This window comes from Eschrichtius robustus, chromosome 2 (genome assembly GCF_028021215.1).
Source record: "Eschrichtius robustus isolate mEscRob2 chromosome 2, mEscRob2.pri, whole genome shotgun sequence".
Taxonomy (NCBI): Eukaryota; Metazoa; Chordata; class Mammalia; order Artiodactyla; family Eschrichtiidae; genus Eschrichtius; species Eschrichtius robustus.
Window position 1 is genome coordinate 52,702,894 of NC_090825.1, and position 288,358 is coordinate 52,991,251.

At 40.2% G+C, this 288,358-nt stretch overlaps 1 protein-coding gene across 1 annotated transcript; it reads left to right on the top strand.

Annotated features, from left to right (window-relative positions):
* Nucleotides 1-10,669: 10,669 nt before the first annotated feature.
* Nucleotides 10,670-208,410, top strand: LOC137758844 (microtubule-associated serine/threonine-protein kinase 4-like). Its single transcript, XM_068534825.1, has 4 exons — nt 10,670-11,032; nt 176,596-176,749; nt 204,157-204,281; nt 208,387-208,410. The coding sequence occupies exons 1-4, from the start codon at nt 10,670-10,672 to the stop codon at nt 208,408-208,410; spliced, it is 666 nt and encodes a 221-aa protein (XP_068390926.1).
* The last annotated feature ends 79,948 nt before the right edge of the window (nt 208,411-288,358 follow it).

Consider the following 288,358-nt stretch of genomic DNA (forward strand, 5'->3'; position numbering starts at 1 on the left):
TTTAACCCTTCCTCATTCCTACACAGACATGTATTCCCCTCCCCCGCAAAAGATAGGGCTCTTGACTCAGATTTTAAATTTGAATCTCATACTACAAAATGATATCATAGTCAATAAGTGCTAAGATCAAAAAAAAATTAGGTGGAGTGTACCCCCCCTTCCCAATAACAGCTTTATGATCATAAACAAATGGACCAAATGTTTGGGTAGTATAGTAGTTCATTACTGTTTGAGGATCATATGCCCCTTTGGAAATCTGATAAAAGCTATAGATGACCCCCGAGAAAGATGCACAGCCACATTTACAAGGTCTCCTGAACCAGTACCTTCTTCAGTGGGTTCATGAATGGTCTACGTAAGAATCCAATGTATAGATCTTCCTTTACCTACGATGGGGTTATGTCCTGATAAACCCATCATAAGTTGAAAATATCCTAAGTTGGAAATGCATTTAATACACCTAAACTACAAACATCAGAGCTTAGCCTAGCCTTCTTTAAACATGCTCAGAACACTTACATTAGCCTACAGTTGGGCCAAATCATCTAACACTAACCCTATCTTATAATAAATTATTGAACATCTCATGTAATTTCTTGAATATTGTACAGAAAGTGAAAAACAAAGTTTATATGGGTACAGAATGGCTGTGAGTGCCTCGGTTGTTTTCCCTTGTGATTGCATGGCTGATTGGGAGGGAGGTGTCCAGGATCACCAGAGAGTATAGCCTGGGAAAAGATCAAAATTCAAAATTTGACATATGGTTTCTACTGAAAGCGTATCGCTTTTGCACCATCGTGAAGCTGAAAAATTGTAAAATTGTAAGTCGAACCATCATAAGTTGAGGACCATCTGTCATAACTCAAGAGAGAGACTTTGGATTAAATCCTAGCCCCACCTTACTGAGTGACTTTGAGAAAAACTATTTAATTTCTCAACACCAAATTTTTATCTATAAATGGAGACAGTACCATTGAATTGGGTTATGGAGGAGATTAAATACATAATGCATATAAAGCATTTGGCACAGTGTCTGGCACATAGAATGTGTTCAGTATGTGACAGTTCTTTCCCCTTATGAGATATTTAGCAGGGAAATGACTGATGTTGGGAGCAAGCATCCTGAAGCTGATACTCAGGCCCACTTCAACCTGATGGCTGAGAACATTAGGCCAGGGGGCAAATTAGCATAATTAGTCAAGGGCTGGAGCCTTTCAAAGTCTAAATCATTCTAGTTTACCCTGTTAGCCAAATCTTTTGACACTCCTTCTACATTATGTTGGTTCCCCATGGTGTGAATCCTATCTTCCCAGGATAGAATGCAAAGCCCCAACGTTTCTCAGTTTCCTTTGCCTCCAGGGAGCATGTGACTTAGGTTCTGCTAATCAGATGCACACACAGAGATATGGATACAGGAGTGATTTATGTGAGGAAGCAGGTGGGGTGCAGGGTATCTATTTTGCAAGCACAGATGGTGGGAGTGGCAGTGTAGTTCTGGAATCACCAGGAGCAGCAATTCCCTCCCCAGCCAGTTCTACATTGGGGTTCTGGGGATTGTTTCTGGAAGCTCACTCCACAGCCTGTTTCTATAGTTCTTCCAAAGACTCTGTGAGGATTCTAATATCTTTTAATAAATCACTTCCTACTTTAACCACATAGAATTGATTCTGCGTTTGGCAGCGAAGAACCCTGAGTTGTACGATGTTGAAACGTCCCATGATCTCATGTCATCTTCCTCCCTGCCACCACGATTCCCTTGCATTAATTATGCAACATGGTTAAGTGTAATAAAGGGTCCTAACATTCTTATATAAGAATGGAGTTTCTGTAAGAATGAGGCTTTCTATAAATAAGGGTACAGACTCTTCCCACCCTGTGTAGGGTCCTGAGTGGTGTCCTTGGGTTGCCAGCAGGGAGGTTCTTGTAGCCTTTCCTGCCTTGCCAGCAGCCTGGACCAGCAAGTAGTCTTAAATGTTCCTCAAGTGTTCCTTCTACTTTATTCACATCACATGCAGGCAGTTCTTATTAGTTTGGCTGTTTTAGGAAGCCACATAGTTGGTAAGGAACTTCGGTGAGCAGGACAGTAATAGTGGTAGTTTGAGCTAAAGATTTTTATGCAATTATTATTTTTATTAAAATGAAGGTCTCTTCAGGAATGAGGCCACATTATTACATAAACAGATTTTTTTCCTCCTAGACTTTTTTTGGGTTCTTCTATCAACCTACACAAGTCTTGGACTGAGCAAACTTTAGATTAACATAGAGTTTTAATAAAGCTGGTTTAAAGTCATGTGGTGGCAATCGTTTTATCCATTCATTCAATAATTATTTATCATGAGCTACTCTATGTCAGACATTGTGCTAGGTGTTAGCACAAATAAGGTGCTAGATAAATGTTTGGTTTGCTTTTGCCCTCAGGCCTCTCATAACCTAGTAGGAAGACAGACAATTCCAACATAGTCTGTGCTGAGATCTGTTTCTGCCATAACTTGAAATGTCTTTTTTTTTTTTTTTTTATAGGTAAGATGTGGATTTATTTAGAGAGAAACACATTCCACAGACAGAGTGTGGTCCGTCTCAAAAGGCGAGAGTGGTCATGGGAGACACACACTCCACAGACAGAGTGGGGGCCATCTCAGAAGGTGAGAGCAGCCCCAAGATATGGGGCGGTTAGTTTTCATGGGTTGGGTAATTTCACAGGGTAATGAGTGGGAGGATTATTCCAACTATTTTGGAGAAGCAGCGGGGATTTCCAGGAATTGGGCCACCGCCTACTCTTTGGCCTTTTTTGGTCGGCCTCAGAACTGTCCAGGCACCTGTGGGTGTGTCATTTAGTTAATGCATTACAATGAGTGTATAACAAGGCTCAAGGTCTACTGGAAGGTGAATCTTCTGCCATCTTGGGACTTGTTGGTTCTAGCCAGTTTATGTCTATCCTCAAGGACTATGTCATGAAATGTCTTTTTTTCTGTAAGTGTACTCTTTTTTCTCAAGTATTTGACCCTCCAGTAAGGGAGACCCCCTTCTTCTGCCTGAAACATTAACAATTTCCTGAAATTTGACCCTTATTGAGGTCAGGAATACATCTTTAAGTTTAGTATCACTAATAGCTTTTGGATGGCATTCAGATGTCTGCTTCCCACCTGGATTGGGTGACCAGTGGATTTAGGTCAGCACACCTGTATTTCTTAGAGTTTCTTGGTGTCAAGGAATCGCTGATTTTAGCTAATTCAATAAGAAGGAAGTGTTATTGGTAACTCAGAGAATCAAAGTAAAAGCCAGAGATTAAGACTTGGAAAAGTACTGGAACCACAGCAACTCTAGGTCTAGTTAACGGGAGCTAATTGATAGCTTTGTCCAGAGATTGCTGTCCTTGTATTACTCTTCTCAAGATTCAAAATCCAAGGATAGCCCACTCCTGGAATGACAAGACCATCAAAAGGAAATAGGCAATTCCTTAAAAATAAATTGGGATGCTTGTATCAAAAGGAGGCAGAATGGAATCAGGGCAGCCAAGTACCATATGTGTCTACCACTATGTTTATGCTCCAAGTATGTGGTCCCATGGCACGCACTGTGGACATTTCTCTGGTTGTAGCATCGATGTTGTTACTTAGCGTTGTCCCCTGTCCCAACCACCCCAAGCTAGTCCACTTGATGAGGTCAAGACAGGAAAAAAATATTTTCTTTGAGTAAGGAGAGAGGAGGCAGGGAGGAATTGGGCCATTGAGGGTGGCCCAATTATTTTTCTCAACTTTGGCTACCATTATATTCACCTAGGGACTTTTGCTTTTTAACATTTTATTTTGAACTAATTTTAAATTTACAGAAAAGTTGCAACAGTAGTACAAAGATTTCCTTACTATCCCTTACCCTGCTTCCTCTAATGATAAGATCTTATATAACCGTAGTATAATTGTCAAGTGTAGGTATTAACATTGGTCCAATATTATTAACCAAACTGCAGACTTGATTCAAATTTCACCATTTTCCCCCCACTAATGTCCTTTTTGTGGTTCCAGGATCCTACCCAAGATCCCACATTTTATTTAGTTGTCACTTCTTAGTTTCTGTAACGGTTCATCACACTTTCCTTATCTTTCATCACCTTGATACGTTTGAAGAGTCCTGATCAGTAATTCTGAACAATATCCCTCAATTTGGATTTGTCATGTTTTCTTGTGATTGGTGTTAGGTTATGCATTTTTTGGGGGGTCAAGAACGTCACAAAACACAACATTGTAAATCAACTACACTCCAATAAAATTTTTAAAAAAGAATGTCATAAAAATAATGATGTACTTCATAGCATGGGGTTCAGGATGTTGATATGTCTTATTACCAGTGTTATTTATATGGTTAGGTTGGTGTCTGTTGGGTTTCTGTAATGTAAAGTGACTATCTTTCACTTTATACCGGTTGGTTTCATATTGGTAAGTATCGTGGTGGAAGTACTTCGAGTCTACAAAAATCCTTTTCCTCAAACTTTTGCTGGCTAATGTGAGCACACATTTTTGGATCTTGTCTGCTACATTTATTTTTGTGGTGTGTGCCTAATGGTGATTCTTATTTCCCTCTTTCTTTCTACATCTGTTAACTAGAATTCTATTGTGAAGAAGAGTTATCTCTGCTCCTCCATTTACTTTCTTATTTCAATATTTATATGAGTTTGGATTCACAATTATTGATTTTATTCTATGGTTTAAAACCAACATTATCATGATTTATTTTGTTGCTTTAGCCTGGAACCTGTGTTCTGCCGACAAGGTCCTATCTTTTTTTGAGCAATTCCTTAGTTTGTGGCACCATGAATTGGTCCAGGCTTATCTTGTATTTCCCCACCTTGGCCCAAAGATCAACCACTTCCCACCTAGGGAACTTGTTAAATCCTGGTGTTCAGACCCCAACCCAAACCAGTTAAATCAGAAAATCTTGAGGGTGGGACCAAAGGGTCAATAATTTTTAAAGTTCCACAGGTGATTCTAATATACAGCCACGTGTGAGAACCAAACTAAAGCAGTGCTTTTCTAACTGTAATGTGGATATGAAGTTCCCGGGAATCTTGTTAAAATTCTGATAGAGTGGGTCTGGGGCGGGGACTGAGACTGCATTTCTAACAAGTTCCTAGGTCAGCTTAGTGGCAGAACACACTCTGAGGGGAAAGGGACTGGAAGACTGTCTCCTCAAGTACAAAAATCCTTAAACATTACCTCTAGGGCTGCAAGCTGGCTTATGATTGTGGAAAGAGTTGCTACTTGCTAGGTTACTATTCAGCACCATTTTATTTTCTAATTAGTTGGAGTGAGCGGTAGAAGGAACTACTTGCCATGCAGTGTAGACAGAGTCAAGGAGGTTGCTCTTATGAATTGAAAATGGAAAGTGGAACCGATTGATTCTGAAAGTAAACCGCTATAATGAATAAAAATGAGTAAATGTGTTTACATGTCTTCTATTTCCTAAACAGGGGAAGAGACCTGAATAAATCTTTTTGAAAAATGAAGAATGATAATAAAAGAACATTTCATGCTGAAAGCATAACAAAAAAATCCCAGATGTGAATATCCATCTTATCCATCTTGGAAAGGCAAAGGCAAAAGATTGGAGTCTTCTGTGGGAAATGGGTCACCATTTTGAATGTTGTTTAAACAGAATCCTCCAGGGAACGTTATCCTGAGTTCTTTTTGTGTATTAGCTCAGTTTCTCCAGCTGTTTTCAGAACATGCATATTCCTGTTCATCTGCTAAGCTGCCTTGGTCTCCCCAAGGTAGTTGTTCTCTAAGAACAAAGAGGTCCAGAGAGACACAGACTGCAATCCATCAAGCTCTTTCTAGTCACTTTCTACAGAGCCACGCACGCACATTTGCCCCACAAAACAGCTCTCTGATCTTCAAATTAGGATCATCTTCAGTAATCCTCAAGCTTTCATACACTTGATACACGATTGGGGTATTCTTTAAAAATGCAGATCCCCAAACCTTTGGCTGGGGGCAGGGAACAAACACCTTGTTCCCCTGCCTGTATCTTGGCGATATGAAGCAAGGGCTCCACATACGGCACGTGGAGAAATATTCACCTGAGAGATCAGATCAGCAGCATCCTCTTGTTTGGTCCATTACAGGCTTATTTTAACTTGTTAATATAACTTAGTTTCCCATCCTTATCAACATGTAGGTTAGAGACTCCAACAGAAGCAAATCAGGATATTATTCTTCCTCCCCTGTCCTTTTCAACTACCACTGAAGAAATTCTTCTACTTCCTTCTGAAACCTTGTACTGTAACCTTTCCTTTCCTAGACCCTCAAACACAAACAGGAGGTTGAGATGCTATGAGAGCTTTTCCTTCCAGCTGGATAGTCAGAAACTGTCATGGTCTATATCATGCTACACCCTCTGGTATAAATCAAAAATCCCAGTCAAGGCCACCTCAATGGCCACATTTTTATTGATGTTTACTTTGTCACAAAATTGTACTTTATTGGTCACGGGGCATCAGGCAAACCTATTATTAATAATGAAAATTTTAAAACCTACCAAAGGTGAATAATATCTTTATAATCCAAAGAGCATATGATATTTAGGATTTTGGGGGGTATTGAATATGAACATATTCACTTGTAATTTTACAAAAATCTTCATTCTGAATTTATAATGTTCTAATTTTACGTATGTAAGAAAGAAGGACAATTGACTTCAAGTTTATCAAGTGCTAACTTGGGAGAAAGGTCATGACACTGGGAATAGACTAAGTGTGTGATGACTTGTCCTCGAAAATCCTCCATCTCATAGAGACAGGGCTTGACACTGACATTCACACTTGGCTTCACCCACACAGCAGAGACTGGCAGAGACAACAGAGACTCCCAGAGGCAAGGTCTCCCATCACTTGGGAGAGCACAGAGAACTGATGCCAGTGTCCAATCACAAGACAAAATGAACATGCAGTGCCTGGGGTGCTTGTCCCTGAACCAAACACTTGAGAGCACGTCTAGTAGAATGTGTGGACCCTGATTACCCTGGAATAGGCTGACCTTATCCTTCCCAGTCTATAGGCTAATCTGGTTCTGTCATGTGAAGCTACAGTATTGGCTTCCCAGGAGTAATGACTAAGTTGTTTTTATTTTTCTGGCTCTTGCCTACAGTGACACAGCAGGAAAAAAGCCATGCTTTTATGCCTATCTCTGGTCCCAAAGTCTCCAACATGGGATATTTATGAGAAGTTCCCTTGCAGGGGTGCTTTTCTGGCCACTGAGGATGGTATTTACAATTTAATAAGATAAGAAACGTGAACTGTAGGGTTTCAATCAAAACTGGTCTAGTGGTTTGGCCATACCCCAGCATTTGCCCATAGGTCTAATTGGGATACCTTTGGGGAACTATCCTGACCTTCTGATCATCTTCTGTTTATAGAGTCATCCTTTGAGTTTGCACAGTTCTGGTCTGGAAACTCTCAGCCTGAACCATCGTCATATTTTCCTCATGGGTCAGCTAAGGAGATGATTAAGTACATTGCTTTCAACTGCATGTGTCAAAGTGGAGCGTGAAATTCATTTAGCTGATCACAACTAGTATTTTTATTTTCAATAAACTATAATAAAAAATTCCAGTCTTATAGGAAGGGTAAGTACTGTTTCATGGAATTTTATTTATATTTGTATGTATGTACATGTGTCATGAGTTGCAATATAAAATATATCTCTTATTTGAGGTTGAGGTTTAAAAAGTTCAGGAAATACTGATCTATTACTTGACTTTGATCTGTAGGGGTTAAGAGCATGAATGCTGGGGCCAAATTGCTCAACTATCACTTGCTAGCTGTGTGACTTTAGGAAAATTACCTGACTTCTCTGTGCCATTTCACACATTTCGCATATGTAATATGAGAATAATAATGGTGGCTACCTTATAGGGTTGATATGGGATTAAGAAAATTAATATTTGTCAAGTGTTTAAAACCATGCCTGGCATACACTAAGTGCCTTATAAATGTTTGTGGGGAAAAATATCAGTTCTGCAAGTATCCTTTTATATCCTTTTACATATTAAATCAAGACAACAAAGTCCCTGCCCTATGGATATTTGTAGTCTAATATATATATGTACTTGAAAAAGTTGTCTGTTCTGAGTGGCAATATATTGGAATGTTTAAGAAAGTGCCTCGGACCAGACTGCTGTGTTCAAATCACAGTTCTACCACTCACTTGCTGTGTGACCTTTGGCAAGTTATTGACCTTGCAGATCCTCAGTTTCTTAATCTATAAAGTGGGGCTAATAGACTCTATCTCATAAGGCTGTTGCCAGGATTAAATGAAAATACCCATAGATGCTTAGGGAGGAAGCAATAATAGCTATTATCATTCTTCCTGTTAGCAATTCAGATCATGTCTTGCTTCTTTTCTGATATACTCCTCTTTCATGTGAATGGCTTGCTTAAGTCATCATTTTACTTCAGCTGTGGTGAATCAACCACATAGGGGCTCAGATAAAGACCAATACTCCTGACTAGAAAAGCAATTGTTCAGCCCAAGATCGGATTCAGACTGTCCCACTGTGCTCTCTCTATAGCCTTGCTCTCATAACTAGTCAGTTTACTAGAACTGTTCTTTTGCCTCAGCAGGTCTTCACAGCCCCTCAGATAATTCTGAAGCGTCACAATGGAAGCCTGACAGCCAGAGCTGTTTTACAGTATGGCTGTCTATGGCAATGGGGTCACATTATATTTCCTTCCCCCATATCTTGGGGAGGGAAACTGATCAGGACAAAGCTTTCTGTCCAATATGATGAAGCACTTTGTATGATGTATCACTTATATGTAGATATGGTGATAGCATAAAAGGGGTCATTAGCTGAAGGGGCTTTCAACTCCAGTCCTCCACTTCTTAAGGACCTTTGGCAAGGCTGTTCTGACAAGGAGAAATCTAAGATTCTTGAGGACTCCTGAGCTTGAGGACCTAATTGTTTTCCTATGACTCTTTCCTCTTCTCCTATGGCACATTGTTAGTGTAGCACTACCATAGCTTTTGAAAATTAATAATGGAACTATATTATGCAGCATCAATCTCTTTCTTGACCATAGGCTCCTCCAGGGCAGGAGACCTGACTTATTCATCTTTGTATCCCCTGCAAGCACCAGGCACACATCTCAGTCAACGTCTGTGGAATTGAATCTGGTTGAATTTCGATCCCAGGTCGCAGTGCCAGAGCTCACAGTAGGACTGGAGCTGAAGGCAAGTGAGGAATCATTTATTTCCCACCGCTGAGCTGACTGCTGGCTTCTGAGATATTCAAGTCACCCCATCACTGTGAAGGCCACCCAGAGAGGGCCTTAAGTTGATTCTATTGGTGCCCTCGGTGACCAAGGTGGTGCCCTTGGTGAAAGTTCTTTCTCCTAGTTCTTAGAGGTAAGGAAAATGAAGCAACCAGTCCTGCATCTTGTTGGTTTACAAACCAGGGCTAGGAGAAAGTAAAGTGGAAATGTGATCTCTTTTCATCCTCTGCTTAGCTGATGTGGAAAGACAGGCAATGGTGGGCCAGCAGCCCTCTCTAATTCAGTTTTGTCTAGTATCTGGCACAGTGCTGGGCATATTCTTGGTCTTAATTAAATACAGGGGCATAATTTGTCACTTTCCTCCCTTTCAAATGGTACACGTCTTTGACTTAACTTTTTAATTTACAAACAGAAATAAAGACAGAAAATAGTCTTTTGAAAACTCTCCATGTGTCTAAGCCAGGCAGTCTGCTGAAGCTTTAAATATATTTGTTCTAATTCTGCTCATAGGGAGACAAGACAGATATGACTGTCTCCATTTCCAGTTGAGAACACTGAAGCCCAGGGAGCTGAAGTGGAGAATCCGGGATCGGAGATCAGCTCGGTTTGGATGCACTCACTGTACCATGAAGTTTTCCCCTTTCTCCTCCAGCACGCTGGTGGGTGCGTGCAAGTGTGTGACTGTGTGTGTGTGTTTCCTTTTACCCTTAAAGCCCAGCTACTTCTCCTTCTGGTCAGTTTCCTGGATTCCACTTTTTGGAAAAGAAGTCCAGTTCTTGTCCAAGTCTCACTGCCCTCTCGGCCATCTCCCCCTGGCGTTCCCAGGACCGCCAGCCACTCCTTGGCTAAATTCAGAGTACCAGGCTTAGGCTCCGATTCCGGGCTCCATTCCCACCCTCCCAGTCCAGGTGTCTAGTTCCGGTCCCCCGGACCCCGACCCTGCAGCCGGCGCCTCAGCCCCGCCTCCCCTACCTGACGCAGGTGCGCCTGGGGCTCCGTAGCCTCCGCCCACCGGCGTGCCTGCTCTGCCATTGGTTCCCCCGGCTGCCCGTCTCTTTCGCCGGCCCCGCTCGGTCCCGGAGGGGTAGGTTTTGCTGGAGAAGCCGCAGTCCCGGCGGCTCGGGCGCTGCGCGGGACGGTTGTGGAGCGCAGAGCACGGACCCGCGCTGGCATGTCCCCGCGCGCGGGAGCCCCAGTCGGCCGCCGAGCCCCGGCGGCTGCTAACTTGGCTGCAGGCTCCGGCGGCCCGGCCGCGGCCATGTAGTTGCCGGCGGGGCTCTCTGCAGCCCGGGAGCGGCAGCGAGAGCGAGCAGGAGCCCAGCAGTTCGAGGCTTTCCCCGGAGGCGCTGAGTGCGTGCCGCGCCCTCGCCGGCCCTCGGGCCGCACTTTGGGCCCGAGAGGGAAATGGAGAAAGTTTCGGAGGTGCTGGAGCCAGTGCTCCGCGGCTGCAGCGGCCACGGTGCCCGGACTCCCGCCCCTGCGGCTGCTGCCGCGTCCTCGCCGGGAGCTACTTCGGCCGAGTCCTCATCGGGCTCAGAAACTCTGTCGGAGGAAGGGGAGCCCAGCTTCTCTCGCGAGCAGCCGCCGCTGCCGCCGCCGCCGCCGCCGCCGCCGGGCGGCGCTCGGCCGCCCGCCGCGTGGGCTCTCGCGCGCTTGGTGCCCGAGCGTGGAGTCCCCGCGCCGCCGCCGCCGCCGCCGCTGCTCGGAGGAGCCGCGCCCCCCGCGCCCCGGGGCAGCAGCGCGTCCCAGGAAGAGCAGGATGAGGAGGTGGGCCCGTCTCCCCCCACCCACCCACCCCTTTGGTCCAGGCTGCTAGGCGACCCCAGCTCTCCATCCTGCACGCAGGTGGTGGGCAGCGCGCGCTGGGGCCTGGAGAGGGGGAGGGACCCCAGATGCTGTGCCCCGAGCCCTGGGTAATGACAGGAGCTTCCCTGTGGGTCACCGGTTTCCCCATGGCTGTTACCTGTGTGTGTGTGTGTGTGTACATGTGCTGCCTGATAGTGTGCTTCTCCAGTGTCAAAGCAGCAAACTCCGTCGGTCAGGATTTGCTCCTCTGGGTCTGTGAATGGACGTGAGCTGGACGCCTGGCTTGTCCCCACAACTGAGACCTCGTTCTCCGAAGTGGGCGTTGCTTCCCACCGTAGCGCTTGGGCAGAGGGGGGAGTGTGGTGAAGGGACGGGTGTGAGAGGAGAGTGGGTGTGTTGGAGGTGGGGGACGGCTGGCAGCGGTACCCGCGAAGTTGCGCGGCGGAGTTTCGGTTGCATTGGCCCCGGGATCCCCCGCGGGTGGTTTTGGCTGGTCCCGCGGTGTCGGTCCTCCGGCCCTCGGCCGGCGGCGCAGACCTGCGCTTCTGCATCTCCCATTTGGACTTGTTCCGGGGTGTCCAGATGCGTGCTGGTCGCCAGACTGAATGGGGAACGTGCCCCCTTCTTCGGGGGACTGCGCCCATCCTGGTTTCTTGGAAGAATATTCATGCGAAACTTGTGGGTCGCGTCCTGACACATTGAAACTATGACTTGGTGTTCTCTCGCCAGTTTTCTCTGGCTTTTTTCTGCCTTTGGAGGACAGTTAAGGAAGCATAAGGTTCTTGGTGTCTTTGATTGTTTGCTTTGGACGTTTCTTGAGGGGAAGTCATCTTGATCAGGCAAGGCCATAAATAAAACATCACCCTAACAGAGCCTCCTTGTGAAGTTAATTCCTCAGTGCCAGAGTGGTATTTTCTTCCTCTCTGATGGGGTTAGTTTTAGTAAGTAATTGTCTCTGTCCGTCAGAAGATGCAAGCTGAGGCCAGTGCTCTGACAGTAGCCCCTTGGGACCCCAGCCTGGAGGCACAGACTGGATCTGGCACAAAGTGAGGCGAGTCAAGTCCTAGCCTGGCAGAGAAGGAGCAAACCCTAGTGGTGGGCCAAGCCTCTGGCAGTAAACAGAACCCATTCCCCAGTGCCCGGAGGAACGCGAGGATCCTGGACAGGTGCCTGGAGATTTGCTTTCCAGAACTGTCTCTGCTTCTGAATTGTGAGATCTTGGATGAGCTGATTCCTCTGAGGTCAGTTTAATAATCTGTAAAATGAGGAGTATAACCAGTGAACTTCAAGGTAAAGTTTATTTTAACACGAACACTCCCCTTTTCTGATCAGGAATTTAGGATGGATCCAAAGTGCAGGTTACTCCTAGGGACGGGGTGCCAGGAGTTAAGCTGAGCATCACACCCACCACAGAGTTACCTGACCAAACCCCCAGACTAAACCAGTGTTCTCAGTGGTTGCATCTCCCTTTGAAAGATGCCAGGCATGTGCTGGCGTACTTTCCGAGATGAGCACACTGGTCACTGGGCAGTAGGGGGTATGACCCAACTTAATGATTTACCACTAGATTCTAATATAGTGTTGCCAACGGTAGAGAAGGTGGTAGAGTTAGTTGCCCTATGTTTTCTGCGTAGCTAGGAGGGTACTTCATGATACATAACATGGTCTTGCAGATCCCAGGTGGGGGAAGTCAGGAATTTCTCACTTTTAATCCCAATCCTGTAGCTGATTTATTGCCTGGCCTCAGGGTGACAGTGTTTTATTTTCTTGGAAGTGGATATAACGATAGCTTATTTCACAGGCACTGCAGTGAGGAATGGTTGATTGAAACACATTTTGGAAAGTGGAATGACTAAATAACATTGGTCAGTATTTGTGAAATCTCAGAATTGGATGTAAAGTGATATACAGTACTGCAATTTATTGTGTAACTAAACCTGTGGCAGTGGATGCTGGAAATTGTCCAGGAGTGGAAATCTTGACTTGCTCTGAGAATTTTAAAGAGAAGCTAAAACTGTGGAGTAGAGAAGTTATAGTCTTGGTGAGAGGGGTTGAAGTCCAGTGCACATTTTCTGGCTCTTACACTGGTGCCAGTATGGTACAGGGGTTCTTAACCTTTGAGAGGGTGTTTTGGGTCCCTTTGAGAAGTTAATGAACGCTCTCCCTCCTCTCCTCAGAAAACGGGCACCACTATAAATACCATTCTAGCAGGTTCAGTGAGGGACACTGGGTTACACACTCTCAGTTTGGTGGAAAGACCTGGGTTTGATTCCCGCCTCTGCCACCTTAACTAGATGTGAGATGTGGACCACTCAGCTGATGTAAGGCCTGATTTTTCCCCTCTTAAATGGGAATAATAGCAATAGGGTCATTAGGCATTTTATACATGCCACCTAGTTTAATCCTAGTACAGTATCTAACATTTAGCATTGAGTGCTAAGTAAATATTAATTTTTCAAGTTCATTTGTGATTAAAAATGTTGTGAAAGGAGGTACAAGTTTGGGCTGGCTTATTTTATTTATGCATAATGAATCTCCCTACTTTCAGAGAACCTGAGGCCTTGTCTATACTGTTTATTACCACTTTTTTAGTATTAGCTGGGAAACAGTTTTTATCTGGATCAGGTTGCATTATGGCAAGGCACTGTTAGGGTAGTGTTAGTTATACGGTAGCAAGGCACCTAGTAGAAAGCCTTAAAAGGCTTAAGGGAAACCCATAAAATGGAAGGAGGTTCATTTAGATTTAAAAATTGTTAGGTCTGGCTTGGGAGACTCATTGTCTTCCAATTTTTTTTTCAGTAAATTATTGCATCAATTTTTAAAAAGCAGCAAAATTCAATTTCCTAGTGTATTATTGCAGTGCTAATTTTTTGGGCACCCTTGTTGAAGCTGCTTGCATATACTATTAATGTCAACAGTGTTTGACCTATTTCATATTTTCTCTTACTGTCAATATTTGTGTAAACTTACAAAGTCTCATAGACTTAAATCAGCCCTTTAAGCTTTTGGTGTCTTAAAAACAATAGTTTACCATGGCAATGATTGTAGTTTTTATGTACTTAATAATCAAACACACGAGAGAGACAGTGCATGGTTTTTTGTTTAAATAAAGTGCATCTCACTTAACCCCTGATTCCTCAAGCCTGTGGATTTGGGGGTCTCTGCAAGTTGAGGGTAATGGACTGTGTTTCGGATAGTCATGATGATCTGGGTTGGAGGAGTGTCCCTCTAACATTTCTGAGATTTGCTCTTAGGCACTCTGCCCTGTCCCTTCTCAAAGCACCTTCTGATAACTCTCATAAAGTACTCAGTGCCGTTTGCTGTGTGTCGATGAACTCATAAGGGCAGGAATTTTGTCTTTGTGTGTTTAGCACAGTGCTTCTAATATATTAGTAGGGGCTCAGTACATATATTTTGAATGAAAGAGGAAAAATACGTCTTTGAAAACAGTTACACATTTGACTGAAGGGTGACCATGTGTGTATTGTTTTGTCTGTTGTGAATTATGCTTAAACCTCTAGATCTCTTATCAAAAAAGCCTCCTGGATCACAGTGAAAATATTAAGAGCAGTTTTTCCACGTAAATTTTGAAGAAAGTCAAATCAGTGAGGATCCACTCACAATGCCTGTGCAGGACTTGCATATTTACTCTGCTTTTCACTGTGTGTGTTAGAACTTGAAACTTTCAAGGATTCTTAGAATGGCAGAAAAAAGGCTTAGTAGCTAAAAGGACTTTCAACTCAATATAAAGCGTCTAATTTATACTTTGCTACCCTAAAGGATTTACTTTACTGGCATGAGGTGGGAAACAATTTCCCTTATTAACAATAGGCACAATTAGGGGATGTCTTTTTTTTTTTTTTTAATTTTTGAATTTTATTTTATTTATTTTTTTATACAGCAGGTTCTTATTAGTCATCCATTTTATCCACATCAGTGTATACAAGTCAATCCCAATCGCCCAATTCAGCACACCACCATCCCCACCCCACTGTGGTTTTCCCCCCTTGGTGTCCATACGTTTGTTCTCTACATCTGTGTCTCAATTTCTGCCCTGCAAACCGGTTCACCTGTACCATTTTTCTAGATTCCTCATGCATGCGTTAATATACGATATTTGTTTTTCTCTTTCTGACTTACTTCACTCTGTATGACAGTCTCTAGATCCATCCACGTCTCAACAAACGGCCCAATTTCATTCCTTTTTATGGCTGAGTAATATTCCATTGTATATATGTACCACATCTTCTTTATTCATTCGTCTGTCGATGGGCATTTAGGTTGCTTCCATGACCTGGCTATTGTAAATAGTGCTGCAATGAACATTGGGGTGCATGTGTCTTTTTGAATTATGGTTTTCTCTGGGTATATGCGCAGTAGTGGGATTGCTGCATCATATGGTAATTCTATTTTTAATTTTTTAAGGAACCTCCATACTGTTCTCCATAGTGGCTGTATCAATTTACATTCCCATCAACAGTGCAGGAGGGTTCCCTTTCTCCACACCCTCTCCAGCATTTGTTGTTTATAGATTTTCTGATGATGCCTATTCTAACTGGTGTGAGGTGATATCTCATTGTGGTTTTGATTTGCATTTCTCTAATAATTAGTGATGTTGAGCAGCTTTTCATGTGCTTCTTGGCCATCTGTATGTCTTCTTTGGAGAAATGTCTATTTAGGTCTTCTGCCCATTTTTGGATTGGGTTGTTTGTTTCTTTGATATTGAGCTGCATGAGCTGTTTATATATTTTGGAGATTAATCCTTTGTCCATTGATTCGTTTGCAAATATTTTCTCCCATTCTGAGGGTTGTCTTTTCATCTTGTTTGTAGTTTCCTTAGCTGTGCAAAAGCTTTGAAGTTTCATTAGGTCCCATTTGTTTATTTTTGTTTTTATTTCCATGACTCTAGGAGGTGGATCAAAAAAGATCTTGCTGTGATTTATGTCAAAGAGTGTTCTTCCTATGTTTTCCTCTAGGAGTTTTATAGTGTCCGGTCTTACATTTAGGTCTCTAATCCATTTTGAGTCTATTTTTGTGTATGGTGTTAGGGAGTGTTCTAATTTCATTCTTTTACATGTAGCTGTCCAGTTTTCCCAGCACCAGTTATTGAAGAGGCTGTCGTTTTTCCATTGTATATCTTTGCCTCCTTTGTCATAGATTAGTTGACCATAGGTGTGTGGGTTTATCTCTGGGCTTTCTATCTTGTTCCATTGATCTATATTTCTGTTTTTGTGCCAGTACCATATTGTCTTGATTACTGTAGCTTTGTAGTATAGTCTGAAGTCAGGGTGCCTGATCCCTCCAGCTCCACTTTTTTCCCTCAAGACTGCTTTGGCTATTCGGGGTCTTTTGTGTCTCCATACAAATTTTAAGATTTTTTGTTCTAGTTCTGTAAAAAATGCCATTGGTAATTTGATAGGGATTGCATTGAATCTGTAGATTGCTTTGGGTAGTATAGTCATTTTCACAATAATGATTCTTCGAATCCAAGAACATGGTATATCTCTCCATCTGTTGGTATCATCTTTAATTTCTTTCATCAGTGTCTTATAGTTTTCTGCATACAGGTCTTTTGTCTCCCTAGGTAGGTTTATTCCTAGGTATTTTATTCTTTTTGTTGCCGTGGTAAATGGGAGTGTTTCCTTAATTTCTCTTTCAGATTTTTCATCATTAGTATATAGGAATGCAAGAGATTTCTGTGCATTAATTTTGTATCCTGCAACTTTACCAAATTCATTGATTAGCTCTAGTAGTTTTCTGGTGGCATTTTTAGGATTCTCTATGTGTAGTATCATGTCATCTGCAAACAGTGACAGTTTTACTTCTTCTTTTCCAATTTGTATTCCTTTTATTTCTTTTTCTTTTATGATTGCCGTGGCTAGGACTTCCAAAACTATGTTGAATAATAGTGGTGAGAGTGGACATCCTTGTCTTGTTCCTGGTCTTAGACGAAATGCTTTCAGTTTTTCACCATTGAGAATGATGTTTGCTGTGGGTTTGTCGTATATGGCCTTTATTATGTTGAGGTAGGTTCCCTCTATGCCCACTTTCTGGAGAGTTTTTATCATAAATGGGTGTTGAATTTTGTCAAAAGCTTTTTCTCCATCTATTGAGATGATCATATGGTTTTTATTCTTCAATTTGTTAATCCAGTGTATCACATTGATTGATTTGTGTATATTGAAGAATCTTTGCATCCTTGGGATAAATCCCACTTGATCATGGTGTATGAGCCTTTTAATGTGTTGTTGGATTCTGTTTGCTAGTATTTTGTTGAGGATTTTTGCATCTATATTCATCAGTGATATTGGTCTGTAATTTTCTTTTTTTGAGGTACCTTTGTCTGGTTTTGGTATCAGGGTGATGGTGGCCTCATAGAATGAGTTTGGGAGTGTTCCTTCCTCTGCAATGTTTTGGAAGAGTTTGAGAAGGATGGGTGTTAGCTCTTCCCAAATGTTTGATAGAATTCACCTGTGAAGCCATCTGGTCCTGGGCTTTTGTTTGTTGGAAGATTTTTAATCACAGTTTCAATTTCATTACTTGTGATTGGTCTGTTCATATCTTCTATTTCTTCCTGGTTCAGTCTTGGAAGGTTATACCTTTCTAAGAATTTGTCCATTTCTTCCAGGTTGTCCATTTTATTGGCATAGAGTTGCTTGTAGTAGTCTCTTAGGATGCTTTGTATTTCTGTGGTGTGTGTTGTAACTTCTCCTTTTTCATTTCTAATTTTATTGATTTGAGTCCTCTCTCTCATTTTCTTGATGAGTCTGGCTAATGGTTTATCAATTTTGTTTATCTTCTCAAAGAACCAGCTTTTAGTTTTATTGATCTTTGCTATTGTTTTCCTTGTTTCTATTTCATTTATTTCTGCTCTGATCTTTATGATTTCTTTCCTTCTACTAACTTTGGGTTTTGTTTGTTCTTCTTCCTCTAGTTCCTTTAGGTGTAAGGTTAGATTGTTTATTTGAGATTTTTCTTATTTCTTGAGGTAGGCTTGTATAGCTATAAACTTCTCTCTTAGAACTGCTTTTGCTGCATTCCATAGGTTTCGGATTGTGTTTTCATTGTCATTTGTCTCTAGGTTTTTTTTGATTTCCTTGTTGATTTCTTCAGTGATCTCTTGGTTATTTAGTAGTGTATTGTTTAGCCTCCATGTGTTTGTGTTTTTTATGTTTTTTTCCCTGTAATTCATTTCTAATCTCATAGTGTTGTGGTCAGAAAAGATGCTTGATATTATTTCAGTTTTCTTAAATTTTCTGAGGCTTGATTTGTGACCCAAGATGTGATCTATCCTGGAGAATGTTCCGTGCGCACTTGAGAAGAAAGTGTAATCTGCTGTTTTTGGATGGAATGTCCTATAAATATCAATTAAATCTATTTGGTCTCTTGTGTCATTTAAAGCTTCTGTTTCCTTATTTATTTTCATTTTGGATGATCTGTCCATTGGTGTAAGTGAGGTGTTAAAGTCCCCCACTATTATTGTGTTACTGTCGATTTCCTCTTTTATAGCTGTTAGCAGTTGCCTTATGTATTGAGGTGCTCCTATGTTGGGTGCATATATGTTTATAATTGTTATATCTTCTTCTTGGATTGATCCCTTGATCATTATGTAGTGTCCTTCCTTGTCGCTTGTAACATTCTTTATTTTAAAGTCTATTTTATCTGATATGAGTATTGCTACTCCAGCTTTCTTTTGATTTCCATTTTCATGGAATATCTTTTTCCATCCCCTCACTTTCAGTCTGTATGTGTCCCTAGGTCTGAAGTGGGTCTCTTGCAGACAGCATATATACGGGTCTTGTTTTTTTGTTTTTTGGTTTTTTTAAAATAAATTTATTTATTTATTTATTTATTTATTTATTTATTTTTGGCTGTGTTGGGTCTTCGTTTCTGTGCGAGGGCTTTCTCCAGTAGCGGCGAGCGGGGGCCACTCTTCATCGCGGTGCGCGGGCCTCTCACTATCGTGGCCTCTCTTGTTGCGGAGCACAGGCTCCAGACGCACAGGCTCAGTAGTTGTGGCTCACGGGCCCAGTTGCTCCGTGGCATGTGGGATCTTCCCAGACCAGGGCATGAACCTGTGTCCCCTGCATTGGCAGGCGGATTCTCAACCACTGCACCACCAGGGAAGCCCCGGGTCTTGTTTTTGTATCCATTCAGCAAGCCTGTGTCTTTTGGTTGGAGCATTTAATTTAAGGTAATTATCGATATGTATGTTCAAGTTTAAGGTAATTATTGGTATGTATGTTCCTATGACCATTTTCTTAATTGTTTTGGGTTTGTTTTTGTAGGTCCTTTTCTTCTCTTGTGTTTCGCACTTAGAGAAGTTCCTTAAGCATTTGTTGTAGAGCTGGTTTGGTGGTGCTGAGTTCTGTTAGCTTTTGCTTGTCTGTAAAGCTTTTGATTTCTCCATGGAATCTGAATGAGATCCTTGCCGGGTAGAGTAATCTTGGTTGTAGGGTCTTCCCTTTCATCAGTTTAAGTATGTCATGCCACTCCCTTCTGGCTTGTAGAGTTTCTGCTGAGAAATTAGCTGTTAACCTTATGGGAGTTCCCTTGTATGTTATTTGTCATTTTTCCCTTGCTGCTTTCAGTAATTTTTCTTTGTCTTTAATTTTTGCCAATTTGATTACTGTGTGTCTTGACGTGTTTCTCCTTGGGTTTATCCTGTATGGGACTCTCTGCGCTTCCTGGACTTGGGTGGCTATTTCCTTTCCCATGTTAGGGAAGTTTTCGACTATAATCTCTTCAAATATTTTCTCTGGTCCTTTCTCTCTCTCTTCTCCTTCTGGACCCCTATAATGCGAATGTTGTGTTTAATGTTATCCCAGAGGTCTCTTAGGCTGTCTTCATTTCTTTTCATTCTTTTTTCTTTATTTTGTTCTGCAGCAGTGAATTCCACCATTCTGTCTTCCAGGTCACTTATCCGTTCTTCTGCCTCAGTTATTCTACTATTGATTCCTTCTAGTGTAGTTTTTATTTCAGTTATTGTATTGGTCATCTCTGTTTGTTTGTTCTTTAGTTCTTCTAGGTCTTTGTTAATCATTTCTTGCATCTTCTCAATCTTTGCCTCCATTCTTATTCCGAGGTCCTGGATCATCTTCACTATCATTATTCTGAATTCTTTTTCTGGAAGGTTGCCCACTCCACTTCATTTAGTTGTTTTTCTGGGGTTTTATCTTGTTGCTTCATCTGGTGCATAGCCCTCTCCCTTTTTATCTTGTCTATCTTTCTGTGAATGTGGTTTTCATTCCACATGCTGCAGGATTGTAGTTCTTTGTGGGGATGTCTTTTAACTCTTCTATTAATGATGTGAGTTTGAAGACTGCTGTTAATGTCATGCATAGATGTGTAGACGAATGTCTGGTCTTCACTGGCGAAGAGAATAAGTAGCAAAGAACAACCATGAATTCAGTAAAACTTTTCACTGAATTGGTGTTTTATGAATCATAGCAGCTACATAATTTGAAATTATAAATTATGTGTAAATCTTGGCATGTTTATTATTGAGTCTGCTTTTGACTCCCTGCTTCAATAAGAGCCACAGGTTTAGAACGTCAGTCAGCCAACGTATATTAACTCTCGGGAAGCATCACCTTGGGCACTGAAAACACGAGGGTGGCCGAGACAGAGATAGTTTTGACCTCACAAAGCTTCTAGTGTAGTGGGGGAGATAGTCCCTAGCCCCATGAGTTTTCATTAATTGGCTTCCAACGTGGTAGATGGGGAACAGGCTGTGAGGGAGTGTGCACCTCATCTCCCCGGGAGGTGGGAACTGCCTCACTGAGGAGTTATTGGGGAAGGGGAGGGACAAGAGTAATGCAGGTAGCAGAGAGAGCGTGTGGCTCTGGGGGCTGAGGACTCTGGGTCACATGTGTGGAGCCGAGGAGGGCATGGCCTCGGGGGACGCTGGAGAGAGAAGCAGCGGCTGGGTCATGCACGCCTTTTGGACTTTATTCTAAGGCACTGGGAGCCACCGAAGGTTTGAAGCAAGGAAGTGACTCCATCAGATTGGCGTTTCGGGAAGCCAGGCAGCCTGGAGCCCACCTGTTGGGAAGTGCAGGTGTAGCTCGTTGAAATGTTCCAGGTTACCGGGGAGCTGATGACCTGAGAAGAAGCCGTCTTAATAAGCGGTGTGTCGGCGGAAGGGGGGGGCTTGTTCCTGGCGGCTCAGGCATCCACGAAATGGAACAGGATCGAGAGAACACCTTCGTGTGGCTATTAATGCTGCTTTTCACTGCTATGTTGCCTTAAGCCTAGTATTTTCTTGAAGGAAAACCTTTAATGATGAATGGAGACAGAGAAGAGGGCCTTGCGAATGCTCGTGTCCACAGTCAGTTGCAGGGGACGTTGACCGGAGGTGAAACGAGGAGAAATTGCCTGGAGGCGGTGTGAGATCCTCTGGCGGCGGGAAGTGTGGTGTTTGTGAGCTAACACGCATTATGAGAGTCTGGCTTATTTGCTTGGATGTTCCTAGAGAAGGTAGGGTCAGAGTCAGGGAAGGGCTGAGGCTTTTACTCTTTCCACCCCGGGTCTGAGGTATTCTAGGAAATGTCAAATGTTTATATTTCACCAGTGTTTCGGAGCCAGTGACAAAGGCTGACTCTCTGTTCCCTCAGACTTAGTTGATACAGTGTATGAGTCCAGCTGTTTTTCATTTTGCCCCTGCAAGGAAGGGTGTGGAAGCACATTAGAGTGCAGGCTGTGAAGATGGTAAACTGCGAGAAGAATCCTGGTAGAAAAGTTCTCACGATGAGAAGGGTCCATAACCCGGAGTTAGAGAAAACTGAGCGTGGTGGATATGTGTGTGTGTGTGTGTGTGTGTGCATGCAGGTACACATGCACGTGTATATCTAAGAAGAGATAATTGTCCTTTTTAGATGGAAGACACCCCAGGCCACGTTAAAGCACGGTCACACATTCTGTAGTGTTTCTTGGAAAGGACTTGTGCTTCCCTCCTCCATCCCTTCAGACCAGCAGCCTACTGGGGTAGGCTTCCCTACTCTGGGGTCAGGGTCTGTACTGCCTAAGGGTACAGACCAATGACCCCAGTTCAGCCACTTACAGGCCGTGTGCCTTTGGAAAGGTTATTAATACTGAGACTGTTTCCTTATCTGTAAAATGGACATGCTCGTATTTATTGCAGAGGGTCGTTATGAGGATTAATGAGGTGTTTTATATTGAGGACTCAGCATGATTCCTGGCATGTAGTATGCATTCCATGATGATGTTTGCTAGTATGACTGAGTATGGAAAAGCTGGTTGATGCAGAATATCAGCTCCATAGCCAGGAATAATCGGAAGCCTAGACGTCCCTTCCCTGATGGATTATGCTACCGGCATGGTTTGCTGGTGGTTCTGGGAGGCCCTTTCATTCATGAGTAGGTGGATATGTAACATAGCGATCACTTTTAAATTCATGGACACAGCATTTCTTACGATGTACCAATAGCAAAGCCTTATGGTTCATTAACTCTTGTAAGACACGATCTCTCTTTTGCTCATGGAAACTGCTCTTAGTGATCATGTATTAAGTGACATCCTAAAAGACTCTGTGAACATGCAAATTACTGGCTGTGCCCAGGGTTTTAGTAAGAAGGCAGAATGTCAGCCCTGTGGTGAGGCTGGTGACATGACCGGGTACTTCATGATGATTTGGGGGCTGAGAAGGGAGTAACAAGGAAATCAGATGATTTTCTGGAAGCCAACTTTGGTTCCTATAAGCATCGGGTGGGGAGGCAGGTGGTCCAGGGGCCACCCCAACTTCACAGAGGGGAAATCTGTTAGACATGTGATAGAACTATTCAAAATGCAAGAACTCATGTATGTGAACTGTCCAACAAAAAGTCTGTTTTGTCCCTTTGGGGCAATGTAAACATTTCAGTTTTTTAAGGCAAAATTGCAAAAACCTAGGAGTGTTTTTGCTATAACTCAGATAAATGCTGGTGCAGTGACTGCAGGTCGTTTTCCCTTCCACCAGCCTGGTGCTCTGCCCTATGTACCTGTTTAGGCTGACATTTACACAGCTTTGCATCATTTAGTTCAAGGATGATTGTGTCCTTTTATGTCTCTGATATTTAGTCCGGTTTCTTATCTGGTCCTATTATTTTGGGGTAGAGCATAAGATCAAATATGATTAAGCAGAAGTCTCTTTCTCCAGCAGCTTGTGTGCACTTGTTTCTTTCCCTGTCTTTGTCCTTCTCTCTCACCTGGTTCAGAATTCCTGGAAAGGGTTGGACAGTAGTCATGTGTGTTTCCAGGCTTAGGAGAGAAAACCCCTAAATGTGAAATGTCAGTTCAGGACTGTGGTCAGCAGTACACAAACATTCAAGTCACATTTAAATGTATAGAACTTGTGTGAAATTTCTGGTTGCTTCTCCAACTTCTCTTAATGAAAAGCATTCACTGCTTATTTAATGATTTGAATTCATAACTAGGCAGATGTGTCTGTGCGACAGCTTATAAATTTGTATCCTAGGCCTGTACTCTTTTGCTAGCCCATCAATTCTTCTCTTAGACACAGTCCATATATTTTTGATTATGGTGCTTACTTCCACTGAACCTTTCAGTCCAAATGCTTTGTATTGATATTGGGGGCAGGGGGAGGTGGAGGGGAGGATGGAAATACTGACAAATTGGCTTTTTTTTTTTTTTTTTTTTGGCTTTCTTTTCTTAACTAATTTCATAGGCTATGGTGTGGAAAACGAAAATTTAATTTTAAATTTCTTGACTTTGTATTTTTGAGGTGTTTTCAGTGGCCAGCAAGCTCACAGGTGCACCCAGTTTAGTGTGGGTAGCTGAATATACAGTCACAAACTCACATCAGGTGTGTGTCTTTTGGCCTCTGTCTTAGAACTTGGTCAGCTACTTTTTGAATAAGCTGAGAAGTTAGGTATGTAGTTCCCTCCTGGTTGATGATTTTGTGCCTTTCCAAGTTTGTTTTAAAAATAATATCATCATATCTTGGGGTTCTGGTGTTAATGTGTGTCATAACTGGCATTTCTTTATGCAGAGATGGATGTACCTTCTGCAGTGCAGGAAGGGTCCCAGCGCCTCACCAGTGGTAGGGAAATAAAGTAAAATTGGGTTAAAATTGGTGTTTAAAATGTTATGTCCCTGTACACTGTCCTTGAGACTTATATTCTCAGAAATTACAAATTTAAAATTGCTTCTTAGGGCAATCATTGCTAGGTAAACTGCATTAAGGTATTGATATAGAATGCAGTTGTGATGAAATCCATTTTGTGTACAAAGGTTAAGTGATTATTTTCACAGAGAGGTTCTTTATGAATAAATTGATTCCATAGGAATGTGTCTAGCTCCTATACACTCAAACTCACAGAATTTGCTTTGTCACTCCCTTAGTTTTAGCTGGAGTGCTTAATTGAAAGCACCTGAGGCTTAATTGAAATCATCATCAGCCCAGGGCAGCTCTGAGGCTACTCACTTAGATGCAGCCAAGAAGAGATGGGGAGAGTTGCTCCAGAGAAAAGGGCAGTCCCAAATGTTTGTTTGGAGAGAAAGGACCATCAGAAAGTTTTACTTAAGGAGAACTTCAGACTCATCTCAAATGAGTAGAGTACAAATCAGAAAGACCCAAGAAAATGCTGACCTTCCTGTTCTTGTGGCTCTTATGAGACTAGTAAGTTGAATCGCCAGGTTAAGCCAGTGTAGCCTTAGTTTAAACACTGAGCAAGCATGTGTGAGCACGAGAGAGCGAAGGAGAACGAGAGAAAAACTGCTTGTCAAGTAAGGAAAGACTATCTTCTCTTTCCCCTACGTTTTGGTACTTTATTTATGTGTTGTTGAAATCTTACCTTTGTAAATTTTACTTCATGTACCACTTTATTTCTTTGGGATTTCTTGTTTTTTTTGTCCTATAGACACTGTTTCCCTAATAAGCTACCGCAGTTCACTGTTGTTTGGGAAGAGGAGGATGGTCCAAAATGTGCCTCTGAGACCTTTCAGGACTCGCTTTAATCCGTGGTGATGGTGGGTCCTAGCCCTGATGCAGCGTCTCTTAGGAGGACAAGAGATAACATGGGCCTTCTCACTGTGAAGTCTCTTGGTTTTCTTTATTATAATGTCAGTATCACTTTGACTTTTCAAGACTTCTGCTTTTGAAATTAAAACATTTCTACCTGGAAAAAGCTGAGGGCAACGGTTTTAAAATTATAGAATAAGACCTGTTGGGAAGAGTTAGACTGATAGAGTAGCAATGTGACAGTTGTGTAACCTGCTACAATCATACTGTTTTAAATTTTTAAAAAATTATTTCTGAGTCATCACTTTCTGTGTGTTAGGTTGCCTGTCATTCTGTGTTCTAAATCATTCCTGTTTCTTTTATCCCCTTTTTATATATAGCTTGGTCATCAGAATTTTAAAAAGAACATCACAGATCACTTTGGTTGGAAGAGTGTAGTAAAACCTTTGTTAAACAGAATGTTTAGGGGAGAGACTTTCTTTTGGTTACTCAGTTTTATGATTCACTGAAAATTAACTTGAAAGCTCTTTTGTTCTCACTTTGTTGTTTACCTTTTTTTCTTATAATTTCGAGGTGTGGTTTTCCTGCCTTATTTTGTGCTGAACAAGCTAGCTTTTTTTTTTTTTTAAATTATTGGACATATTGTAATGCTTTAGGGCTCTCACTTTGGGTATCAATCACCTTCAAAAACTATTGAAGATGGAAAAGTGCATAAGAAGTATAAAATTGCATGTGCTATTAACAAATAGATAGTCTTTATTTCTTTAAAGTTGAAGTTAGCAAAGTGCTTTTTTTCTGAGGGTTGTGCTGCATTATCTTTGTTCCTGGGTTATGCCAGATCTTTTATATATTGTTAAAATTTGTACAGTACTTAGCAGTTTGCACAGGATTTCCTGATACTATTTCAACTGTTCTCTCATTCTCATTTTGTACACACTTCTTTTTGTAGTATAGTTAGTAGTTTCTCTCTCCTCCACCCCACTAGATTGTATAATGTTGGGAGGGTCACTTAGCCACAGTATGGTAGTATGGGCCAATTGAATTACCAATTAAGCTTAAAAAGACTTTTGTAAAAGTTGAGTAAATGCATGTAAAACACTCAGAATGGTGTCTTGACACAAATATGCCTCAATGGCAATTTGGGGCAATACTTATTATCCACTATATGTCCTGTCCATTTGGCATTAAGAGTTTGAGCTAAGCATCTGCAGAACTTTTAACGTCAGGGGGAAGATTTAACTAGTGGCCTAAAACCCAGGATCATAGGTTTAATGGTCTGAGTGGGTTTCTACAAATGAAGTTTTGACTATAAACCAATTCTTATTTTTCTGTTAGCGTTGGGAAACCATATTCTGTTAAGTTGTTCCCTACCATCACACTTGTAGCTCTAAGCCATTTTTGGCCACATGTTTAAAGGAATTATTTTAATTGCTGATGAAATATTGACAACTATCCTTAAAATTTTAACAGTGATCCTGGGCTGTATTCATTAGTGCTCAGGATAAACTGCTGTCAATGGAAATGTCAGGAATTCTGGCAACTTTGTCAGGGCTGGATAAGTGGTGATGTAGGAGTTGGGAGTTGAGCTGTGCCTTGGCTCCTTGCTGGGCAAGGAATTAGCCTCCACGGTCTTCCTGTGTGATGAAAGGCGGTTCTTTCCAGCTCCAGTTTTTTGTTTCCTCTTTCTATAGAAACATTGATTTAAAAATTTAAAGTTGTCATCAGTATATAATTTGTTACAGAACTGTCATTCACATTTGTCTTTTGATGAATTTGAATTTGTGAATAGGCACATGCTTAAACGTACAGAAGAAATAGGGTTTACATATATGTTCTGCTTTTGTTCATCTTTTAAAATTATTTGGTATGTTTCTGTCAGTCATCATGAATACACGTTGAGTGTGCTCTTACCTCCCAAACCTGCAAAGGAGTTGAACTCTGGATAACAAGGTCACTTTTGCATTTTTCTTGCTGCAGTAAGCACACTGTTGTGTGCACCAGAAATTACTGTTGTAGGTGAAATGATAAAAGATGGTTTTTTGGTGCCAGCTCTCAGAGACTGACTGCAGAGTGGGATCTTTTTCCCTGAGAGCATCTGCAGATCCTTAGATCAGTAGCAGAATTTGCTTATTCACAATAGCCTCCAAAGAGCAACTTAGGTTTGGAATTTGCTTGCTGCCTGGAATTACTCTGGGCCACATGTCCTGTCACAAGTCTGTCATTCCCATGTTCTAGACCAGAAACGTTTTGATTTTTAAAAATCATTCTTTCATTGAAAAGATGTGCATGATCTCTGCTACCCTAGGCAGCCAGGGCCCTCCGGTACTGTTCTGGATCTTAAGTCACCCAGCCCTTGTAGTGGACTAAAGTTTGTTTGCAAAGTTAAATGAGAATCTATCAGGAGAAATTACTTTTTACCAGTGTGGTGATTTTTTTTTTTTTTTTTTTTTTAAACCGGGGGCTGGCAGCTCCAGCCTAAGCTGTTAGCCTAAGCTTTTGGGATTGTATTATAAGTTCGTTTGAAAGTCAGTTGTTTGCAGAGTGTGAAATCCCATAGAGACGTTTTAAATGGTGATTTGGTTTCCCGATCATCCTACAAAAGACTGATTGACCCCTAGAATGGAATGTAAAGTCCGAGAAATGGAATAATAATGTGAGAAATGGTGACGGAAGTAGAATTTTGGGTTTGAAAGGTCAAAGGCTGCTTAGCGTCCTGTTTTATCTAGAGAGCTAAGTATACTTTGGCCAGAGCAGGTACCTGAGCCCAGGCCTTCTGATCTGTATCTGTTCCTGCCAGCTGTAGCAGTGTCATCTCTAGCTTTCTGTCTCTAACATGAAGTTCTTTTTGGGGTACTGAGGGGCAGTATAACATCTTCTTGAGGTGGATGACTGGGGCACAAGTAAACCTTGGCTGTCCTCAACATCTGAGCACCTGAATGAGCAGGGCCCTGCCCTCCCAGGTGTTCTGAGTTAGTGAACAGGTGAGCTGGGGGAGCCTCCACTCCATCCACATGGTGGCTCTGGGTATCCTCTGGAGGTGTGGCAATGACCTTTCTTTGTCTTTAGGGCACCTACATGGGTGCCCAAGATGCCTTCACAGATTGGGGCAAATTGTTTTAACCCAAAACATTGTCTCCTGCCACTTTTCAGTTCAGTTCTAATGGAGGAAACCTGCAAAGACTCAGAATTTAAGGTAGAAGGTAGGCGATACCACCTTACACCTGTTAGAATGGCTGTTATCAGAAACACAACAAGTATGGGCAAAGGTGTGGAGAAAAATGAACCCTTGTGCACTGTTGGTGGGAATGTAAATTGGTGCAGCCACTATGGAGAACAGGATGGAGGGTCTTCAAAAAATAGAACTACTATATGATCCAGCAATTCCACTTCTGGGTATTTATCCAAAGAAAACGAAAACACTAACTCATGTATGCACACCCATGTTCATGGCAGCATTTTACAATAGTCAAGATATGGAAACAAGTGTCCATCGATGGATGAATGGATGAAGATGGTGGAGTGTGTGTGTTCTGTAGATACATAATGGAATATTAATCAGCCATAAGAAATGAAATACTGCCATTTGTGACAACGTGGATGGATCCCTAGGGCATTATGCTAGGTTAAATAAGTCAGAGAAGGACAAATACTTTATGATCTCACTTATATGTGTAATCTTAAAAAAAAAACAAACCAAACTCGTAGACAGAATAGATTGGTGGTTGCCAGTGGCAGCAGGGGTGCGGGGCTGTGGGCAAAATGGGTGAAGGAGGTCAAAAGGTACAAACTTCCAGTTATAAAATAAGTTCTGGGGATGTAGTATACAGCCTGGTGACTATAGTTAATAATACTCTATTGCATACTTGAAAGTTGCTAAGAGTAGGTCTCAAGTTTTCATCACAAGAAAAAAATTAGTGACTATGATGACGGATAACTAGTTAACTAGACTTAACTGTGGTGATCATTTTCTAATATGTACAAATATTAATCATGTACAACTGAGACTAATATAATTATATTAATTATATCTCAGTTTAAAAAAGTGGTAGAAGGTGGTTACCTTTGAAAACCCATCAGAGTGCCTTTTAAATAAACCAAGTACTATTAAGACAAGTAACTAGGGGTTAATTCTCCAAAACAATGTTTCTTTGTATAATAACATGTCTGTGCAGAACAAATGATGTTTTTTTTTAATTTTTTATTAATTTATTTATTTTTATTTTTGGCTGTGTTGGCTCTTCGTTTCTGTGTGAGGGCTTTCTCTAGTAGTGGCAAGCAGGGGCCACTCTTCATCACGGTGCGCGGGCCTCTCACTGTTGCGGCCTCTCTTGTTGCGGAGCACAGGCTCCAGACGCGCAGGCTCAGTAGTTGTGGCTCACGGGCCCAGTTGCTCCGCGGCATGTGGGATCTTCCCAGACCAGGGCGCGAACCCGTGTCCCCTGCATTGGCAGGCAGATTCTCAACCACTGCGCCACCAGGGAAGCCCACAAATGGTGTTTTAATTTGCATAGTCTGTCTCTTTTTCACTAGCAGACATTAAATTCTCCCATGCTTGTTCTTTTAGTTTAACTCTGATGAGAGGAATGATAGATCCTGTAGATGAGGCTGTAAATAATTGCCACATATCCTTGTTCCATTGGGGCTTTACACTTAAATGTGTATTTTAAAGGCCTTTTTTCCTGAACCTGAATCCAGAGTTGAGGAAGGGTGGCCGCATCACTGCAACTGGAGGATGGTTTTTCTTCACTGTGCTGTGAGCTGCTGTTTTTCTTTGTTCTCTATCCCCTATCTCTCTCCCCTCCCCTCATGGGAGGGTTAAGGCTGAGTTGTGGAATTAGTGCCATTTCTTTTTAAAGAGATGGTGAAGGCCCCATCCAAATAGTTTATAGCTATGTTCCAGCGACAAGGATGATTTCATCGGAGCCTCTCTAAATGTCCCTTTAGAGATCATTTGTGGTAATTAAAAGGAAAGTAAAACACAGAATTTTGAAAAATGATAAATATAGGTTTGCCAAGTGATTTCATGATGCTAGTGGAAGCCCTGCTGAGAAGCATCACGGGTACTCTGTACTCCTCAGAAACCTGTAATCAGGTGGGCACTGTTGTGAAATTGTTCAGATCCCATTACCTGCAGTTTTTAGAAATTTATTTTGACACTTAAGGACATCTAAGGATGTAAATTTAATTACTGCTGCTGCTTTCTCTGTGGGCTTGAATGAAAAGTGGCAGATTATGTAACGAAATTGCCATTAAGGTAGAGTTTTTTTTTAAGTTAAGTTTCATGGTTGTTCAAAATTTTGTTTCTAAACTTGCAATATGGATGGATGACTTTTACAGCATTATCAAAAAGTCTTGGGCAATCACACTCATTTGACTTTTGGAGGGGGATAGCTTTCAGTTTGGTGTGGTTAAAACTGCTGCTCACTTAGTATATTCTAGAAAACTAGGTTTTGAATACAGTAGGTTTTGTGTGTGGGGGCTCCTTTAAATCTGAACTTGCAGTGGAGCTATATATCTGGTATTATTAAAGTCCAGGGTGGCAAGGGAGCTGAGCCAAGTCCACTTCTTCTTGGGTCTCTCTCTTTTTTTTTCTTGCAGTGTCTCTCTTTCTTCCCCTTGCCTGTTGGCCTGCACTTGTGAAGGGCAGAGAAGGAGGACATGTTAGAGGACTGGATGGGTGGACGTAGGTCCTAGAAAGTAAGGGTGTTATGTCAGCATGCTGTTGCAACAGTAGGTGCTGGTGAAGATGCCCTTGTTGGAAGTGAGGTGCAAGACTCCTCCCTGGTACACAGGCTGCCACGAACCCTTCCTGCTGTGGGGTAGAGCTGGTGTGAAAGTGCACGTTTTTCTTGGTCGAATCAAGAGGTATTTATTGAGCCTTGCTGCTCATGAAGATCTGTAGGAGTTGGCGGTAGAAGGAACGGGAGATGTAAAAGCACTAAGAAATCTGGTCGGCGCCTAAAGCAACAGACAGTCGGGTTAGGAGACCCAGTGCACACAGAGTGAGTTGACCTGGATATGCACAGTGCTCATTTCAACAAGTGAAAATGTGATTCAGGCTGAAGGTGGGAGTGAGGAGGGAACCCACTACAGAATCCTCAACCTGATGGGATTTATCTGGGAGCGGGTTTTCCTAGTTCCTTGAAGATGTAAGCATGGGAAAGCAAAAGCGCTTGTAACTAGATTAAATGTTTTGCCCCATCAGGTATGTTCATTAGATACGTTGTAGTCGTAGGAAAGTCTTCTTTTCTCTTTAAAAGTAGTAATATTTACAAGGAATAGTAATTGGCAGTTGACTTTTTTCCATTTGTTTATGGTTTACTCTCTGCGTAATTTAAAATTACTAGTAAAAATATATGACTAGGATTGTAGTATTTTTCTCTAATACCAGCTTATTTATGGCTTCATAACTTTCTAATCAAGAGTACTTTTTTTAAGCTTAATATTTCCCTACATAACTAAGCAATATTTTCACCTAATACTTTTTTAAATAACTGTTTTAACAAACTTGTTTGTTGTGTGGGCAGAGTTGAGGGAGAAAGCACGATTGGTGAGAATTTACCAGGTAAGCCGTTATTGGTGCTATCTCTTGAAGATAGCACTTGCTTTTCTTGCTTTGGGGTATCTTTTGGTTCCTCGTTAGATGAAACCTGTCAAGTTTTGAGCAATGATTTTTTTGGCCCAGCTGGAATTTCAAACACTCTTTCAGTCTTCCGCTTCTCCTCAAGTGTGCTTGAAAAAATCGAAGGAGAAGCTCTCACCCTCTGGGTCTTTGGCAGGAACCATGGCTCCATCAGAGCAGAGCTGCCTGCACAGAGGAGGACTTGCCCTGTGGCCATGGCAGCCCCTGCCCCGGCAGCTTTCCGAGACCTCTGAGCCATGTGGACTTGCTTGATATCCTCAGCATCCGCAGACCAACTGGTCTTACGAGGCAGCGTCTGTGATTTTTATAAAAGGTACTCTCTCCAGGCCTCAAACCTGTCAGGGTAGCTGGTTCCCAGTGCTTGCAGGTGGGGAGGGACGTGAGCCTACTGAGGGTAAAACCGACTTTCTGAAAAACCCTTGGGACTGTGTCTGTCTCCTTCAGGATCTGCAGGCATGGGGAGAGTTCCTTCACCTAAGAGTTAGTGATTACCAGTCATGGGCTCCTGGTGGGGGGCATGTGTGATATGGGACTGCTGGCAAAAGCGGTACAAAACTACAAAGCAAGGCAGCTGGGGGTCTGGAGAGAATGAGTTTATAGCGGGAGTGGGGAAAACTCAGAGGAGATGGTGTTACTTACAGTGACCAAGCCAAGGTGGGCAGTTAGGGCAGTTCTGCTCTTAGAATTAACATTAAGCTCCCAAGTGAACCGACTTTTAGCCCTACCCCCTCTTCCCTGGCCCAGCACATCTTACCTTCACTCTTCCCTCGGGAAAAATAACGAAGAAAGCCGTCTGTGAGCCCCATGTGTGCGCCCGGCTAGTTCCATGACTTGTTCAAAGATTCTCTGTCCCAGTTATTTTTATTCTAACCACAGTTTGTACTCTGGATTTTTTTTTTTTTTTTGAAATTTACACTTACAACTATGCTATTAATCTTAACTCTGAAAACTAAATATTCACTCTTCACCCAGAGCTTGCAGAACTGGTTAACGCATGAAATGATTGAGAGGGTAGCAGCTATTCCGGGAAGCCTTGAGTCGTCTGGTCTGTGAAGTCAGGGAGTTGGTTTACCCTTATTGAAAGGCATTTGGGGTCTCTAGATTTCTTTCCCTCTTGAGGAGGGCAGTGAGATCCCAATCTTAAATTAAGCTTTGAAACATCTCATTGGAGGTTTTCCATGTTGCAGAATGGAAGACTAAGGGACCCCAACTTTCCCATTCTTTGGAGAGTGCGTTCCTCCTGTTCTTTGAGCTGTCTTTTGTGCTGAAAAGACATGGTACCTTGCGCACCTCCCAGCGTGAAGGGGCTGCTGGGACAGTGGTTTGGGGAGAGGGGAACCTCATGGTCCACAGATAGGGAGAGCACCGGGGACCCGTCCTGGTGGGAGGTGTGGTGGTGCTTCTACTGGGGATGTGCATATCTGCAGCTAAAGACACGGTGTCCTTTGTGACGCTCTGAGGGGAATACACATGGCAGAGAAATCTTTTTTTTTTAAGCTTTTAAATCTGTGTCTTGCTCTTTGCTTTTTCTCTTCTCTGACATTTTAAGTAGAAACTGGAACGGCGGTAAGTCATTGCCTCGGGGATACTTGCCTGGCAGAAAATGGAAGCAGTTTGAAGAACAGGTTCTTCTCAGTCTACAGCTAAGAAATAGAGAACACTGTGTGTCCCGGGCTGGAGGTGTGGTGTCCCTGTGAGGGCAGGGAGAGAAAAAGCAGATTGCCTGGACTGGGGAGGTGGTCAGGGTTGGTTGGCCCTGGGATACAGGGGTTGCGATTCATGATCCCCTCATGGCAGCATGAAGTAAGGGGGGGGGCACTGGCCCCTGGGTGGGCCTGGGAAGGCTAGAACTTAGACACCTGAGCTTCCTGCCTTGGCAAAGATTCTGGGGCACCTGTGGGCATGGGAGCACAGACGTGCTGGATTTCTGGGGCCCTTGGGTGCTGGCTGACCGTGAGCAGCAAGCATGGTAGGCTTCCCTTGGTGTCACATCACAGGAACAACCCTGAGGGATCAGTTTCTTATCATGGGCCTTGGAATCAGAATTAATTGGACTCCACGAGAAGGGTGGGTTTTTTTGTTTGGTACATCTAACTGTGTGAATTGAGGTTTCACACCTGCTGTACCCATGATCCAAACATGGGTTCCTGAAAATGCCTGGATGAAATGCTACAACCCCATATACTTAAAAGCTTGGTCCTGCCCTTCTGTCTGATTTTTACTAAAAAAGTGTGGTGATCTGGACAGATCCGAAGAAGGCACCGAGAGCTCCCTTCATCCCTCCCCTTTGCCCGCCCAGCACGAGTGGCTTCTGGCCCTGGGTGTCAGCCAGGGGCCTGCACTGTCCTCATCGCGTTTGGACGTCTTCTCCCCTCGCCACACTGCAAGCTCCACGAGAGCAGAGAGCCGTCTTACTCATCTTCGTAGCCACAGCGGCTGCCTCCCCGTGTTCAGTAAATCTTTGAGTAAATAAATGCACGGAGGAAACTTTGCTCTGCAGCTTAAGGGAAGCTCTGACTGAAACAAGCGCTGGTCCCGAAAGACCGATCCGAGAACTCCAGGGTAGAGTCCCCTCGCTTCACCTCAAGGATTGTGGGCGGGTGCGGAACATCCATTTTTCACCTTTGTTCCTTGTCCCCTTGTCTAAGGGAGCAATTCAGAGTGGGGTTCAAAGAAGATTTTATTTTAAAAACATTTTTAGTAGTATATGTTCAGGTTATAAGTACGAATCAGTTTCTAGAAGGCTGGCACTGCTGGCTGGCCACGTGTCACCAGTTAGGCAGAACTACCTGGAATGAGACCAGTTCAGCCTGGCTGGACGTCCGAGTGGATAGCTCAGGGCTCCTGGTCCTCTTCCTGTAACTCCTGAGAGTGCGGGTCAAGGAGTGGGTGAAGCCCAAGGCCGGCCTCCTGGGAGGTGAGGGGCCTCTGTTCTGGACTGACAAGTTCCGTGAAGCCCCAGGGAAGCCAGGGTTTTGCTTTCTCAAGCTCCCAGGATGAGCAGCTGGCAGGGGCCTCTGTGTGAGTGGGCGTGGGTGCTCCATCCTCCGAAAGGGCAAACATTTAAAAGTGTTTGGGAAAGCGAATTCTAGAAAGAAGTCCAAGACTTCCCCGTGTAAATAGTTGGTAAGTCCTGCTCCTTTCTTTCCTTTTACGAATTAATTTCCCTGACAGCCTTGCTGGCGGCTCTTCGCCACAATTGGTTGCTGAATTGCAAAGCTCAATTTTCTGTGTAATAACATGCTATAAAAACATATAAAGCCAGGGAAAAAATGGTTGCAACCAAAGTGGCTGAACCTTGAAAACAGACACCTGTGCATTCACATCTGGATTGAAAGGAGACCATTGGATGTGTCATTAATGATTTAATGGACTGAATTTCTTTCTAAAATGTAAAAGAAAACACTAAAGCTGAGTATGAGGCACTTAAGTTACCTTCAAGTACAAGCAGAAGCGGTATCTCAATAATATATTTGGGTTTTCTGACGCTGCTTATTAGAATTGACTGTGGCTCCCTAGCTTTTGAAAGTGTTAACACAAAGCATTTCTGCATAGGCCTTTTTGAAGGCCTACTATGTGCTGGGCACTTTACTCGTGCTTACATACATTATATTTTTTAATCCTACTTGTGATCTTACAGGGAAGGTGGGAATATCTCCATTTCTCAGTTAAGGAAAGTGAAGCTCACAGAACTTAAATAACTTGCTCACGGATTTGGTGTAAAAACCAGTGCTTTTCCCACAGTGGGTCAGTAGAAGCAGAGAGGAGCTGATTTTTTAAAGTTGTTCATGAACAGATTGACCAATTTTTTGTAATAGTTGCTTTAAAATAAAAAAAATAGTAAAAAATATGTGGAGCAGAATTACTGAACCTGGTCTGAATTCCTGGCTCACAAATTTGTGAAGGAAGATGAAACTGATTGTTTTAAGCCACTAAGTTTTGGGATAGAATGTAACACATGATAGATAACCGGCTCCCATGGCCTGATTCTTTGTTTCTCTTGCTGAAGCTGTTTACTCTTCCCATAATAAGCCCTCTCCCCGCAAAGTACCACCTTGAGGAGAGCTTATTGTAGAAGCACAAATGTGGAAGGACCAATGATGATTAAGAAAATAAATCGCCAAAGCAAACTAATAAAGGGGGACAGACAATGCCTGGGAAAACTAGGAGCACAGTAAACGCAATATTTAGCCTGTCCTTCCAGCAGCTAGGGTTGAATAGGGTGGTACAGCAGTGTTTTTGGTTTCAGCTTTGACCGTATTCAAAGTCCCTTTGGAGCTTTGACACGCCAGGTTCCAACTGGGAGATCGTGGCTCTGCCTGCCCATCTAGTAAAGGCTGCCAGATGGTTCTGTGAGTGGCCAGGGGTGTAGAAGCATTGGCCTGGCTCCCGCTGGCTTGTGGAGAAAGTTCATGTTTACTGTGGGTGCCATTTACCCAGCGCCTCTATGAACAGGAGCCGTACTGGTTACTCTCCACACATCCTTTCAGTCCTCACTGCAGGCCCACTAGGTAGAGGGGAGAATCCCCATTTTACAGGTGAGGAAACAGGCGTGTCAGAGAACTCAAGTCATTGGTACCCGGTCTTCTAGTTAGTGACAGGGATAGGATTGGAGCTCATCTCTTTGCCTTTCAACTGTCTAAGTTTTTACACTCAGATTTTTCCTGACCTTAAGTGTTGACCTGAGGGCTTTATGGAAAGGACACGGACCTGTGTCCTCAGAGTAGCAAAGGATTTTGCATACTTGGCTGTACTTACTGCATTGTTGATGAGTATTTTGTAACCTGCAGAAGACTTGAAGGTTGTGTGTGTGTGTGTGTGTGTGTGTGTGTGTGTGTGTGTGTGTGTGTGTTTGAAGGCATAACTCCTTGCAAATTTATATCCTCACCACAACCTAACTTTTGGACAAAGTTAATGTCTCATTACATAACTAAACACTTTTTTCTATATTGAGGAACAACAAACATGCTAGTTTAAAAGTCCTCACATTAACTGGATGCAACTTTGGATGTTTACCCTGATCATCTTTGAGTGGATCCTCAGATAGCAAGGCAGCTATTAAAAAATGTCATTCCTGTTATGATTATCGTGCTTTTCATTTCCTTTAGTAGTCTGAGGATTGCTAGTACACATTTTTACAAAAAGAGAAAGTTTTTAATTTTTTTTTCTGACTTAATTTTGCTGAACTAATGGATATTTGGGGATGTGAGGGGAGAGGAAATGCAGAAGGAAGCCTACCTCTCTCCCTTTCTAGGGTGCCAGTGTCTGTCTGTGGTCGTTAAGCCAGCAAAAGGAGGTTGTCCAACCGAAGTACCATTTATGAATACAGTATTCTTTTCATGGCAACATTCTACGTGCCAGCCTGTCACCCCAGGTCAGGCCTGTAACCCATGTGGAGTATGATGTGGATGGTGAAAACAGTGGCAGAGAAGAGACTAACCCTCGTCTAATAGATTTTGGTCGTCATTTGTTAGGGTTTTGATCCTCAAATAGAAGTATGGCCATTATGCGAGAATTACTTCTGGAGTAGCTAGAGAAGATGGTTTACACTTGGGTTGTGGGGTTTCTGTCCTGAACTTCGGATCCCTGAACACAGTGAGGGCTCGCTGGATGCCGAGTTATGGCCGCGACACCTGCAAAGCAGCGACTTGGCGGGTGAGAGCCTGAGGGTGTATGTATTTCACTCACTAGGAGCTGTCAGGTCTTATCAACCTTTCGTAAGAATATTTTTTTCTCCCTGAAAACTCATAAAAATTCATGTTGCAATATCAATGCCCGCAAGATCCTGTAAAATTTTGTTGAGCTGCTTATGCCCCTTTCTCCTAATAGATAACGTCATTCTCCTCATACACACAGATACAGATGTGTGCTTGTGAATCTGTATAGGAGGCCCGTGTATATGCCAAAGTGGGTTTGCTGAGGGAAATAAACTAATTTTCCCCACACTGATTCAGTGTGACTAAGATATTTTCATGCATATTCTTAAAAGACTCCATTCTGACGACTATTTTAAATTTCATTAACCTTGCATATATTTTACCAGATACGTTTTCAGCATATCTATTTATTTTATTACCATGATGATGCTTTGCTTTCTTGTGTATCTGGAAAGAAAAGTAGTGGATTTAATTTTTTTTTTTACAATAAACGTTTTTAGCGAGGTCACCTTTTGTGTTGGAAACAACAGATTTGTAAATCCTTACTGGCACTGTGTATATTCTTGTGCCCTTAAAAAGAAAGTATAATGTTAGCCTAATACATTATACCAGAATTATGATATTTTAAATATAGGTCTTTAAATTGAGATTGAGGTCACTTTTCCTTTTGATAAAGTGAGGAAAGGGGCAATATTTAAAAATGACTGTTACCCAGTAATGATAGTGCATCGTTTCCAAAATATTCTCTAGGGAAAATCATATTTCATTATGCTTGACTATGTAAGATGAAACCTTGATACAGGATAAAAGGGATAGCTTGTCCTTTTCTCCAGCACTTTTATTAGCAAGTGATGGTACTGTATGGTGTGTATGTGTATCTGTGAGTGGGAAGGTACATGGAACTACAGGACTGCCCTTTTCCACCTTAAAACCATATGGAATTATGCCTGTAACTATGTTTTAAGCGCTCAGTACAATTTTGAATTTTGTATAAAGTTATGTGGGACTTACTGTTTATTATAAATAAAGAAGCTACTGTGTGAAATTAGAATGGGCAGATCATCTGTGATATTGTTACAGCAGTCAACCTTGATGGACTTTAGAAAAAATAAAACGTGGCCTTTTGTAAAACAAAACAATATGTAGCATTTCTGGTAGTAGAGAAGAATTGAGCTCTGTGGGCAGTAGTCTCATTTATGGAATGTTAATTATTTATAATTGTGACTGAACATTTTTATGAGTTTTATAATAGAATATTTGCTAATATTTAATTTTTTCCCTGCCTCTCTGTCCATCCTTTTCTCCCACTTCACATGAGGACAATTCTGGTTTTATAGGTCCCGATTTTTTTTTTCCTTATATCTCACCAGAAGTGTTAATTCATTTTGTTAGAATGGTATTGATCTCAAAAGTGGAGGATTATGACTCCAGTTGGGGCTTCATCAGCCTGAGCAGGTGCATTCTAAGTAAGAGAGATACTGTTTTAATGCAAATGTCCCCCCTGATTCAGAGGAAGGGAGATGTGGATAGGAATTGACACAGTGGTTAAGCCGGAATTGTTTCTAAATAGATTGTTTTTATTTTTTTTTCCTGAATTCTCTGGGCACCAGCAACAGTGTCTTGTTAATAAATGGAAGAGAAATATAGAGGAAGAGAAGTTGAGGGTGACTGTCTTAATTTTTTGCTCTGAGGGATCACAAATGCTTAAGGAAAATGAAGTTGGAGGATCACATAAATATGTGGGAGCCTCAGTGGTACATGCTCATTTGAGAGTAAAATTGGATTTGGGGATCCCAGATAAGAGGGGATGGTTGTATTAAAATGCCCTAAGCCCTACTGGGAGGCAACTTAACATGAGCCATAACAGGGTGGTTTTATAGTGAGGGTCCAGAATTTTACCTGTTCTTCCTTTGTCTGAAGTGTGCTATTGTCTGAGAAGGAGTGAGAAAGAACTTGAGAAGTGTCTAAGAACCAGGGGGTGTGGAGTGAACCAGGGGGTGTGGAGTGAACCAGGGCTCTTCTGTGCCATGAACATTTTCATGTCAGGTATAATTCTACTTTGCATTTTCGTTAACTGTGGATTTTAGGGAAACACAATGTTTTCACTGAAAAGGCGTTAGCCATATTTCCCTCCTTGGGGGGTGGTTACATGAGTGTTTATAATTTATTACACTGTACTTTTAGGTATTCTTCTGTGCATTTAAAAATAGTTTATGGGAAAGTCATCAGTGTATCTTTTATATTTTCCAGCTCAACCATATGACTGCATTATTCATTCCTCCCTCTACTTAACACACATTTATTGAGCACCTACTATGCACCAGGGCCTGTTAGTGGCTCTGGGAATACAGTAATGAACAAAACAAGTGAAAGTGCCTGATCTCATTATTTAGAGAGGGACAGACAATACGTTAAGCAATGTGTTAGAGTGGGGTGTGGGCAACCTTTTTCTGTAAGGGGCCAGACAGTAAACATTTTAGGCTTTGTGGGCCAGGGAGCTTCTGTCCCATCTACTCAACTCTGCCATTGGAGTGTGAAAGCAGCCATAGACAGTATGTACATGAGTGGGTAGGGCTCCATTTCAACAAAATGTTACTTACAGAATCAGGTGGTGGGCTAGATTTGGCCTGCAGCCCGTAGTTTGCAGACCCCTATGTTAGGTGGCAGTATGTCCTAAGGAGAAAATAGAATGAAAGGGAATGTGGAGTATTGAGCTGTAGGGGCAAGGGATGCCGCAGTTTTTGACGGGTGGTCAGGGTAGACCTCACTGAGAAGGTGACTTATGTAAAAATTTGAATAAAATGGGTTCAGCCCTGTGTATATGTGGGGAAAAGAATGATCCATACAGAGGGAACAGGACGTGCAAAGGTCCTGAGGCAGGACATAGGTGGACAATTCAAGGAATGGGACGAAGATCAGGGTATTTGGAGCAAGTGAGTGACGGGGAGATTGGTAGAAGTTGAGATCAGAGGCAAAGGCTGGGGATGAAGGATGAGGTCACATCATGCCACCTTGTAAGGCTTTTAAAAAAATTTTTAAATTTGCAAGTCAGTTGGGTAGTCACTGGAGGAGTTTGAGTAGAAGGGTGAGAGGATCTAACTTTTAACAGGATCCCTGGCTTCTGTATGGATAATAGACTGTAGGGGAGCTGGGGTGGAAACCCAGAGAACCAACTAAGAGGTGATTGAGGTAATCGGGTCAGAGATGATGGTGCTTGGACAGACCATGGTGGCGGAGGTGGTGAGAAGCAACCGTGTTCAGGATGTGCATTGGCCATAGACTCGACAGGAATTTTTCACCGTAGAAGTGGGGTACGAGGACTGGAGGAGTCAAAGGTGACTTAAAAGTGAACTGGGAGAGTGCAGTGCCATTTACTGAGTGGGGAAGATAGTAGGAGGACAGCCAACAGTCTCAACTACACGGAGCCCCTGGCCTGATAGAGCATACAGCCTGAGATTCAAGGCAAATCTGTCACCTCCTGGATTTGTGTGTGCCTTGGTGGCCGTGAGTGTCCAGGCTGAGGTCTGTTGTGTCCATGCTGGCTGGGGTTTGTCGTAGACTTCAGCCTCTTGCTGTGGTTCATGTCTTGTGCTAGTACAGGTTCCCGAGATTTCTGAACTCTTAAGGGGCAGGTGAAGGTTCCACACACACATTCTTTGAGTGAATCCATTTTAATTCATGAAGTTATTGAAAGAAATCCCATTACCCAGTAGATGACCACATAGGTCCTCAAACACAAGGAGATATGTAGGCTGATATCTGGTGGCTACAAGAGCCAGGGTCTTAAATGAATCATCAATTCTACATACTATTGATGGTTCTCTGTGCCTCTTGGAGAAGGTGCAGTACTCTCCTGCTCCATTGTTAATGTGCATATAAATAACACGTAGAATTCAGTGCCAAAAAGCAATTCAGGACAGTCATGTCTGTTTAGAGGGTTCTGTAATTTGTCTGCTAAAACATCTCTAGACTGTTTCTCAAATGCACTGCCAAATTTATGACAGTTAAAGTTCAATAATGATTTGAAGACTCCAAGTGGTGGTTCTTGTTTCTAAGAAGACAGATGCTTTTGTCTTACCTTGATCTTATTAGGGAGTTGTATGTCAGTGCTTAAGATGCAATGCAAAGAAGGTATTAAATCCTTTGAAGTGGCAGGGGTTGAGATTTCTATTGGACATCCAAGTGGAGATGTGAAGAAGGTAGTATAAATGAATCTGGGGGTGAGGAAAGACATCCAGGCTAGAGAGAGAGATCTGGGGAGTCACTGGTGGTAGATAAAGCTGTGGGACCAGTGGGATAACTGGGGGAGTTGGCATAGATAGAAGAGAACCAAATCCTAGGGTACTTGGAGCTTAGAGGTCAGGGAGGTGAGTGGCAATAAACAAGGAGACTAGGAGGAATGGCCAAAGGGGAGATGCGAGAGGAAGACCAGTGGTGTCCTGGAAGCCGAGTAAAGATGATGTTTTGAGGAGAATGTGATTAACCATGTCGAATGCTGTTGAAAGAACAAGGAGGGCTGGACTGAGAAGTGAGTCTACCAGCGTACAAGACATCGGCGACCTTAGAGCAGTGTGGATAGAGTGGTGTGTTTATGAGGGAACTTTTTAGATCCGTGGCTGCAAATAATTAAGCGCAGTGTATACAGTTTGGGCAGCTGCGGCCTGTATTAATCATTGCCATTTTTCTTCTAACCATTTAACATTCATCATCATTAATATTTTAATAGTACTAGGTAAAGAAAAAACAACTCTCTATAGTAAAATTCTTTTACAAAACACTCACTGGTCTTTCTCAGTTAAGCTACGTGATTTTGGGGTCTTGCTTGTTGTCACTACAGTTTCACATCGTGTTCTTTCAGATTTGCTAAAAATGTGTGCAGATTTATTAAATACCCTTTAACTCCTCTTGGGCACAATGCTATCAGTGCTTCCTTTTTTTTTTTAGATCGCAGAACTATGAAACAAGGGACAAAGAGGGTTCTTGTCTGTAGATCAAAGGTATAAGGAAAATTATAGCCTGTCTATTTAGCCAAAATCACATGTTGATTATGTATAATTGCTTCATCTAACATGGTCAGGTTGAATTTCTTCCTGTAGATCTTAGAGGAATTTTTTTTCTTGTGGTTAGAGGATAAAATTAATCAGAAAATTGGAGCAAAGGGAAAATTAAAGGTAGAGGGGAAAAAAAGAGGGTAGTGTACAAGAATGTATGAGAGCAGATCCTATGTAGTTGCTGGAAAGGGGCCAAAACTTGAGTCTGAATTTGATAGAATTATAGCAGTCTAGACCAAAAAAGAAACATGATTGTTACGTGATTCAGTGTTAGGAAGGCAAAAACAAACTGGTTACTCAGGCGAAAGAGAGCTTTTCTTGGTCTTGAGGTCTGAGAAATTTTCCCACAACACGGGGAACGGTGAACGATGAGTGTACAATGTCCTCAACAACATCCCCACAATAGATATTCCAGAGTTACCTAGAATTGCATCTTACATTGAGGGATAATGCTAGAAGCATGATTATATTAAGGATCCAAACAATGCTATTTTCTTTTTTTTAATTTTTATTTTATATTGGATTACAGTTGATTTACAGTGTTGTGTTAGTTTCAGGCGTACAGCAAAGTGATTCAGTTATATATATACATATATCTATTCTTTTTCAAATTGTTTTCCCATTTAGGTTGTTACAGAATATTGATCAGAGTTCCCTGTGCTATACAGTAGGTCCTTGTTGGTTATCTATTTTAAAGATAGTAGTGTGTACACGTCAATCCCAAACTCCCAATTTATCCCTCTCCCCCACCTTTCCCCTTTGGTAACCATAAATTCATTCTGTAAGTCTGTGAGTCTGTTTCTGTTTTGTAAATAAGCTCATTTGTATCATTTTTTAAAAGATTCCCCATATAAGTGATATCATATGATATTTGTCTTTCTCTGTCTGACTTACTTCACCTAGTATGATAATCTCCAGGTTCATCCATGTTGCTGCAAATGGCATTTTTCATTCTTTTTAATGGCTGAGTAATATTCCATCGTATATATATATATATATATATATATATATATATATATATACACATACCACATCTTCTTTATCCATTCATCTGTCAATGGACATTTAGTTTGCTTCCATGTCTTGGCTATTGTAAACAGCGCTGCAATGAACATTGGGGTGCATGTATCCTTTCGAACCATGTTTTTCTCTGGATATATGCCCAGGAGTGGGATTGCTGGATCATATGGTAGCTCTATTTTTAGTTTTTTAAGGAATCTCCATACTGTTTTCCGTAGTGGTTGTATCAATTTACATTCCCACTAACAGTGTAGAAGGGTTTCCTTTTCTCCACACCCTCTCCAACATTTATCGTTTGCAGAGTTTTTGATGATGGCCATTCTGACTGCTGTGAGGTGATATCTCATTGTAATTTTGATTTGTATTTCTCTAATAATTAGCGATGTTGAGCATCTTTTCATGTGCCTCTTGGCCATCTGTATGTCTTCTTCGGAGAAATGTCTCTTTAGGTCTTCTGCCCATTTTTGATTGGGTTGTTTGTTTTGTTGATATTGAGCTGCATAAGCTGTTTGTAAATTTTGGAGGTTAATTCCTTGTCAGTTGCATCATTTGCAAATATTTTCTCCCATTCTGTGGATTGTCTTTTCGTTTTGTTTATAGTTTCCTTTGCTGTGCAAAAGCTTTTGAGTTTAATTAGGTCCCATTTGTTTAGTTTTGTTTTGATTTCCATTACTCTAGGAGTTGGATTGGAAAAGATATTGCTGTGATTTATGTCAAAGAGTGTTCTGCTTATGTTTTCCTCTAAGAGTTTTATAGTATCTGGTCTTACATTTAGGTCTTTAATGCATTTTGACTTTATTTTTGTGTATGGTGTTAAGGAGTTTTCTAATTTCATTTTTTTACATGTAGCTGTCCAGTTTTCCCAGCACCATTTGTTGAAGAGACTGTCTTTTCTCCATTGTATAGTCTTGCCTCCTTTGTTGTAGATTAATTTACCATAGGAGTGTGGGTTTATTTCTGGGCTTTCTATTCTGTTCTGTTGATCTCTGTGTCTGTTTTTGTACCAGTACTGTTTTGATTACTGTAGTTTTGTATTATAGTCTGAAGTGAGGGAGCCTGATTCCTCCAGCTCTGTTTTTCGTTCTCAAGATTGCTTTGGCTATTCGGTGCCTTTTGTGTCTCCATCAATGAATTCGATAAAGTTGCAGGATACAGAATTAATACACAGAAATCTCTTGCATTTCTATGCACTAACAACAGAAGATCAGAAACAGAAATTAAAGAAACAATCCCATTTACCATTGCATCAAAAAAGTAGGTCTATCCCTAGGTATTTTATTCTAAGGAGGCAAAAGACCTGTACTCTGAAAACTATAAGATGCTGATGAAAGAAATCGAAGACACAAACAGATGGAAAGATATACCATGTTCTTGGATTGGAAGACTCAATATTGTCAAAATGACTATACTACCCAAGGCAATCTACAGATTCAATGCAATCCCTATCAAATTACCAATGGCATTTTTTACTGAATGCTATTGTTTCTTAGGAAAAACTTGCTTTACTGTTAATTGATGCTGTCAGTTTAAGTCATCTCTATGTTTTTTAACAGTTGAGAGAGTGGACTGCAAGCTAGGGACTGACTTTGGATATTAAGCCTCATGGGGCTGTGTGACTGCATGGATGACCAGCCCTGGGGAGTGGAGGCAAGGGAGGGCTGTGGTTCTTTCTTACTGAAATCTCTTTAGGTAAAGAAAAACATACTTGGCAATTAAAAACATGTTCTTCCTGTCCTCAGACTCCTTTAGAAGGCCCAGTATAAATTCTGGTTTTGATGCTGATGGCTTTAGTGAAAGCTAGAAAAGGTGAGGAGGTTTGGAAGAAACACATTTCCAGGGAGGTCCTGCATCTCATACCCACGAGCTCAGCTGTATGATGAGCCTGGCCAAGCTCTGATCCGCTTGTGGACCGGCCTTTCCCTTTGGAAGTCTTTTTCTTTACAATCCCAGCTGTCTTACTCTGTTCAAGTTTTAGCAAATTACTTTAGAGCATTTCATATTAAACATTATGAACCATTTCCACCTGGGCCCATATATGTCTCCATTTGTCTCAGTGAAAGAATTTCAGGTAAAGCTTCAGAGTGTTTTACAGCATATATAGCAGCTGCTGTTTCCCTGTCTCTAGTTGGTTTTCTTTGTTGTAACTCAATATTTAGTGGAACACTCTGAGATATTGTCAGACCACTGATTGTCTGCTCACTTGCCCTTGGATGCTGGTGCAGGAATGACTGAAAACGTGTGGACTAACATTAAAACAACTTATTAGAAAGCTAGTGCTTACTAACCTTAATCGGTGGTAAAGAGTGCCTGTGAGTTGTTAATATGCACATTTGGGTAGGAAGTTTTGTTTTGAAACTTTGAAATATTTGAGTTAAAACTATTGACTTGTAAATAAAGATGGAATGAGGTGCTTTTTCAGAATGGAGTGCAGGGTTGAACACCATTTTTAGCTCATAAGGTTTGTTCTTTATTGATGAGAAAGGACCATTTTAAGGCAGTGGTTCTCATCCTGGTTGTCACTTGAGTTTGGGGGGAAAAACAATCCCTGGCTCCCACCCCAGACCAGTTAAGTGTGACTCTCTGGGATGGAGCCTCTCGCTATTACTTAAGTTCCTAGGTGATTCTAAGGTGCAGCCAGGGCTGAGAACTTCAGTTCAAAGAGATTGCAAACTTTGGCCATCAGGTTGCAGTGATATGAAACCACAACTGTAAAGAGTTGATAGAGCCTCCGAAATGATGCTTTTTTTGGTCCAGTGTTATTATGCTAAACCTGCATGCCGTTTGCATGAGTGTACTTAAGGAAAGTAAAACAACTCTACAAGTGTTGTGGGTAATAGTAATAATTTAGATTTTATTTTGAGAGTTGGTTTGGGTGGTATCTGGACTGAAGTTTATCCCTGTTCTACTATGAAAAGGACTTTGTTATAAACAGAATAAACTAGGTTTTAAGGAAGTTTAATTCAGTTGATAAAGCAAATTAATAAGTACTTTAGAGCACATACTGAAATTGAAACTGTTTGTTAATTATATGTCATTTCTCTAAAGGTTCTTTAAGACTCTATCTGACAAACCTAATCACAGTGTATGTATAGTTAAACTTGGATGACTGGAACTGTTTAAGATTATTCTAATATCTCAGTTTTCTCATGTAATTCAGAGCTTAATCTAGTAGAGAGCATCAAAACTTAAAAAAAAAAAAAAAAAAAAAAAGGAAAAAGTCATTCCAGAGAGTAGTCTCTCTGAATCTCTGCTGCCTTACAGATTTCTAAGGATAATTAAACTATTTCATACTGACTCAGATCTAGCCTTACACACATAGTAACCATGCTGGGTCATAGAGGTGCTGCATTCAGGAGCAAACAGGAAGGTATGTAAGGCTATTTGTCCTTTTATTAAATGACCTCAGACTGCTGTACTTTGTATTCCGTCTTATTTCTATAGTTTTTCTATAGTAGTTCCCATTTTTTCCCTTTTAATTTGTTGCTTCTACTCTGCCATATTCTTGGAAACCACGTGATCAAATTAGTTAGAATTGTGGGTCAAATAAAGAATAAATAAGCTGTCAGTAAAGACCTAAGGACCTTTTTAAAGAACAAAATCTGTAAATTGCAGTGAATAAACTTGTTTTCAGTTTACTTCTGGTCCTTTAGCTATGCTCTAGAAAGGTGAGCTTAATGGGTAGTTTCTAAATCGGGGATAAGGAGTTACTATATGAAAAGATGCAGTGAAGTGGGGCCTTAAATGTAAAACATTCTGGAATCTTAAGTTCCTATGTTTCATGTACACATTCACCTCTAAATCTGAATCTGGTATTTCAGTATGTGATCTTGTTGAGGAGATGAGACACACATGTACACATGAAGGAGAGAAGCCACAATAGGACCACATGTCACAGTGAGCCGTGGGAGACCAGAGTTAGGAGAGTGTATATATGAAGATTTATTTAATGCCTTTTGTGCGGTAGGCAGTGCTGTAAGAGATTTACATGTGTAACAAACCCCTCAGTGATGTGCTCTAAAATAATATAACGTTGAATATAAAGCTATTGGTGACTATTGGACATTTATGGAGTCAGGCTAATGACAAAAGCCTGCCTTATGCATAACTTTGCAATAGCAAGATTTTGTATTTTGCATGATTTAATATTTTGGATCCTTCTAATACTGTGAGGTTTTGTTGTATTAATTCTTCTGTGAGGTATAACCACCATCTCCATTTTATAGATGGGGAAACTGAAGCAAAGAGAATTTAAGTAACTCTCCCAGAGTTGCTCAGTTAATAACTGCCGGAGTCTGGATTTGAGCTGAACCTTGGCAGTCTGACTCATGACCCCACGTCCTCACAAGCTGTGCTCTACTGCCTTGAGAGATGCTTGAGTGTATCCTATCTATTAGGAACTCAGTTCTGATTTTTTTCATTACAAACAACTAGTACTGAACATTTCCATACATAAAATTCTCTTCTTTGAATTAGTTGCCTGGGAGAAAAATCCCATAAGCAGAATCCTAGGTGTTATGGGTTGAATTATATCTGCTTAAAATTCATATGTTGTTAGAGAAATGCAAATCAAAACTACAATGAGGTATCACCTCACACTGGTCAGAATGGCCATCATCAAGAAGTCTACAAACAATAAATGCTGGAGTGGGTGGGGAGAAAAGGGAATCCTCTTGCACAGTTGGTGGGAATGTAAATTGATACAGCCACTATGGAGAACAGTATGGAGGTTCCTTAAAAAACTAAAAGTAGAACTACCAGATGACCCAGCAATCCCACTACTGGGCATATACCCTGAGAAAACCATATTTCAAAACGAGTCATGTACCACAATGTTCACTGCAGCACTATTAACAATAGCCAGGACAAGGAAGCAACCTAAGTGTCCATCGTTAGATGAATGGATAAAAAAGATGTGGCACATATATATGCAATGGAATATTACTCAGCCATAAAAAGAAATGAAATTGAGTTATTCGTAGTGAGGTGGATGGACCTAGAGACTGTCATACAGAGTGAAGTAAGTCAGAAAGAGAAAAACAAATACCGTATGCTAACACATATACATGGAATCTAAAAAAAGTTAAAAAAAAATGGTTCTGAAGAACCTAGGGTCAGGACAGGAATAAAGACGCAGACGTAGAGACTGGACTTTAGGACACGGGGAGGGGAAGGGTAAGCTGGGATGAAGTGAGAGAGTGTCATTGACATATATACCCTACCAAATGTAAAATAGATAGCTAGTGGGAAGCAGCTGCATAGCACAGGGAGATCACCTCGGTGCTTTGTGACCACCTAGAGGGGTGGGATAGGCAGGGTGGGAGGGAGACGCAAGAGGGAGGAGATATGGGGATATATATATATGTATAGCTGATTCACTTTGTTATACAGCAGAAACTAACACACCATTGTAAAGCAATTATACTCCAATAAAGATGTTAAAAAAAAATTCATATGTTGAAGTCCTACCCCCTCAACCCCCATGCCTCAGAATGTGACCTTATCTAGAAATAGTCACTGCTGATGTAACTAGTTAAGATGAGGTCATACTGAGGTAGGGTGGACCCCTAATCCAGTATGACTGGCATCCTTATTAAAAGGGGAAATTTGGATGCAGACATGCACACACAGAGTATGGCATGTGAAGGTAGGAGTTATGCTGCCACAAGGGAAGGAATTACTACTAGAAGCTAGGAGAGGGGCCTGGAACAGATCCTTCCCTGGTGCCTTCTTCAGAGGGAGCCTGGCTCTGCTGACACCTTAACCTCAGACTTCTAGCCTCCAGACCTGTGAGATGATAAATGTCTATTGTTTGAGCTGCTATTTTGTGGTACTTTGTTACATCAGCCGTAGGAAACTAACATAGATTCCTGGAAAAAAATTCTCCTAGGTCAAAGGGTAATCTTAAACTCACTACTATTCAGTAACTCTCAGAAACTCTGAGAAACCATAGCAAACATGCCTATCGTTTCTTCCTGGCCTCTGTCTTTTCTAGATAACTGTCCCCATCCATCTGCCAGGTGTTGCTTTCTTCACTGTGATCTCGCTCCACTGCTGATTGGCCCAAGCTGGGCACCTGACCCCCGGAAGAACAATCGGATTGGCTCTTCAGATTATCTGGACTTGAGATACAGAGAGTTGTTAGGGAGCTGAGTTTAAAGGTCATGGGGGTATATATATGTATAACTGAGTCATTCTGCTGTACAGCAGTAACTAACACAACATTGTAAATCACCTGTACTTCAATAAAATAAATAAATAAAGGTCATGAGAACATTCGGGGGAAGCCTTGGAAGGGTTGTAAGCAGGTGTATGAACAGAGAAGCTGGACTCAGCAACAGAGGAGAAGGAAGCAGAAGCGGGACAAATACAGAGACCAATGGCTCCAGAGTACAAGAGAATTTTAGAGCTGATGTCTTGATTCTTAATGTTGTACGGTTTGGGGGTTGACTTTGTCTTGATGCCCCGTTGTTTTTATTGCAGTTGGACTTGGGGAGTTACCTCTATTCACTTTTATTAAATTCCTTGTGAGTTTCAATTCTGATAACCAAATGAACCCTGACTGAAATAGGGGAGTGGTGTGTAGAAGGCTGCTGGAAGGATTGATGGTATATATGTCCCTTTGTAACCTCCAAAACCTATCCCTAAATTGAACCTAGTCTCTGGAGAGCTTTGTGTCTGGACCCACCGTATTGGTCCTCTTAGAATTATATTGACAGACTTGTCTTTAGTTGTGATGCCCTCAGCATTCTTAGGGCTCTGACGGGTATTGCCAAACTGATTTTCTAAAAGGGATGTATCAATCCATCCTACAAACTTTGAGCATAACTATTTTACTGCAACTTACCAACAATGAGTAATGTAATTTTAAAAAACTGTTGGTAATCTTAAGTGTAAAATGAAGTGATTTTTTTTCAGTATAATATTTATTTTTAGTACGATCTGATTTTGTTTTTTCTTTGTATTTGCTAACCAATAATTTACATCAACTTTCTTGGTAGCCTAGTAACCACTTATATTTTAATAGCTTTGTCGTTATCTTGCAAAATTGTGGATTTGACTTGGAAGATCAACAGAATTCCTTCTCCCAAGGCAATAATTATAATTTCTATCCAGAGGGCACACATAACTTCTGGTTGTTTTACATGAGGAACTGCATATTTAAGAACCTGTGGTCTCTATTCCCATCATCATAGGGCTGGGAGTCTACCAGGCCAGTGGTATTATGCAAATCAGGAAAGAAGTAGGAAAGCAGTTTTGCCTTGGGACTGTCCCCCAAAGCTTGGCCTTGGGAGCAACTGGCTGGTTTTGAATCTCCAGTGGACACACTATTTTTGCAGAGGTGGAACACACCTGGAGAGCATCTTCAAAATAAACATCCATACCCTTAGTCTTTAAAATCCGACTCTGGGGGTGGATGTGACTTCTGAAACAGTTAAATGCCTTCTAGAAAGGTGTCATGCTTTGATTGGATATGTTTCTTAGTTTGATTTTTGATTTTTATCCTGCATTCCTCACACAGAACCCACGTAGACAGAGCCAAATGTGACAGCAGTCGGTTGCCGCCCTCTGCCTTGGGGAGATTTACTGCCCTGTTCTCTCATGGTTTAGAGTTTTCTTACTTTACCACTGGAAAGTGTGACAGTTGCCATGTGTTTAAGCTGGGCTTAAAACACTTGGGCTTCCTGGACACATAGTAAGCTGCGGGCAGGTTTGAGGCACAGCTACGCTGCTGTCGATAGTTCTGCTGCTGTTGATTGCCTTCTGAAGAAGGCTGTTAGAAGGAATGTAGATTTATTTCCTTAGTGTTTTTAATTTATTCTTCTGTAAAGTAGCTCTGCTGGGGTGGTAGAGATCTGAGGAGTATTTTTAAATACCAATCCTAATGATGCCATTAATAATTGTGAATACAATAATGGTAATATTATTAGGGGGCAACGTGGTAGCTGAGCAGGGGCTTGGGAGCAGCAGACCTGGGCTGAAATCCCTAACTGTGAGGCAGGGATGGGAATGTCTGTCTTACGTGCTGTGTGTTTGGTAGCCAGAGGTTATTAGCTATTACCCTCCCCTGCATCTGGCTCATGTCTACCTAGCATCCCTGTGCACATTGTCTGCAACTGAGCACTCTTTTCCAGACAGTTTTTCCCGGGAGTTTGTTAAAAAGTTGTATTGCCTAACTTACCTTGGTGAAGTGGGGTGTGTGTGTTAATGGCTGAGGTAGGTACTTGATCATACTCGGTATAAAATATTTTCCCGGCTAAAAATTATTCTGGCCTTGAGATGTAGAAGAGTATCTTACACAATTCAGGTATTGTTGGTAAGTGGAAAAACCAATTGTATTAAATATATGTACATAAATGTTATATATGTTCTATATAAAAACATTTTTTATAAATAACTAAATACATATCTTAGTATAAATGAGTTGGAATTTGTTTCTTTCTATTGACTTAATTCTCTTTGTGTCTCTTCAGACTTCCTGAATTAGTAATAAGTGCTAGTTCCTGGGTGTTTGGCAACGTACCTCATAGCAGCAGACTTTTTAAGTCTTCTATTTTTACTTTAAGAATCATGTACATTTTGCATTCTGCCATATATATAACATGTTAAGTTCTTTAAAGTGACTACTTACCACTGTAAAAGGGGTGCATTCGACAGAAGTCCCGTGTCCATGCCGTGGCTTACGTGTACACCTCACCTATCACGTACTCTTTGGGGTACAGGTGCCTCAGTTTGAGAAGCCTGGTTCTGGATCCTGGCTTACCCATTTGTCCTTGTGTGGAAAAAGGCCCCAAAGTTATTTTTTGAGGGAAATCTGGCCATGCCTGTTGCTATTTCCTCAGCTGACTTCTCTGCAGAGAAGTGTGAGAATGCCTTCTGTTCAGAGATAGGTTCCTCCGAGCTACCATCTCCAGCTTGGTTAACGTGTAACATATTTAGATTTGCACTGGAGGCAGCTGAAGTGTCCGTTTTCCACCAGGTAGTTTGTGGGGAGTACAAGCAAGAACCCATTGCCATTCAGTTATCTAATGCTAGATCGGGAGCATAATAGTTATGGAGAATTGCCTGAAGGATATGCTGTGAATCCAGTATTCTTTTTTAAAAAAAATTAATTAATTAATTAATTAATTAATTTATGGCAGTGTTGGGTCTTCGTTTCCGTGTGAGGGCTTTCTCTGGTTGTGGCAAGCGGGGGTCACTCTTCATCGTGGTGCACGGGCCTCTCACTATCGCGGCCTCTCGTTGCGGAGCACAGGCTCCAGACGCGCAGGCTCAGTAATTGTGGCTCACGGGCCCAGTTGCTCCGCGGCATGTGGGATCTTCCCAGACCAGGGCTCGAACCCGTGTCCCCTGCATTGGCAGGCAGAGACTCAAGCACCGCGCCACCAGGGAAGCCCAATCCAGTATTCTTTTAATTAAAATATTTTATTATCACCATGCCTTATTTGCCCTTCATCTGGTCCAATTTATTATATAACCAGTTGCATTATCGGTCTCAGATATTTCCAAAGATCACTCTGGCATCCTATTGGATTCTGAAGCTGAAAAGGTTATTATTTTAGTAATTAGGATCTTTATAGTTTCAGAGAATTCAAAAGTGTTGAAAAGTGTTTATTGGTTTGTTGTTTTTTCTAACCACAGTTTCTGCCTTTGTTCTTCAATTAATTTTTTAATACATGCATATCATCTAATTCTTCTAGATATTCTAAAATTTGTTGGTGGATCAGTTCAGCTCACCAGACAGCTGAGTTCCTGAAAGCCTAGCGTTAGACCCTCGGAATTGGTTCTTCTGAATGGCTCTTGGTTGGAGGCTGTCAGCTTATGCTGAGGCAGCTCCTGAGAAAAATCCCTTGAAACCTTCATTTCCCTTAAGGATCGTGTTACACAGTCACCTCATTATGAAGCCACAGGGGCCAAGTTCCTCCCTGGCCGTGGTCCTGAGAGTTGGGCTGCTCTAGAGTCACCAGTTTGTTTGTTCTTAGGGACCTTGTTTTTCATGTAACTGATTCTGTTTTTTTCTCATGCTGCCTACGAACATGATAATTCTAATTTGTGGCCTAGCTATTTATAGAGCTCAGAGCTGCAAATCATGTGTCTTTTCTGCCTTGATTTGATTTTAAAAAAATTAAACTCATCTTTTTAAAATAAAAAAATTCTTATCTTTTTCCATTGAACTCTTATTTCTTCCCGTGTAGAAAAATGCACACACTTGGTGAACCACTTTAAGTGCTTTTTGGGACACAACCAGGGACAAAATAACCCTAAGAGGCCCTCAGTGACTGTGGAAGCACATTCACTGAAATCTTCTCAGCAAAGGTCAGCAGAGCTCGATGGAAGGTGTTACCCCTTTGCTGTAGCTCTCGCATTCTGGGTGTTGAGTGCCCTGGCATGGGTCCAGGGGATGGCCTGAGTGATGGAACAAGCCTCTGCCTAGTTACCCCAATCAAGCCAGCCCGGCCCACTCTGCTGAAACCCAACATGGACCCCTCTGCTTCCTGTCCTAGGATAGTCCTCTTCAGTGCTCCCTGTCAGCAGGAACCTGGTGACATCAATGCTCCAAATGTGACCAGCCCTGCTGAAAACCTTGGCCTGCCTCCAGGATGTGACCCCTGCCATTCTGTCTTTCCTTTGAAAATCTTAGGGTCTAGGTTCCCGAGCGAGAGAGGTGTATGGCTTCTTGTTTTTGCACATCAGTCCCATCAGTCCACTTAAGCAGATAAAAACACCACCAAATCTCTCTAGCTTAGAGCAGCATCAGGCCCGTCACAGGTCCACAGGGGCATTGTGGTCACCTGGGGACTCGGACTCCCTGAGCAGCCTCTGTTTCTAACCTTGCTGGGAGTGGTGCCAGAGGAAAAGAGCTCTGAGGGTTTTCCATCAGCAGTTAAGTGTGCTGGTCTGGAAATAACACGTGTTACTTCTGCTTGCAACTCATTTGCTGGAACTTGTTACGTGGTCTGCAACCAGGAAGGGCAATGCTGTTATGTGCCTGGAAAAGGAGAGGACTAGAAATACAAGTTTGATCCCACCGATGACTCAGACTAGGTTTTGGAATTAGCGTGATGTTTTGCTGTTGATACTCCTCTTGCTACCTTTGTTCCCCAAAAATCAGTTTGCTAGGGTATATGAACTTCAGCAAAACAATAAGTTAAAGGTTGGTTAGTACAGGGATGTGGACTGGTATGCAGCTACTGCAAATGTATTCCAAGAAGAGCTGTGAATTTGCTGAAGGTGGGAGTTAAATTGGAAATGAGACTTTCTAGCAGTCCATGTGAGAAAAGAACTTGTGAGAAGGAAGCTTGGTCCGTAAGATGTGGATTCTTAACCTGGAGACGGGGGCGATGTCTCTGCACTCCCTGAAATTGTTTGCAAAGTGTAGTGTGTGCATATGGAGAGAGGAGTCACAACTTCCGTCAGATTCTCAGGGGCATGTATGACCATATCCCCACCTGACTGCCATAAGATAGAGACCGTTTAGTGAGAAGAAGCACTACAGATTTCTGAGGCGAATCCCAGACAGGAATTCTTCCCGGGGGTAACAGATTCTCCCCTCACTTATGGTAGACACGATGAATTTCATAGGCATGTTTATTACGACACTCCACAACATAGACTGATGGAATTCCACAGATGCTAACTCAGTAGAAACAAGTCTATAAGGGATGGGGAGTGGTAGGCTTAATACTCAGAGGTGGTGTTTGGAGCAAATTATGAGGCCAGAACTGCTTCTCGGCTGATTCTGGCGTGCTCTAGATGTAGAGTAGAGAAGAAAGGTGGGTTCCGTATCCTTCAAGTCATGATCCCCCAACCTTGTTTCCCTTCACCCAGCTTTTGATAAGTATTTGGTGGTACTGACATTGAGATGGTAATTACTAATAGTACGTGGGGTATAGCTTTCCTGTGTTGAGTATTTAGTATGGCATATGTGGCCACGATATATACTAAAGAGAAGGGCATGCCACCTTGACTTGGAGATACCTGAAAGTATGTTTGGGAGACGTACCCAGATTGTCTTTAGAAGTCATCTTGTTTAAGAGGATGTTTACTTTTCTTCTTACTCTATGACCCAGAATATTTTAAACATGGTAATTTCATTTTTAAAAGGTAAATACTTTTTAATCACAAAAGTAATATTTTGTTAAAAATATCAGAAAATTAAATTATAAAAAGTCATTTGTGTATGACCTATAGGTGGCACTACTCTGGAAATATTGATGGGCTTCAGGGTTTTATGTACATGTATGTACTTAAAAATAAAACCAAGATGTGGCTTATAAGAGACATATAAATTCATAATCTAGCTTTTCCAGTTAATATACCTTAAGTATTTTTCCATATCAGAAAAACTAGATTTTTCTTTTAAATGATTGCACATTATATGAATTTACCATAATTTAATTTCTTTTTGGATATGTGTACTATTCTCACTTGTTTAAAAAAAAATTGTAGTTGTAAATCATGCTTTGATCACACACTTTCACATGAATCTTTACACAGTTGTGTGATCTTCCTCTTAGGATAAATTCCTGGAAGTTGAATTGCTGGGACAGAGAGTCGATAAGTTTTTAAGATGTTGAATGCGTATGCCATGTTGTCCTTTAGAAAAACAATGTAATGTATATGAGTATTTCTCTTATCCTTTTGTTTGTACTAAGTGGTACTATTTATTGTTAAAATTTGTTAATCTGATAGATGATAATATTATCATCTAGATAATATTATCATCTATCATAGATGAAATATTATCCTATTTCAGTTTGCAGTTCTTTGATTACTAGTGAAGTAGAAAATTGTCATGTGTTTGTGGACAGTTTATTTTTTTCCTCTAACTTGCTAATTTGTGTCCTTTAACATTTTTTATTGGGTCTTTTTCTTTCTGATTTGTAAGAGTTCTGTATGTTCTTAGAGTACTAATTGCTTCCTATCAATCTTAGTGGTATATGAATGGGTGAAATTATCCATTTTATTGTAGCTTAAAAGTTTCAATTTCTCTTATTTTAAAACTTTCTGCTGTATCAGTTGACATGTTTTCTGTTTTCTTGATGAAATTTTTGTTGATTTTCATTTCTGTATCAAGGACTTTAAAATTAGCTACCTAGTCACTTTTATGAATCTTCAAGGGTTCCTTATTCTTACAGTATATGGAAGTTCCAGCTCAGGAATTCTTTAACCATCTGTGTGTCATGAGCCCTGTTGGAAGACTGGGGAGGTCTGTGGTGGTCCAGGCAGCGGTGTTCCAAGGAAAGGGTAATGGGAGTGATACACTCTGGGTGCGGGCAAAATGGGGATGCATGGCCTGGAGAGAACTTAAAAACAATATTAAAACTGACAAAAAGCCAGTCTCCTTTTCATTGTCACCATGTGCTGGCAATTCTGGGCAAGTTGATAAGTGAATGCTTGTCCCCACTAGGATGGATTTCTTTTACCTCTTACCCCTTCATTATATCACTAGTATGTGGACCCAGGCAAAACTTTAAATACATAAAATAAAACACAAGGGTTACAAAGGAAACCAATTTTATTGAAATATAGTTATCAAAATATTAAAATGTATAATACAGAAAAATATTTGCTCCTTTATTAAAGCATTGACTGACAAGATCTAGTAGTAGGTTTAATAATTGTGATTTCAAAGTAGTAATGAGGATAAATGATATTTCAAGATGTCTAATTTATGAGATATGAAAACATCTGAAGATTGCCATTGGTGACAAAGTCACAGGTGTTGCAACTAGTACAGTAGTTTGTAGCCAACCTTCATAATGAGTAGAAATGCTAAATTTAAGAGTTTGAACAAAACATGGAATTGTTTTCTCATCCAAGTTCATGGCCCTCTGAATTCTATCTTTTTGGATTGCTTGGGGATCTGTGTACCAAAGGACTCTTTTCTAGGTGGAATAGTCACTGTAGCCTTCATTTTAAGGTCTGTGAATCTACTGCATAGTCCAGTGAGATAAAACTAAGAGATGGGCTAGATGTTCTGAAGTTCTTGAGTAGAGAAGAAGTCGAAGGACTCAGTTACCAAGTGAGTCAGAAATAGACAAGGAATACTTGGGGAGGCTGGGATGAAATCTGCCAATACCCAATAAGTAGCGCACAATGTATATATAGTGCATTCTGTGAGCCAGTGCAGGGAGCAAGATGCAGACCCTCCCTCCGTGAGAAGTTAATATGCTGGGTGATACATAATTATATGTAAGTTGAAGTGCTGGGCGTAGGGATTGTCAGGGAGGGCTTCTTAGAAGAGGTGACATTTAAGCAGAGAGCTAAAAGGATGAGGAGGAGCCAGCCATGTAAAAATGGAAGAAGAGTGCAGTGAAGAGCTCGCAGGCCAAAGGAACCACCTGTGCTGAGGTTGCAAGGCAGAGGGAAGAGTTTGGCACCTTTGAGGATTGAGAGGAAGCCACTGTGGTTCAGCGTGGGGGCAAGAGAGCAGGAAAATTTAACAAAAGAGGGTTGGAGAGGAAGGCAGGGCTGATCATGCAGGACCTTGTAGGCCTTGAGAGGGACTATAGAATTAAAGTATGAAAGAAAGGCATTGGTCCATTTTACACTTCAGGGTGGTATGTTCAAATTAGTCTTGAAAAGGACCACTCTGGATGTTGGGTGATGCCTCGTGTGGAGAGAGGCCTGAAGCTTGGGGGACTGAGAGGAGGACATAGAGTTTCCTGAGGGGAGGAAGGCGGTGGCACAGGAGATGGAGAAGAGGGGACAGGAAGTAGGAAAAAACAAAACTTACAACAGGATTGGCTAAGAAGTATGAGGCAGAGGCAGAAATCAAGGATGATGCTTGGGTTTTCCGTTCGAGTAATCAGCTGCCATTTACTGAGATGGGGGAGGACAGGAGGGGCACGTGTGCGGGAACAGTAGTGGTTTAGGGTTCTGCTTTGTATGTGCTTGAGGTGCTTATTAGACAACCGAATATCAAAGTTTTATAGATAGTTGGGTACCTGAATCTGGAGCTCAGAGGAGAGCTTCAGGCTAGAGATATAAATTTGTAGTCATTAGCATATAGATGATACTTAATGGCATAAGAACAGATAATTTGCTGGGGAGAAGGTGTAGAAAGAAGAGAAGGGATCCTAGTTTGAGCCCTGAGGAGCTCCACTAAGTAGAGGTTTGGGAGAAGGAACAATCGGAGAGTGAGAAGAAAAAACCAGAGAGACAAGGAAAACCTGGAGAGCATGATGTCATAGAAACCAAGAGGGGAGAGTATTTCCAGGAGAGAGTGGTCAGTCTAGTTGCTGTTGAGCGGCAGCTTATGTTAAAAAATGGAAGAGAAAACTGAAAAGGAAAAAAGGAAAAGTAAATGTTTTACATAATTAAAAAGTAAAATTGTAGCTTAAAAGTTTCAATTTTATTGAAACTTTATTTTAATTTTAGTACAGGGATGTGGACTGGTATGCAGTCTACATCCATATTTCAAGATGTCTAAGTTATGAGATATGAAAACATCTCATGCTTGAGGTGCTTATTAGACAACCGAGTATCAAAGTTTTATAGCTTGTTGGGTACCTGAGTCTGGAGCTCAGAGGAGAGCTTCAGGCTAGAGATATAAATTTGTAGGCATTAGCATATACATGATGCTTAACAAGTATCAAGTTAACAAGTCTAACTCAGTAGACTTGTTTCTACTGAGTTAGCATCCGTGGAATTCCATCAGCCTGTATTGTAGAGTGTTGTAATAAACATGCCTATGAAATTCATCGTCATGTCTACCATAAGTGAGGGGAGAATCTGTTACCCCTAGGAAGAATTCCTGTCTGGGATTCGCCTCAGAAATCTGTAGTGCTTCTTCTGACTAAACGGTCTCTATCTTATGGCAGTGGTTTTACATAATTAAAAATTAAAATTAAAATTAAAAAAATTGTGCCAATAGTTAATAATTATGTATTGTGCACTAAAGCTTTGTTAAGAGAGTAAATCTCATCTTTAAAGTCCTTACCACCATAAACGACAACTAAAATCCTTAAAAATCAAAAGAGAAAAAAAAATCATTTATCCTGCTTCTCCAGTTGGAATTGTTCCTCAGGATAACCAAATAATTGATCTTTCTCTTTACAGAAGTGTTTTCTTTTTTTCTTTTTTTTTTTCTTTTTGCTAATATATGAAGAAGAATTGATTTAGAATGTTACCATTTTGCAAACACTAATAAAATACAGTTAACCCTTGAACAAGCCAGGGTTGAACTGTGCGGGTCTACTTATATGTGGATATTTTTCAATAAATACTATGGTACTATAAAAATCCATGGTTGATTGAATCTGTGGATGTGGAACTGCGGATATGGAGGGCCAACTGCAAAGTTATCCGCAGATTTTCAACTGCATGGTGGTTGGCACTTGAACCCCTGTGTTGTTCGAGGGTCAACTGTAATGGATTCAGGTAATGATCGTTAGCAGCAACTAACATGGAAGTAGGCAACACCACCTAGGATGTATTCTAGCAAAAAAATGAAAACAAAAAAAACCCAAACTGATTTTGTTCAAGTCTCTGGATCTGCCAGTTTACAAGAAATACTGGGAAAAGAGAGACCTGTTAAATAGGGTTGCAATCAGCAAAATCTGAACCATGGAAAACAATATATAGGACAAACCATATGGTTTTGCCAACAAATAAATTGAAATGGGTATGAACATGGAGTAGGAACCTAAAGATTAAAAAATACTTTAAAAAGGTATCAATCAATCGCAATGTATGAATGCTATTCGCACCTCAGTTCAAACAAACCAAAAACATTTTGAGACAACTGGGGAAACTGAGCAATGACTAGATATTTGGTAGTAAGGAATTAACTGTTCAGTTTTTTAGGTGTGATTTCATGGTTATGTTTAAAATGAGTTATCTTTTAAAGATATAGACAGAAGTTTTTATGGATGCAATGAAATGATGCCTAGGAGGGTGGGGAAGTGGGCAGGGACAGAGGAAACAAGAATGACCATGACTTGATAGTAGGAGCTGGATCGTTCGTTATACTCTCCTTTTGTCTAGGTTTGAAATATTTCTTTTTAAAATGACTCTTAATCTTATCCCCATCAAGAATCACTAGGTATAATTACAGTGTTATTACCCATAATTATACATGCTGAGAATACTCAGTTCTGAGAGTACTCAAAATCAGTAGCCGAGCACTTTGTCAAATACTGGTTCTGAACTGTATTGCGCTGTCTCTTACGCTGTCTAGTGTTGTTTTTTCTGTTTAATACCATGGGTTATGATTTGCTGTAGTTCTTATGTTATTGCTCATGTTCTAATCTAAAATTGAACCTGTAGCTTTTGGACATATGAATTTCTGAACGCGTATTATTTAATTTCTCTTTCAATGGACTGAATTTTTTTTTTTTTTTTGAGTTAACGGGCAGCTGATCATTGCTCTGAGGCTTTTTTTTTTAAATTTTAATTTTATTTTTGTAATTTTTTTGGCTGTGCGGCGTGGCATGTGGCATCTTAGTTCCCAACCAGGGATCGAACCCGTGCCCCTTGCAATGGAAGTGTGGAGTCTTAACCAATGTACTGCCAGGGAAGTCCCTGAATGACTGTTAATATATATATTAATAAGTTGACATAGGCTTATGCTCAGATGTATATTTTAGGAGAGAAATGGGTTTTGGTTGGGTCATTTGTCTGACATTATAGAATTAAATACGAAAAGTACTTGCAGGGTAGACTTCAGCAAAATCCACTTTAAGTTTCTGCTTCCTGTGAAGTGTCAGGGGAAGCATATTTTTTCAGAAGAAGGGACCATTTGGAAGGGACTTCCCAAGAGTGCCGACTTAAGGAAATCTGTGTGGAAATTCCCTTATTATTGAGGTAATATCTTTTGAAGCTATTGATGTACCCTGCGTGGGATGGTGTCTCATATTATGATAGCCACACATATCTTCTAAAATCAGAGTTTGATTTTCAACATTAGTTATAGTTGCATGTAAAGTCAAAGGTAGCAAAAGGAATTAAAAGAAGTGAGAATGTAAAACTGAAATGAATTCAAATGGGTATATGTAGGCTTTTAATGTGAGGTGTTCTTCAGTATTTAATGTCGTGAAGAGGATGGGCACCCCCTATTCCATCACCGTTAGACTAGGCATCAGAGTGCTGTATTTTTAAATTTCTCTTTGGCTTCAGCTGCTTTTTTAATACCAGGCTTTTTCTTTTGACATTCTTTTTATTTTGCTGGTCCAGATGAGTTTTTCCTTTTTTTTTTTCCCCCCGCAAACAACATATTCCTCTGGGTTCAATCTCCTTCCAAAAAATTAAGCTATATTCCTTCTGTTTAAGTCATCATTAAGTATAATTGCAAATGGAAAATCCATTTATATTCCTAAATTGTTGCTGTTGTTTCTAAAGGATTTGTTGGGAGGGAAAGAAGAGCATGGCTTGATATTTTTTTTTTTTTATCATATTCAAGTAATCCAAATAGCTTTCAGAAGTAGAAAATGAATTTTGATGAAGAGTTGTAATAGTATTTGCAATATGAGTTACTGTGCTCTGTATTATAGAGTCCTTTATATAAATAAGTGTTCATTTACAAGCCTTTTTTTTTTTTGAACTATATCCTTTGATTTTGGTAGTTAATGTTGGGGAAAACTTCAGTGTGACTTAGTTTTTCCTTTTTTTTTCAGATTTAAAAGGAAATACTTTTAAAAAGGAAATATTAAGATTCCATTAGATATATGTGTGAACAATATTAATAGCTCTTAAATTCTTTATGTAATAAGGATCTACTGATCAGACCTTCATTTCTCCAGGGATTAAGGAGATCATTGGCATTTCTGCCAGTTTTCATTTAGGCAGAGGAAAGCATGAAAATGGTTATTACACATTTATTGTGTCAATCAAAATCTGTATTCTGGGTAATCTTTGTTCATAGTTTCCTACCATCTTACTCTAGTTGCTTTGTTTCTTAATTCACATTATTGAGAGAGAGAGCTCATAGGCTCAGCTCAGTTCATGGATTGAATCTCCCTGAGAGAGGTATGCATGGCTTTGGAATTATTACTATTCCAGAATGGGGGCATTCCATCTGGTAGGGTTGGCTTCCAAGGGCTACAGGTGGGTACGGTCAAGCCTACAGAAGCTGGGATCCAAACTGACACTATGTAATTTCCCAAATAGGGATCTAGAAGAGATGACCACAAAGACACAGTTCTAATGAGTTAGGGTTCTTTGTTTTGGAGAGCTACATTTGAAGTAGTTGTTCTTCTTTTTAATTGAAATTGAAGAAGCTTTCACATAAGGACTTTTCTTAGCTCTCTGAAATGTACATGACTGTGTCATAGCCAGGCTCTAACCTTTTATCATTAGGTGGGCATGGCCCAATATTTTCATTTTGGAAGGTAATTTATCAAGGGGTTGTATACCCTGATAACAGGGTCAGAGTGTGAGAGCTAGGTGGGGCCTGAGAAGTCCTGCAGTATAGTGATTAGAGGTGGGGTTGATGGGTGGGCTTCAGGGAGATGGTGGTGGTCTACCTCCCCATAGTCACATATCAAGTGGTGAGCATGTGTCCATTTTTTTGCAGGGGGATATCCTGGGGATTTTACTACAAATATCACAGGAGGCCCTGTGACCAGGAAAGCGTAGAGCCACTGTAAACCCAGGTCTTTCATGTTACTGATGAGGAAACTAAGGCCCAGAGAGATGAAGAGCTGTACTTTAAACCACTTTTCTGAGTCAGAAAAATCTGGATTAAGACCTAAGTTTCTGTTACTCATTATCTATTGCTTTTATAGGCGCACTGACTTCATAGACCATTGCCTAAAACGTGACATCCTAAATTTAAGTCTTTCAGACTATGAAGTGGAAGGGAAAAAATTATTCCAGTTAGTTTCTCAAAATGACGGGCAAAGACCATGTCCAGGTCAATGCTATTTTAATAATGTAACAACTGAGCTGGGGCTTCTGGGAGCTGGTAGTGGTGTTGGGTGGTCTGGAGTTAAAGAATATTTATCTCAACTTTATGATTTTCAATTGCGTATGTACATAATTCCCAGCCAGTGGAACACAGTTAAGGAAGGTGATTTTATGCCTTAACTAACTTACTGTCTACGTGTAAAGAGAGACTTGGACAAAGTTTTTTTCTCCCAAGTAGTTAAATGTCTTCAAAGCACTCTTAGAATATTTGCTTAGCTGCCCCTTTATTATTTAAAAAAAAAAAAAAAAAAAGGTAAATTGGGTCTAAAGTTATGTGCTTTTATATTAATAAACCATTTTGAACTGCTTGGAATTCTCTGGCAGTGTTTGCCATTTTACTTTGAATTTTAACTTTTCCTATGTTAACCTTCTTATTTTGTCCTTCAAATTGCAGTGCATTCCATCTTTCCTCCCCTTTCCTCCTTCTCCTAGTAGTACATTCTTCCCAGATATGAATTTTTTCCCCACCTTTTAGTTTTAAAACATTTTGCAGAGAAATATTTTCTTTATTCACATAAGATGTAAGATAGCTGTATCTTTTGTTCCATATAATGCTAATGCTCTGATTTTACGGTAACAGGTTAAAATGTCCTGGAATTGAGACTGATAGCATGAGAAATTATAAGGCATTTGCTAACGACTGAGACAATGTGCCTTGTACATTTCACTCCCCCGCCCACCATTGCTTCATATTCATGCCCTCGACAACATGCAGTGGGTAAACGCTATAAACCCGCCCTTTTGCTATTCAATCAGATATCTGGATGAGAGAACTTTTTAGTTATTAATCATTGATAAAGGGTATACTTACAGAAAATGTTTTGTGATAAATCATCTTGACTGTTTTTAGAGCCCCAGATTTATAAGGTATGCCACTAGTTATAGGCAGACATCAGAAATTGAACTGTGACAGCAACATATATTTTAAATCTCAATTATAGACTCTTATTTTAATCCTTTACTTCTTGCTGAAAACTTGAGCTTCTCTAAGTGCTAAAAATTCTCTTCAATTGCTACTTTTAAAAAAGTAACATTCTCTTGCTGCTTAACTTGTCACTTTAGCTTATGTAGGAATAACAAAAACATGGTGATAAAGTATAAATCTAATACAATTTTTCCAGAAAGCTAGTATTATTTTTGGGACGAATACAACGTTCATTATCCATGTTCATAGAGATATTATTAATTTCTTTATTAATCTGTTTTAACATAAAGTATTAGAAAATCATGTACCCTTTATTTTCCATTTAATTCCAAGACAGGTTTCACTTATTCCTAAGCTTTAGTGGATGATGTCAGATGTGCCATGAGGACTTTATGAAACCATTTATCACAACCAAAGAACAGGCCAAATAACTCGAGAATGCTGTAGCCCCAAGCAGCTACCCTAGCTGACAGGAGCCAATGTCAGACTCGAGATTGACTCATGTCTCTGTGCAATGCCTAGGCTTAAAGCCTGTAACTTCTGAAAGCTTATCGTTATCAATGTGATTGAACATTTAAATGACTTTTAAAATAGCCTTTAAATAAGGTAGTCCTACTTTGCTATTTGTCTAAGTCATTCCTGTTAATTTCAAACTTGGAGATTTGCCCTCTGCCTCCAAATGTAATAGAACATCGATTGTTTTTTCCAAGGCACATCACTGCTGTTGTAGTACTAAGACTTGGGATTATCAATGTCAGTGCTTCATAAACAAACTTCTAAATGGCCTTCATATACTGAATCCCTGGCCAAGTAAGCTGTTGCTCATAACCTGTTTCCTCATTCTCTACTGAAAAACTTGAGTTTTCAAAACTTTGGCACCAGAATCACTGACCGGGACATGATTTAAGTATTTCGTATCTCCATAACAAATTTTTAAATCTTTAAAGAAAGGGTGAGTTGGAAGATCCCTCTTCAAAACTAGTTTTTCAGACCTCTACACTCTCTCCTCCCACTTCCAAGTGGCTGCCCTGTTACCCTTGAGTCTAACAGCTAAATAATTAGCTTCAAAATATCTAATAGACTTTTTTTTTCCACCAAATGACTTAGATATTGAGTAAAAAAATAAATAGGAGCAAAAGCTACGTGTTTACTGTATCCTGAAGGTGGGAAGTTATCTAATGTTTTGCATAGATCAACCAGTTCTTAAAAACATTACCTAGAATTATTTGCAGTGTTTCATTAAGGGGAAACATTGAGAAGTTACAATGTCCTAAGTCTAATCTAACTCTGGTTTAGGTGGTTTGTAGTTTGATTGAAGACTTAGTGTCTGCATAACCAAACAAAATTCCTATCGCATGGGGGTGATGGGTTTTGGGCTTCCGCAATGTGGTACAAGAAGTAAAGCCCATTATATACTCACGCAGGGTGAACTCCTGTGTCTTTTGCCACTGATGGACCATCATTGCTTCTTGAACTGACTGGACCATTCAGTTTTCATGCCTTGATCTCTGCTGCCTTAAATATAAAGGGGAAAATACTGAGTTTTTGAGTTGAACTTTAGAAATATAGGGGTCAAGACAGGAATGAGACCTAATTCTAATAACCTGTACTTTATATCTAATAAGTCACTTACATACCATGCATATACAGTTTGAGGGAAATTCTTAAGTTTGAGTAGTTAATGTAGCCCGTGTGTGTGTGTGTGTGTGTGTGTGAATTGCACTTAGTATTTACATGACGTTTCAGACTTTGTGGTAACATGGTGACTTTGGCCATAATATTTTTAAAAAATCTTAATTCTGAAGCTGCTTTTTCTTATAGATCCTAGTTGTTTTAAGGAAGCTTTACTTAGTTATTTTTACCAGAGTTTGCCGTGCTATGATTAGAACAAGAAGATTTGGGAAAGTTTAACTTGGCATGGCAGAGATTCAAGCTGAGCAGAAAAAATACTTGGTGAAAAAAGAATGTACAGGATGCTTAAGAGTAAAGTCCAGCAGAAGCAGGAAAATAAAACAGGGTGACTGTCTCTTCCACAGTTTATATTTTGGTTTTTATACCGGAAATGCCTTGGGTGTATATTTAAATGGTAGCAGAGAAAGACAGTAATGGATTGATGATTTAACTTATTTTTTTCTTAAATACTTCTATCCTTTCTGTGGCATTCCTACTGAGTTTTTTTATCCAACTCTTTGAGGAAAATGGCATTATGAATTTTAATACTTGATTGCAGGCTAACAATCTCAGAAGAAGAGATTGATGGTTGATTGAACTGTACCCTGAGATATTTCTAAATGAAAGCCTTGTCAAATATTTTATTTTCCTTTCAATATTTGAATTGTCATCTAGTGGAATGGCTTTAGTACGCTTGATTTACCAGCCTGGCTAAAATGAAGTTGGTTTTTACATTATTTGCAGGGTAGTCATCCTTGCAGAATTAATTCTTAAAGCAAAAATCATAAAGTAAGACCTGATGGTTTGTCGTCATGACCATCCAGTATGAATTGGGACTGTTCAAATAAAGCAGAAGCTAACACACCATTGTAAAGTAACTATACTCCAATAAAGATGTTAAAAAAAAAGATTAAGTTTCAGGATACCTTTACATTTTACTTTTCTACTGAAAATGGCCTGTTTTAGCTGGGTAGTTTGGACGTATCTTCATAAGTGTAATTAATAGGTATGTATAATTTGGATTTAGAAAAAGTATATCAAGAATGTGGTGGTTTCCACATGTGTGTGTTCTCCCCATTGTTGGGAGCACAGGGCGTTCCCGCTTTTGTGATGCCATGTTTCCTGGAAGACCTGGCCCAAACACTGAATTGATCCACTTGCATGTCGTACCATTTATATAGAGTACTTGAGCATATATGCTCCTATGAAATGCTGACTGAATTTGTGCTATTGAGTTTTGTTTCTGGGACATGTTTAGGATTGTCTGGCAGGTGAATGGATAAAGCATCAACTGAGAAGTGAGAACAGTTGCAGTAATCAGTGTCTGAGCACAAGGGTTTGGCTAGGTTCTATGCTTATCCCTGGGGTTGTGTGGATGAGTAGGGCCTCTTCCTCTGAGCAGCAAACCCCTGGTGTAGGGGGAGCAGCGATGGGCTCTACCCTCACCCAGCTGGTGTTCCAGGGCCAGCTATGATGCATATTTAATCTAATCACTTGCCAAATCCTGCCCATTTTCCCTGCAGAATCTTTCCCTTTTCATTCCAGCGGGCTTCTTCATTACTTAGCCTTTAGTTATCTCTAATTGAACTGTTGGAGTATTCTCAGCTCCCAGGTCACTTCCCCTGGGAAACCTTCCAGGATGCCATGAACTGGCCCAGGTGCCTCTCCTCTGTGCTTCCAGAACACCCCACCCTGGTCCTGTCACCTGCCCCTCAGCACTCAGATTATAATGGCCTCTCTGCTTACCTGTTTCTCCCACTAGTCTGGAAGCAGGTTGACCGGCTCTCATTTTCATTGTCGAGTCCATGGTGTCTGGTATTGTGCCTGGTGTGTGGGAGGGCTAAGTAAATTCTTGCTGAATTCCCTCTTCAGGCCATCCTCCCTTAACATCGCCATGAGTCCTCAGCACAGCTGTTCCCAATTTGCTCTTTGGAGCGTGGCATTTTTGTCCATCTCTCAGTGGTTGCCCTTCAACTTCTCACTTTCCGGGCCTATACCTGTTCACTTTTTTTCTTTAATGCCAATCTTACCTCTTCAGTTAGATTAATGGACCAAACTGCACTTTACCATGTGTTTTGTTTGGCCATTCCCACAATAATGTTCAGTAACTAACTCTCTCCTAAATCAGCTTATTCAGTAAGCGTTTGTTTGCAGACTCAGGGTTTTCCTGGTTGACTGTGGATTGGCTGACCTAGGCTGGGCTTGGCCAGTGGCTCTGCTTCCAGCTGTGGTCCGGTTGGGCTCAGGTCTGCTGCATATGTGTTCCTTCTGGAACAGGCTGAAAGGGTAGACACTACCAGGAAGCATTTTTCATGGTGATAAAAGCCTAACCAGCTCTCTGGAAAAGACGAGCCCTGATTTGTAGCATTTGCCCATTTCTGTGGTGCATGTACTCTTATAATGGCTGATTTCAAGCCACCAATGTGACATCACTGGGAAGAACTGCACAGTAACATGATTATACAGTATTTTTCATCATACGGATGCAATAGACAACCTCAAAAGCACATGCGATAGTAAAATATAGTAAAATAATTAGGCAGCTGTGAATTTTGAGTACCTTTTAAAATATGTATTTTAAAATTTATGTAATTTAATTTTTACTAATGGGTATGTTGTGTTTACTGGCCTGTAAATTGCTAAAAATATAACAGCTGGTTTTCCTGAGCTGGTACAAGCTGGCTGCAGTGCTTCACTGGGCGAACCCAAATACATGAAGTGCAGGAAAGCCTAGGCTCAGAACCACCATGCTGTCACTTCTGTTCATATCCTATTGGTCAAAGCAAGTCTTGAGGCAGAGTTTGAAGTAAATGGATGGGGAAGTACACATTGCCTCTAGTGGGAGGAGGTGCGGGGTCAGGTGGCAAAGGGTATGGCTAAGTGGAGGGTGAAGGATTGGGGCCAGTGATTCACTGTCTCACACACGATGTCTACTATCCATGCCATTGAAACAAACTACATGCCCGTGACCACTGAAACAATATATCTGTATTATGTTAATGTCATTTAATCCTGTCTTTGAAATGCTTAAATCATATTTCTTATGCAAGTAGCCTTGGATATAAATTCTGTTAGCAGATTTGGTTAAGGTAGTAATCCTTTTCTTTTTTAACGTATGTCTCATACAGTGTAATAGCTGTTATTCAGCAAAGATTTAGGGGTAAAAAAATGAAGTCTAAATTTCTGCCGTGTATGTTGTGAGGCAGTGTCAGGCAACCACAGATGCGGGGTTATTTCCTAGCAGGCTGCTCCTTTATCATTCAGTATATTCTTTGATGCTGATTTTTTTTCCCCTCTAAAGACTTTTGTCTGATAGTAATGTTCATTCTTACTCTCCGTTTATGTTTCGGCCCTGTGTGTCCCCAAGTAGCACTGGTATCTTCATAAAATTTGTCAAAATTCTTCTTTTGATAGTTGATTCACCTCTAATTTGGGATAGTACCATTGATGAATTAATTAGATTTCACGTGTATTAGATGATAATGGATAAGAAATAGATTACTTTTATTCAAGACAAGGAAGGTCTTAAGAGGACTTTAAAAAATCCTGTTTACTATTATCCCAGATGTAATTTTTAAAAACCTTATATAATGTACTTTATTTTATAAATTGCATTTATATTATCTATTGCTGTGTAACAAATTCTTCCAAAATTAGCAGTTTAAAACCACAAATATTTATTCTCTCCCAGCTTCTGGTGATCAGGAATCTGGGTGTGGCTTAGCTAGGTGCCTTGGCCTCAAGGTTTGTCATAAACTACAATCAAAGTGTCCGCCAGGCCTGCAGTCTCATCTGAGTCCTCAGCTAGGAGAGGAGCCACTTCCTAGCTCACCCATGGACTTGGCAGGATTCATTTCCTGGCGGCTGTTGGACTGAGGGCCTCAGTTCTGTGCTGGCTATTGGCCAGAGAACTCCTTGCTACATGGGACTTCTCCACAGGGTGAGCAAAACAAAGTGACAGTATCACCTGATACTGGAAGTGATACCTGTAACTTTTGCCATGTTCTGTGCATTAGAAGCAAGTCACTAGGTTCAGCCCACGTTTAAGGGGGAGGGATTACACAAGGGCATGAGTCTGAGGAGGCGGCAATTGTTGGGGCTATTCTAGTGGTTGCCTACCACAGTTACATTGTTGTATCTGGTGCCCTATCAAATTCCTATCTTTCAGATTAGGAAATGAGGGGTTGGAGAGGTTACATTATTTGTTTCAAGGCTCAGATGCCGGTGCACAGTGTAACTGGTTCTTCAGATTGGAATCTTCTCCAACCCAGAAGACCATTTGGAACATTGAAGTCAAAGCAAATGCTAGGACGTGAACTTCGTGAAGGAGGTGTTCGTTGTACAGTATTGCCCTCGATGTGCCGGAAATGTAGTCAGGATTCCATAAACACTTGTATGGGTGAATGATGAAATGATCATGATAGTGTGACTTTCTTAGCTGTTCCTATTGCTCTGGTTTTCTTTGTGTTTATTTCCTTAACTACAGACAAAGATATAGTACCATATAACAAACACATTTAAATACTTTTCAAGCTTGAAAAAAATAATCCTTCGGCTTGGACTATTCATATTGCTCCAACCTGTTTAAAAATCATTGCTCTCCACTAAAATAATGTAACTAATTTATCAGCACAGCAGTTACAATTATAATTTTGCCTTTATTTCAGAATGAGGTATAAAGAGCAATATAACTATCTACCAATAGCTGTTTATCTACCCAAATACCCATGTTGCCTAAGAAATAGAATTCAATCTTGAATGCAAGCTGAGAGATAATAATATAGTTTTCCTATTTTTTTTTTTTTAACAGTTCTTTGGTCATAGTAGGTCTTAAGAGTCTTAGAAACATATGTGGCTTTGGGGATTTGGGCATAAAATAACATTACCTTTCACTTCTTTGTTTTTACTTAAGGAAAACAAATTATCTGTTTTATTTGAGGCAAGTACTCCATTGCTCACTTCTCTAAGTACCAGCCTTGAACATTTGAATTAGTGTGACTTTGAGCTTTGCCTTGTTAATGTGGATGCTGGTGCCGTGAAATGCCGGCCACGTGGCGTCGTCGTTTTGCACATCTTCAGGGAGCAGGTCATATAGTGGTCTTCGGTGGTTCACAGGTTCATAGCTGTGCTGGGTCCCTGATAGATTTTCAACGGTTCATTCTTGGGATCAACCTCACTTAGCTCATCTTATGTGTAACGAGGGGGCATAAGGACTTAGCCTTTGTCACTGATAGTAACTATATTGTTCTCATCTCCCAGGCATGTAGTGTACATTCATCTGAGGCAAAGAATGCATGTTAATTCTTATTCCCACTGAAACCACATCATTTCTCCCTTTTTGCTTTTCTTCTCCTTTTCTAACATAGAGGTAGCAGTTGTAGGAACTTGAACAATCTTGGGTATTTGTTACTTCTCTGTTCTCACTGTCGTTACCCTAGTGACCACCACATCTTTGTTGGTCTCCTTGCCTCCAGTCTTTTGTTAGCTGGTTGATTGTAACCACCAGGCCAGTCCTCTTCCAGTACCAGCTTGATGTTCCCCACTGAACTGGGGGAGGTTTTCTTGCCTCCTCTGCAAAGGCTTCTTCTTCAGGCTTCTTCTTGCTTCTTCAAGCTTCTTCCTAATCTGGCTCTTCCTAATCTGTTTCCAGGCTGCCCAGCTGGCTCTCTCTTCAGTGTGAGTCTTAAATGTTTCATTTCCGTGTAGGTCGGGCTTATACACATCTCCTTCCTTGGCATATGCTCTGCCAGCGTCCTCTCATTGAGGAGTGCCATCTGGACTCTTCTCCAGCCCTAATTTACTCCATCTGCTAAAGGACCAACATGAGTCCTACTTCATCCACGTAACTTTCTCTGATGACTGTGGTCATTCATTCATCTCTTTCAACACTGACTTCTTTACTGTTGGGTGCTTGTAATCTGTACCATGCCTTCTGTATATTTTTCTTTAGTTGGTGTGTCTTGTTTCCCAAATAAATGGTAAGTCCCGTAAAATTGTAAGTTTCTCGAATAAATTTGTTGCTGTTAAGTTGTCAGTTCCATAAAGGAAGACCATCTCTATTACCTTTTTTCCCCATAGCGCCTGACACGGTGCTGAACCACATAAGTATCCCAAATTTCATTGATTTATTCAACACATACATTAAATACTTTGTTTTATGAGACACTGTACTAGACATCTGGCATCCACTGATGAATGAATAAATAAAGTCCCGTCCTCATGGGCTTGCAGACTGGTGAAGGAGGCAGACATCAACTAGTAATGCTGTGCTAGCTGTTGTGAGGGAAACTGTGCTGTGACAAAGAGGAATAGGGGGCTTCAGGTGGGTCAGTCAGGGAAACCTCACTGGGAGATAATGTTTGATAAAGTACTGATGTTGAAGCTTTGTGTCTCACAGATAGAAAGAAGTACAGGATAATCTCCACTAAGCATCCAGAAGGAGAGTGGTGTCCACCAAGCGTCCTACACTCTTGATCTTTTCATAAGGCAAGCAGAGGTGGTTAGGTTCTGAAGGACTGTGGTTGCTGTGGAGTAGATAAAGCTCTCCAGGAGCTTCATGAAAGAACTGGGGACCCAGAGATGGTGATGAGTGGTCAGAGAAGAGGCTGGAAGGGAGCTTGAGGATAATGACAGTGCTGCAGCAGTTGGGGCCTCGCAATTATTGATTCGGAGAAGAGATGAAGTGGTGAGGGAAAAGTTCAGATGAACAGGGTAGATAGGAGAAAATGGGACATTTAACTGTTGTTGAAGCCTTTTTTTTGGAAATTAACAAAGGTGGAAAGGAGGTTTAGAGGGAACAATAATCACTGTCAATATACCTGTTTTTTCTTTTCATTGAAGTGTAGTTGATTTGCTATGTTGTGTTATGTTAGTTTCAGGTGTACATCAGAGTGGCTCAGTTACACATACATATATATATATAAATTCTTCAGATTCTTTTCCATCATAGGTTATTACAGGGTATTGAATATAGTTCCCTGTGCTATACAGTAGGTCCTTGTTTCTTATCTGTTTTATATATAGTAGTGTGTATCTGTTAATCCCAAACTCCTAATTTATCCCTCCTTTCCCCTTTCCCTTTGGTTGCTTTCTATGTCTGTGAATCTGTTTCTGTTTTGCAAATAAGTTCGTTTGTATCATTTTTTAGATTCCACATATAAGTGATATCATGATATTTGTCTTTCTCTGTCTGACTTACTTCAGTCAGTATAATAATCTCTAGGTCCGTCCATGTTGCTGCAAATGGCATTATTTCATTTTTTTTTATGCCTGAGTGGTATTCCAGTGTGTGTGTGTGTGTGTGTGTGTGTGTGTGTGTGTATGTATGCCACATCTTCTTTATCCATTCATCTGTCAGTGGACACTTAGGTTGCTTCCCCATCCTGGCTATTGTGACTAGTGTTGCTATGAACATTGGGGTACATGTATCTTTTCTAATTAGAGTTTTTGTCTTTTCTGGATATGTTAAAAAGGTATCGGTATACCTTTTTAATAGAACAAGTAAAGAAAATTTCACTTTATTGATAGATGGCTTTATTTAGAATTATGTTCAGTTTATTTTTTAGCAGAAACAAGATTCAGCTAAGAGAATCACACAAAATTAAATACGGAAATTCTGCATTACTGGGATGTGCTTTCTCTTGATTATATGTTGTGTAGCATTCAAGTGAATACATCATTATTCCCTTTTTTTTTTTTAAGAAGTTTCTAAACAGACTCAGTTCTGTCAGCTTACTTACATTGAAATTATGAGTTTTGATGAAATCTGTAGAACTAGTTCCAATTGTATTTGTTTTAATATTAGTAACAGCTGATAATTACTGAGTGTTTTACGGAATGCCAGGCATTGAGCTGAATGCCTTGCATTCATTACTTGGTTGGACTTTCACCACAGACTGCAGCGCTGGGAGGCAGACACTGCTCTTAGCCCGTTGAATCAGCTCAGACATGTGGCGCAGGGGTTGGAGCCTAGAATTTTGGTGTTAAATGCTTCGAGACTGACTTGAGTGTCAGGGTATTACTGCTTTTGTTAGAAGATTGCTACACTTTACAGAACTGTTTTAAATTGAGAATCATGGAACTTTCATGGAGGAATGGGCTTCAGCATTTTGTAGCTGAGGGAGAGAAGTAGAAGTGTGGCAGCAGAGCTGGAGCCACAACCCAAGTATTTGGCTCCCAGTGAGTAATAAAAGAAGGCAAAGAGCCCACTTTAGAAACTGGACTTTAATGGAAAGAACAGTAATCTGGATGTTAAGAGATTTCAGTTCTAAGGGTGAATTGGCCGAAGACTAGTAATCTCAATGGTGTGGGGCAGCATTTTGTCCCAAGCTTCTTCTTCAGGACAGAAGTCTAGGTGGGTCCAGCCTGCTCTGCAGCAAATGCTCAAACCTAGGAGCTCTGAGAGAATGTAAAGAACGCACCCTGAGAAGTTTCTCTCTTAAGGAGTTTACACCCCAGTTTGGGAAACATGATGTATCACTTCGCAATGATGCTACACTTACTCATGTGTCAAAATGCAGTGTAAAGTGCCTGTGTGTTATCATTCGCAAGGTGAAAATGGGCTCATTAACAAACAGGCCAACCCAGATGAAGCGTGGTAGTACCTGTTCTGAGTGCAAATGAGTGGCATGATTCAAAACTTTTACTGTGTGTTTTTAAAAAAGAACCACAAACCATTAGCCGTCAGTTCTTTTTTTGAACCTGGAGAATATTTGTTGAAAATTAAAGCCCTTAGAAATGTGATGGCTTTACAAGCTCAAGAGTGGCGTATGAAAGTTGGGAATGGCATCTTGAAGGAGGTGACCCAAGAACCTGGTAATGAGGAAAGTGGCACATGTGACGTAGCAGAAGAGGCAGGAAAGGCAGGCTTGGTGGAGGCGGCCACATGTGGGACAAACGCACGGAGGTGGGAACTCTGCAGCGGGGCTCTGTGAGGGCAGAGAACTTTCTGGTTTGTCTTAATGGGCCACTGCATATCAAATACTGCTCAGGTTTTTGTTGTTGTTGATTTGAAATAAGCTTGAAATGTGAATGCTGTCTCTACATTACCTTTCATGAGATTTATCTTCTCTAGCATATTTTCCTCAGAAATTGCCTGTTTGCCTGCTTGATGAGGTTGGGAACATTGTTAAATCCTGTTCCATTAAATTCCAATTTAACCCTTTTCCATTTATTCAGTAATTGAAATAGCTTCCCTGGGTATGTTAACTCTGTTTAACAGTGGAAAATAAGCTTGTGCGTATCTCCCATCAGTCACAGAGTTATCTGGTCTTTTGTAATTGGGGAAGAGGAAGCGGTGAGGAATATTGATGAGAAGACAGTGTGGGTGGGACTCTCGATTGATTAAAGAAAACTCTGATAACCTCAGCTGATTAGGTTCACTGGGTTTTCCATGTAATGGAGAGACAAATCTAAGATAGCTTGCTTTATTGGCTAAAAGAATGCTTTTTGCATTGCAAGCGTATCTTTTTGCTTATGTGACTTGACTTTATGAAAAAAGAATACCCCCCAGTTTTAAAGTACTCTGAAGTGTTAGGCTCACATATGTTTTATAAATTGCTAAATGAAATGTTTTCCTTCTCTAGTGCCTTGGAAAGGCAAAATGCCTTTTTATACCTGTGAGACATAATTCTTGGGTATATAATGTAGGTTAAGTTCAAATAGTGGGTATATCAGTTTCATTTTTCCCAAGCAAAATTGAGTTTCGAGAGCCCATGTATCTTACTTTGCCCAGTAGTATCCAATATCTCTTTCTTTCATATATTTATTTATTTTTGCAATTGTAGAGTAAATGTTGTTCACCATATTTCTGGGAAGATTCCGTAGAGGTAAGAAACTTACAAGAAAAATGTTCATTCCAGAGGTTTTATAAATTATTTCTGCTTTATAGACTGACTGCTGACCAGCTACATAAAACAGATCTGTCTTTGTCTTCTATTAATGACTGAATTTATTCACCGTTCATTGTTGTTTGGGTATTTGGGTGTCCAGTCTAAATCCATAGCCTATCTAGTTTACTGGGTGACAAGCACAGATAAAAATTATCATTGTTTTAACAGAGGACACTGTCTTATCACCAAGGAGAATATCTTCAGAGTTTCTAATAGATGAGCAATCTGCAGTCTCATGAGAATTGGACAACACCCAGAGACCCTTTAAAATTCCAATTGTATCCTCATGAAATAATGCTACCCTAATATTGCGTGGAGAAGAAATTGCATATTCTGTATTAATGTGCTGATATTCCATCCCCCCAATTCCATAGTAATAGTTTTCTTCAGCATTTTATAACAGAGTGAAATCGGTATCTGTAATATAATTCCCCGTATACGTTTCCAGTTAATAGAATTTTGCTTTTGTAAATGTATCATCCTGAATGAAAGATGCGTGTGTGAGTACCATCAGCAAGGGAAGTTTAATTTCCATTCAGTTTGAGTTCTGCTTATTTCTATATGCTCTCTCTTCCTACTTTGCTGTCTGTCATCTTCCTTGTTAACCATGAAGATGACTGAAAGTGTGCTTTGGTTACTGATGGGTATGTGGGAGTATTTAGCTGTAGTCCAGTGTGATAAACCATGGAAACAGTTAAAAATGGAACCCACCCACGCAGGGGATGGCACAACTGAAAATAAAGGAGGAAGGTAAAAAGTGACACATACTTTCTTAAAATCCTCTCTCGTGTTCCTATATGGGGAAATATGTGTGTGTTGAACCGACCAAAGAACGACTGTGTACAAATTTCGTGTCTGTGTGTAAACATTTATTTTATGGATACTAGTAAGCTTTGTATTATCAGTTTGCCTTTTCCAGTGCAAGCTGCTGCTGCTTCAGAGCCAGCTGACCACCTCTGAAGAGAAGCCTTAAATGGAACGAGTACACTGTGTAAAGAGAGCCTAGGAATAGATGAACACAGGCTACATTATTCCACTTTTAAAATTTGCATCATAAAAATACACAGATTAAGTAGTTGGTTTTCAGGCATAATTGTGAACATGCCCTTGATTCTCCAGCTGAACATTTAGTTTGGCCTGTTTAGCCTGAAAAGGAATGCAGTTTCATTCTAGAGAAAACAAAGTGTCGCAGAGACCAACCAGTTTCCAACCAAGTTTTATGTAAGCTTAACCGTTAATTGTACAACGGTTATGGTTTTTTTCCCCTCTTTCCTTTTAAATCAATATCAAATTAAACCTAGGCAAGCGGAATTGTCAAGGCAACAACTGGCATATAGTCTTTCAGGAAAACACTGAGGACCAGTAACCGATATTTTGAACTTGCAGGAAAAGTGAAGTGGGATTTTGTAAAGAAGCATTGTGAGCCTGCAGGGCATGGTGGGCAAAGGCCTGGTCTTTGAGGCCAGACACTGTGTCTTCTCCGGGTCATTGCTTCAGTGACATGTGCATGCCCCTTAGGTGCCAGACAGTGTGCTCTGGCTCAGGGCAGGGGAGCAGCAGCAAATAAAAAATGTTATCCTCACAGCAGCCTGAAAGGTAGGAGGGAAAGCAATTACCGTCTGGTAGCTGGAAGTAGCCAGGCTGGGACTTGAGCTCGAGTCGTCGGATTTCCAGTGTTATCTCTGATACGCCCCATTGCCACACAGTCTCTACCTCATCTGGATGCTGTAGCTTCGTCAGACAGTGTCTGTACGAACAGATACTCAAGTGCTTTTCAAATGTAAGGTGGCCTTTGATATCCAGGTTTAGAAGATGTCTAGGCCAAATGGTGAACAAAACAACCCTTTGTTCTCCTTTGAAGATTCCATCTAAAGTCATAACTTCAATTTTGATGCATTTTCCGATGATACTGGCCATAGTAAATGCCATCATGTATTCATTGAATCATTCATTCAGTCATTCAGCAAACTTTGATTATTTTTACATGAATTTTGTGGACTCTAGGGATACAAAGATGAAGAAAGCATAGTCTTGGTGAGCAGTTTATAGCCAAATAAGAAGTACCAGATATACAAAGAGACTGTTACAGTGCTGTGTAGAGCATACTGTGGTAAAGGTGTGAATGTAAGGTGCTGAGGGTGTAACCATTACAGAGAGAATGAGGCGTTGGTTCTGGGTCTTCGAGGGTCAGTAGGCGTTTGCTGGGTGGGAAGGCGGTGGAAGGACTTCTTGGCACATGGCAGAGTGCTGGTGAGGACGGGGATGCAGTTCACCGCTGTGCACCGCCCAGGGTTTGGGAGTCACCGTGGAATGTGCTGTATGTGAGCAGTAGCCTCTCTTTTCTCCAAAACCAGAGGCTGTGGGATTGTAGAGGTCAAGCCTCACATCATCTCCAGCCTGACAATGACCAGGACTTATTTAAAGAACATCTGTGAGTGTTTAGTAAAACTGCATTGTGTTGTCTGCAGTAACTCAATTTGTGATAAATTCAGTAAGGCTGGTCTGATTTGCTGACCATGGTGTAGGAAACACTGTCTTTATGTTGCAAGTCAATGTTTTTTGGTATGCTTTGGGAGAGATTTTAATTTTTGAGATTCAGCTGTTTTTTGATGGTAGCAAATATTTTGGAAACATTATTTATATACAAATAATTATCTTAATTACCATGATAAAAGGGATAAAATTAAATTCTGTAATTCAGACGTTCATTAGTGGTGCTTGAATTTCCCAACCTCTGTATGAATTTAAGTCAATTTTATTTAATAAAAGAATGTGCCTTCTTAAAGTTAATTTCTCTTAGCAACAGACAACAGTCTCTCAATGCTGTTGCCTTGCTTAAAATGTGAAAAATCGGATATTAGCATGTAGTTTGTTTTCATTTTTATAAATGTGCCAAGTTAAGTTTAGGGAAAGCAGTACCAAAAGCTATCGTTTCCTCTGGTTTTCTAGTCCCCACTAATATCTGTATCAGTTAGGATTCAAATCTGTATCACGAAATACAACCTGAAAACTGTGGCTTTGACCTAGTGAGAGGTTCTGTTCTCACTGAAGGAAAAAAATAAGGTAGGCGGTGCATAGCTGGTGTGGTGGCTCCTGTGTTCCTTCAGGGATCTAGACCTTTCTCTCCTTATTGTCAGCTGTCCTTGGTGTGTGCGTGTCCCCTTATGGTCTTAAGATGGCTGCTGTGCTTCTAGTATTGCATCTACATTCCAGTAGGATGAAGGGAATAGGTAAAACACATGCTCCTGCTGTCTGCCTGACTAGTATCCCACCTAACCCCTTTTTAAATTCATGTCACTGGCCAGAACTGTTGTGTGGCCATTTCTAGTCGCAAAGGAGTCCAGAGAACGTAGGTTTTTGTTTTTGTTTTTCTTTGGGTGGGCATATTGCTGTTTGGAAACAAATCTGGACTCTGCTAGTGAGAAAGAAGGAGAAAAGGATATTTGGCAGACAACTATAGTGTATGTCACCATACCCAATCTAAGGATCTTCAAATGTGCCTGGTTAGAGCCTGGATTTTTCATGCATTTGCCCCATCACCTTGGATATGGAATTAATATTCACTCCAGCTAGAGGGTGGATGGAAAAAGAAAATTCAAAAAAAGCCGAAGTAGACACCTGTATTGGCCCCTAATAAATTGAGAAATAACATAGGCTACACAAAGAATTTCTTAATATTTTTAACTGAATGGTGTATTCTCAAATACAAGATGGAGTTCCAAGAGCTATAGTCAATTTTAGGTCCACCTAAGTTTTTATTTTGAAAGAAGCAGCAGGATGTAATAATGATCTGTTATAAGCTTGCTTTTTTCCCCTCTAAAATACACTTTCCAGATGCTAACCAAACCAAAAGGGAGCCATGCATCATAGGTGATGTTTTGTCACTGGTGGCAGTAATCAAAACAAGTAGCTTTGCCCTATACTGTGTCCAGTATTCAGGGTACTACTTAACCCTTCAACTTTTTTTTAATGAGTGTCTGACATGTATCAAGACCTATTCTAGCCTCCTGGGATATAGCCGTGAAGAACAGAGAAAAAAATCTCGACCCTCATAGAACTTACAATCAAGCGTGTTGAGTGAGCTCTTATAATTTAATAATTGGGCTTATTAAAAAACACTCTTTGGACTATTATTGCCCTTCCATTTTGTTTTTCTATCTTTGAAACTTTTGTTGACTGAGATGTAATGGTTGATTAATTAAGCTACAGTCTTCAATTTCAGAGAGACAAAACACAGGCAATCAAAAGCTGTGAGCAGGAAGACTTCTTTGGAGTCTGTCAAATCATTTCATTTTAAGCTCTTCATTTCACATTTCCATCATGTAAAGTACCTTAATTACAGAATTCTTTTCTTTTCCTAATTAAATATTGTAATACAGTCAAGGATTTTTAGTTCTTTAGGCACTTCTTAGTGTGTTCAAGAACACTTAATATTCTGAACTTTGGGCGTGTAAACAGTTTATTTTAAAATTAAAGGGACCAGTGGCATTTTAAAGGAGCTATAGTCACGTAGTTAGCACGCTGAGCATGCTGGGTGCCTTTTATTGCTTCCATCTGTTTAAAGATAATGAAAAGAAGAAACTGGAAAAAAATCCTCTAGGAGACCGTAGATCGTTAGCTGTAGAATGTGCTTTTTAGAAGGAAATATTTGGTCTCTTCAAGATATTTATGCAGTTACAGATTCTTTGATAATTTGGATATTTCATTGCTGAACTCAGTATTGTGTACTTCTGTTGTATGCTGCTTTGGGTGTTGTGCATTTTTTAGTACTGAACGTAGTAAGTCATAAACCCTTAGAAAGATACACCTTTTTAGGAATGGTCTTCATCTGTTCATGTAAGTCAGGCAGGTACAAAGTGATCCGTTAACTTGGTTTTTCATTATTCATTCCTCTTTTCACTGGCGATTTGAGTACCTACCACATGTCAGGCCCTGATTTCACAGCAGTGAACAAAACAGATGAAATTCCCGCTTTCACAGAGCTTGAAATCTAGAAAAGGGAGACAGTTAAAATTAATAAAACACACAGTTAATGCCAAATGGTGAAAACTTCTGTGGAGAAAAATAAAATTAGGGTAAGGGGAATAAGAAGTGATGGGAGGGGTTGTTATTTATTTTTTTCTATTGGTCAGTTGTGTGAAGTCTCCTTGAGAAGGTGACTTATTTATTTGAATAAAGACCTAAGGGAAGAGAGGGAATGGTCCCATGGCTGTCAGGGGCTAGGATGTTGAAGACGGAGGGAACAGAAAGCACCAAGTCCTGAAGGAGAGGATGTCTGCCTTCTGACCCGTTCAAGGCGCAGTACGGAAGCCACTGTGGCCGGAGAGGAGTGAGCAAGTGACAGGAAGTAGAGGTGCTCAGAGAATTAACGGGGAAGACCACAGAGGGCCTTAAGCACGATTTGGAGAGCTCTGCTTTTTATACTAATTTAGAAGAAAGGCCAATCGAAGGTTTTGAACAAAGGAGTGGATGATACCTCTTAAGTCTTCAAGCCAAGATCACGCTGGCTACTATGTTGATAGACTGTGGGAAACCAAGGTGAGAGCAGGAAGCGTCCAGCTGGGAAGTTAAGGCAGTAATGCAGGTAAGAGGGGCTGGTGCTCAGGCCAGGCTGGTGGCAGAAGCAAAGGTGGTGAGAGGTGGTTGTATCCCTGGTACATTTTGCAGGTAGATCCAAAGATTGGCTGATGGACTTGTATGTGGGGTGTAAGGAAGAAGGGAGATAATGATACCTCCAAAGTTTCTGGTCTAGGGAGTGAAAATAGAATTGCCATTTACCAAGAGGTGGAGGATTGCTAGAGGAGGTGATAAAAATTAAGAGTTTCGTTTTGGACGTATTAACTTTGATGATACGCTTATGAGACAGTCAAGTATAGATATCCAGCAGGCAGTAGGAGATAAGAATTTGAACTTACGGGGAGAGATCAGGGCTAAAAATACTAATTTGGAGTAATCACCATATAGGAAGCACTTAAACACAGGGGGCTGGATGAGGTCATAAAGGCAGTCAGTGTACATAGGGGAGAGAAGAAGGAAAAGATAAGACTTGTCCAAAAACCAAGAAAAAAAATAGAAACTGATGCATGGGAAATTGAGAAAATGAATACAAACTTTAAAATAACTGTCAGTATGTCCAAGGAATTAAAAGATGAGATTGAGAGTCTTGTCAGAACTAGAAATTAGAAAAACAAGTGGAAATGGTGTAACCAGAACTTAATGGATGGGTTTAATGGGAGATTAAACTCCATTGGTTAACTAACTTTTAAAACATATTCTTATGTTTTATTCTTATACGATCAAGCAGCTACACCCCTTGGTATTTATAGAAAGGAGCTGAAAACTTACATCCACACAAAAACCTGTATATAGATGTTTATAGCAGCCTTATTCATAATTTCCCAAACTTGGAAGCAACCAAAATGTGCTTTAGTGCATGATGGTTAAATAAGCTGTAGTACATTCAGACTGTGGAATATTATTCAGTGCTAAAAAGAAATGAGCTATCAATCCATGAAATGACATGGAGGAGCCTTAAATGCATATTACTAACTGAAAGAAGCCAGTCTTAAAATGTTACACACTGTATGATTCCAACTATATGACATTCTGGAAAAGACAAAACTTTGGAGACAGTAAAAAGATCAGTGGAGAGAGGGATGAATAGGCAAAGCACAGGATTTTTAGGGCAGTGAAAACACTCTGTATGATACGATGGGTACATGTCATTAAATATACATTTGTCTAAACCCATAGAAGGTATAACACCAAAACCTAACCATAGTGTAAACTATGGACTTTGGGTGATTATGATGCATCAATGTAGGTTCATTGATTGTAAAAAATGTACCATTCCAGTTGTGGATGTTGATAATGCAGGGGCAGGGGTACATGGGAAATCCCTGTACCTTCCTCTCAATTTTCCTGTGAACCTAAAACTGCTCTAAAAAGCAAAGGTAGGGCCAGCCCTATGCAGAATTTTTAAGAAGTTAACTGGAAGGTAAATCATGTGAAAGTCTTCAGACTGAAGCAGAGAAAAGAGCTGAAGAGCTACATGAGATATGGTAGAAAGGTTTAACATACATGTCACTGGAGTCCAAAAAAAGAAATGGGAAAATAGAACACAGCAGTATTTGAAGAGATTGTGGCTGAGAATTTTTCAAAACCGATAAAAGCAGAATGGGAGAAGCATTTGATGGAATAAATAATTCCATTATTTGATGGAATAAATAAGCATTTGGTGAATTTTTTTGAAGAGTTTTGTGTCAAGGGGAACAGAGAAATGAGGTGATGGCTAAAGGGGCATGGGGACAAGCAAGGTTTTCTGTTTCATTTTAGATTTTGGAATATGTTTATATGCTGATAGGAATGATCCAGGAGAGAGACCGTGGGTACAGGAGAGTGGGGACCACTGCTTGTACTATGTCCTTCAGTAGGTAACATTGACTAGGATCCAGTGGCCGAGGGTATTACCAACATTTCTGCCTAACTGCCCCCAAGTCTCTATTTGGCTTTAAATGATATAGATAAGAAAGTAGATCTGCTATAAGAATATTATTTTTTAGAAAGCAGAGAAGTATTTTACATTGTATAATTCTCACTGTCATTGGCTTGTTTGGTGTTAATAGCATCTTTAAGCAAAATCCTTCTCATGTCTCACTCTGCAATCCACCTAAACTCCCACTCCCCAGGTCCTGTTAGATATGGAGGCATCTACTTGGGACCTCTGGGAGTGTTCTTTAGTGGTAATATTTGAACTACAGAGTCCTTAAGAGAGCTGACTTGGGTGGTAGACGACAGGTCTGAATTCTATTTTCTTCACTTATTAGACGGGGAGAATTGGGCAAGTTATTTAACCTGTTGGAGCCTCAGTTTCCTTGTTGGTAAAATGTAGTGGGACGGTTATTATGAGTTTCGAATGAGTTAGTACATACACATTCCTAGAATAGTGCCTAGCACATAGGAAATAGTAGATGTTGCTTGCTACTATCTCTGGCTCTGGGAAAACTTATTGGAAGTGGAAGAATAGTTCTCATTGGCTACAAGAGGCTTATGGGGACTCTTAAAAAAAAAACAATGCTTGGGTTTTATCCCTTGAAGTTCTAATTTAATTGATCTAGTGTCAGGTCCCTAGACCATTAGTTCTTTGTAGACCATTAGTACTTTGATAAAAACAGAAACATTTCAATTATTCTAATTTGTAGCCAGGGTTGCACTTGCCCTATGTGATTGATTCAGTCATTCAGCATCCCCTGCCCTCAAGAATCTTTGTACTAGGCTTAAGTTTGCCAAGACCATGTTTACAAATGTGCTTTGGGTTGAGCCTTCAAAATCTGACTCATATTTTTATTCTGGATGACTTGGAAATGTCTCTGAGGGTAGTGATATTTACCTCTACAGACCCCTAACCAGCTAGAAAAAGTATGTATCCTTCTTGTTCCCCATGTCGTATCTGGTAATCTGTATTCTGCTGTATGCTTCCCTTGTATGGAACTTTGTAGTCTGGGAGAAATTGCACAAATCACACCAAATGGATTGTGTGGCATGCCAAAAATAAAATGGAATATTCATTCCTGCACATTTGCTTTTTACGTGACTTAGAATGTACAGCCTTTGGGACAGTTGTTATCACATCGACTCCATTATGGCAAAGAAAGCTAATTTAGTGGAGAAATTGGCTGGAGTGTCTTCTCTAATAGAGATAAACATGAAACCACTTTAGTGTCTCTACTTTTCAAGGACTGCTGTTTTTCCATAAAATTTACAAGCCCGCAGATTGATACTAAAGCCCCTACAACTCTTGTGGCTGTAACTTTATAATTTTAAATTTTATTTCCCCATAACTTAATAGGATTGAGAAATGCGAGGCCATTTTAAAATCACAGCATGCAAATGAAATTTAGGAATAAGTTTTGGGCATAGCTAGCAGAGGGGTCAGATGAGTAAACAGATATTTATAGTGCAGTGCAGCAAATGCTGGGGTAAGAATAGATGCTGGGGTGCGAGCAGGCACTTAGCTGGGCAATTCACCAGCGTCTTTTGGGGTGGAGGGCAGCAACCCAGGGAAAAAGGCAGAGTCTACACTGAGAGCTGCAGGATGAGTAGGAAGCCAGATGAGAAGGGGGGTGGGTTATGAAATGGTGTGGCTCCTGGGATATTTATGCCTATTGTGTATAATAATTAATAGCATCCCTTGTACTCACAAAAAAGAACTGATTTGGACAACAAATATACATATATAGTTCCCCTACTCATGGTTAAGATTTACGCAAAGGAATGATACAAGTAAAGGTAGAGGAGTTTAACTCATTAGATGCTCTCCTTTCAAATGGCTTATCATTCATACCTAGATAATTAGTCCTTGTAGAAATAGTGGATTGTTCTAAATGTACTACTGTAAAATTACTACCAATGTCTTGTTCCTTGGGGTAGGGGGGACATTTCTTGTTTTGTTTTCCTTTTTTTTCTTTTTCATGAAATCCAGTCCCATTTTAGGATATATAATAATCTTACCATGTTTTTGTTGGCCCTTGTACCTTCATTTCTTTTATTATCTGTGGCCTGGACTAGACCCCCAAATGCTGCTGGCAACATTATCCAATGACCACGCCCCCCCCACAGTTAGCAGCCCCCAATTCATGGTTTATCTCAGATTGTCACCTAGTTATCCTTAGTCCTTGTTGATGCTGAGTTCCCACTCCGCCACTCATCATTATAAATGAGTTTTGTCCTGTTCCTCATTTTACTGCCCACAGACAGAAATCTTGGAAACACTACCTGTTTGCTTGATACTTTTGGTCTGTGGAATGGGTCTGCTGCTGCTAATGGCATCTCCAAGAAATGATTGAGTTTTTTTTCTCCAGTAAATGGTGATTGAATTTGGTATTCACATTGTCAAATAGCAATTCGTTTTCACCTATTCCTCGCAATTTGAAAATGTTAAGGGGGACTTTCCTGGCGGTCAAGACTTCACCCTCCAATGCAGGGGGTGTGGGTTTGATCCCTGGTTGGGGAGCTAAGATCCCATATGCCTTGTGGCCAAAAAACCAAAACATAAAACAGAAGCAATATTGTAACAAATTCAACAAAGACTTTAAAAATGGTCCTCATCAAAAAAATCTTAAAAAAAAAAAAAGGAAAGAAAAAAACGTTAAGGACCAGCTTCACTATCTATCAACGGTGAGACTGGCTTTTAAAAGGATTGCATTTTAGAGTTTGCTTTAACAGTTGATGACTTAATTTTTTCCTCATGCATTGAACTTTAGATTGACTAATTTACTGAATCACTTCCTATTCGCTCTATATTAAGGAAAATCTTCCACTTGAATTCCAACAAGGAGGAAGTAATTCTATGGGATTAGTGAGTTGGCCCATGGCTTTGCACCAAATGCCAGACCACTCAGAGTGCAATCAAAATTGGGCTAATTTGGAACAATTTGATTTTGTAACAATCACAATTTGAGATGCAAAGGAAGAACTAGAGTTATAGTTTTTATCTTTTTTTTTTTTGTATTCTGTAATTAGATATCAATACCCATGGTCAGGAAGCTTAAGTAGTTAACTCTGATTTTTAAGTCAATTTTATATATAGTTTTTATCCTCACAAAGTCTCCTTTACAGCCCTTTTGAGTATTAGCATCACCTCTACTTAATTACTTGCTTTGACATCTTAGTTCTTTTGCTTGTAGCAAATGCGTGAGATGTTTGAAATCCGGTCTCCAAGCTTTGCTCCCACCTTTTTAGAAAGGGTTTGAAAGATGGCTTTTCTGCTTAATTTGGACCTATTTAAGAAAGGACTAGAGCCAGTTGTGGGAGATGCTGAGGGTGAGGGGTAATCTTAAGGGGAGTTATGCAGCTTATTACCTGTCCTAGCGAGGTCCCCCAAGAGGACCAGTCTCCTCTGTAAAATGGGACAGTAATAGTACTCACTGGTGGTTGTGAGGTCTACATGTGAATTCATGTAAAGTGGTTAGAAGAGTGCCTGGCACATAGGAAGTGCAGAAATGTTCACTGTTACTGGTTTAGTATAATTTTGTTTCAGAGAATCTTCAGGACATCAGACTTAATGTCTCAAGAAAACTGTCCATGCTTGTAAGATATGATTTGCTTAATGATCGGAGGTAGTAGAAGAGAGAAGCTAGGGGGTAGGAGAAAACATGGCCTTAGCTGAATTTGGTCTCTAGCTGCTGGTTGCTCGGAGACCAGGCAGAGTGGAAGTTAGCAGAGCTGTTGTTGCAGGGAGAGGAGGAATCCAGTGGGCGAGAAATCTGAAAGCTACCCTGTTCTTGCTGAAGGATAAAAAAAAAGTCGGGAAGTGTCCAAAGCTCTAAGAATAAGAGCTTAGTGGCTATAGCGAGAACGAGCCATCCATGGTTACAAGTTCCTTTCCTTAAATCTCAGTCTAGTGCCTGTGTAAGAGTTCAATTCAAGGAAAACTGTAGAACCAGCATGAGAGAATTTCCCTCTCTTCCAGCATCTATTACATCCCAGGCTTAGGTCTCAGAGAGGCTAGCTGTAAAGAGATACAAGTGTGGTCTTCTCAAATAATCTCTAGCTCAGGGTGCTCTGAGGCTGAGATACTGCCTGCATCCTGACAATCTAGAAATGTGCTACGTTTCTATAGAGAAGGTGCTGCTGGTGGGGGGGGGGGATGGAGGGGGTACCAGTTCCTTTTTAGTTAAAAATGAGCAGAGATGGATTGGTATAGTGATAAGTCTCCATTTTCAGATAACTCTTTGTTTCTTTGTGAGACTTGCAGGGCTAAAGCCATCTGGGGCTGTTTGGGGTGAGATCGGAGTTGGGAATGATGACTGTGGGAAGGAGTTGTTGAAGATCCAAACAAAGGATTATGGAGTGTTGCCACCCTTTGGAGATTTTCTCCCCTGCACTCAGCAGCAGTGAGGCTGGGGGTGGGAGCAAAGACCAGGAAAGCAGGACAGAGCCAGGGCTGGCAGTGCACTGGGCCTAGAAGACAGACAGGCGAGGGGAGTGGGGACTTGACCGTACTGGCTGCAGAGGGTGTTTGAAATGATTCTCCACAGCACCCGGACTGGAGAAAAGCAGATTGTTGAGGGCCTGGAGAGCTCTGCCAGCACCTAGGAGAATTGTTTCTGGAATGAGTGAGCTAGTTCAGTGGGGAGCGTGGAGGAAGGAATTATACTTTTGGCCTGGGTCGCTTGGCCTCAGCATTTGAAAGAGGGTGACATTTGTGTTGCATCTTGAATGAATAGACGTTTGCCAGCAGAAAAGGGGGCAAAGACAGAGCCGGAGGACAAAGCTTATCTCCTAAGCATGAAGTTGAACATCTGCGCAGTGAGTAGGGGAAGGTGACAGGAGATGAGCCTTAGAAGCCAGGTGACTGCTGGGACGTGCAGGGCTTTGTAATGCCTTGCTAGGATTTGGTGATTTAAGCCAGGTTACTGCAGAATTGGGGTGATTCCCAGTGAAGGTGTGGCATTTAACCTTCTGCACTAGGTGGTTATAATTTTTGTGAGGCTGTTACAGGAGTTGACAGTACTGTGTGTCCTGATCTTATTCAGAAGGAAGTATAAGAACAAATGCTCCGAGGTCAAATGTAAATGCCTCTTGGAGTTACTGTTACTTTGAATTAGTCATAGCTCTGTAGCTTCTGCTCCGGTGTGTCTGCTTGGTTGCGTGTGGGTCTCAGTATTAAGAAACATATAACTAAAATATTTTAACTTTCAAAAAAGTCATACTCATTTGAAATAATTTACCAACCCCTCATCTTTGATTTACTTTTCTTCTGGGTTGATCAGTTCTTCCAGATTTGTTATAAATCAGGATTCTGGAAGCTACTTAATTATGTTACCTGATGAACATGAGTTGTATTTTGTATAAAGTACACTAATTTACAAGGAAGTTTTGGCTGGAGAGATTCTCAGAAAAATGACTTTTAATTGAAGGTATATAGAAAAATATTAAGCGATTTTCTTTTCACTAAGGATTGCGGGCAGTGTGTCACAACTATTTTGCACTGGCATCTTTATAAGGACAAGCACAGAATCCATTCCAAAGGAGATAAAGGGCTGTGGTTGGGAGGTCGGTTAGAGAGGTAAGCATGAATTTTTTGCTCTTTTGTAATTGAAAGGGTGAGATAAAGATGTTATTTGAATATTTTTGAACAAACTAAAAACCTTACTCATGTACTGCATTGCTGCATAGTTTCCGTGTTTTTTTCATTGCTGCTGTATCAGTTAGGAATGCATTTAGCTGAAACTCAACTAATAGTGGCTTCCTGATATGGATTTCGTTTATTTAACTTAACAAGCAATCTGGAAATAGATGGCCTAGGGCTGTTCAAGGATGTTATCAAGAATGGAGACCCAGTCTTTGCATTCTGCCATCTTGAGGGTATGGCTTTTATTCCCTGCCTCACTTTAGGCATTGTTTCCTATTCAGTGGGGGTGAGGGTAGAGGGAAGGGCTAAGAGCAAAAGAGGCCCTGCCAGCTAGATCTGTCCCTTGGTAGAAGTTTTCCCTATGACTGACCTAGCAACTTCTGTGAATGTCATGTTGGTCGGAAGTGAGTCCCATGCTTACCCTTAGCTGCAAGTGTTTCTGGGAAATTTCAAGTTCTGTGTTAGAGGATGACTAAGAAGAACCATCTGTGAATGGTCACCAGTCCACAGCAGCTGCCACAGCTGTAAAATGTTCTTTTGTTTGATGTAGAAGTCATGATTTTTGGAATAATTCCTTTTAAGTTGTAGCCACGCACCGCTACAAACCCCTGTAACATCCATGACTGAGCAAGAATTATGAGAGGTTAAACTGAGCTCCTTCAAGTGAGGTGCGGTGGATCTTACACAACGTCCAACTTAATTTTTTTCCTCATTTAATTCTGAAAATCTAACTGATTCACCAGCTGTGTCAAGAGTGTGTTTCATTAGCTTAGATTGTGTTAAGCATGACCAACTCTACAAGGTACTTAATATTAAAACTTTGGGAAAAAACGCTGTTTAATTTTTAAAAGCATCTTGTAATGTCAAATATATTACATTGGCAAACCAACTTTAATTTTTCCCACTTTTAGCTGAGCTAGAAACTCACCAAAGATGTGCATGAATATTCTAATTCTTTCAGATCCTTGCAAGTGCCTTAATTTTGTTTAATTTAAATATACAGTGTATTTTATGATATCTGGTGTTGCTATGAATACAAAGCATGTTATGTCAATGTTGGTTACAGGTAACAAAATGTAACTGAATTACACATTTATACCTGGGCTTTAGCTCAGCTTACCCAGGTATGCATACCTACCTAGCCTTCCGTAGCTCCTTTTCCCCATCCCAAAGAAAAATTGCCCCTAACCATTGACACCTGGAAATACTATCTTCTTTTTTTACAAAAGAAAGTTTAAAAGTTGAAAGTTACAGTTGAAAGTTTCATGTCCTTCCTTTTTTTTCTTCCTCCTCCTTTTATCCCATAGTCAATTCTCAATTTTTCCATCCCTTATAATCAGTCAATTAAAGTGCATCTTTTTATTTGAGCTATTGCAAAATAAGTATTATTTGAATGCATTTATATTTTGTTTTATTATACTATATTTTATGTTGCTTCTCTTTATATTACTTGCATTTTAAACTATTGTATACTCCCAAGGATGATGGAAGAAAGAGAAAGGATACCTAATATCTTAAATGCAAGTAGTATCGTAAAGTATTTCTGCTTTTTTGTGCTCCACGCAGTGTTTTTCAGATCAGTTCCGTGTTGCTATGCAGACACGGAGTCCATGTATCCAACTGTCTCCTGGGCTACGTCTCCCACATTTACTTCTCCACTTTGTCATTGATTGGCACTTAGGTTGCCTCCTGACCGTCCAGCCCTTGTAACCCCACAATGGCATGGCGGTCTTTTCCCAGGTCTCACTTCATGGGCTACATACATACCTTCATACCTAGTAACTTTCTTGCTCATCTCACCTTGGGAGAGGTGCATTCCGTTAGCAAGGCGAGCCCTGTCAGGGGCCACTTTGATCAGAGTGCAGCCTCTCCCAGACTCCAGGCCAGGGATGACACAAACAACACTCCAGTGAGCATTCCTGTTGATGTTGCCTTCTGGATTTGTGAGAGCACTTCAGTGGACATACACGCAGGAGCAGAACTGTTGGGTCGTGGGATACTCAGATACATTGTTTTACTTCAGCAATGCCTGAGCCCTCTGTCTAGTGGTCACACCATGTACAGTTCCGTGAGGTTTTCCCTTTCCCCATATACCTGCCTGCACTTGGTATCTTCCACGTTGCTGATATTTGCCAATCTGGATGGTGTAAAGTAGTAACTCCTTGTTCTCATAGCTTTTCTCTGATTACCAGTGTGTTTGAGCATGCCATCAACTACGTATTTTTTAATGTGTGGTTTTCTTCTCAGCAAATTGCTTGCTCACATCCTTGTTTTTCTACTGAAGTTATCTTTCTTTTGTTGATTTGTAGAGTTTCTTGTATACCCCATTGTAGAAATGAATTATTTCTATAGTTGTATACGTTTAAAATATTATCTGCCTACATTTTCTCAGCTATTTATTGACTTTGTTCATGTATCCTTTAGATAGATACTCTAAAGTTTGATGATGTCATAGTCAGTGTTTTGTTGTTTGTTTTTATAGATTCCTAGGCCACTAACCTCATTTCTTTTTTTGGTGTTATATTTTTCTAAAAGTAGTTATTATATCTTAATTTTGAGGAAACGTCATTTTTACTTAGCATCTTATGAAATCACTGTACCTTTCTGAGACATATTATAAACTTATATTTTTATCTATTGGAACTCTTAATAGTCTAGATTTTTAAACTACTCTGTAGACAGACCAGTTTCAACTTAATTGAAATAGACGTTGAAAGGTTTAGCTTCTTTCATGGCTTTTGAGCCTTCATCTTTCATTAACATAGCAAACTGGTCATCTACATGAAATTGTACCTTGCATGTTTATGTTTAGGTAAAAATCAGCATTATGTAGTATAAGGCTTTCTAGATTACACAAAATCTGGAAAGTCATGTTATGGGAAATCTATTTATTTCAGCTTTGTTTCCCCAGAGAAGAACTTTAGATACATAATGTGAAAGTCAAAGCGTCACAAAAATGTGCCTAGTCATCGATTCATAGCATCTGATGTTCCCTTAAAAATAAGAATGAATATATTATGTGGGAACTTTTAGAGTCTAAACTTGGGAAGTGTGACTTGGGAATAAAATGTTTTATTGACTTGTTCTGGGACAAAGTGTAATGACTAATTTTTTGAGGGGAGGGGAAAGGTAATAGGTCTTGGGAGAGTAACTGGCTTCCTTTTGAATACTACATCCAGAGCCCAACCCCCTGCTTGCTTTGCTGTGAGAGAGTTTGTGGACCTTGTGGGCAAAGCCCACTTAGCTATTCAAAGAAAAAAACTCAGAGATAATGAGACTATTTCTTGGAGTTCTGGATAGCTGACAGAGAAGAAGAAAATACTAAGTTTCTATTTTGCTTCCTTATTAAAGAAAATGATAAGCTGATCGGAAAGGGTAAGGACAAATATTGGTAAGAGGGATTAGAAACCTAAGATGAGTGAAGAGATTGGATAAAGCACCTTTTGGTTTAAATGAGCTCAGATTCTCTGTTTTGGATGAATTGTGTCCCAGTGTACTGAGAAAATGTGTAGATGGAATTGCTGAACTTATAGCTAATCCATCTTTCAGAACTCTTGGGGAGTGAGAATGGAGCCAGAAGTGGAGATAGTGTTGTCTACTTTTTAAAAGGGATAAGAGGTGGGTCCATGTTGATATGGACTCTGGGCAGAATTCTAGACTGATTAATTGATTGTGAGGCTGTTATCAGTCCTTGGGTGTGAACAACAGAATCCAACTCTGATTAACTTGATAGAAATGGGTCTTATTAGAAGGATATTGGATATCTTGATGGGAACACCAGAGAGCCAGTCTCAGGGAATGGCAGACACCAGGCGAGGCCAGAGAATTAATACAGCCAGCCTATGCTGAGGTAAAGGAATTGTCTCCCTCACTGGCTGAACCCTCAAATATAAGAAAAGTGTCCAGAAATTGGAGAGCCATCAGGCATGGTGAATGCTCACTAAAGTAGCCATAGGAAAGAGATTGCCACTGAGAACCAGTGTGGTTAACTGTGGGCCATTCATAACAGATGAAACTCATCCTTTTTGTTGGGATTCTTTGGTTACAGTGGCACAAAGATGGTTATTCTGAATTTTAGAAAGACCTTTGCTAAACTCCCCCACCAGCCCAAAGTCTCATGTACAAGTCATAACTGATGGAACATCTGATCTCAAAGACCGTTGGGTAATGCGAGTGATGCCTTGAGGCATCTCAAGGGGGGAGAGCCTGGGCTCCTTAATGATTTGTCCAAGAACATCAGGGGATGCTTATCAAATCTGCTTTTGAAGTTAAGCGGGAAGGGATACAGTGAGTGCACTGGAACAAAGAGCTGAATCTAACAGGATGAAATTTCATAGGGAATAAATACTACGTCTTGTTCTGATGTTCGGAAAACCAGCTTCATATGTGTGATGAATAAAGAAGTTACCACTTTACAGCATCACAAGTGGAAATGCCTTGAACATTTCAATTTCAGTTGCATGGAAGCAGTATATGAGTCAGTAGTTTGACATCTTTTTTTAAAAAAACAAAACAGAACTCCTAAGGTGATCTTATAGTGTGTTGCTGGAAATAAAGTGTCCATCACAAGGGAGGGATTTCCCCTCTATTTTTCTGGTGTCACATGGCATATGAAGTATTCATCGATTCTGGCTACACTCAAGAATGCTTTTTTGGGGGGCAGAGAGTGACCAAAATGCAAGGGGCTATAAAATCATGGCATGTGATGGGCAGTTAAAGGGGTGAGTTGTTCCCCTGGAGACCTGGGAGAAGTGACTTCTGTCCACAAATCTAGGTAGGTGTCTGGATGCAAGGGTGGGTGGTGTGACCACAGAGGCAGAGCTGAAGCCAGCGGATGTCAGTTGTGAAGATGGGGGTTTCTAACCCCAAAAGCTGAGTCCACCTGGAAGGGAAGCCTAGTAAGTCGCACATTGCTTGTGACCACTAATTGTGACCAGCTAGGCCATGGGGCAATTTCAAACATTTCACCAGCGTATTTGCCCACACTGCTCTCATAGGCCTTAAGCTTCCCTGAAGGTTGAAGTTCCCCCAAAGCTCCCCTCACAAGGCTATTGAAAATTTTTAATAATCTGTACAAGGCTAGTGAAAGACTCAAAATAGCTTTCAGACCTGGGAATATTAATTTATCATAAAGCTGGAAGGGAAGGTCTTATAAAAAGGAGCTACATGACACAATCAATATTTGATTTGAAAAGATGGGCTCATAAACCAATCAGCAGAGCACTTGCTGAGAAGGTTTTTCTTAATTGGCACCAGGCTGCCATTACCCAAGTGGCCACTGTTTAGGAGGCTCATGGTTTTCACAATAAAGGTGTTTTCCTTTAAACTGATTTTCATCCTTCAGATGTCAGTATGTTAGAATTGCCTGGCTGATGAAGTAAATTCTAAAGGTAATTGTTATGGGAGTTTAACTTGCCAGAGACCTCAAGCAGTCTCTTTCATACTTTAAAAAAATATAAACAAGTTGCAAAATAATGGTTCTGTCAAGAAAATTACATATTGATTCATCATCCAGTATTGGGAATTGGGCTGAAGAGTTTGTTCATAGAATATCTCCTTTCGGAAGGTCATTTAGTGGAGGAGCAGCTTTTCGGGCTTCGTATACTTTGTAGGCTGCATTGGCCTTGCTCCTCGGTGGACATTTATTGAGCACCTCTTGCATCCGTTATCGCAAGTGAGGAAAGTTCTGGGGTCTGGACCCAGAATGGAAGTTAAAAGTTGAAAAAGCGGTGTTTTCCAGGGTTTTGGCCTTTACGATGCCAACCAGTGCATACGTCTTTTCCAGCAATGGTATTTATGGAGAGAGATTAGCGTAAAAGCAGTTAGCTCGCGGCGCGATTTGAAAGTTACAGCCTTGTAAAGGATCCCCGAGTCGGAAGTGTGCAATCACCAGACACTGCGTTGTGAAAGTCTTTGTTGATCCCTGGGCTCATTTTACTCCTTGGGCATTTCTCCTTCCCACTCTCTAACCTCTGTCTTAGTGTCTTATTCTGGGATAATGAAAGACCCTCCGAAGGTAAACACCGCCAGCGCTCCATCACCTGATGAACGTGTTGAAAATGCGGGTTCTGGGCCCGACCCCTCTGCCCCGCTTTCAGATAGGACTGTCTGGAGGTGGGGTCAGGTTTACGCGACTGGCGTCTGGCGGAGTTTGAGAACCTTCTTTTGTGAGGATTGGGGGCATTTGAAAAACAGAGAGCTGGTGAGTGCTTTCTCAGATTAGATTTGAGAAGGATTCCTCTCGGCAGTGGAGGCAGAGGACAATGACGTGAGGCTCGAGGTAGATGGAACATGGTGATGGTTCGGGGGAGGGAGAGATGAGGGCGGGGATTAAAGCTGTAGCGGGGGTCAGCGAGGAGGGGACCAATCCAAATCGTATTTAGGAGGTAGAATTGACCAGATGTAGTGATGATTGGATACGGCCAACTCCTCCATTTCTGGCAGAACTCAAGTGCGCTTTATGTTCAGAAAGCTGCTTCAGGAGCACCAGGGTGGCACCCGCGCTGGTGGCAGACCTGGGCCCCCGAGCGGCTTCCGTGTGTGATGTTTGCCATCTCTGGTTTCCTAACAGGAGAGAGGCCAGCTAGAAACCCTGTGTGTAGACCTCACGGAAGAGGAAGCCTGGCGAGGTGTTTTCTTCCCAGTTGCCATAACCTCTTAGCCGTCTTCCTTACCCACGGTTTAAACTTGATAAACTTGGCAATCCTAGAGCAAACATGCTGTGTGAAAAGCACACAGAGCTACACCCTTACAGCAGTTCTAATGAGATGGAAGCGTGGGCTTCTCGGTGGGGTTGCGGGCTTTTTCTAGTGTCAGGGAGGCATAAACTCTGTACTTTCGAGCCTGTACGCTCTCTGCTGTGCTCTGTGCAGGACTCTCACGTGGCTCTCACCTTGACCAATGCCCTTGGGCTGATGGTGGAATTGTCATCCTGCAAAGCCCATATTCTGAATCACTAAGCTCAGTGTAGACTTTTTTTCTTCCTGTTACAGTTGCTATTACTCAAATATTATTGTTCTTTTATGCATAAATTCACAAACTCCTTGAGTATAAATTAGGTCCCCCCTTCCCCTATGGGTAAAGGCTGATCTTGCACACCTTGAGGAAGGAAGGAGAATCTTACATCCATATCAGAGAGCCCAGTTTCATTGTTTGGATCAGGCCTGTGGCCTCCATCTGAAATGCTGCACGCAGATTGAAGGTTGAGCCGGGGAAAGGCTGGGAATATGCTTTGTGAACCTGGGTCCCTTTCAACTTACTAGTTCCTGGCTCCTTTCATTCTGGAAAGAGACATTAAATTGAGGCAGAGTTCTATGGACTCTTTTTTCTTTATAGGATTCACTGGTTGGTAATCTAATTTATTTGCTTGTCTTAGAAGGGAATAAGGGAAGAGCCAGGCAGCAGTTGCTAAGCCTGTATCTGTGCTGTCATTCATCGCCCTTCAGGGTCCCTCCTAACCTCATTGATAGTCCCCTCTGCGTCTGCTGCTGGCACCCCCTCCCTTAGTAATTAGAGAGGGAATGAGAGTGTCAGCTCAGCTTTACTGCTCAGCGTCGGCGGTGCCCACAGATCTTATTTTAGGGCAAGGCCTTTTCCCTCCACCTTCTTTAAATCCCCTGTTAGTTCAGATGCTTTATTTACTGAACAAACAAGCTGTGATTTTACAGAGAAGAGTGAACAAGTGCTATACTTCTGGGCAGGGGGGAAGCTCTTTGTGCAGTTAACGCTCGTGCTGAAGCGGAAAGGAGATCTCCCTCCGTTCCTTGGGGTGCCACTCTTCCCCTCAATCCTCTCAAAAGGCAAATCTGAAGTAGAAAAGAATCAAGACTGCGTTGATGGTCTCTTCCCTGGGCGGTTATTGGAGGAGGCTTCTCTAGAGCAGGAGTCCCCGTGACTTGGAGCACATGTGCACATGGGAGCAAGATGCTCAGTCTGAGCAGCCCAAGGGCAAGGACGGGCCTTCCTGGCATCTGTGTCGGTTGTTGAGACCCTTCTGTGTCACCTGCACCTCTGACCTCCCTGTCACGGGGCATGTGCCTTTGGCCACAAGGGGGACCGTGGCAGAGGATGTGTCCAGTTCCACGAGGTTTTAACAACGGGATGCTCCCAAATCCAGTCTGACGTCACCCCTCACGCCCGGGCACATCCATGTGCATACCAAAGGTGCTAACTTTGAGAGTTCATGAAGCAAAAATGTATTGGGCTACCAGGCTTACTATCGTAAGCACTATTCACAGTCACAGTATTTCAGAGCTAGAAGGGACCCTGAGAGATCGTTTCCAGTCTCCTCATTTAACAGAAAAAGGACAACCAGAGACAATCAGATGACTTGGTCCAGGTCCTGACACTTCCGAGCAGCAAGAGGCAGGACCTGAGCCCAGGCCTCCAGCTCTTCATCCAGAAGTTCTTCCCCAGCTGTTGGGCAGGGACGGCTGAATCAGCATTTGGTCCATTGTGGCCAGAAGCACCCGCATCACATCACCTGGGGCCCATCGAGAAGACAGATTCCAGGGCCCCACTCCAGAAGGACTGACTCAGCATCCAGGAGGGATAGATCTCAGCAATCTGCATTTGGAACAGACTTCCTGGCTGACCCACCACACAGATGCGTGAAAACAGGTGGCAGAGATCCTCTGGATTTAACTTGGCTCTGCCCTTCTCTGTTCAACCACGAACTTAATTCTGAACATGCCTCCTTAGCCCTAATTGCTTTATATTTGTGCTTCTCATGCTAAAGGGCACAGCTCGGCTGACAAGGGGAAATTGCAGGGAAGGTCTGGGTGTTTCAGGAATGGCCTGTGGTGGTGACAGTGCAGCTGCTGAACCCCGACCCACCTGTACGTATGTCACTTTCTGTTTTCTCCCACACCGCCTCTTCGTGAAGCCACAACGGCAAACTTGCCTTCAGTTGTCACTGCTTTCTTGCGCACCTCTTCTCTCACTGACATTCTCCTCCAGCCCCCATACCCCCAAATAGCTTTACCATCATTAACTCCTCAGTATAGGATCGTGTGGGGGGATGGGTAAAGACAGCTGTAGCATCAGTTAAGGTGACGGGTAACTCAGGAGTAGGCAGGAGGATGGGACGCTGGACAGTCTAGTGTGTATGTCTGTTTGTGTGTATTTTAACTGCTTTAATGTGTAAACAGGTGTCCACGCTTTATTTCAGATCATAGACATACTTGCTTCCTGACCTATATGAAAGCATCTGGGTTGGATAGGTCTGCTGCCACTTCCTGTGGTGAAATGTCTATGTGGACCGAAGTTACAAGGCTGCCCCTTAAATCAGAGCCAAGAACAGTCATGGATGGACTCACACCCCAGAAATGGATGAGGATGTGTCAGGCACACCTGGCTGTACATGCTTGGTGCCTAAAATATGGGGGCATTGAGGTTAATCTCATTAGCATTGTCGTTAATCTAAGTTATAGTTCCTTAACTGCCTTCATAAGCTTGTGAGTACCGAAAGGGCCACTTGAGGAATCACCTAGACACTAAAAGTTTTCACACCTGAAAGATGCTATGTCAGTAATGATGCTGAGAGCAGTGAATTGTCAAGAGATAAGCTAAAAGTAAAGGTGGGTTCAGTTTCATTAGGGCTCTAGAGTCGTGCCTGGTTTGAATTCTAGACCAACTGTTTGACAACATTATAACTGGGAAAAGAGGACAATAGTGGGGCCTATCTTTTGGAATTGTTAAATTAGATAATACATAAAAGCATTTAGTATAGTGCCTGACACAGAGTAAGGAGGGAAGAAATGTTATGTATTGTTCCTACTGCGTGAGAGGGAGAGTGCCATTGGTAATAACCTACTTATCTGAAGAGGTGAAGGGGGTGGGGGACAAATAATTGTATAAGTAAGCTAGAAAAGCATCTGGTTTTTTCTTCCACAAAGGCTGACCTTTGAAGAGGTTGTTCGTTGTATTCTACATTGTTCTTTGGCTGTTCCCTTGGCTGGTGGTAATAGGGAGCTGTGGATGGAATGAAAGATGGGGAAGGAATGGTGGGGCCTTTGGAGGAAAGAAGAACCCAGTAGAGGAGACCCAGCCCCCAGGACTCACCTCGGTTAGAAAATAAGACCCTGAGTTTTAGAAATGGGTATTCACTTCCTTCTGATTGATGAGCAGCTATCTCACTGCCCTACAACACAAGCTCATTTTTCTCCAGGGCCTGTCAGCATTATTTTGGCTGCCATTTAAAAGATTAAATACCTTAATTCACCCCCAGCTCTAGTTTTGGACGTTAACCCTTTGGCATCATGTAGATTGAAGCAAGAGTACCATTAAGAACTAACATCGGGATGCCCCTTTACTGCAGTTATTCTGATACTTTGGACCATCAGATGCTTTCTGCTGGCTGTTGACCACCTGTATTTAAAAGGTGCATGTAGTAGTGTTTTCCAAAGTAACCCAGAGCTAGTGCCTGACCTGATGGAGTAGACATCTGTCTTCAAACTGCTGTTCTTACATGTACTATCCTGTTCTCTTAGTTGACCAGCCTTCAAGTCTTCTAGCTAGGATCAGGGTTGATGGGCCACCTAAAATAATGAAAGAAGAATGTCCCAAAGCTTAGCTGGCACCCCAGCACCTCTGGAGTAGATTTCCCTGGGTCAGCTGTGCATACCTAACAACCATGTTCCAAGGCATGCCTTGGGGTCAGTAAATGTTTTGTGTCCCCAGAAGATGACCTAAGAGTGGGATTTGGTTTGCTCCAGGTAAGCTAGACCCCTGGGCACATCATCCAGCTCCCTTTTTTAGCTTTGAGATAACAAGTGGGTCAAGGTTAAACATCAGTGTTCCCCTTGGCAATGTGAGGTGGGCTGATATATGATGTAGAAACTGGTATTCACATGGACCTGGAATCCAAGCATGCTGTTCATGATGAGAGAGTGGAGCGCAGGGGTTTGTGCTGGGAAGATAGGTAGTATACCTTAGGAATTACAGTATCAGCGTACAAACCTTCTGTGTTTTTCACCCTAATCTCTTAGATTTTGGAGAAAGGCTTCATTGCTTTAAGTACTAATATGGCAGCTTATTTTAAAAGGCACAGTAGGGTGAGTGGATATTTAAGGGAGATCAGTGTGTTCTTTTCTACACTTAAGACGAAAGCTGAGTCAGTGCTTGCTCTGCAGAGCCTGTTTCAGCATCTTTTCTTCCAAATAGAGCACAGATAAGAATGGCCCACTTCCTGCATGGCCGTTGAGGCCAGCCTGCCTACAGCACTTGAAAGCTGACTGCAAACCCCAAGGAAAGGGAAGAAGTCTATCGTATAACCATTGAGGGAACGTGTAGTCATTTCTTGAATCTTCTAGCTATACTAGGAGCTCTTTTTCTCTTTTCTTTTTTATGTTCTGTTCTGCAAGAGCACTAGTTAATAATTCACACACAGTTAACAATTAAGTAGAAACTTCATTTGAAGCAACAGTAGGTTCAGTTAAACGTGTTTGGAAACCAGGTGCATAAATTGCTGTGGAAGGAATTTGTTTTATATGTGTGCGTGTATATATATATGTGTGTGTGTGTATATGTGTATATATATATATGCACATAAATATACATAGATACATAAATATACATAGATACATAAATATACATATATACATAAATATATTCATTCATATATATTCATACGTATATCTATGAACATGGGTGTAGGTGCATGTGCCTGTCTTATACATATACTTGGCTAAAAGTCAGGGATGAAAAATTGCCTGAAGGGCTAGTTGCCAGTCACATGTCTAATTAGTCAGGCCTAGACAGTGTAACAATTGCTTTGTCAGTTACAAGCAGAGAGGTTTTCATTTTCATCACACCTTTCCTGGAAAGAGTAAGCACTAGTCATTTTTGAGGGCCTATAGTAGGCAAGAAGAAGGGTTATGAAGAGGGGTCACCTTGACAGATTGGAAATGCTGCAGGGAACCAGCGTTTGCTGGTGCTAAGTCAGCATCTCTGTGCTCTTGTGGGAGATGGAGGGCCTGCTGTTGGCCTCTAGGATTCTAGTGGTTCTTAGAGTGTAAGAACAGGAACAGATGGGCAAAGGCTTGGGCTTGTGCACTTAGCAAAATAAGAGCTACACACATAGTCAAATGAGTTCTACAAAGGTAATCTGGTAAGTTCTAAAGGATCAGAGAAATAGAAATTAGGAACATTATTAGGAATTAGGAAATACTTGTTTTAGGTATTGGGAAATTAGGAAGCAAAATATTTCCTAGGAATTAGAAATCAGGAAGTAAAATATTTGCATAGTTGTTTCAATAGAGGCAAACATAGTTAGCCATTTTGCTTTTCTTACTCTCTAGAGAATTTTTTTTTCTGAAAGAAATCATTGATAAAATAAGAGAGTAGGTATGCAAGAAAAAGTTCCTCCAGAATGGTAGTGGTTGAGTTAATTATGTGTTTCATAGAAATAAGTAGATTCACCATAATTTTGTCCTTTGTTTCAGGAACCATGTGTAGGAGAGAGATCTTCTCACTGTGTCCATTACTACAGAAAGAGGATGTATTTCCTATTGGAGTTTGCTTTGGAGGAAAGAGTGACATTTGATTCCATCAGAGCATGGGGGTTAAAAATGTGGGCACTGGAGTCAGACCACCTAGGTTAAAGTCTTTAGGCCCTGACAATAGTTTTGTGACTTGAGGGTAGTAGTAACCTCTCTATGCCTTAGTTTCTTTACCAGTAAAATGGGAATCATAAGATTCCTTAACCTCAGAGGGTGGTTATAGGATTAACTGAGTTAATATCTTTAAGTATTTAAACAGGATCTGGCACAATAATCTGCATTCAACAAATGATAGCCATTAGTAGTTATTGCTACTATTATTATTGTTATTATTATGTTTTTATTATAGCTGTATACACTTTCAAAAGTATATGACAGTTTTATAGAAATGTCTTTTTCTGAGTAAGCAAACCGAAGATTTGAATTTCCTAATTTGGAGATTTAAAAATTAGATAAAAATCTGTCATGGGAGTAAAGTTATTTTAATAAGATTTAAAGGAAGGGCTCCTGTTTGTCTTTCTCAGCTGTCCCCTACTAGGACGAGCTTTCCCTCCATTAGCTCCAGTGCCCGAATGGAACCTAAAAGCAGCACATTTCACAGTATCAAAATTCCAATTGTATGCTTCAAGTTGGATTGCTTCCTCATTAGCCCATAATCAACTCTTTCCCTGTGCTTCTTTGCTACTCTAACCCTAACATTTTATGCTCTTGAAAAAAAAAAAATTGGCTTTCTAGGTTCCAGATTTTCCTCACTCTTTTTCAAACCATCCTCCTTCCCCTCTATCACCCTCTCCCCCTTCCCCCCTGTAAGAGTGTGTGAGCTCTGGGCAGGGATTACAGCATGTACATTTTTGGTTTGTCAGATACCTAATTTGGTACCTTATACATGGAAAGTATTTATACAAAATTTACAATGTAAAAGTATAGCCATCATATTTAAGCCTTATTTAGGTAAACTTTCGCTTTTATTTCAAGGGGTTTTGAATTAGTTGTCATTTGGAAGACTGAAAGTCAGTGTGCGAAGAATGTTTTTCCTTTAAAAAAATTTTTTTTTTAATTTAGTGAATGGGTGGAAATCCTAACTTCAATTGCCTACCTAAAATTGTTTGGTTTCATAACTTTTTTGTTTTCCAGAAGCTTTTTTTTTTAAAGGACAAAGTTGATTTTGAAAAAGGCATTGATCCTAAATTCAGTTGGTATTTTCTGTCATATTCGAAGATCCTACTGCAGTTCTCCAGGTGCATGCATGTGGCACAAAACATTCGCTTGTGTTGATGCTGCATAAGTAACTGAACGGGTCTTATGTCCAAATCTTATACCCATGAGAATTGTCAAACTTTTCCACTGTCGGGTAAACCTTTGGCTTGGTTTGGACATCATACAGTATGATTCACTATCCATATAAGGTCATGGTACCTTCAGATTTTTTTTTTTTTTTTTTTTTTTAGCACAGTTCCCACTAGGCTCAGGTGCTTCTGCCTCAGAGCACATCCATGCCAAGACCGTCCTACAACACCCGTGTCCCTGGGCACGTTGGTAAGGGTGCCTGCAGCTTTGACATGCCCACTCAAATAGGTATGAAGTAACCTTAGGAATGTTTCGGCAATCATACCTCCTGAAGCACTATCTGGAACCAGTCCTGTTCATGGTTTCCGACCAAGTTTGGACGTGCCAAGCCTTACTAGGCAGGCTGATTCCCACGATTGCCCTTTTGTAAAGCTGAATTCTGCAGAGGTCGAACCTACAGGGGTGACCGGGACGCTGTGCTCTGGTGAGGGTAAGACAAAAAGGGGCTGGCTCTTAACACCTTACTCTATTTCCTTGGGCAGGAAAAGAACGAGTCTTTCCACGGAGTCTCTTAGGTGGGTATTGAGCAGAGTGGTATCTTTTCTAGTACTTCTGGAATGAGACAAAGAGGAAAGCATGATTGCTGTATTATACAAGATTAACTTATGGGAAAATGATTCCTATTCAGTGTTCTGTGATTTCAGGGACTGAGAACTAGGGTGACATTCTGAACTCTTAGCTAGGCTAGGGGAGAGGTGGGGAGAGATGGGGAAGGACCTTCCTTGGACCAAGACTGGCCACTAAGGCCAGGCAGCCCTTCTAGTGTGTGGGGACCAGGGATATACTGAACTGAAGAGGAGCGTTTGGTAAAAATTTGGTTTAAAAGGCTTACGTGTAAATTTATGCCCCTAAAATGATATTCTCCTCATCAGAACAGAACCACAAAAGACTTCTTCCAGGCATTTCAGGCACTTTATTTCAGGCATTTTATTCTATCCTTGGGAAAAAAAAAAATGTTAAAGGAGGATCTGAGGGTCTCCTAGTAACAGTGTTTTAAGAGTAACTGCTCTGCTTAAACAGTTTCTCTTTTTGCAATTTAAGCTTTAGTGAAAATGAAAACAGTTGGTTACTTTGATCTTTATAAAAATTCTTCATGTTCATAGAGACCATTCATTGCTACTTAGTATTCTTTTCTTCAGGCTCTCTGATCCCATGCTGTTTTATCATTTTATCTTAGGTCTCCCCTGAAACATCTTGTGAGCTCTTAGAAGAGAGACAAGGGTCAGATTTGATCTGTACTGTACCGTAATCAGGGTTTCCTCAATCCCAAGGAGAGGGGGAGATGGGTCTCCTTGGAAGACTCACGTCTACTGAACCCCCAGTGATGACTCTGTGCTTTTAGACTGTCTACTCTTCCACTTCCTGGATACTGACTCTTCTCCTTTTTAGTTGACTTCCCTTCTCAGAGGCTTCTCTTTCTCTTTGCTTTCCTTCCTAAATCTACCACTGTCCCATCTTCCCTGAGAAGGTTTAGCCCAGTACCTTATTATTTATTTGACCTACCTTGATCTTAAAATCTAATGGCTTCCAAATTGTTGGGAATTCTAAGCCTTGTCCAATGTGTGCTGGTTACCTTTGGGTGTTTGTTTGTCCTTGAAGTTGATGGGTAACACCTCCAGTGACTAGGTAACCTGAGCTCTGTGTTTCTGATTAAATAGTTTACTTTTTAATCTAACAATCATTAAAATGGACAGTACCTGGTAGTATAGTACATTGTAGAGTACTGTCTGCCTGGAAAGCATAAGTATTACAAGAGGGTAATAGAATCTCAAATTATATTCTGTACATCCTACTGAGTAGTAACATAAATCATTTGGGTTTTAGTTTTTTCACGTGACTTGGGTGCACCTGGTATTGGCCTCCTCTGTTGGAAAGCTTTAAGTGTGTTGCAGGCGCGTGATGTGAAACTTTTTAGTCCTTGCAGTCACATTAATCATCCTAAGGAATAATTAATCTGCCGGGGTGATGGAATAGCTCTGATTTAGGGAAACTCTGTTCCTGTTCCCCCACTTACTGGGCTTGTGACCTTGAACAAATCATTTAACTTTTAATGTCTCAGTTTCTTCATTTTTGAAATGAGAACCATGATACCCTCCTTGTCTACCTCACAGGATTGCTAATCTGAGGGTTAAGTAATGAATAAAGGAGCATTTGAAAAACTTTGGAATGTTTTGTCAGTGTAATATATTTAGGGCTGCTATTTCATAAGAATGTATAGGACTGAAATCTGGGACGGAGATTAGTTTTTATGTTTTTTGTATTTTGGTAACCACATAACCTTTATTGAGGAATTGTGTGTTTGTTTTCGTTGTCTAGGGTTGAAAATATTTGCTGTAGTTTTTTTCTAGTTATTGTTTCCTAGCCTTGAGCTAAAACTTCATGGGTCATTAGCTGTCAATTGTCAGAAAATTCTCAAACTCTCTTTTCTTGAAATACTAGAATGTTCTGAAAGATAACTGGTTATTCCCTTTTCTTACCTCGATTATGATCACTTCATTCAAGCAGTTGACCCTTTATGAGCCTTCTTTGTGTACTTGTGTCAGTTCTGAGAGAAGAAAACAAAGAACTTTTTATTTAGTACTGTTGACAATTTGAAGAGGTGTATTTTAAGAGCGCCAGAACCATGGAACTTCTGGTGAAGTTGTTGTCTCTACTTTAATAACCATATTCCTGTAGTTCTGGAAGTGTGAATGTGTCCATCCTGCTGATGATACCTTATTGTAGGATGGCTACTCTCTCCAGCATTATGAAGCCTGTAAGGCATCTTGAAGTAGAATATTGATAGCTGCTTTCAATTTAGGTTGGTAGATAAGAATCGGGCATTTTCATTTCAACATACTTATTGTGTGACTGTTATTGAGTGCACTTTACTAAGTGACTTATATAATATTGCCTCGTTGGATTTTATTTATTCTCCAAATAACTCATTTAGAGTGACAGTAACTTAGGCAAGTTGCTAACCTAAATTACTAAGTTTCCAAAACCTGGTAAATGGTGGAACTGCAATTGTTATTGTTGTCAAGCATTAAAATTGGATTGATTTCCTTTCCCACAAATTGTATATGCTAAGAAATTTTGAATATGTAAGAAATTTTCTTGGCACAAAAGTAGGGAATTTCGGATCCCTTTGCTGGAGAATTCTTTTTTGAGAAATCATTACCTTTTTGTACTATTGGTTATGATGGTTTAATTCTAAATTTCTGCTTTTTCCAAGTGTCTTAATTCTCCTAGGCTTCTTGCCAAAGCCAAAGAAATATCTCATATAATATTAAGTCTATTTTTAATGTGCGAAGATCAAATTGAGTAAAACATTTTTCAGAGTAGGTGGGTTACAATAACAAAAGGCTACATAGAAAATGATCTTGATAACAGCCATCTCTTAGTTGTTTATGGTAATGATTGTTCATGTCCAAGATTGAGGCTTCATTACTAATGTACAGTTAGTGGTACCTAGTTTTTTTTTTTTTTTAAACTTTGGGTTTATTTATTTATGTATTTATGGCTGTGTTGGGTCTCCGTTTCTGTGTGAGGGCTTTCTCTATTTGTGGCGAGTGGGGGCCCCTCTTCATCGTGGTGCGCGGGCCTCTCACCATCGCGGCCTCTCTTGTTGCGGAGCACAGGCTCCAGACACGAAGGCTCAGTAGTTGTGGCTCACGGGCCCAGTTGCTCCGCGGCATGTGGGATCTTCCCAGACCAGGGCTCGAACCCGTGTGCCCTGCATTGGCAGGCAGATTCTCAACCACCGCACCACCAGGGAAGCCCCCCTAATTTTATTTTGACTTACATCAAGGGAGGAATTTGTGTGTGTGTGTGTGTGTGTGTGTGTGTGTAAATAATTGTAGGAGTCCAAGGACATACATAGGATATCCCTAACAAGAGTCTTCTTCTGTGTAGCCTTGAAAGATACTGAATGTTAGACTACTCCCTCAGGTAAGTTGTATAAAAGGTGATTTTCCCTCTCTCATTGTTGAAAACTCAATTCCACATAAGAAAAACTTTGCAAGGAGTTGAAAGAAAATTCAACCTTAGTTCTAACTTAACTCTGATTGGATCAGAGATTCAGGCACATTTCTTCCTCTCATTACTTTTCCACATCCTCTTTTTCCCTGTATAAACACTTTTGTGCTTATGCTTATATTCATTCTTTGTTCAAGCCCACTTCTCTTTGGATGGGTCTTGCTTGGCCTTACTTTAGGGCTCTCCTGAATCACATAGGCTAGACCCAGCTTGCAGAACAGCTCATGTTCATCTTCCATCCCTGGTAGGTGTTTTTTAAAATATATTAGAGGCAATAGCTGTCCACCACCAGAACACTCAAGCGGGTCTTTTACTGACTGCTTCTATGTAGTGGACTCATTAAACCATTTTGCTGGAGATTCTGATAATTAGTCAACTCGTTTGCATTTCATTCCTTATTTTTTGATTCCCCAACTATTCTGCAGTAAGTTTCCCAATGCGCTTTGAAATAGGCCAATGGTAGCTGTCAGGCAGGTAAGAAGAAAAGGGAAAGGGATGGGGTTAGAGAGTCTTGTATAAAAACTGAATAATGAAAATCTTTAGCTCGCGTGAATGCAGAAATGTATTTTTTTGACTGTAAAGTTTGTATTGTTTTTCACTGAATTAAGAAGCTCCCAAATGAACTAGCCACAATAGTGCAAAGGTTACAAGATTTCACAAGATATTTTTTCTAGGGACTAGTGGGTCTCTTGCTCTGTTGAACATGTTCTTGGGACTGAAAGTTTGAAGGTCCTCTGTTGTGGAGTTAGCAGCTAGCCTCCCTTGGGACTTCCTTACTAACGTTTCATATCCTGTGCTTTGCCTCGCTCTCAACAGTCTTTTTTTTTAATTTTTTAAAAAATTAATTAATTTATTTATTTTTGGCTGTGTTGGTTCTTTGTTGCTGTGCGCGGGCTTTCTCTAGTTGCAGTGAGCAGGGGCTACTCTTTGTTGAGGTGCGCGGGCTTCTCATTGTCGTGGCTTCTTTTGTTGCGGAGCACGGGCTCTAGGCGCGCAGGCTTCAGTAGTTGTGGCACATGGGCTCAGTAGTTGTGGCTTGCGGTCTCTAGAGCTCAGGCTCTGTAGTTGTGGCGCACGGGCTTAGTTGCTTTGTGGCATGTGGGATCTTCCTGGGCCAGGGCTCGAACCCGTGTCCCTTGCATTGGCAGGCAGATTCTTAACCACTGTGCCACCAGGGAAGCCCTCTCAACAGTCTTTAAAGATCAGTATTGCAATCATATGAAGTATGAAAGTTTTACGAATGTTGATGCCTGTAATATAATTTTATAATTGTAATACATTTTAAAACAATCCAAGATTAAAATATTTTAAAATGTGTGAATGTGTTTTACAGGGAAAATGAAAGCTATAAAATACTTTATTATTCATTTTCATATTCTTTTAATAAGTGAAGCCCTTTGAGGAAGACCCTGATTTGGGAATGAAATATCTGAACTACCAAATGTGTGTTTTATTTTCACTCCATCACAAGAATATGAAAGAAATGTCACTAACAATATGAGCAAAATGTGATTTTTAGATCACATATTTTAAATGCCCACTGTTGAAAACACAGTGCTAGATGCTATGAAATCCCCTAAGATACAGCCCCGACTCACCAGGAGCTTTCAATCCAGGTGGGGCCATAGTACATTTAGAGATAGCACAATAACACAAGGGTGTGTAACTGTGGAAAGAGAAGCTGGCAAGTACAGTGGAGGTCAGGAGGCCTTCACCAAGGTTGTGATGATTACAAAAAGGCTTTAAACAAGGGAAGGATTTGCTCCAACCTTGAAGGCATGGATAAGGCTTACATAGGTAGGGATAGAATATTTTAGGTAAGGTAGATGGTATGTGCACATACTTGGGGGAAAGCTCACACTCTCTAAGTTGGCTGGAATGGAGGCTTTTTAGAGGTGCAGATAAGTTTCAAATGGCATTTCTACCACCTGCCAGTGGTTTTCAGCATGGACTAAGCATCAGAATCATCAGGGAGATCTATTGAAAGAATAAGTTGCCCAGGGCCCACCCCAGACTTCTTTGAATTTGAATTTCTTGGTGTGGAGCCCCAAGCTTGGTTGTTTTTAAAGAGGTCCCCAGGTGACTGTAAGGTGTGGATCTGAGTACCATGCCGTAGGTAAGAGAAGCCAGTGAAGGTGTGCCAGAAGCCCACCCCTCACTGGTTTCTGCCAGCTAGTGGTCCCTCTCCCTTACCTCACATTTGTCAGAGCTTGGAAGCGGGGAAGGTATTCTCACTGCTGTTATTGCCACTTCCAAGCTATTGTTCCTTCTTTCTGCTTAGAAAATCTGCAATTCTTTGAAGCACGTCATCAGGCTTTAGTACCCCTTACAGGTTTTAGAGTCTTCCTAGTCTCAACCAGTCATTCATTAGTGTCATCTCCTCATTTATTTTTTTTTCCCTTTCCCTTAATACTCCTGTCTTTCTCAGTAACATTAGCACCCACATGATGGTCATGTCAACATTTGGGCCTCTCAGGTCTTAGGCTTCCTCAATCCAACAAACTCTTCTCCCTCTGAGTTCAGCCACGCACACACGTTCGTGGACATGCCTTGGGCTAATAGTTCTTGAAGTGTGGTCTGTGGACATCTTGGGATCCACTGGACCCTTTCAAAGGTCTGCAAGGCCACAGTTGTTTTCATAATAATACTAAGACATTATTTTTACTGTGTTGATGTTTGCACTGATGGGCAAAAGCAGTGGTGAGTGAAACTTGTAGCACCTTAGTACCAAATGGTACGAGCTATTACTGTTTTCTTCACTCTCACTTTGCAGTAAATCATGCCAGTTGCACTTAAGAATGTTACTGATGGAACAGTAAAATAGTATTGATTTTATTATATCTCAACCCTTGAGAACACTTCATTATTCTGTGTGCTGAAATGGGAAGTATGCACAAAGCATCTCTGCAGAGTGAAATATGGTGGTTGTCTCGAGGAAAAGTACCTGTGTGATTGTTTGAATTGGGAGCTGAACTAGCCATTTTTTTCCTCTATGGAACACCATTTTGGCTTGAAAGCTTGACTAGCAGAAGAATTGTGGTTATCAGACTTGGTTAGTTGGCAGACATTTTCTTGAAAGAAGTCAACTTGCCACTTCAGGAAAATCAATTGATTGTATTTGTTACCAGTGATAAATTTAAGCCTTCAAGTGAAAATTAGAATTTTGGAAAACTTACATCTACTACCCTGAGCTTGAAAACTTCCCGGAAACTTAAAGACTTTTCTGATGTGTAAATTTTTGGAAAATCTGTATGATGTAAAGAAGCAGTATTTTCCAAATGACTGAAACATGATTTAACAAAATTCTGCATGGATAAAAGATCCATCCATTCGACGTGCAAGAAAAACCAAAGGATATAGTATTACAGAGTCTGAACTGTTCAGAGATATGGTTTCATATTCCTATTGCAACTAACCTTTAAGAAACTAGCACTTGTTGAGGTTTAGTGTAATACTGAGGAATAATATCTACAATTATCTGAAAGGCTATTATAATACTCCTCCCTTTTTCAACTGCATGTATCTGTACAAGGCCAAATTTTCTTTATATACTTCGACCAAGCCAATATACTGCAGTAGATTGAATGAAGAATCAGATATGGGAATACAGCTTTCTTCTTTTATCAAAGAGATCTGCAAATAGGTAAAAGAATGGTACTCTTCCATTGTTTTTTGAAAAAACAATTATTTGCTCATAAGAATATTATTTATGTTTACATGTATTGGATTTATTTTAAAATGAATTAGTGTTTTTATTTTATTTTACTTTATTTTTTGGCTGTGTCTCGCGGCTTGCGGGATCTTAGTTCTCGGAACCAGGGATTGAAGCCAGATCCCCCGGCAGTGGAAGCACCGAGTCCTCACTACTGGACTGCCAGGGAAGTCCCATGAATTAGTATTTTTAAATGTCTGCTTTAATTTCTAATATGGTAACTATTAACAGATATAACCATAATAATGTATAATAGATATGACACTCAGTAGCTTTCAAGAATACAAAAGGATCCTGAGACAAAAGTGTTTAAGAACTGCTATCCTAGGCCAAGTCAACCCCAATAATGCGCCACCTCCAAAATCTGAACTTCCAATATTCCATTATCTGACCACCACCACTTCCTATCCTTCAACATACGTACACCCTCACTTTTGCTTGGCAGCCTCCAGTACACTGGCTCTGCCTCTGTTTTGCAGTCTGTCAGCCCTCTTATGGCCTGGCTTCCCTCCTAACTCAGAGTATGTAATCTGGACTCTCAACCAATCCCTTGCCCATCTCTTTCCCTTCCCCAGTGAACTGGCCTTAACACAAAGCTCTGACTTTGCAAAATCCAAGCATCTTCCCCCTCAGTACCTGCAGCTGAATGTTCTGGAGACAACCACACAACCAAGCTCACTGGCTAATCTCAGCTCTGCTACTCCTCCCTCTGCTGTTCCCATTTCCTGAGACGATGGTGTCACATCACCTGCCCTTCTCTCTCCTCAGACCTTCTATTCTCCACTGCATTGTCCATCCCTACCCACCCACCTGTCTTCTTTATGCTCCTGGAACCCCACATACTCCTGGTTTTTCTTCCGCATTTTACAGGGACCTCCTCCTTTGCTCCATCAGCAAGAGTTGAAATAGTTCAGGACTTTGTCCCTGGCTCTCTTCTCCCTATAGACTTTTGCTTGAAGTGATCTAGTTAGTCCCTTGACTATGAACATACCTGTGAGGTGGTGTTTCCTGTCCCATGAGCTCCAGATTCATGGTCCAACCATCTGCCTGGCATCTCCACTTGGATATCTAATAGGTAAACTAATAAGCACAAGACAGAGTTCTTGGTTTCTCATCTCAAAAGTAGCATCACCATGTACCTTCAGCCCCCCAAATTGTGAATGGTTTCTTCATTCCCCTGTGCTTTTAAAATCTGCAACCCAAGCTCTGCACATTCTGTGGTCCCTACCTTTAAGCTGCAGGCTTGTCACCACCTCCACTGTCACAACCCTTGACCATGACCTTGACCAAGTGAGACCACCTGTCTCACTTGAATTCTTGCACATTACTGATGTTTCTGCTTTGGCTTCTTCCTTCCCGTAGTCCATCTTCCATTCATTCATTAGCTTGCATCTTGTTTAAAACATATGCTTGTTTCAAGCTTCAGTCACATCACTTCTCTGCTTAAAATCTGCTATGATGGCTCTCAGTGCAGTCAGGATAAAACCTAACTTCTTTTTGCCACCTCCAGGCAGCCCTGTGTGATCCAGCCTCCTTCTCTCACTCTGCCCCCCCTCCCCCAACCCAGCAAGGTCTCTTCAGCCACATTGGCCATTATTCTTCCCTCATTAATACCAAGCTCTCACCTCAGTCTCTGAATTTGCTGTTATTTCTTCCTTAAATGCTGTCTGCCATAGATGTTGTGGTTACGTCTTCTCCTCCTTTAATTCTCAGTCAAATATTGACTTCCTCATGGAAATGTCCTGACGGCTCTAGCTGAAGCAGGACATTCCCCCACCCCCACCCCCAGGCCCCGGCATTCCCGAGTGTATTATCCTACTGTATTGTCTTCAGAGAACCCATGTCCCCTGAGATACGGCTGTTTTTGCTGATGGTCATCCATCTCTATTTGAGCAGAAGTTCTGAAGGCACTTTGTCTTGGTCACCACTCCATCAACAGTGCTTGTTTCATGGTAGGAGTTCAACACATGTTTTTGTATGAAGAAATCAATTAGTGGTGCAGCTGTGATTGTGAAACTGGAATATGATAGATGCTGAATAGATGCTGTTGCAGTTATTTTTGGTCTTACCTGTAGCCTGGTTTCTTTTTGAACTTGTTGGCCTTATAGCTATTTCCCTCCCTTCTTTCCATGTAGCATTAGGGTGTTGGGACTCAAATGGAAACTGATTTTTCTGTGTTTGCTCTACTGGGAGAGAGAGAATATAAATTGTACTTTGAAAAGCAGAATTATATTACCTTTGTGTTTCTTAACACCAAGATATTTAATAGAAATTTGTCTGTTGCTGTTTTATAATGGGAAATTCTAATAGTTTCTGTCTCCATCCTAACCCCGTACAAATTTTTGTTCTGTTTCTCCTTTAGTGTTCAAGTTGTCTGTAATCTTGGTAAAATCCTCTAAGCCTTAGATTGTGATATGATGTGCATACATGTCTTGTGTTAATCTTGCTAGAACTTGTTAAAATCGGATAGCCTATCGGAATTTTATAAGCCAAAAAGTCACACAGAAGCTGAAAAAAATTGCTTATTGGAAAGCTTGTCAACAGTTAAGATATTTCTTGTCTTCTTAAACTTCTTAGTGCAATTCTTATGTAGACCATTTAGCGATTTAGGACATTGAGAAGTGTGCTTTCTAGTTGATTTGTCCTGGATTAAAGATTCTCCTGCATGAAAGTCAGTCTTCTTCATTGGCTTTTTGCCTTTGAATATTCATCTGTTGTGATGTGAAGCAAAACTGTGAGCAAGTGCTTTCCCTGTATGGAAATGAGGCTGTGGGGGAAAAAAATTACAGATACACATTCACACACACACACACACACACACACACACACATACATACATACACACAGATACATACACACAGATACATACATACAGATACATACATACACATACACACACATATACACACATACACATACACACATACATACACATACACACATACATACATGCATACATACACATACATATATACACATATACACACACACATACACACACATACATATACACACATACATACATGCATACATACATACACACACATATAGACACACGTACACATACATACACACACATACACACATACATATACACGTACATATATACACATACATACATATACACAAGTACACATACACATACATACACATACACACGCATATACACACATATACATGCATACACATACATACATATACACACATACACACATACACACACATACATACATACACATACATACATGCATACATACATATACACATAAACACACATACCTACATACACATACATACATACACACACATACACACATACATATACACACGCATACATACATACACACATACATATATACACATACACACACATACACATACATACACATACATACATGCATACATACATATACACATAAACACACATACCTACATACACATACATACACACATACACACACATACACATACACACATACATATACACACGCATACATACATACACACACACATACACATACACACATACATATACACACATACATACATACATACATATACATACACATACACACATACATACACACATACACACATACACACATGCATACACACATACACACATGCATACACACATACATACATATACACATATACACATACCTACACACACATACACATACACACACGTACATATACACACATACATATACACACACACTGCATAGAATTTCTGGATAACAAGTTCAAATATTTTTATTTTCCAAAGCAGATTGGTTAATTTATGGCCTTTTAGGTCTTTACATATTCACAAGTAGAACTTGGGAATGAGTTAAGACTGATTAGCAAATATATCTTTAATTTTTGGTGTTGCATTGTAAATGCTATTTACATTACTACTTATACTATAATGTGCATTTATTATTAATCATAGATATAATCATTAATATAATAATTATTAAAAGAATTATTGATTATCACTACTAATGATTATTCTATTGAAATCACTACTAGTGCATATTTTAAACGTATTTCAACAAATGGTGGTTAATTTAAGTTTGAATTTCAGTGACTAAAACTTGGCTATTTCTGCCTAGGTTTGATATGTATGCAATAATTTGCATGACCTTTGAGATTAATTATACAATTTGCTTTTCTCTAAATTTATCTTAAACTTATTTTGAGAGATGATGGCATTGATGCCTGATATCTTGTGGTACTGGCTGTGTTTTCTTTTGTGTTGTTTTGCCTCTGTTCCATTTTATAATTAGCAAGGTACCTCACTATGTATCTCCTTACGGTGGTATGTACCTCTTAGATCTAATTTTCGGTTTCATTTAATGATTTTCCTGCACCTGTATCTTATGATAGACAAGTCACTGTGTCTTTGCCTCTCCAGTTTCTTGTGGTACATTAGACCTTGATTTTATGATCTGGCACCACTGAGTTTCTCAAGGGCTTAAGGCCACCGCTATTTGAATTTAGATATTTCTTCAGTTAGGGCTTCACTTCAAAGACCGTTTTTCCTTTTTTAGAACTTGGTTTTCAGTAAAAACAACATATAAATAATGGGGAAAATAGTGGATTTGAAATGGAAGGACTAAGGACAAGTCCTGATGCTAGAATTTCACAGCCTTGAGCAAGTCACTTAACCTTTCCTAAACTTTCTGTTTGCTCTTTTACCAAATGGAAATGGTGATCATACCTACCTCATAGGGTGGTTGTTGGAAAAAAAAAAAAGTGAAAAATGCCCTAAAATAATAGTTTTCAGCTCTCAGAGGACTCTGCTGTACCAAAAAATTGACTTTTCAAGTTGAAAACAATTAAAAAATTAAATTTACATACAGTTGAGAATATACCAGACTGTTGTATTGACTTATTTTTGTTTTCATTCACTTTTATATGCAATTTAATTTTATGTTTCTTCTATCACTGAAATATATTTCTTACGTGGAAGTGTTTTTTGAAGGATGGCGGTTTTTGCCCAGATTATTGTGGGTCCTTAGTGAGTGCCACCTCCAGGAGCAGAATTAGAAATTTTCATGATTGAAAAAGTCCCTAATGTTGATTTTCTTCTTGGCCCTTTCCTCTCTTCTTCCATAAGGAGATGGGAGTATCTGGCTGCTGGGAATATGTAACTACCCTTGTACAAAGCAGAGCATCTTAATCCCAAGTGGACTCTCACCTTTCTGACATAGAGTTAACTTTAAAAAAAAAATTCACTCACTACCACCAAGAATTTATGAAGAACCTTCTATGGGTCTACAAGCCTCTGAAGATAGTCTTTCCTCTCATGGACTGACCTTCAGGTATCGGGAATGTAGAGATGGGCAACACACAAATAATTACATATGGTCAGATGGTGTTAAGTGCTAAGATAAAGCAGGGTAGGCGGGTGTGTGGGGTGGGGAGGTTGTATTTTAGATAAGTTGGTCAGGGAAGGCCTTTCATGTAGGGTGACGCTTGTGGGAGGGCAGAATGAAGTGAACAGTCCAACTTGTAGGGCATCTGTGGCAAGAGTCCTCCAGGCAGAGGAACTGTAAGTGCAAAGGCCCTGAGGTAGGACTGTGTGTGTGAAGAAAGAGGTTAGTGTGGATCGAGTGGAGTGAGGGACAGAACATTAGGAAAGGAAATCAGAGGTATCAGGGACTGAATGAGGCATAGCTTTGAGGCTGCTGTCGGGATTTGGACTTTTATACTGAATAGATGGGAAGCAAATGGAGGGTTTTGATCAGAGAGGAGTGACCCAGGACACAACTTGAAGTTTTGGAGGATCTCGCTGGCTGGTGTGTTGAGAGTAGAAAACAGGGAAGATGGATGGAAGCAGGGAGATCGGTGAAGAGGCTGTTTCAAGAGTCGAGAAGGGAGAGAGCTATGGCTGCAACCAAGACATGTGACATGTGACCAGAATCTGGACACATGTAGAGGGTAGATCTGCCAGAAAACACTATGGATTAGATGCACAGCCTTGTGGTTTCCCCAGGGTGACTGGCATAATGCTCATCACCTCATTTCTCTCACCCTTCATGAGCGTCTTCTCATAGGTGGTCATGTGAGGTGAAGGAAAGGTGGGTAAGTTCCTAGCCATCAAGGATTCCTTTGGTGTCTTGAGGAAGGCTCGATTTCCAGCAAACATCTTCAGAACGAAGACTGACATGACAAATGTTCTTAATTTTAAGCTCATTTTGCACAGCATTTATGGCATAAGCAACCTTAAAAATGACACCTTAAAAAAAAGAGTTATTAAAAAGAAGTCAGGATAATCTTGAAGGTATTACATAGTACCTAAAGGAAGTATAATCATTCTCATCTTGAAGGTATTATATAGTCTCTGAAAGAAGTACGATCATTCTCATAAAAAATCCCTTTACGTTTTGAGTAATGTGAAGGTTTAAATAAGTTGGATCCCTGGGGGCAGTGGGGAAGTGGGGTAGGGAATCAGAACTTTTTTTTTTTCCAGTCAGTAATTCTGCTCTCTCAGGGTGAATTCTACAGGCATGTAGCAAGGGAGAGTTGTTGTTTTACCAGCTATATTGGGGTATAATTCATATACCATAAAATTCACCCATTTTTAGTGTACAATTCAGTGGTTTTTAATAAATATAGAGAGTTGTGCAGCCATCACCATAATCTAATTTTAGATCATTTCTCAAAGATCCTTCATGCCTATTTGCAATCATTCCCTGTTTCATGCATCCGAGGGAGTGGTTTTGTTACTCTTAGAAATGTCCAAAGTTCAGAAATAGCCATCATTTTGTGTAGAAAAGATCAAATCAGGGAAAAATTGTGTTTATCTATGCTCTAGTTTGAACTCCTTAGGCAATCAGAAAATACGAGCTTTCTTGAAAACACAAAGACTGTAATATTTTTAATCACAGACTTTTATAGGAACCTGAAGCATGAACACATGCAAACACCATCAGCTTGTCCATATTTTATATAAAGTGCAGGAATTCTGTGGGTGGATGAGGTTGGTTGTTGTGTTTTTAGTGATTAGTCATGGTGGAAGAGGCCAGAAGGCTCAAATGGACTAATTTTCATCAACATTATTGTTTTGTTCCTGGGCTAGTGTGTTCCAGAGTTTATGATTAAGACACAGACTTCTTGAACACCTGATTTTTTTTCGTATAACCATTTCTATCTCGTTTTATTATGCCGTGTCTGTTTAGAGTGCCAAAGTCATCCTTCTAAAAGTCTACCTTGTTGGCCCAACTCATTTGACAGTGTACTGCGTGCTTACTAAGTGCCAAGTGTATAGCCTCTGTTTCCTCATCTGTGAAACAGGGCTCTTAACAACTACCTCAAGGGTTGTTACAAAGACTGTTAAGTAGTGTATGCAAAGCACTTAGTCATGGCAGTAAAGAAAGAACTTTTCACCAATAGGTAGCCATTAATAACCATCACTCCCATCTATAGTATTATGCCCCAGTTTTGGACTACAGGCCTGGATTGTGTATACCTACTACTCCTCTGTTTTCTTCTTTTGTGTCTTGTCTTCTCTTCCTATATGTAAGAATCTCCCATCTTCCAGGGAAATGGAAATTTCATGTATTTCAGTGTGCTGGGTGCCCTGGAGGAGGGGTCACTCAGCCCAGCATGAGGGTTCTGGAGCTTTCTGGTATAGGATCAAGCCCTGACTGTTTGGTGCCCACCAAGGCATAGAAACTGCCCTGCCACCGTCACCATGGTTCTTCTGGGGACCTAGTTTTTGGATGAGGACCCATTTCAGAAATGCTCTTGAAGCCGACTCTGGAGAGTGGATATCGGAGGGGTAGATTTCCTGCTTTTTCTTTACGTGCAGTAATTTGTAATTCTGTTTGCACAAATTCATTTGAGATCATCTGAAGATTAAACTTACTGTGTGCTGTCTGCATTTCCCTGTAGCTTCCTTTTTTCGGTTCTTAATGGGGAATAGCATGAGCATGTTTAGAATGATAATGCCAGAAGCCTCTCGGTAATTAAATATATGTGCTGCTTCAGTTCTACAGAAGTCCCAGGTGGGTTTCTAATCTCTGCTTTACTAGTATATAGGGATTTTTTTTTTAAAGATAGAAACAAAAGATATAAATGATAAAAAAAAAAAACTGAGCCAAATACATAATTATACAGTCGAATGCTGTGGTGTGATATTGGGCAGTAAAGACAAATAATGTTTCACAGAAACAGTTTCAGGTTCCCCCGTGTCTGCTGTGACACCCCCATTTGTGATGCTGTGAAATGAAAACCTAGCTGACTACAGAACTGCATTTTCAGAATGTGTTCTTACAGCCATATGCCTGGCATTTACCATTAAATATTATTTAAACTCTGAGTGCTCACAGCTCTCAGAGTTTTAATCAGAAGACACGTTTCCATGGTTCCCTTAGAATATTCACTTTGCTGTAATGAAGGGTTAATTGGTCACTCAATCAAAATTAATAAATTCAAAGTCCTTTTGCATATCATAATAATAATTGCTAACATTTTTGAATATTTGCAGTGGGTTGGGCAGCGTGTGGAAAGCTTTCTATAGATTATTTTGTGTCATCCTCCAACCCCTCTCCGAGGTAGGTACTGTTGTTGTCTCTAGAATACAGGAAGGGGGAGATCAAGGCTGAGTAAGGTGAAGTAACTTACCCATGGTCACACGTGCTATAAACGGCTGTGTGCAATTCCACAGCCCCTTGGCCTTGGCAGATACTCTATGCTGCCTTGGGTTAAACTGTACTCCGTAGAAGAATCAACTGGGGAGCATGATGAATGTGAAAATTCCTGGGTGAGGCCCTAAGATTAATAAATCTAGGTGTAGCCCAGGAATCTGCATTTTCAATGAGACTCCACTCTGGTGGAGTCTTTTAGGGGACTTCTCCGAGAAATACTGCTCTACTGTTCCCCGGAGTTCTTTCCATCTTCACCAGTACAGAGGATGTTAGGGGAACACAGAGACCTTCATGATCTAATCTCTGTCTGTGATGGTGACTGTAATCCGTGCCCAGGGCAGAGAGAACTCAAAATCACAAGGTGAGTTGGAGGACAGAGCCAAGCCCCAAACCTACCTCTTATTCATAATGCCGTGTGAAATGGCAGTGCAATTTGTAACTCGAAATTTAACTTAAATTCGTTGTAAAAGCGGGGCAGCATTTGAGCTTAATAAGACATGTTATGCTATGTGTTCTTTGAAGGAATGTTTATGACTTGTCGTAATGAACATTGTTCATAACTTCTTTCACTGAATGATACTCTGCGAAAGTGTAGAATTTTCTAGGGAAATGTGTGTTCTATCCGAGTAATGATGGAAGAAAGAAATAGTAATTTTTTTGTTCTTTAAAATGGTCAGATAAAACCCTCAAACTAATGATTCATAAACATTTTTCATCTTCGGGTAGTCCATTTCATTCTTCAAACCAGGCATTTTGAATAATTGCCATTATGTGAAAAGGGGATTTAGTTCTCTGGGGAATGATCCAGCAGTTTGACTTAGGTTTATGAAGAGCCACAGCTGAATTACTCCTTGTCTAATGAATGTTTTGGCCACAAGAAACTTTGCTCTAAGGCCTCATTTGAATGTCTAATAATCGTAGTAATAACAATACAATTTCATCATAATCTGATAAGAGTCGAGAAACGACAAATGCAGTGTTAGCCTTTCAATGCCACTGTGAATTTTCCTTGTAATTACACCAACCATAGCTCTGAAAGCATCGTGGTGCTCCTGGTCATTCAGACAGTGAGGCTCCATTTTTCGCGCCTTAACTTGTTTCCCTCCAGGGAAACCTGAAGAGACCCCATCTCTCTTAAGAAGCTACCAGTAAGAGACCAGGGCTCTTCTGTTCCTGAATACCAGTCCCTCCTCATGGAGTGCTGGAAGTAGCCACTAATGATGAAAGTGCTAGAAAAAGTTTGTCCTTTCGTGGGCTGTAAATGTTGGAATGGCTAGTACATAACAGGTTCCGTCTTGCCACTCATTTGTGAGCCCAGCGAATCTCCTGGCACCTTATGTGGTGATGGTGGAGGCACAGCTGGGTATTCCTCCTCCTGAGCTGAGCTGCAAGTGGGGAGAGGATGGCTGTGGGTGGGTGTATTGGTCTGCTGGGGCTGCCTTCACGAAGTATCAGGGAGTGGGTGGCTTAAACAGCAGACATTTATTTTATCACACTTCTGGTGGCTGGAAGTCCAAGATCAAGGTGTTAGCAGGTTTGGTCTCTTCTGAGGCCTCTCGCCTTGGCTTGTCGATGGCCATCTTCTTCCTTTGTCTTCATGTGGTCTTTCATCTGTGCCTGTGTCTTAATCTCCTCTTCTTTTAAGGACACCAGTCATATTGGATTTAACCTTTAATTCCCTCTTTAAAGACCCTGTCTCCCAATATGGTCACATCCTGCGGTACTGGGGGTTAGGACTTCAACACATGAATTTGTGGGAGACATAATTCAGTCCCTATCAGTGGAAAAACTGTTAGACCTTGGAGTTATGGAGACCAAGGGCATACAGTGTGATAAAGAGTAGTGCCTTTCAAACTCTTTTAATCAGTGGAACTCTTTTGTGTTGATTTCCTAAGGTTGATTCCTTTTTGTAGTGTGCTTTATGGAAGAGTTACTATGAGGACAGAACCTGGGTTATTGACAATAGCCAACAGCTACCACTTGAGTGCCTGTATGTACCAGATCCTTTACACATTGATTCTAGGTCTCCCAGGGAAGAGGATGGTGCTGATAGACCCATTTTACAGATGAGAAGACTGAAATGCAAAGAAATTGAATGACTTTTCTGGTCATACAGCTACTAAGTGGGATTCAAACCCAGTTCTGCAAAGCCTGTCTTAGTTTTATTACACTGTGTGGTCTCTGCATCATGCTTGCTTTTATTATTTGTCAAAAGAGTGTGGAAGATGGAAGACAAGATTGGTGTCTTGGCTTAACCACCAAAGTCTGACCAGCTTGGGTCAAACAGCTCTGTTTGACCTTCAGTTTCCTGATTGGTGAAGTGCTATGGGGGTTAATATCTCTAGCACCAGATGGCTTAAGGATGAAATGAGAGTGTGAATAGGCCTCTCACAATCTCAGTAAGCTCTCAGGCATGTTGAATTTTGTTGGTAAAGGCAGAATTGCATAATTACACAAAGAATCTGGTATTGGAACCCATTTAACTAACTGACTCTAGCAAGCCACTTGAACTCTGAGCTTTAGTTCCTTTTCTATAAAGGAAAAAAAGTAGTGGCTGGCAAGTGATAGCCGTTGTAGAGTGTTCCAAATTTCTTATCAGGATCCTGCTTGCTCTTGGCTTTCTGCTTTGTGTAAACTTGGCCTTCTGTTGATGAGTGGAAAATATTCATTTTCCCCTGGTGATAGTGAGCTGCACATTTTGCCATCATTAAGGTTTTAGATGGGCTGTCTGTTGCAACCCCATTTATTAGCAATTAATCATTTAAAACAACAATAGCATACCCAAAAGCTGAGTTTCAGTTTCCATGCATTTCCTTTGACCATAGGCGAATTTATTTCCTGGTGTGGTGGTAGTATTTCAAAAAATATAAATGCTCAGGAGGGAAACACAACATTAAAAAATGCTGACATTTAAAAATAATGAGAAAATGGGTAGATATTAATAAGAATGTACATTGAGAGATAATTATAGGTTGTGCAGATGGAAAGCATATCATTTTCTTAATTAGGACTTGGACTTTCAAACTTAGGGTTCCCCTTCTTTTATATCTGTTACTTTTCTCCAAAGGCACCCAAAACATTTTTTTGCAGGTGGCTGTTTTGATAGAAATTTTCTGTAAGATTCTTTTTTTCCTTTTTCTGTTAAAATTATGAAACATTCCACACTTCCAGAAAAGCACCAAGAATGTCACAGATACTACCCAGATTTAGCTGTTTTTGACATCTTGATTTTTCTTAGATTAAAAAAAAAAAAAATCTCAGTTTTCTGAAGCTTAAAAATCTTTCATTGTGCCACCTTATAAGTTTCAGAGAATGTATGTTTTGGGCTTGACTATGTTACCTTCAGGGATATTGAAGCTTCAAAATGCATTTTTAAGGCCAAAAAGGATGACATTTTGGCTATTTATCTCTCTATTTCTCTTTTAGGTTTAATTATTGAACTTATATTCAGTTATATGAATTCAATGAAAACTCAATGAAGTTCAAATGAATTCAGTGAGATCCAGGTGTGCAATGTTCATTTTACATCTGAATTTGATGTTTGAGTGCGATATTAAAACCAGTCTCATATCAATATATGAATGCTGGCACTCTTTCACCAGAGGCTGAATGTGGAAAAGAAGAATCACCAGAGTGTTTGAAAATCCCCACTTGGTGACTTACTAGCTTAGTGATTCCTGACCTCTTTGAGCCTCTTTCCACTCTTCTGGGTGTTGCAGTAAAGCAATTTTAAGCTTTAGAAAATGAAGTGTTCCACCAAAGTTGGTGCCATACAGGCATGTGGACTGTGGACTATTTCAATCTAGTGACTTACCTTTTCGAGCTGGCTTTTTCTAGTTGTCCACCATGTAGCTTGATACCCTTGGCTCCAAAAATGTAACAGAAGGGAAAAGTGCTGGTTTCTGCAGCCTCTCTCCTTTTCTGAAGTCAGGCCTCCTGGAGTTGGTGTGATTCATCTCTGCTTTCGCCCTGCTGATAGTACTTCTAGTTTAGTTTCTTCTACCTCCCTCGGGATCTGTTAATTTTAATTATAGAAACGATGTGGCTTTCCATTCAGATTCATTCTCATCTGATTTGCTAGAGGAAGCAATGGCGGTTGTTTTTTTTTTCAGACGGGAATACTATATGTTTGTTTTAAACTCTATTGTGGTATAGGGTGTTGTTATGTTTTATAATATATACCATGTCAAGGTCAATGTAGTCATACTTTTATTCTTCTTTCACTGGCTAAGAACAAAAGAGAAGGACCCTGTAGCAGCGTCTTGACCTTGTTAGGTGGGCAGGGCTGTTCTCTCTGATCATTTTCGTTCCCCTTTATTTTTCTTCCCTAGACATGAATCTACAGTCCCTTGTGCATCTTCCTGAGCCCAGTGGGTCCACTGGAACTTCTCTACTAAATTCTTACTTTATTTTGGTTAATATAAAGTAATAGATTGAGTTTTTGGAAAAAAAGAATTCTAGGTATGGAGTCTTTCTATTTGCAGAAGCATATCGTTTTCCTTCTGCTAGAAGCACTGGTTTATTTTTGTTTGCCAGAGACCTCATTCTTCCTGTTTCCGTATTGACTGTTTGGGTCTGGTCGGTGGCCTCTTTATCTTGGTTCCTTTCCCTCACTGTGTGAGAACAGCCAAGCTCTGGGGTTGCTCCCAGACAGTGCTTCCCCAAGAGGCACTTATTTTGTGAGTCATTTGGGTCTAATGATTAAAAAAAAACAACCCTTTTGTTTATGGATAATATTTGGAGACAAGAGTATACATATTATATGTGCACACTTTGAATTTTCTTAGAGTACATAGGCCTGTGTAACCAGCACCTATTGAGACTCTTACTTCAGATGCCCCCTCAGCTCCCTTCAAGTCAGTGCCACTTCCCATCAATCACTGCTGTCCTGACCTCTAACCCTGTGCATTAGTTAGTTAGTTAGTTTTTGAACTTTATGTAAATGCTATCATGCAGTATGTGCCATTGTGTCTTGCTTCACTTACCAAATGCTGTTTCTGTGAGAATGGTGTTTATTGTTGTATGTAACATAGTTTATTCTTTCTCATTTCTGTGTGGTATCCCATTGCATTAGTTTCCTGTTATTTTTGAGACAAAGTATCACAAAGCTAGTGCCTTAAAATGACACGCCTTAGTTCTTCCACAGATCTGCTGGTGAGAACATGAAATCATTTTCTCTGGGCTCATGTCAAGGTGTTGGTAGGGCTCCTTCCTTTTGCGGGCTCTGAGGGAGAATCCATTTCCCTGTCTTTTCCAGCCCCAGTGGCCATCTGTATTCTTTGGCTTTGGGCCACTTCTTCAACCTTCATAGTACATCACTCCAATATCTGCTTACTCTTCACATCGCCTCTTGTGTCATCATATCTCCCTCTGCCTCAAACACATGCACGCACGCACGCGTGCATGTGCGTGCACACACACGCATCACAAATACATTTCCCTTGTGTATTCTAGGAGTCAGTCATTTGGTAAGTATAAGTTCAACCCTTAGAGTTAATGCCAAACAGTTTTCCAAAGTTGCTGCACCAACTTAGACCCCTCCTAGAAGTGTAATAGAATGCCATATATCTTTCATAAAGAATAGAGCATAGTTTGAACCTGGCAGCTTTGCTTCAGAAGTTAACTCATTGCTAGATCCCCATTTTAGACCTTTATTTGTACTCGAGGATTTTCCAAAGTGTGTTTATGGGAACGGAGTCCTGAGAGATACCCCTGTAGGAGAAAAGGTTTCTTTTATCGAATGAATTGGTGAAATAGTGGATCCTGCTGGGAGATTTACTTTGCGGATGAACATGTGAAATGTTTTAAGCCTGTTTAGTTTTACCTTTGGTTGACTTAAGTCTTCCAAATGGATTTAACTTTGACTCAGTTTCCCTCTATTAAGATCTCAAAGAAAAAGAGTTCCAAGGAATACCCTTTGAAAATTTGGGAATAAACCAAATTTAGGATGGTTTCTTTTTAAAGACTATTTTTTTTAAGGATAGTTTTAGGTTCACAGAAAAATTGAGAGGAAGATACAGAGGTTTCCCATATGCCCCCTGCCCCTACACATGCACAGCCTCCCCTCTGTCAACATCTCCCACCAGAGTGGTGCCTTTGTCACAACTGATGAACCTGCACTGATACATCATAATCACTCAAAATCCATAGTTTACCTTAGGGTTCACTCTGAGCGCTATATAGTCTACGGGTTTAGACAAATGTATACAGGCATACCTTGTTTTCTTGTGCTTCTCAGGTACTGCGTTTTTTACAAATTGAAGATTTGTAGTACGAAAACATACTTTGTCACTAAAAAAGGCAATTTCTTTAGAATATTACATAAACTTAGCTGATAAAGCAGTGGAAAGGTTTGACAGGATTGACTGCAATTTCAAAAGAACCTCTAATGTGGGCAGAATGCTATCAAACAGCATTGCATGCTGCAGAGAAATCCTTCTTTTTTTTTTTTTTTATAAACCGCTTTATTGAGATAATATATCACACAATTCTCCCATTTAAAGTACACAATTCAGTGGTTTTTAGTATATTCACAGACTTGTGCAACCAACACCAGAACCAATTTTAGAACATTTTCATCAACGCAAGAGATAATCCCACCCCCGCATAAGCAGTCATTCCTCATTCCTGTCACCCCAGTGCCTGGTCACCACTGCTCTGCTTTCTGTCTCCATGGATTTACCTCTTTGGGTCAGAGAAATCCTTCTTAAAAGGAAGAGTCCATTGATGCGGCAAACTTCACTGCTGTCCATTTTAAGAAATGGTCACAGTCACTCCAGCTTTCATCACCTACCACCCTGATCAGCCAGCAGCCATCAACACTGGGGCAAGACCCTCCGCCAGCAAAAAGATTACATCTCACTAAAGGCTCAGATGATGGTTAGCATTTTTAGCAATAAAGTATTTTGTAAATTAAGGTATGTACCTTGTTTTTTAGACATAATTCTATTGCACACTTCATAGACTACAGTATAGAGTAGACATAACTTTTATATGTACTGGGAAACCAAAAAATTCATGTGGCTCATTTTATTGCAATATTTGCTTTATTGCAGTGGTCTGAAACCAAACTGGCAATATCTTCAAGGTATGCCCGTAATGACATGTACTCATCATTATAGTATCATACAGAGCATATTCATTGCCCTAAAAATCCTCTGTCCTCTGCCTATTCATTCCTCTCCCCTACCCTGTGGTGACCACGGATCTTTTTACTGTCTCCATAGTTTTGCCTTTTCTCAAATATCAGATAGTTGGAATCATACAGTACGTAATATCTTCAGATTGACTTCTTTTACTTGGTAATAGGCATTTCAGGTTCCTCCATGCATTTTCATGACTTAATAGTGCATTTCCTTTTAGCACTGAAAAATATTCCGTTATCTGGATGTACCATAGTTTATTTATCCATTCACCTACTGAAGGACAGCTTAGTGCTTCCAAGTTTGGCAATTACAAATAAGCCTGCTATAAACACCTGTGTATGGGTCTTTGTGTGGATGTAAATTTTCAACTCCTTTGTTATATTTATAATACCAAGTAGCATGATTGGTGGATCATATGGTAAGAGGGTGCTTAGTTTTCTAAGAAATTTCTGAACTGTCTTGTGCAGTGGGCTGTACCATTTTTGCATTCCTACTCACGGTGAATGAGAGTTCCTGTTGCTCCATATCCTTTGTCAACATTTGCTATTGTCAGTGTTTTGCATTTTGGCCATTCTAATAGGTGTGTAGTGGCATCTTATTCTTGTTTTCAGTTGCATTTCCCTGATGACATATGAGGTGGAGCATCTTTGCATATGCTGATTTACCACTTGTATATCTTGCCGGGTTCACATCTTTGGCCCCAACTTTTTTTAATTGGGTTATTTTGTTATTGTTGAGTCTTAAGAATTCTTTGTATGTTTTGGATAACATTTCTTCATCAGAACAATATTTGTTATATTTTGCAAATATTTACTCCCAGTCTGTTGCTTATCTTCTCATTCTCTTGACATTGTCTTTTGCAGACAAGTTTTTAATTTTAATGAAATCCAGCTTATCAATTATTTCTTTTATGGACTGTACTTTCTGTACTGTTTTTAAAAAGTGATCACCATACCCAAGCTCATCTAGGTTTTCTCCAATGTTGTAGTTTTAGATTTTTGTGTTTTACATTTAGTTCTGTGGTCCAATGTGAGTTAATTTTTGTAAAGTGTTCAAGATCTGGGTCAGATTCATTTTCTTGCATGTTGATATCTAGTTGTTCTAGTGCCATTTGTTGAAAAGACTATCTTTGTTCCATGATATTGCCTTTGTGCCATTGTTGAAGATAAATTGACTTTATTTATGTGGGTCTATTTCTGGGTTCTCTGTTCTGTTCCATTGATCTATTTGTCTATTTTATTGTCAATACCACACTAATTTGTAGTAAGTCTTGAAGTCGGGTTAATGTCAGTCATCTGACTTTGTTCTTCTCTTTCAATTGTGTTGGCTATTCTAGGTCTTTTGCTTCTCCATATAAACTTTAGAATCAATTTATCAATTACACAAAATAACTTGTTGGGATTTTGATTGGGATCGAACTGAATCTATAGATTGAACTCAGAAGAACTAACATCTTGATAATATTGTCAGGATGGTTTTTGCTGAAAAACTAATGAGAAGTTGTTACAGTTATGTTTTAGAAACATAGACTAGCTATGTCTTTGAGTATTTTCTACATAATGTATCTATAGAGAAGTAAAACCCATCAGAAAATAGGTTGAATTTGCTTCTATTTTGTTTTCGTTTAGTGAGGCCTGTACAGTACTTTTAGGAAAACTGTTTTGCATTACTGTGATTTACTGTGTAAATTTTGAACCAAGGAGCCCAGTATAAAAAATAACTTCTGACTGGAAACAGAATTTGGAAATCCCAGAATTGGTGGGATTCATCCAAAAGTATTTGCCCCTGGTGTACTTTTTCTCCATCTGGATCTTTCCACACATTGTCCCTCTTCTACCTTTTTTACTTCTCTGAACCAGTCTACAATAGAGGGAGCTCCTTGCTTCTCGTTTGTTCTTTCTCCTGGTCTGGCTCGAGGTTTTTTTTCTTGTTTGCATTGCCTGAGCATCCTCCTTGTATCATCACAAAAGATAAGACTCCTTCCTGCTCTTGGGACACAGCCTACCTAGAAGCCACTCAGCTCTCCTGCTTCAAACAGCGCTTTTCCTTTCTTGATTACGTATTAATGTGTTGCTGGTGTTGGTCTGGTGGAGAAGGAGGGGCAGGGACTGATAGGGCCATGGAATATGAGTAGGAGAAGCCACTCACAGTGGGTAAAAGTTAGTTTGGAATTGAAAATAACCAGTGTATGCTGAGCATTCTCTCCATAATTACTTCATCCTCCTGCCTTGGGAAATGCTGAGTACCAAGCTAGACATGATACAGAATGCAATGATCAAATAATATTTTAGGCTATTAAGTTTGGCGTTAATTGCTTATCCTCTTTAATTTCTTTTGCATTTCTTATTCACTTGGATCAAGATCTTCAATAGAATTTTGTATGTTTTAGTTTTGTATTTCTTATTGCAACTTTTTCACAATTATGGGAGAAATGACTCTTTCGAGGGAATGTTGTGATGCTTTTATTAGTGGATCAGTTGTGAATATTTACCTCTCCCCACAGATGCTGGTGAAGCCAGTGGAAAATTAGAACTGAGGTTTTAATCTGAGGTTGGTCATCTCATTTTAGATTTGAATACTTAGAAATGGGTCCTGGACCACATGGCCTCTTGTTATTTTTTTCTTTTTTGCAGATCTTTTAATTTTTTCCCCAGTTTTATTGAGATACAATTGACATACAACACTGTATAAGTTTAGGGTTACAGTTTAATGATTTAAGTCACTTTTTGATATGGCCTAGTTCTCTCTTGGAGATGATGGTAATCATGATAGCTAAAACTTATTTCTATGTGCCTGTTACTCTTATAAATGCCATATATTATAAAAAAATATATATATATTCATTGATCCTCATGATAATCCCATGGGGTAGGTACTTTTGATACTCCCATTTTACAGATAGGAAAATTGAGGCACAGAGCCCTAAGATTACTCAGCAAGCTGGTAAATAGAGGAACCAGGATTCACACTCAGGCAGTCTAGCCCCACAGTCCATGTTCTTAATCCTTCTGGTAGATGACCTCTCTCTGACTACACAACTAACCAGTCCAAGTTGTCCTTCATTGTGGTCTCTAGTCTTTCTCAACTACTCAGATCATCTATAAGGGGGGAGGCTTGCATCAACAGTGGATTCGAAAATTGGGCCCAGGGCTTGTTGCAGGCTGGTTCGTCCCCAGTGGCCTAAGAGATTCCATGACCAGCCAGTTTCTGACTGTGTACCCTGTGGACAAAATGATTGGGACTGTTGGCCAGGTTTTAATGTTTTTTCCTTATAGAACACAAGAATGGAGTTCTCTGACTTTAGAAATCCAGGAACTTATCACCTCACACCAGTCAGTATGGCCATCATCAAAAAGTCTACAAATAATAAATGCTGGAGAGGATGTGGAGAGAAGGGAACCCTTGTACACTGTTGGTGAGAAAGCAAATAGGTGAAGCCACTATAGAAGCCACTATAGAAAACAGTATGGAGGTTCTTTTTTTTTTTTTTTACACACACACTGTATTTTATTTTTACAAGAGATAAATACACTGACACCAAACATTGTAAATGTATGACCACAACAAAAGCAACAATGATTGCAATTACCGAACACGAAACACACTCATACTATGTCATAATATTGACATTCAGTCCAGTAATCCTCCACTGTAACAGCTCCTTTACTTTGCAGTGAAAATTGATTTGTATATTTTTTGCCTCTGAGTCCTTGTGGGATTTTTTTTTTTTTATTCAAACAGAAAGTCACAAAAATTATAATCATCCTCATCAGTTCGCTCAGTCCCATGTAATTAATTTTTTTTTCATCTTGATCTTTTGTTAGCACTTTTATGAATTCATCAGTTTTCCATTAGAGTTCTGAAAATGCTTATTCATTCAGTTCAGCAGTACAGTCAGTTACCAGAAACCTGTACTTGTCAGAGTCTTTTCCATGAATTCCTTGAAGATGAAACCCTTCTATAGAAACATTTTTGCGAAAGCATCAAAGTACACCCAGAACTGTCTGTAAATGACAAAAGACTTAAAAATGACCACGGTTAAAGATTTGATGAAAGTTCATAATAATGCACCTGACAAGGAAATTTAGTTATTTCTGAGATATACATTTTAAAGTAATAACTAGAATTATGGCTTATAACATTATACCAGAACATATAAGATTTTTAGAAATTTCATGTAATGTCTGAAACATTTATATTAACGTATTTCCATACAAATAACCCAAAGAAAGTTTAGTATTAGTTGTTTTTTTGTTTGTTTTTTTATACTGCAGGTTCTTATCAGTCATCAATTTTATACACATCAGTGTATACATGTCAATCCCAATCTCCCAATTCAGCACACCACCATCCCCACCCCACCGCGGTTTTTCCCCCCTTGGTGTCCATACGTTTGTTCTCTACATCTTTGTCTCAACTTCTGCCCTGCAAACCGGTTCATCTGTACCATTTTTCTAGGTTCCACGTACATGCATTAATATACGATATTTGTTTTGCTCTTTCTGACTTACTTCACTCTGTATGACAGTCTCTAGATCCATCCACGTCTCAGCAAATGACTCAATTTCATTCCTTTTTATGGCTGAGTAATGTTCCATTGTATATATGTACCACATCTTCTTTATCCATTCGTCTGCTGATGGGCATTTAGGTTGCTTCCATGACCCGGCTATTGTAAATAGTGCTGCAATGAACATTGGGGTGCATGTGTCTTTTTGAATTATGGTTTTCTCTGGGTGTATGCCCAGTAGTGGGATTGCTGGATCATATGGTAATTCTATTTTTAGTTTTTTAAGGCACCTCCATACTGTTCTCCATAGTGGCTGTATCAATTTACGTTCCCACCAACAGTGCAAGAGGGTTCCCTTTTCTCCACACCCTCTCCAGCATTTGTTGTTTGTAGATTTTCTGATGATGCCCATTCTAACTGGTGTGAGGTGATAACCTCATTGTAGCTTTGATTTGCATTTCTCTAATAATTAGTGATGTTGAGCAGCTTTTCGTGTGCTTCTTGGCCATCTGTATGTCTTCTTTGGAGAAATGTCTATTTAGGTCTTCTGCCCATTTTTGGATTGGGTTGTTTGTTTTTTTAATATTGAGCTGCATGAGCTGTTTATATATTTTGGAGATTAATCCTTTGTCTGTTGATTCGTTTGCAAATACTTTCTCCCATTCTGAGGGTTGTCTTTTCATCTTGTTTGTAGTTTCCTTAGCTGTGCAAAAGCTTTGAAGTTTCATTAGGTCCCATTTGTTTATTTTTGTTTTTATTTCCATGACTCTAGGAGGTGGATCAAAAAAGATCTTGCTGTGATTTATGTCAAAGAGTGTTCTTCCTATGTTTTCCTCTAGGAGTTTTATAGTGTCCGGTCTTACATTTACGTCTCAAATCCATTTTGAGTTTATTTTTGTGTATGGTGTTAGGGAGTGTTCTAATTTCATTCTTTTACATGTAGCTGTCCAGTTTTCCGAGCACCAGTTATTGAAGAGGCTGTCTTTTCTCCATTGTATATCTTTGCCTCCTTTGTCATAGATTAGTTGACCATAGGTGTGTGGGTTTATCTCTGGGCTTTCTATCTTGTTCCATTGATCTGTATTTCTGTTTTTGTGCCAGTAGCATATTGTCTTGATTACTGTAGCTTTGCAGTATAGTCTGAAGTCAGGGAGCCTGATTCCTCCAGCTCCACTTTTTTCCCTCAAGACTGCTTTGGCTATTCAGGGTCTTTTGTGTCTCCATACAAATTTTAAGATTTTTTGTTCTAGTTCTGTAAAAAATGCCATTGGTAATTTGGTAGGGATTGCATTGAATCTGTAGATTGCTTTGGGTAGTAAAGTCATTTTCACAATAATGATTCTTCCAATCCAAGAACATGGTATATCTCTCCACCTGTTGGTATCATCTTTAATTTCTTTCATCAGTGTCTTATAGTTTTCTGCATACAGGTCTTTTGTTTCCCTAGGTACGTTTATTCCTAGGTATTTTATTCTTTTTGTTGCAATAGTAAATGGGAGTGTTTCCTTAATTTCTTTTTCAGATTTTTCATCCTTAGTGTATAGGAATGCAAGAGATTTCTGTGCATTAATTTTGTATCCTGCAACTTTACCAAATTCATTGATTAGCTCTAGTAGTTTTCTGGTAGCATCTTTAGGATTCTCTATGTATAGTATCATGTCATCTGCAAACAGTGACAGTTTTACTTCTTCTTTTCCAATTTGTATTCCTTTTATTTCTTTTTCTTTTATGATTGCCGTGGCTAGGACTTCCAAAACTATGTTGAATAATAGTGGTGAGAGTGGACATCCTTGTCTCGTTCCTGATCTTAGAGGAAATGCTTTCAGTTTTTCACCATTGAGAATGCTGTTTACTGTGGGTTTGTCGTATATGGCCTTTATTATGTTGAGGTAGTTTCCCTCTATGCCCACTTTCTGGAGAGTTTTTATCATAAATGGGTGTTGAATTTTGTCAGAAGCTTTTTCTACATCTATTGAGATGATCATATGGTTTTTCTTCTTCAATTTGTTAATATGGTGTATCACATTGATTGATTTGCGTATATTGAAGAATCCTTGCATCCCTGGGATAAATCCCACTTGATCATGGTGTATGATCCTTTTAACGTGCTGTTGGATTCTGTTTGCTAGTATTTTGTTGAGGATTTTTGCATCTATATTCATCAGTGATATTGGTCTGTAGTTTTCTTTCTTTGTGACATCTTTGTCTGGTTTTGGTTTCAGGGTGATGGTGGCCTCATAGAATGAGTTTGGGAGTGTTCCTCCCTCTGCTATATTTTGGAAGAGTTTGAGAAAGATAGGTGTTAGCTCTTCTCTAAATGTTTGATAGAATTCACCTGTGAAGCCATCTGGTCCTGGACTTTTGTTTGTTGAAAGATTTTTAATCACAGTTTCAATTTCATTACTTGTGATTGGTCTGTTCATATTTTCTGTTTCTTCCTGGTTCAGTCTTGGAAGGTTATACCTTTCTAAGAATTTGTCCATGTCTTCCAGGTTGTCCATTTTATTGGCATAGAGTTGCTTGTAGTAGTCTCTTAGGATGCTTTGTATATCTGCGGTGTCTGTTGTAACTTCTTTTTCATTTCTAATTTTATTGATTTGAGTCCCCTCCATCTTTTTCTTGATGAGTCTGGCTAATGGTTTAGCACTTTTGTTTATCTTCTCAAGGAACCAGCTTTTAGTTTTATTGATCTTTGCTATTGTTTTGTTTGTTTCTATTTCATTTATTTCTGCTCTGATCTTTATGATTTCTTTCCTTCTGCTAACTTTGGGTTGTGTTTGTTCTTCTTTCTCTAGTTCCTTTAGGTGTAAGGTTAGATTGTTTACTTGAGATTTTTCTTGTTTCTTGAGGTAGGCTTGTATAGCTATAAACTTCCCTCTTAGAACTGCTTTTGCTGCATCCCATAGGTTTTGGATCGTCGTGTTTTCATTGTCATTTGTCTCTTGGTATTTTTTGATTTCCTCTTTGATTTCTTCAGTGATCTCTTGGTTATTTAGTAACGTATTGTTTAGCCTCCATGTGTTTGTGTTTTTTACGTTTTTTTCCCTGTAATTGATTTCTAATCTCATAGCGTTGTGGTCAGAAAAGATGCTTGATATGATTTCAATTTTCTTAAATTTACTGAGGCTTGTTTTGTGACCCAGGATATGATCTATCCTGGAGAATGTTCCGTGCACACTTGAGAAGAAAGTGTAATCTGCTGTTTTTGGATGGAATGTCCTATAAATATCAATTAAATCTATCTGGTCTGTTGTGTCATTTAAAGCTTCTGTTTCCTTATTTATTTTCATTTTGGATGATCTGTCCATTGGTGTAAGTGAGGTGTTAAAGTCCCCCACTATTATTGTGTTACTGTCGATTTCCTCTTTTATAGGTGTTAGCAGTTGCCTTATGTATTGAGGTGCTCCTATGTTGGGTGCATATATGTTTATAATTGTTATATCTTCTTCTTGGATTGATCCCTTGATCATTATGTAGTGTTCTTCCTTGTCTCTTGTAACATTCTTTATTTTAGAGTCTATTTTATCTGATATGAGTATAGCTACTCCAGCTTTCTTTTGATTAGTATGGAGGTTCTTTAAAAGACTAAAAATAGTTACCATATGATCCAGCCATTCCACTCCTCGGCATATATCTGGAGAAAACTACAATTCGAAAAGATACATGCACCCCAGTGTTCATAACAGCACTATTTATAATAGCCAGGACATGGAAACAACCCAAGTACCCATCAACAGATGAATGGATAAAGAAGATGGTGGTGTATATATATATATATATATATACAATGGAATATTACTCAGCCATAAAAAAGAATGAAATTCTGAAATTTTCAGCAACGTGGATGGACCTGTTATGCTTAGTGAATTTAAGTCAAACAGAGGACATATTACTATATGATATCACTTATATGTGGAATCTGAAACAATAATACAAGTGAACTTATTTATAGAATAGAAATAGACTCATAGATAAAACAAACTTGTGGTTATCAAAAAGGGGAAAGGGAGGTGGGGAGGGACAAATAAGGGGTATTGGATAAACAGATACACACTACTCTATATAAAATAAATAAGCAACAGGGATATATTGTATAGCACAGGGAATTATACCCAATATCTTGTAATAACCTCTAATGGAATATAATCTGCAAAAATACTGTATCACTATGCTGTACACCTGTAACTAACACAATATAGTAAATCAACTATACTTCAAAAACAGAACAAAACAAAACAAAACCCAAGGACTGAGAAGAACAGACCTCTCACTGAAGAAGAGAACACTGAGGACCTCTCTCTTGATGTGTTAGAGCCTAGCCCAGGCCTGGGTTAATCCTGTCGCACAGCGATTAGAGTCACTATCTAGTGTCTCTTCTCCTCTGTGTCGTCTTGGTCCTTGCTTGTCCTTGGCACTCAGGGCATTGCCTTTTGCCATCAAATCCTATTTCTCCACTGAAGGTGATGTCTCCCTTTCCCTCTGTGTTTTCTTAAATCCAGAATCTAAATATAATGCCCTAAGCTTTTTGCTGTTTCTCCCTGTGTTTATGTTTATGCTGCTCTTTCCCCCCACTCCTCCCTTCTTTAAATTTAAGTCTTCAGCTGGCATATTCTTGCTTTGCCACACATTGAGTGGGAGCCCCTGCTCAAGTGTGGCCAGTGGAGAAGCACTGGGGTTTGCTTGCTGTACTTTGTGGGGTGGTGTCCTACCTGTGTCTCTGCTGGGCTTGTTTTGTCTTCTGCTTCACTAGAGAGTTGGCTTCTCTGTTCTGCATTCTCACCGTCTGCTGGTATTTGGATCTGTTTTCTCTACTGAGGGACATGCCCCTGGTACTCTGGCCCTTGAGGTCAACAAACTTGGGTGTGTCACCTCTGGGGGTGCATAAAGACTCTGCAGGAGGTACCAGGCCCCTACGAAGTTGTGAGGAAACTATTCAGACCTTTACCTTCCCTATGTACTCTTTCCTAAAGTGGATAGTACAGGAACATACCTGTACGAATGGGTTGCCTGACTTTACCTCTCCCAAATCTCATCATGGTGTATTGTCACAGGAAATAACCTCCTCTACTTTGGGGTGCCAGACAAAGAAACAGTCAGTATTGGTGTGTTGTTGAGAAAGGGAAATGAATCTAATGACTTGGAAATTAATCCTTTTGCAAATCTAGTGGCTTTTAATTTTTTTTTTGGAAACAAAATTGAAGATGACCCAAAACGGTTTGTCAAGGAATACCAATTATCATATAAAATTATGTTGAATTATCCATGATTTGGGGGGCATAAATCTCAGAAGGAGAATAAAGAAGTAAGTACCACTGGTATAATAAAGTTTCATTCTCTAAAATTATTTACATGAACAAGGTTTTTTACTTTGTGTTTCTAATACAAAGAAAAGGAATAGAATTGCTGTTGAAATAGTTTTTATTCTGGCAATAAAGAATATTTATTCATGGACAAATGAACTACTTTGAAAAAAATAAACCATCACCATTCATCTCATTAACAAATGCATTTCCAATAAAAAGTGACTTATGCTTGCTTTAATTTTTAACTATTACAATTAGACATTTGTTTTGTTAAATTGCATCAGTTAATAGTTGTAATAATAAGTGAATCCAGATGAAGTTTTAAAAAATTAGAGCCATTTGGTCACAGGAAATAAAAATTTTTAATTTTTATAACTTTTTGTTGCAGAGAAGTATGATAGTGTGATCAATAAAAAAACCTTAAAGCAAAGAAGTATTACATTAGGACAAAATGTAATGTGGGAGAAATGGAATGGAAGTACAAGTTCAAGGGAAAAAAAACTATAAAAATAGAAGAAAGCAAAAGAAAAGGTTCATGTATTTTTAATATAGATCTTTGGTATCAAATCCCTATGGTATTTAGATAACAATGGACACATTGAAAAGCTTGAATAAAAGCAGTTTCATTTAAAAATGTCAATATTTACAAAATGCTAGAAATTAGATTCTGTGCCACTATTTAAACCTAGGTTGAACAAGCTTAGATGTCAACTTTAAATTGTTAGGACTTACATAGTTTTTCAAATTTCTCTGGATGAGCTTGGAAGACCAAAACATTTGCAGACCACTTCTCCAAGGAACTTGACCTGGGCAAGTAGGACTCATGGCTTCCCTGTTCTGTTTTTCTGGCCCATCACCTTGATCACATTTAATCACTCTAGTGGAGTCCCATGGCCAGAACTAATGTTGCCTTTATCGATTATATCTTTTCTTCTGTTTTGACTCAATCCCTGGTAAGTCAGCGTTCACTCAATAGTCACATGCCTCCAGTGTGTCTCACAGCTGGGGAGGACAAGAGTTCTCCCTCAAGGAGCTCAGGTCTGTAGAGGGAAACTGGCCATCTAACCTAAGGTGAAGAGCACTAAGCTAGAGCAAAGCAAAGGTTTCCATGGTGCTTTGGTTGTTAAGAGGAGGGATTTTTTTAGCAGAGCTAGGTCTTCGTCCTAAGTTGAGTCCTAGAGAATGAGGACCTAGGAGTGGACCAAGACTGTTTAGTCAGGTGAGGGAGGATGGAAAGGAAGGATGTACTTCTAGTAAAAATGCTGCTATTAAGACAGCAAGATGGCCAACATTCCTGCTCTTCTCCTCCTCCCCCCAATGTCTTTTAAACATTTTCTTTTTAAATAATGATCTAGGCAAAGGACAAAATATTTTTAATAATACAAAGTCATAGCTTATGCTCCTATCTGTAAAGAAAATATTCCTTTGGCACTTTTAGTTTTGACTATTTCCTTGCAAATCGTGAGTAAGTGCCATATCCAATGTATTAGTTCTGACATATGGTTACACCCAGCACGGCCTCAGCCAAGCCGTCTCTGGAGATTACAAAGGCATAGAGTTAAATGTCCCAAGTTGGAAAAAAGGCTTTCAGAAAAGAATTTCTCGCTCCACTCTGAGTGACTTCGCTACAGTTTCCCTGGGGAGGTTGCTAGGCATTTAATAGATCTCCATGTTCGGAAAATTCTTCCTAGCATTTCTGTCTTAGGTGTTTTTTTTTCCCCCCTTGGCCTCAGTTTTATGTGGTGGAGGCTGCATCTAACTGCCTTTATGTTCATATGTATTAAATCTCTCTAGGTCATCTGTACCTGTTATCATTGGGATAGTCCTCAGGTATTAGCTGTCTTAGTCATTTCCAGTTAGGCAAAGCCCAATTAACTGACTGAAGAAAAGGAGGAGGCCATGTGAGGGCTGAGTCGGGGCCTGGTTCCCACCACCTCTGCACAGATGTCAGCCTTCTTCCACCCTGAGCTCTCCCTGGGACGTGAGGGACTTCATTTCAGCTGTGACAGTGCTTTGTTGCTCTTGGCTATTGCACAGCAGCTTACATCCTGTGTGCTTTAAAAAATGTCCTTTTTTTCAAAGACTCTTTTCAGTATCTATGGGGTTTATATGGTGTGAGACACACACATATATATAATTTGAAACCAGTATTCTGTTAGCTTTGCTAAGGAAATAAAGCGTAAGCAAAATGAAAGGGGCCATATTGGAAGGTATTTTTTAAAAAGCACCCTTAAAGCTTGCCTTTAAGTACAGGTTATTAAAATATAACATCTTCTTGCTCATGAAATCAGACATCTGGCCTCTTCTTCCTGCTGGTATTTTGTTAGTTTATAGGGGCTTTACTTAGTGAAGGTTCTTTTGGTATCTACTGAACTTGAGGGCCCCATGAGGGTCTGGATCTGGTTCAAGCATCAGGCAGAGGCTGGCCATAGTGAGCCTGATGGTCTTGGTGTGCGCAGGCACCTGCCTCAGGGCCACAGGCTCTGGCAAGGTCACATGGTAGAAACATAGCTGCCGTGTCTCCCAGGTGGCTGTTACCAGAGAAGGGGGCTACGGGCTTGCTGGTCAACCTTGAAGATATCTATTACAGGGTTGTGTGGGTTTGAAAGTGATACAGTTTAATTGCTTCAAGAAATACAGTGTTTGAGGTTTTCACTAATTCCCAATCTCCCCAAGTTTACCAGGATTGTGTCCTGTTACTACAATGCTTCGTTTTCCTCCTTTCATCTTCCTTCTCATTTGTATCCTACATTTGAGGTCTTGTTCCCTCTTGGTTACTTTCTACACTATTCACTATTCAGTTTATCTTCTTTGCCTCTTACTTGGCTTCCAGTTGAGTCCTTCAATAAAAGCTGTGCATTTTGCAAGAGTAACCTTGTGTTATTCTTAGTTATACCTTTGTATATTCACGCGTTTAACTGTCTGGCTTTGAAGTCCCTGTTCTTTTGGTCTTTAACAAGTGCAGTTATATCCTGGCATTTTCCAAGAAACATCAAATTTCCTGAATTCTCTGGAGGAGAAGCAGTAGATCTTTCAAGTACAAAAGGGTTGAAGTGAGATAACAGAAGTCAAGTGCATGTGTTTGGAAATTATCGTCTTTTAGGAAGCTAAGTATCCAGCTACAGTGGATGGCATGAAGTTGCTTTGCAGTCCGGCCAACTACTACCAAGAAGGCACCACCTTGCTTACTTCCTTTTGCTTGATGATTTAAAAAGCTTTCTCAAACCTCAAGAGTTGCAAGTGAGTATGTAACTAATCCTTTCTGGAGGAAATATAAACTAATTTGATTCCTAATGAGCCTTCTTTCCAACCGGAAATCACAGTGAATTAAAGCTGGAAAAGAGAAACAAGAGTTTTTAAAGTTTTCTTTTCCTCCTTAAGCTGAGAATGTCCTATTTGTAAACTGTCAGCTGAGTAAACATTACGACCAAATGTTTAGTGGGTTATGCATTATCCTGAATTATTTATAAAGTGAGATGAAATAAAATATTCTTGCTTCACTGTTCAGTGTGTCACAGATTTGTTTTCTTAATTCATTGAAATTTGGGCAAACACCAATATCTACTACGTTGTTAAGAAAAAAATGCAATTAAAACACTTTTTTTTTTTTCTTAAAGTATTTGTGTTTTGTGTTATATTTCAGAAAGGTTCGTGGTCGGCCTGCCTGATTTATGCTCAAGTGCTTTTTAAAAATTTATTTCATTGAAGTATAGTTGATTTACAATGTTGCATTAATTCCTACTGTACAGCAGAGTGATTCAGTTATATGTATACATACATTCTTTTTCACATTCTTTTCCATCATGGTTCATCACAAGATATTGAATATAGCTCCCTGTGCTATACAGTAGGACCTTGTTGTTTATCCATTCTATATATACTGGTTTGCATCTGCTAATCCGAGACTCCCAATCCATCTCTCCCCCCACCTTCCCCCTTGGCAACCACAAGTCTGCTCACTGTGTGTGAGTCTGTTTCATAGATAAGTTCATTTGTGTCATATTTTAGATTCCACATGTAAGTGATATCATATGGTATTTGTCTTTCTGTTTCTGACTTACTTCAATTAGTATGATAATCTCTAGGTTCATCCATGTTGCTGCAAATGGCATTTTTCATTCTTTTTTATGGCTGAGTAGTATTCCATTGTATATATGTATTGAATACCATATCTTCTTTATCCATTAATCTGTCAGTGGACATTTAGGTTGTTTCCATGTCTTGCCTATTGTAGATAGTGCTGCTGTGAACATTGGGGTGCATGTATTTTTCGAATTAGAGTTTTGTCTAGATACATAACCAGGAGTGGGACTGCAGGATCATATGGCAACTCTATTTTTAGTTTTTAGAGGAACCTCTGTACTATTTTCCATAGTGGCTGCACCAATTTACATTCCCACCAACAGTGTAGAAGGGTTCCTTTTTCTCTACACCTTCTCCAGCATTTGTTATTTGTTGGCTTTTTAATGATGGCCATTCTGACCAGTGTCAGGTGGTACCTCATTGTAGTTTTGATTTGCATTTCTCTAATAATTAGCGATATTGAGCATCTTTTCATGTGCCTGTTGGCCATCTGTATGTCTTCTTTGGAGAAATGTCTGTTTAGGTCTTCTGCCCATTTTTTGATTGGGTTGTTTATTTATTTATTTTTGTTATTGAGTTGTATGAGCTCTTTGTATATTTTGGAAATTAAGCCCTGTCGGTCACATGATTTTATGCTCAAGTGTTTTTAAGCCTTGGCCATCTTCATTGGACCATTACCTCCATTGAGGGCTGGGAAGAGTTACCTTGTATAGAGATGTTAAATATCAGTGGTAGGAACAGACATTCTTGTTTTAATCTACTACTTCTGCTACTACTGTAGCAGCTAACGTTTACTGAGCCCTTATCATGTGTTTCTGAGGTTAATGGAAAGGCCTTTGGTAGTTCATCATGAAATAGGATCTCAAATGTTGATTAGTGATATTATGAGTTTACTAAAATTTTTTATCAGGAATTTTTTTTGGATTTTTTTCAAATGCAGTTTTGGCATCTAACAATATGACCACATTATAGCTGTATTGGACTTGTAATTATTTTAGAATTTTTGACATATTTATAAATTAGATGGATTTATATTTTCTTATACAATTTTTTGAAGTTTTGATGTCAAGGTTATGCCGGGATTTAGAAAATGAAATGTGAAACTTCATTTTTTTTCTGTACCATGTTAACGTTTTAAATAGTATAACAATTCTGTCTCTTAAAGGTTTGATATTGCTCCCCTGTAACATCATGGTCAACATTGTTTATTTCTGTATAGTTATTGAATTGTTTGGAGTGTACTTCTTGAGTTAATTTTGATAATTTATATTTCCTTAGGAATCACCTTTTTCACCTAGTGTTTCCAATTTTCAGCATAAAATTGTATATATTCCCTTCTACTTGTATTGAATCTCCTTTATCTCTTTGGCTATATCCATTTTCTTATTTCCAAGGTGGTCGTGTAATTGTATTTTTTCTCTTCCTAGATGAGCTTTGCAAGAGTTTTGTATATTTTATGAATCTTTTCAAAGAACCAGCTGTTCTACTGTTTATATTCTAATCCCTTAATTTCTGCTTTTATCTTCTTAATGATTCTTTTGGTTCCCTTAGGTTTATTTGATTTTTTTTAAAAGCTTGAGTTGAATAATTTAATTAAAAATTTTTTTCTTGTTTAATAATGACAATACCTTTTTTTTTAAGCTGTTATTTTCTGACCTCATCTCTCTTCAAACTTTAAACAACTCTCCTTCCATCTTCACTTAAGGCTGATGAACTTGATTCCTTCATTGGTGAGAAAATTGAAACATATGGTTCTCACTTGGCCTCCAGGGCACCTCAGACTCTTGGTTATCTTTCTATGTCACTGGTTGTTCCTTCTCACTCTCTTTTGCTGGTTCCTCTTTTTTCCCCTAGCCCAGAGTGTATTCTTAGTCTCTCTCTCTTATCTCTTTTTACTCTATCCTTCGTGATCTTACCTGGTACGATGGCTACCATCCGTATACTTATGGCCTCCAACTTTATATCTGTAGCCCTAATCTTTCTCCCAAACTCCAGATGAGCATATCCAACTGCCTACTTGATATGTAGCTCTACTTGAATGATGTATAGGCATCTCAAACTTAACATGTCTCAATCTGAGCTTTTTCATCTGCTTCCCAATCCTGTTCAACAAATCTTCCCCATCTCAGTAAATGACGTCTTCATCTTTCCAGTTGCCCAGGCTATGTTGAAATTATTCTTAACTTTTGATTATCTCTCATGCCATATCCAGCACAATTCTCTTCGCTTTACCTTCAAACATAGCCAGGATCTGGTCACTTCTCACCTTCTCTCTTGCTACTACCGCTTTCTCTCATTGTAAATACTTCTGTAGTCTCCTAAATGGTCTCCCTGTTTCCATCACTGCCCCGCTATGGTCTATGCCCAAAAGAGCGGCCAGAATGATCCTTTCAAAATGCTAGGCAGATCAACCCACTTTTCTGCTCAAAAGTCTGCCCTCACTCCACATTGTACTTAGGATAAAAGCCGAAGTCCTTACAACGTGACTTGGCCCGTTATTTCTCAGACTTTCCCAACTCCTACTTTTCCCCTCCCTTGCTGCTCTCCAACCATGTGGCTTCCTTGCTGTTGTTTGGATGTGCCAGATCTGCTGTTGCCTCAGGGCCTCTGCTATGGCTGCTTCAAGCCTCTGTCTAGAAATTCTTCCCCTAGATATCCAGGAGGTGAATTCCCTCAACCCCTTTGAGTCTTTACCAAATGTCATCATCTCTTTGAGGCTCACACTGGCCACTCTGTTTAAAACTGTAGCCCCTCACATCCACTCCTAACTCTGTTGAACATGTTCTAATTTTTTGGTTTACATAGTGCTTTTAATTATCTACCAAATTATATAACTTATTGTATCTGTTTATTATCTGCCTCCTCATGAGAAGGTAAATTCTAGGAGGGCAGGGACCTTTGTCCTTTCTTTTTCCACGAGTGTGTCCAAAGCACGTAGAACAGTGCTGGGCACATAGAGGGAACTCAGTGAGTCTATGTCAGATGAATGGTGAGTGAAGGCTGTGATTTGGCTGTGAGAAATCCTGGCTGCAGCTCATAAATTTTGATGTTCAGTATACTCATTGTCCTTAGTTTCTCAATAGTTTTCTGGGACTTGCAGCCTCTCTCTGGGTGGGGAGAGGTAACCACTGAAGGAGGGAGGCAGTCATAGTTGCAGTAGCAAGGGAGAGGCATGTGGGAAGCAATGCCCTCCTTACTTCCCACATCACTGTCTGAAGGGGAGAATGAGGCAGCGTATTATAGCTCCATCTTTCATTGAAAGGTATGTGCTTGAGTCAGGGGAGTGGTAGAAAAGTTATAAAGCAACTTCCCACCTTTGAAAGAAAATCTATTAATGAAGTGAAATGAGGGTGTGCTGTGAGCAGAAGCATTGGGGTATTTCTGTTGTATCATTATAGTGGGGACTTGCCAGATTCTGGCAGTCGTTTGTGTTTTCAGCAAGCTTGGTTTTTGGAGGTACTATGAATATTCACTCCTTTCTAAATCTTCAGTGACATTTTGGTGAGAAGTTGGGAGAGGCAGCACCAGGAGCTTAGATGGACACTGTTTTTAATAAGAAATCTTTTCTTTTAAGATGTGTTTATAGAAGCCTTTGCAGAATATTGGCTGACCATCTCCAGTTCCTGAAAGATGGTTCTTTCTTTTGGTTATTGAAATGATCCTTTTTAAACACAATGAAATCTATTTTAGAATTCTTGACTTTAGCTCTCCTATTAAGACTAGTTTATTAAGTGGCCTGAGAAATAGCCCAGAACCAAGTTTGTTTCCCTGCTATACAAATGGCAGTGCTGTGGACTAGCATTGCTAAAAAGAGCTTTAACTATGGCATTGCTGACTGTCCTTTCAGAGGACTTCCTTCTAGAACTCTTGAAAATCACAGAGAACCTTAGCGATAAGAAAATTACTAATTATTTTTCATTTTTGGTATCTCATAGAGGTATGAATAATTTGATACATCAAGAGAAATTGTTTATTCCTTTGTGAAAAATTTGAGCTTTCTTTGTGGCTGTTTATGAAAATGGGAATCTTCAGAGATGGTACTTGAGTGCTTTTCCCAGGAATGATCTCAAATTGATTCTTTTTTCCTTTTTAATCATATTATTACATAATATTTTTCTCACTTAACTAGGTCATTTACGAGGAGAGACCAAATTACTTAAAACTAAATCACATTTTTATTAAAACATGATGGTTTATGAAACTGACTTCTCATAGTTTGTCTCGTGTTTTAAACAGAATACTTAAGGCAGAACATTGGGTGATGGTGAAATTGACACCAGGCACATTTTCCCCTCAGCAGTCTCTAGAACAACCCCCACCTCTCCCTTTGCCAATACGTGGCCAGGATGTTCCTGGGGATCGTGAGCTGAAGGGAAACAAGGGAGATATTTTGAAAGTTTGACTCAAGGATATAAAATGTGAAATTGTCACTTTTAGTGGGATTACTCTCATTTCCAAGCAAATATGATGATTGCCCATTGGCCCACCTTACTAAGCAAGGTATTAATTTTCCTCTTGGCAGAGGAAAGAGTTCTTGTTCATTCCCTTTTCTTTCCTTTAACAAGAGTTATATCATTATTCTTGAGATTTTGGTTGTAAGTTGTTGATTTTAAAATACACTTAAAAGGTGTGGCAGGGTTTTGTGTATTGATCTGTCTCCCTGGTTAACCAAGATTTCACAGTCAGAGCAAGTTTTAAACTCAAATACCATAAACTCCTCAACGAGGTGGAATTTTGACTGCTAGTGATGAGTTAGAGATTGGGTTTTGGGTCATTCTTGCCCTGAGTAACTGGAGAGTATATTTATATATTATAAAGGGTTGAAATGTCGAACCCTTTCAAGCAGTATTATCTTAAATGGTCCTTCTATAGGCTGTAACCATCCTTTTTTTTTTTCTCTTTAAATGTCCCTTTTTTTTTTTTTCTTTTTGAAAACACTCAAAAGTGGTTCGTTCCTTATTTTCTACCTACGTCTGCCTTGCTCTTAATGAAATATTATGTCAGTTTTAAGAAATGCCACTATTTTTCTGGTTGTTATGATTTCACTTTTTTTCATTTTAAACTTCTGCCAGTTGTGTTTAATTTATGTCTTAAGGATGAAGTGATACAGATGTCCTAGTAAGAAAAGTGTATTAATCTTTTATTTGTTCTGAAGGAATGTTTTAAAAATGGCTTCATATTTCTTTTTTAGTTTCAAGTATTGTTCACAAATTTGTGCTTTAACAGAAATTTTTATAGTACGTGTGAGATTTAGTTTTAAGCTCCAAGAACATATGCATATTTTATCATTCTCCTTACATTCTTAATCTGATTTTCAAAATGATTATAAATATTGGATGTGCCTGTGACTTATTACCAAGTAAGATCCTCCTTCCCCCAAAAGAATAAGACGCCTGATGATTCATTTGCTTCAAATGCCTTCAGAGCTTTAATGGTTTTAATACCAACAAATAAGAATGCTGAAAATATGGATCTTAAAAGCTCTTATATCTTCATGCCAAATTAGGGAATGCCTCTTTTTATAGTGTTGACTTGCAAGATCCCTAAACATTTCTTAGATAGCTTGCCCATTATCCAGGTATGATGATATTCCAAAATTTCTTCTTCCCTTTTGGTCTGCTAACTGGCCTGTCTAGCCTTATGTTTTTTTGTGTCCTTGTGTCTATTAAAAGGAGAAGAGTATGAAGCAAAAAAAGAGAAAGCATCATACGTGACTTTCGATTTTCACTTTTTAAAATGCAAGCATTTATTATGTACTGACTCTGCAGTAGGCACCATGATATATGCTGGAGACTCAAAATTGACCTCGTTGTGATATCTGATCTTGATGGTATTTGCTCATTTATTCCTTAAATAAGAATTTATTGAGAACATATTATGTGTCAGGCACTGGAATGTAGCAGCAATAAAACAGATAAAATTGAAGTTGGCATTCCTAATTGGGGAAACAGACATTAAACAAGCTATTAAGTTAAAAATATGTATACATGTACTAATATTGTATGTGTATGCATATATGTAACATGTATACACATACCTAACACACACATGTGCACACAGGTTAGTGGTAAGTGATAAAGAGAAAAGAAGCTAGTGAAGGGAGCTAGGATAGGGATGGGAAGGCAATCATAAGTTAGAATTTTATTTAATGTGGTCAGGAAAAGCAGGGAAGGTCTCACTAAGAAGGTAACGTTTGAGTAAAGATCTGAAGGAAGTAGATAAAAAACCTTCTTGCCTAGTGGAAGAGATAGGCACAAAGGAAATCTAATTTTTATGAGGTAAGAATCAGACAGATGTACATTCAGGTTATGCTGGGAGCCCAAAGCAGATTCCCCTACCCATATTCCAAGGTTCCAGGAAGACTCTTTGAGCGGGTCTCAGAGGGAGAGCGTAAGCAGAGGCATGGGGTGAGAGATGGCTACGTTACACAGGACACGATCGCTGCTTGGGTGGCTCTAGGGAGCCTTGGTTTGATTCTGTAGGCACTGAAGGGCTTTAAGGAGGAGATTGGCAGGGTCAGGTCTTCATTTGGAACAGGTCATTCTGGCAAAAGGGGTGGAGGTTGATTTAAGGGGACATGACAGTATAACAGAGATGGCTTTGGAAGCTATTCTAATGGTTCTGGTGAGAGATATTGACTTAACCTAGGAAGTGGTGTGCAGGAAGTAGGGATTTGGGTGGGGTGTGGAGGTCAGGATATACTTAGGAAGTAATCTCAGCAGAATTTGGTAGTTCCACATGAGGGGTGTAGGTGAGAGGAGTCCAGTAACCTTTCTAACCTGCAGTAAGAAATACATTTTATATCTTAACCCAGTACACATGCTGTAAATACACAGCTAACTGATTATGGACTATGTTGCTGAAGCAGAGTTAACATAGAACAGTTTACCCTATTGTCTATAGCAATACTCTGATATTTTCTATTCCATTCGATTTTGATTTCTTTAAAATGCTGACCTTGACTTGTTAAATGGATTCTGCTGAGGGATCATGACCTGCAGAGTGGAAAACACCTGCACAGGTTTCTTTAGGTTATCTTCTAATAGACAGGACGTCCCCCTCTCTGAGTTCTTTGTGGTCTCTTGTCTCCAGACACCTTCCACTCAGGGAAGGGGGGAGAGGGAGAAGGCAGTAAAAGGTATCATTTCCAAGTGCCATACACTATGGAAACATTTCCATTGAGGAAGTAAGGTGCTGAGGCAGCTGATGACCTCTCAGTAGGACAGTTAAAGACCCACACACATTATGTCACTGCCAATTACCTAAGTAATGTATCTCTGCTGAGAAGGTGGTTAGTTGTGCTGGAAACATTTTTTATGTGGGTTTTTATTTCATGGGGGGACTGGAAAGGGAGAAAGATGTCATCTTTCCTTTTTTATTCTCTTTGCTGCTAACATGCCTGTCTTCATTAGATACAGAATGGCAGAATTTTGGGTGCTGCACTTGTGTTTTTATGTGGGAGTCTGGGTTGGGCCCAAGTTGGACACCATTGTTGGTTTTCTTTGACCAAATAACTCAGGTTTTTCACCTATAAAATGGGGGATAATACCACCTACCTGGTTGGTTTGTTTCATGAAGATTAAGTGAGATAACTAACATGTAGAAACTACAGTGAAGTATAGGAAACATTTAAAATAAAAGACCATGTAACTAAAGTATTATTCACTTTAGACTACTTTGACCATTTTAATTAGCACTAGGAAAAATCTGGAACCTTTCTGAGTTTCATGTATAGAGTAAGCTAAAATCAAAATTCTTCTGTTGGTGTGTGCTGAAATTTTTAACAGAGTATAAATTTCCATGAAAAAAATGCATTTGAATTCAGGAAGGAAAGATACATCCAAGTTGAGATAGTTCTATAGGTGGCTTCTGAAGGACCTTGGTTCTTTGGAATAGCACACCCTGAATTTTCCTGGAGTGAACAAAGCTTTTAAACAATACTGGCTTTATGCCCCCTAAATTACATATAAATGTGTATGATCTTGAATATTTTAATATCTTCACTCTAGTTTTTTGCATGGTAGGTTTCCAGTGCATTTCAGATAACTAAGTTTAAATTTTTGAATATGAGATTTCTTTGAATGATGGAAAAGTTGTGACTAAGAGATTTGATTTCTGTTGTATAGTGAACAAGTTTAGCTCAAAGAGGTCATTGGTAGAAGTCTATGGAAATAGGCAACAGAGAACACCTCCATCAAATGAATTTTACTGGGACCAATTTTCACTTTCCCTTTAAGTAAAATGTAGAAAACAGGATGAAGGGACCTCATTTTCTTTTGGAAGGGGTTGGCAAAGTGCTCTTTAACAATAGTGATGATGACTATTTTTACACCAGTAGGTACTAATTATCACCCAGAGGTCAGTCCCCAGTATTTGGGTCCAGTGGAGGTATTGGTGGTGTAAGCTAAGAGGGGAGGAGCAAGGGGGGCCTGCCGAGTAGTCTGTGGTTCCTGGCTCTCTTTGAGTACCGTTTGCTTTTTGATAGTTTTTGCTCTGCTTTGTAAACACAATACTACATTTTCAGCGAAGTTAATTGAAGCAAAAACATATTTAGCTGTTAGATTTGCTTTTTCGAAAAGGGAAAATACTGGAGCAGCACTTAATTGACCCATTTAATAGGAAGGATGAGGTAAATGTATGTTTTACTTAAGTGAATACAATGATCATGCAATTAGGGATATATAGCTATGGATTTTGGGCTGTAATCTGAGTAAGAAGAGTGTGGTTTTTATTGATGCTGGGCTTTGAAGGGGGAGTGTCTGGTAAATGATAGAGTACATTAGAAATCAGGTCTTTTGGGGTTTGTGTGTGTTAATGGGGACATTTAAATTACAAATGAAATATTTGAAGGGGCTTTGTTTAAGTGAAATTAAAGAAATGATGGCGTTGATTAGCTCTATTCCTCGGAATTCTATGTATTTAAACCGTATGGTACACACTTTGCCTGTCTACTGCATGCCCAAGCATTTGGTCTGAAGACAGCGTTCTTTTTCATAATGAAATGTACATTAACTATGCAGACCCTTCATAGAGCAGTGTTCTAATCATTCTCTATTGATTTATACATCGCTTCAATGCTGCATATTGAGGGTCTCTTGTTCTGCTTTACTCGGATTCTCATTCTCTCTACCTGACTTGCATAATGCTTCGGGACCCTGTTAAATTCTTTTTTTTCCTGTGGGAAGCAGTCATGATAAGGAAGCCCCAAAAGGTCAGCCGTATTGTTGCTTCTTCTCAGCTTTCTGAAGTGCAGAGAACAAATAATGGGCTTAGAGAAATGTTATCATTGTCCATAACTGATAATGGGTATCACAACTTACTTAAAATTAATAAATGCTGAGTTTCCAGCTTTGGCATGAGGCTGAGTGATTTATTGCAAACTGCTGTTGCCAAGAGGATGTTTTGCATTTACCGAAGGGGTGGTGTAATGACAAGAGGATTGTCAGTGGTGCCTGGATTCCCTGCCAGGGGACCATTCTAGGCAGGGCCGTGAGCAGCCCTGTGAACAGCGGTGGTTCTTTGAACCTCGGGTTGTTGCTACAAGCTGCCCAGTACAAATGGGAATATTTTATTTTATTTTTTTTTGTCTTAATGTTAATTTGAGCGAGAAGAAATATAGATCTGGTTGGTACGGATGAAGAACGCCTGCGTGGACTTGAATAAATAAATCGAATCCCTTGCCCTCCACCTGTAACTTTTAGAATCTCATTTGGATTGAAAGACTAGAGCTAGATTTTACACAGGAAGAAAACTCTGCCTCTGCTCACTTCATTATTATTCATGGTCAGATCCCCAAATCTCCTCCCTGAAGAGATGTATTCTTCCCAGCAAATTAAAACATCATTTTTTTCTAGAGGCCACATGATGATGGTGTCAACTATTGATGAAGATGAATAGGTAATTCTTTTCTCAATTTATACATTCCTTTCCCCCCTACTGTTCAGGATGGGGTTTGCTCATTTAAACCAAGAGCCAATATTTCATTTCCTCTCCTCTTTGTAGGTGGTACGCATTGTGTTAATCTCCTGGCTAGGTAATGGAGGAAAATATTTGAAAATGTGATGGCTCATTATAAGGGCATTTGACATAAGCATATTTGCTGATGACGGATTGCCAATCAGTGGTAATTTAAAGGGATTCTGAGCAGTAGTTAAGGTAGAACATTTTTCTCGCATTAATCAGTTACGATCAGGATAGCCTAAATTACAAATATCTGTCAAAGTCTCTAAGTAAAATGTAGGTTTTGGAAGCTGGTTATCAGGTGCATGTACGTACATCTTATGCTTATCTACTGTGTTTCTCCCCAGCTTAATTAAATTCTCATGAAAGAAGACATGGGTTAACAACTTGGCGTTTTACTTTATGTACCCATATACATTCTCAAAAAGGAAAAAAAGTACTTTTGAACACATTTTAGAAAATGAAAGCTGGGACTAGAATGGAATATTGACTTTCAAGATTTTCAAGATATTGGCAGTAGAAACACATCAAATTCTAATCTAAATAGGTTTTGGAATGTTAATCAAGTGTGTCTTGAGCAGTGTGACCTGTTACACATACTCCTTAAAATAGACATTAGTCCACCTCTGAAAATTATTGGAGTGGTTATGTTTTCATTTATGGAAAAACATCATGGATGTGCCCCAGGTGAGAAATGGTTGTTTAGAGGCGTTTTGGAGCTCCCAAAGAGATGCACAGGTGCATAATAACACTTCAGTTTCATCATGACATGCTTAATGATAAAGCAGCATTGGGTGCAGCTTAGCAATATCCAAAGATCAGAACAGCTGTTACCTGCAGAGCCACTGGGGTGTATCTGTCAGACATCTGCATATAGAACAAGGTGTTTCAGTTAATGTGTCATGATAGTTTAATTACATCACCTTTCTTGGGAGTTTGCTTGATTCCTGGTTCAAGAGCATCCGGTGAGATGGCATCCTATCAACTTCTCTTCCTTTAACAGCTTTCACATCTGTTACTGTTGAGTTAGGTTATATCTGCTCATTTCTAAAATATATGTAGAAATAAATAAGTTTTATGTATATATAATTTTTTTTTTCTGTCCCTCTCCACTAAATTCCTGAAGGTTAAAACATGTCTTGTTATTTTAGCACTGTGTTTCTCTGCAGAGCATATATAGATATGAGGAACTCAGTAAATGTTGTTGTTGGCTGGTAAAGAGGAATAATCCACAGATCTTCCACTGGCTGGTAGCCCCAGAGCCACTTGAATCTCAGATAGAGTCCAGGGTACTTTGTGCTTACTATGTAATGTGGGACCATTTTCCCATTGCTCTCAAAATTCTTAACTGTTTTCTACTTGCTTGTTCCTATACAAATAGAAGAACTTAGCTGAAAATAGTTCATCTCTGAATCTATGTACTTTATGTTCAAGACTAATTAGGTTCTTAGTGTTTTCTGAGGTTTCACTTTCCAGAATGGTGATGTCCAGTAGACCTTTCTGAGATGACGGAAATGTTCTATACTCTGCAGTGTCCAATATGGTAGCCGTTAGCTGCATGTGGCTTTTAAGCTCTTGAAATGAGGCCAATGCAACTGAGGAACTGAATTTTTCATTTAAACTGAATTTAAATAGCCATATGTGGTTGAGGGTTACTGAAGCTTGAAAACAATTTATGTTTCTTTCCTGTTTTCTAGTTGTTCTTTGTTTCTCTCAGTTCTAGTTACTCCTCTTTCCTTCCATCTGCGCAACCTTTTAGCATTTCCTGCTCTATCCTAAAGAACATCTTCTGCTTTGTATCTGAGAACATGTTTCTTGGAAGACACTGCAGAAATGATGAGAAAAATTTAAAAAAAAGATCTCTGGTGCCTAAATCACTTGTCTGTCATTCATTTTTTTTTTTTTTTTTGACAGTGTAAATACAACTGATGTAGAGGACCTGAGCTTTTCTAAAAACTGAAATATTCAAGTGAATTTTTTTGTACCAATAATACAGCAAAAAATTATTTAAACCATTGAAACAATTGAAGTACTCAGCTTGCTATCTTGGAGCTACAGAAAATGTTTTATATTCAGAATTAATCATACAAAATAACTACACCCAGTGTAAGGATGCAGTTCAAAAATGCAGATGTTACAAATTTAGGTTTTACACAAATTTCATTTCGGTTTAATTACTATTACCTGTAAAAAGTGATGCCAGACATATTAGTAAATGTTACTTTTACATAAATGTATGTGTGTTGTCCTCTACAATATCTGGTGTTTGATAAGAATGAAGGTGGTGTTGTCAGCTGCTTGGAAGAGAGGCTAGGTTAATATCTAATGTTATATGTTATGTAATACATTTATTAAATTGTTTTTCCTCCCAGTAGATGAAGAAGTACTTACTATAGGATCCATAGACTTTGAGGATTTGAGCAAAATGTTGTATTTATTCTGCCTCTGTGTTTATTTGGGGAAAAGAGCTATTATCTTTATAGAATCTGAGAACTTCAAAGGTCACGAGTCACTTATTCGATTAAGAGATTCCTGATTGCAGGGGCTATGCTGACTTACCACTTTATCCTACCATTCCTGTTATAGTGCCTTAACAGAGAGTAAACATTCAATCAATTTTGGGGGGATGTAATTGGAAATCATTTCTTTCAAGTTGATGCACTGCCTTTCTTTTTATCCAAGTAAAATGAATCTATAATAACTTTTATTTTTTCAATGCTTCTGGTATAAGGTTTCCACTGTTCTACCTGATATGGTGATGTGGAACACTTAATCCTAGAGGAAATAGCTCTGGGATTTGGAGGATCTGGAGAAGTTAATTTTCCCATTTCCACTGCTTGCTTTCTGTTGAAGCTGACTGATTCCACTGCAAACCTTAGCACCATCCTGTTTTAACCTTCCTTACCCTCATACCATTGTCCCTTTCTTTCCTGTCTTCATCCAGAGAGGGTTAGTGACTCAGTTAACTTTTTTTTTCAGAAGTTAAACCTTAGACTGTTTAATGAGCATGTCCCTGCTATCACTGACACCTGCAAGTAGGACAGAGGCAGAAAATGCAAAATGCCAGGAGATGAAGAATACTTTGGTAACCATGTGTTTTGTTTCTTTCTGTCCTTTAGTGTGTGTGTGCCTTGGTCTGTGTGTACTTCCCAGCCTGCTGACACACCCATGATTTGAGCCATATTATTACTCTGCATCACTCACTGAATTACTGGTTAATAAGATAGTAAATGACTTGGAGAATCAAATGCAGTTTCTCAGGAGAGGTAGGAAGGCAATAACAACTATTTAGCTACTGAAAATGGCAATGGGTTAGTGTCAAAGGAAGGGATTCGTCCTGGAGTTATTCTACCAAATTCTTTAAGTCTTTTTTGGAAAAAGTTAGAATATGAAAAAAGAAAGATATGAGTAGTTGTTTCATAGTCTTACATTAAGGTAATATCAGCAGTGGTCCATTCCTTTTTTTTTCTCTGTGTTCTTCAATAGTTTTCTGAGTCATACTGAAGTGAAAGGCCCATCATGATGATAGATGGTGTGATATATATATTTTCAAAAGATCTTGATAGCAGTGAAGGAAAGCACTATTCTATGCTTAAATATGACAAAGAAGAAACCTAGGCTTAGGGACCCCAGGGAGTACTATCCTTGGTTGAACATGTTTTCATCCCCTCAGTTATATCTGGGCTATCAGGCTCAACGTGTAGTCCATTCCATAAAGTTACTGTGAACATGTCATTGATACAAAATACATACACAGGCACACATCCAAGCCAGAGGACGCTTGATATATTACTTATCTTTTGCTGTGTAAGAAATCATCCCCTGCAAACTGAATCCAACAAAGCATAAGAAGGCTCATACACCATGATCAAGCTGGATTCATCCCAGGGTCACAAGGATGGTTCATCATATGCAAATCAATCAATGTGATACACCACATCAACAAAAGAAAAAACAAAACCACACGACCATCTCAATAGATTCAGAAAAGGCATTTGAATAAATTCAACGTCTATTAATGATAAAAAAAAAAAAAAAACTCTTACCAAAGTGGGTATAGAGGGAACATATATCAGCATAATAAAAGCTACTTATGTCAAACCCACAGCCAACATAATACTCAATGGTGAAAAGCTGAAAGCCTTCCTGTTAAAATCTGGAACAAGACAAGGATGCCCACTCTCACCACTTCTATTCAATATAGTATTTTTTTAATTGACCTATAGTTGATTTACAATATTATGTTAATTTCTGCTGTACAGCCTATTCAACATAGTATTGAAAGACCTAGCCACAGCAATCATACAAGAGAAAGAAATAAAAGGTATCCAAATTGGAAGGAAAGAGGTAAAATTATCATTATATGCAGATGGCATGGTACTGTATATGGAAAACCCTAAAGACTCCATACAAAAACAATTAGAACTGATAAACGAATTCAGCAAGGCAGCAGAATACAAGATTAACATACAGAAATCTGTTGCATTTCTTTACACTAACAATGAAATATCAGAAAGAGAAAGTGAAAAAAAATCCTTTAAAAATTGCTTAAAAAAAAAAATACTTAGGAATAAATCTGACCAAGGAGGTGAAAGACTTATATGCTGAGAACTGTATAACATTGATAAAAGAAATGGAAGATGATTCAAAGAAATGGAAAGATTTCCTATGCTCTTGGATTGGAAGAATTAATATTGTTTAAATGGCCATACTATCCAAATCAATCTACAGATTTAATGCAGTCCCTATCAAATTACCTGTGATATTTTTCACAGAACTAGAACAAATAATCCTAAAATTTATGTGGAACCACAAAAGACTCAGAATTGTCAAAGCAGTCCTGAAGAAAAAGAACAAAGCTGGAGGCATAACCCTCCCAGACTTCAGACAATACTATGAAGCTACAGTAATGAAAACGGTGCAGTACTGGCACAAAAACAGACATATGGATCAATGGAACAGAATAGAGAGCCCAGAAAGAAACCCACACACCTATGATAAATTAATTTTCAACAAAGGAGGCAAGAATATATAAAGGAGAAAAGACAGTTTCTTCAGCAAGTGGTGTTTGGAAAGCTGGACAGTGCATGTTAATCAATGAAGTTAGAACATTCTCTCACACCATACACAAAAATAAACTCAAAGTGGCTTAAAGACTTAAATATAAGACATGACACCATACAACTCCTAGAAGAGGATATAGGCAAAACATTGTCTGACGTAAATCGTAGCAATGTTTTCTTAAGTCAGTCTCCCAAGGCAAAAGAAATAAAAGCAAAAATAAACCAATGGGACCTAATCAAACTTAGAATCTTAGGCACAGCAAAGGAAACCATAAACAAAACAAAAAGACAACCTACAGAATGGGAGAAAATATTTGCCAACGATGCAACAGACAAGGGATTAATTTCCAAAATATACAAACAGCTCATACAGCTCCATATCAAAAAATGGGCAGAAGACCTAAATAGACATTTCTCCAAAGAAGACATACAGATGGCCAACAGGCACATGAAAAGATGCTCAATATTGCTAATTATTAGAGAAATGCAAATCAAAACTACAATGAGATACCACCTCACACTGGTCAGAATGGCCATCATTAAAAAGCCAACATATAACAAATGCTGGAGAAGGTGTGGAGAAAAAGGAACCTTCCCTTACAAAAGGGAATGTAAATTTGTTCAGCCACCATGGAAAAACAGTATGGAGGTTCCTCAAAAAACTAAAAATAGAAGTTGCCATATGATCCTGCAGTCCCACTCCTAGGCATATATCTGGAGAAAACTCTAATTTGAAAAGATACATGTACCCCAATGTTCACAGCAGCACTATTTGTGATAGCCAAGATATGGAAGCAAACTAAGTGTCCATTGACAGATGAATGGATAAAGAAGTTGTGGTTGGAATATTACTCAGCCATAAAAAAGAATGAAATAATGCCATTTGTGGCAACATGGATGGACCTAGAGATTATCATACTAAGTGAAGTTAGACAAAGACAAATATCATATGATATCACTTGTATGTGGAATCTAAAAAAAAATGATACAAAGGAAATTATTTACAAAACAGAAACAGACTCACAACATAGAAAACAAACTTATGGTTTGTTTTCCTCCCAATGGGAAAAGGGAGGAGGGATAAATTAGAAGCTTGGGACTAATAGATACACACTACTATATATAAAATAGATAAAAAACAAGATCCTACTGTATAGCACAGGGAACTATATTAAATATCTCATAATAATCTCTAATAGAAAAGCATCTGAAAAAGTATATATATGTACAACTGAATCACTTTGCCTTACACCAGAAACACAGCATTGTAAATCAATTGTACTTAATTTTTTTTTTAACCCCCAAACTTAGCTGCTTAAAAAACAAAACAGCACAAAACCAAACCCGATGAGTTATTACCCCCAAAGTTTTTTGAGTTAGTAATTCAGGAGCAGCTTAGCTGGGTGATTCCGACTTGGGCACATTCATTGCAGCCAGGGCTACAGTCATCTGAAGACTGTGGCAGGAAGACCCACTTCTGGGACTTCCCTGGTGGTCCAGTTGTAAAGAATCCACCTTCCAATGCAGGCGACACAGGTTCGATCCCTGGTCGGGGAACTAAGATCCCACATGCCGTGGGGCAACTAAGCCTGTGTGCCACAACTACTGACCCTGCACACCTCAATGAGAGAGCCCACATGCCACAAACTACAGAGCCCACACGCTCTGGAGCCTGCGCACCACAACTAGAGAGAGAAAACCCGCATGCCGCAACTAGAGAGAAGCCTGTGCGCCACAACAAAGAGCCCGTGCCACATGAAAGATCCCGCACGCCTCAACTGAAGACCCCATGTGCTGCAACTAAGACCCAATGCTGCCAAAAAATTAAGTGAATAAAAATAAAGGAAGACCCACTTCCAAGATGTTTCCCTCAACCTGCTGGCCCATTGGTGCTGGCTGTAGTCAGGAAGCCTCAGTTCCTTACCACACGGGCTTCTCCATAGGAATGCTTGAATGTCCTCTTGACATGGCAGCTGGCTTCTCCCAGACGAAGTATTTGATACATGGGAAGGGAGGAACGGATTGATGGACCAGTGGGGGAGATGGGAGGAGAAGGAGAGAACAAGGAGAAACTCACAATGCCTTTTATGGCCAAGTTTTAGAAGTTACACACCATCATTTCTGCCCTGTTATGATTCTTAGAAGCAAGTCATTAAGTATAGCCTACACTGAAGCAGGGAGTGTTATCAAGGTCTACCTCTTAGAGGGAGGAGTACCAAAGAATTCCTTCCTGGGCATATAATAAAGCTACCACATCTGAGCAGCTGAGAGTCCCTTCTTGGCCTAGTGTTCATCCCTATACTTTGATGCCTTAGACCTGCTTCTACTTCTAGGCTCCTCTCAAGTCTAAGATCCATCCTGGAGGGGCTATTTCATCCTGGAGGTCTGCTTTGCTAGGAGGAGGCTTAATTTCTTCAGAGGCTTCTGAGTGAAACATCTATAAGACAAACCTTTCTCTTACCAATACTGATCACTTCTCACAACATAGCTTCTGAGTCACTCTCTCTTGACCTTGTTCAGTCAAAGGACCCTTCAGGAAAGCTTGATGCAGATATGGAAAGCAAGGAGTGAGTAGATAACAACCCTTTCCTGCCATTTACCCTGTCCTGCCATATGCATTTGAATTAGGGTTCTCCTAATTTAGGGTTCTCCAAATTGACATATAAAATGAGCATCACAACATCCTTTTCTTTAGGAACAGTTTTGGACTTAGTACCAGGAAGCAGCTGTGACTTGTTCCAACTTAGAATGGGCTGCATTGTGAGTACACAGGTCCTCTCAGAGCTCATTATGCTACGTGAGCTCTGTGAGGGAAGCTGACACATTCACCCACACATTTTTATTGAGCACCTACCCTATCAGGTAAGCCTTGGTGGCTTATAGCACAAAGGTTTATTTCTTGCTCATGCTTTATAACCATCAGGGGTTTGCTGGGGCTCGACTTGTATTGTCTGGGACAGGCTGACAGAGCAGCCTCGTCTGGAGCAGGTGGTCGCTGAAGCAGAGTTAGACGAGTGCTCTGGCGGGTCTCACACCCCCAGTTAAGCGCTTAAGCTTGCACGTGACACATACTGCTTTTCCTTACTCTCGCTGGTCATATCTTGTCACGTGGCTCTATCCAACCCCAAGGGGCAGGAAGTGCAATATTGTTGTGTGCCGGGAAGGTGGAGAGCTCAAGATGGTCCATGCAGCACTAATGGCCACTGTACCTACATGCCAGGCACTCTTCTATAGCCTCTGGGCTTTCACCAGGGAAAGAAACAGATCCTAATCTCTGCCTTCCTGAAGCTTGTGTTCTAATGGGCAACAATAAGCAAACAAGGAAGTGTCGATAGGTGCTGTGGAGGAGAATAAAACAGGGAGAGGGTAAAGAGTGTGTGTGTGTCCGTGGCTGGGCGGGTGCAGGGGGCAGTTCTGGATGCTAAAGGTATTTTGGGGAGGCCAGAGTAGATGGTCACGACATTCTCCTTCAGTTTGAAGATGCTGTGACAGGTCTGCCTTCTTAGTTTTTTTCGATTGTGGTGAACTTATAGCTACTGCCAGGCCTGTGACACTGTGAGCCTACCATATTCTTAGGCTGCTTACAGGTAGATTTCACCTAACTTATCTGACCTTTTACTTCAACTTGATTATGTCCATTGTTGATGAATAAATTTTTGTTTTGAGATATTGTGACTGTATAAGATTCTGAAATGTAAGAATTCTTTAAAGATTTTAGGTAGATTGTTTCCCTCTTTTAGAGCAGTTATTAAAGTCTTGAGTTATTGATACCTTCATTGTCATTTTCCTGTAGATTTTCTTTTTTCTTGGTTTAATTAGCTACGGTGATGAAGCGTGACTTGTTAAGTAAGAAAAATGCCCTTAATTATGTTTGTGTGATTTGTGTAAAGTCATTTCTCTGTTTTCAAAAATATTTCTCAGAGTTGACTTTCCAGCTTTTTCCTTTATTCGTGTTCATTTGGGAAATAGAGAAATGGTGCATAGTTTCCCATTTTTTAGTAATTATTTGTGGAACATAAAAAGTAAAATAATTTGACACTTGCAGATAATCCTGCTGTTACTGACTCCCTCCCCAGACAGAGGACACCCACCTGTTTAGGCACGTCTTTCTCTAGTTGTTGGAGGAGAGGTCATTCTTATTTATTTTCCTTGCCCTTTCTCCCCCGCCCCAAGCATGGCAGGAATTCTGGGGAGAAAAAAGAGGAGATGGGTAAAACTGGTTTGCCTCAATCAGAAAGGAATAGTAGTCAGGTGAAAGGAATAACTGGGCCCATTCCTAACCCAGCTTCAGGGAATTTTTTTGCATAGTGACTCCTCCTCTCCTTTTACACGTATGGAGGCATTGTAACCTTATTTCAGTCTTCTTTTCATTCCTTCTCAGTGGTGCATCTCTTAACTCCTCAGGGTATTTGTCATATAATAACGCCCCCAAGTCCAAAGTAGACATTTATTCATGTGATGCATATGCCAAGTGTTGACTCTGTCAGGCCTTTTGCTAAGTTGTGGGAAGCCCAGATAAGCGATTAGGATTCATGGGGTGGGGGGGGGCAGCAGACATACTAACCAAGAAGAAGATTGTGTTTTCCTGTGTATTATGCTAAAATAGAGGAATTGGCAAAGCGTGTTTCTAGTTTTTTTCCACTGAGCAGGGAAGGTTATTTTTCACCATTCCGAACACTTTTCCATTCCATTTCTTATGGGTAGCATTTATTGAGGTGTGTTCCTTGCTCTCCTCCTCCATGTTACTTTGGAACTGTGCTGTGAATGACTCTTAGGTTTCTTAGTCGTATTCTAAACTGAAGGCTACACTGGGGCGTTGGTCCACATAACCTGTCTTGGGAAGGCTTCGGAAATCGTGGTGGTAAATCACCCAGGGTCCTAACTGCCTGTGGGCTCCTGCACCTCTAGGAAGAGGTAAGTGTGTGTATGGGTAGATGGTTGCTTTAGAACCAATCAGTTGTGCCCAGGACACCATTGTAACACTTGTGAGCAAAGCATAAAGGCTGATGTAAGCCCTTAAAGGAGAGAAGGGAGGCAGAGTGAGGGCATCGGAGAACATGGGCTGAGGTAGGAAAGAATAGGAAGTTGCTGCACATCTTGTCTCAGGACACTGGACGATGAGTGATCTTGAGGCACACAGTACAGTAGTACATACAGTACAAAAGTACAAAAGTCACAGCATGTCTGCGCTGGAGCCTCCTGTAGCAGCTCCGGCACTGTGGAATGCAGAAATCTAAATGGAAGATGTTGTATTTTCCTACTTCGATCTTCTCACTAAGCATCATCTCCCAGAAATAAAGTCCACAGTGTTTATATCGGAGCCTGGCCCACAGAAGGCCTTCTGTAAATATTAGTTCCCTTCCTCCTTTCTTCTTTTGCAAGTCATTTCCTTGCATCAGTGAGGCTTCCGTAGCCTGGCGAGTTTGTTTTGGAAGTAGTCTTAGGAGGCTTATGTAACGTTAGGGAAGGAGGAAGGAGGAAGGAGAGGAGTTCACGGAGCATCTGGTCCAAAAACAGAGAGTGGGAAAGGAAGCAGGCTCAGGGAAGCCTCTTCCACCAGTCCAGGTGGCCTACACCTTGCACCAGGTACAACAGTAACATAAAGCTGTTGGTCTGTAGCTGGGTGACGGGGCTGGTGCTGCCTGCACAAAGATGGCATAGAGGAAGAGGATGGGTCTGGTAACTAGCCATGGGGCTCAGTCTTTATCGGTCACCAGCTTTGATACCTGGGGCAAGTCACTTAAACTCCCTAAACCTCAGTTTCCTTATCTGTAAAATGGGGATGATGATAATACCATGTCAGAGGGTGCTTTTAAAGATTAAATGAGATAACCTGCCTAAAGCACTTAGGATGGTGCCTGGTGTGCAGTGAGGGCTGTGCCTAGCAAGGAAGAGAGGGGCTGGTGGATTGAGACCAGGGAAAGTGGGTGTTGCCCAGCCGCCTTACTTGCTGTTTCTCACATGCTGAACTCACTGTCACTTCTGCACCCTCACACTTGCCCTTCCCTTGGCTTGGAAGCTTCTTCCCCCTGCACCCTTCCCTCCAGGTCTCTGCTCAAATGGCTGCCTGTCAGAGAGGTGATCTCTAACCACCCATATAATAGAGTGGTATATCTTGCTGCTTCACAGCCCTTAATTCTACCTGAAGAAAGGGGCTTGGCTTTGCTCGCTGCTCTCTCCACGGTGCCCAGACAGCACTTGGCACATAGTAGATGCTCAGTGAATTTATTGGAGAAATCAGGCACTGGCAAACTTGTTCAGTCAAGGGGGCCAGATAGTAAGTATTTTGGGCTTCATGAGCCATATGGTCTCTGGGACAACTGATCAGCCCTGCTGATGTGGGCAGAGCGTGGATGGTATGTAAACGAATGGGTATGGCTGTGGTCCAGTAAATTTTTATTTGTCGTGTGGGCTGCCGTTGGCTGATCCCTGCAACATCAAGGAGTGGTGAACGTCAGGAATGAACATTTAGTGTCTGTGGTGGGTTTGGGCTTGGTGGCAATGGGGCCTCTCAGCAGTAGGGGATGACCATAACCATTACAGGAACTGGAGGACAAAGAAAACCCATAGCCCTGATGGGGAGGCAGTCTGGCTTCTGGTAGCCGTGATGATACAAATGCATGGGGATGGTGTACTTCACCAGCCAGACCAGTCCAATGGGCATGGCCTTGTAGAAGAGCGCTATGCTTTCACATTTTGTGAACTGGTGTTTGTTAATCTTTGAATAAACATTTAAATGGCAGAGAAATTCATTGTTTAAAATCCCCATATAAGGAGAAGAAAAGTAATCTATCTACCTTTAAGTTTTATGTACGAGAACCCTAGATTTATTGAAAGGAAGACTATATGCGCAGAGTGGAGTGGTCTGTTCTTGGCTGATTTCAAGCTCAAACTTGAAACTTTCCCTAATTTAGCACGTCTCTTGATTCCAGCCTTTAGATCCACAGGCAAGTCTCAGGCAAGAGTGGAAAAATAAAGACCTGGGGCGTGGGAGCCAGAGCTGGGTCAGATGCTGACTGCTGAATTGCTCTCTGGGTCCACCTGCCCAAGTCTGTTTCAGAAATGGTCAGGTGTCAGTGTGTTCATGCTTTCCGAGGGTAGGGACTGATTGGCTCTCTACCTTGTCAGGGGTTTCACTGGTGTTCTTGTTTATTGGGTTGATTTTGTTTTTGTTCTTTAGTGGCAGGGAAACAGAATTGTTTTTTCTTATCGGGTGAAGTAATTATATATTTTCTTTAAAGATAGATTTTATTCATTTTTTAAAATTTTGTTTACTTATTTTTGGCTGCGTTGGGTCTTCGTTGCTGCACACGGGCTTTCTCTAGTTGCGGCGAGCGGGGGCCACTCTTTGTTGTGGTGCGTGGGCTTCTCATTGCGGTGGCTTCTCTTGTTGCGGAGCACGGGCCCTAGGCGAACGGCTTCAGTAGCTGTGGCACGCGGGCTCAGTAGTCGTGGCTCATGGGCTTAGTTGCTCCGCAGCATGTGGTATCTTCCTGGACCAGGGCTCGAACCCGTGTCCCCTGCATTGGCAGGTGGATTCTTAACCACTGCACCACCAGGGAAGCCCTAAAGTAAGTATATTTTTAATAGTAGTTTTAGAATTCTTGTTTATAGACATGATTAAAAAAAGATGATAGAACTCTCAGTCCTCTTCAACTCTTCTTGTTGCTGTGTTGGTCTTATTTATGCAACTCTACCCAATCCTCGGGGGCTGATTTGAGAACTCAAGGGATCCTTGACTGTGAATTATCTTCTGTCTGTTTTTACTACACTGTGGCTTCTGTTGAATACTTCTTTTAGCAGAGCTATGAACCTGTATCCAAAGGCAAGATCTTGTCCTTGCCTGATTTCGGGTGGTTGTTGGGAACGTCTTGATTTGTACTTCACTCCTGGAACCTGGAGAAGAGTTTTCTTCCCAGCAAGTGTGGGGTTGGGGGGTCTGAACAGAGGGCTCCTGTTTGGAGCCATACCCTTTTGTAGAGAATAGATAAAAATATGTGAGTTCCCAGTAATGATTGGTCAGCCAATCAGACTTTTCAAGGACAGTATAATCAGTAATCAGAAGATCAAAGTGATCAAGTTACTCATGCACTCATGACCCAAGTGAATAGTAGACTATGAAGTTAAGACGGATTCCTTTCTGAGAGTCTATCAAGCTGTTCATTGCTCCTTCTTTCTCCTTTTTCTTCTGTCTCCCTCATTACATTTCCCACCCTCTCCCTTCCTCCTCTTACATGTCTTTCTGAGTCATTTTCTCCTTCCTATGTTTCTCTAGTTCATGTTCCCCTGGGGGCCTGGTAGGTTAGACCTGGCCTACTCTTGGGGGCTGGGAGTCCATGTGGTGGATGATGACTTGGGATTCAGCCCTGGGACGGTGTGACCAGACAAAGGAGAGCTGGGCTGTTAGCACCATGACCTAAAGTTCTAAAGCAAGCCCTAAAGCCTGGCTGTGGCTCCCAGCAGAGGTGGGGCAGACGTGCGGCCGTTCACTGGGCCGACAGGCAGGAGGCATTGAGGTCAGGCACTGTGTTGGGATCTGGTCCCCAGCAGGCTGCGTTTCAGAGGCAAGAGTCAGTCAGTGCCAGACCCTGGGCACAAGGCAGCCCCCAGACCTTGAGTTCTGGGGGCCCAGGCCAGGGAGAGTAGTAACTGAGCAGCAGAGACTCAGCCCAGGGATACGGGGTAGACAGCTGGGCGGACCCTGGTCAGATAGAGATCCAGGAGTAAGTGCGATTTGGTGCTGAGCCAGGGAGCTACTGACTGAAGGTCTTGGGATTTCTTTATTTAGAATTGTGGACTATATTCATTTATGAGTATTTAATACATTTAATGTTATATAATTATTTATTATGGGTTATTTTTGCTAAGAGAGAAGATTGTTGGGCTCTGTGGTGGGAGCGGGACACATCCAGGATGGAAGCGTGAGGTGACACGGAGCATGGGAGCTGACAGGGCGTTAGCGTCTGTGAACAGGTCTTGTTGGATCACTTTCTCCTCTTCCCATCGCCCTCTCCTTTCTCCCTCAGTCCTTTCTTTCTCTTTCTTCTCCATTCTCTGCACACTCTCTGGTTATGTTTTCCCTCTTGAAGAAGAAATGAAGCTGATAAAAATAGTTTGCATGGGCCTGCACCACCCCCCATCCCCAGAGCCCTCCTTTGAGTTCTCTTACTATTTGCCAATTTCTCAGTGACTGTTTTTCCTGTCCTTCTAAAATGTTTCATTTTAACCAGGTGAGGAGGCCCCTGAGCTGCTGAGAGCGTGTGACTCATGCTTCTTAGGAATGTTTTTCTGAAGAGAGTTTATTTTGTCTCTTGGGTCAGGGTTCGGTTTGCTACCGCTACCCATGGCAGACTTCTTCAAACAAACCTTTCTTCCTCTTAATGTAAAATCATGAAATGAATATTAACTTATACGTTTGTCCAGTTAAAGAGCTTGCACATTATTTTACAAGAAGAGCATATTTTGAAGTTTTTCCCAGACACTTGTGGTGTAAAGTTTATTTTTAGGGTCAATAGATGTTACTGATCAGAAGTTCTAGTGCTTGATTATTTTTCTTTTATGGTTCTGGCAAAATGAAGCGGGGGAAGAGAGGAAATGGAAGGGGGAAGAGAAGAAACATTTGAGCGTTTTCTCTTCCTAGGAACTTGATACTGATCAGCTAACTTAATCCTCAAGAATCCCGTGAGGAGGAAGTAATTTTTCTTATTTTATAGATGAAGTTAGCATTCGCCCCCTGTAAGTGGCTGAGTGCTGTCCCAGCTGTACGCTTGCCTCACAGCCCTGCCTCCCCCTCTCTCCTGTTTTCTGGTCCCCTCAGGAAATGGGATGTGATTCCCGCACTGCTCTTAGACCACCCGCCATGGTGGGGCGGTTGGTGCCTGAAGAAGGACGGATGTTTAGGGTCAGGCTGTGTGGCACCGATGGTGGGAGAAACTCTGCTCTTCCTCCTACACCTCCTCTCAGAGAAGGTTTAGCTGCCAATTATTCTCCTTGGTTGGTTTTCATTTAGTTGAAAAAAACACTTGTCTTTCGGTGCTTATTTCACATTTTTCATGTTCCTTCTCTTTCCGTCTCTGGAGCAACAGCAAATCCTTCCTCCTGCCGTAACACAAAATAGTTCTCCCTCAGCCTCAGACCCTGTGGACTCAGGTATTTCCCCTCTACGCTGCTTAGCACAGCAGCTTCTCAACAAAGAGAGGATTCTCCTCATACGTCCTTCTTAGACCAACTTGTTTAGAAAATAATTTTTTTTCTGTACCCCATGAAAGAAAAGCTTGAAAAGCCCAAGCTAGAAGGAAAATTACCAAGTGTTTACACACCGCTCTGTGTTCCTTCAGGCACTGGCTTCAGGGTCCCCGAGAAGACCATAATCTATGTGAGTAAATGACAGTTAACTCCTTTCTGCGTTTCAGGCATTAAGTAACACCGCATGGCTTAGCCAATACAGTAAGGACCGGAAATTAATGAGGTGCTGGACCACAACTCTGCTCTGTGTGCATTCTGTTTTTTATCTTCAGCCCTTAGCACAATGTCTAGTTGTTAAAACAGCTCTTGGTTGATAAAGCATGTATGAACAAAGCCCATAGAAAATCACACAAGTCAATTATAATAGAGTGGTGGGTACCAGCAGGACTGCAGGAGTAGGAAAGGGAAGCAAGGTCACAGATTGTAGGTCTGGAAATCCGGGTTCTGGTCAGGAGTCACGCACCAGAAACCTAGGCGGTTATCTTTGCAAACCTGGGCGGTTGACTTGGCTGGGCCTCTGTCTTCTGAAAAGCAGGAAATTAGACTACAGGTGATTCTATTTTGTGATTCTGTAATTCTGACCTGAGGATTTCAGCTAAGAAGTCCTAGAAACCGCTTCTGTAGACTGCCAATTAGGATTGAACTAGATCATTCAGATTGGTTGACACCAGAGTGTAAGACCCAGTCTTCTCTGGGGAGCCTTCTAGGACCGGGGATGAAAGAAGGAATTAAAATCAACTTTCCGGGGCTTCATGTGCTTTGCTGCTGTGAGCCCCTCTCACGGTTTGGAACAGCGGAAGGACCATGGGCTTTGGAGTTAGGAATCTTGAGCTTGATTCCTTTTGTACCTCCTGTGGAGCTGATAACTTTGGAGGGGTTAATCTTTCCCAATGTGTTTGCCTGTTGGTAAAATGGGAATGCTACCACTACCTGCCTGGGGGTCTACTCTCCCCACCAGAGGGGGAAGCTGGCACAGAATGTCAAGTTTTGGGGCATTGTGGAGATTTTCCCCTCTGCCTTTAAGTGCAGGAGTATATTCTCTGCTTGCTTTGTTAACCGCGGTCAGAAACTTTAGTTATGTTGCTGATGGGGACATGATGGTGCCGGGGGAATTTAATGTCTTCAGATAAGTAAACAACTTCAGGCATAGATCAGATCCCTAACTAAAGGTCAGAGACACATCTAGAATATTAAAGTGACAGGAAAATAGGTGATATGTATGCAAAGTCAAATCAGTGTATTCCCTGTGCTTCCCCAGTGTCATTGTTTCTAAATTAAGAAGTGCTATGTTTCGAAATACTGTAATATAATATTAGCTCTGTTTTTTTCATCTGCAGACAATTGAATTTAATGCTTAATGTACACATCACAATTAAACGCCTGCTGTGTGGCGCTTTGTCGTTGGGACTACGATGATACAGCTGGCGGTGTGTGTGTTGGCGGGGGGGATGTTCATAAGCAAAGGAATTAACTTTCTTGAAGCTGAGTTGACAGACAAAAGCGAGATTGTGGTATCAAAGTGCTAATTTACATATTTCTCTCAGGAAGGAAGAAAGAAAATCAGTTCTCTTAAGAGATGAAACTAGTGGTGCAGCTCTGTTTAGGTGAATGCCATTGTAGTTTGATCTAATGTATGTTAGGATGTTTCTGAAACACTTTTTGTATTGCTAATTGAAGTTTGTGATTCAAAGAATTAATTACAAAACTGAAGATGGAAAATGATATTGGTATCTAGTGCATCTTTCAGTTTAAATATGTTCTATTGATGTAGTTTTTAAAACATAGATGTTCATTGAGACAGTGAAATGCAATAAACAGCTAAATAGGTTGGGTAAATTAATGTGGCTCAGGAAATGGTTTGCTTAACAAATCTTGTTGACATGAACAATCCTTGCTTAGATTCTATCTATGCTCTCCGTTTGCCCCCCACTTCTTGTTCTCAAAAGGTTTTAAGATGACCTACAGTAACACATAACTCAGCAAGATGAATAACTTAAAAATAGGTGCAGATAGACAAAAGAAAAGCAAGTATAGAGCAGAGTTTCTTAACAGTGACATTATGGATGTTGTATGCTGGATAATTCTTTGTTGCTGGGGGCTGTCCTGGGCTTTGCAGAATGTTTAGTAGCACCCTTGGTCTCTAGCCAGTAGATCCCAGCACATGCCCTGCCCCCTTTATGTTGGACAAACCAAAAATGGTTCCAGATATTGCCAAACGTCCCCCAGGCAACAAGATTACCACTACTTGAGACCACTATAACAAAATACTGTAGACTGGGTGCCTTATAAGCACAGTTTATCTCTCATAGTTCTGGAGGCTGGGAAGTCCAAGATCAAGCCATTGGCAGATACAGTGTCTGGTGAGAGCCTGTTTCCTGGTTCATAGCCAGATTTTTTTCTAGCTATGTTCTCACGTGGTGGAAGGGGCACGGGAGCTCTGTGGGATTTCCCATTCATGACGGCTCTGCCCTCATGACCTAATCACCTCCCAGAGGTCTTACCTCCAAATACCATCATTTCAGGGGGTTAAGGGTCAACATATAAATTTGTGGTGGGGACACAAACATTCAGTCTAGCAGAGGGTAACGTGAAATCCAGTGAGGTTACTGCAGGTTACAGCCAGATCCATGAAGTCTTGATGGAGACTGGACAGGCCACACTTGCTGGTGATGGACTTCAAGCTTTGTCCTATGATTTCAAGTGGCTGAATTAGAGGAACATGATTAGTTATATGGTTCATGGGCTTCCCAGGATAAAATAAGACCATAACCCAGCAGAAGCAGAGCTGTTTCTAGTGCAGAGAACTGACAGCATTTTCTCCAGGGTTCTGTCTCTCCAGCTGGAATGAAGCTCCTAGTGGACAAGGATTTTTGTCTGTTCTGTCCACTGTTGTGCCCAGAGGAATACCTGGTTCCCAGCTGCTTAATATTTGTATAGAGATGAGTCTTGGCAAGGATGGTACTGTTCAATATAGGCCCTTATGTTTATAGAACAGAGTGGCAGGACTTACAGAGGGCTGCTTCTTACAATATCATTAAATGGAAACATGCATTCTGGGTGGCATAGTCCAATATGAATGTCAGCAAATTCAGTTAAATGGGCCCCAGTAAAATGTGGTCCAAGATTGTAGCTCTCTCAGTGTCTGACTCAATCTATAGTAAGATTTTAAGATGCTGGGGGAAGGGAGGTTGTCCATCCTTCAGGTAGTGGTGAGAATGTTAAATATTTTCTCTTCTCTCTATTCTTTGAGCCACCGTAGAGATAAGAATGCTGGAGACGTACCACTGGGAAGGGCCAGGCAAATAAAGAGCCATATGCTTTACGAGTCAACAGGCTAAGGCAAGGGGAGACTTGAGCTGTGATGAGAGTTACCATCAACATCATTACTTAGTGCTTGTATGTGCCAAGCCCTGTGTCAAGCCCTTTTCATCCATCCTCCCTCTGCGTCCTCACCACCTCTGAGGTCCGTACTTCAGAGAGGAGTTAAGTAGCATGACAATGGGATTCTGTGCCTGAGAATTCAAATTTGGAGGAAGCTCCTCACCTCATGCATGCTGAGAACCCCATGATCAAGACCCAGGAGTTTGTGCTCTAGAGCACAGCACAAGAATTACAGCCTGAAATAATTTTATTTATTTATTTATTTTTATTTTTTAGTTATTTCTTGTTTTGGCCTGAAATAATTTTAAAGCAGTTCATTCAAACCAAGTTCTCATTTGAGCCATAAAGAAAAATAAAGACAACTCAGTAAAACTATAATCAGTTTAATTTCCTTGCAAACCATTTATGATGAAGTACACACACAGAGATGTTTCCGAATGCAGTAACTTCTACATGGGGATGTTAATAGCCACCACAGCTAATATTTATTGCACACATACTGCATTCTATGTATTGTTTTAAGCGCATATATGAATTCTTTTAAACTTCACAGCCACCTCAAGAGATAGGTAGTATTCTTATTGACATTTTGCAGATGAGGGAACAGGCATAGAAAGAGTTAAATGTCCTAATTAGGATAGGAAGTGTTGGCATTCCTGGCCACTGAGGAATTAGTATGAAAACAATAATGACTGTCTTAACTATAGAACCCTATCAAATTTCAAAATGTTGTTTATAGGACTTGGTTTAAATGTAAATAAAATCCAATTTTGCAGTAAACTCATTTCAGGTTGCCAATTTGATTCCTTTCTGGATGGAGGCAATAGAGCAATTAATTAAGATTACAAGCATAGTCTATGCAGTGTTACAATTATTCATTTATTTTCATATCTTCGGTTTCTTAGAATATTTAAAATCAAGAAACAGAATAAGTGAACAGTGTCTTCATAACCCTTTGTTACTAGTCAATCTCTTTCTCTCTCTTTTTTAGCATAAAAAAGACTTTACTGTCAGACCCTATTATGTATGCGGTGATCCCTGTGAACTAATGAACTTTGGCCTTAGGGCACATGCATTCTGGATGGGTCTTTAAAATGCTGGTGCCACATCTTGGGAATGAATAAGGAATTACTGAAAGGAGGAGCTGATAGACACAGTGATTATGCTAGTTAGGATAGATTTAAAAGGTCGAATAATTCACTATTTAGGAATCACCTTCAGAGGTAGCAGTGTTCGAAAATTAGCATATTAGTTTGTATATAGAAAAGATTCTTTGAAAAGATGCCATTTGCTCTAAGCTAAGGGTCTTTTTCATATATGAAGTGTTCAACTTTGTCAAAATGCTAGACTCCCTTTAGCATTTTTACCTTGAGTAACATTTAATATTATAAGTTGATCCTGTTTTTTTCCAGTAATCAAAATCCTTTATTGCATATGTTTTTTTTAAATTTTTTGTTTAATCTAAATACCAGAGATTTGCAATTTGTTCTCTCAACAAATATTTATAAGGTGCCTTTTAAGTAGAGCAGTGGACAAATGGTGGACAAAACAGAGTAGTATGTAATTTCATGTAACTTACATTCTAGTGGGAGAAGAAGGACAATAAACAAATATAAAAGGTGTAACATGTTTGTAGTGATAGATGCTAAGGTGAAAAATTGAAAAGGGAAAAAAGTGATGGGCCTACCCTTTGTAACCAAGCAGGACCCTATGGGACCTTCCCAGGACAGAATTCTCCCCCATATCCTCTGCTTCAGCTCCTCTCTGAAGTACCTAGATGATAGTATCTGATGTATATTTCCTGAGATTTTCAGATGCTAAAACCACCACCAAATGGGAGAAATGAACCGCTTGATGATCATGAGCTCGTAGCCCCCAGACCTTCTGGCACCTAAGGATTGATTACCATCAACCAATCAGAGAATTGTGCATGGGCTGATGACAAACCCTGGGATACCCTTCCCTCACCTTGCCTTTAAAAATGCTTTGGTGAAACCCTTCAGGGAGTTTGGGTTTTTTGAGCATGAGCCACCCATTTTCCTTGCTTGGCCGAGCAATAAACCTTTCTCTGCTCCAAACGCCAGTGTTTCAGTTTATTTGACTTCACTGTACATGGGGCACACAAACTTGTGTTCAGTAACACTTTTACATAGGGCCATTAGAGAAAGCCCCCCGCAAAAGAGTAACCTTTTAATAGAGACCTTTAGGACGGGGTGGGGGGGGGAGGATGGTAGCTAATATCTGGAGTGTATCCCAGGTAGAGGAAGTAATCAGTGTAAAGGTCCTGGGTGGGGAGATGCCTGGGGCTTTTGAGGTCCGGCCACAGCCGGAAGTGGAGTGAGTGGAGTAGTAGGAGCTGGGTTCAGAGAGATGGGGGTAGAGGTGGTAGGACCTTGTAGGGCATTGACAAGACTTCGGATTTTGTTCTGGGTGAAGGGGAAGTCATGGGAGGACTCCAAGCAGAGGATCTGGAGCATCTGGCTTATGTTTTAGAAGGGTCACTGGCTGCTGTGCTGAGAGTAGGATGGAACCAAAGAGATCTATTGGGAGGCTATTTCAAGAGAGATCCGGAAGGCAGAGACCGGAGTGGTAGCAGTAAAAGTGTGAAGTGATTGGGTTCTGGGTATATTTTAGAGGTTGAGTTAGGGGATTTGCTGATCAGCTATAGAATAAGAAAGAGAAGTTTAGAATAAGTGTAAGGTTTGTGACTTGAGAAGCTAGACAAAAGGAGTTGCCATTTACTGAAGTTGGAAAAATCTCTTTAGTTTCCAAATAACAAAATGGTTATGTGAACATGTAAATGAGAGAACTTGTGTGCTTGGGCAGGAAAGTGTCTGGAGGTGAGGCTGGAGAAAACTGTCAGTTAAGAAGGCTGCAAGTTCAGTGTTCATCGAAAGTTATAATATGCCTTTTTAGAAAGAGATGGATGAAACTGTGGGATATAGCCATAGAAGAAACACATGGTCCATGTTTGGAGACAGTGGTAGTGGTTGTGGTGGTGATGGCAGAGACACTAAACAATATAAGACCCAGTCTTGTAAATGATTTGGCTTTAATTCATATTCACTGATGGCAGAAGCCACAGTGTAATTGTGGTGGACTTTTCTGTTTCACTCATCCTGATAGCTGTAAAACAGCAAACAATGGTTGGAGATGCTCAATATAGAAGATAGATATAGATTTCTGGTGATTAGCATTTCTGTAGGACTGGTAATTTTGGAAACTTTTCCCCAAGTCTGGATCAGACTTACAGTAGTTGTGTACGCCGTTTGTTCTCTAGGACGCTTACGTGTTTCCTGTGATAAACTGCTAGCAAAATTATTACTGAAATGCAAATCAAAGCTACAATGAGGCACCACCTCACACCAGTCAGAATGGCCATCATCAAAATGTCTATAAATAATAAATGCTGTATGTAGGGGGTGTGGAGGAAAGGGAACCCTCCTACACTGTTGGTGGGAATGTAAGTCAGTGCAGCCACTATGGAGAACAGTATGGAGGTGCCTTAAAAAAACAGAAATAGAGTTATCATGATCCAGCAATCCCATTCCTGGGCATGTATATGGAAAAGACAAAAACTCTAATTTGAAAAGATACATGCACCCCAATGTCCATAGCAGCACTATTAACAATTGCCAAGACATGGAAGTAACCTAACTGTCCATCGACGGATGAATAGATAAAGATTATGTGGTATATATACAATGGAATAGTGTTACTCAGCCATAAAAAAGAATGAAATAATGCCATTTGCTGCAACATGGTTGGACCTAGAGATTATCATACTAAGTGAAGTAAGTCAGTAAGTCAGATAAAGGCAAATATCATATGATATCACTTATATATGGAATCTAAAAAATGATACAAATGAAGTTACTCACAAAACAGAAACAGACTCACTGACATAGAAAACAGACTTACGGATACCAAAGGGGAAAGGAGGTAGGAGGGATAAATTAGGAATTTGGGATTAACAAATACATACTACTATATATAAAATAGGTAAACAACAAGGACATACTGTATAGCACAGGGAACTATATTCAATATCTTGTAATAACATAATGGGACAGAATCTGATAAAGAGTGTGTGTATATATACATATACGTGTGTGTGTATATGTATGTGTGTGTGCGTCTGTGTTTAACTGAATCACTTTTTTATACCTGAAACATTGTAAATCAACTATACTTCAATTAAAAAAAAAAAACTGCTAGCAAGAGAGGTTGCTTACCTGTAAGAGGTAAGGTTGGTCCCTGTCTGTCGGACTTCCAAATTCAGTAATATGCAAATGCACCTTTTCAAACTGTTTTGTGGCTATTGGAGCTAAAAGCGGTTAAGAAAACTAAAGGTAGGTAGTTTTGAGGAAAGCTAGTCTACCACGAATCAATACTTGCCATCAGCGAATGAAGTACAGAGAACGTGTTTCAGTCCAGGATACTTTGTGGCTAGAGGCGTGCTAGGTGAGTATGTGACAAGGGAGTAGGGTCTGGCTCTCCAGGAGTCCACTGACTGCTTGGTGAGGGAAATTAGAAGTGTTCAGAGCAAGTATGACAAATGCAGGCTTAGATGCCGTTGAACGTGAGTGAAAGTTGTAAAGACAACCTCTGTCTTTAGTTGAATTCCTTGTAGTGTGGAGACTTTGGAAGTTTGGAAAGGTTGGAAAACATTAAACTGAAATCATTCAGAGGGCAGTGTCCAAAGTGATATGTTGACTGTCTGCCTTAAGCTCCAGGGTCTGATGAAATGTTTTTAAAGGGATCATGAGTGTTTGAATCAGGACAAAAAATAAAAAATAAATTGCAAGGCTGTAGTGGACCATTTTGAGAAGCTCTGACTAACTGTAGAAAGAAAAGTAGAGCGACTGACAACACAGCAAATTTGGAAAAATGATATATTTAGAGAGAGCGCTGTTGGGAGTGTGATTTTGATGTGAGGAAGAAAATGGGATCCTGGAACATGGCACAATGCTTATGGGTTTTTCTGCTTATATTGTGTTGGGAACATTTGCAGCCCTCACAGTTCACTGCCTCGATTTTGCCAGATTTAAAATAATACTCCTCTCTAGGGGTTGTGATTCTGATTAAAAAACTCTGGCTTATGGACTAATAGCTTATGACTCTATATGTGACGAAATGGATTTTCTTTTTTATTTGCCTACACTTTCTCCTTGATTTCCTTCTCTTTCTTCTACACTTGTTTCATGTCTTTTATGGCTTTGTTGGAAATATGTAAGGAAATCACATAATTCCTCCTTAGGAATTATCTTCTTTCCTCTGCTTATTTTTTTCACCCTCTGTTAATTGGCAATATAACAAACTTCCCCAGAGAAATTAATTATAATTCCACAAGCTGAAAAATTTAACTTCAGGTGAAAAATAAGTAGCAGAAGTTGATGAACCTTAAACAATAAATATTTGCATTTAATGCAGCTGCCACTAGTAATTAAGAGAAAATGACTAACTGAAATGAACCCTAACTCACTTGGTTATTCTGAGGGGTCCTTGGTGCATTTATGCGAGTAATAGCGCGATTATGGAGCATTTTGTTGAATGTCTATGACACATTGCCACCTTGTGGCTGCATGTTTTTCTTTCACTGTAAAAGCAAATTTTTAATATTAAGTCTACATGATATTTTATTTTTTGCCTAGTATTTATACTTCCCTTGATAACAAAAGATTTGAGACATCTTAGAAGAATACATTTAATACAGGGCAGGAGAATTTAAGACAGTGTCCTTGTTATCTGAAGAGGCAGGCCGAAGTATTGAGGGGTAAAAATCCACAATGTCTGCAACTAACTCTCACTATAGGGGTGGTAGGGCAAAGAGAAAGGGGGAGAGAGAGAGAGGGAGAGGAGCAAAAGCCATGGGCGGAAGTTAACAATTCACCACTGGTCAAGGGAATATGGTTTTTATTGTACTAATCTTACAACTTTTCTGTTGTTTCAAATTTCCTTAAGATTTCCCCAAAATATGGGCAGAAAAAAGAAAAAAAAAACTGGGGTAAGGGCATAAAATAGAGCTAAGGAGGAGGCAAAATTAACCTCTGCATTGTATAATGGACTGACCTGCATTTGGACCCCTGACTGAGTTCTGCATTTTCTAGTAGCTGATGTGTTACTGTCCAAGGTGCCCTTGCTACATTTCATTGTCTGTAAGGTTTAAGGGCAAAGTGTCTAACACTAGACAGAAATTCGCTCTTGGAGGCCGTTCTAAGTAGGACACTGATGTAATGAACAGCAGCCCTAACAAATACTTCCAAAAGTACAATCTGCAATTCCTTTTCCCTGCTGATCAGGGCAGATCCTGGAGTGGATGCACCGCTAGTTTCTTGAGGACCTCTCACTAAACTACTAAGTGGCAATGAAATACAGTAAAATACTGACTGGCAATGAATTTCAGATGGTACTGATTGACAAGTGCTTGAAATCCAGCTGTTCTGTTACTAATGAATACAGCTGAGCTTGGGGGAGAGTTGACATCATGTAACAGCTGAGTGAGTGTAGTCTATTTCATTTCAACGGGCTTGAGAGGAGTTACTCATAGGCAAGGTCAAATTTCTTTTTGTGCCATGGTTTTAAATACGCTGCATGGCATAGACAGACACATAGATGACTTTATCCCTGAATTTCTTTTTCCTGTAAATACACCCATGAGAGTCTTAATCTGAAAAAATTCTGACAGGTATAAGCAGATGACCTTCTTCCTACCCAGGAAAACAAAACAAATCTCAGTGAAGCATCCCTAAAAATGCCTGGCTTTGAGCAGTGTTAGCCAACTCTTGTTTGTTTTTAAATTTCTATGAAGTTGGCTCTTTTCTGTGGCAGTTGGAATATCCATGAATATTTTTTGTACTTCATTTTTGTTCTTAATAACTATCTGGGTATATGCATGTGCACATTAATATTTTTGTCTTTAATAACTATCTAGACACATATACATGCATATATACTTACTTGAAGGAGAACATTTTAAAACATAGGGCCCTATTCAGGTATGAGAGGTTTTCTTCTGAAAGCAGGACAGATCTTGAAATAAGTGTTGTGACACAGGGGATTCTTTTGTAGAAAGCTGTCTTTTGAAGTGACTTTGGTTTCTGTGACTCTTGTGACAGGATTTCTTTTAAAAAGCTATGAAGTGATATCAGGACGTATTGATTTCCATTAAGGGCTGTGGTGCTTAGAAAGTTCCCTTCCCTACGTATATTTGTGAGCACCAAAAGCTTGTGAATTTTCTTTTGTGAACAACTAAAGTGATCTATGGATTCTCTGTAGAATCTATAGAGCGATATTCTTCATTTTTTTAGGAGGATCATGGCCCACAGAAAGATATATTTTACATAATGACTCTGGATACACACCCATACGTGTATAACTTAACCATTTCATGAAACGATTCTTTTCCTTCCTTCATTGGATTCTGATAATTTCTGTTCTGCTGGTCACCATCTACTAAACTTGATTTCATGACCCACTAATATGCCATGACCCACTAATTCGCTTGAAAAACACTGCAATGGAGGTTTTGCAGCAAGCCAGATACTCTTTCAGATGGAAGACTCAACAGTGGAACCCTGAAGTCTCTAAACCAGCCAAATTCAAAACAGTGTTAGGAGAGAGGGATTTAGAGAAGGAAAAGAGGGAAGAAAGTATGCCTGGTGGGGAGGGGTGCGGTGTCTTTCATTCTGGTTGAGACCATCCCCAGGAAGTGATGCCGCTGTCCTTCTCTCCGCAGCTTGACCACATACTATCCCCTCCGCCTATGCCATTTCGGAAATGCAGCAACCCAGACGTGGCTTCTGGCCCTGGAAAGTCGCTGAAGTTTAAAAGACAGCTGAGTGAGGATGGAAGACAGCTGCGGCGGGGAAGCCTGGGGGGTGCGCTGACTGGTGAGTCGCATGGGTGACTTGTTTAAGAGAGGGGGTTACATTTATACAGTACAGTTGGCCCTCTGTATCCACGGGTTCCACATCCACAGATTCAACCAACTACAGATGGAAAATATTTAAAAAAAAAAAAAAAATCCAGAAAGTTCCCTAAAGCAAAACTTGAATTTGCCATCTTCTGGCAACTATCTACACAGCATTTACGTTGTATTACGTATTATGAGTAATCTAAAGATGACTTAAAGTATCCAGGAGTATATGCATAGTTGATAAACAAATACGGTGCCATTTTATATAAGGGACTTGAACATCTGTGAGAGTCCTGAAACCAATCCCTGTGGATAGGTGGGGACAACTGTAGCGTGTCCCTAATGACAGTGGAGTTCCTGTGTGAAAATCAGCCCCTTAGAATGTGCCTGCCCCTCCACAGACCATTTGGTATAACCTAATCCAATTCAGAGAGCCATTAAATTGAGAATTATATTAGTAAACTTTACTGAAGTATAATTTACATAAAATAAAATGTATCCATTCTAAGTGTACCTGTGGATGGGTTTTAGCGAATTTACACACCAGTGTAATTACCACCAAAGTCAAGATATAACATGCTCCCTTGCCCCTTCTTTGGGCCCAGGCAACCCCAGAGCTGCTTTTCGTCACTATAGATTAGATTTCTCTTAAGAATTTTATACTAATGGAATCATACATTGCATGCTTTTTTGTGTCTGGCTCCTTTCTCTCAGTATGTTTTTAAGATGCATCTATGTTGTTAGGTGTATCAGTAGTGTATGTTGAACCTCATAAGAAACCGCCAAACTGTTTCCAAAATGGTACCATTTTACATTCCCACCAGCAACAGGTGAGTGAACTAATTGCTCTGCATCCTTGCCCATCTGTGGTATTGCCAGTTTTTTTAAATTCTAGCCATTTAAATGGGTTAGTAGTCGTATCACTTTCTGGTTTTAATTTTGTATTTTCTTGATGACTAAATGATGTCAAACATCTTTTCATGTGCTCATTGGACATTCATATTTCTCCTTTTGTGAAGTGCTTATTTAAATTTTTCACCCATTTTTTTCCTTTCACCCATTTTTAAATTGCGTTGTTAAAATTTAATTACTTAAAAAATTAAAATCCAGAAAATCTACAAATAACTTTTATTGGCTTGAAAGATAGCCAAATTAAAAGAACTTAAAGCATGTTTTTAAAAAAAATAATTTCCCATATAAATTTTCATGTTGTTGAACTTAATTTTAAATCACTAAAGGTTAGATTTCTATTTTTCATTTTAGATTAATTTTTCCTCTAAATATAAATATTTTAAAGAAACTTTATTGTTTTTTAACAGTAAAGTTTTCTCTACATATGACAGTCTTGTCTGCCAGTTAATAAATGACCTGGAAAACAAGTTGAGTTCTTCATTTTTTTGGAGAATTATGGATTTTGACTTTTTGGAGATAAAATTTCTGGGAGCAGAAATGCTTCTGTACCATGATCAGCAGAGTCTAGAACATGTGACCCACTGTGGCACACTGCTGAGGTATAGGGTGAAGCTGACTTCAGGCCAAGGGGAAAAAATTCATTAAAAAATTGCTGCACTTCATTAAAATTAGGGCAAATGTTCACACTTGAGTTTTACTGATGTTCTTTTAATGCTTGTTAGGACATTTTTCTTTGCTTTCATTTCTATAAATGCAGAATATTTGCTTTTTAAGTAGGAGATCCTAAAGATTTAGTCTAACACTTAGTTTTTTAGCAGGGGAGATTAAACCTTAACGGTTAAAAGGCTCACCCCTTACTTACTAATTTCACTTAGGGAATTTACTTACTTTGGTTAAACTATTTTATAGGAGGGGGGGAGTAATGGTTGCTCCAATTTTTGCTAAATCAGTTTACTTAAAACTTTAAAATAATGCAAAGGTATAGCTCTTGATGCAGATATATGACCTGAAACATGAAATTTGGCCTTTAGCTTTAAAAAAAAAAAAAAAAAAAGCTGAACTTGATTCTCATTTCAAAATCTCAACAGCTCTAGCAATTCTAGCTAGCCTTTTGCAATTTAGCTTCGTATAAAATTATTTTAGGTAATTAATTTTTGGTCAGATAATTTTCAAAAATGTTTAATAGTCCTTAGGAGAGCTTTTAAAAAAATCTCTTGAACATCAGCCTGTTTTAAACAACAGTAGCTTGAAAGTGATTTTGGAATATGAAGAAAACATTCTTAGTTGGTCTTCTACATAGCTTAGCTGAGGATTTAATGAAGTAACACATACAAAGCAGTTAGCCCAATAATGGTGGCTATTAGTATTGTGTGCATAGCAAATTGAATTTAGGATTTTTGCAGTTTATGGGTAACTTGGTCTTGTGAACCTCAATTTGAAACCCTTATCAATTGATTTTCTGCTTTGTGTCAGGCACTGTGCTAGTATCAGGTATTAGAGCAGAGAGAAGAAAGCATCATTTCTGATCATTAAGAAACATGGTTTCCACTAGTTTTAGGCAACTGTAAATAATCACATATGATCTTCCCTTGGAATAGACCTTGTTGCTAAACTTATGTCAAACTGGTTTTGACTTCATAAGTTTGTGCCTGATAGTTTCTGTAACTTAAAGACCAGCCACCTTCCTATTGTTCAGCTTTGTTTTATTCCAAGGTTTGTTTTCCTTTAGCAGTTTTCTACTGTTTTCTTTGAAACAAAGACTATGTGAAGGCTTAATTTATAGTTTGAAAATTTTGCCACCCAATTAGCCTGTATAAGTTTCACTAAACTCTTAGGTCTTTGAGAGGAAGGTCTGTGACCTTTTCATCTATTCATCCCTAATGACAGCTGACATGAAGACTTTACTATGTGGCAGGCACAGCTTTTAGGGAATTACATTTATTGACTTATTTAATCCTTACAACATCTCTGTGCACTTATGAGGGAGGCACTCTTATACCCATTTTACAGATGAGAACACTGAGGCACAGATGGGTTGCACAGATCACGATGCTCAGAAACAGCAGAGCCAAGATTTGAACCCAGGTGTTGTGGCTCCACAGTCTGTACTTGTGGCCACTACACTGTGCCTAGCACAGCTGGTACCCAATAGGTTTTCAATATATTCCAGCAGGATTAGTTGGAGTAATTTTTTTTTTTCAATTAATTGGAAAATTGGTGCTCAGTTAATATCTGGGGCTGACTCAATCTGTATGGATCCTGGTCCATTAATTACAAAAGTAAATTAAAACTAGACAATTAAGACATATTAAAAACTTTAAAATTTACATATTCCTTAATCCAGCCTTTCTGTTCCTCAGACTTCATCACAAGGAAATAGTCATGAATATGTGTAGAGAATTAAGTTTAGTTATGTTTAGAGCGGCACCACTTATAATAATTAAAATCGCATATTATCTAAAATCTAGATATCTGGCAAAAGAATACTGGTGAAACATAATATAGTATACACATAAAGTGGAAAACAATTATAAACATTAAATCATGTTGTGAAAAAATACATTTTAACATTGAAAAACTCACAATATATTTTTAATGTGAAATCTCATTGTTGAATGGACTCATCTTTTCATAGGACTTAATATAATTGTAATTAAATAATTATATATTTAATGAGAGGAAGGAAAACAATTCCTATCTACTGAAGAGTTTTCTCAAACTGGGATTATGGTTGACTTGGTCCCCTTTATAATTGGGCAAGTGAAGTTTGCTACATGGCCCTTTTTATACCCTGCAATTCAATCCATGAGTTACTTTTGCCCCTGAGGTTTTTTGTGGTATTAGGTGGTATACCAGTTGACAACAGTAATGCTACATAACCACAAAGTTTCACTATCAGACAACAATACATATTCCCTTTTTTCTCCTGTGGCTGCAGGTCACCTGGGTTTTGGGTTATTTAGCCCGGGCTCTGCTGTGATTGGTTCTAGGATGCAGTCTGGGTCTAGATCTGCTCCACGTGTCTCTCCTCTTCCTTGAGCCAGAAGCTACCCAAGGTATTATGTTCCCCTGGTAAGAGACAGGAGCAAGCGTGTGCACGTCCACCTGCACAGGCAGGTTTCAAGCCTCTGCTGGCACCATGTCTGCTAACTTTCCATTGACCAAAGCAAGTCACATGACCAAGCCCAGCATCAACGGGCAGAGGCATGCTCCACCCACCATGATACCTTGGCAAAGATGCAGATCTATAACACTCCTGGGGGGAAGCGAAGAATTGGCACCAATAGTTCAGTCTGACATAGTTAGCTTTCGTCTCTCTTTAAACACAATCTTATAGAGTGAAAATATTTACATTTACCTATTTTTCAATTAAGAAAGTAATATGTGTTCAATGTGGACAGTTTAGAAAATACAGAGCACCATAAAGGAAAAAGCCATAAGCCCATAATTCTACCATGCAGAAACCCTTGATGGAACTTTTGACATTTTCTTCCTCAACTAAAATTTTGGATGACTAAGAGTATTAGATCAGAGGAAAAAAACAACCAGTACCTTTTACGCAGGGCTGGCATTTAAACAACAGACCTAGTGTTCACCATGCCCATCCCTGCCTGGATTATTTTTTTTTCTTTTTTGAAGCTGATGATGTTTTATATCTTCAGTTTGCTAAATAGGCACCCAGAAGCATCGTGTAAACATTGACTGAGCTTTGGAGCCCCCTGATGAGGAATAGAAGCATTATTCAAATCATACGGATTCTTAAATCTGGGCATGACTAAGTGGTAATGTGCCTGACAGTTCACAGCAAGAAAGCTGCAGAATGAAGGGCAGAACCTCAGGATCTTGACTCCTGGCTTCTTGATATGCAAATGATTGCTCTGGGAGATATGGGGATATATGTATATGTATAGCTGATTCACTTTGTTATAAAGCAGAAACTAACACACCATTGTAAAGCAATTATACTCCAATAAAGATGTTTAAAAAAAAAAGATTGCCCTGAATCCTACTCCTGCATTCCACAGCTGTGATGTTTGTGTGTTGTAGCCCTAACACGCAGAAAATGAAGGAAGACTTCTTTTTCTTATGCAGAGAATTGTTTTTCAAAACATATTTGGGTTGTTTGGAATGTAAAACAAAGAGAAATCTTTGTATGTGTGTCACTTGCACACAGTAATAGGAAATCAACTTTGTAGACAGTATAAATTAGAACTTCTAAAACTGTTAGCATCGTTGTATTCTATCTGGGGGAAAAACTTGAGAGATTTTTCCTGCTTGTTGGGGATAGCATCTGAAAATTCAAAAAAACACATTTCAGAATGAATTTTACTTCAAGAGGGAAAGGAAAAACAAACCACACAATGCCAGAAAACATTCTTTTCTTTAAAATTAACTTGAAGGCTATTCTGTTTAAGTGCTGTGTAGAGTTTAATGGGTTTCTCATCCTAAAGGCCTCCTTAGCTTAGTGGGCAAGTCTGACAGAATTTAGATTAAAACAAATTTACCTGAAATGTAACTATGTTATAGGTAGCCTTGGTATTCAGTAAATATTGCACCTGAATACTCTCGTATATGCTCTGGATTTCTTCATGTTTGTAATACCATCAAAAGAATGCCTATGTAAAAATGGTGTGTATTAGGATAATACCACGTGCTAGAGCAAGCAAACCAAAAAACGTCTGGGGCTTAACACAGTTGTCACGTATTTCTAGCTCATGTAAGTGTTGTGGGTTATCAGGCAGCTCTCTCTCTCCTGGTGAGTTAGGGACCCGCATTCCTTCCACCTTCTCCTCTGGCTCTTCTTTATGGCCTCCACACTCTGCTTCCAGCTGGTAGAAGTGGAAAGAGAAGAAAAACTTTTCTGACTTCCTAAAAGTCCCATCCTGGAAGAGACACACTTTATTTCCATTCGCATTTGTTTGGCAAGATCCTCTCACATGGTCAGAGCCAAATTCAAGGCTGGTGCTACTGTTGGGGGAGTGCTAGGAAGTATGGTCCCTGCTGGACTGTGGCCTCTGAGTCCAGCTACACAAGAGGCAAGGGAAACATGGCATTTACAAAGTTAGGGAAGACTGAGAAATAGGTTTTAATAAAGAAATTGGGTGTGATTAGTTTTCAGTATGTTAGGTCTGAAATGCCTGTAGGGCATGTTAAATCAGAATGTCCAGGGAGGACTGTGCAGTAACAGAAGCAAGAGTCATATTTTGAGAAGGAAAGGATTGGCTTCATCTAAGAGAATAAGATGAGAACAAGAAGTTGTCATTGGATTCAGCAGTGTAAGTCACTGCAAACCTTGAGGAGGAGGGTGCTGAAGTGTGGATGGCAGCTAGAGTGAACTGGCTTAGGAGCAAACAGTAATGAAGGACCTCAAGGTAGCTGATGTGTTGATGAGAGTGTAGATAGCTCTTTTGAGAAGTTGTCCAGTTATAAGAGACTAGAGAAAATGAGAGTGAGCTGGAAGGGCATGAGGGGTCAGAGGGGACCATCGTAATGTGGGTACCAGGCAAGCATGTTTGTAAGGTGTTGAGGATGGTTCAGAAGAAAGAGATGATAACCAGAGAAGTCAAGTGCTGTGGAAGCACCTGGCAGGGTATCTGGAGCACATGTCAAACGGTCGGCCTTGGTAGGGAGAGAGGTACTTCCTTCATTGTAACAGGAGGAAGGAGGAGAAAATGGATGCAAAAGCAGGTAGTGTAGGTACATCTGTACCATGAAATACTACTCAGCAATAAAAAGGAGCAAAGTACCAATTGCCTACTGAAAAAAAAAAGAAAAAAGCACAACCTAAAAGTTGAGAACTATGTTTAATTCGGTGGACTTGCTGAGGACTTAAACCTGGGAGGCAGCCTGCCTGTCAGATAGCTCTGAGGAACTGCTGCGAAGAGGTAAGGAAGAAGCCGGGATATTTAACAGTTTTCGGAAACAACAACAACAAACACAGGTAGTAGGGACATCCAAAGATTACTGTTAGTTAAAGAAAAACACACATCTCAAGTTAATGAATTTAGCGCTTTTCTGTGTATGGGAAGATGCAAGAGTCTGGACTCAGTGAAATCATTCCTTTGATGTGCACCTTCACTATCTAGGGCCAGAATCCTGCTTTTCTCCACCCTGAATTCCCTCAGGGTACACAGTTGGGAGGCAGCTGCAGTGACTGCTGGCTTGATGGCTGCACCATCCTTTGTTTACTGATATGGCAGGTGATGCACGTGACAACCTGGGTGAATCTCCAAAGAATTAGGCTGAGTTAAAAAACAAAAACAAAACCAAAAAAACCCAAGAGGTTACATGCTGTGTAATTCCATTTCTATATCATATTCTTGAAATGACAAAATTATAGAAGTAGAGAACTGATCAGTGGTTGTCAGGACTTAAGGAGGAGGACATGGGAAGGAAGTAGGTGTGGCTATGAGCGGGCAACGTGAGGGATTCTGCAGTGGTGGAAATGTTCAGTATCTTGACTGTAGCAGTGTCATTATCGGGGTTGTGATTGTACACCATAGTTTTGTAAGATGTTACCATTGAGGGACACTGAGTAAAGGATACCTGGAGCTCTCTGCATTATTTCTTACAACTGCATGCGAACCCACAGTTACTTCAAAATAAGTTTAATTTTAAAATATTCCCTTTCCAGATCAGTGATTTTAATAAATTTTCTTTTCCTAAAAAAGCAGGTAGTTGAATTGATTTAGTGGCTTCGCTTCTCAGTGCGTTATGAGATATCTGGGTGGGCTTCGGGAGGGTTATATGGGAATTGACTAGAGAAGGAAGTCTGAAATGTTCTTAGAGAATAGGAAGGCAGACTATAAATGTAGTAGGGTTTCTTGGGAGCACTGACAGCCCATTCAAGGTCTGTGATCATGAACTGAAAGTGGAGTCAGCGTACGTGTTTGAGGGAAATGTTAAGACACCAGGGAAATTTGTGAACTGGGAACGTCAGTTCCACAGAATATAGCAGAGGGACCTGGTCCAGGGTCACTCAGGAGAGCCATGGGGAGGGTGGAGCTGAGCTGTGTAAGAGTCAGGGGGTTTTGGTGCCCAGCGTGGGATTCTCCAGGGGCAGAGCCAAAGCCCATGGGAGCTGGGAAGTGTGGTGGGACTGTGGACCGAGCAGTGGGTGGGCTGTTCGACTTAACCAGCCCATGAAGGATGACGGATATGTTCATATTTTGAAATCTGGCAAGTTTTAAAACTTTTAAAGGGTAAAGGTCTTTACAGTTGTTGTAAAGACAATGATGCTCTCAATTTGGATTCTTGGCTTTTGGCCAACAGGAAAAAGAACCTAGATAATTCACACTTAGGGTTTTACTGGCTTAAAAACATCTGGCTTCTATTTGTTTTACTATTTCTCAATACTTACAAATTTTCTATGCTGAGGGCATATAACTTGGGGCAGGAATTCTTTTACGTGGCTTTAGTCTTCTGTTTTAGAACTTGTAACATTGTGTACTTCCTCCACAGTGGTTTATGAGTCTGGAGAGTGTCTCTACCTATTTTTTCTGAGTCACCAAGCGATCAAGAGGCAAATCCATTAGCATCTTCTTTCTGGTGAGGGTGCATGATTTTAAGTAGCCTTTAAAACCACTTGCTGTCTTCACTGTTCCTATGTCAGCTTAAGTCTGGATATTTTGTTTGCTATCTAGGTGTTCTAATTAGAAGATGGCAATGTAGATGTATTTTGTGTTTGTAGTATCTCCTTGTCAGGGTAGGAAGATCTCCTGAGACTCCGCCTTAATGGGACATGCAGCTGCTAGCCAGCTCCTTTGGCAGATGCTGCCTCCCAGTGGCTGTCTGTCCGGGGGCCCTCTGCTGTAGCTCATCGCCCATGCAGATGGCTTACCCATGAGTCATTGCTCCCACTGACGGGGGAGCATCACTTGGTGGTTCCCAGGCCCCTGGTCACCTGCTGCTTGGGAATTGCCAAGTGGCCACCTTGTTCAGAAGCGGGCTGCAGAGTCCTATTTGAAGCTCAGATCTCTCCTTCAGACATTTGGCGCCAATGAAAGCATCCCAGGAGGTGATGTCAGGCGTGAGAGGGGAATCAAGGAAAGAGTCTAAATGAAGACATGAGGACTCGAATGTGCTGCTCTTATACCGAGAGTCAGATGAGAGACTGGGCTGTTTGCTTTGATGTGTGCATGAGCTCCAGAGAACGCTGGGAGCCGTGCTACATCCACGAGTCCGGCTCTTCAGAAATCTGTTTTTCAGTTCTGTACCAGATAGAGTTTGAAGGACTTAAAATTAGTCCTGAGTGTTAATTAAGAAGATGTTGTTGCTGGAAGACCTGATTTAAGTTTCTTGAAGCGCCTTCTGTGAGGCAAAAGGTAACTTGGGCCTTAAATCATTGTGACACAGAATTTCAAGATTGCTAGGGTAGGAACATCAGTTGCATACTGAGAAACAGCAAGACCATTATCACCTGCAAAATAAGTTGGCCTTCTTGACCTTAGGCTGGCTATGTTGGATGTGATCAAACCCAGTGACTGAAATTCTCCCAAGTACCCCAAAGAAGAGAGTGTCTAGTGGTCATTTAAAGTTTTTGCTGGCATTATTTTGACGGTTGTATGTGTCCAAATGTATAAGGAAGTTCTCTATACCGATTAGGCTAAAGAAGCAACTTAATAGAAACAAACCAAAGATGTATGGAATATTAGGATCCCCAAAACAGTTTTCCTCTCTCCCAGTGTTCTCTCTCTGTTTCTCTTTCTCTCTGTCTCTCCCCCTTATTTCTTGTGTTCTAGGGTGATTCTGTAAATAATGGACTTCTGTTATTCCTGATTGGAAAAAACTGAGTTTATTGAATCCATATCTCAAAAATTTGTTTGTTCTTAAAATTTTATTTAGAATAGAAAACTGATTTCAGGTTTTTTTTAAAGCATTTTATCAAGGGGTTACATTTTTTTAAGGAGCATAATCGTTTTCCTTCTTTTCTCCCCAGTTTTTTCCTAGGACTTGCCTGAAAATCTGTTTAATGCTGATAGGATAGACCGAGGCCTGGGTATGGCAGGAGGTGGTTTTCCTCTCCTTCATGCGTTGTGTACTTGTAGGTTCTGAAAAGCATGCTGATTCCAAGCTTGTCTTCTCAGTTTTGTATATGTATCTTCTTTAAGAGATGCCGTGGTCTTAGATCCCCGTGACTCTTCAGCATAAATGAGAAAGCCACAAAAGTTGAATTGATTGTATTACAGTTAAGAATATGAAACATGAATTTAAATAATTGGAAATTAGTATCAACTATTAAATCCCACCTATAGTGCTCTTTGAGTTATTGGGGAAGGGGAGGTAAGGTCGGGGAAGGCAAGGAAGATGGTGGGTGCTGCCGTTTCCTGCCACACTGGAACCCACGTAGGAAGTTGGACGTAGGTAGCCGGCTCTCGTGGTGACATTTTCTTATATACAATCCAACTGCAGTGCAGCTGCACAGAGGTGCATGTGGGTGCTGACTGCACATGTACTGGAATCAGTACATTGGACCACACATACGTCCTCCGGAAAACAGTGACTGGGGGGGATGCAGAGCCGAAGGAGAATGGAATACCTGGGTTACACTGAATGGGCTTTAAAGATGGGAAAGCAAGTGACTTGTCTGGGTGGGGATAGCGTCTCGACAACTCCTGTACCGATTTTTCGAGGTGTAATGAGAAGGGCCTGAGGTGGGGATCTGAGGCCCAGATTCTTGTCCCACGTCAACCGCTAAGTAGCTATGCCTTCATTTCTGATTCTCAGTTTCCTCATTTGTAAAATGAGTGCGTTGGACCAGATACTCTCAAGGTCGCTTTGACCTTGCATAGTGAATACTTATAGCTACCAAGATGAGGGATGGGGGAGTCTTTGCAGAGACTGGTTTTCCTTCATTTTCTCCCTTTATACTTACATCCTTTCTCCACTGTTGAGCAAGGAAGCCCACCTTCTCCCCTGGAGGAGCCTTGCAGTGACGTCCTGTCCTCTGAAACTGAGCACACCAGGCCATCCATCTCTTGTTTAAAACTCATTTTCAGGGGCTAATCAAAGATCAGGAATGTAGACTTTTTTTTTTTTAACTTCCTGGATGGAAACCGAAAATGAAGCTGACTTTTTGTCATCTCGGCAGGAAAAAAGAGTAGGCAAAGAAATGCAAATGCCACCAACCGGGATGTTTAAAGATTGGTAAAAATTAGTGTTTCTGCTGTATTAATGACTCCGGTGGTGGTAGCCTGCATTTGTCATTGTCATGTTCCATTGTCATTCAAGTACTTAATCAATGCATATTGTCAGGGCTAAATTTATTTTCTTGAGTCTGCCTAGCCAGATCATTTCTCTGTTTTTTGACAGTACTGTCTCAGGCCCCTGCATCCCAACGGGGCCTGAAGGGAGAGCTGAAAGTAAGTCCCCTCCTTGCTTTTTAACTCCTTGTTGACTTGATCCCTGGTGGGTAAAACCTTTACAAAGAGAGAATGGTACCATTTAAATATGTTTCCCTTTTTCTGAATAAGAATACAGGTGGAGTCATGACCACTGTGTAAATTATTAACACTGCACCAAGTTAGACTTGAGTAAGAATTTTGCCTAAGGTACCTTAGTTCCCAGTTTCCAAGTCCCTGCAAAGGAGAGGCATGTATGCATGTAAAGTGTATACATGGACTTTGATCATGTGTTCACATGTATGCGTGCACACACAGCATTGCACCCTCAGTTTTTATTTAGTGTTCCATAATGTAGGAGCCGCCCGCAGTTTTGCCCTAAATTACTCTAGACGACAGTGAGAATTATGTATGTCATTGCCCTTTTATTCAAACCTCCGAAACAAATTTCTCTGAGCTCAAAATGAGGAAAAAGAGGTTGTGTGGTCTGACAAATTTGAATTCTTTCTTTTATTAAGTAATGAGAGCTGGCTATCCCACTGTGTTTCTGTCTTTGCTTTGTTTGCTAGGAGTCTCAGTGCAAAGCATTTTTGTTGTTGTTTTGTTTTTACTCCATTTTACTAGCTTTTGGCTGCACTGGTATGTATAAATAATATAAAAATGATAGTAGGTGATACATGCACAAACCCAGAGCAATGAGACCCCCATGTTCGGTGTACAAAACAACGAGATGAAGCTCATGATTCTTTGCTACATTCACATTCCATCTCAGACCCCTTCACATCACTTCCACAGCTATACTTTCACTCTCTCCTTCCTGCTACTATCTTACATTGTCCTCTTCTTCCAGGATGGATCACTTTTAACTTCCTATTATTTGTGGACCTATCATCCCTTTTACTACTTTATAAATTCCTTGAAGACCTTTTCCTTGAACCCTCAAAGCAAAGCCTCCTGCATTGCCAATCCTAAGCGCTCAGTGAATTGGGTCGCCAGATAAAATACATGACACTAAGTTAAATGTTAATTTCAGAGAGACTGGTAATAATATTTTTAGCATTGACGTGTACAATGTAATATTTGTGGTATACATAATCCAGTTTATTTGCATTCCAGTTTATTTAGGCATCCTGTAGTTCTGTGAAATCTGGCAACTCTGTCAGTAACTACAGGAAGGGTTCTGTACTGAGGCTTTATCAGACGTGTTGTCTCGTAAGTACATGCATGGCACGAGGGGCAAGTGGCTAGGGCTCTTACACACAGACATTAGTACACTATCCTTTCTCATGCTCCCCGCCCTCCACCCCTTTACCTGCAGTCACCTTGGAGACAGGACCAGCTTTGTGGACAACCATAAGCAGATCTGACGTATGATACTCTTTGGTGTGTGTTAAGTCTGTGTGTATATGCCCACTGCCATTCTTTCAACGGTTACAGTGCTCTCGGTGGATTCAAATAGTAGGAGATTAACTGCATTTAATAAATGGCTAGAAGAAAATGATCACGCTCTCGATCTTGAGAGATGACTATTTGGAGGATGATTGGAACAACCCAATAGCTACCTGCCCCCTACCTGGGCGCCAGAGCACATTGATTTCTTCATAAGCATGACTGAATTCCCTAAAAGGGAATGTTAAGTAACCTAGTGATACTGTTACTTTAAGACATGAGGCACTGATCCTGGAGTTCAAAGCTACTTAATGTCATCTGAACTTTCAGAAGAAGTCAGGGGCTACATAAGAGACCAGAAATGGAAAGGTTGAATTCCAACCCTACACTGGTCATTAATTTCCAAGCAGTGCTTGAGGCAATCATGATGCTAATCTTGGCTTAAAATTTTCTCTGCTTAAAAACAAGGACAATGTTATGTTTTGCAAGGCACTTAGTGATTTGTTAGAACTTAATTCAAGGCATAGGGTTATAGTTTGGATAACAGTGGCTCCTAGATCCTATTGCTTTTAAACCAGGTAGAGTGGACATTAACTTTCCTAGTAACGGTTATACAGTCCTTGATTGAGATCTCCCACCCCAGAAATAGGGCATTTTAATAGATTGCCATTTGGAGGTGCTGGAGGAGATCTACTATGCAGTATTTTGGGGAAAAAATTGTATAGGTTTGTTCTAGATTTCCTGTTTATTCATTAATCAGTATCAACAAAGATTTCTTAAGACAAAAATAGTATGTTCTTTAGGGGGCACACATAGACATTACGGAAGAAGAATTGGAATCTGTTTGGAACAAAAGCTAACATGAAACTAGAAACTATTCCAAAGAGATATATATGGAAATACACCATTAAGTGAATTAGATTGTACATAGACATTTCCTTGTAATAAAACTAGAGAACTTGTTAGGAAATTTGGACTTGTCTGGAAATTTCTGCTTCGACTGTCATATGGAGTTTATTTTATGCCCCTGTGGCTGCCTTTGTTCTTTTCGTTTCTCTTGGAAAGCTCCTGATCCCCAATTCTTCCTTGGCCTCTGTCCTAACTGTTTAGATGTAGGGCAGTTGTCAGAAATGTTTAGCATCTCAGGATGCCAATGACATTTGGGTGTGTCAATCAAAGCATCTTAGTGGGCAAAAGAATGTTACTGAGTAGGATTCATAATTTCTTCAAAAAGTAAGATACTAAATACAAATTGTCCTCACACGTACTCAGGTTAAACAGTTGGCCTTGGATATGCACAGTGTTTTGTGGCGGTGTCAGACTCTTTTGGAGATGGGTTTTAGAAGAGAAAATCAAAACCAGGAGAAGTGATATGAGGTTCTTGTATCAAGTTTAAGGCCGCTGAGCCTTTTTTCACTATTGCTATGGTTACAAAACAAACAACTGAACCACATTTGAACATTCTAGGCAATGGGGAACTAAACAAAAATGAAAAAATCCGAACCCTGGGAGAAATATAAATGAGAGACAGAGTGGAGAGTTAATATGCACCGGCATAAGTATGTGATCCTGTAAACTGTCAGGAGCTTCTGTGTGCGGGCTGTGATGTGGGGCTACAAAGACAGATGAGGTACGGTCCCAGCTGACACTGAGTTTGCAATGTAGAAAAGCATATTATGTACAGAAATAGATGGCACCCTATACACAGGCAGCCGCATAGAAGCAGGTGATTAATGGGGGGGAAGGTAAGGCTAGTAACGCCCCTGGTTGTAGATTCAATGCCAATGATGCCAGAATGGGTAAAGCATCCTGGAAGGGACCTGAGCCACCACGGAACACACACTATGTGTTCAACACTGTGCTGGGCACTTGGTGTGTGTTAGCTAAGATCATCATCACTAGAGGTCTAGACATGGAAGCTCAGAGAGGGAAGGTAATTTATCAAGGGTTTCGCAGCTAATAGATGGTGAAACCAGGGTGCAAATCCCTGTCTGACTGGTTTCCCACTCTGTGCTCTTGAGTCCACTTGGTGAATGGAATGAGAGCCTCTTACCCCGAAGGGCCCTGAGCTGGAGAGTATTTGATCCAGCCTGAGAACGATATCGAGGAGGAGTGCTCTTGCCAGGAAGAGTTGTTTAGCAAGGGAAAGTAGGGGGGATAATAAGTCATTGTTTATTGTGGGCCTTCTATTTGCCAGATGGTATGACAAGCCCCTGTGTACATTCTAGATTGTCCTCACCGTCGCCCCAGGAGGTTGGTCAATCATGTCCATTTTTACAGAGCATTTATGGGAAACTGAGGCTTAAGAGGTTAACAGGGTCACAGAGCTACTACATGGTAGTAGTCAGGCTTTGAATTTTAGATTTGAGTCTCGTGACTGAGGCCAAATGGTAATGGATTTGGATCCAACAGTTTCATTTCATGAGTTTAAAAATTGAACGTACGGTTGACCCTTGAACAACAAGGTGGTTGGGGAGGCCAACCCTCTGTGAAGTCAAAAATCCGCAAACAACTTAAAGCCAGCCCTTGCTATCCATGGTTCCTCCACATCCATGGTTCCATGTCTGCGGATTCAACCCTTCCGGATCGTGTAGTACTGGAGTATTGACCATTGAAAAAACTCCACAAATAAGTGGACCTGCGCAGTTCAAGCCTGTGTTGTTCAAGGGTCAGCTGTCTTTCCAGGATCCACAGGGGGCAGCCAACATGTTAGGATAGAATGACATTTTGGAAAGGGTTGGACTAACTGGGTTGAGCAGCCAGATTATGACAGGGGAGGAGGAGATGACTCTTACTCGCGTGATGATTATTTTGAAGAGAGCAAGATACGGGTCCTCCGGGAGGGTTTAGAAAGGTGTAGAGAATGCAGATGGGGGTGAGGAAGGAGAAAGAGGAAGAGAGCAGAGGAGCTGACAGGTAGTTTAACAGCTGCTCCACATATCCGCAAAATGACTCTGAGAAAAAATGGTTCTATTTATTTGCCGTTTCCTTCCATATATCTTCCCAACAGCATTCATCAATACCTGTCATTTCCCAGGGGGTTTAGACATGTCTAGCAATTCTTTCTGCTGAATTATGTTTCAAGACAAGGATGGAGGGAGGCGAGATTGCAGATGTTCGCTCTGACCTGTGCCTGGCGTCGCTTAGACACCGTCCCCACCCAGCTCCCGGGTGCCCTAACTCACACGTTCTAGGCGATGCTGCTTGGTGTCAGATTCTTGTTACCATGTTCTCATTAGAGTAGCTCTACTTAATACTTCCTTAAAGATCAATTTTAAGTTGTCACATTAGCCTTTGGTCTGTACAGCTAGAGCTTAGAGCCAAACCATTCTGTATTTTTTGATAAGAATTTTAAATCCATACAGTCACCCCTTGAAGGGAGACTACCTTGGTGGTCTAGGTGCAAGAGGGACTTGCTGGCGAGGGCTGGGTCTCATAGCAGAATGGGAGAAGTTGCTGGGTGTTGGTATACCGAAAGGCGGCAGTGCACGTACTAAAAGTAATAGGAACACTGACGCTTACTAAGCTCTGTTTCGTGTATTAACTCATATGATCCTAGTATCTTCCCTTGTTAGAATTTGGTAATCTTGGTAGGTGAGAAGAAATATTTCTGCTTTAAGAACAAGTTAAGGGAAAAGAAAAGAGAGGCCAAATATATTTCTCTGTACGTGTGGATTTGAATCGTTTCCGTTTAAAAGTAGACTGCGTGTTGCCATTTTTGCCCTCTTGCCATTCGATGGCAAGGGTAACAGGGTGGCTCTCTGTAATTGAGGGTAAAGAGACCACTACACCGTTGAGTCATCTTGGCACATTTCACTCTGAATGTTGCTTCTGATTTAAAGCTGCAGTTGACAGTGGCAGCGGCAGCTTGAGATGCCGCCCCATAGCCTTGCGGTCTGTCCAGCGGCTTTGATTTCTGCACGGTAGACATGTTTGTTCTGGTATTTTCCGCAGCCCCTAGCTCTCTCACGGTATGGAGTTGGGCTTTAGAGACTTTGTGAAATAATTGTCATGGACCCAGTCAGTCTGGGCTTGCCCTAAACTGTTAGCATCTGCTATTTGCTCTGCTTGCTACAAGCTTCCTTCTGAAGCATCCCCCTACCTTTGTCCCACCCTTTCAAGCACCCTCCTAACGTTGTCCTCAGGCCCTTGTGGTTAGTAATATTGCCTTGCCGTTCTATGTTAAATATAGAATGCTGCTGATAATATTCTAAGAAATTGTGAAATTGGGTATCTCTGGTGGAGTTGAGTCTAGCAGCAAAACAGTTTAGAGACTGCTGCATTGGGCGATTAATTTGATTCAGACCTTGATACCCCATTGGTGTCACTGTGCTCTGACAGCCAACCTCCCTAAAGGCATGTGTCCTCTCTCCATTCATCTTTCAGTTTCCTTGTCAGTTGGAGGTCCCTGGCTAGTAGGCAGTGATGCCTTCAAGGACATGGGGTCAAGCCTACGCTTTGGACTTTTCTTGTGTGAGTCAACACACACCACTTTTTCTTTTAAGGCTAGAATAGCAGCTCAATATAGGAGTCAGTGAACTTCAGCTCTCCCTGGTCACAAAACCTGTTGGTTTCTCAAATTATATTTATTTATGCCATTAAGAAGAGCGATTTAGCAGCATTGTCGATGCTGTCTAGGTATAGTTATTCTTTTGCAGTGGGGACAAGAAATTGGAAGTCAGTCACCCATGTGAGAGGGAAGATGAAAGGAACCGTGTCTCTGTGTTGTGGTAGCACAGCTGAAGATGAATAAAGGGAGGCTGTAATTGCCTGTGAGCACGACAGTCACTATGATGCGGGAACTGATGTTTAGAGTTGAGCAATGGGGCATGAAAGAGGAAAATCTTCATGATGATGGCGCACACTGTAGGTTGATGGCTGCTGACTCATGGATTCTGCCTGGATTCTGCCAGTGACTTATCATGGTCTTTAAGCTTTCTCCATTTTGAAAGTTTGGAGGGGACTTGAAAAACTCAGTTCCTCTGACTTGTGAATGATTTGGAGGGCTTAAGTATAATTTGAGTATAATTTGTGAGAGCAGGTGCTGATGTAGTTCACTGTGGATACCTCCTTTGGACAACAAAAAGGACTCCCTCATTTTTTCCTATAGAAGGTATGGTGGTTTTGGCTAAGCAAGGGAGGGTATGTGTGTGTGTGTGTGTGTGTGTGTGTGTGTGTGAAAATATACATAACAAAATTTACTATTTTAACCATTTGTACTTTATTGTATTTTAAGTATACAATTCAGTGGCATTAAGTACATTCGTATTGTTGTGTAACCATCACCATTATCCACCTCCAGAACTTTTTCATCATCTCAAACTGAAACTCTGTACCCATTAAACAATAATGCCTCATTCCCCCCTCTCCCCAGCCCTCCAGTAACCACTGTTAAATTTTCTATCTCAATGAATTTGACTATTCCAGGAACCTCATATAAGTGGAGTCATATGACACGTGTTCTTTTGCGTCTGGCTTATTTCACTTAGTACTTCTTCAAGGAGGTTCGTCTGTGTGTCAATTTCCTTCCTTTCAAAGGCTGAATCATATTCCATTGGTTTGTATACGCCACATTTTGTTTATGTATTCATCCATCAGTGGACATTAGGGTTGTTTTCACCTTTGGACTATTGTGAATAATGCTGCTATGAACATGGGTATACAAATATCTGTTCGAATCCCTGCTTTCACTTTTTTTGTGTATATACCCAAAAGTGGAATTAAGCAAGGGAGGTTTTAGTAGGCAGTGGGGAAGGTAAAGTGGTGGGAATGGCCCTCCTCCCGCTTTAGTGGTGGATGTGAACTTTCTGGGGGCTGCTGTGAGAGCTTCAGTAGATGCTCAGGTCAGCAGCAGCCTGGTAGCCCAAAGGTAAAGCTAACAGATGAGAGAGAAAGCATGTATCTCACATTTGAAGATCTCTTTATGGAGGTCTTGCTTCTTGTTATTTTGAAATTCAGGATGAAAACGAAGGAAAACCCATTCCAGGAAAAAGACCATATGTACCCTAGGTAGACCAAGGCACGAGCTGAGTCTTAGTAATCTACTTATTGTCATATATAAATGGCTGGAGATATTTCTACTTATTCTGTTAAGTAGAGGCCCTGTGACCAAAAGAGAAACAATAACCAGTATAAAAAGCCCATTCCAATAACCCATAGCTCTGTGGTTGAAGCTTGACAAATTCTTGTTTCACTCTGGCCAACAGATTTCAGCTTTAATATGGACCTCTATTTATTGCCTTTAAATTTCTAGTTATGTCAGTAGATAGCCTCTAATAAATGTTTTAATAAGCATATTGGAATTTTAGCAATGTGTTTCCCAAAGAACACAGAGCTGATCAAATTTCCAGTTGTAACAGAAAGCTCGATGTGGTATTAAAATAGAGCAGCCAGATTGCTAGGCAAGCTCACCTCTCCTACAACAAAGAGGCAATAGTATTGTCCATTAATTTCCACCCTGTGCAGCTGAATAATGCAGTTGACAGACGCTAATTTTCTTAAATTGTAGGCAGCAAATGATGCATGAATATAGCAGCAACATACTTTTTAGAGGCTGTTGGTAGTCATCAGAAAGTGAATTTGTGTAAAGTTTGATGTAATCACTACCAACTATGGCACACTGCTAATGTCTTCTAATGACTGCCTTAAATCCATCTGTTGTCCTCTTTTCCCTATTAACACTAATGGGGGTCCAGGCAGGAATAAAACATCCCATGTGTTGTGCTAACAGACCCTCTAATTTGTAACATTCATATGATTCCTACAGACGAGACTTGTGCAAGAATAACGACATCTAAAATCTAACCCATGACAGGATGATAAACATTTCATTACATATGTATATAAACGCTTCCTAATTTTATTGTTTGTTCCAAATAATTAACAGAGTTTTATTTCTTGCTCACCTTGTCATCCCTCATGTGTTGCATATCTCTTTGTGTTTATTTTTTTAAGTTTATATGTATTGAATGCCCATTGTATGATGTATTTTCTTTTTTAATCTTAGAACCTCTCCATAGGTTTACCCCTATTTTACAGCTGAGGAACACGAGGCTTGGAGAAGTTCATGAATAAGTGATGGAATCAGTTTGGGGGGTCAGAATAGGCACTCAGCAATATGACTCTGTGTCACCCCTAACTAGAGCAATTATTTTTACCATTATTGGCAAGGAGCTTTATGTCTTGTATGAAGGTTTGAAGACATATAAGATAAGTATATGGGCTAAGTTCAAAAGTTAGTTCAGACTTAGTTCAAAAACTGATCTGTTAATGAACATGAGTTAGGGTGTATTGAAGTAACAAAAAAATGGAAGGCTGACCAAGTCTCTCCTTGACCAAACCCTCACCAGGCTCCTCGGAGCCCTCTCTCTCAATTAGGCCCCCCAACCTTGGCCTACAAAGACTCGAACAAACACTAACAGTCTCTAACAGCTCAAGGCCACATCCTTAGGATAACCCTGATCCCCTTAAAGTGCCTGCCTCAGAAAACTCCAGGCTACCAAAAAATTTTACTATTTGTTCATGCCAACAGATAGGGCCTCTGTCTCCCAGTCTCTGTGGAAAGGTAGAATCCAAACTTCGGTCCTTGCCAGCTAGCCCACAGAGCTGGCCTGATCGCAGTTACACTGGCTAACCCTTCCTGTTTTTCACCTCCCTGGCGTGACCCAGCCCTCACTTGCTGCCTGCCCTACTCCCTCATTCTCCTGTTAAAACACCCTGTTACTTCTGTACCAATTGAAGATGAGTAGAGTCCATGCTGGACTCTTTCTCCCTATTGCAGTGGTTATTACTGATTAAAATCTGTCCTTACCACTTTAAGTAGTGTCTGACTTTGTTTATCTTCGACCAGGCACACCTATGGTCTTGTTACCGAGATTAGACTTACACATGAGATAGCAACAAATAAAACGTATGTGGCCTTGAGAGAGTAGCACTGACATATATACACTACCAAATGTAAAATAGATAGCTAGTGGGAAGCAGCCGCATAGCACAGGGAGATCAGCTTGGTGCTTTGTGACCACCTAGAGGGGTGGGATAGGGAGGGTGGGAGAGAGGCGCAAGAGGGAGGGGATATGGGGATGTATGCTGATTCACTTTGTTATACAGCAGAAACTAACACAACATTGTAAAGCAATTATACTCCAGTAAAGATGTTTTTAAAAAACCAAAAACGTATGTGGCCGAGTTAGACTGGGTGATTTTAGAGAAGACGGCATACTTGTCCCATTGGCCATGGTCTCGGCTTGCTTGAAAGTGCTCTGTGAGATCTAACAAAACTGAAAGGTTCAAAGTGTGGTTTGGCGCATATGGAGAGAAGAGAAGGGATGTGGCTCTGGTTCCTTGAGTCCCCTCCCCCAGTGCTTGTTCTGGGTCTGTCCGGAGTCTGGCTTCCTACTTGAAGCATGCCCTGGCTCATCGAGCAACGATGCTAGCATACACAGGGGTCGCCTGCACTGAGGGTTTATTCAGGGCTGTCCCTGCTTTTGTTCTGCCCTCCCACCGGCTTCGGAAAGGGGGCATCTACCAGTCACAGCTGTTGTGACTTTTATGTTGGGACCAGGATGAGGGTTCTCGTGGTTCCCTTTTGCTCCCATTCTCCGTGGAACCTCTTCCCTGGTTCCATGCTTCCCCAGCCCAGACCCCTCCCTGATGCGGCCTGAGGAGCTACCATTTTGAGGAGTGGAGGGAATGTGCTCCTGGCTAGTTTGCCATGTTAGATTATGGAGCACATTTTTTTGATAGGAATCATTAAAAGCAATATTATATAATATCACATACAGAAATTAATACAGAATAATTTAGTCCCAACCTCAAATACCTGCCAGCCAGCTTTATCAAAGCTTAATATTTGCCACATCCTTCAGATATATTAAAAAAATTAATACTGAATTTATTAAAACTACAAGTGAAGGGACTTCCCTGGTGGTGCAGTGGTTAAGAATCCACCTGCCAATGCAGGGGACACGGGTTCAAGCCCTGGTCCGGGAAGATCCCACATGCTGCGGAGCAACTAAGCCCGTGTGCCACAACTACTGAGCCTGCGCTCTAGAGCCCGCGAGCCACAACTACTGAAGACCACGAGCCACAACTACTGAAGCCCGCACGCCTAGAGCCCGTGCTCTGCAACAAGAGAAGCCACCACAACGAAGAGTAGCCCCCACTCGCCGCAACTAGAGAAAGCAACGAAGACCCAATGCAGCCAAAAATAAATTAAAAAAAAAAAAAAAAAAGAAAACTACAAGTGAAAACGTAATACTTTAAACTTTTAAGTTCAACTAATAGATCCCATTATTTCCTGTAGGTAACTTTTTAAACAATAAAATATTACAGCAATACTCCTCCCTGGACGTATTCCCCATTTTCCCTGCTAGAGATAACGACAATTCTGAATTTGCTATTTCCTTTCCACAAAGAAATACTAGTCTTTATTTTAATCCTAGTCATTATTTTTTTCTTTCTTTCTTTTATGATCTGGTCTAAGAACCCATTACCATGTTTTATATCATTGCTGTGGTGGTGGTGGTGGTCAGGATGCATCAATGGAACTGTAAAGTTCTCAGGATAACGTGAAGAGTCATAGTGTATTGACTGCTTTCCATGTCCCAGGTTGAGTGCCTTAAGTGCATTATCTCATTTAATCCTATCTGCTACCATTTCCTATCTTTTCAGACAATTTTCTGAAAATAATTTTTATTTGAAAAATTATTTTTCCAGTAGTATGTAAAATACATATTATTTACTTTAAAATATAGAATTATCCTGTCTTATAACTTGTTTTTTCACCTAAGCATATGTGATGAATATTTTCCTGTGGTGGGATCTGGGTTTCAGAGTAAGAGTCCTGGTTTTGCCCACTTATTAGCTGTGTGCCCTTGTCTAATCATGTAACCTCTCTGGGCTTTAACGTGGAGGTAATATTACTTAGCACCCAAAAGCGTGGTTAAGATGTTGCAGTGCCTGGCATATAGTAAGTCCTCAATGTATTTTAGCTATTATAGTATACTACAAATGAAATTTAAGAAAATCATCTGTTCAGTTTTACTGTTCCTGTTTAGACTTGATCAGGTATTAATCAAATAGTGTACTTTAACTGCATGTCAGTCAACAAACATTTTTTGAGCACTTACTGAGTTCCAGGCATTATGCCAGGTCCTAGGGGTACAGAAATAAATACCTATTTTTTCATCTCAGGGGGATTATAGGGTTATAGTCTAATAATTATTTTCTACTAAAAGAATAAAAAAAGTGACTTACAGAATTCTGTAGTGAATTAAAATGTTAGCCCTTCAAATTTTTCCATGATTATATTAAATTCTAGTGTTTTTGTTTCTACCCCAAGTTTTCTTTAAAACGAAGCATCTGGGGCAGAGCAGTGGTGAGGCCAGAGTAGATTCATTCCATTATATAAATCTTGACATCATGTAGCTTCTATACCTCCTATCAGGCCTTTTCTGAAACGTGAACCAAAAAATATATAAAATATAAAATATAGGGAAAGACACAGGAGGGACCGGGGTGGAGGTGGGGGAAACCCTACTGATTCTGATGACTGGAGGTTGGTATATTTTTAACAAGTAATGTTTTTTCAAATAGTGGGAGTTATTTCTATGTTAAAGAAATCATTTATTCATGTACTACTGATGTTGGCATTCCTAAATGCAGTCTGTGGTCTTCCTGTCCTTCTTTAGTAATGTCCTGCTTTGGGGTCTAAAGGGGGCTGATTTACCCAAACCCCTGTTAGTCCAGCTTTTAGTTAATGTTTCAAAATAAGGCAAAGAAAAGAATTTTTTAAATTCTAGACTTTAAATGTAATACATCCTGCACATAAAAATATATATGAGTGGTTCAAGATGGTGACTGGAACCACAGAGGGTAATTATACTTAAGTTTTCAGTGATAGCATTTATGCTTCAATTAATTGGTATTTGCTGTATTTATCTGCTAGGAAGATATCACAATCTATTATGTGGAGTTGTGGCGGGCAGGTGACAAAAATAAGTATGATCCCATTTTTGCAAGAAAATACAGGTTACAGAAAGAAAGTCTGGCAGAAAAATTACTGAAATGTTGATAGTGGTTTTCCCTGGTATGATTATAGGTGATCTTCAAAAATATATATATTTACATTTACTACTTGAGAGTGAAGGGAAACCAAACCCAAGCAAAAAAGATACTTGTCATTTTTACTGCTGTTACGGCTAAATAGCTAACATGTACTGAGTGCTTCACCTAAAAAACCCCCTAATCCCCTCAACAACTTGACATAGTCAATCCTATGCTCTCCATTTTAGAGATGGAAACACCAAGGCCAAGAGAGGTTGACTCACTTCCTTCCCCATATCACTGAGCTACAGGTCAAGATCTCAAAAGCAGATCTAGTTTTCTCTAGAGTCTGTGCTTTCACTATATAATAAGAGAGTAAAAGAACAATTTTGGCAAAATAAGACATATTTTTCCTTTGCAATTCAAATACACATCTTTGAAAGCACTTAGAGCATTAGACCTCTTTTTTTTTTTTTTTTAGTTTTTCATTTATTTTTCTTTTTATTTTTTTTTAAACATCTTTATTGAAGTATAATTGCCTTACAATGGTGTGTTAGCTTCTGCTTTATAACAAAGTGAATCAGTTATACATATACAATATGTTCCCATTTCTCTTCCCTCTTGCATCTCCCTCCCTCCCACCCTCCCCATCCCACCCCTCTAGGTGGTCACAAAGCACCGAGCTGATCTCCCTGTGCTATGCGGCTGCTTCCCACTAGTTATCTATTTTACATTTGGTAGTGTATATATGTCCATGACACTCTCTTACCCTGTCACATCTCACCCCACCCCCTCCCCATATCCTCAAGTCCATTCTCTAGTAGGTCTGTGTCTTTATTCCCGTCTTGCCACTAGGTTCTTCATGGCCTTTTTTTTGTTTTTTTTTTTTTTCCCTTAGATTCCGTATATATGTGTTAGCATACTGTATTTGTTTTTCTCTTTCTGACTTACTTCACTCTGTATGACAGACTCTAACTCCATCCACCTCATTACAAATACCTCCATTTCATTTCTTTTTATGGCTGAGTAATATTCCATTGTATATATGTGCCACATCTTCTTTATCCATTCATCTGTCGATGGACATTTAGGTTGCTTCCATGTCCTGGCTATTGTACATAGAGCTGCAATGAACATTTTGGTACATGACTCTTTTTGACCTATGGTTTTCTCAGGGTATATGCCCAGTAGTGGGATTGCTGGGTCGTACGGTAGTTCTATTTGTAGTTTTTTCAGGAACCTCCATACTGTTCTCCATAGTGGCTGTATCAATTTACATTCCCACCAACAGTGCAAGAGTGTTCCCTTTCCTCCACACCCTCTCCAGCATTTATTGTTTCTAGATTTTTTGATGATGGCCATTCTGACCGGTGTGAGATGATATCTCATTGTAGTTTTGATTTGCATTTCTCTAATGATTAATGATGTTGAGCATTCTTTCATGTGTCTGTAGGCCATCTGTATATCTTCTTTGGAGAAATGTCTATTTAGGTCTTCTGCCCATTTTTGGATTGGGTTGTTTGTTTTTTTGTTATTGAGCTGCATGAGCTGCTTGTAAATCTTGGAGATTAATCCTTTGTCAGTTGCTTCATTTGCAAATATTTTCTCCCATTCTGATGGTTGTCTTTTGGTCTTGTTTATGGTTTCCTTTGCTGTGCAAAAGCTTTTAAGTTTCATTAGGTCCCATTTGTTTATTTGTGTTCTTATTTCCATTTCTCTGGGAGCTGGGTCAAAAAGAATCTTGCTGTGATGTATGTCATAGAGTGTTCTGCCTATGTTTTCCTCTAAGAGTTTGATAGTGTCTGCCCTTACACTTATAGACCTCTTTTTTTAAAAAAATTTTATTTATTTATTTGGTTGTGCCAGGTCTTAGTTGCAGCTTGTGGGTTCCTTAGTTGTGGCACTCAGGCTCCTTAGTTGTGGCACGCAAACTCTTAGTTGCATGTAAGATCTAGTTCCCTGACCAGGGATGGAAACTGGGCCCCCTGCATTGGGAGCACGGAGTCTTAACCACTGTGCCACCAGGGAAGCCCCAGCATTAGACCTCTTAACGTGGACAGTTGATGGGAGCTGACCCTAGCTCCTGTACTGCCAGTTAGCCTGTGCAGTAATAGCAAACTAGTTTCGATGAAAAAATTAATCAGTTGATCTAAGAAAGAAATGGAATGCTTTATTCAAACCAAATTAAGGACTATAACCTGGGAACAGCCTCTCAGAAAGCTCTGAGAACTGTTCTACCCATTAGAGGTCAAAGCACAGTTACGTAGATTTCTAGAGACAGAGGTCTGTACATTAAATGATATAGATAGTTTGCATAATCCAGATCAGCAAGGACAAGGTGAGTAGTGGGTCATGCGTCATTGCAGCCCCTTACAAGATTAAGAAGGAATGTTATCTTTTAAGGAGTTGTCTTGTTGGTGCTAGGAGAATGTTGCTGTTTATGGTTGAGCAGGTATTCCTGCTGATGGAGAGGTTTGGTGGATGCGTAACGCAGATATACAGTGCACCGTAGAGAGGGGAGAGGAGGCCAAAGGGCAGAGAAAATTTTTTATGTTTACGTTTTTCTTGTCTTGCCATAAAATATGAATTTTCACACTAGTTAATGTATTTCAGTAGTTATTAACCAGTGGGTGCTTGTTAAGCGCATGCCTGAGGAAAGAGAGGGGGGTTCTTTTACAAGGAACAGATCTGCTGGGGAGAATCCAGGGCACGAATGTTACTTCTGCTGCAGGGCCACCAGCCACACGTGCTGCAGTCCCTCACGATTCCGGGAGGTGCAAAGCTGGAGTCCCCACACGTGCAGCCCGTAGATGAGATTCTACGGGTTGCCTGCCATCTTTTCATTGTCTTCACTTGTTTTTTGGGAGAGCAGTACCCACTTGTTCTTTCATCATTCAACAAATATTTAATGAGCACCTACTATGACCAGTCATTGTGCTACAGATAAAACTCAAACATGGTCTCTGCTTTTACTGAGCTTCATTACTATGTGAATATTCATGTCCCTCCTAACTTAAAGGCTTATATCTTGTGTGTGGATAACTAGTCTAATCCATGTACTAAAGAAGTAATACAGTGTGTGTTGGTTCAGCTGTTTGACTTTTAAAGATATACATATATATATGAGAGTTCAAGGTTGATGGAAATTGCTCAGTGAACCTACACGAACATTAATGTCCCGATTTATGCAAATGGGTAACATCACCTGGCCTGTGGACATGGTTGGATATACACCAGTTCTTCAGAGAGAGAAGCTGGGAGAAAGGGGCACCAGCCCCATTTCAACTTGAAAGACTTACAGCTCTTCCTTTTATTGGTCATGATCTTTGTAGACACTTTTCTAGTTGATTGCTAGATCACTTTCCGTATTAGATATTTTAAAAGTACATTTGTAAATGCACATGTTTGTTTCTACGATGGTAAGAATGCTTTGTATACTTATATATATCCTCAGCACAGTAACAAGAAGCTACAGATGCTGGAGGTGAAGAGGTTTACCTGAGTTTATGTGGAAAATCGGGGTCAGAACTTGCAACTAGATCTCCCAACTTAATTAAAATAATTTGCTTCCGGTTGCTATAAATCAATGTAATTGCAACGTATGGCAGAAGTGGTATAGAAGAAGGATGCCATTTCTCGGGAAGCACTGCCATTCTGCCTGCTACTCATACTGTCTTCTCTTTAACTCCAACAGGGAGGTACCTCCTTCCAAACCCAGTGGCGGGGCAGGCCTGGGCAACCTCTGCAGAGACGTCCAACCTCGTGCGCATGCGCAGCCAGGTCCTGGGCCAGTCGGCGCCCTTGCTCACGGCCAGCCCGGTGAGTGTCCTCGGACTCTGTCTGCGGTGGGTTGGGTTTGCTCCATCTCACCACCAACCTAGGGACTGTTCTGAGTTCATTGTTCTAGATATGAAGTTAAAGCTACCATTTACGTTAAGCACAGATTTGGCAACGTGAAATTCCTTGCTTTCAGCTTGGTAATTTTTTCCAAGTCCCCCCAACCTAAGTTGGAATATTTCTGTAAACTTAATGCTGTCTCAACTTTTCCCTCAAAAGAAATGAAAATGTTTCTAAGCGTTTTTTTTTTTAACTTCTTATTTGAAAATAATTTCAAACTTATAGGAATTTGCAAGAATAAGACAAATACATACAACTCCAGTTGATCCTTTGCCTGGGTTCAAGTCCTAACCTCCTGCCCTATTTGCTGAACTGTTTGCTTTCTCTCTCTGTGTATATATATGTATATGTATACACACACACGTATACACACATATAATTTTTTTGAACTCTTTGAGAGTAGGTTATCTATATCATGGCCTTTTGTTATCACAGTTATCAACTTCATTAAATTTATGCATGAAAGAAGTCTTTTATCTACTCTGCCATCTGTATTTTATTTTTATCATTTGGCCCAATGATGTCCCTTATAGTATTTTTCCTCCTCCAGTAGAGGATCCAGTCTAGGGTCATGGATGCCACTTAATTATCCTCTACTCTGGAACCGCTCCACAGCGTTTCTTTGCCTTTTATGACATCGTCATTTTTGAAGACTATGCAACACTGCCACCTTATTTTTTAATGGAATATTTCTCATATTACAGTGTCTGGTATGTCTGATGTTTTCTCATGGTGGGCTGCGGGTTTTGCGTTCCAGGCCAGAATGTGACATTGGTGATGTCGTGTCCTTTCAGGTCTTGCCATGGGCAGGTGCATGATGTCCATCTGCCCCTCGTTATGATGCGAATTTTTTTCACCCAGTCAAGGGGTTGGCCGGTTTCTCCACTGTGGTTAGAACTTTTCTCTTACAATCGATAAGCCTTTGGGGGTGGGGGAGATACTTTGAGGCCATGCAAACATGTTTCTCCTCATCAAAAATTTCCTTTAGATTTCATATTCATTGGTGATTCTTGCCTGGGTCCTTCTTTTCTAGAATCATTGAAAATGGTCATTATTCCATCTCCAGCACTCTCTCCACATCTACAAGTTGGCACATGGCATAAATATTTGTGCATTTGTTAGCAGCATGGACTCCTGCATTCCTTTTTTTAAAAAAAGTAATGTAGACTTTTATTTTTAACCATGATGCTTACTAGAATTTTGTTTTCCAGTGGGCCCATTACTTTTCAGCTTTAACCTTTGGCAGAGCCTAGAAGTCTATACAGGTTACTTTTTTTTAAAAAAATTAATTTATTTATTTAATTTATTTTTGGCTGCGTTGGGTCTTCGTTGCTGCACACGGGCTTTCTCTAGTTGCGACGAGCCGGGGCTACTCTTTGTTGCAGTACGCGGGCTTCTCATTGCAGTGGCTTCTCTTGTTGCAGAGCACAGGCTCTAGGCACGCAGCCTTCAATAGTTGTGGAACGCGGGTTCAGTGGTTGTGGCTCACGGGCTCTAGAGCGCGGGCTCAGTAGTTGTGGTGCACGGGCTTAGTTGCTCTGCAGCATGTGGGATCTTCCCGGACCAGGGATCGAGCCTGTGTCCCCTGCATTGGCAGGCAGATTCTTAACCACTGCGCCACCAGGGAAGCCCCTATACAGGTTACTTTTGCATCGGTGGTAGGGTTGTATGGTAATGGAATAGATTTTTAAATGTCTTTTACTGATGATGATACAAATAATATATGTCAGTGCATTATGGTGCCTTATAATTTTATGCATTGGTAGTAAATTGTGTGGGATATTTGGGAATCATTCAATATTATAGAGAGATTTGATTTAGGTCTAACCTCTAATCCTGCTTTTGTCATTAAGTAGCTGTATAAACTTGAGCAGTTGCTTAGCTTCTCAGATTTTATCAGCTCATCTGCAAACTGCAAGATCAAAAGACCTATTCCAGTCTCTGGAATTCAACTTTGGAATTCCCTGTTTCTAGTTTCAGAATTATAAAGATTCTGAATATACTGAGTAATTATCCCTAAAAAAGTTTCTTTGAGGATATTTTATGACTTCAAAATTAACTATGATCTTTAAACTAAAATTTATCTTCTCCTTCCCATGAAAATTTTGGGACTTATTTTTTAAAGGTACAGTTAAAGTGATGCATTTTAGCATTTTCCTCCATCCCATCCCCAGGTTCAAAGTTACTTTTTCTTCTTGGGAAATTTTATTAAAAGCTTATTTTACTATAAGCATTTACTTTTTAAGGAAAGAGGAAAATTCCTCACAATCAGTGATTTTTTTTTTTAAACAGAAGTGCTTTGGGGGCCACTGCAATGTTATTCTTAACACGTAAATAGTAATCCTGTATGTTTATTGCCAGGTAAATCATTCTAATTAAAACAACATTGTTACAAAGTAAGGTACCTAATACTGGTAGTTATGTACTCAGACATAGAAACTTATTGATTCATTGATAAAACACATGTCAGGTGACCTAAGATATTTGGGAATATGATACAAAAACAAGGAGAACTACTAATAGAAAACATGAGAGTACCCCCTAAAATCGGTCCAGTGACATCAAAGAGTCACTTAACTTACCAGCTTATTTACCGTGTGAGTTTTTTTTTTTTTTTTACATTATTTATTTATTTATTTATTTTATTTTTTTAGCTGTGTTGGGTCTTCGTTTCGTGCGAGGGCTTTCTCTAGTTGCGGCAAACGGGGGCCACTCTTCATCGTGGTGCAGGGACCACTCTTCATCGCGGTGCGCGGGCCTCTCACTATCGCGGCCCCTCCCGTTGCGGGGCACAGGCTCCAGACGCGCAGGCTCAGCAGCTGTGGCTCACGGGCCCAGTTGCTCCGCGGCATGTGGGATCCTCCCAGACCAGGGCTCGAACCCGTGTTCCCTGCATTAGCAGGCAGATTCTCAACCACTGCGCCACCAGGGAAGCCCCGTGTGAGTTTTTATAGCGTTTAGGAGAAAAACTAGAGAAAATGCTAAAATACCGTAGAGAGCAAACTTAAAATAGTACCTGGCACCTAACAAGTCTCAAATGTTAGCAATATTAATACTTCTGTTATTAACTTATTATGGGTAAGCTTGGGCACAGAAGCCAGACTGTGACTAACCATTTACTACTAGACAGTGAAGGTTTAAAGTGTAACCCTCATCATATCTTTACTTCAGAGGTTTCCTTACTTCCTAATTGCAGTCTAAAGAAAACTTGTTTGCGGGCTCTTTGACCATGTCTTCTGTCCCCAGCCTTCTGTCGTAACATGAGCAGCTGCAGCTGTAGGAGAGCTGCCAGGCACAGCACAGTCTTGATTTCCTCATTGTTCGGCAGCAATCTGCTCAGGTTTCTCTGCCATATCACTTATTTCAGTATGTCACTCAGTACACTTTCATGACTTTGCCTGCTTTTGGTACCCTTTGCAGACCATTCAAGTTAATCTATGTTTCTTGGATTGGATTACATCTAAATTATCCCTGCCGATTACAACTAACAGATTTGACAGAGAATGGTGCTGAAGGGTGTTAATGTACACCTATTAGAACTTTTTCTTTTTCTTCCTGCACCCCCCCCCCCCTTTTTCTTGTCTTCTAAATAAGTGTGATGTTTCTGGAGCTGCATTGTATGGTAGAACATGCTTCACTCTAATCTTCTCCCCGGCCACTATCCTAATCCTTGTTGCCCCCATCTTAGAGCTGTAAATTGACCTTCCTCCTGACTCTTCTTAGCATTTATCAAGGTCCACCTTTGTTTTAGTTCTTTGTGTTCATGCCTAATATCCCCGTGCTAGACTGCAAGCTACTTGAGGGCAGAATTCCTGTCTGATCTGACGTTCTACTCCTCGCTGTTCCTAACACAACACCTTATATGTAGGAGGCATTCAGTAAATAATGTTGACGGAACGGATGATCATTAGTGAAAAGTGACAGATTGGTTTACTTGCAAGGCGAGAGTGATGATGTGATTCTGTATGCTGTAATGGACCATCTAATAAGACCATCCACCTAAAGCCCTTTTGGTTTTGCTCTCCAGTGTGCATCTTACAATCGTGATTAGCCTCCAAGCCCATGTAGTGGGCTGAATCCCGTTTAGTTCTGTATCAGCTGCTCAAAAAATACAGTGACAGAATTCTGAAGAAATTATCAGTGTCCACCTTCAAGGAAATTTCCTTAACCTGCTTGTAAGCAGTCTTGCAGCCACACTGGTTTAAGTATTTTGTTGATTATTTGAAGAGGGAAGTATGTGTTCAAGTGTGGAAAAATGGGTAAAATCAGAATCAAGGTGGTTTATGTCCAAAGGACAAGATTACACTTCATAGCACAGTTTTACGTTCGGCACAGCAACAGAACATGTCAGAAAAGTATAGACCGTCCACCTGAGTGGTAGTCATATGTTAGGAAGATATAAATGAAGGCCCGTGGTTGGGGAGGTATGAATTTCAGTAAATGCATGACCTATTGTGATTTAAATGCCATAGGCAAGCTTCAAAGTAATGCTAACTACCTTCTCAAGGAGGAGATTAATTCCTAGGAGGAAGTATCTAGTTTTCCTTGGCAATGGTAAATGGAGTTGTATTCTGTCTCCCAGACACACTGGGCATTTCTGATAAATGGCACATTGCCAATTCATCCTAAGTAGCCTGGTAGCTGGCAGAATACATGCTCAGCCAGTGTCCGCCTGCTGGGGCACCAGCGGGGGGTGCTGATGAAGTGTCAGATGTATACTTTGTATACATTAATCTGAAGAGGGGAAAACTCATTTCCCCATTTGCTTCCTCCATCTTTCTGTCCCTCCCCACACACATGGGTAGTTTATCAAAGAAGTCATAGTCGTCAAAAGCAGGGGATTTATATAGATGCTGCTTTCTGGCGAGAAAGATGGAAATTTCAGGAGGCAAAACAGGACCAGGGGTAACTTATTTTTCCATAGGAAAATAAGGTTGTAAGCCTTGATGATTAAAGTTTAGAAATGGTATATGTGGCCATTATGAGAAATATTCACTTCTTTTGTACTTTGGAGTAATAGATGGATGGCAGAAGCACAGTGAAAATTGGTTTCCAGTATTTTTCTCCAGTTTTCTGTTTGATTTGAATCATGAGCCTCATCTGTTTTGATTTTTGTGAACATCCCTGCCACATTCTTTCTTATTGAGGGCTTCCTTCACCATCCTGTTTGAAAGTCTTTCCCGCACTGCATGCCACACACCCCATTTCACCGACTTTTCTCAATAGCTTTGTCTCCTTCCAATACACCGCATAATTTGCTTGTTATATATCTCCTATTATTCTGATGAAAAATTCTTGAGAGCAGAGATATTTTTTTCTGTTTTTCCAGCTATTTCCCTGGGAGGTAGAACAGTGCTTGGCACATAGTAGGTGCTCAGTAAAGGCTTGTTGAATGTGTAAGTGAATATATTTCCTTTCCGTACCTTTTAAGTGCCCTAGAACAGACTCTTGTTTATTTTTTTGTTTTTAATCTGTGTTTCACCTTTTAGATTTTTATTATTTAGCCTAATCAAGATGTTCTTCAAGCCAAAGAGCAGTTAACTTTGGAAACTATGTTCAGGAATTAAACTGTAATTATTCAGTTGGACAATGAGAATGAGGGGGAAAAAGCGGAGTGTTTAAGAGATCACCTCCAGTTTCTACAACTTATTAGCTGTGTGAGCCTCAGTTTGTTCATCTGTGAAGTGGGGCTAATGGTTGTAGCCACCTCATAAGTTTATTGTGAGGAATAAATGAGCAAACTCTTGTGCACTACTTTGCACAAGAAGTGCTGACATCGGTGTTCCTGGGGTTGGTAGAAAAATTGTTTCTTGGGGGTTGTCAGCTAGGCTTAGCTGGAGTGGTATTCTCAGAAGGGAGGAAATCAGATCTTTGATTTGAGTAGAAGTTTAACCTTTTGTCCTTAGCTTTTTACATGATGGTGGACCACCTTGTAGTTTCTTTCTCACTTTCACTCTGAATTCACCAACCCAACGAACTGAAAGTTATTTTTCTAGAGCAGTTAACTATTTTGAAGGGGGGAAGTGCTTTCAGATATTGTTTTTCAATTTTTAATATTAGGTTAAGTGGTATAATTTTATGTTTCATCAGTGGCCCTCTTTTGACATTGTATCCATTTCTTGTAATGGAAAAATTATGTTTCATGATGTACTATAAATATTAAAACCAAACTATTTAAACAGTAATATATTCAAAGAGCCTTGATGAATATTCATCTTTTCCATTTGCAAAAGTGCATGATGAAGAGTAAGGGAAAATTCACTAAATGTATGCAAAAGTGCATTTTCCCTTTTTAATTCATGCAGAATGTACCGACATAATGTCAGCATTTATTTAGGGTGCAGACTTTATTTGCAGTCATTTAATATTATATCAATACTTCATTAGCCTTATAGCTCAAAAACAAAAACCTGTGCCGAAGTCCAATTAGTCCTCTGAGTGTTACATATTGATGTAGGAACAATTTGAATGTCCTTGGATAAATTGCATAACAAAAGCTGTAGGATACAACTGTGAATTAGCTTTTCTCCTTAGCCATCATGGCTCAATTTAAAGGCTGCATAATACTCCAATGAATGGATTTCTCACAATTTATTACACTATTTCCCCTTTTAGATTATTTCCAAGTTTTTCCTATTGAAAATAATGGTAATGAGCAGGCTTTTAATAAGTCTGTGTTCACCTCTGACTGGTTTTTCAGGGTAGATTCTCGGAGGGGATTACTGTGACAAAGGATATGAGCATTATATAGGTTTTCCATACTCTTGCTAAATTGTTTCTAGGAATACTGTACAAATGTGTGCTTCCATATACTGAGAAATCACATCTCACTACACTCTGGCCAGCAGTCAGTATTCCAAACCGCCAGCCCCACCGACCCAAAAACCAAGTTTGCTGGTTGGTTAGGTGAAAAACAATTACTCTTGTTTTTAATGTAGTTTTTATTTTTAGTGAAGTTGATATGGCTTTTAGACATGTCAAACTCTTACAGCAAAGCCCCCAGATAAAGCAAATATGAAATTAGGGTTATCTATGCTTTCTCCTATAACTTCTTCCTTCCATTCCCTAAATCAGCTTACCATTACCAACTATTGGTAACCTGTATTGCTCTTGAGATGTGAGAACTGCTGAGTATGATTACAGTGTATGTAGCTGAAGGCATTATTCCACAGATCAGAACTTTTTTCATCTGGAAAGTAGTAATCTCAATAGTGAAATAGTGCCTTCAGCTGTGGACATTATAATCAAAGTCTCAGGAGTGCTTGTATTCCAGGAATAATACATCTAGTTATTACCCTCTGAGCTAGGTTCTACTGATAGTAAAGGGATGAATTTTCATAACTCAGGGCTGAAATAGCAGTAGGGACCCCTGAGCAGATTATTATAGGTCAGGCCTAATCCAGGAAGATAAATCTCATTATAGGCTCACCTGGGCCCATCCACAGGGTAGCTGGTTTAGTGGGAGTCTGTTAATCAAAACTCAGCTTAAAAATGTTCTGTAAAATCCTTGCTATAATCCAACCACTGCTTCTGGGAAAAGGAACTCTAAATGTGCATCCTTACTCTACATGTGCTTGGGTGCCATGAGAATAATTAGCAGAAAACAGGTGAAGTGCATTGTGATTCCGACTATGAATGAGTGAAGAACTACTACTTATTTGGGGAGGGGGGGAGAGTTTTTTTCTAAGATGGAATTCCACCCAGAAGTAGTTGCTTAAAACTTTCAGTCCCAGTTTTCTCTTCTTTACATTTTGCAGAGGTTAAAAAAATGTTCATTACCATATGTATGTGTTGTCCTTCCTGGGAAGGACGGGTTGCCTGCGGCTCTCTGTGTGGGTGTGCCTGGACAGACTGGGCAAGTGTGGGCTTCTTGTTACCAAAGGCATTTGAGAGTCAGTGAGATGAATGGCATCCATAAATATTCTGTGGGTTTACAGAGTGGAAATGCAGGCTCACTTTTAATTGCTTACCATCATAGAGGGGAGCAAAACAGATTTATAATAGCAATACTGTGTGTGTGTGTGTGTGTGTGTGTGTGTGTGTGTGTGTGTGAGTGTGTGTGAAAGAGGGAGAGAGAGAGAAATTAGGTTTCACTTACTACCCACCTACCCACTGGTATACCTATTAATATTTCGGACCTGGCCAACCTGTTTACCAAGCGTTATGAAATGATCCAGAGAGTGGAGAGTGCTGGCACTTCAGCTGTCTTATCCTCCCTGTATCTTTAGCACCAAGGGCAGTGCCTGGTATGTACTGTTTTGTACTTAGGTAATGGTGGTTTATTAAGAAATGTTGTGGAGGTCTTTTTTTTTGGCCACACTGAGCGGCTTGCAGGATCTCAGTTCCCCGACCAGGGATTGAACTCGGGCCACAGCAGTGAAAGCCCGGAATCCTAAGCACTAGGCCAACAGGGAACTCTCTCGAGGCGGTCTTAATTCCAAGTTTTGATAGTTTCTGGAGCCCAGGCTAGTTGAACGGTTGGGCTGTCAAGGATTTGATCGGGTTGTGTGTCTGGGGACATGGCGGAGATAAAGGTGATGAAGCAGTCACAGCTGTCATCATGGAATTGTCCCTGGGTGTGCCGCTAGGGTGGACTCCTGGTGTGACACAGCTTGTCCTTTCTGGTGTCCTTTTGCCCCCGTGGTAAAATTACAGCACTTGCCTATTTGCTATCTTAATGTGTCAAAAGAATTCTGCAGCTCCGAAACCAAGAAACCCGTAGTAATTAGACAGTGGTTTGTGGGAGGGAAGGTATTGGGATGTAACATTTCCTTTCTTGGGAGAAACGAAAAATTATTATTTAACCACCAATTATTTAACCAGGAAATTCCTGGTTATTGTGGCTCTGGGAAAGCTAACATACTTCAGTGTCTTTCTTACCTTATTTTTCTAGAATACTTGGGTGTTTAGTTAAGAATGAGCAGTATTGGTAATTATACTTATTCTTTGTTCATTGGTACCCACAGTATCAATCTGTGGTACTGGATTCTGAATCAGTGTATTCTTCATTATGCTCATTAAGCAGTTAATTGATTATTAACGGAGTCCCTATTACACAGCTGGTGTTAAAACCTATATGGAAAAGATGTCACACATGCTCTTGCTTTTTAAGGAACTTCCAAGATAGTTGAAATAAGGCTTCTGAGAAATTAGAGAGCAAAGTAGAAGATGATTACGGGCTGCATAGTTTGCAGTGTATTCCTAGACTCAGAGGAATGATATGGGCTGCAGGTTCTGGAAGGTTTTGGTTGGGCAAGCTTCAACACATAGTGGAATTATGTCCATCGTGGAATGGGTTGGGGCGTAGTAGATAAAGTGAACAATGTGACTTGGACAGTGATGTTTCTTCTTAACATGATGTTTCTAGAATAGTCAGGGAGGCAAAGGACCACATGAAGACCTGGAAGCTCATGGGTATAAGTGATAGAATGATTTCTGACTTAGTTTGAACCCTAGAAGATCACCAGGATTGCCACCATCTATCTTTTAGTGAGAAGAATGTCTGCATGAGGTAGATGGGGAGCCTTCAAAGACCCCATCAAATGATGCCTTTTTACTTAGGAAGTCTCTCAGGTAGAAAGCCTCTAACCTTCAGGTATTTTAGCCATAAGGAAATAAGTCTTTATATTTGTTAGAGTCATTGACTAGATATTAATAATGGCTCAAGGGATTATGAGATCTTTTCTTTGTGATTTGACACTGCTATTTTCTCTTTTTTAAGAGGAGAACCATGTGGCAGGTCCACCGTAGCTATCTGTGATATACTAAATACTTTGTTTTATTGTTCATGGCACATCCACCTTCATTTAAAGAAAACACTTAAATAACGGGTGCTGAGTAGCAGAGAGCATTTTTACAAATGTATGAAAAGGCATAAAGCTCTCGCTTAAGTTTTGGTAATCCTCACCTCATAGTAGGACTGATAGTCATTCTAAGCCCTATTTCTTCTTCAAGTTGGCTTCCTTAGAGCCCTAATTTCTGTTTCTTCTTTCTTTTACTTGTTTTTCTTTGTCTCTCTACCTTCCTATCCAAGATGATCCACCACTAAAACTTGAATTGTTCTCCTGATGGTGTATATCCTAACCATCTAAGAATCCTAGATACTACATTACTGTTTGCACTGTAGAATTCTGCATTCACTAAGTAATAACTGGGCTTCAGTATGCCATAGATGTATATATCCTCAAGAAAACAGGGGTATACATTTATCTTTTTTTTTGCAAGAATGGATGCTTCTTCTAGAACTCCTGTGAAATCTCTTCACTGCATGAGACCTATTTGTTTTTCCTTCATTATAGATGCCCCCCCTGCTTAGCTTATATAGGTGCTCAGTTAAATATGTTTCTTTCCTTGCTTGTTTGTATAAGTGTAAGTCATTTGCTCTTTTTTTTTTTTTTTCCTTTTTTGGTTCCTAGACACAAGCAGTGATAAGTTTTAGCCTGATAAATAATATGAACCAGTCATAACATTTTGTCCCCCTTTTTACATAGCTCTGATCAAAATGTTGTTAAGAAATGTCTGTGTTTTCCCCATTTGCTGGAACATCCGTCCCCTTGACAGATTCACTTGATGGAGAGTCGAGGGGTTTCTCATCTTCAAGTGCTTCTGAAGTTTGGCAAAATAACTTGGGCAGTAGTGAACCACCTACCATTCCCCAAAGGGCATTAGATTCCTAGTCTCATGTCCTACCTTGTTCTGGAAAGAAAACACCTCTCTATGCACGTCCCTTCTTTCTTCCTGGCCATTACCTGTCTGTATTTTAGCATGTGCACTTCCTCTTCCAGGAAGCCTTCCCTGATGTCTCTCCCCATCCTCATGCCAATTCTCCTTTGAATTGTGCATGTCTGAACCAAAGCATTTATCACATAAAACTGTAAGGGTTTCTCTGCTTGCCTTCTCCCGCTCCCCTCCTCATCTCCAAATGGTCTGGTTGCCTAAAGAGCCCAGGGAAATGGGGGTCTGTAGCTGGTGAAGATGTGAGCCTAAATATTTCATTGGATGGACTTTTAGAAATGACACTAGGTGAAATATCATGGGTTTATATTAGGTCGCGTCCATAGGACCGCTCTACATTTTAATTGACCTTTGAGAGCCTTGCTTCTGAAAGTGAATCCTGAAACTGGAGAATTTTATGGATGGAACAGACCTTGGGTCAGCCCTTTCCTCTTGCCTGGAGAGACAGTGCACTTCAGTGGCCTTTATCTAAATTGTGATCATTTTTTACAAGCACTTGACTTAGAATTTAATTACTATAGGCAGTTTAGAGTTATGTTTAAGAGTGTGGGCTCCAGAGCCAGGCTGCCTGAATTGGCATCTGGGCTTTACCACTTAGTAGATATGTGACCTTGGCCAAGGAATGCAACCTTTCTGTGCCTCTGAAAAATGGGAATATTAGTGGTACCTATCTTATGTGGTTGTTGCTGGAATCAAGTGAGATGGTACATGTTAAGGCACATGGAACACACAGGAAGAACACAGTAACGTTAACTGTTATCATCTTGTCCAAGAGCAGAAAGCTGATGTGTTTATTAAAGCAGGGAATTTGAGTTTCATTAAACGCATATCTGAAGTTTATGGTTTAAGGAATTGATGATGCTGGCCTCATAAAGGTAAGTTTCTCTGATTGTTTTCAGATAATTGCAGGTCTACTATGTTTTCTGCAGGGTAATTTGTAAGGCATGAAGCTTGCCTGAAATTAAAAGTTATGGGGAAAGGATAATGTGGTGTTTTCAACATAAAGTACACTTTTAGGGATGAAGTCACTAAACAATAAAAAAGCAACCAGAAAAAAAGAAACCCCAACTCCTTTCCTTTCATTCCTCTCATCGGATTACACAAAGGCTTCATGAGTCTTCTTATTGTATCAAATATAATTTGCTTCCTTTCGGATTGGCATTTTGTGTACCATGTATCACAGTGCCTGTATAGTTGGACCTTTAGGATACTAACACCAATTTTACTGAAAATGTTACTAATCTTGCCATCATTTATTTGTCATTGCCAAATTTAGCTATTGTTTGTCCAGGTGTAACAAAGTTGGAGGATACCTGTTGGGTCTCTAATATTTTTGCTGGCTCACACCATCAGTAAAACATTTTGAGTATGCATCCCCTAATGTGTGAATGTATTTTAAAATGATTTACATGTAGTTAGAGGGGGGTATTCAAAAATATTTTAACAGACCTGTGCATCTCCACTAGGAAACCATTAAAGAGAACATTTACTGTAGGGCTTTGCCAGGTGTTAACCATTTAGCTGCCTCATAAAGAGGTCCAGGGTGTCCTGGGGTAGGTGATGGGAGAGGTGGAATGTACTCAGAGTGCTTGAGGCAATGGCTATTTGATAACCTGTAAGGAAGTATTTTAGCCACCAGAACTGGTGCATATCAATCAGCTGACTGTCAGCCTGAATACTAACTTATGTACTAAAACCAACAAAAAAGGCGGAGACCTAGAAAATGGAAACTGGTATTCTAATTTTTTCCTAAACCCCATTTGGTTATATTGTGTACCCCCTGGGGTGCCCATAGTCCAGTTTGTAGATCCTTGGAATAAACTATAAGGTCTCTCCTCTAAGCCTGCCAGAGTAGAGTTTTATTGATTAAAAAGAGTTTTGAATATTCAGTGAGGTTGCCTTTTCTTTTTTGGAAAGGTTTTTTTATATTTTACTTATAAATGGAAGGAATAGCAGTTCTTTGCTACACATGTCATTAACTGCCACTAAATTGACACAAATGTTAACAGTTATTGTGAGAACTGTTTCAAAGCTAATTATGTTAATTAGAATATAACATACCAGTAATTGCATGTATTCAAACATTATACCATCATTTTTTGTGTTTTCTCCTCCAGATGTAAGGTATTCATTTATTTGTTGTTTGAAAAGCTACAGAATTACAGCTAGGATAACAAATAATTGTCAGCAAATAAGATTCGTTCTTTAGAAATATGCTTTAATTGGTTAGCTATGTAAAAGACAGAAACAAATGTTAACATGTTAAGCATATAAATTAGAAACATTGCTTATGAAATCCTTAGTTTTGGGCTTTTCATTTAAATAAGGCTTCTTATTGCAATTAATATTATAGCTTTGTTTATGACCCTTAAAAATATATTCCCTTTCGGCATTTCTTGGAGTTCTAATTTAGCTTTCTTATACATGTTAGATGATTTGCAATTTAGATTTTAATTTGATTTTCATTCTTTAAAATGCCATTTTTCTTGTATCTCATTTTTATTTAAAGCATGATTCTGTCTGTATTCATGGAAGTTAGGCATAAACAAACTCCTAGAAAAATCAAGCTTTTAAGTGAACTGAGAACATAAAACATTTTAATAGGAGTTTCAATAGGAGTAACTAAATAAGTATTTGAGAGCCCAACCAAAGAATTATGGCTCTTTGCAAACAAACTTTATGGGACATGGTGTTCCTAATTTACCCTCTGTTACAGTTCTTTAAAAATAGTGTTTCTATTTGTTGATTTTAAATCCTCACCACTTCTTATGTATGTAGAGTGTTAAATATGCCTCTGCCTGATGATTTGGGGGCCATATTGTTTGAAGACAGAGTTTTGTTCTCTATAGTTTTTTTTAGAGTTTTGAGTATATTTTTTTCTATTGAGGGTGAGTGCCCATCTTTTAATTTGAGTATGTTTAGGGTTTTTTTTTTTCCCAATTGTGACACACAGAAATCAGCCCAGCTCTTTTAGTGCCATGACCTTAATTCTCTAGGACTTGCAATATACCTTTCTCAATTAAGTGGACTCATGGTCTGACTCCAGAGTGATGTGCTCAGAAGGGCAGAGCATTTCTTCTTAACCCCTCTTACCGCAATCACTGCGTAATTCTGCTGGCAGGTGTTGTGTGCTGCCTATTTTTCTGCTAAGATTTTTGTTCCGCATTTGTGGGGCTCCCATCATCCTTAGCACACAGGCCCTTTGCCTTGCTTTATTTGCTAACTGTTTTTCGAAACATAACAGATGATGAAAGTGACGGGCATGTTTGGGCTTGGGAAACTTAGGACTGAATTCTAGGACTGACATTTCTTGGCTCAGTAGTTTTGGACAGTGGTCACTTAACCTTGTTGAGCCCTGGTATCTTCATTAGTAAAACGGGAATGGTTAATGCTGACACCACTGTCGTTAAGGTAAAGAACATAATACATATCACAGGTAACTGCTAAGTATTAGGCATTCTTTGTGTGTTTCTCTCTTTCGGGACTCTCTATCCTGTAATTGGTCAATTTGTCTATTCCTGTGCCAGTATCACATTTTCTTAATTACTGTAACAAGTCTTATTAATAACTGGTCAAGAAAGCTCCCTTATTTCATTGTTCTTTGAGTATTGGCTATTTTGGGCATGTTTATCTTTTGTATAAAATCACTTGTGAAGTTCTGCAAGCTTATTAAGATTTTGATTAGAATTATGTTAAATCTAGAGCCCAGTTTCGGAAATTGACGTTTTTATGATGTTGAGTTTTACTATTCTAGAGCATATAGTATATTGCTCCATTTACTTAGGACTTCCTTAATGTTTTTAAATAAGGTTTTATTGTTTTCTATTGAAAGAATTTATATATCGTTTGTTAGATTTATTCTTAGGAATTTTAAATAACATCTTTTAAAAATAAACATATATACCTATTTGCTAATGTATGGAGATTGAATTGGCTCTTAATTTTAAAATTATTAATTTTAAAATAATAATTTTAAATAATAATTTAAAAATAATTAATTTTAAAATAATAATTTTTAAATAATTTTAAAATATTAATTTTTAAATTCATCAACCTTGCTAATTCTTACTGACTCTTACTCATCTTTAGATTTGGGGGAATGGGAGTTTTTTGTAGACAATGTAGACAGTGATGATCTGCAAATAATTATAGCTTTCTTCCTTTTCCAATCTTTATAGCTTTTCTTTCTTTTTTTAAAATCGTACTTCATTTACCATAACTTCTAGGATTATGTTGAATAAAGTGGTGATACCATATATTACGTTGTTCTTAAACGTAAAGAGAATATTTTGGACATTTCATATTATTCTGCATCCAGCTTACTAGTATTTTTGTTAGGGTTTTGCCATCTGTGCTTATAAATGGTATTAGCTTGTAGTTTTCCTTTCTTGTATTGCATTTGTTAGGTTAGTAGCTCAACAAAATGAATAGGAATGTATCAGTCACTCCTACAGTACTACAATAATGCTGCATGATAAAGCACAATTCCTCAGTTGCAGTCATCAGTAATATTTATTTCTTCCTGTGGGTCTGTGGGTCGGCTTGGGGTGGCTGCTTTGGGCCACGGATCTGTGAGTTGGCTTGGCTTCCATCCAGTCTGCAGGTCTGAGTCATGTACTCTTTGTGTCGTACTCTGGGGCCCAGGGTGAAGAGCAGCACTTACCTGGGGTGTGATTGTCCCATGGTGGAGGTTGGAAAGTCCTATAAGGGGGAGCTGAAACACTGACTGTTTCTTAAGGATCAGGCTTGGAACTGACCCAGTATCACTTCTGCCCACTGGCGAAAGCTGGATAGTTAAATCCAGCATCAATGGGGTGGGGAGTGCGAGGGAAGGAGTATCTGCTAAACAATAATTTTACTACCACAGGAAAAGTTGCTTCCTTTTCTAATTTCTGGAAGAGTCTTTGTAAGAATGGATGGATCTCTTTCTTGGCTCTTCTGAATGTGGCCTGTAAAGTCATCTGCACCTGATAATTTCTTTGTGGGGACATTTTTGACCTAATTTTTTAATATTTACAAGAATATTCAGATTATTTCTTCTTGAGTCAGTTTGGTATTTTGTAATTTTGTGTGAATTTGTTTAACTAAACTAAGTTTGAAAATTATGTTCATTCTGTGTGGCATCTCCAGTTTTGACTCCTTTCCTGTTCTTAACGTTGTTTAGTTGTGTTTTCTCCCCCTCGTTCTTTTTTTTTTTTTTTTTCTTGATTAATTTTGCCAGAGGCTTGTCTATTTTATTAATTTTGAGTGGCTTCTGGATTTCATGTCATGCTTAGAAAAGTATTTTTTCTTCTCAGATGTGAACACTAATATTTCATATTTTCTTATATCTTTATGCATTAGTTTTTAATATTTAAATCTCTAATCTACTTGGAACTTATTTTTATTAAGGAGTAAAAGAGCAGTTCAGCTTATCATTCTTTTTTCCAAGTGGCTAGCCAGTTATTCCAACACTGTTACCAAACAACTTCTCTATCCTTCAATCTCTAATACCACTTTTAGGATATACGAAATTCCTGAGTATATTATGGGTCTATTCCTTGACTCTGTCCTATTCCTTTGATTTGTCTTCCTGTATTTATATCATATAATCTAACTCCTGTAGTTTTATGCTATTTCTAATATCTAGTGGGCTGGTAGGGGAACCTCATAACTCTTGCAGTTAAATTTATTTTCAGTTACATTTAAAAGACTGCCCCTTGCTTTAATATTTTTATTATCTCTGGAAATAACTTCCTCATTTCTTTGAAAACCAGTGAGGGGGAAAAAAATCATCCCATGTGAAAACATTATTTTAATTTATTTATTTATTTTTAATTTTTGGCTGCGTTGGGTCTTCGTTGCAGCACACGGGCTTTCTCTAGTTGCGGCGAGCGGGGGCTACTCTTCGTTGCGGTGCACAGGCTTCTCATTGCGGTGGCCTCTCCCGTTGCGGAGCACAGGCTCTAGGCACGCGGGCTTCAGTAGTTGTGGCTCACGGGCTTAGTTGCTCCGCGGCATGTGGGATCTTCACGGACCAGGGCTCGAACCTGTGTCCCCTGCATTGGCAGGTGGATTCCTAACCACTGCACCACCAGGGAAGTCCCCCTGTTGTGAAAACATTAAACATCTGCTACTTTTATAAAATCATAGTTGTTTTGGGTTGTCAGTGGTGGGGGGAGAACCGTTTCATATTTTGTCGGGGTTCCGTGTTCAGCCTCCTGGCCTGTGCACTGCACGGTGTCAGGGCACCACTCACCCCGGCTTTAATGTGGATTGTTTTCGCGGAGTTGTGCAACACATAACCCCGGACCTGGCTGCTCCCTGGAGCTGGACTCATGGACTGTTGCCGCCACCAGCCTAAGAAACTGCAGCTTGCTGATAGCGGGTCTGCAAGTTCTGTGGGGATGTTTTCAGAGACACGAGGTGGGAGTATGCGATCTGGCACCCCCTCGCCATGTGGAGATTAGACTCCATTGCCAATCTCAGAGGCTGCTTCTTTGATTTCCCGAAGAGAGTGACCAAGCGTCCTTATAACTTGCAGCTGTGAAATCATAAATGCCACCAACTGCCACGCTAGCTCTAGAGATGACCTCTGCTGTAGAAACTCTTTTTGGTGGCAGTGTCACAAGAGCCCACAAAAGAAGTGAAAAGTTAACGACCCCACCAGTTTGCTGGCATGAGCTGTTTTCCCATACTGCCTTTATTCTGAGTTATTCAGGGCATCCTCTGCCTTTTGTGCTGATGAGAAGGGTGTGCTCGAAAGGGGATGGGCACTGACAGCGCACAGGAACAATTCCTTTCATCCATGCGGCCTGACAACCCTTGGATTCCTCGTCCTGTTGCAGCAGGGAGAGGCTTGAACAGGACTGAATGCTCCCCACTCGTCTGGCATTTTAAACAAATCTCAATTTGATATGAAATTAGATGCAGCTGAAGTTGCTGGTGGCAACAGTTCTCACTAAAGTTTGAAGCTCATAACCTGTCCCACAAGGCTAAAGGATGTGACAGACTCACATCTGAATAATGACCATCATCTGAGTCTGTCAGTGCAGAAAGCTCTTCATTAAGAGGGAAAGATTGGGAATCTGATACCAGGGCAAATGAAACCACAGCTTTGATCAGGTAGCACTTTATTTAGCTTTCTATCCCAGGAATCTTAGATCCAGTCAATCAGTTGGGATATTCAGGATTTGATAACTTCTGTGTTCTTTAATTTTAAAAAGTAAGGTTTATTTTTCTGTCATAGGATGGTAAATTCCCATAGGAAATTTAGAAAATGTTCTTAAAAGGTTGGGACAGAAATCATGCATAATATACAAGCAATCTTAACATCGTTTCTCTAAACGTAGATTTTCTTTTTCTTTATGTGCATCTCAGTATCTTTTGACAGCACATGTGTACTTTTCATTGCTCACATCTCTTGTTTCTTTCCAAGATGCCAGTCTTGGGCTGATTACCTGTCGGATTTTAAGTTCTCCCTCTGGCTTTCTTTCTGCTCATTTTCCTTGTCTGTGGTTCATAACTCTGGCAGTGGAAGTCTAGAGGTTTCTGTGTCTCAGAAGGTGCTAGCCCTCTGTCCTGGGTGCCACCTCTGACCCATCTTTTATTCAGGTGATCCCTTCCAATTCTCCTCATTCCTCGTGCCCACTTTCCCCCTCACAGAGGAATTTCCATTCTTACTCTCGTGGGAATTGTGGAGCTGAAGCGGCTCTGTCTGGTTGGGCATTTCCTCCTTGCACGCCCTCTCCTCACACAAGCAGGGGGCCTGTCCCTGAACGAGTGTGTCCCTCAGGCAGCTGCTTCCTCAAGACTTCCACTGCCCTTTCGTGTTGACTGCACTGCTGTCAGAGCCGATATCCCTACATGCCTCTAGATGGCAGTGTCTACCTCCCTCTGCCTTGAGGCTAGACTAGGAAAGAACAGTTGACTGGAGCCCCAAGGATGATGTTTAGCCTGTCACCCTGGTCTTTATGACCCCTGCCTCCCCTTGCCCTTTCTCCTGTGTCAAGTGCTTTTTCAGCTCTGCAGACAATCATGAAGTGGGAACATCCAATACATGCTTATCCTGGGCTCGTCAATGGTCTCCACCTCACGAAGCCAGAGACAGGAATCAAATTAGTCATATTTTGTCGGTAATTTTGTTGTGAGGAGCACTGCTTCAAAATGTTGTTGGAGGTTTTCTGTTAGTAATTTTTCGAAGGAACACTCAGGAGGGCTGGTGGGTAGTGCTGCAAGCATGGCGCAGGAACTAAAATGCTAGATGCTGGGCCCTGCTCTCCTAGTTCTCGGCAGGCCCTCTGGCTTGCGAAGCTCAATTTGTGTTTGAGCAACTCAGTTTGACATAACATCGAATATACAGCCCCAAATCAAATAAGTCATGTTTCCTGGTTCAGAATACTTTAAAGATGAAGATCATGCAGAGTTGAAATCAAATTCAGGAGAGTGCTCAGCTCTTGTTAAAAATATGTATTATGTTGGAATGTTTGGCTGGTTGTCATTTTTTTAACCCGCCTGTCCCCGCTGTGAATTTCAGATTCTCAGGAGCCTGTGTCTCTGTGTCCTCTGTGGTCCTAGGTCAGGGCCAGCACATGCAAGGTGCTCCGGAATCCTCACTTAGACTAACAGCATCCTCTCTGCCCTCCGTTTGGTCGTGGTACCTGAGCCTCTAGCATAACCCTTGTATCTCAGAATATTTAAACACGCATTCTCTCTGCCTTAACGTCTGTGTTCCGGTGGAATTGCATTCAGCTGTTATAAACGAAATCTCAAAACAGCTCAGCGAGAGCCTGCATTATATTGGATGTGGAGCCTGTGTCCCGGGTGAGCCTTTTCTCTGCTGCCGTGGAAATTGAACCCAGGCAAAAGAGATGAGCCCAGAGTCATAAAGTTGCATTTTTGTACTTTATTGGGAAAATGAGCAGGTTGATGACATCCTCTTCTTCTGAGGATATTTTTTAAATGAGACCCAGGATTTCCCCCAGGGTTAGGAGAGGGCATTCCTAACTCCAGACCCACCGGAGACCGCTTGTGTGCCAGCCGATGCTGCTTTCACCCTGCATTTTTCTTTCCTGGTGCCTTTCTCCAGAGTTTGAAACTGAAGTGCTTTTTCACCCCCACAGAATGTGGCATTTAGCCAAATAGCATTGGACTCAGAGGGAAAGGTGTATTAATGCATCTGGGAGAGAATTTATAAGGGGCTGGCTCTCGAGGCATTTCCTCGGTGATCACTAATTGGAAATGCTCTTGCCGTATGTCACTTTTCTAAGAAACAAATAGGGACCCCTGAGTTCCAAATACACAGATAGGAAAGCCTCAAAGTCATCCATGACAACAATACAAATTCAGTACCGTGTGGTTACGATGGGCAGTCGATCAGCAGCTACCTCACAGTGTCCTCATTTGGGGGATCATCTGCCTTGGAGGAGGGAAAAAAGCTCATTCAATTCCATTGATATAATCCTTCCTTCAGTGCCCTGACATTTTAGCGGTAACCTTTTGTTAATATTGTACAAGAATGTATGAAAAAGAAAAAAAATAACCCACTGTGTTGCTACCCCTGTTGACATTTTTATAAAAAGTAATACATATACAATATTAGAAAAGGTATAAAATAAAAAAACGATTCACTTCTCCTCCTTGTCCCTTTCCCCAAAGGTCACTCATTGGTAATTGTTTCTTGTTACTTGTTGCAGAAAAAAAATTATATGTATATCCCCATAAATAAAACAATTGAAACACTTCATACACTGTTGGAACCTTGCTTTTTGATTTAATATGAAGATCTCTCATATTAGCACATACAGCTTTACTGAGTCCATTTTAATTGTGTTACAGTATTTCATCACATGGCTACATCATCATATAAATTACCCGAGCAGTCCCTAGGTCAACTCTCAAACAAGTTGAAAAGCCCTGCAGCCCTGACCTGTATGACATCTGCTGTGAGAATGCTTGCACACATTATTTTAGGATGATTTGTAGTTGTTGGTGAGGTAAGTTTTCTCCCAGTGTTTAATCAGAGTGACATAGAGTGCATTGCGTTGTATAGAAGAAATGGCTTAGAAGTTTATTTACTATTGTTATTGTTTGTTTCTATAAACAATAGTTTTTCTTCCTCACCTGCAGGCCATTTTGGCAGAGATGTGCTCTGTTCCATGCAGTCATTCAGGGACTCAGGCTGACAGACGTTCTGACATCTTTATATCCTTTCCAAGGTCACCCTGGGTGTTAACACCCAGATAGTAATAGTATATGGGCAGGAATTGCATGGGAAGTGTTCATGGACAGATCTTAAAGAGTGGCACACATCTACCCCATCGTCCATTGTCTGGAACTCAGTCTGTGGTCACACTCAAGTGCACGAGACGCTGGGAGACATCATCATATAAATTACCCGAGCAGTCCTTAGGTCAACTCTCGAACAAGTTGAAAAGCCCTGCGGCTCTGACCTATATGACATCTGCTGTGAGAATGCTAGTGTCTTACTAGTCAGTCGTGTTAGGAAAGTATAATCTGGTCAGCATCTTGATTTAGTTACGTGTTTGGTCCCAGTGCAGTAGCTTGTAAAGAAGCCAAATGGATATGTTATAAGGAATAGAAAGACCTTTTTCTTTCAGAAGATGAAGGCATTGCACACTCCTTAAATAATGGTGCCTGCCAGGTTTTTGGACACTTTTTCTAAGAAGGAGAAAAGATATTAAAAAGATAGGTGTGAATGCAATAGGGACTGACAGAAAACCTGGTAACTTCAGGGATTGATACTGTAATTGTGTACATGAGCTATAATTTATCAAAGCTCCTAGAAGTATTTTATGGAAGGCTTCAGGAGTGCTCTAATTTTACAAATGAAGCCATTGATGGCTGACCATAAACCTATCCACAGCCTAGGTCTGTGTTTGAGTCTGGAGGCAGAGAAGAGCAAATAACAGAATGAAAGGCTGGAGACGGCCCGCTGGACAATGGTGTGATCTTTTGCATTAGCGTGCTGTCGATAAGCATCATTGCAGCACAGCCAGTGGGTGAGCTGACCACAGAGCCATGCTGGACCAAGAAGGATGCCAAGAAACAATTGATAGATGTATTCCTGAAAATTCATATTCTGCTGCCGAATTAATCTTATTGATTCAGGGATTCTGAAAGTGACAATAGATAATTTTAAGAAGCAAAGGCATTTGTATTTCTTGAGCAGAAGACCAGAGTAACAGAGGAAATCCCATCTCGGACATAAAACCCAGAAACCTGGCTCAGTAAACGTAAAACTTGCATTGTGTGTCCTCCAGAGGCCCCTGCCTAGGTTGGCTGAGAGAGGGGGTTGTCTTGCGAAGCTGCCCGTGGTAAAGCTTCACTGGCCGTGGTTGAATCTTTGCTCCCATAGAACCTGTGTTTAATACTGAGTTAGAAGAGACATTAACAGCATAACGACAAAGAGGAAAAATAGAAATGCTTGGAGTGTGTGACGCAGGGTCAGACCTTTGATGGAGGGGGATGTAAGGCTGTGGTGCCGGGAGAGAAGGCTGTCCTGCATCGCCCTGGGAGGACAGTGCTGCTGTGGGTGAATGTCAGTGGGTTTGGGGAGCTGCTGCCCTTGACCACGCCTGGCTTCCTCCTCATACTCCCTGCGTCCCACCTTCCTGGCTCTCTTGTCTTCCTTCTCATGTTCCCACCACTCTTGTGAGTGTATTATTTATAGTGGTAAGAAGCAGCCTCACTGGGTCTCAGTTTTCCTGTCTCTAAAAGGAAGGGTTTGGAATGGATGACTTCCAGCTCTGCAGCGGAATGATTCTGGGGTTCACCTCTGGACTGGCCGTCCTTATTGAAGCATTTCCTGGGAAACATTAATGAGAACTCTTTTGCAGTTCTAATTTTTTAAAGAAGTCTAATTCCTGATAAAAATTATACTTGGGAAGTCTTGCTCAGTATATAGTTAATGATCACTGATCACCTGGTTGTGGAGCTTTTCATCTCAAGATTTTCCTTATTAAGTTGAAAAAAACAGTTTTTGTCTGCATTGTATTTCCACAAATATTGATAGCAAAAAAAAAGAAAACGTTAGGGGAAATGTTCACAACTGGTGAATCAAGGTGAAGACTATAAGGAATGTTGTATTCTTTTAACTTTTCTGTAGGCTTGAAAAATTTCAAAATAAAATATTGGAGGGTAAAAATGGGCAAGTGTATTTTCTCTTCCCTTAGGGAAACTGAGACAAATCAGATGAAGCAATTGATTAAATGACTTTCTCAAGGGCAATCAAGAGTTAAGTGGGAGGACCTGGAGTAGATTTCAGTGGCTCAGTTGCCATTCTAGTGCTTCTCAGGCCGTATCTCCTCCCTAAAGGAAAGACAGATGTAAGAAGGAGTTTCCTCTAGCCTACTGCTTCTGAACAAAATGTTTCTGAGCCTGGCAACATTGCTGTGTATTTCCACTTACAAATTATCCGAATGGGCAAAGCAGGAGATAGGGACCTGTCAGCTTTATAAAGGTGCTCAATGAATGGCATTAGGTATATAGTTCACCCATTGAGAAGAAATGGGTGGTTCTAATTCCGAACCTAGGATTTTCATGTCTGACAGCTTGAAACAGAAAAGGATACTGTGGTCAGCAGTATTTGGTAGTGAAGGAAGGCATGCTAGGTGCAAACCTGATAGAAGGGGAGACAAAGTCAGAATTGCACAGTGTATTCTTCCATTGTTGTCCTTGGAAGGGCATTGTGACCAGTAGACTCTGAAAAGGTCCTCGTCCTCTTTGTCTAGCTTGTGGCAATTTAGAAGAGAGATGTTGAACACGCCCCAGGCTCTGCCTGAGCCCAGGCCCATATTGGGTTTAGAGGAAGGAGAGGTGGGTCTCCAGGGGCAGCTTTACATGAACAGACAGTGGTATTTGCCTGGCGCCTTTCCCCATCTTATAACTGTCTCCTTCTGGAACTTCGGGGAAGGAGGGTCTCTGGATAGTTTTCAGAGTTTTATGTTGTTACCTGACCTAGTAACAAACTGTGAAATCAAAATATCTGTGTATGATGGGTGCACACCTCACTGACATGATGGCATTTATAAAAAGCTAGAATCGTTACTTGGGTGAGCTCTGGGAGGTTCATCAGCTTGGAAGGGAGGTGATCACTTTCATCCTGGTCTGAAGCAAGCATCGCCCTCTCGTGGATCTCTCGTGACCTTTAGTTGCTTCCCTTGTGCCTCGTTAAGCGTGACGAGCAGCTGTAGATAGGTAAAAAGAGGCCAGCGCTCCCATCAGGAGCATTCAAAACATCGTCACCTAGAGCACCCTTGACGGGTCATACTCTGTGTTTTTTGTTAAATCACCCTCCTCTGAAACATATTTTCACCTATCTTCATCTGCATTAACTCAGAGAAAATCCAGAGTTTTAAAAGCTGGAAGAAAGAATCAAGGTGAAGTGCACTGTTGCTAATGGTGTTTTGTCCAGTAGGTGGCGCCTCAGCAAATCTCATTTGTAGCTAATAGAAGTAAACACGTGGAGGATTTTTTAAAAGATGCATTCATAATGCATGTGAGCAAAAGGTATGCCCTGTGTGCAGGGTGGTTCATGAAGTCAACTGGAAAAAAAAAAAAACAGTTGGACTATGTAAAACTAACTCTCTCATTGTAAGAAAATTTTTGGGAAGAACTTACAAAAAGCTAATGTCTGGTTGAAATTAAAATCCTTTATCACGTCACATGGAGATTTTTTCCACAACATTTGGGCTGCAGATTACTGCTACAAGTAAGAGAATGCTGCTAATCATGATAGCATTTTGAGCTTTAGAGAATAATGTATGATAGATGTTTTGGTATCAGATTTGTATGTTTGAATTATGTTCAGAAAATGCTGAATACTTGAGCTGGAGAAATTCCTTCCAGTAACTTAAAAAAAAACATTTTAGTGCAACATGTTAGGTGTAACTTCTTGAAGGAATAGACTGCATGTTCCTGGAATGCATTGTTAGAAACTTAATGTACATGTAATTAAACACGTGCCAAAACAGCAACTCCATGCTAAGAATGTGTTATGGTTTTTATACTCAAAGATAGTTAAAGATACTTCTTCGGAAGCATGCAAAGGAAGCAGCATTTTCACTCCTTAAATACAAGTGTACCCTCTGAAAACTGAGTAGTGAAACTGGTAACGTATTTCTAAATCATGCACTTCAGAAGGCAAGTAAGGATTTTTTAAAAATTCCTGCTTTCCAGCAAAGTACTAGAATTGCATTACACATTTTTCCCTAAAGAAGTCTATATCTTTCCTGATGGCTTAAAGTAAGGAATCTCTGTGTATTGTTTGACAAAATGGAATCAGAGTTAATCTATTAATATTTTCTATAGATAAAACAGTCAGGATACACATGTCCTATTGTGTTTCGTTTTCTTTAGAGGACAGTTAACACAATTAACAGGTTCCTCACAAATGTCCTTTCCTATCTGTCTCGGAGGAGAGTGGTGACAGGCATCCAAGGTTGTCAGGTGAGGTATAAAATCATCATCAGAGTTCTGGTGGCATTGGGGAAACCTCAAGAAGGAAAAGATGAAGGATCCTGTTTGCTTTTAATAATTGAGTCATAGTAATGTGTTTAGTAAGACCAAGACAGGACTTATCCAGTTCACTGAACTTCAATTTTAGAGGAAGTTTGTACAAAAAGTGCCTTGTCTTTCCGTGGAAATACTAGTCTTTGGTGAAAAGAGATTAAAGTGGTGTTCTTTTATGGCTACAGGAATCAATCCTTCCTTTTCCTTGCTCTTTCCCATCACCTGTCTCCTCTTGCCCTTTTCTCAAGTTGAATAATCACAGGGAAGATGATAGGAGCTTACTGGTAAGTAGTGGAGACCTTCTTACCGCTGAGCTCCTGTCATCTTCCCTATCTCCCCCACTTAGTAGTCCCACTCCCTTTAGACCGGTGGTTCCCAAGCTTGTCTGCACAGTGGAAGCACCTCGGGAGATTCAGAAACTACTGATGCCTCCTCCCACCCGCAAGATTGTGATTTAATTGGTCTGGGCGTGGCTTTAGGTTTTGGAAATTATAAAAGGTCTTCCAGTGATTCTAATGTGCAGATAAATTTGGGAACCACCATTTACTTCCTCTCCCCAAACCTCCCTTATTCTCCACCCACCCTTCTGAGTCCATCCTTCCTTGGTACTTTCGCAGCACCAGCACCTTGAGTGTATGTTTGTCCATGTGACTCCACTCATCCCCTTGTATTTTGTCTGTTTTTTTCATGTGTATTAGAATCCCATGACTATGTTCCGATGGAACTGAGTCTTTTTCCTCTTTCTATTCTCAATATCCATCTTAATGCCTAACCCATAGCAGCTGTTTAGTGATTGGTTTCTGAATCAAGGGCATAATATATATATATATATATATATATATATATATATATATATATATATATATATATATAATATATATATAATATATAATATATATATTATATATATATATATTATATATATATATATTATATATAGTAATACAGTGATTTAAACAAGTTGATTCATGCACTTCTGACTCAGGGCATTTTTACTGCCCAGGTAGATATTTCTCCTTTACTTGAAGAGCCTAGATTTCCTAGTCTCCTATCTTTTCTTAAAGCGATGATAAGTATATAAAATTAAAGAAGAATATGTTCTCTTGTGTGGTATTAGCTTGTGTCACAAAAGCCAGCTTTAGATAAGGGGAAAAAGGAGGACTAAGCCTGTATTCAATAAAGTTCAAGGAAGGAAGTGCAGAGTGTTGTTGATTTCTAGGGGAAGAATTCCCTATTGCCTGCCTTACTTAAAGAATATTAATTTATCTAACTGATGATAATCTGGTAAATTTATTGTAGCATTAAAAATGCAAATCAGTTACCATGCTAAATATTCAGTGATGTGCCTAAGACTTTTAAAATTTTATATTATTTTATTAGGTGATAATGGGAGGCATAATTGTTAATGTTTGATTCTGGCAAAATACAATTAGTTTCTGTGAAACACATTGTGCCTTAATGATATCATTAAGATTAATGAATATAAATGAATGAGCTGGGGATTTCAAATAGCACATAGTGACTTTATATCAGTCTGTAAAACTTGAGATAGATTTCCTTGATTTTTTAAGGAGAATGCGCCAGAGCCCCTGCTGTATTTTCATATAGACTAGAGAGAAATTAAATCAGCTACCTTGGGAAGACTCTTGTATACTGATTTCAGTCTGTGAAAGCCACTGATTAGTTTTACTTTAAGAATTATTTTCAAGACCCCTTTTTAGAAACTTCCATGTCCTGTATATATGAGAGTGCATGTATATTTTGGTGTTTTTTAAAAAAAATCAGGGTACTAAATCATTGTTCAGTAAATTAGAGGTGACATGGTGGTGTCTATTCCAGATGTTCCACAATAGACATCTATTACATTTATAATTTAAAATATTATTAAGAAAGCTAGGCAAGTGAGTATTTTTCTTGGGCTAAGAGATGGAGAAAGGAACAACTGGGAGAGGCTGCTCGTCAAGGTCTTAGATGAGAGTCATGGACTAAATGTATAATGTGACCCCAAGAGTCATGGTATTTTGAGTAATGATGCATGACTGTATGTTCTTGTAGTGTAGAGAGAAACTGCCACTACAAAACAAAAACAAAAAACCCGATTTATCTGTGGTGCGTGTACTTGTAATTTAAGTGCTGTGTTTGCAGCATCCTCTTACTGAACTAGAGAGAGAAAGAGGCACTGTGTCATCAGGTAGTGCTTAATACGACTTCGTAAGTTTGTCTCCTTGGTCTGACCTTCAGTTAATGCTTCTGTTTCTCCCCTATGCATGTGCATGTGTGGGAACGCACAGGTTTGGTTTTCTTATTTGTCTGTTTGAAAGTTTTGCAGGGCAGCCCTTGCCCGTGAATTGCTGTTGAAGTAGTGGTGGGAAGAACCACAAAAGTGAAGGAGGGAGGGGAGGTATTTTTGGAACGTGGCTACTATTTGGGCACTGGGACCCAGCCTGAGAAGCCTGAATTCCTTTGTTTGCTCTGCCTTTTTACTGTTTCCTTGACCTTGGGCTCTTCTTTTCACCTCATCGCCTCACTTTCCTTGTTGGTAAATTGGACCAGTCTCTTCCTTTTCTCCTTCGAAAGAAGCTGAGGAGGATTAATGAGGTAGAATCTGGAGTACATTTTGTACTTCTCTGAAGAGTACATTTCAGGGAAGACAGTTAATATCTTCGTAGAGAAGTGGAACTCACACTGCTTACCATGTTAGATGATAGAGTTCCAAGGAGTACTTACTGTCCGTCAACTGAAAATGAATTGCAGGTACAGCCCCGTTTCTACTCACTTCTAAATCGGATGACGTGTTAGTGCAGGATGATGGAAAGAAAGGCAAACCAAATGTGAGGAGCAGTAGAATGACAGGATTCAGGGGGGACATCTGACTGCCACCTGCTTGCCTGAAAGAAAGCCACTTATTTTTAAAATCATTTTTATATGTACCTGTCAGACCTATTTGGCTCCTCAGTATTTGCAGAAGAGTCACCAGAAGTGCTTGGCTCTCTGTACGTAATCCAAACAAGATCAGAAGGAGGTTCCCAGCAAAACTTCAGAATTAATCTACCATGGAGCCTCAAGGTATAATAAGGTTCTAGACGTGATCGTCAGGTTTAAAACAGCTTGCTCAAGTCTCTTCAGATCTATATCATAATTCATGTCGATGCAAATACAGAGACATAGAAAGAATGCTTGGTTACTTCGTGTATAAAATCCCATGCTAATTTTATTTAGCATGCTGTCTTTGGTCAATCAGCTTTTAAATTCCAAGGTGACTAGCTTGATTTTTCTTCTTAGAAGATTTTTCTTATCTTTTCTCCCCCTTGTGTTTACTTTTTTTGAGAAGTTTAGATAGGTAACAGTACATTTAACCTAGAACTTAGTTTCTTGTCACTGTAGGATTAAAAAAGAAAAGTTTAATACATGTGTAGCCTGAAAGTGCTTTTATAATCTCTGATTCTGTAGTTAAACTCAGAATATAGACAATAGAGTTCAAAATTTGAAAATAATCTTCATCTTTTATCTCTAGGTAGATCTCATCACTTTAGGAATAATTTTAGGCATATCTCTCTGTTTCAGAAGCTCATAAAATATCAGTACTTAGTGGATGCCAGGAGTATTATCAGGCATATAGATAGATTGACATACTCATGTCTGAAGCTCATACAATGGGCAGGCACCCTATGCTGGCGGTACGGCCAATGTCAGTTCACTCATCTACTCCCATCTCCATCTATATTAATATGAAATACAGGATTTTGCTAAATGTTAGTTTACGGTCCCAGTGTTGGCTGTGTCATTTGGAGATGAAGGGACATAATTGAAAAAAAAATATTGGAGCTATTTTCCATTGTCAGATCTTCATAAATGCCCTCGATGAAAAAAATGAAGTTGTATTACCCAGTTTTATTAGAAATGCTATATTTTGTTGGATCCGTGTGTTCACAAAGTAGAGAATATTTTCCTTCTGTGATTGATGTTGGGGCATTTATGAGGATAGTCTGCTATATTTCATATGTATATGAGGGTGTCATTGTTAAAATGTTCAAAAGAAAATTACGTATGTGATTTATATTTTATTATTTCCTCCTAGGATGTAATTTTTTCAATACCATGATTCCTGTCATATTGTCAGTGGTGATTTGATGACTAATATGCCAGAAATAATTAGATTTAAAAAGGTGATGCAGATGTCAAGACAATATAGCTTTCTTGTGAAAAGGCTTAAGCGAGATCATGCATGTTACATTTGTGCAAACCCCCAATTGCATACGTTGTAACAGTCTTCAGGATTACAGGCAGGATGGGAAATGCAGCTACATGCAGGAAGCCTGGGATGCAGCATATTTCAGAGGCATATGCTTGCTACTGACACCACCTGCAATTTTTGCTAAATGAAACGTGTTTTAGAAAATGCTACTCTTTGGATAAATTCAGACTTTGGTGTATTATCAGTGGGAAGACGTTAGATCCCCTCTTTTCTTTTGAGTGGGAAAATTCCTCCTCTCCCTAGAAGGCATCAAGCCCTTTGTTTTAGTCTCCTTGACAGGTTTAAAATTTTTTCTTTGGGGAGAAAAAGGCACATGCAATATGAACTGCATTTTTTTTTTTTTTTACCTTTGTTGACCTTCAAGATTGAACTTTATTGTACAATTTTAAATGACCATTTTAAAATATAGGACAAGGTAATTTGTAGTTTCGGTGTTTGTTCCTGAGCATAATATCTCCTGAGACTTTAAAAGGAATGGAACCTATTTCTGGGTGTCTTTACACTTTTGGGCACTGACGACACTGGTGATCCATCTCTGGTTCACTTGTTTGTTACTTTAATAAATAATGTTTCTGAAGATTAGACTAATGCTGTAATATCACGGTGTTAGGCAGGGATGAAGGTAAGTGTCAACTGTAGCCACACTTAACCTGCTCTCAGAGTTAACACTGAAGTCTGCAGCGTGCTTTTCAGCCCCCATGCTTCAGCACGTCCCTGGTGTCAGAGCGCTGCTTTCTCACTTGGGAGCACAGTGATGAGGAAGGGACTGCCGGGGAAGCTGAGCTTCGCCTCCAGCCTCTCCCGTGTTCCCGGCCCGGCGAAGGAGGCTTGGAACCAGGCAGGTAGCTGAGTGGCATGTGAAGCAGATGCTCGATGAGATGCTAATAGCCTGGAGGAGGAAGGGGAGTTTGCAGTCATGATTGTGGAGTCAGTAGGGGAGGGACCAGGTGTCCAGAGTGAGGGGCAAGGGCTGCTCCTACCTTGAGGACACTGGGACCAGTTTTGCAATTTCCCAGCAGGTGGCCTCCTGCTCTTCCCAGCTTCCCACTGCTAAGCCCATAGTAATATCTTAATTTCACAAACAAGGAACTGAAGCTCAAGGAAGTGAAGGGACTTTCCCCCAGCTACCTGAGTGTCTGGCTGGTAGGGCCTGCCCTGGGCACTGGCTCTCAGGGCAGGGTACTTTCTTCTGAGGATTCTGGGGAGTCAGGACTTCCGGAAAACGGAAGGAAAAGTCAGGGTTGGGACTTGCCCTCCCTTTCAGCTTCTCAGCACTGCCCAGGACAGCTTTGCCCTGAGTCATTTCACCTGGAAGGAAAGAGTGATTTACGGAGTGCCTTCAGTGGTAAATTCCAGAAAACGGAAGAGTGTCAGACTAGAGATTGAAGAGCTGCCAAAAGCCCACAAATTAATGGGGCTGTGTAGTACACTGGCTCAACAACTGAAAGGGGGGGCCTTAGTTCTGTGGAATTCGCTTGATTGGAAGTAAGTACATGGTATATTCAGAACTGTATAACTTTGGACCCAGAAGGGTGAAGAAGAGCTGTTCCAAGAGGGGAGCCTCTGGAGGCCCAGATGCATTTCAGAAGTAGAGCCGCGCCCCAGAGCTCTTCTCTGGCCGCCCTCTTCCTCCACGCACTCCTGCCCAGGGCACCTTTCTCCCTTCTGGCCCCAAGGCGGCTGAGACCCTCCTCCTTTTGTCTTTTAGAGACACATGGCCATGGAATCTGAGATGCCAAATGCTCTTTTCTGGTGTGTTCTGACCATAGACAGCTTAGAATGTGCTAATTTGCCTTTTGAAGCTAAAGAATCTGACACCTTTCATGTGTTCCTTTCACCTTGAAAGCACGTTTTCCTTCTCTGTTTAAGCACTAAGAGGCAATAGGGCGGTTAGGAACCCCAACTCAAGAGTCAGCCTGTCAGGGTTCTTATCCCAGTTCTGCCTTTCCTTAGCTGTGTAATCTTAGGAAGATACTTAACCTCTCTGATGTCAGCTTCCTTATCTGTATAATGCGGATGATAGTATAGCTAATTCATGGAGCTGTTGTAAGAATTCAATGAGATGACTTGTATAAAGTACTTAGAGCAGTGAGTGGCATATACTGTGTGCTCAATATATGTTAGCTATCGTTATTTAGAAATAAAACATGGAGGAAAATAAAGTGCTAAAATTAAGAAGGGTTTTAAATATAAGCACTGAAATATTTATATGTATTTTGAGCAAATCTCACAGTTACATTGGTCACTGGCATTCAGGGTTCTCTTTACCACTTAAATTGACACAGGAATAATAATATTCACGATAATGGATGCTTTATATACATTTTCATGAATGACCTGTTTCTTATTTGTAACTTTTTATGACCTTTATATTACCTTTTTAAAAATACAACATACTCATTGGCCACTGGCATTTATCTGTGAGTGGAAGACATAATCAATGACTGAATGAAGGGATTTATCCACTTGGCCATATTGGTTTCCCTCATGAATGAACAGAGATGTACAAATCCTTGGTCCGTTGTCTAAAAGTAACAGACAGGATATGGTAGTTAATGCATTTTGTGGGTACTTGTCTGTCTTGCTAAGTAGTAATCGCTGCCACAAATACACAAAGCGACATTAAGGGGAAATCCCACCACAGATTGGGGCGATGGTACTGGAAATCACATTCCGAGCACACTGAGAACTCTGGGGGAGATGAGGAATAGGGTCACAGCCGTGCTCTTACGACTCTCCTCCCTCTGGCAGATCTGGAGAGGGAAGCCCCCGCCTCCACCAGGAACTTACCCTCTCACACCCCTCACACGTCACCTCCGTGGCTTTTGGATAAGTGGTCCAGGAGCCACAGGCTGAGAGCTGCTGGCAGGGAGTGTATTTAGCCAGTGGAGTGTAGTAGGTAAGGTTATGTTTGGAAACGTCCCCCATCTGTGGTGCTTAAAAAATTCCTTGCGGTGTTCCTCACCGCCGTTTCCCAGTGCACATTCAGTTGCTGAAGAGTAGGTAAGATCAAAGAGTAGGTGCATTTACTGTAGTGTAACCAATGTGGATCTAGAGTGGAGCGGTAACTGGTTCTTCAATTTGTGAGAAATATGTGACTGTGTAAATCAGGTGACAAACCTGTATCCTGCCACCAAATGACATTACGTGGACGTCAGTGATCACAAAACCTTATCCTTTCCCTTTGTGAAAATACTTAACAACCAAACGCTTCCCACCCCTCCCCTGATTTTTCTCACTCTGGAGTTGGTCTTGTTTTTGTTTCTGTGAGCCATTTATTAATTAATTTTTACAATTAATAAAATTTAAATTTGGCCCTTATTAGAGTGTCCACAGATGCTGAGTATTCTATGAAGTAAATTATGCCTACGGTAGAGTGTGCATGAGATGTATCCACACAAATAATTTTTTTTAAATCAAGTACTGTGAAGCTCCTGGATTTAGATTACAATTAATGACAAAGCCTACCAGGTTTTATTTGAATACACGTGTAAAAGCTATACATGTTGAGGTTGGTACTTTGTGAACTGACTCACAGTATTGTGAAAATATTCCATCAAGGTGTAAAATTGCAGGAAAACTGAGTTTATTAATGGAAATTAGACTAACTCCTAATTATTACCTGTGAATAGTGTCATCATTTGAAGTTTTTATTGCATTTTAACACATGGCTTATCTTGATGAGAAAATATATAGCAAAGGGTAAATGTAGCAATTTTCGTTTTACTGTTCCCTCTGCTAAGCCGTTATTGCTTGATGTTATTTTTCAGCAGCCTTTCATTTTTGTCCCAAATGTTTTTGCCTCTGGCTGGTTTTATTTCTTTAAAATGTATGTGTATCACTTCTCAAAGTGATACATTTTGACAGGTAATCTATATTTTTTCATACTAGATTTGATGGTGCAATGGTCATAATCCTCATCTTAGACTTAGTTAATGGTTGAATACTAACCTAGATTTTTATCTCAGAATATTCCTCTGTTAAGAAACATACTTTTCACCCTTAGCCAAGTTCCTTTTTATCACTCCCAGCCACCAAACAGGTCTAGGTGCCACGTGCCTAAGATGCACAGAACCCACTTATCTGGGATACACATCACCTGACTTTTTGTCACTCTATCCTCGAAATGTCTTCTGATAGCACTTCCAACCAGTTTACTTGATTGGCCACAGAAAAGATACTTCTGGGCTCTACTTTTTTTTCCTCCTGGCATCCTATGATCTTTATTTGAAGGGGAAAAGTCTTTTCCCTTCCTTTTCTCTAGTGGGAACTTGATGTCCTCCATCAGACCCCACTTTCTCTAGAAGCGCCAGCGCAATGAAGATCACAGCCCTCAGATCACAAGCACGTCTAAGGACACCATGCTCAGCTTTTGCTTTTTAAAAGTTCAGCTTCTTGGGTCGTGATTTGTTTTTCCTAAATTCAGTTAGGACTTTCTTATGCCTCTGTGGGCAGATAACAATGACATCTAAGTTGGTAAATATATTCTGACCCCCTGCCAAGGCACTTTGTTGAAGATGGCACGTCACATTCAGGGAGCTGTTTAAGCTCTTCTCTCAGGAGGGTGAATTGAGGGAGAAAGGGCAACAACTGTCATTCCTTTTGTTTTCATTGAAGAGACCGGCCTTCCTTTTGCAGGAAAAGGTTAAAGTACAGGTGGGCCTGTCAAGGATGGGATCTGTTTCCACCAGCTTTGCAGATTCTCCCACAGATAGCACGCTGATTCTTCCCTTCCGCCCCTAGATTTTCTTTTTTCCTTGTTTTCCTTTTTTTGTCCTTGAATTTAAACAAAAATATGTAGTTTTAAAAAATCTTAAAAATCGTTTGTGCTAGAATTTGGGGGTACATTTTGGTTTGAGCAACAACCAGGTTTGTGCTTTTTCTTTGCTTTTAGAGATGGCATTACTCCTCCACCTGAGAACAAGAACAAAAAAACCCTCTGGGGTTTTCTTCCTTTAAGTGGTATCAAATGAGCACGCCTAAGTGGAAAAAATACCCTGATACCCTTCTCCGAGGTTGCTTCTGCGAGGGAGGGGGTGACATTTCTTGACAGGGTTTCCCTTTGTATGTCTGGAGATGTAGGCAAAGGTGGTTTGGGAACATAAAATGCAATCAATTTCCCTCCGTGGTTAGATTCATAAATCCCTGAGCTATTTTTAATGACATAATCTAATCAATTGATGGCAAGCCTAATAGTGTGTTGACAGCCAGAAAGAGACAGAAAGCTAGTGTAATAGCAGGTGGCTGGGTAAGGAACCATTTTTCTCTTCCTTCCCCACCCCCCATGTTTAGAAATCGCTAGTTATCTGGATTAGGTAAAAAACAGAAATTACCGATTTAAAAAAAAAAATTATGCCTGCCTTCCTAACTACCTTTCTTTCAAGAAAAAAAGACTGTGTAAGGGATAAAGTGAAGGAGGAGGTAATTCTGAGACAAACTACAGGTAGCCCTAGTGTCTGCTTCTCAGGACCATACTATGCTCTCAATTTAAATATCTTTAGAAGAGAAATCAAGGGGGAATAATTTATTATAAATTGGTAGCATTGTATATTGTTACTCCTGTGCTAGGCCAGTAATGAAAACTTAATATTCATCTCTTGGTTGCTTTGAATTGAAATAAAATGAGGATGAGCAGAGTAAACAAGCTGAAACAGACTGTGAAATTGCACATGATGGGAATCTTTTTTTTTTTTTTTTTTTTTAGTTGCTTCTGGACTAGAAATAGGTTACTATTCCAACTAATGATGGCTCTTAGAATTTCTTCTCCCTTTTTACATTTTGGTCCAGTATCAACAGAACGAACGAAGTTGTTATCACAAGGGAAATTAAAAATCTAAACTGTATCTTTGGGCTAGGAATCGACCGGCAAGGTATTTATGTAAATGAACTGGCTTTCACGCTGGGATGGGTAAGGTGTTCCACCCGCTGTGGCTGGAGAACAGCCGCCCTGAGCCCTCTGTTTCCAGGTTTTCCGGCAGCGTGTGTGTTCTGCAACATTTCCTTTTCTTTGATGCCATCAGAAGAGATGAGCGCCAGGCATGGTGGTGCTGCTTGGCTGGCCAGCTGTGCCCTAGTTTCTCACCATCCCAGTCAGCAGCTGCCTTTTACAGAGGTGTCTGTCACCGCTGATTTACTTAGCCACCTTGACCTTATAGTTGCTTCCGAAGGGGCTTGACCCGAGGCCACTGCCGAAAGCCATCTTCTGGTCACCTGGAATGCCAGGGCCAGTATTTTGAAGGAGAAGAAAAAAACAGGGCTCCCGCAATTTCCTATCTACTAGCAAGAGGCTCCTCTGCCTGGATGGATGCATTAGGCGTCTGAGCCCACTTGCTGCGCTCTCCCACCGAACTGCAAGCATCCGTGATCCCCGAAGTTGCTGGAGTGAATAACTAAGCGGGACCAGCTGACCCCGGGCTCCAATCAGCTAGAGCGTGATGTAAGTGTTTAGCAGCTGCTGGGCTCTGAATTAGCGTGCTGAAGTAGAGGTAGTACAGCATGGCTAGACTGTTGTGAGAGGCTCAGAGAAAGCGGAGGGGGAGATGGATGAGTCCAGCATTCTAAGACGAAGAGGGCTCCAGGTAGGAGATCCTTCCATTCTTGAAATGTAGGGTTGCCAGTGGCCAGCCGTGGAGGATTTCAAAGTTCCCTTTTCATTCCTTTACTGGGCACAAATATGTGCACAGTTCTTAGCAACGTGAATACGCTAAGTCTCTAGTTACAGAGCTAAGTGACCCATCACAGGGTTCAACGAGAAAGGCTCTTTTGTCAGAGACAATAGATACGACTTTTAGCTTGAGACTTTGTTGGTTGTTTGTTTTTTTTCTGCTGGCTGTTCAAGAATAGTTAAATCGTGGCTGGCAGTGACATCTGAGGAGCCGGTTGGGCATTCTGTCAGAAGTCTGGGAAGTCTGTCGAGGGCAGCAACTCCGTTCAGTTCTGGGAACACGGGACTCAGTTTTGTGTCGGGATCAGCCCGTACGGCAGCAGCGTCTGTCTGCTCGCCTTGCAGATGTGTGCAGCTGCTGGGAGGTTTCCTCCTGTCAGTGAGATGAAAGTTTCTGCTGGCAGCTCAATCAAAGTTCCCTGTAATTTGTTTATGTTGAGATGAGGAAAGATATGTGTCTTACTGCCTTACTTTTTGTGCCCAAATTTCTCTAATTTAATGACTCTGACTTTAGTATACAAATGTATTCCAAGTCAAAACTTGGCAGATCAGAAAACTTGGAAAAAACATCTGCTTGGCCGTTTGTAAGTTTCAGGAAGCCAAAATATGAGTATGTTCAAAATTAGTATGTTTAACTCCTTGATAACTCTTTTTTCCTGTGTGTAAGTGGTAGTTTTCTCTGCGAAAGGATCTAATCATTCATTAGCCATCGTTAAACTCTCATTCATTATTTTTGAGATTAAAAAAAAAAGTGCTTGGGAAGACCGAATATACGGCACATGTAGAAATGTTTCAGAGATTCCTTGATGGTCTTTGACTCATAGCTGGGCTAGCTGTCTGCTTTTTGTTTTAAATGTCAGTTACTAATACTAATATTATTCATGTTACTCTAATATTATAGATAAACTAAAGGATTATTTGTAGGTAAACAAAAGAGGGATTAAAAAAGTTGGGGTTAAATGTCATCTATTGTTCCAAACCTAAGTAAACAGACTGACTCTAATGATTTTCAGTGTGGTCATTGTTTTGAATGTACAGTGTGGTTAGTCACTGCTGTGGATTTCCTTTTCTTTGTTTTCATCACATCTATGAAGTTCTGGTAATGCACAGCTGTTTGTGTGGATTCACGTCCTCTTTGGGGTCGCTGGTTAAATATGGAAAGGCTCTTTGTTAAAAAGATGATAAACTCTATTAAACTCCTAATGGTTCAGATTATTACGATGTTGATGGCAATTCTGCTGAGAGTTTTCTCTTTCCTTTAATTCATTTTAGATAATTTAAAATGTGTTTTTGATAAGAAACTCTTTTTTGTGGTTTATTTCTGTAATATATATCATCACAACTTCAGAGGATATGATTGAGATATATGGTGCTTTTGAGGGGTATAGATTTCATAGAACTTTTAATTTTAGAAATAAAGAAATCATTATTGTGGCTATTTAAAATAATGAAGCTATTTTCTAAGATTTGCAACAAAACAAAGGAAACGTTGCTAGTTAATATAGTACTTAGACTGTTAGATCTTCGTTGTACTTAACGTACTTTTACTACACCTGCCATATTCTACTATATAATAGATAAAGAATGTCTGCTTTCTATTGTAAATGAAATAAAACTCTCCACATTGTGAGAAATAGTAACATAACAGTGCGTAAAAGTTTTGCCACCTCATAGTTACAACTTTATTTTGTCTTAAACAAAGCCTATTATTCTTTTACTCCCATTATATCCAATATTTTTTTAAAAAGACATTGCACATACAGAGTAGCTGTTTTAAGAAATTCCAATATTAGGAAACTACTTACAAAATACAAGATGTAAGTATACATTTGTATTACAAATGATGTTGCTGTAGAGTTCTTAAGAGCAACGCCACCTGGTGAATTTAGAAATTAAGTTAATTTACAAATACATACTACTGTATATGAAACATTTCAACATGTAAATGAGGTATACCTGTAGTGAACCTAGGCTGAAACTTACACTTTTGTATGACTGATTCTGACTGTGTTGCTAGGTAATCTTGAGCAAGTCACATACCTTCTTGGTGTCTGTTTATTCTTCTGTAAAATGCATGCTGTAACATGACTTTTGAGTGTACTACATGGGAGATAGGCATAACTGAATTTTTTTAAGTTAAAGGCCATGTAATAAATACACTAGAATATAGAAGGTCCTCAATAAGTATTACGTTGTTGAAAGCAAAGATGATTTCTATTCTTTATAACATTCCATATCATTACTAGTCAGATGAAATAGTTATGTTTTTATTCCATATTTGTTGTTTGAATTTATTTTTAAGTTAGAAGAATCACCAATAAAGACAGTTAGCATTATTTACAGGGGTCATTATGACAGAATATATTATCTAATAATAAGAATCTATTGGCCTGTTACACTGAATAGATGCTTAGTGTTAGATGCTTAGAATTGGAACAGATCCGTTTTTTAAATAACTTAAAGCCTTGTGTCAAAAATATGGAGCATACGAATATTATAATTCTCTACAATTTAATTTTGCAATAATTCAGAATGTGTTTAGTATAGAATAATGCAGTGTGTGTTTAGAACTTATTTTTAGAATTTCAGTACCTCTAGCTCTTAAAACACAGGCCTACTAGTGGTGTTTTTAAAATTTGGACTTTGAAAAATGATTTTTAGTCAGAACATATAATTTCTCAAGGCATGACTACCTCATAAAATGGCAACACAACTTAGTTGTTCATCTTAAGTGACTGCACGTTTCCATCTTTTCTGTGGACTGTATTAATATTTCCAGTACTACTGATAGCACTTCAATCACTGCCTTTGAAATGAGAATGAGAGAAAGAGGTCCCAATGGCTTCCCCTGTTAGAATCTGGAAAACTTTTCAGATTGCATCTCCAAACGTGGGAAATTCTGACGGATGGATGGGCTTGGGCAGACTTTGGACTTGGGGCAATTTGAATTTCTAGACAGGTCTAATTCGTCAAAGGATAACTGACTCCTTTCGGGCCTAATATCCCTTAAACAGGGGTCATATTTTTTAACTGTCAGGGAAATTAATTGTTTCAGTGATTTCCGTTATGTGTTTCCCTTTTATTTGTTTTAATGAAAGTGTCCCTATCCCTAATGTGATAGATCCCAAGGCTGGAGAAAAATGAACAACGGGCATCATTAAAGCAGGAAGAAGGCACTAAAAGAGGGAGGGGTATCTCAGAGAGGCCTCCTGTGATCCTTTCCTGCCATTCTCTTGTGCTTTCCTTTGCTTGGTAGCATCTTCTGTTGATTTCTCCCCTCTCCAATTAAATATTACCATTTTAGTCCACTGTCACGTGCAAGCTGGAATGTTAAAAAAAATTTTTTTTCAGATATGATGAGGTTACCAACTAAATATTTATAATTTAGATTTCTAGATTTGTGTTCAGGTTTCTGTTTTGTTTGCTTCTCTTTCCCCTATACCTGATCTCATCCCCCAACCTTATTTGAAACAACAACGAAAACCTAACATTCTTACCTTGGCCTAGGCTCTGATTTTCCCCTGGTCTTGGTCTGGAATTCAGTTTTAGAAAACAGAGAAGACTCTTCTGGACTCTTACGTTCTGACTGGGTGTCAGCAGTGCTTGGATGTAGGTTATTCCAGTCACAATGTCTCAGTGTTTCTTCTGTGTTAACTTTAATGTGCTTATGGATGTGTTTACACTCACCTGAACTTAATAGCAGGATCATTACGTGGGAGTGTTACCCTGGTTCCTATCATTTGAAGACTCTGGGTGGTTACAGGAAAGAAGTCTAGTTAGAGGATTATAATAGAAACACTTATGATAATTACACTTTGGGATAAGGTACTTTTGATCTCCAGAGGTTCCAGAAAGGCACAGAGATGACTTTGGGACAGAAAGAATCAAAATGGCACATGAACTTTTGGTAGTGATGAGTACCTAATCAATGAGACCCATTGTGGTCACATCCAAGTGGTGTTTCTTGTCCATTGAAGGAGTTGAATTTCTGCCTCTGAAATAGAGATAGAATACTGTAGTTTTAGTTTCCTGATCCACAAAGGGGTAAGGGTGGGGTGCCCTTAAAATCTTATGTTCACTCAAATTTCTATTTTGTACTCTAAGAATTGTTTTCATAACAAACTTCTTTTAAAAACAACATCAAATAAACAGGTTTGAATACTAGCTCTTCTTTTGCACCTTCTCATTCTCTGGTACAGCTGTTAATAAACCAGAAAATTGTCATCTCTGTATTTCTGTCAAGGCAATACCTGTTCTCCAGGTCATTCCTTTTCCCACCTTTGATTTCTCCGTCTCATGCCTGCAGTAACCAGCCCCTGTCAATTCTACATTAAAAATACTTCTAGAGTCTAGGCAGCCTCTTTCACACCTAAATTTCTGTATTGTCTGGTACCCCTGTGTCCAGGTCCTTCTCCATTCCATCCTGCTTGTCGCTGTAGATCCCCACATCAATCCCTGGTTTAAAATCCCCACATGACTTTGCGTCATCTACTCGAGGATAGAGTAAAAATGCACCTGACTCTCTCTGATTTAGCTCAGTCTACTTTTCTGGTCTCATTTCCAACTCTTTGCCTTCCAAAACCCCGTTCCATCACCCCCTCTCCAGACTTGATGTATCCCCTTTACCTACAATATCCTTTCCTTATTTTCTCCAATTCTCCCTGCTCATTCGGGACCAAAGTAAACTATAATTCTTTCCTGAAATTTTCCATAATTACTATGTTCCATTCTGAATTTTATAATAGTCATTGTCTATTTTACTTACTTGCACACCTAATCCTATTGTGTGATACATTATTTTAAAATTATTTGATTTGAGTGTCTTATAATGAAACTACAAACACATTGAGGCTTAGTGTCCAGTGACAATGAGTAGCTCTGTAACTTTAGACAAGTTTCTTAACCACTCTGATCTCTGTGTCCACAGCTGTAAAATGGAGATAATACATGCTTAAAGATTGAAGGCAATTGTAAACCTTTAGCACAGCCTCTGGCATGTAGTACTTATTCAGTTAACCTTAGTTCACTGCCCTCTGGATCGGCACAGAGCCTTGCATAGTGTGATTTTAAATTGAATGTGGGTATCAGGTGGGCCTTAGGCAGTAAAAAGATGGTGAGCATGAATTGGATAATTTGAAGGGAGTTTATAAAAGGGATGCTTTAAAAGGTGTGGGCAGGGTATAGGAAAAGTTTAAGCATCTGGAAGCCACAGGGAACCATTACCTTCACTAGGCCTGAAGGAGCGAGGGAGGGAGCAGTTACAGAACCTGGAGATGGAGAAGGCAGGTGACAGGTACCGTAGGTGAGGGACACAGACTGAAGTGACTCTGCAGGGAGGTGGACGGGGACATCTCAGCCTTATTTTTCTTCTTCCTTCTGCACTCTTTCTGGTGCTCCCTATTAGCAAAACCCAACAGAAACCAGAGGGGCACAGGAGCCCCCAGCCGTGCGTGGTCCATGCATCCGAACGCCAAGGCCCAGTATAGGGTGGAGAGTAGATCTGTTTGGGCAGTGGAAATACATGCAGCATGCTTATAGCACGCATGTGTTTTATTGCCCCTTGCTCTTAGCAGTTGCCAGCCAAAGACAGTGTTCAACTTTCATAGGCACAGATCTCTGGGGCCTGAACTGAGTTCAAGCATTTGAACAGATTCAGAGCTGCTTTTTTTGAAAAGTCATGGCCCCCAACCGTTTCCGACTTTTGTGTAATGATGTCTTTCCAACGAGGCTCTTAATCCTCCTGGGAAAATATTAGTCCTTCCCCTTCCACTGAAGCACGTGGGTCTCCTTTGAATCAGTCATGCAGCATGCCTGCACTTCAGGTCCTGCAAACAATCTCAATTTTGAATCGCTCTGCTCTGCAGACCCTGGCTGAGAAGTGACGGGTGAGAGCAATAGCCCAAGAGATCTCTTACCATTCATCTCCAGGATTCCCTGAGCTCTGCCTTCCGGCAGGTCCTATCACACGTAGACTGTCCATCCGAATTACAACTTCACATTATGTCCTTGGCTTTTACTGAGGGTTCTAAAAGAAATGGCTCTGAGTGAACATCTTTGCACTTTTTGTAAAACTCCCCTTGAAGCCTTATCCATTATGTTGTGCATTGTCTCTTATTCTGTATTACGCCCACATGATAAATTTGCTTCGAGTTCAGTACTCAAAAAGTTTCTTCCTCTCTAGATGAACAAGTTTGCTTCTTTTAATCAGATAATGAGAGCTGGCTTGGTCTTCATTTTTGTCTTAGCCGATCAGGACAGGGTTTCATACTCAGTTGCAATAGTTTGTAGATAAAATGAGCCACCCCTTCTTCACTGTTTAGCTCTTAGTTCCTTCTTTTTAAGAATTGTGTGGTTTCATTAATCATAGCTTTTGAAAGTCTTAAGTTGCCTGAAAAGATTTCTCAAAGTAGGTGAGACCTAAAAATTTAATAACGTTGCATTTGAAACACAGTGAATAATGAATAATGTCAGAAGACAAGAAAAAAAGACTAAAAGACCAAATAATCAATAAACTAGATAAAATATAAAAATCAAGAATTACATGAACTTACAAAGATCAATATGCAAGCAGGGATTAATAATTTTATTGTTGGCACCAGAGTCTAATGAAATCAAATAGGGTGTTGGAATTTATTTGAAACTTACATTTTAAATAAGAGTAACGATAGATTTTTATTATTATTTTTTATAAAATCATCTATTTTTTAAATTTAAAAAAAATTTTTGGCTGCATGGTGCGGCATGTGGGATCTTAGTTCCCTGACCAGAGATCAAACCCTCGCTCCCTGGAGTGGAAATGTGGAGTCTTAACCACCGGACCGCCGGGGAAGTCCCATGATAGATTTTTAAAGTGTCCTAGAAATCATACATTTGTCTTGGAAGCAACCACAAGCATGGAGATTGGCATCCAACTTGTGAAACACATGTGTTAGAAGACACTATTGCCATTAAAATCATGCTTTTGACAAATATTTGATGATATGGGCAAAAGCTTGACAGTAATGGCAAGGAAAAGAACAGGTTACTAATCTGTATACATAATGTATGTACAATTCTATAAAAATGTGTGTGTGTGTGTGCGTGCGTGCGCGTGTAGGATAGCCCTGTGGGTTTTGGAGTATTTAAGACCATCTTTGCCACTAAGCTGTATGGGCTTGGTCAGGCTGGTTAATTCCTCACTGGTAAAATACACTTATTTGCAGAATTATTGAGAATGAATTAAAATGAGGTATGAAAAGGCTAAAAAATATCCATCATATCTAACATTTATTAAGGACCTATTTTCTTTTTCTTCATTATCATCATCTAAACTAATAGCAAGAAACTGCACTAAAATGTTAATTTAGTATATCTTGATGGTGGCACCATAAAATGTTAATTTATTATATCTTTTTTTTTTTTTAGTTTATTATATCTTGATGGTGGCACCATAAGAATTTTTTCCTTGAACTCTTCTATAGTAAGCCTGTATTACTTTTATAATCAGTTGGAAAAGTGGTTTTGGTGGCCAATTTTTAATTTTTTTGTTTCATTGTCTAAGGAAAAAAAAACTTTATACCACTCAGTACCATCAATAAAAAGCTCTTAAAGCTGTTTTTTATCTTGTGCATTCTTTTGGCATTGAGGAAGGTAAATCAGTCCCATGGGATGCCTCACTCCAAACCTTAGGCCAGCATTTCAATGAGGCTGCCCTTTTGAATCACCTGGAGAGCTCTCTAAAGCCTAGGGCCTCGAAGCAATCCACATCAGTCTCTTGGTGGTGTGTAGCCAGGCTTGAGACCCACTGCTCCTAGGGGGATCACGTGTCCAAGGAACACCTAAGTCATGGCACATACCACTTCTGTATCCCCAAATGTAAGGTTTGACAACCTTTAACAGGTGTGTTAAACAGCTTTGCCTTCTTTCTTCCAGTGAGACTGGGTTTTATTTTTAGGGAGAGGTGCATGAAGGGGATGTATACCCATTGCATTTGTTTCTTGACTTCCCAAATAATGGCAAAGGTAGTAATGTGAGAGCTCAAACCATTAACTAACCCACCTTGGGGAACTGTTCTTACAGTGGTGTGGCTGGAGGGAGCCCTAGACCTTTACCCCAAAAGGACCCAGGGCACTGGCAGTGTCCAGGTGCCGTTTTACATTTTTTAAATCGCTGGCACACATGGTTTGCCTTACGAAGCTACCTCCAGGGCATGGTAAGACAGTTGCTTTGCGCCTTGAAACGTTCTAATGTTATAGACGACAAACGCCTGTGATTTGGAACCCTTATCATAGATACTCTTCAGTAAGGTACATGCTTGAGTTCTCAAAACACTTGCAATTTTACTTAGATTGTGTTTTGATTCAGGCAGTCAAGAAAAAAAATTCCATTCTCTGCCTTTCTTTCAATTAATGTATAATAATAATAATAGTAAATAAGAGCACCAGCAGTATATATTGAACAGGTTTGTGTCAGAGGACTGAGTGTTGTGTCTTAAATCTACACCCTTGCACTTTTATCCCAGGCTCTAGCAGTCCAGACATGAGTGGAGTATGGTACTGACCTGTGAGGGTTTTATAGTATGGTCGGGGAGACAGCAGTTTCTGCAACAGCAAGTACCGTAACCCCTGTCAGTCACAATGCATGGGCACTGGAGGTGGCTGGTGCCCCGCTGTGCTGTAGGAGGCTGGGAAGGCTTTGTGGAGATGGGGCTATTTCTGCCAGATGATGCTGGATGAACAGGTACTGACTAGGCGAGAAGGGTGTTCCAGGCAGGGGACACAGCTGCGTGTGCAAAGGTGTGGTGGCCACACAGGGTGTGTCCTTTTCAAGGTGCTGCAAACAGTGCATGTGAGAAGCAGGAATTGATGAGCAGAGTCCCAAGAATACCGCCATATTGAAGGGTTTGGACTTTAGACTGAACAGTAGGAAGCCACTGAAAGGTTTCACTTAGGGCACAGAAATATTTTACCGACTGTCAGCCATTAATGAGTAGTGCCTGGGAAGAAGCCAAGAACAGCTAGGAGGTTAGAAATGGGGAGGTAAGAGATGCTGCTGCTGGACTGAGATGTTGGCAGTGGAAGTAGAGAAAAGGCAACTGAAGGTACCATTAATAGGACTTGATGACCTGTTGGGATGGTTGAGAAAAGAAATGGAAGGGGCTGGAGGTGACTGTCAGGTTTCAGGCATAACAAGAAACGAATGAAAGCAAGAAATAAAAATAACGTGGATGGTGAGGTGATTAGTTGGTTCTGTGCATCTTGAGTTTGCAGCACCTCTGGAAGCTTTTAGATAGAGATGCTCAGTAAGCAGCTGGATGTATGGGCTGAAACTTCCAAAGAGAGGTCAAGTCTGGATATAGATTCTGAATTCATCCCCTTTAAATAATTAATTGAGCTAGACTGTGAATAAAGAGAGAACACAATTTCTCTCAAAGTAATAGATTTCCATTTGAATAGTCTCCAAGAATTACCGATGGACCTTGAGTCTGTCATACAGAGTGAAGTAAGTCAGAAAGAGAAAAACAAATACCATATGCTAACACATATATATGGAATCTAAAAAAAAAAAAAAATGGTTCTGAAGAACCTAGGGGCAGGACAGGAATTAAGATGTAGATGTAGAGAATGGACTTGAGGACACGGGGAGGGGAAAGGGTAAGCTGGGACGAAGTGAGAGAGTAGCATTGACATATATACACTACCAAATGTAAAATAGATAGCTAGTGGGAAGCAGCCGCATAGCACAGGGAGATCAGCTCGGTGCTTTGTGACCACCTAGAGGGGTGGGATAGAGAGGGTGGGAGGGAGATGCAAGAGGGAGGGGATATGGGGATATATGTATACATATAGCTGATTCACTTTGTTATACAGCAGAAACTAACACAACATCGTAAAAGCAATTATACTCCCATAAAGATGTTAAAAAATAGCATAAAAATAATGTGTATTTTAACACTTATTTTGCAGGACTGGTTAAAATTACATAGATAGCAAAGTAGTTTTATGGTTTAGTGTCAGGCCTTGAAACTAATGTATCCAATTTTGAAGGGCTGTGTGTGTGTATTTTTGCAAATTGCTTCCAACTTTGACAACTTGCCTACAAGTCTTATTCCAATACACTTTTGAAAAGGCAAAATGAATTATCTCAAACTGGAGGCTGTAATGGAAAAAGGAATTCATTCTTAAATGAAGATGATGAGGTTGGTGCCATATTGCTTGAAACAGTGAGTGAATTTAAAACCTGAGTGAGATTACATCAAATCCAGGCAAGATTTTTGTTCCATTTGAGTGGAATATCTGTAATTGAAGATAGGGGGTTCGACCAAGAAAGACACATGGCATATGTACAATTTTATCAGTTTTCTGATACAGTGGTTTCAATTTGTGTATGTATACACAAAGGCATTAAATCACATTGATTACTGAACTTTTTTTTTTTTTTCATTTTGGCAACAAATGAAGATCCAAACTTAACTTTATTAGCTGCAGAATTTTGTGAGTTCCTGCCTAGTAATTTAGTATGTTGAGGACATGGAAACTCTCAGGAAAGTGGTGGGGAGTTAGAGGTAGAATAGAATGTATTACAATGAGCTAGAAATGATTGTAGAAAACGTTAAGTATTTTTTAATGGATTTTTTTTTTTTTTTTTTTTTAGCTTAGTGCTCAAAGTTAGTGAGATAACAGCTAGGTCTAGAAATATTTCATTTTATAAGATCTTCATCATAGTGATATTTTTCATTATGAGATACTGATAGTTTTATATTTTCTAATTGCCTCTTGTCTCAATTTTAGCATTGTCATGAAGGTGAAGATGGAATAATACATTGATTTGACTATTTACACTTTTCCATTAAAACTTTATTCCAAATATAAATTGTTAGGCTCATAGATTCATTTTCCATTAACTGTTTAGCAATCCAAACCAAAAGGCATTATGATAAATACAAATTGAATTTGGATAGTGTGATAGATTCAATTATGCTCTTAATTTTTCACTTCTCTGGAATAGAAGGATACATTTACTCCCTTGCCCAGGGAGTGGCCTCATGGACGGCAGGGATACTTTCCCCCACTTGACTTTGAGCTCCGCTGTGTGTCTTACTGAGCTGTTAGTGAATGTGTCACAAGCAGAGGCTGTTGAAATATGCTTGTGTGGTTGGCCTTGCCATGCTGCCCTTTGGTGATCTACCGTGAGAGGAGCATGCCCTGGGTAGTCCCTGCGCATTTAGCCTGGGTCCCAGAATAAACTCTGGTGGAGCTGACCTATATAATCCTGCAGCCAGAAGCCAAGCCCAACAGACCCATAGTCTACCTGCAGACCTGCACATGGTTATTGTTGTTAGTCACTAGTTGTGCGGTGGGTTGTTACCGAGCACCGCGGTGACAGTGATAACTCTTACAGAGGGCAAGCTTGTGTTGTGTGGTTAAGAGCAGAGGCATTGAAGCTTTTAGTTCTGTTTGAATGTTGATCCACCACCTGCTGGCTTTCCTCTCCTGGGCTCTCTTCTGCATTTTACGTTTGTCATCAGTAAAATGAGAATATCACTTACCTCCCAGGAATATTATAGAAATAAGATGTATGCGTGTCAATTACTTTGAACAGTGTCAAACAGATAGTGGTTACTGTGTTTGTAGACAATTGAGCCTTCCTTCTCCTCTGTTTGCCTTGCTCCATGTGGCTTTGCCACATCCTAACTGTGTGACTCTGGGGCAGGTTAAAATTTTTCTGAGGCTTAGTTTCCTTTTGTATCACATGCACATACTAACACTTACCTGGCAGGATTTTTATGAGGACTACAGCAAAGGTAGGCACATATCTTAGTCAGTTGAGGCTGCTCTAACAAAGCAACAGACGGGGAGGCTTAAACAGTGGACATGTGTTTCTCACAGCTCTGGAAGCTGGGAGTCCAAGGTCAGGCTGTCATGGATTCCATATCTGATGAGGGCCCTCATCCTGGTGGAGAGATCCTATGTCTCTTCCTCTTTTTATAAAGTCATTAATCCCATCATGAGGGCCCCACCATCATGACCTAGTCTCACCCTAATTATTTCCCAAATATCCACCTCCAAATACAATCATATTAGGGCTTCAGCATTCAACATATCAATTCGTGTGGGGTGTGGGTCGAAGGACACAGACAATCAGCCCGTAGCAGGAACCATGGCTAGGCGAGTCAGTACTTAGTAAAAGTAGCTTTTCAGAAAATAAAGGAACCAAAGTGCTGCAATTCGAAAGACATATATTGATAACATCATTCACATATGTAATGCCTGTGTATTATACTTTTGCTCTTGTGGGGGTTAAAAAAATAACTGCTTTGAAATAAGGAGATTTATAAAGGGCAAGGAGTAGCTAATGTGGAGTCAGTAAAGGCTTTTGATGGGAGGACTGAAAAATGCTAATTAGAAGAGACAGCATTAGAGTGCATGGATTGGGGTGGAATGTGGAATGACAGGGGGGTTCGTTTATAGCATGTTTATATTAATCAGTGTAGCAGAACTGGCATCCAAAATGCCTTTGTTTTAAATGGACGAAATTTGCTAAACTTAACTTTTTGCCTGCTGGAAACCGTTCTGATGTGTTGGGTCTCAGTCTTCTGATATTTGCCTGTTTTTTCCTCTTGCTGTGCACTGCCGTGTCTGTTTCATTTCCGTGTGTGTGTTCTCTGACCACAACAGCATTAGCTCCTGGCGTTGTATGCTTCTTACCCAGAATTTGTTCCATAGAAAACCTGTGTCCTCAACATATTTGCTTTGAATCTGTTTTGATCTGTATCAGCTGGAATAAGTCTTGAGCTGCTGGGTAGTAGCTTCTGTATGTTCCTTTCTCCAGAAGCTAATTGACTGATTTGGGGTGGAGGAGAGATGAGAGTCTATACATCTGACCAATTTCACAGAGCTTTCCTTGCAAGCTATTGAAATGCAAATACAGGCTACACTTAGAATCTCTAAGAATTCACACATGCAATTCTTTGTTTTCTTCTGAAAAATAAGCATTCAAAATTCATGCACATTCTATTATTCATGTGCTATACATTTAGGTTCTGCTTGTATCCCGAGATAAATCTTATCACCATTATTTAAAATTTCATGAATGAAACTTCGTATCTCTAGTGCCACACTAGCCTAGACAACTTGACCCAATCAAAATAATTTGAAATGCAACACTTAAAATGAGTTCTTGTGTGTGTCTGTGTATATGCATTTATGTATATACCTATGTCATTGCCTCATCTACAGCTGTTTTTATTCAACTCTACTCTGTATAAATGGGTAAGAACTCAAAACCCCCTTATGGTGTTTTCCCCAGAAAGACCTGAATCTTTAGTATCTGCTGCTTATAAGGCTTCCATGAGATACAGCACTGATGTCAAAGCATTTTTTCTTTGTTTGATAGTTGTCACACTGGTGGTCCTGAAATGGGAGACTCTTTTCTGTGCTGTCCATTCACCTGTATTTTCAAAGCAGTCATCCACTACTTTTCATTTGTCAAGTACTTTAAAAGAATATTATGTGTCAGCAAGGTAGTTACTCTGTCATTTGATCTGCTCTACATCTTAGCCTTCCTGGAACAGTTAATAACTTCAAGAATCCCTTTTTTCCTACGTGGTGGTCACTTTACCGATGACACAGGAGAGAATGATTCTCCCAGCCAGATCCAGAGCCCTCCCACCCAACTTCCTGCCTAGTGCCTCTGGGTGCTGGCACCAGCTTTTTCTGATAAAGCCTTCAAAGCCTGAGAGGCTGACCATCCAGCACTGTGTCTGAGAGAAGGAACACAGGCTTACGCGCCGTCCCTTGTTAAGCCTGTGTCCTCATAGAGGAATTTTGGTGATAGTTGGAATTTAGCTTTCTGTCACCTTCTGGGAGCCATAGGAAAATGGACTTTATTAGTTCTCTTAGCGCTCTCGAAGGTTCTGTAATTTCCAAGGAGGGTCAGTTGTTCTGGGAAAATAACAAATGTTCATGGGAATTTTGACACAAAATTGAGCCTGGGTATATATCAGTGTCCATGCTTAGCGCAGAAAAGAGTTGCACACATTATTGTGATTGGAAACTCTTTCCTTCTTCGACGAGTTATCTCAGTTTTCAGCCTTTTTCCCCCCAGGCCCTCAGATTCGTTTCAGTGGATATGCTGGGGTGGGCAGTGCTGGTGGTGAACAGTGGCTGCATCATTTCCTGCCTCTGCACCAGTGGAGTGTCTTTCATTATAATAGTCCTTCCCGTCATTGTCAGATGCTTTCCTTAAGTTGTTCTAAACTGAAAACTGGTGTGAAGTCTGGCATTCATCTTTAACAGCTGCTCCCGGTCGGGGGTGCGTGTGTGTGTGTGTGTGTGTGTGTGCGTGCGCGCGCGCGCGCGCGCGCGTGTGTGTGTGTGTGTGTGTGTGTGAGGTTTTCTCAGTTAGGGACTATGACCGTTTAAACCTTCAGACCCACACTTAATCTCCTTTCCTTTTTTTAAATTAAAAACAGCCTTGCTTTGGACATAGTATCAGAATATTGATTTCATTTGCGAAAGTATCTTTGAATTTTATATTTCTTCACTGTAAACAGTGATTGGCTACATTCTTTCTAGCACCTTTTTCTCTTCCTGCAGTTAACTTACAATCTTTAGGAAGTGTTTTAACTCTTCATAAATTGCACCAGTGTCATGGGAACATTCAGTCACTTACCCAACAGATATTTACCATGTGTTTTTAATTTGTGCAAAGCTGGGGCTACAAGGATAAAAAAGATCTAATTCCTGTTATCTTCTGGGAGTTTATGACCCAGAAGTAGAGAAGGCAGACTAATAACTAGACAATTAAATGCAGAGGGATAAGTGTTACGATGGTTAACCCGTCACATAGTAGGTGCTGACTGGCTGGCTGGCTGGCTGGCTGGCTGGACGAAGAGGGTGAGTCTGTAGGATGCCATGGGAGCACATAACGAGACGCCCAGCAATGGGGTTATCAGAGGCATGACATCAGTGATGGTGGTTGGCCAGTGATTTCTGTTCTGCTCATGCTAAGGTTCAGGAAACTCAAGGGGAGATGTCTAGTAGACAAGAAGGTTATGTAAGAGCTTGGAGAGATAAGGACAAAAATGGCCTGGAGATAGAGATCTATGTGGCATTATCATATGGGTGTTCGCTGAAGCCATGGATGAAATCACCCAGTGAGAGTATGGGGCATGAGAAAAAAGGAGAGTCTAGGAAATAACCTTGATCCACTATGGTCGTTCATCTTTAGGAACACTGTAAGGACCAAATTAATAAATAAAAAAGAGATTTATTCAGTCCACAGTATTTGTTGGGTCCTACCCTGTGCTGGGACTTCAAGGGCGCTATTAGAAGAGGTATGGTAATTGTCATACACATTACCAGTTTCTAAGTACCAGGTACCATTCTAAGTGCTTTACATGTATCAGTTCATTTCACTTCTACATCACCCCCCTTGAGAAAGGTACTGTTATCCTCAATTCTCAGAGGGGAAAACTGGGCAGTTAACTAATGTTTCTGGGTCTCAAAGTTAGTAAGTGGCAGAACTTGGCTTCAAACCTAAGATGCCTAGATTGAATCTAGGCGGTTTGAACACACTCTTAATCGTTTCATGATTTTTTTTTTTTTTTTTTTTTTTTTTTTGCTTCTCTGAGGTGGGCAAGACAGCCCAAGTATAGTTTTCATCTACTCTGATAACTTCAGTAGACGTTGTATCCAGGATAACCTGGTAGGCGAGAGATGCATGTGGTAGGGTGTCCATGTTAAGGTGTTTACCTGGATAGAAATAGTAATGAGTTCCATTCATCCATACTTCTCCAGTGGCTGTGAGGGACTGATGCTATATTGTATAGTATTTTTGCAACTGTAGGCTTAGATAGCAGTTCTGGGCATTTTATTCATGGCAGGCTGGGTGAAATAATGTACAGTGTTCTAAGAGGTAGGCTGTCCTGGTCTATGGAAGTGTTGCTGGTTTGTTGCTAGGGATTAATGAATTGCTTCCTAAAGAAAATAGAGCTAATCCATAATTGTAAGTTGTAAATTATATATATAATTGTATCAGAAAGGTATATTCTGGTTTAAAATCCCTGGAACATCCTTTTGAATCCTGGAAGGATTTCATAAACTAGTTGAGGTATGGAGAGCCTGTTTGTAAACAGGGAGAAGTGAATAAGACAAAAACGATGGAAGATTTTAAATTTTAGTTGTTAGGTAATTTTAGTTGTTTGGAACATAGGGTGAAAGACATCCAGTGAGCTCATGGAGGTAAAGGGGTATCTGGGAACAGTTATTAATATTATTAGGGAAAATAATTTTGAGTTGGATCCTATAGTCTTGCATGACTTAACCAAATTGAGGTCTTATTGAGTTAGAAGATGTGGTACCCTCATGCTGAATACCTCCCTGACATCCATTCCTCCCTTGCTCCTTCTTAGCAGCCCCTGGTTTGCATGGGGTTTTGGAAAAGCTGACTCAGGTCCCTATGTTGGGAGAATGTGATGTAGATTGGGCCAATCAGCGTATTCCGTCTCATGGACCATAGTGATTGCAGGTATGGCATGAGACCTAAACTGAGTCCGGCAGAGTGAACTTCTGTCCCTTTATTGGGAATGGTGAGGCAAAGATGCTCTTTCTTGCTGGGCATTAATTAGGAAATACATAGCCACAGGGGTAGCTTAAAACTACTTGGGGTGTATGAAGAAAGTGTGCTTTAGGAAATTGGCTGCACCATGAAAAGTAGGACCAAAATATGCAAAGAAACCACGTCCTTAACCGTTCGATTCAGGCTGCTGAATTAAACATTGTCTGAAACAAAACCTCTCACTGGACTTTTCAGTCACACCAGTGGGTAGCTCTTTTATATTATTTAAGCTGCTTTGAATTGAGTAGTTTGTTACTTGGAACGAAAAGCATCCTCATTATTTGGTGGGTTTTATTTAGTTATCATTTGCTTAAGTTAGCAATTTTTCCTTGTCAGTATTTAGAAATTTTTATTTTGATGACAAAGTAAATTTAGTGTGTTTCTCCCCTGAAATATCTTGCTTTTTTTCCTTCTACAAAGATGTCTTACTTTTGACATTTTACAATGTAAATGTGATTTAATATATAATTTGTTTATGAAGAGATTCGAAGATGCACAAGGAAGATGATACCTAAGAAATGAAAATTTATTTCAGTGACATTTACAATAAAAATGAAATATTGTCATCTTTGAAGGATTAGTATGTTTGTATTCTTACTGTGATAACCTCTTAAAAGCAGGCAGGTATTTGTTTATTTAACAAGTAAAGAATTATTAGGCATGACTTCACCGATGATCAGTTAGCCTAAGTGTTTATAAGTTTTATACTAAATGATTTGACAGTGATAGATAGCTGACGTGGCAAGTCAGCATAAAGGTTTATATCTTTATTGCCTTTTATCATTTCTGCTCTAAATAATTGTTCACATCTGTCGGCTATTAGATGCAGTTACGGGAGGATTAGGATGTGTGGGACAGGAAATCCTGGCTAATGATTATTTTTTATTCTCCATTTCTTTTCCATCTTTTCTTCCCAGTTTTCCTCTTCTCTTTAGTGCATGGACTTTATGAGATATTCTCAGATTTGTGCTTACGATGGAACATCCAATTCCACGGATGCTCTTGACAAGCCACACGTATGTCTGTGGCTGCAGCATTTATACACATGGTGCAGGCAGCTGGGGTGACTGGCGTGCTCATACCAGAAAGCTGCATCAGACACCTAGAGCAGAGGCAGTTGAAGTTCATGCTGCCCACCCCAGCTTCATGTTCTTTTCACATCATGAGTTGATGTGGTGAGATTTTGGTGAGGGTGGGTAGCCACTGCAAAATAGGAAACCTCTGTGACTCAGTGAAAGTAATTGGGATAAATAGGAGTGTCCTTGTTCTGGGTTCCATTTTGGTCCTTTTGGGCAGCTTGGAATTGTGATGTAGCCAAACTGGGCCTCTGTGGCCTAGAGGTTGACCATAAAGCAGAGTTGATGGAGATCTTGAGGGTTCTGTCTAACTTTGCCCAATTTACTCCATTCTGCTTCCTACCCCAGTGGGAGGCTGAGGAAGCAGCAAAAAACCCAAATCTCTTATCAGATTTTCAGCAGGGAAGCACCTCTGCACTCTGCCTGGAGCAGACTATCTCTCCCTGCCCTTCCCTTGGCTGCCACGCTCTCCTCCTCCACCCTGCTTCCCTCCCCCGCTTCCCTTACCTGTTCTCCTCCCTGCCTCATCTCCCTTTACTCTTCCCATTTTTTTCATTCAATCCACCTCTCCCTTTTTCTAGTTTATTTGGACTTTTTTTTTTTTTTGTCCAGAGCAGTAACTCTCCTTTGTAAACCCCCAAGCCCGAGGTACGTGTGCCCCTGCAGGTCGCCATCACCTACCTAAGCTCTTCTCGGACCTCATCGTAATTCCCCGTTCTCCTTGTCTCTCTCCATCCCCAGTGTCTGTAAACTTCTTCAGATTAAGAAAATTGTCCTGTTCCCCCTTAGATCCCAAATACATGGTCAGACGTGGTAAATGATCAATCAAGTTTGTTATCTCCAGGGGCGAGGTTACACATGATTTTAATTCTTTGCGTTTTTGAGTCATTCTTTTGTGAATCTATTTTATCTGTTATTTTTACAATCAGAATGGAAAGTTTAAAAAAAGAAATATCAATATAATTTGTTAAAAACTACGTGTGAAATAAAGGAGAATCTTTCAAGGTCCGTTCCGATGTTAATTGGGTCCTTGGCAGAAAGCATATTACCTCACAGGCATGAGGCAGTTATTTATAGTGGTTACATCAGCCAGAATAAAAATGATAAATTCTAGATTGTTGTCCCTGCACTCACTGCAGGGTTCCAAGTAAAGAATTTGCCTGATTTGCCTTTCACTGCCTTTAACACTTCAGCAAGGTCCAGTTTTAGAGCTTTTCTGTTTAAAAAAAAAAAAAATTCCTTTTTCTTCAACACCTAATGCCTGAGGTGCTTAGAATTTGAGGATCATAGAATTTCAAGTCCAAGAGCGAAACCTTGGATTTAGTCTAGCTTGATTTCTTCATCTTCTGGCTAAGAACACTGAGTTTCAAAGAAGTAAAGTGACTGAACCAACGTTACCAAAATAGTAAATATCAGAATCAAGGTGTTTTCATGTATAGTCTGTTCACTCTGGCATCCTATGCATAGCAGATGGTTGAGTTCTTTTGTGTCCTTTTTGGACTTTTAAATAATAACTTTTTTTTTGAAGTATAGTTGATTTACAATGTCGGGTTAGTTTTAGGTACACAGCAAAGTGATACATTCTTTTTCAGATTCTTTTCCCTTATAGGTTATTACAAAATATTGAATATAGTTCCCTGTGCTCTACAGTGGGTCCTTGTTGGTTACCTATTATATATATAGTAGTGTGTATATGTTAATCCCAAACTCCTAATTTATCCCCCCCGCCTTCCCCTTTGGTAACCATGTTTGTTTTCTATGTCTGTGGGTCTATTTCTATTTTGTAAATAAGTTCATTTGTATCATCTTTGTAGACTCCACATATAAGTGATATCATGGTATTTGTCATTATCTGACTTACTTCACTTAGTATGATAATCTCTAGGTCCATCCATGTTGCTGCAAATGGCATTATTTCATTCTTTTATATGGCTGAGGAATATTCCATTGTATGTATATACCACATCTTCTTAATCCATTCTTCTGTTGACAGACTGAATAATAACTTTTTAAATAACTAGTCCTTGCCTAACAGAAATGATGCCATTTCAGAAAGCTTATTAATACCCTTTGAGTGAGGCTTCTGATTTAACTTAATAGTGAAAGTCTGTCCCAAGTATTGTTGCCACCCCTCTTTTTCCAGACTTTGAATAGGTATGATTTCTTAACCATTTAACTTTATATTTTAGGAGAGTGAAGGCAAACTAAAATGCCCTCAGGGACTAGACACATAAGATACGTGTGTAAAGGACACTAGGGGAAAAATAAGGAGTGATGGGGGCCTGTGATCAAACTGCAGAGCTTATCCCTTGCTGAAAGGCATTCAGATTCCATTTTTATTTAAAAACCCTAAACAGAGCCTATCCATAGGCCAGAACAAACCTTAGAATCTTTTGTTTGTGATTTCTATCAAATCTAGGCCCTCAAAAAAAAAAAATTACAAAGAACCCAATTTAAGCCTTTTTTTTTTTTTTTTTTGAAAACACATCACAAAATTGCATCCAAGTGAGAAGGATCTTCTCTTGCCAGTAGAGGCTGCTTAGGCAGTATTTATACTCAGAGCATGCTGAACATTTCCCCGTAGATGGTAACCTCAGTCTTTTATAATTTAGAATGATGTAAAATCATTCTAAAAACAAATGGAATTTTAGCACAGTATTCCACCTTGGCCCTGCTTTTTTGTGTGTAAGAACCATAATCTTACCTACTTATTTATCTATCTATTTATATGTATCTATGTAAAGACTTGGCAGAAAGGCTTGGAGAAGAGAAAAAGACTCCAGTAAAGCATCTCGCTAACTAGGGTTTAATAGGAGAGGGGGCAGGGGCAGCAGTCTAATTGGTTAGGCTGCCAGGAAATTTGGGCCAACCCGTTAGTTACAAATTTTTGTTATGCAAAATTTAACACGGTGGCCAGAGCCATAAAGATGCTGCAAGTAGCCTCAGATGCATTCTTTTTGTGCTGGCCATTGCTCTTAAAGGACAGTTTAATTTGTGTGAGATACTGTTCCAGCTTGCTGTCTCTTTCGTTCCTTGGGAAATGACTCTTTAGAGTCACCATTTTCTTAATGTTTTAAAAACCTGTGCTACATCTCTAAAACGCTTTTTGTTTTTATTAGCTCTGCATATCACTGGATTATTATAGTGTGTCTGCTCTCTCTCTCTGTTGAGTGTCTATTTGTATCAACATTACTTTGGTGTAGATTTCCTTCTGAAGGTGGGCATTAATTAATTGTGGAATAAATCTTTTTAAGAATAGTTTCTATCTATACCCTTCCTTTTGACTGTTTTCAAACTTGCTAAGTGGTACTTCATTTCATTGCATTATTTATTTTAGGGCTGTAGAGGTTCTGGAGGACCACCTATTCTTATCCCCTTATTGTGTAGCCAGGTGAGGTTATCTGACACTAGCTAAACTTCTCTTATTTTTAACCAATAATAATTTCCATTAGCAGTTCCAGTAATAGCGTCAATGTGGTAAAATATTTTGAAAATACATAATAATAGTCTTTCACAGTATAGTGGATGCCTACTAAGTATTAGATGCTGTGCTAGACATTTGATGTGTATTAGCTGTGATTCTCGAAATGACCTGTCGAGGCATTATTAACCCTATCCTATAGAAGAGGAAATTGAGGCTCAGATGTTCAACAGATTGCGGTGACATCATAGGGCTTGTTTATGTGGATACAAACCTGTGTTTCTTTGCTTCATAATTTATACTTTTCCCCTATACCATGGTCTGGTCCTTTTTTACTTCAAAGTGATTTGGGGGGAGGGGTTGGACTGAAACACATTTTGCATAGCTGAAATTCATGAATTTGTGCTACCTTTTTTCCCCAAAATTAGAAACACAGGAAAATCTTTTGTATGGAAAATATCGCAGTGCAAATCTGCAACGCTCAATTATGTGCAGCACGTTTACAGGTTTCAGAGATACAGGTTAACTATCCTTTTCAAAGGATACCCTAACAAAATGTAAACTATTTTCCCTGCCTAAATAGACTTCCCATTTGTATTCCTTTTGATCAGTAAAGAAAGGGGTGTGTGGAAAACATGATGAGATGAAGATTACAGTATGACCTCATTTGAAACTGGAAAACGAACTTGGATGACATACTCTTCTTAAGAATGTCATAGTGGGGGCAGCCCCTGTTGAAGCCCAAATATAGTCTAAGAGAGGGTGCTTAATAAATCTCAAGGTCTTTTGTGACTTTTTCCCCCCACTCTTTTCTGGTTTTTAAATTCTTTGGTTCATGGCCCTATGCCACTGCTGGAGAGTCAAGGAATTGCTTCTGATGAAAGTTAACCTTTGCTCAGGCCATGGCTGGCTAAAGAGGATTGTACGAATGGGAAGAGAATAGAGCATGTTGAAAAAGGCTGCACAACCAGTGTGATAGTTTAGTTAACACACTAAGAGATTACTACCTGGAATTTTTAATTATTTTAGTTGTGTATGTTTGATAGATCCAAGTGTGTCTGTGTATGTTTAAATCCTTCACTGAAAAATCATTTCCTCTTATCTTTTTCTGCTTATTCCCAGAGCTGTTTGTGATGCTGTGGGAAAGCCGATGGTATTTTTTTAAAACAAATAGGACTAAAGAAGTATTTTATGAATGAGCGAGAGAACGCTTTTTTTTTTTATCAGTTTGTTTTTTTCTAGTTAGTATCACGTGAAAAGGAAAAGTTCTGTCACAAAAGATGGAAGTCTCACATAAGTAATATTGTTCAGTAATGTTTAAACGTTTCTCCTGGCTTTGCACAGTGGTTACTGAGTCTCATCAGAGAGTAAGAGGAGAATGTAGCCTTCCGAGTAGTTGATTTGGAAAATATAACAGAATGTTTGGATATAAAGGTTTCCCGCTCACTGCTTAGTGGGTTTTCTGCCTATGGGAGTAGTTTTTTTTTGAATGAATGGAAGGAAAAGGCATAATTCCTGTTAAGGATTTTTGTGCAGAAGAAAATGAAAATTCTTTTCTAAATATATAACATGTTTTGAGCAGATAGAACATACCTTTAGGTATCTTGCATTGAACACGAAGTGCATTAACATAGCAAAGACATTTAATTATAGATTTAGTAAATTATACAGTCAGCAGAAATTAAACATTTATAAAAAGTCATAGTTTAGGTTAGTGAAGTTGCATAAAGAAGTTTGCTACAAATTTTGCAAGCTTGCCTTTTCCAAGAAGGCATTGACAGTGTCTTATTTAAGTTAACTTTTGTGTCCACACTGCCCAGCACATAGTATTTGCTTATTGAATGAATATATAAAAGAACAAGAATTAGACATCAGATATGGTCTGTCAAGACTATATCCATACTGGTGGTGATTTTTAATCATGGTTAGTGTATGCATTGGTAGGTCATGGCTGCAGAACAAATACTTCCAAATGTAGCTGTTTCGAACAACATTTATTGTATCAGTTTTTGTGGGTCAGGAGTCCAGGAGCAGCTTGGCAGGGTGATCTGGCTCTTGATCTCTGACAAGGCTGAAATCAGGCTGCCAGGGTATTGGCTGGAGCTGCCATCATCTCAAGGCTGGATTGGGGGAGCAACTGCTTCCAAGGTCACTCATGTGGTAGTTGGTAAGATTTAGCTCCTTGCATGTCATTGGAACCAGGGCCTCTGTTCCTCACTGGGTGTTTTCCGGAGACCCTCTTCTGTTCCTTGTTACGTTGGCCTCACTGTAAGGCAGCTCACAACATGGCAACTCACTTCCATCAGAGGGAGCAAGTGAGAGCAAGACAGAAGTCGCAGTCTTCCGAGACCTAATCTTGGAAGTGACACCTCACCACTTTGGTCGTATTCTAGTCTTGTGAATTGAATCACTGAGCCCCACACTGAAGGGGGAGGAGATGGCAAAGGGGATGAATACCAGGAGCTGAGAATGGTTGGAAGTCATTTTAGATGCTGCCTACAGAGTCCGAAGTGGGAACAGATGGTGTCCTGGGAGCACCTCCACAGGCAGAAGTGGGCACCCCTATTTCACAACATGGTTACCTCTTACATAGATGTTGGCTCATGTCACATTTATTCCAAGTGTGTTTGTGTGAATTCTCCCTTATGAGATTGAGTTCCTTAATGACAGGGACCTTGTCCTGTTTAATTTTGTGATTGCAGTACATGAGCTGTTTGGCACGTAAATATTTTAAAAATAATGGGACCCATGAATTAGGAAAGTTGCATTCAGAGCTGGTCTAGGTGGTATTTGTTCTCTTAATTTGGGTTTTCCTGAAAGCAGACCTGGAAATATGGGTTGGAAGGCAAGTCATTTGAGAGGTGATCTCAGGAAGCAGGAACGAGGGCAAAGGTGGGATGTGAAAGGAAAGTCTATATGAGATCCCTGCAGTGGGCACTGGGGTGTCACTCCACTGGGATCTCCTGAGACACGCATGGAAAGAGCACCACCCCAGAGTCATCCATTGGAAGGACTCCTACAGGAAGCTGGGGCGTCTCCACCACTGGCTCCAGTCCCTTAGGTTGAAGGTTGTCCCAGAGGAATTAACCCCTCCTCACTCTGGGCTTGGCAGGCTCCCACGGTCTTGGAGAACGCCTGGGGCAGAAGTAGAAAAATGCCTAATGGGTGTGTTTAAGATGCAACACCATTAGCAACAGGTTGGTCTGAGCTTGCTCTGCGTCCCCACTGCAGCTGAGGCTGATGTTGGAGGGAGAATGGGGTGGGCCCTCAGGAAGGAGATGCAGGCCACCCGTGGTGTCTGCTACACGGGCAGAGGGGGACTGTGGCCTGATCACATGTGGAACCTTAGACCTTGATGGTCAAAGTGGGAAAATGAGGGAGATCAAAGAGCTATTTGGTCCCTCCCTGGGATGGAAATGGATAAGTCCTTTTGTACAGTAGTTTCTGGAAGATTTATGCTATTTTACTTTACTATTTCCACTTGAACAAAAGGAAGAGTGAGATGCTGACCTCAGTTTTGAAGAGTTATTAATTGCCCTCACATGTGCTGTCAATGTCAGTGCTGTCCGGAGAAAGAGATTAGAAGTTCCTGTGTGTTGTCTTTATCAGGAAGACACATATTGACTGATTGCCTTCCTGGTGTTAAATCTGATTTACTTTTTATCTAATTTTGAATCTAGTACTGTGCGTTTGCACAAGGAGAGCCCTTATGCCCATATTATTGGAGGAAGATCTTTTGATTGTGCTTTTTATGAAATTGGAATGTCCTTGTTTGAAGTACTGACCTAGACAAGAGTTGTGGTTACATGGCCAGCTGTTAAATGTGGTCTTTTAAAAAATTTGAAAAGTTCATAAAATACCAAAAATATAGAGATTGACATAACAAACACCTCTGTAGCTGACATCTAGAATTAAGAAATGTTTACATTTTGTCATTTTCCTTCCAATAGTGTTTTTAATGAAAGCAAATGAACATTTTAATAAGCAAAAAAACAAAAAACAAAAAACTTAAAACATAAAAGAAGTATGACTGAAAACTTATCTCCAGGCCTTTGTTTCCTTATCCCGCACTCCCTCCCAGAAGCAACCCCCATCATAATTTTAGTATGAATATTTCCAGTCTCTGTTTTTATTCTCTCATAAATATTTTGCAGCTTCCCCCCCCCCCACTCAGAATTGTTTTTTTAATATGTTTATGTTTATTCAAATAGATTTAATTCGTTCATTTCAAATCCTGGCTAGTATTTCATCTTATGGATATGCCACAATTTCTTTTATCTTTTCCCTTAATAATAGACATGTTAGCTATGTTAGCTGTTTTGAGGTTTTTTTGTTTTTTTTTTTTTTGTTTTTCTATTATAAGAATGCTTCAGTGGAAATTCATGTATGGATGTCTTGCTGCCTGTGTGTAAGGATTTTAGGGTAAGTGCCAAGAAGCAGAATTCCTGGATTATATTGTATACAACAATACATTTTCCATGTAATACATTGAAATACATTTTCAGTGTATTAGGTATTGCTAACATTTTGCTAAAGTGCTTGAACTTCTACACTTCTACGCTTGAACTTCTACACTTGAACTTCTACACTTGAACACTTCTACAGCAGACTGCTGTTTTCCCTCATACTCTCCCGGACCTGGTATTTTAAGACTTTTTAAATTTTTGCTATTCTGATGGGTGTAAAGTGATTATTTTGCTCTTTTATTTTGCATTGTACTAAAGAGGTTGTGTATCTTTTTATGGCTAGTGGCCATTTGGTTTCATCTTCCCTAATTTGTTGGGTCACATCTTTTGCTCATCGTTTTTATTTTATTTCCTTTTTTTTTATTAATTTATATATTTTATGTATTAGGAATATCTTATTTCAGTCTGTCCCTTCCTTTAAAATTTATGACATCATTCAGAAGGCTTAAGTTTTGATACAGTCCAGTTTATCAATCTTTTTACAGGAGTTTTGCTTTTCATACCTGTTTAGAAAATATGTTCCTATTCATAGGTCATAAAAATATCTCAGATTTCATTTTTTCTTCTAAAATTTTTAAAGTTGTGTTTTGACATTTAGTTTCTCATTATTCTTCTTATTTTTTTTCTTAGTGTGGTGTGTGGTATGGATTAAGTTTATTTTTCCAGGTGGAAAGTGATTTTTCACTGTACTGAATTAGTGTATCTTTTCTTCCTGTTTGTTATTCTATCTCTATTTTTTGCTACCTTCCCATCTGTGTAAGGATCTGTTTTTGGGTTCTCTAATTGCCCCAGTCTCTTTATTCTCTTGTGACTACCACATGATTTAATTACTGCAGTTTTATAATAAATCTTGACTTCTGTAGGGCAAGTCCCCTCTTCTTGTTTTTCTTTTATTCAGAGTTGATTTGTATATTTTTGGCTATTTAGACTTCTCAATGAATTTTAGAAATCATTTGTCTAAGTGCGCCAAAACAAATATACTTAGAATTTCGATTAGAATTCTAATGGCTCTTCAGATTAATTTGGGAAGTATTTGAGTCTTCCCATCTATGTACAGTAGACGTCTCCTATAATTCTGTTATGCATTTGTGCCCATTGAAGTATTTTACAATTTTCACCATATAGATCTTGTTCATCCTTTTTTTTTTTAACCATGTTTTCTGTACATTTATTCTTTTTAATTAGCATATACATTGCATTAGTTTAAGTTGTACAACATACTGGTTTGATATATGTATATGTTGTGAAATGAGTACCACGAAAAGTTCAGTTAACATTCATCACCTCACATAGTTACAGATTTTTTTCCTGTGATGAGAACTTTTAAGGTGTAATCTCTTTAAAAAAAAAAAAGATGTAATCTCTTAGCCACTTTCAAATATACAATATAGTGTTATTAACTGTAGTCACCATGCTGTGCATCGCATCGCCAGGACTGACTTACAACTGGAAGAGTTTGTACGTCTGACCACCTGCACCCATTTTGCCCACCACTCACGCTCTGCCCCTGGCAACCACCAATCTGTTCTGTTTCTTTGAGTTCAATTTTTTAGATTCCACATATGCGTGAGGTTATACAGTATTAGTCTTTCTCTGTCTGACTTATTTTGGTGAGCATAATGCCTTCCAAGTCCATCCATGCTATTGCAGATGGTAAGGTTTCTTTCTTTTTTTTTTTTTTTACGGCTGAATAGTATTCCATTGCAGATATATACCATATCTTCTTTATCTATTTATCCATCAGTGGACACTGAGGTTGTTTCCATGTCTTAGCTGTTGTAAATAATGCTGCAGTGAACATGCAGGTGCAGAAATCCTTCCCCAAATCCAGCATATGACTGGAATGGGGAAACACTTAATAAAGGTTAGTTATTAATGGTATCCAGGTGGCTCTCAGGAACTGCTTATTTCTTGCACCTCTAACATTGACCCACTTCACTTCTAGTTATAAACTCTATATAATTGATTGTGTGAGAATTTTGAGCATTTTCTACATTTGTGAATGAACACAGCAATGGAGCCTAGACCCGGGAGTTCCAGGCTTTGTGGGATCACTGATGACTCAGATCCCCTGTCGCACAGAAAGAAATCACACGTAGCAGAAGCATACAATAGGTACTTCCAGTTACCCCATTACAAGGCAAATCCTGGGCTAACCTCTGTGAGAGTAACTGAGCAGTGACTACAGACTAGAAGCAGATGGCCTCATAGCCGGCCTCAGAACAGACCTGGCCCTGCGTTTTGTTACCCCTTCTGTCGTGTATCCTGACTGCGTTATAAAAGCGCGTCCACCCATGGTGACACAGTGACTTTCCCATGCTGTCAGTGCACTGCCACTCTGATTGTCCCAGCCCCCTGGGGGAATGCAAAATAGGAAGGAAACATGCTAAACAATCAATGAACAAAGTTGTTTTTTTAAAGTGAGAGGATGGGAAGTGGTGGGAGGGAAGTGCTGAAGCACGGGGAATAGAATGAGGGCAGACGACAGAAAGACAGAAGCAGAGGAAGCGTTTGGGAAGAAAAACAAGAAAGGCTGCTGACAAAAAAAATACTCCAGCAGAAAAAGGAAAAGGTGTTCCTTGCCAAGAAAAACGTGCTAATCTTATGCAGCTGAAACAGATATTTAAAGAAACATTGTAAGACTTTGGTCTTTAACTCCTTAATACAATACTTAATCTTGAAAAAATATTTAACCCTAAAGCACTCCTAGAGGAATCAGGGGTATTCCGCGATTTCCAGTAAGGAGCAACACTTCTCTAAGTGTGAACCTTGCTTCTCGTGCAACAACAAAAAAAACTAGGGTAGCATATTTTACTGTCTAAATCAAATTGCAAGGTCCTTAGAGGAGAATAAATATTTTTGTGAATATACATTTTTAAATAGTTAACAGTTATACATAGCACTTCCTGTGACCCAACTCTATTGTATATTACATGTATTAACTACTTAAATCCTCCTTACAGCTTTATGAAATGGGCACTTTTACTGTCCCCATTTTACAAATGAGAAAATAAAGGTATAAAGAGATTTGAAATGTAGCTGATATCACAGAGGTGGTAAGAAGTGAAGCTGGAATTCAAATCCAGGAAGAGTGGCCACACTGTCTGTGCTTTTAATCACTACCCCAAAGGATCTCTCACTGGTCAGAATCCATCAGTAATAAGATATATTGAACTATGTATTGAGGGTAGCACTGATTTATCAGTTTGGCTTTTTAAATTCAGTGACCTCAAGTATGCTGAGATATTTGGTAAAGGACAAGCAAATACCTGCTAAACCCAAAACCTTACTGCTGTATTAAAAGTACAATTCTAAGAGAGCCACAAACATGTGACTTACAGTCTTACTCATGTCCTGGCTTCCAGGAGAAAGAGCCCTTACGTAGCACGGCCTTCTTCCTGCCACCACGGCTGTCATTCACTTTGAAGAGTGTGAGATGCTCAAGGACCATGCTGTCCCCATTAGATATTTTTCCACGTACTTAAATCACTCATTTCACGTGATATTGCACTCAGTGACAGGCTTTCACCCGGCTTCCCCAAAACCAGTGGCTGCATTTAATTCACTCTTTAGTATCACTGCTTTCTAATTATCTTTGAATTTGATAAAAAATAGATGGTAAGATAAAGATTCCCCTTGGAAAATTGTTGCATAGTCTAAGGACTCCAATCCAGTGGAGGCAGCTGTTTTGCCCATTTTACAGATGCAAACATCTGCGGGTCTTGGGGACCTTTTCCACTATGATCAAGTGCCTTCCACACATGCTATGCACCCCACAGGGCAAAGCCTAGCAAGTGGAAACACTAGTGGAGAAGTCAAAATTCGATGTTTTACATTCTCCAGATAAACGTGGGCTTTGTTTCAAGAGTGGCAAATGGAATTATAGCAATGTGACCTGAACATGAGGAGCTTTCTTTTTTTGTACCTGTTTAAAAAGTTTATGTCTTCTAAGCATCCAGGGCCTTATTAATGAGAAGGAGTGACAAGATGACCTTTCACCCATATACCCCCCCCCAAGAATTTATAGTGATCTGCCTTGTGGTTAAAAATAAAAAACACATGGTTGTCATTGTGTTGTGGTTTAGCAGCGTTATATCAGGTATTCAGTGTTGTAATTATGATTGGCTACGTGTGTAGGCACTTCATCTCTTTCACGGAGGAATCTCTGATAAGCAGCTACAAGATGAGGGAGAGAGATCAGTTAAACAGTATACTACCCTCATCTGCAAAGCCAGGCTGCTTTCCCCTTCCTGGGTCCCTGCCCATTCTCCCCATGGCTGCTAGAACAGATGAAACAAATCAGAATGGCTTTGAGGAGTCTAGTTCATCCCTCTGCTTAATTTAAACCCCAATCAAGTCTAATTATCAGAGCCATATTACTTGCCAGCAATAATTTGCTTTGGGTACAACTCAGAGCTATGTTGAAAATTTTATTTTGCCTTCAGAAAATTGGTTTACCTTTAAATTTTTCTCCCAGATTTCCCTGTGGAAAATTAGTCCTCTTAATTTAGGTATCTTGTAATTTTTCTCATTAAAAAAAGTGTGGCACGTGATATCATTAAATTTTTTTCTAAACTGAAGTGACTTAAGTGGGTTGACATATGTGCTGCAGTATAATTGTGCTGTGTTTTTGGAGCTCAAGTCAGTAATTACATCCATAAACTTATTGTCTATGGTAAAATATGTTAACCATCATCGACACAAAATTCATTAATTTGAATCAATATGTAATGTTCTGAAATGCTCTAACAAAGGATCATTGACTGACGGGTATAATACAGTCGAAGACCCAAACATTTCTCTATGAACGGCAGTAAACGTAAACATTTTCTAAATAGCAAGTCAATACTGTGATTCCCAAAACGCACACGTTACGAAGCCTGCAAGAAATTTGAGCTATGACATGATTCCAGTAATTGAATGTTTTTAAATCAGGGTATCCTGTAAAGAAGATGTGGCACATATACACAAAGGAATATTCCTCAGCCATAAAAAGAAACGAAATTGAGTTATTTGTAGTGATGTGGATGGACCTAGAGACTGTCATACAGAGTGAAGTAAGTCAGGAAGAGAAAAACAAATACCATATGCTAACACATATATATGGAATCTAAAAAAAAAAAAAAAAAAAAGGTTCTGAAGAACCTAGGAGCAGGACAGGAATGAAGACACAGACGTAGAGAACGGACTTGAGGACATGGGGAGGGTGAAGGGTAAGCTGGGACGAAGTGAGAGAGTGGCGTGGACATATATACACTACCAAATGTAAAATAGATAGCTAGTGGGAAGCAGCTGCATAGCACAGGGAGATCAGCTCGGTGCTTTGTGACCACCTGGAGGGGTGGGATAGGGAGGATGGGAGGGAGACGCAAGAGGGAGGAGATATGGGGATATATGTAGCTGATTCACTTTGTTATAAAGCAGAAACTAACACACCATTGTAAAGCAATTATACTCCAACAAAGATGTTAAAAAAAAAAACAACAACAGGGTATCCTGGATATTTTTGATCTTTACAACATGCAGCTAACTTTCAGAGAGGGTCTTGGAATTTCAGACCCTCAAATGCATCGTGCCTCATTACAGATGTGGTTGCTGAGGTCCAGGGAGGCTGAGTGACTGGTGGGGAGGAGACTGGCCCCCAGGTGATCTTTTCCCGACGCCCCTCAGAGACTGACTGCTAGAGCTCCCTTCTCCATGGAATCTTAGCGGATTAGATGCAGACTAGCTTTTTTACTTTCCCAATGTTGAATAACTTTAAAAGGCAAATTGAAATGTGCCAGGATTGGGAAGTAAATTGAAATTCAAAGCAAGAATTTCATCAGGAATCCAATCCCAGGGTTTTCTTTTGACTTGAGACTGCAGACCTACCAAAATTACATTAATGTGAAACCCTGACGAAAGAAAAATCCCTGTCATTAAATATGTGGTGCTTCACAGATAATATCTAGTTCACCCTTTCAGCATTTCTGGGAAGCGAGAGCCAGATAAGAGAAGTACCGTGTGGCTTCCCAGAGGTGTGTCCACAGGGCTCGGTGCTAATGCACACCCCGGATTCAGTACAGCAAGGGCCATTGTGAAGGTGGAACAGCACATGCTGTGGAAGAAACTGGGACTTGGAAGAGGAACTAGAAGGGACGCAGCCACTGTGGTTGCTGCTGTTAGCGTGTGCTCAGTGATGGAGTGGGTACCTCTTATCTTTTCTTTGATGTCCAAATCACTTTGCACCTTTCTCTCTCCCGCTCCCCTCCACTTTCCCCCTCCCCCTACTCTCCTCTTCTCCCTCCTCTCCCCCTCCCCTAACTCTGTCCCCTCCCTTCTCCCCACTCTCTCCCCCTCTCCCTTTCCCCACTCCTCATCCTTTCTCTTCCTGCCTCTCCACCCTCCCTCCTCCTTTCTCTCTCCCTCTACTCCCCTCCTCTGGGGACCTGCATCCCCCTTCTGCCATCGGGTTTGGACCAGTGGGGGAGCAGGCGATTGGAGGAAAGGAGGGAGAAATAAAGAAAGTGATGGAAGTCATTTTTCTCTGTCTCCCTTCCCCAGCATCAGTCCAGGCTGGCTGAATGCTCTTCTGAAGGTGACCCTCTGTACCCAGCTCTCTGTTTCAGGTTCTAGAAGCAGCTCCCTCCCTTTTGCCTCTTCTGGCCTAAAGAAGGTGAAGGAGCCCTACTCCTAAGTGATTCCCTTATCAGAATTTTCTCAAACTACCTGGTCTGAGGGTGCCCTCTGTTTCCTGCAGGAACCCTGACCGAAACACGGGGTATGGATGAGCTGGTGCATCATATAAATACACATGCTTCATTTATTGGTTTCATAATTATTATCCAGCATCTACCAAGTGCCAGAACCATTGAGACAAAGCTCCTGGCTTCGTAGAGCTTATAGAAAAAAAGATAAACACATACAATGTACCTTCAGGCAGTAATAACTGTTAGGAAGTAAAGGAGGACAAGGGGGAAACGGAGTGATTGGGGGGGGGAATCCTCTTTGAAGAGGGGACAGGTGAGGTTTCCTGAGTGGAGTGAATAGGCATACTTTGCAAAAATACCAAAAAAAAAAAAAAAAAGTGTTTTCCAGTGAAGGGACTCTCGGGGACCCTGAGCTGGGAAGGTGCTTGAAGGGCACTAGGAACAGCACAAAGACCAGTGTGGCCCGGGTGAGTGAGGGGTTGCGGGGAGCAGGGCTAGGTTGCCTGAGGCTTTATAGCAGTGGTCCCCAACTTTTTGGCACCAGGGACCACTTTCATGGAAGACAGTTTTTCCATGGTCGGGGTGGGGGTTAGGGTTCAGGCGGTAATGCGAGCGATGGGGAGCGGTGGGGAGCGGCAGGTGAAGCTTTGCTCGCTCACCTCCTGCTGTGCGGCCCGGTTCCTAACAGGCCTCGGGCCAGTATCGGTCCGCAGCCCGGGGGTTGGGGACCCCTGCTTTACATGACCTGGAAGGACTTGGTGTGAGTGGAAGGAAAAGGTATGGAGAGTTTGGAGAATAGTGATATCATATATATTTTATTAGGGTGGCTTTGTCTGCTGTTGGAAAGACAGCCTCTACGGAGGACAGAAGTAGCGAACGGGGATGGGAGCCTATTGCTGGTGTCTGGATGGCTGGAATGGTGTTATCGGTTGAATCGTGTCTCCCCTCAAATATGTTGAAGTCCTAACCCCTCTACTTGAGAATGTGTCCTTATTTGGACATTGGGTCTTAACAGTAGGTGATCAAGTTACAAGGAAGTTTTTCAGGTGGTCCCTAATCCAATATAACTGATGTCCTTATAATTAAGGAGACATTTGGACGCAGAGACAGACACGCAGAGAAGAAAGATGATGTTAAGAGACGTGGGAAGAGGGTGACCGTCTAGAGGCCAAGGAGAGAGGCCTGGAGCAGAGCCTTCCCTCACAGCCCTCAGGAGAAACCAGCCTTGCTGACACTTTGACTTTAGATTTCTAGCCTCCAGAACTGGGAGACAGTCCACTTCTGTTTTCTCAGCCACCCCATTTGTGGTATTTTGTCCCAGCAGCCCTAGGAACCAAATACAGGTAAATGGTTTGGATGAGACTGATAATGGTAAAAGTAAGAAAGGTTGAATTTTGAAATACATTCTGAAGTTAACACCAGGAGGACTTGCTGACGGGTTGGATAGGGGTCGTGGGGTTGACGTTTGGCCCATGGGAACTGAATTTAAGGACAAGACGGTCAGCGACTCCTAGGTCATTGGGTGAGTGGTGGTGCCCTTTGCTGGAGATGAGGAACACTGAGGAGGGCAGACCTGGGGGACAAACGTCCGGAATTGGGTCAGGGATGTGTGAGTTTACAGTCCCTGTTTGTCATCTCAGAGTAGGCAGTTGGCGTTGAGGGGGGAGATGTTACGGCAGAGTCATAAATGGTGACCACCCCTCTTCCCACCACAAACACTGCAGAGCCTGGGCTGTTCACGCCTATCGGCTGCCACCCGAGGTGCCGTGGACACTACAGGTTGCACACAGATGATTCTAGTCAGTACACAGATGTTTTTATATAATGTTTAATGTATTTTTCTTAATATATAGTAGAAAAAATGTAACTAGCACAACCAAGTCATGATTTCAAGATGTTATTACTTAAACCATCATTAAAAATTGAAGTATAGAAGTTTTTAAAAACCAGAGTCATCTTTTTAAAGAAAGCAATTAAGAAATGAATAGTATATGCAGTGGATGTAATAGTACACATAGTACATGGATATGGGGAAAAAATAAATGACCGAAGTTTAGGACACAGCCTAAAGCATTTGTAAGGAGTTACTAGGTGAGTCCTAGCTCATGAAAGTTTCTTTTGTTTGGCGGGCCACGCCCCTCGGCTTTCAGGATCTTAGTAGAACCCACACCCACTACAGTGGAAGCACGGAGTCTTAACTACTGGACCTCCAGGGAAGTCCCCTCATGACCCTTGAAGAACACTTCCTTGGTCTGTTTTTTAACTGCAGGTCAAATCATCAGTTTAGTAGTAGGGACCAGCGTTTGTTTAAAAAGGGACTAAACTAGATCAGAAAATAGAGTGCATTGCTGGTAGTATTGGGAGGCATTGTTTCATGACGCAAAATATATTTCTCAATGAGCATCACAGTGAGAAGTTAGAAAGTCACTGGGTTTGCTTTCATAGGTGGGAGTATCCCTTCCCCTATCCTATTTTGGTGACTCTCCTTTTGAGCCAAGTTGAAAAACCTGGGTTTGAAAAGAGACAAGAAAAACATGATGTACTTTCATCTTTACAAGGTTATGAATTATGAAGGTTTTCATAAATTACTGTGGGATTTGTCCTGTAGTTTTAGAAGCCTATGATAATCATCGTCGAAAATGTATTCTAGCACATTTCTTCCATGTTCATTTGGGTATCTGATCCCTATTTTGATACACCTGGTAATTGCTAGATCTCCCCAGCTTGTGAATTCTTCCAATTGATTTATTTTCATGGAGTATTTTGCCTTTGCGTGATCCTAAATTGCTTTATTGATGTGCAAGGGTGCCTTTACCAGGGCCTGTTTGCAGTAGCTTTGTTGTACGTACTTAAGTATAGTGTTAAGTAAGAGCTTCGATAGGGGGTGAAATATATTTATTCAGACAAAAGGATGTCTCAGAGTTGGGTAAAAATGCTTATTCTTATCCAAGAATGCATGTGATTCTTTTCAGAATTAAAACTCCTTTGAATGGATTTTTAAGAAGTCCTCTAGGAGCCCTTGAAACAATTATGTGATTTTTCTATTTTTTTTTTTCTTATATTAAAATATCTAGCTGGAAATGTCTAATGATATATTTCTTAAAAAAATAATGGAACTAATGCCAAAATTGTAGATACACTTAGTTTAAAATTTTCCTTGTGGCTCTAATTTTGACATAGAGTAACTTATACCTGATTTAAAGAGTTAGGCATTTAAATAATCTGATGTCAGCCACTAAATTCATTGGGCACCCATTATTTCACACACACATTATTTACAAGAATATTTCCACAGAACATTCTTGTAAATATGTTTATGTGATGCAAATTAGGCTAAAGTACTACGCTATCAGATGTGTAATGTTTAAGGAACAATAATTTCTTTAAAAAGTATGATCTGCAGTGTTAAGGGAAGTTTATAATTTCCAAAATGACTTACTTAACAGGAGAAGTCTTGATGAAAGCATTTAGCATGGAGATGAAATATGCCTCATTAAGTTTCCAGGTTATGTACATGTCAACACTTCTTTTGTCATCTTTCAATAGTTTATTTACATAACTGAGGGCTGTTACTTTTATTAGTGGTGATGATCACAGCAAATGATTTTGGTAAGTTAACCTAAGCAACATAATGTGCTTCTGTTTCCACAAAACTAATGGTGAGGAACCCAACCCTCCTCCTTCTGCCCCCTCCCCTGGTAGTAAAGAGCCCCTATTTACATATGTAAATAAGCCATTATTTACATTATTTACATTATTTACAGTTGAGAGCCCCGTGGGGCCCACCCAGGTCCGATCTGTTATTTTGCTGATGTTGATGGCATTAGCCAGGAGGTAAATGGTACCTGGAGACTGATGTCTCAGACTGGAATGACAGATACCAGAGGCTGAAGGCTGTCATTTAGGAGGAGAAATGGGTTCTTGGGACTAAGAATTTTGGAAGAAAATGAAGGCACAAATTTTGTCTTTAATGTTGGCCTGAGAGATATAATTTAATGTTTTTCTTGAACATGGAAAGCTATACATACAAATTTTTTATATAAGGATGTTGCTTTCCTACCATAGCATTTTTGAGGGCCCTGTTTGCTTTTTAAAGAATGTAAAATATTTCACAATTGAACTCATAGAGCTGGCTATGGTCAGATACCTTCCCTGGCTGTGTGTGGGAATCTGGCCTGTAATAAGAAAGGAAAGCTTTTAAATGAAGGTCTCCCTAAAGTGAAGAAGGTGACATGTCCAGTGTCTAATGAATTAAATTCTTCTCAAGGGTTCCTATCTAGGACATAGCTATGTCCACCTTTCTACAAAGCCTCAGTAACTCTAGAACACACAAGCCACCGACCACCACCAATTTTTTTTGTCAACAACAGAATACATACAGTGTGACTATTTTTGAAAATTAAGATGAGTTTAAGACATGAGTCATATGGAGAAAAACTTGCTCTGAGCTGTTCAGAATCCCTTTATTTCTATTCCATAAGCAATTCATTAAAATGACATTAATCCTCCAGGCTGTTCTTTGGTTTCTATTAAGATGTATTACTGGAATCTGTGTAAATATATTGATTATCTCATAGGCCTATTTGTTCATCACAAGCAGACTATTGTTACAGAGTCATTGTACTTCATAATAAATGAGACAAAGTGGAGACCAGGTTTTAAAAACCCACCTGCCCCCTCCATTCCCCTTGAAGGATGTGCTTGCTCTCTTTAAACCAGCCTTTCACAAAATGGGAGTTTAAGATTGAGAGTCTCAGTTTAATATCTACATCTGCCCCCTGCTGAGTTCATGGTGCAATTAGCTAATTAAAAAATATATAACATTTTTCACCTTGAAGTCAGAAGAAAAGCAATAAACCACAGGCTCAGGATTTAGTTAATTTGCACATTGACTGTAATTGTGTATTTAACGCCAAGATTAATTTTTTTCCTGATGAGTGGGAACCTGGCACTGTGCACTGGAACTCTTAAATTGGTTGTAATCATTCCATAGGGAGGTTGATAAGGGCAGATAGTTCTCCAGATATATTAATGAGGATAAGTATTTATTTACATCTGATAACTTTTTTTTAGGAGAAAAAGCATTAAACCACTTTCTGATAAACCATTAAATTTAAAGGAGGCGCTTCAAATCAAGCTAAATAAATAATCTGATTTAAAAAAACTATTTCTCATGTAAAATCTATTGATTCTATTGAATGGGAAATCATACTCAATTTTGTTTGTTTTGTTTTGCCAAATATTCAGTGAATTAATGAGAACAATTTCTGCTGTCAAAGCTTTGGTACATTTTCTAGGTCAACCGAGATTTAAAACTATTGCCTTGCATTTTTTTCAGAAGAGGGTAGGGAAAGAATGCGTGTTGGCAGGGCAGTTAGTAGGAAAAACATAATCCTGACATGCAATCTGCTACTTATGACATTTCCTTTTTGAAAGGTAAGCGTTATACTTTGGATACCGAAGCAGTGATTGTTGGCAATTCAAGTGGGTGTGATTGATCCATGTCTTAAAAGTAACAGAGCTGTTATTCTTAGAAGAAAAAAAGAGAAGAATTCTCAAGTATTATAATACAGACATTGCATTTTTACCTAAGTAGAGTCTTTTCACTCTCCTCTGTGAGCAGATGCTAATACTCATCTGACAGATATTTCACTCCCTAGGTAGATGCTCACTTGGACCAGGGGCTTTACGCCCAGGAGTTTTCTGAGACCGTCTCTCTGTTGCTTTCATCTCCCCACCCCTGAAGTCAGTGCTCACAGTGTATTGTGCTTGCTTCTTAGATTCTTGTTTACTGTTATCCAACTTTGAAAGATGGAGAAGTGAAACTCTATACCATTCATGGGGGTCCCTATTCCAGACTTTTCCTTTAAAACACAGTTGCTTGGGTTTGTGTGTGTGTGTGTGTGTCTGTGTGTGTTTGACATGGAATGAGTGATGGGAGGTGTTAAGTCTTTCTGCGTGATCCATTTGTCCAATATATATACAAGGGTTTGTCTAAGGAAACGACCACCCTTCTACACAGGTTAGGTTATAAACTTAATGCTCAATCTCTGTTTGATCCAATAAAATTTAACTGCATTCAGGGGCAGGGTTTTTGGTGGCTTTCAGACACCAGGAATTCTGCCACTATGAAGAAGAGAGGAGCTTCTGAGGCAAGAGAGTTTTCATGGTTTTGGGGAAGACGGTGATTCCCGTGTCTTTTTGGTGATATCCAAATGGGCGGCAAGTCTAAGAATGCCCCTTACTGCCTTCTGCTCTTCTAGGAAGATTGACTTCATGTTCAGGGAAATCGTGCTCCAGTTTTCCTTAGTATTCTTGAAATATAATTAGGGGCAACATCAGGTAACAGGAAAGTGCAGATTTGATGGGAAATGTGATACTGGGCTGTGTTCATGACTTTATCACACACATGCATATACAAGGCTATTTTTAATAAAATGGCTTGCACGTGGCATGTGGTTTTGTGGGGGAAAATCGTGTCATGTCTTTTTATTGTTGGATTTTAGCTGAAACAGACAAGTACAGTGCCGTTAAATGCTGTCCCTCTCCCTTTTCCGACCATTTTCCCATCATCCCACGCCCCACCTTCTCCTCTCCCACCTCGTTCATCCCCATCTTCCATTCCCTGTCAGGAAGGGCAGCCTCCGAAGAGCCATTTCAACTCAGCCCGACATCGCCAGAGACTAGTGGACCCAGCTGCTTCAAAAGTGAGTGTGTCCTGTCGCATGGTGCATGGCGGTGTGGTCCTTGTGAGGAAAAGGGTGTTGTGGGTTTTTATTTATGCTGGTGTATTTGAAGGCTTTAGTGGAGGCAAAGTCTTCTCTATTAATCGAAGGCCATTCACACCAAGGGAGTTCTGGCGTTGAATCACCAGACCTGAAAACAAGCAAAACCCTGATAAGTAGCACCTGCTGGTTTCTGTGGTGTAAATACTCCCACCGCAGCCAATTTCAGACAGCGGTTTGACAAAAGCGACTTCAGAGCTGAGAAGAGATGCCCAGTGGAGCTCTAACATATACAGATCCAATTGACACAAATCCTAGTTAAAATATAGCAGAAAATTAGGAAGTGAACCAATTTTGAGTATCTCTTACCTTTGTTTTCAATATAATGTATTTCATTGGAAGTTTAGATACTTTTAATCAATTAATGACTGTATTTAACAACTGGCTTGTAAAATTCCTGGAAATTTACCAAGCTGGTGTGGGTGGGCTCCAGCACAGCAGTTGCACGTGTGATGTATTCGTTGAGAATAGTCTTAAGTCATTTTGGTCATGCCCAACTCTTATGGTCTACAGAAAAGTGGCTGAGGTTTTGAGCAAGGATTTGCTGTTCCCACACAGCTCAAGTAAGTCGCAGGCCAGCTCTGCTGCACACAGACTTTTATTAAACAGACATTTCCTGGCAAACAGGCACAAAGCATTCCTGCAGCCTGTCCTATAAACTCAGTGAAGTCCCTGCTCTCACGCCTTTTAAGTGCTCCAGCCAAATCTCATTGGAAGGTTCCACTTAAGGTTGATGACCTGACAACTTTCCGGAGGCAGGATTCTCTCATTTTTATGGTGGGCATCGTGCAATGGGGCTTCTGTGCCCCAGCTGCTGGACATAAGGCCATTGAATAGTTGGGCCTCGGGTGCCAGTCCTAAGGGTCCAAGTTACAGACCTTCATAGATTCTTATGCGCTGCTCATGCAAGGGTAGAGAATATCTCTAAATTGACTTTGCCGATTCACTTACCTGAAATACCGCTAGTTTCAACAATGAATGCCTGTTTCTAACATCCTGAGAACACTGAGTTTGATTTTGGCAATGAAAACCCATTTCAGTATGCCGATTAGCAAAATCTCAGGTGTGACTGAGATACAGATACCTCTGATGTAATGCTAGTTGACCACCCTGGGGGAGGGAGAGTCAATCCTGATCAGGCCTACTGACTGGGTATAGGATATAATTTTAACCAATACATAATATCACACTGCCTGTGTGGCAGTATTTGAAAGTGGACTCCAAATGTCATAGCCTTTTGTTACATTTATTAAGTACCTGGGGTGACCCCCACACCCAAGCTCCAGACAACTCACTTTGGCTCAGGATCCTTGTGATGAAGTTATGAAAGTTCTGTTAGTATGTGAGGGAAAAAAATAAACTAGCTCTGAATAAGGTGAATGGATTCATCATGTGAATCTTGCTAAAGTAGAGCACAGCTCAGAGTACACCAGGTCCTTCTCAGACCCCGCCTAAGAGTTTTCATTAATGAGGCACTAAAACATCCTGTGGTTAAGCACACTGTTAATGTGCTTAACTGCTTATGAAGTGGTTAATCCACTATTACACCCAGCATGTACCTCTTGGTCAGTGGTGTTTTAAGGACTCAACTTAGCGTGTGCTTTTGTTCCTCCTCTTTCTTTTTTCCTGTGTTCATTTCATTCTGCTTGGCATTTTCAGAAATGCTGTGCCTCACCCGTGCAAACAGTTGTATATTACACTGTAAATTACCTGAGTTTCTTCTGTTGAGTCTTTCTGTTGTTCCATTTTGTCTTGAGTGAGAATCATGGCTTATTTTTCTAGACACACTCTAAGAGGAACTCATTAAACTGCTATAAAGAAAATGTCTGGTGCCTTAATGTGCTGTGTGAATAGGTTCAGCCAGTGTTAACAAATAGGCTTTAAAGGTCAAATCCTTTCCTCCCCCAAATACTGCAGGACTAGGAATTTGAGAAAGGCCTAAATTTTTCCCCTAATATTAGGAACTGATGGGGGAAACCACATTTCTTGTGTGGATAGGTTACTTGGACAACAAATAGAAAATGGAAATATGCATCAGTGTAGCCAGTGGCCTTTTGTTATAAGTACATTGGTGCTTAGAATCTGCACTGTATTTTCTTCAACTCAATAATCTGAGTTGTAGTAAAAAAAACCCTGGGTCAGTAACAATTTACAGTAAACCAGCTGCCAGATCTTTTGAGGACACTGATTTTGTTGAGTCGGCATTGTAATCTGGGAAGAAGTGTGATCAAGTAGAGATACTTAGTTTCCCATTAGCAATACAGCGGGGCGGGAAGAATATCCTTGACTGGGTTGTACATTGGGCTTTGTCATAAACCAGCTCTATGGCCGTGGGCAGCCACTTATCACTGAGACCCCATTGCTCAAGGTTTTCTCTTCTATTAAATGAGAGTTTATTAAATGTTCCCTTAATCAAATTATGGAATTATGTTTCTTTTCCATCAAGGCTATTTATAACTAGATACTTCACCGTTTAGTCTGAGATTTTTGAATAGCATTTCTCAATCCTAAAATCCCTCTACAAACGGCATCCTTTCTCATGAGTTGCAAGGCATTATTTTTGGGTGGTCTTCTATCAGTGTCTTCAACGGATGTTAATTTTTAAAACAGAATTACTTACTTTAAAGCTATGGGGGAAAATATGGACCAGAAATAAGGTGCTCATTTTCTGCTCAAGGAGTTGGCTTTTTTTTTTTTTTTTTAGCCTGCATTTTTTTAATCTTAGTCTTCGAAAGCCTTCGAAAGTGCTTTGAGTATAGGAAAACAAGCTTTTAAACCTGTTTTTATTTGAATAAGAGTTAAAGAGTTAGGGAGAAATCAAAGGTAAGTAATGTACCTCTGATTGGCTAAACTTGTCCACTGGGAATTTCTAAAATGTCTTTTGTTTGGAGAATATGCTCACCTGTCTACCCCCAGTATGAATGCTGTAACACATTAAATGAACAAAGAATGAAGAAAACGGGCAATAGGAATAATAGTTCAAAGACCACAGAGCAGTTATTTGTGGAGCTGGTAAAGGCTTCTGTTAAATAAAAATCAATTTGATATGGGAGCGTCGGGGACACGATCTGGGGAGACAGGAGGTGGACAGAAGATAACACAAGAGTGTACAGAGGATTAGTTTTCAAACCTCCTGGCATTTCAGCATAAAAGAATAAAGAAGATTTATTCTAGATGAACTGTCATTTTTCATTGGAAGCTTTGCTGATCCAGAATAAATAGGTTCATAGAGACTGTATTGAAATTTTGAGCATGTGACAGTAAGTAGCGGTGGGCATAGCATCTAATACATTTCAAAACCAGAAAGTGCTGTAACATTCTATCCTCTTAAAAAACAAACCAAACTCCCCAAATGGACAGATATTCCAGCTAACCAAAACCCTGCATATAATTCTAAGATACATTGTTTCAATATACCTTAGGGCTTGAAAATCTTTTATACTAATTCTCAGCGATTTCTCTACCTTTTTCTAATGAGAATAAGGTTTATAAAACCTGGGCTCCCCTGCTGGGAAAATCAGCCCAGAGCTATCTCAGAGCAGATGGTCTTCTTTTCTCACTACTATAAACCTTTTAGGATTGATCCTTTTTTCTCTCTGAAGAGTAATTGTCTCTGAGACCTTAGAAACCCACTGTTCAGAGGGGGCAAGAGGCTGCATTGACCAGAGTTCATAGTTGCAAAGATGATGTAGAATAGAAGCCATGGAAATCGTGGAATTGTGTTTCTCTCTATAAGAGCAAAAGAAAATAGGTTGATTTTTCAAGTACTAAGGGGATAGGCTTTAAAATATCTACATTATTGAGCCTTATTATGCTTTGAATTTCTGGATGGTAATTAACACCCTCCTAGTCCCAGGAATTTGAAGTGTTAAAGAATAATTTCTTCTCTTTTGGAGGATGTAATACTTATTACTATATTTAAGGAGGTAGAAAGATGGGGAAGGGGCTGGGAAGATTGGTTGCCATAATTATTCTGGGAATATTTTAGTCATATAAAATGTTGTACTACGTAAACTTTTTTTTGCAAAGGCTTTTAGGGGTGATACATTGATGACAGAAAGTTTTGAGGCAGCTTATAGTTTTTGTTTGTTTGTTTGTACATCAGCCATCTATGAATTGCCTTTGGTCCCAGCTAAAGTAGGTGTGAATCTCATATCTGCAACTTAATAGCTATGACTTTGGGGCAGTTACTTAATCACCCTGAGAAAGCCTCAGTTTCTTCATCTGAGAACAAAATAATATCCACCTCATGAGATTGTTTTGAGGAGTAAATGAGAGAATGTATGAAAAGTTTTTACCACATAGATAGGCACTTAATGAGTGCCAGAAAAATTGTAGCTATCCTTTAAATTATGATTACTCTTACTATGGTTATCAGGTAGTCATTATCTAACTTTTAGAGGATTTTTTTTTCCGTCTTGTAAGATAAGGGCTTAGGACTAGATGATCCTTGAGGTAGAATGTCTGCATTGTTAAAAGTCTGCACAGTTATACTTATTTTTGAATGTCTGTCATATACTCAGCTGTGTGGTAGGCATGGAGGAATATAACTTGTAGGATTTAGTTCTTACCTTCAAGAATGTAATGTCATTGGCAAAGAAATAATGCAGAGACAGTAATCAATTGTTTGGTAAACAATATCAGAGGGGCATTGATTTTGAACCAAAAGACATCTGTGAGCCACAGTCAGAAAAGGCTTCCTGGAGCCGGTGGGTTTTCATCAGGGCCCTGAAAGAAGGAAAAGGCTTTAAAAAGAAAAATTTATTTATTATTTATTCATTTTGGCCACGCCTGGTCTTAGTTGTGGCATGCAGACTTCTTAGTTGCAGCATGCAAACTCTTAGTTGCGGCATGCATGCGGGATCTAGTTCTCCGACCAGGGATTGAACCCCGGGCCCCCTGTATCGGGAGCTCAGAGTGCCACCCTCTGGGCCACCAGGGAAGTCCCAGAAAAGGCTTTTTAAACCTTGAGTATGGGCGTGAACATTAGGAGAATGCACAAGGTAATGTGATGGGCCAGACCGGAATGGAGGGAGTAGGTGACATGGAAGGGATGCTCCTGTATGGCTGTCCCTGCTGGGATGCAGGCGGGCTTTGCCATCACGCAGACTGTTCTCAAGTTCTGTGTATTAGTTGTGTGGCCGAGGCAGAGTCTCTTGTTTCCTCATCCATACCGCGGGGGGATAACCTCATTAAGATTGTTCTTATAATGAAATGGTCTGGTGCAGACATTCCGTAGAGTGATCGGGCTGTCTTGGGTAGTAAAATGACAGTTCTTAGTTAAACTAGACACAGTCTGCCCTGCGACCCACCAATCCCGATCCAAAAGAACTGGCCTCTGTTGGAGGACACAGATGCTTCTTGCAGCATTGTTGTTACCCCAGAAAGTTTGGGGATGTTGTGGGTGTAGACAGTTGAGAGAGTGATTGGAAAAACAGGGTACGTCACATAACATCCAGCAGTTAGAAGCAGCAGCCTTGAAGGGGCAAGCAGCAATGTGGATGGAGCCTAAAACATATTACTATGTGGAAAAACAGAGCTTAAACAAATTCAGTGCTTTACTACCATGCTGGTAATGTCGATTAAAAATACATGCACATCATACAACTTGCATTTTCCGGGAGCTTGTACAAATAGCTGAATATCCATCAGGCACATTAGAAAGGTGGGCTGGAGACAGGGAAGGGGTGTCGAAAGTTAGGTGTGCAAGTAAATAAACTGATGGGTGGGAATAATATTCTCTGTCTGAGGAGTATGATTAACCCTACCCTCTCCTGTACACTTGAATCTCCCCACATGAAAGTAGGTAGATAGGCCAAGAAATATGGTATAAGGGAGACTTCAAGAAGTCTCTGGGAATGGAAGCAGTGCTCCTACAAATCATGGAGCCGCTGACCCTTCTGCAGCCCTGACGCATGTCCGCCTGGTTCTAGGTTCTGTACACACAGGACTAACAACTTTACTCCTCACAGCGTCCTCAGGAGGGTGGTACTGTTGATGGCCGTTTGGCAGGTGAGGCCACTGAAGCTTGCACGGGATCGCACGGCTAGAGTAAAATGGGAGCCGGGATTCGAACCCAGTCGGTCTGGCTCTTGGGATCCCTGTTCTTAACTATCCTGCCTGGCTGCCTGTGATGGACGTAGCTGAAGTGGTGAAGGAGGACCAGACCCTTTCCACCCGTGGTGCCCTTGGACCATGCCTGGCAGTTGCAACTACTTCCTTTTTGTGGAGGCTGCCAATTTTTTTAAAAAATTGTGTGTACTTGCATGTGTACGCATGTGTATTAAACTTTTTATTGAAACACAACATACATTCACAAGCGTACAGCTTGATGAATTTCCACAAACTGGACAATCCTGTGTGACCAGCACCCAGGTTCAGGAACAAAACACAGTGGGTAAACCTGAAAAACCAAAACTTCTGTCACTTTTACTGGGCATGAAGTTAGGATTGCTGGAAAGCGACATCATGAAAAACATAAGCCTTTAAAAGTGAAAACAATAGAAGAGTCAGAGATTCTAAAAATTGCTACAGGTTTTGGGTGTTTCTAAGGTGTAGGAAAAAACCCTCTACCTTTTCTCGATTTTTACCACAGTTAGTTGCTTCCGTTACCAGTAGTGGAGGGCACAGACCACTCGTGAAGGAAAGCAGAAAGTCTCTCAATGAGTTCAAGGCAAACTCACGTTATCAAAGGATAAAACAGATTGAGCTGCAGGCCTTAGACATAAATAGATAAACACCTACATGGTGTGGATCATCAGGAAGGCCTTGAATGGACAGGTAAATAAATTTTCACCTCTCCTCTGGTCATTGTTTAACTCCATGTCTTTGATGTTCAATCTGAGCTCCTATGGACTGCACTTGTCAGCTTACAGGACAAAGCTATGACATTGTACATCACACTCGAAGGGTAATGTTTTCCCATATTCCAAACGATCAGTTCCCTTCAGGTTCAGGCTGAGTCTGAGGTTGCATTTTGGGGCTACACTTACAACATGATCTGTCCACCTGGCACACCTGTGCACAGTTCACTGCCTTTGGCAGACAGCGCAGAGAAGTTAAATCACTTGCAGGAGGTCCAGGGCTAGTACACGGGGAAGCCCAGTTAGTCCGTGCGCTTAGCCACCACACCGTGCCCTTTGCACCACCATCTAGGAGGGGCTCCGCCCTTTCCCGGGCGACACCCTGTACTGAGCGGCATTTCTCAGGGTTCAAAAGGAAGGCAACCACAGTAGCCGTGGTGATGTTCTTTTGCCTCCTGTGCCAGAGACCTCCTTTGACCTATATCCCACTCTCCTGCTACCTGACTCCACAGCACTAGGGTCCTACGTAATGCTGCAGAACTATCTGAAAAGCATTCATTTTCCTTACTGTTCCTTTGTGTGTCCCTCCCAGTTTACAAGGATGTATTTCTCTGTTGGCTTTAACAGAATTCTAGAGCCCTAACAATTCAGTTGAAAAGTGGGCAAAGGGCACCCCAATTTTTTCAGCCTAACATCTCTCTACTCAGATACATACAAGTAATTCTACAGAAAGTGGATTCCACTTATTTATTTTCCATGATTCTGTGTATAATGTATAATGTAAACACAGTATTGAAGCAGTCAAAATTACAGGGCTAAAACATGCCTTTGGAATTCAGTTCCGGTCACTCATACTGAACGATTTGGCCATTTTGTGGCCAGGCATTTACGGGATTTAGTGCTTAAGCTTGAAGGTGAGTATAGCCTGCTGCCTTTTGAAGAATCACTCCCTAATCTTTAAAAAAAAAAATCTTGTTATTGAGGTGTAACATATATACAGAAAAGTACAGATATTTTAAGTTTGATATTATTCCAAAGATCTGAGTGACTTTTTTTTTCTGTAAGAGTAACACATATCCAAAAAATGCAGATATCAATGAACTTTCACACACTGACTATACCCAGGTAACAACATCAAGGTTTAAAACACAGAGCATTACCAGCACCCCAGCAGACCCCTGTGTTACCCTTGTAGCAGTTTTCAGAATGTTTTAAATTTCTATTTTTGTTTTCAAAGTTGCATTTCTTTCCTGATACTACTTGCCAACATCCTAATTCATTATCCAGTAAATATTTGTTTTTAAGAAAAGGATGGGATTGGGCTTCAAAATAGAGGTAAAGAACAAGTGTAAAAACCATAATCATTGGCTTTTAATATTTTAGTTGCTGGAATTTCTATTTTAAGGCCTTTTAAATGTTGTGACTGAAAATATTGAGGGGAAAGAACTATTTAATTTGGCCCGTTTCTCTTTCCTAACACAGATTTTTGTAGCAGTTTTCTTTCTCTCTCTCTCTTTTTTTTTTTTGTTTCAGCTGGCAAAGGTTAAGTAGGCATAGGTGAATTGTTACAGCCCAACCTGTCTTGTTCTTAGGTGGATTCTTTTTTTTCAAGGGCTTTAAAAAACTGGTGAATTACATTTGTTGACTTTTCTCAGAGTCATCAGAGTAGTGCTTACCAAAGACTTGTGTAACAGGCAGTTGGCCAAGATGAGATTAGCAATTTATTTGAGGGAGGGTGTAGGAAATCTTTTTAATTTAGAGGTGAAAAGATCATCAGTTGGGTTAAGTATGGGTTATCCAATTTAGCTCTAGCTCTATGAAGAATTACTGAAATTGATTCTTTGCCTTCAAGGACTTCTGTATCCTGTTTGCTGCTTATACCCCTCTACCCCTAGGCAAAAAGAAAAACAAATCAAAACATAACCAGCAACTCTATAAAAGTAATTTAAACATTTAGCTAGGCAACCCTTATTTTGCCTGGGGGGGGGGGGTTCTA

What these genes read in the sequence shown, in the direction of transcription:
- LOC137758844 (XM_068534825.1), top strand. Translation starts at nt 10,670, where the DNA reads ATGGAGAAAGTTTCGGAGGTGCTGGAGCCAGTGCTCCGCGGCTGCAGC. An exon ending in CCTGGGGGGTGCGCTGACTG is followed by an intron (nt 176,750 to 204,156) that starts GTGAGTCGCATG and finishes TAACTCCAACAG; the next exon opens with GGAGGTACCTCCTTCCAAAC. An exon ending in CCTTGCTCACGGCCAGCCCG is followed by an intron (nt 204,282 to 208,386) that starts GTGAGTGTCCTC and finishes TTTGCTCTCCAG; the next exon opens with TGTGCATCTTACAATCGTGA.